Consider the following 278,639-nt stretch of genomic DNA (forward strand, 5'->3'; position numbering starts at 1 on the left):
GAAGACATGACCAGATATTTTCAGAAAAATCCCATCGACCTCGGGATTCAAAATGGTAATTTTGTAAAATATCACTAATGTCGGTTCAACTTTTTTGCACTAGGGTGGTATTGAACACAAACTTACACATTCTAGTTGAATTGAGATAAAATTTATAAGATTTACCACTTATCAGCATGATGTTAAAAGATGTAATCCAGCTCTAATGTAAACCAGCCATAATTGAGGAGTGCCAAGAAAAGTAACGCGTAAATTAGCTTGTTTGGAATAATGTTATCTTTTAAATTGTAAACGATGATTCTGATTCAACATTTAATAAATATATCTTTCATTAATTTAACTTTCTGCTTTCAACTTTCCGTTGTCTTAGATGATTGACCTTTTATCTTCCCGAACTTTGTTTCAACCTTTTCCATTTTTGATATTTGATTTTGCCATTGATCCGGATTCCAGTGGATCTGTTGGAATCAGTAAAACATCTTATAAAACGCTTATAAATAAGAACACCCAATGTGAGATTTAGAGTTAGTAGTTCGTGATGCACACTTAGAATTTTTAACATAAATCTGTAAAAATTTACCAAAATCTCAACAGCACCATAACGTACGGTGATTTTTTGATCTACCGAAAAATCTGTAATTCTCAAAAAAGATGTTTGTCTCAATAACCGAACCGTTCTGTAGGTTTTTACAAATTGGTGTGTGGACAGTGAGCATGCAAACGGGCCAACTGCGGTGATCGAATCTCGTCATCGATTTTCTCCTTAAATTGCTACAGCTAATTGACATGAAATTTGTCCAATACAGTGCTGTAACAGGTTGTATTGGCTATCACAAACAACAACAACCGCACCGAAAAATGTTAATCCAAGTTAGTTATTAACAAAAGAGAAAAACGAAGAAGAGAATCGATCATTGCAATTAGGCCCTTATGAACGCTCACTGTCGAATTAAGTTTTATTTTACCGCCACTTTCGGTATTATTTACGAATAATCTGTAAAGGTAAAATGCTGAACTTCGGTAATTTCTGATATTTTTTCGGGTAGCATATAAAAAATATTTTTTTCCGAAAAAAAAAATACTGCTTGCACACTTAGAATATTTCACAAATTTCGGTGAAATTTTACCGAAATCTCAACAGCAGAACGTTTCAAATCAACGAACAATCTGTGAAGTTGCAAAAAAGTTATCTGTCAAATTCTGATTTTTCACTGTTTTCCTGTATTTTTTCACAGATATACTGTGAAAAATTAAATAAATTTACCAAACGATTCGGTTTTTTTTTACAATAATTTTGTAAGCTTAGAAGTTATTTCTTTCATTTTTTTATTCAAATGTAATAAATACTGAAATTCATAATATTCTGACTGGTGTCCAAAAGAAAGAAGTATATGATAAACACACGTTTACACACTTAAATTTTTTCGCCGAGATTCCAACAGCCGAGTAGTTCTGCAATTTATTTTGCTGAGATTCAGTAAAACAACACGGAGAACAAATTCGTTAAGTTAAGATAACAATCTTAATAGTTAGTTTCACATGGAAAAATATTGTTGTTTGAAAGAAACCTATAGTTATTCCAACATTAATTTGACCGTCAACTCAATCATATCTACCTAGTAGATTCAACTGATTATCTTATACTCAATTCAACTATAACTTTGATCAATTATAACAACCGTCAAATGTAATTTATTTATATAATTTGGTTTCAAGTGATCATCATAAATCCACATACTTTTAACTTGTGATGCGTAGAGCAGGCGATAAGATAGCTGGTTCTCACGCAGATGAACACGGTTCAAATCTAAGTTGAATGTTCTTGTTCACTTTTTTTTATGATTTTGCAGTTGTGTTTTTGAGATCGATAAAGAAGCAAAACAAACTTCCTTAATATTCGATAATGAAGAGCAGTTCGTTTAATAAACATTGTAAAATTTTGCTTTTCTAACAATAGTTTTCTTGAATCAACTAAAGCATAGTTGTATTTTGAAGATTGACGTTTGTTCATCTACTGAAAAATATAGTTGAGCCAACCGAGGAGCCAACTATGGACTATAGTTGTTGCCCTCTATATATAGTCAAATCAACTATAGTTTCGGGTTATCTCTAAAACAATTGAACAATATAGTTATTTTGACCGGAAAAATAATTGCGTCTGCTATAATTTGTTCTCCGTGAACTGCCGAGACTCAGCTAACAAATATCATTTTGCTGAGATATCAGCTAACAAACAGATGTTTTGCAGATATATCAGCAAAAGTAAATACCGAGGTAATCGGCTGTTGGAGATTTTACCGAGCTAGATTAAGTGTGTACATCCGGAACACAGTCGTACAATTAGACCCACAATACTTTTTTTTCTACAAAGCAATCGAAACGTTTTTTATTGCAATGAAAAATTTGTCATAAAGAATCACTTGTAAAACCTTTATTTCGGAAAAAGTGTCTCTCGGGCGGAAGTGGTCTTTCTTCTAATGATTGTTTATGTGACAATGAAAACGCTTCACATAACCGGGAGCTTTGACGCGGGAGTAAACCAGATTATCGGCAACTAAAACAAAACATAGTGTTAATAATACAAATTTATCATACTTACTAAACATACTGACGAATTTTTAGTTATGCTCCTGTATAGTTTCCAACATTTGTTCCATATTATTACACTTTCAACAGATGATATTATAAATTTTGTACAAATACCACAAAAACTGAAACTGTTTAATATGGGACGCAAACAATTATTGTCAAATGACTGACAACTGTATTTACAGAAGTTCGGTGAAAAACACAGTATTCGGTAAAAAATAGCTACGTCACTGAACTATCCGTAATTATTTCACAGATTTTTGTAAACTTGTTTGATTTCACCGATCTTTCGGCGAGTTTGTGAAAAAAATAGTAGAAAACATTGATTTTACAGAAAAATCTGTAAAGTTTTCGTTTACAGATAAATTTCGGTAATTTTTTTCACAGAATGCTGTGATCTATTCTAAGTGTGTGCACCTTGCTTTGTTCCCTTTGTTGACACATTCATTTGGCTTTTGTCTCCACGAAATTAACATCAATTAAAATAAAAGCACACAACGCAAAAACTTCGTTCCCGTCGTGCATCCAACCCATGGCAGCTCCAGCGATGATGCAGTCAATAATCTGCTAAAATAAAAATAAAAAAATAAGTGTTTTGTAATGTTCACGGAAGATATGTACTGACGCTTCTTTCACCCTGAACTCGTAGCTAATATTTCTCCACGAGATTATACATTTTTTGCTGCCACTTCCATTTCACGCACTTGCAGACGATTTTTAGTTTTGACAAGATGGCAAGCAATTTACAGAAGTTCGGTTGGTAAATTTACACCAGCTACAGATTTTTCGGTGAAATTTAAACATATTGTTCTGTTTTTTTTTCTTTCTTTTTTTTTACATTCACAGTTAGCAGAGACGAACCAGCCAACGGCTGAAAGTCTTTTTAATAAAGAAATCAATCAAAATCAATTCACAGTTATTTCGGAAATATTATGAACAATCAATTAAAAATGTAACGGCGCCGGTGGTGTAGTGGTAAGCGTGATTACCTCTCACCCCAGCAGGCCTGGGTTCAATACCAGTCGGTGCCGCCGGGATGTTCTGAGGCATAACATCTCTGATCACGTCTTCCTTCGGATGGGAAGTAAAGCCGTTGGTCCCCGGTTCATGAGTTGATGGGTCGATAGGTAGGGTCCAGGTGTGGGAGCTGCCTTCCTGGCACGTCGGTAGCATTGGTGCTCAGCACGGAAAACAAGATCGACGGAAAAAACAAACCAAAGAAAAAAAAAAAAAAAAAAAAATTAAAAATGTTCTCTTATTTTTTGTATTTTTAATTTTACAGTTTGTTTTAGATGTTTTTGACGTAGAACTACGTCTTTGTCGACTATACTGGGGTGTAAATCAAAAAATATGTGTGGCGAAGGATTGTTAGGTTTTAAACGCTTGTAACTTTGTCATTTATAGTTGAAATTAAAATTAAAATACGCCAATCGATAGGATATTACATTACGAACCTGCTAAAATAAATATTCTTCCAGTTTTTCTGTAATTAAACTTTTGAAAATGTACAAATGATAATTTTATCACTGTTTTCATGAAATAAACCTTTTTCTCAAACCCAGTCATCATAAACGAATACCACTTGGTTGCACATCATTCTGCTTGAACATGAAAAGATATAAATCAGCGCTGCTTTCCTGCCTCTGCTCATTCCCGCTTCGGACGGCGTGGCACTAGGTCCTGCAGCAAGCAGGACTAAGTCAGCGGCTAAAGGTGGATCACGGCGTGTTCACCACAATGAGGAATGAGACTTGAAAAAACGTGCATGTAAAACCTCCTCCCTCTTAACAACCTCTCCCCTCCCCCATTAACAATACCCCGAAAAAGACATGGACTTTGACGATCATTTTTTTCCGGGAAATAAATTTTAAGCAAACCACAATTATGTATAAACAATTAATTTTTTACATGCAGAGCCAACATTTTCAAAAAACAATTGTTTAACAGGAGACATGCACTCGATGGATTACCAACAACTGACTGTAAAACATATCTGGTACCTCTATACATGCAATTATATTAACATCCAAAGTCCATCCTATTATACATATTCTGCACAAAAGAAACTTTCTGCTTCGCCCCATTCATAAAAAACGGCGGGAAATCCTATTAGGTTCGGTTGCACATTGTTCTGCTTGAACCTGAAAAGATATAAAACAGCGCGGCTGTCGTGCTTTTGCTCATTGTCGCCTCGGACGGCGTGCCACTTGGTCCTGCAGCAAGCAGGACCAAGTCAGTGGCTAAAGGTGGATTACGGCGTGACCACAATGAGGAATGCGATACAATGAGGAATGCGACACAATGAGGAATGAGAAAATGCAATGTTTGTAAACCACCTCCCCCCTCCCCCTTCACAACAACCTCTCCCCCTCTCCACTCAACAATAATCCGAAAAAGACATGGTCTTTGACGATCACTTTTTTCCGGGAAATAAATTTTTGATATAAAACGACCATCAGTAGAGATTATTTCCTCAATACCGACTGCGTAAAATTCAAAACGTTCAGTTTTTCTCACCGTTACAAGTGAATAAGCATCTACGCGTTTATTATTTTCTTTCTAGGGGCATCCCACTCTAAACTTTAGTTCTAAGAGACATTAACTATTTTCCATTCGCGCATAAGTATTCTTATGCCTTGTTCAGACTGGAGAGTTATAACATGTTATAGCGGTTATCAAATAATTGCAACACAGAAACCACCATCAAGATAGCGCTATAACATGTTATAACTCTGTAGTCTGAACGTACTATTAAACGCTGTCCAGACTGAGCAGTTATAACATGTTATAACGGTTGTCAAATAATTGCAACACAGAAACCACCATCAAGATAGCGCTATAACATGTTATAACTCTGTAGTCTGAACGTACTATTAAACGCTGTCCAGACTAGAGAGTTATAACATGTTATAACGGTTGTCAAATAATTGCAACACAGAAACCACCATCAAGATAGCGCTATAACATGTTATAACTCTGTAGTCTGAACAAGGCATTATAGTACGTTCGTCTGAGTTATAACATGTTATAGCGCTATCTTGATGGTGGTTTCTGTGTTGCAATTAGTTGACAACCGTTATAACATGTTATAACTCTCCAGTCTGAACAAGGCATTAAGCATTTTAAAGTATTTTAAATCTAGCCTTATAGTACGTTCAGACTACAGAGTTATAACATGTTATAGCGCTATCTTGATGGTGGTTTCTGTGTTGCAATTAGTTGATAACCGTTATAACATGTTATAACTCTCCAGTCTGGACAGCGTTTTAAACGTGCTACATTGGGCATGGATTTACCTGTATGTTCGAGCTGATTATTTTCAGGATTGCTGCCGAGTTATGCTGAAGGATGAGAAGATGAAGCAATTCAATACATGGTAGACGAATCCGAAACCTTTACACTTTGCCAAGAAATCCATCCATCGCCAGGTGTGAAGTAATCGAGCAAAAATATAAAGTGTCCATAATGCGGTACTTTGAAATGAACAGACGTTTAATTAAATTATCTTAAATAAAGGAAACCGAAAGTTGTCACAGACGATGCATTGATGAAGGAATTGAATTCGATCTAGCTGCTAGATTTGTTTCGAAACATTTCACTGTTGGGAATGACTTCGCCGGAATTGAATCTGGCAAATCTCGTACATACCCATGTGTATGTTTTACAGGTTTGTGTCCGTCTGTTGGTGGGTTCCTTATCTATAATCAATTATGATGAATTTTATTAAATAAAATAATTTAGAATTATCACCATTTGTTTTATATTGATCCTCATTCTAGCAGTTTTGTGACAAGTAGGTATTGGCTGAAATGACCGCCGAGTGCTCAGCAGTTAAAGCTTTTTCCTTGATTTGTTTTCCGTCGATCTTGTTTTCCGTGCTGAGCACCAATGCTACCGACTCCAGGGAGGCAGCTCCCACACCTGGACCCTACCTATCGACCCATCAACTCATGAACCGGGGATCAACAGCTTTACTTCCCTCCCGAAGGAAGGCGTGATCAGAGATGTTATGCCTCAGAACATCCAAGCGGCGCCGACTGGGATTGAACCCAGGCCTGCTGGGGTTAGAGGTAATCGGCGCCGCTCAGTTAAAACTTTAGTTATTTTATTGGTAAAGTGTACATGAGATGTAGCGCTTCGGATTCCACAAGTATGGTGCGGAAAACATACATAACTTATGATTCAGATTCAATTCTAAGCTAATCGTCATGATCCTAACGGACGAAAAATAAATCTATAACATAATGAAGTAATTTTCCAGTCGAAAACGGAAACGAATGAATTAAAACAGAATGAGCAATGGATCAAAGATTCAAATGATAGGGGAAATGGATGGAATGTCGGCCTAAATGACCCTCATTTGGGCCCATATATAAATTCAGCAATCCACTAAGTTTTCAATAGCGACCAAAATTATCCAATATTACCGTCCCAATGACGCGTTCATCTAGATAAAATTGAAAAAATGCAGATTTTTAGCTATGGGCCCAATCTTAGATCCATAGGCCAACATTAGAGCCAATTTCCCTACGATCAGTGATATCAGGCATAATCCAAAGAGCCACGGTGGCAATTTGTTTACAAAATAGGAGCTTTGGTCGAAAATGCTCTTTGTCACCTCACGCTATAGAGGTATATAAATAAGCGAAATTCTTGCAAAAATATCAAAGTACATATGGCTTATGGTATGGGTGGTAAGCGTGACAGATTTTTCCGCCCAATGGGTCTGGGTTGAATTCCAGCCGAGGTCGGTGGGATTTTTCTGAGGCATACAAATTTCTGATCACGTCTTCCTTCGGAAGGGAAGTAAAGCCGTTGGTCCCGGCCCATGCGTGTTTGAATGGGTGCTATTTCCTACGCAGGTGTGGAAGCTGCCTTCCTGTACATTCGGTTGCCGTCAATGGATGGCAATTGATGTCCGTCGGTGAGTGGCACTGGATTGCGGAACAGAGACCAACGTTAAATAAATAAATGAAGAAGAAGAAGAAGAAAAAGAAAAAGAAGGTATGGGTATCACTAATGAAAAGGAAACATTTTTTTTCAGATTCTCTTCCACACACAGTTGAATCTGTCGAGCAACGGTGGCAACAATCTAGTGCAAAATATTTTAAAAGTATTTTTTAGTATTTCCATATCTAAGATATCAATAAGAACTTGATATGTACAAAGTGAGACATACAAAGTTAAGGGTGGGATACCCGTAGTTTTCCTTTATTCTTTATATCTTATTCTTATACTGAATCTGATCGCTCCAGTTCACCTATTATGCCAAACGACCCTCTTTAATATTTTTTTGAAACAGTTTGTTGTCAGCTTTCGAAGCAGCCGCAGTTGTTTTTGTTTACTTATTATGATGCGCTTTGTTCATTGCCTGCAGCTCGGTCAGTGCCTTGTTGTCAGAAGTACAGAGAGAGGTTGCGCTAACCGTGAAATATTGTTGTTTTAGAAAACCAAAAACACAGCGAAAACCCCGAGCAACTAATATTCCATCATGTTAATGGAAAGGCAGTAGAGGTACATATATCGCTTGTGGGGCAACGTTCAATACGCACGAATGTACGATTTACCATCGGAGGTGGTGCTGGCGATATACGTAAAAGTGAAGTGCGTCATCTGGGAAAAATTCCCAGCGGAATTGTGCCACGACATGTACACAGGTGTACATGGACGTGAAAATGGATTCCCTCCTCGCTTAATTTCCTCAATCGGAAAAGAATATATTTTATGCTGGGAATATTCCTGCCCCAATCGGAAGGCTTGAAAACAACATGAAAAGGAAAAAGGCGAAGGACATAACCACGACGGAAAAAGCAACAGCAGGATGAAGAACAGAGCGATGGCAGTACGTACGCTGGTGTGGTTTCTACTGGAAGTGCATCGTTGGACAAAAATGGCAAAGAAGCTTCAGAAGGGGTTGAAGAGCTTGAAGAAGAGGTGGTGTAAATGGACATGACGTCACCGGAGGCCGAGTTGAACAGTGCAGAAGAAGTATGCGATGTCCAGAAACAACAGCCGCCTGTTTTCAAGCGTAAAATGGGGTAAGATGCACCCCAGGGGTAACATTACTTTTTTCGTTTAAAATACCTTATTTACCTTTTTTCGAGGATTTGCTAAGGCATATTGCTAGTTCAATGTCTGGACTAGAAATATTGCATAATAAATCTACGAAAATATATTGAAAATGTATTGATTTTTTTTGTCATTTTACCCCGGTAATATGCACCACTTCATCGAACCCTATAATAATTACGCGTATTCTACAAATTCGGAATAGTGGACTATACCGAGAAGGAGCAACTAAAGGACAAAGAGGAGGCTAGCGGTTGGCACTGGTGAAGGAAAATGATTGGAGAGAGAGTTGCAGGCACGGCAGAAAGCGCGGAAGCAAATCCAAGTCACCTCCCAGCAAAACTATGATGAACTCATAAATAAGGTTTCTCATGATTTTTTTTTTCAGTATTCGACTAGTGGCAAAGTTTTATGGAAATTGGAGCCGGGTGTGAAATTCGTTTTTTTTTTCAATATTCCACCTGGAAGGCCCGTTTATTACATAATTATATCATATTGACACCTGCGGCTTCATAGCTGGATTAAAAAATAAAAATACGTGATAGATTTTGACATAAGCAAGCTCATGAATGCCACCAATGTCAATCAATTCACTTTTGACTGATAGATTATCAGATTGCAAAATATATAAAACAATAATAGCTGAAGACTGATTTGGAGCTTTTCTTACGAATGTGGAAGATTTCAAATATGAACAATCTGCAGCGATATCAGTACAAACAATCAACCAGCTCGTGGGTTTTAATTCAACCGTCTTATCATTGAATCCTATGTTTTGTTTGTTTGTTTTCTACTTTTGATTAAACTGTAGCTTATTATTGGATGAAGAGATTCAGAAAAGTGACCATACGTAATTTAATGAAATTTGTACACAGATTTAATTTAAGACCTTCCTAGGTTTAAGCCGCTGTTTTGGTTTGTGGTGTGAACAATACAATTAAGCAGATAAATAAAATACGTTGCCGAAAAAGACGCGTACGAAAAAAGAAATCAATAATAACTGAAAATAAAATATCGCATCATATCTCCAAACATCTAGCAAAAATAGCGAGGTGTTTGAACGTATTTTTTGATTAAACTGTAGATTATTATGAACTTTGATTAAACTGTAGCTTATTATTGGATGAAGAGATTCGGAAAAGTGACCAGACGTAAGCTACTGAAATGCAAAGATTAAAGATAAGCCGTAGTTTTGGTTTTTGGTGTGAAAAGTAAAAATAAGCAGAGAAATGAAATACGTAGCCGAAAAAGGCACGTATGAAAAAAGAAATAACGAGAAATAACTGAAAATAAACCATCACATCATATCTCCAAGCATCTAGCAAAAATGGCGTGGTGTATGAAAGTCAACTGATTGTGTATATAAGTCGGGTGATGAACTGTTATCTAATATTTTTTGGTGGTTGGTTTGTCCAAAGAGCAATTCTGAGAATTTGCGTCAATGTATATTACAAATATATTTCAAGTGGGACATATCCATCTGTTTGGTACCGTTGATCCATTGTGATCATGTTTTGAACATTCTCTTTGGTTGGATTAGTTCTCGATTATTTCTAAACATTCTGTTATATTTATATTGTGATTGCATGTGTTTGCCCAACAGCTCCAAATTATTTATATTTTTAAAATGAGTTCAGCAACTGCGCAAAAAAGCCAAATCAAATTCACGCAATTCTAAGTCAAGGACGACGAAAGCAAAAAGTGTTTGTGTCCGGTGGTGACGGAAGGTGTGTTAACAAGCGGCACTGTTCAGTTTTATTTTTAGTAGAGCGAAAAAGCTTGACTTAATAACACGGGTGCAAAATGTTTCCACTGCCTCGTGCGTCAGTACGAAAACTGTTTTTGTTTTTTCACCGATGAAAAATGTACAGATGCTGTTGAACTTCCATCTAGAGGAGGTGTGTCAGCGAATCGAGCAATTTGGTTGGATGATTTCTGGTGTAAATACTAACTTTGAAGGGTGGGACCAGATAAGCAGATGATAGTGTAAAACTTGTTTTGGGGAAGCAGTTTTTGTTTGGGATCGTTATCGGATGTTTTAATGCACCAAATGGTTTTGCTGGCAATGTGGACAAATATTTGAAGTTGCGTTATCAAGTGTGTGGTTACCTGTTATCAATACTAGTTAATAGATATAAATAAATTTGGTAGTTTGTTTACTTTCATCGATTCAGTTTTCTTATCCACGTTTCCATCGAGAAGTTCCAGGACAATTGCAAAAAATGATATGCATTAAACTTTGCATAATTGTTTGTTATGGGAAATCATTTGAAGCTGAACAATGCAGACGGTAAGTAATTTTGACAGATTCTTTTCGTCGACTTTCTCTTTGCATCCTGACGGCCATGTTAAGAAATTTCTAGCACCCAAATCGATGGAAAAAGCTATTATCTAGCTTCTAATACGACAAACACGACAAGAAACGGTTTTGTACCCAAATTATCTACGAACGAGAAAGTCGATGGGAGCGGTTACATAATAATTTGCTAATCCATTTATTCTGGAATTTTTTGTTTTGAATGAAAATTTCCTTTTGCCCAAAAATGCCATTTTCCTTCAAATCGCTGATATATTTTTATTTGAAGTTAGTGGTTTGAAAAAATGGGTCCCACGATATCTCATCACTGCTTTGACCAAATCGGCTCATTTTGGGGGTGAAAACTCGTTAAACATGTCCTGTGTGCCAGACGAAGGCCGATTTTTGAAAAGTCGATTTAACATGTTGTGAGTATTGACAGCCACTCTTAGCTCAGTCGGTAAAGGCGCAGCTACAAAGCAAGACCATGCTGGAGGTGGTGGCTGGGTTTGATACCTGGTCCGGCCTAGAAATTTCACGGGAAATTTCTCGTCTTCCCTGGGCATAGAGTATGATACTAATGCAAAAATGGTACAGGCATCGAAAGCTCTCAATTAATAACTGTGGAAGTGCAACATTTAAATTGTCACTCGACACGTTTTAAATTGTTACTCCACGTTCGATGCACTGCAGCATACATAAAATAGCAATTTCAAATTATATGGGGCACTGATTTCCAAGATTTGTGTAATTGCAAATTCGAAGTGGAAGTGCATGTATAGTCTAGAACAGGATGGGTAGATAGTTCCGTTAGAGTACGGTATGACGAGAGGAGCAATACAATAATTGCGTAACGAAGACTTGTATTATAACACACCATGAACTGGAAATGCTTTCGGCAACGTGGGTTAGTGATGAAACGTCGCTAGAACTATTCCACAGCCGCAGGCAGTATTTGAGCAAAGTCAGGCTTTTCAAAGCTTTTTAGTGCTTTACTAATCATTGCAATCTTTTGTGGAGCTTAGAAAAACATAGAAAAGGATTTCCCGTCTTTTGACTTTTATACGTTTCATACGCGTACACTTGCGTAATTGTATTGTAAACTGTATTGTAAAGTGTCAGTAATTTCATTTGGTCCATCCATTTAATATTTAAAAATTCCCTTCAACAACATTATTACAACGAAGGCACTTAGTTAGCGTTCAACTCCGTGGCGTCGTTGCATCGTTTCCACCGTCTCTGGAGCTCGCAGCTTCTTAAAAGCAACAGGTATCCTTTCTTGGTGTACTTAGCATAGCATAGCATAGCATAGCATATGCGATTGTACAAATCGTGGGTGGCTGTTTAATGGTCAACTAATACGTTTTGCAGAAAATATCGTGTGTTGACGCAGAAAATATCACTTGGGATTTGTGATTTTCCCCACACAAACATAAAATCTACAAAACAAGCATCGTATTATACACCTGGCCACATCCTTACAATCGCAGGGGACGGGAGGGAAAGTTAATTCAACATCTACTTAAGAAGGTGCAGGGAACCCATACTACCTTCATAGGTGTCACAGGACGGAAAGAGTTGTGTTAGTGGGAGGGTGAATGATTTGGAAGCTCTATTTGTCAATATAGAGCATTTTATAAATCAGTGACACAAATGGAATCTAAATAGATAAAATGAAAAGATCTCACCCGATTGGCCTAGTGACTTTGCAGCGTCATGTTTTCGAAAATGCTTTATTTAATGTTCCTTGAACCACCGCAATCACTGATAACGCTCTTCTAGCTCGCATCCACAAAAGAACACACTCCACGCATAATCAAGGTCATGTGTTTTCGGACTTTCTTCTTTAACACTACACAAAGACGTTGCTCATCGTAGCAACATAAAAATAGATCAGCGCGCTCACTCGCTTGAACAAAAGCCTGGCTCATCGCACCAACCGAACAATAGATCAGGCGTGATTGAGGTCATATGCCGGATAACAAAAAACAATGTGAGAGCACACAAAACACCATTGCATCATTAATTCCAGAACAAAACGTTTGCAAAAACTAATTCAATCAGATTAAATTATTGCGCACGGGACTAATCTGCCGACACCAGAAAAATAACACGCCACGGAGGAACGGCACAACCTCTCTCAACCGAAGCACAAAGCAGACCTCTTTTTGGACGTTCAAAGTGTACTACCCCCTTAAGTTTAAGTTTCATGCCGGTTTGTCGGTGGTTCCGCTTCCGCTGGTATCCTTTCTTGGTGTACTTGTGCAGAAATATAACGAGAAATGAGTTATTCTGCTAGGTTTAAAAATCACTTGACAACGATTGCCACAAAGATTCCACACGATTGCGACGGAGTTTACTGACGTTCCCGAAGGAGGTGGTTCCATACAATTTTGGTGGAGATGCTGCTAATGAAGGTTCCAGACGATTCCGACGGAGGAGATTCCAGACGATTTCGACAGAGCTCACTTGACTTTCACCACGGAAGAGTTTCCAGACGATTACGATAAAGATTCCAGTCGATTTCAACGGAGTTTGCGGAGTTTCAGTGGAGATTTCAGATGCTTCAGATTGAATCAAACAACCAATTACAATGTCAAGGAATAATCTACATACTTCCAGTTTTGTAACAATCTTTTTGCGGACCTCCTGTACGCTGATCTGCATCCATTCAATGTTAATAACTCACTTGGATTAAAATTTCTCGGTGCATTTGTTGTTGCTTTTGATGGTCAATACAACCTGTTACAGCCGAGGTTACAGCACTGTATTGGACAAATTTCAGAAAACTGCTTCCCTTAACAGTAGCAATTTGAAGAGAAAATCGACGAAGAGACGATATCGATATTATCGTGGATGGAAAACAAACTAAATCAATCTGTTCTTTTTGACGTAGACCAACGTCTGTGATTTCTATATGGGAGTACACTTTGTGAAAACCGAAAATGGAACATGAAACAAAATTGTGAAAGATTTTGAACGTTAATAACTCAGCAACCCCTGGTCCAATTTCAAAATTTTTAACAACAATCGATCAGCAATATTTCTACGCATCGATAGCAATGCTTCCGATAGTTAATTTTTTTTAACAAGAAACTATTGAAAAAGAGGTAAATGTGCAGCATTGTCCAAAACCGTCGAATTAACTAATAAATTGACCAATTACGTACATGCTTATGCTGCTATCCCAACACAGTCATCAGATAATCATTCCTAGACGAAACATGTCGATGTACCATTACGACGAGGCTCGGTAGCTCAGTGGTTACCGTTTCTGCTTACTGAGCAGAAGGTCGGGGTTCAATCCCAGGCCCGTCCCCATCCTTGCAATTTTTCACTTTGCCTTATCCTATCCCCACTAGATTTAAATAAAAACAAATCCTGCTTAACCGATCGCATCACTTACCACATGAATCCTGATCTAAAAATAACCTACCTCACTAACACAACTATCTTCCTCGAGACAGCCGTGGAGATGTTGAGGAATTCTTGGTCTCTAACAACAACCGCACTGTGCAAGTTGATTAGTTCTGATTATTCACGGAGGAGCAACTAAGCAGGTCGGATAACGTTAACTCAAAGGCACATTCATTGATACCATTGTTAATGTGGATGATAGAAGAGAATAGCAGAAATAGTGTGAAATAGGTTAGTGAAGCCTTGGTGATCACAAAAGAGGAAATCGATAGAGAATTGGCTTTCATCCTTCTGCTTCTAAGCCCCTTACAGTCGTCGTTACAGCAATGAAAACTAGCATCGCACCGCTTTTGGTTCTAGGGCACTTGCTGGTTGCAATTTTAAGATCAGGATTCACTGTGATGCGATCAGTGAAATCAGCAGAAATTTCTTTCCCAACTCTATTGTAGAATCTTTTAATGGCTCTGGAAAGGGCCAGTTTTGTTAGATTTCGACGGAGAAATTAAGAGCGTTCACCACGAATACGACGAGCCAGGTGAATGTCGTTTGGCATAATTGTGACACGCTTGACGTGGATGGCGCACAGGTTGGTATCTTCGAACAGACTGACCAGAGGGCCTTGCTGGCAAGCGCTGATCGGTCTTGAAAGTCCTGAGCGATTTCAGGAGGATCTTTTCCTCCGGTGGACTTACGAGCGGTCTGCTTGGTACGAGCCATTGTGCATAGTTACGGTGCACATACGATGAATCGAACACGTTGAATAAAAGTTTCAACCGCTTTCTCTTCTACTTAATAACATACTTTTGTTATGTTCAACCAATCATAAACGATGAAAGAACAAAAATGCAACAACTTGCAAGAAGAATTTAGCCTTCGGGTAGGTATAAAATAGGTATTCATGGTCAAAATAAGAATCATTCTTTGTTAGACCGTCAAGCAGGTCAGTATGTATTAGGCTCGCTCTCTAGAGTTGTATGGAAAGTTTTTCGCATCCATTTCCTGTCAACCGTACCCGAAGGCAGCTTAAGGGGGTATTCCCGATCTTTTTTTTCAAAAAATCAAATTTTTTTTTTCACGTTTTTTTGTACTTTAGACTATATACTTTCATCCCCCCAAGCCGTTTTCCGATCAGCGAATTCGGTGTCCAGGCATAGCTGACTAATGGTAAGAACCCCCAAATGGTTTTCACTAAAGTCAAAACTTTAAACGCGTTTTTCTCGAAACCACATTTTATTTATCGGGCGAAGATTTTTCTCAGAAACTATAAGAGATATTGACTTGAATCTTTGCGCATTTTGTTCCTTATTAAATTCTTCTCCCACTTTCAGCCAAAAATATTAACATTTAACATTGTTTGAAGCACCTTAAAGCTGCAATAAAGCGGGCTAAAAATCGCCTGTTTTTTCATATGGCCGCCATTTTGTTAATTTGCAAGATTTTTTGCTGCCAACGGGAGAAGCTCCAGAGAATCTTATGCAGATTATAATTTCATCACGAAATCTGTTTCAGATGAAGCCGTTCCAGAGAAAAGTCTTCGCCCGTCCAGGCGTTTGCGGCGAACAGGGGTCTGTTTGCCGCCATTTTGTGACGTCAATAATGTCTTTTTTTATGTCGAAAAAAATTTATTTGTAAACTTTAATGTTCAATAAACAAGAATCCCAAAGAGTTTGGCGCATTACTATTCATTTTCCTTGAAAAAAAAATAATTGAAAAACAGGCCGAAAAAAGGCAAAAGATTGGGAATACCCCCTTAAATAGCATAAACATTGCCTGGACGTGGCAAGGAAGACAAAGGCTTCGGCGAAGGAGCCAAGCGTCATCGTAAGGTGTTGCATGATAACTTACAGGGTATTTCCAAGACTGTCGTCAGGCTCGTCGTGATAATGCGTATCTACGGTCTGATCTACGAGGAAGACCGAGGTGAGCTGGATGTGTCCTACTAAGCTGGTGAGCTGGTTAAGGAGTTCTACTCAACTTGACAAGAATTAAATTCCTGGAACCAGGAAAAATGGTAGCAACCAAGCTTCTAATCCTGAAGCAACTGGGCCGGAGTGAAGTATTTATGGTGATCATAGCATATGGTTGACACAAAACTGCAGGACTGCCTATTCTTTGCTGCATACAGCATAAATATTTACGTTTTTTGACAAAACTCAGGTAATCATGACAGATTCTGACGCAGTAGTTCTCTTTCCTTCATTCGCGTTGTTTTCAAATATCTAAACGTCATGAATACCTGAGATTTGTCAATGATGTAAATATTTACACGTAATGCATTGAAGAATTACATTGAGAAGATAGAAATTCAAATTAACTCTTAAGCCTGAAATTTTTTGTGATGCTGAAAAGGGCCGTTTGATTTGTCAGATCAGTTTTGATGAACGCAGCATTGGCTTTGCTGTTGGCTCACATTGCGGTACTGTGCAGATTGGCACCATTGCGTACAACCCCATAGGGCTGTCCCTTGTAATTTTTTTCTGGAACCTTCGAAATGGTAGGGGATCTCTGTCAGAATCGTTTGGAATATCTGTCGGAACCCTTGTGGGTGGCATCTGAAATCTTCACCGAAATCATTCAGAATCTCCTCCGTCACAAACATCAAACCGTCTGAAATCTTTATCGGTATAGACTGGACTCTCCTCCGTCAGAATCGTCTAGAACCGTCATTGGCAGCATCTGAAATCTCCGTCGGAATAAGCTAGAACCTCTGTCGGAATCAGCTGGAACACCAACAACTCTGTCAGATCACTACAAATGTTAGAAAAGTATTAGAAGCGGATAGAAAACTTAAAAAAAAACAAGCCATGAATATTTGAAAAAGACTTGACTCAGATAAGGTTTTTCAAATGTATTCCGCTGTTTTTTTTTAGCAAATCCGGTTTTGCCATCACCTTAGATAGATGAAACATCTGTTCAGAAATGACCGAATTGTGAGAGTTTTGGCATTTTTCAATATCAGACGTTGGGGGCTTGAGAGTTAAACAAGGAATTGAATGCATGTTCATCTCTGTTTCATAAAAAATATACACACTAATCCAGGCCTGTTCGGTAAAAGATTGAAAATCAGTGAACAGTTAAAAAGTTACAAAATCAATAAACTCAATTTAATATTCTTTTTATTCGATTTTATTGTTTTCTTCGTGTAACGGTTTAACCTTTTCAGCTGTTCAAAAACTCAGTAAAATTATATCGACTTCGGTGATATGAATTCAGTGTGTACATGTTAACGATCCTAAATTCTGTCGTTTTTGAAAATTGTTCTTATGATATAAAAAGGTGTCTAATGAAAATTATATTTAGCGCATGCACAACGTATTGCGCATAAAGCCAGATTGACGCATGAATCGCAATATGAACACATGCAGCTTTCGTTATATGTATGGCTATTGAGAATAACACATTTCTCGCGTCTTTTTTCAAAAGGTCCTAGGTAACAAATGTAAACAAATCGAGTTAAGCGATACAAACTATTGCTTTTCTATCGTTGTATGTGGTGCAAAAACACCCATCCAAATAACTTTCATTTATTTAAGATAATTATAGGTCAAAAATTGTCCAATGTACAGTTTAAAATGATGGGTACATGATTGTTACTTCGGTCACTCGAACTGCCTAACATGATTGGTGCTCATTTTCTAAAGGTGGGGCCAATCTAAAGTTAAGTACTCTACTCTGAAATCTGTGAAAGAGTATCTAGTATGATTTAGAACAAAACGTCCAATGTAACACGCATTGATTATGTCATTGAGAAAAATCGTCCAATGGAACATGTCCGATGTACAACTTGACTAGTCAAAACGTCTTATGAGTTTTTTTTCTATTTTGTACTTTGAAATTCAAAGCAAAATTGTGATTTTACCGTTTTTACTGAATTTTCAGCGTTATTATTCATTGACTACATTAAAAATAGTATTGCAAAATTAATTGTTTCTAAGCAGTTAAAATAATAATCTGCCGAACTTCAACTTCGATTTTTTCAAAATGGTGGATATGTTACATTGGTCCATTTGAAAAGTGACGCGAGAAAATTTGTCCATTTCAGTTGTAACAGTTTTAGTTGAAAAAACAGAGATAGGATCGTTTAACGAGGTATTGGTGCAAACCGTCAACATCACCGGCACAGCCATATCATCAATCTATTCCATCCTCCCAACCCGACGACCGTCGTCGAAAGGGAGAAGCGCGTCCGATAGGGGATATTTACAAACACTCTCACAGTGCATCTACTGCTATGCCGGCCGTTCGAATTCACCAAGCTCCCCCACATCTCAGTCGAGTACAGTGACTCCGAGGAGACACTTGCCGGTTGCATTTATTTGGCATATTGTCCGCAGATTTGTTCTTTTTCGCATTTTCTTTTATTTTCTGTATTAGTCTATCTTTCGGTTATATCCTTTAAATTAGTGCATTTTCATTTATTGCATAGAGGTAACCGAAGGCATTCATTGACATCGATTCTAAATAGGTAATTACATATAGCTGAAGGTGTTATACGTAGAAGGGAATATGTGCTAGTATTACAATATTCAGTGCTACGCACATTTTGCATGAAAGTGAATCTGTATGAAGATATATGGGATGCAATTGATGCGATCGTTGGTAAAAATAACCCTCAAGAGTTTGAAAATGTGCTGCATGTGTGATTGCAGGTATAAAGTAGATAGTGATGAAGAAAGCTGTAGGATGTTTATTTTTTGGTTCAACATATTTATTTGCAAACTGATTAGAATGAACGAGCGAATGTTTCGCTATTGATTTAGCTCAGTGATACTTTCAAATAACTGCAATGCCGCGGGTTGGAATTGAGCAATATTGTAGAAAATAAATAATTTGTTTGTGTAAATGTTATCTCATTTGTTGTAAATTGATACGAACAAGTGAACGTGAAAATTGATTCAAGAAACAACGATCACACTAGTTGCCCCTATTGACTTTTGAATGAATAGGAATTAATGACTCTTTCGATCTTTCCTTCTCCCTTTTCTATATTTTGCGCAGGATTTGCACATTGCACCTTCGGTCGTTCGTTCATTTGCCCGTTCGCTGATAACACAGCAGCCTCAAGATGACGCGTGGCGTGCTCCGCCTATGCAGCTATGGAGGCAATGCCATCTTGCAGATTTCCAAGCCGATACATCCGTTGCGGCTGTTTTCAGGTACATCCTTTCTACCAAATCCTTCCATAGTTTGAATAAGATTTAAACCAACGGTTTAAATTACAGGTAGCGTGAAGCTGCTTCAGAAAGATGGTAAACCCGCAACTGCTGTGGCAGGGGTATCATACAAAAATATTGTTATCGGTGTTCCGAAGGAGAGATGGGTCAACGAACGACGGTGAGTTTTTGGGTGTCATAATAATGAATTATGTAATATCTCTTTCAAAGAACGAATACTGCTGGGATAGTAAAAAAAAAAACAATTTTCCACGAATCTTATGAAGAATACTTTATTAACGGTTATTGTCAATTTTCATATTAAAGTTTTATTTATTCTGAGAGATTTTTCAGCAATTGCTGAAATATGGCATTGCCATTGAAATATTCCACGGTTCAACAATATGGACAAACATACAAACTTTCGTCGAAATGTTATTAACTTTTTCGTCAATGACAAAACTGCATTCACTCATCTTCTGTGGTAGTCATTGTGAAAAATTTCATTCCTGGGCGACTGCTTGTTTTTGCCTTGGCCCAGGTCAAATTACTGGTGACTTGATTTCCTTGTTCCTCTCCTGCGATGTCCTGGCGGGTAGTGTATGGCTGTCCCAATAGGGTGGGACATATTTTTCAAAATCTTGCGTAGACATGTTTTCACAGTATAATAGCTTTTTTCGTTAAAGGTGGCGCAAAGGGTCTAACTCCAAGAAATCGCCTTGGGAACTTTTCCAAATAAAATATGCATCTATAACAAAATATATAAAGTAAACGCTCCTTTATGGGGTGTTTACACTTAGAGCTACACACTTAGTTTTTTCTACCGAGCTCGGCTGTGCAAATCTCGGCAAAATTAGTTTCACTTAGATCTCAGCAAAAGTGACATTTGATTGCTGAGTCTCGGATAATGCTTAGCTGAATCTCAGCAAACAAATGAAATGTTTGCTGATATCTCAGTAAAACTTTTTTTTTTTAAGAGATTTGCACAGCAGAGTAGAAAAATCTAAGTGTGTAAAGGGCATCAGCGTCTACCAGCATGAAATTTCAGGAGCAACTGAAATTCGTGCTAGTTGGCGAGTACACTAGGGCGAGTAAATCCGTACAGATGTAAACACCCCATTAGTTGCGGTACATTAGAAGCGTAAGGTTTCTATATTTGCTTATGGAAGTCTCCAACTGTAGGAACCTAACGCTTCTAACGTACCGCGTAGGAGCGTGTTTCTTACATGATTTTGTTTTGAAAAGGACGAAAATTTTGTCCGTTTTGCGATATCTTTACTCGTTCTCGAGATATATAACAATGAAAGTGCATATCGACTTACGCTTACATATTGGTGTATCACAATCAACATCCTTGCGGTGCTAGATGCTGCGTAGGTATGAGAATGAGAGAGAATGAGGGACAAAGAAAGTGGAAGCCCCTAAATCCTCCAGCCCAGTCCTACCATCTGCCGCCTCCGATCATCATAGTCGTTCGGGCCTGTGGTTGGACGTGGAAAGGGGTCTTCAAACCTCGCTTCAAACCCACTCACTATAGCGCTCTAATAAAAATTCATTGATTATTTTTATGTGTTCCACACATGATTTTTTGCAATGTGATAAACAAATGATATGTATGTGTCGGACTTCAGCAAAGTTGGTCCTTAGTAACTGAACTGTCAATTAATTTCGGAATTAATCCACTAGGGCGGCACTGTTGCTAACTCATGTTATTCTGAGCAACTCTTCTACAATTACCGTAAAACGGGGTCAATTTGATCAGTGGGGTTTGTGTGGGCTCTGTTTTGATCACTGATATTTTTCATTATTTTTCTTCAACTGTAATATTTGTATTGTTCCGGGCAAGGTTGCAAATACTCATTTCAGCTAAAATAATGTTTTTCGGAATAATAAAACCAAAAGATGGTATGATGGCATGTTTTACTTGTAACTTACAAGAAGAGGTTACAAAGTATGCGTTTAAAACATAAAACCTGTAAATTTTGCTTTCTATGAGTCACGATTATTGGACACGTGAAAAGCATTTTATTTGGACATAAATAATGAGAACCTCAGTGATCAAATATATCTCGTTTATTGATTTGGCCCCGTTTTACGGTAGTTGCATTCCAAGTCCTTTAGTTTTTAGATTTTGATTTGTCGTTTGTCGGTTTTTACCCAAAACTCCCCTATTGTAGGCTTATATTGTACCTTTGTTCTGCATACTTGTGCATTTTAAAGTGGTGTATTATTTACTCCAGCATCTAAACATCTAAGATATAAAATTATGAAGACAAAACAGTTTTATTTTTCAATTTTCGAAAAATATATATAAAAAACGATTTATTTTTTTACTGCTGCTGTATCCTAGTGATCAATATTAAGAAGTTGAGGTAGATGCTGAGATGACTAACGTCATTGACGAGACTTGTTCAGAATAACCCCTTAAAGATTTAAAGAAATATTCCAGTATTTAAACTAACCAAATAATTACAGAGTTGCCATAACTCCAGCCGTAACTGCTACCTTGGTCAAGAAGGGGTTCAAAGTGAACGTTGAAGCAGGTGCCGGATTTGACGCCAAGTTTCGTGATTCTGATTATGTAACCGCAGGAGCCAATATCGTCGACAAATCTCAAGCATTCCAATCCGGTAGGTTTTGTGGTTAATATGGTTTGATGGGATGTTACAATGCTGTGTTTTTTTCATAGATATTGTACTTAAGGTTCGACAACCAATGGACAATGAAATCCCGACACTGAAGGATAACTCAACTGTAATTTCATTCCTGTATCCTACACAAAACAAGGATCTGATCGACAAACTAGCTCAAAAGAAAGTTAATGCATTTGGTAATTTGAGACGATAGCACGTAATCTTTATGAAATGATTCTAACACAATTTATTGCTCAGCTATGGACGCCATTCCTCGTATTTCGCGTGCGCAAGTATTCGATGCCCTATCTTCGATGGCCAACATTTCCGGCTATCGGGCAGTTATTGAAGCTGCCAATCACTTCCCACGCTTCTTCACGGGACAAATCACCGCCGCTGGCAAGGTACCTCCGGCGAAGATTCTCGTCATTGGTGGAGGCGTTGCAGGATTGGCCGCTATTGGACAAGCTCGTGGTATGGGTGCCATAGTGAGAGCTTTCGACACCCGTCCAGTCGTTAAGGAACAGGTCGAGAGTATGGGAGCGGAGTTCCTTACCATCAACTTGGAAGAGGATGGCTCCACGGCCGGTGGATACAGTAAGGAAATGAGTAAAGAATTTATCGAGGCTGAGATGGCACTATTTGCCAAACAGTGTAAGGAGGTTGATGTGATTATCACAACGGCGTTAATTCCGGGGAAGAAGGCACCTACGTAAGTTTGATATAAATTTATAATTTTATTTCTTAAATTTAATTTGCTCCCTGTACGATCATTTTAGTCTTATTACCGAAGAGATGGTCAAATCAATGAAACCGGGTAGCGTTATTGTTGATCTGGCAGCAGAAGCAGGAGGCAACGTTGCTACGACCGTTCCTGGAAAAGTGGAAGTGGTTCATGATGTGGTTCACGTAGGTTTGACCGATTTCCCGAGTCGCCTGCCAGCTCAGAGTTCCACTTTGTATGCCAACAACATCTCCAAGTTCCTGCTCTCGATGGGGGAAAACGATCACTTTAACATCAATCTAGAAGATGAGGTTGTTCGAGGAAGCATTGTGCTACAGAACGGCAATCTTATGTGGCCACCACCAGTAATCCCGGTTTCCGCAAAACCACCACCATCGGTACCAGCGACATCCACTGTAAAGGCAGAAGTCCTACCGCCGAATCCTTTCAATGAAACATTGAAGAACAGCATGCTTTACACTGCTGGTTTTGGTAGTTTGCTTGGGTTGGGAGCAATCTCTCCTAATCCAGCTTTCACTACTATGATGACAACTTTAGCCATGTCCGGAATAGTTGGTTATCACACGGTTTGGGGAGTTACTCCTGCTTTGCACTCACCCTTGATGTCGGTGACCAATGCCATTTCAGGCATTACCGCTGTCGGTGGACTGTTGATGATGGGTGGTGGTATGACTCCAACCAACACGGTTGAAACTCTGGCTGCTAGTGCGGCTCTGATTTCATTTATTAACATCTTCGGAGGATTCTTGGTGACACAGCGTATGTTGGACATGTTCAAGAGACCAACGGACCCACCAGAGCACATCTACCTGTACGGAATTCCTGGTGCTGTGTTCCTTGGAGGATATGGCTTAGCTACTCTTCAGGAAATGCCTGAAATTCACCAGATGGCGTACCTTGCTTCCAGCTTGTGCTGTATCGGAGCGCTGGTTGGTCTGTCTTCGCAGAAAACTTCCCGGCTGGGTAACTCACTTGGAATCGTAAGATCACTGTGAATAACATATTGCATAGGTAACCATAATAAAATAAATTTCAGATGGGTGTCACAGGAGGTATTGCTGCTACTCTAGGATACATGGCTCCCAGCACCGAAGTTCTGATGCAAATGGGAGGAGTTGCTGGAATTGGTGGCCTGCTTGGATCGATCATTGCCAAGAGAATTCAAATCTCCGACCTTCCTCAGTTGGTTGCTGCTTTCCACAGTTTGGTGGGTGCTGCGGCTGTGTTGACCTGTGTGGCTACTTACATGCATGACTTCCCCACTTTGGCAACCGACCCGGCGGCCAATGTACTGAAGACTGCACTGTTTCTGGGAACATACATTGGAGGAGTCACGTTCAGTGGATCGCTGGTTGCATATGGTAAATTGCAAGGTTTTCTGAGCTCTGCACCACTGTTGTTACCTGGTCGTCATATGATCAATGCTGGCCTGTTGGCTGGTAATCTGGGTGCAATGGCAATGTTTTACATGGAACCAACTATGACTGGAGGATTGGGACTCTTGGGAACAACGGCTGCGCTGTCCACGGCTATGGGTATTACACTGACGGCTGCTATTGGTGGTGCGGATATGCCCGTTGTAATCACTGTGTTGAACTCGTACTCTGGCTGGGCATTGTGCGCTGAAGGTTTCATGCTGAACAATAATCTCATGACTATTGTTGGTGCGTTGATTGGTTCTTCTGGTGCCATCCTGTCCTATATTATGTGCAAGGCAATGAACCGTTCACTGCCCAATGTCATTTTGGGAGGATACGGAACAACTTCAACTGCCGGAGGCAAACCCGCAGAAATCGTTGGAACCCATTCGGAAGTGAACGTTGATGGCGTTGTCGACATGATCAAGAACTCGAAGAACATTATTATTACTCCCGGATATGGATTGTGTGTAGCCAAAGCACAGTATCCAATTGCCGAAATGGTGAATATCCTAAAGTCGCATGGAAAGAAGGTTCGATTTGGTATCCATCCTGTTGCCGGTAGAATGCCTGGTCAACTGAACGTACTGTTGGCCGAAGCTGGTGTCCCGTATGATGATGTGCTTGAGATGGAAGAAATCAACGAAGACTTCTCGGATACCGACCTGGTCCTGGTTATTGGAGCTAACGACACAGTAAACAGCGCTGCGGAAGATGATCCAAACTCGATTATTGCTGGAATGCCCGTTCTGCGTGTGTGGAAGGCTGATCAGGTAATTACACTAATTAGCGCTTCTTTCAAGAACGATTTACAAATTAAACTTTTCACTTACAGGTTGTCGTGATGAAACGGTCCCTTGGTGTAGGATATGCTGCAGTTGACAATCCGATCTTCTACAAGCCGAATACTGCCATGCTGCTAGGAGATGCTAAGAAGACTTGCGATGCACTACTGGCCAAGATTAAGGAAGAATGAGTGTGAAAACGTGTTTTAATGTCTGATTTTAACATTGATGTTCAATCTATACTTATACATAAATACAATGTGTCTATTTGTATATGTTATCGGTGTCATTGAATGATGTTATGCAACTTGGTGAATTGTGTAAATAAATGCGGATCGAATGATGATGATGAATGATAATAGCCATTTCATCTTGATTTTGAGAGAAAAAAAAACCTGATTGATTATGTGTTTTTCATTATTTCGGTTTTGTTACTACAAGTGAAAGTCAACGACACATCGAAATCATTTATTTGTAAACAACCACCATACCCCAACATACACTGCTGGGGCTGTAAGTTCAACTTTATTCGGAACATAACCATCAAGAATTGAATTAATCGACTTGAACCTTTACCCACCCAGGGTAGACCAAAACCGCTTGAAACCTAATGCCTTGTATGAAAAAGCATTCCTAATAGCATTTGGTTGTAACACGAGCTGGCGCTTTTGATTCAAAGTTTATATGGGGTTTTTGGTCACACAATGTATGAGAAAATAACACCCTTTCACTCTTTCGATCATACAATAATGGGTTTATTATACTTGATTTAACTCAAAATTTCAGGGCTTGTAGCTTAAACAATAAGAAACAACTCTTTTGAAGACTGCACTGCCCATAATCGCAAGTCAGTCCCATCTGTAAAAAACTGGAAATGAGAAAACGGCGTTCAAAGATTTTTCAAGTTTTCTGATTTGACACCTATTTTGGAGGGATAAATTTAAAAATAAACGTACAATGTGATAGAATGCATCTATGTTTACCCAAAAAAATTGGAAAAATATCGTGAAATTTTTATTTTATGGCCAAAATCTGAGTGGGACTGACTTGCGATTACATTTAACGTCAATGAGGAAAATAACCGCAAGTCAGTCACAATTCCATGCCGATGCTGCATTAGTTTAAGCACAGTATTGAACAGTAGAAAGATACTATGGTCCCATAGAACGTTATTGAATGTTTTTGGATTTGTTCCGCTGGTTCCAGAGCAATGGCCGGAACATATTCCGGTGAGTATGGGTCTTCATCAGACCAGAGCCAAACGTGCCAAACTCTCCATGCGATAAATCAATTCACATGAGAATTCAAAAATAAGATCAATAAGGGTCATGATGATAAGATCAATAAGGGTCATCATGAGACCATGTTGGCCACACCCGGACATGTTCCGGGTATACCCGGGGAAGTGGTAAATCCTTTTAAATTAAAATCCATCAAGCGATACATCAAATCACATGATAATTCAAAGCCATATCCATTGGCGGTCAAATTGAGTATCGTAAGAACTATATTGGCAAAAGCTATATTGAGACAAATCTCATGATGCGATGTGTTGTCTAACATTTCTGATAAATTTTTTTCTAATGGGACTGACTTGCGGTTACTTTTCGCTGTGGGACAATTTGACTTGGTATTGTTTTTCAGTTTTCTTGAACAAACCACATTTTTTCAATAGCACATCTCAAAAAACATAGAATGATAAACTGAATAATGATGCTAGCTCAAAATTGATAAAAATGCAGATGGGACTGACTTGCGATTACCGGCAGTGCATCACGAATAATGTTAGTTTTATTGGAATAATTATTAGCCTGTTCATTAGCCTTTTCGTACTAGCCCCTCGAATAAGATTGTTGAAATAGCTAAGAAATAAAAAAATATCAATACATAGTTCCCCACTTGCAAAATTGAAATGCAACACAATCAAGTTTATAGGGAGTACTATAGGAAACATAGTTTTAAGTTATTAAAATCTACACACATAAACAATAAAATAGAGTATTCGAAACTGCAAACTAAGAGACAGTTTTTTAATTTAAGTGCCGTGGATCAACGAGAACCGGGGGAGCTGTCAGCGTGGGATAGGTTTTCAAACGTTGCAATTCCAGCATTGTTCCAAGTTCCAAAATTTGTGCGTGCTGAGTCTGCACTAGCCTTACCCATCGGGCGCGATCGATGATTGCCGTCATTCTGGCCTGTGTGGCTTTTTGTTCTGCTTCTTCCAGTTCGGAGTCCTTCTGCAGATGTTGCTCAGTAACATCCACATTCAGCTCCTGCATTTGTTTGTCAAGTAATTTATTCTCCTTACGTTTAGCGTTGATCTTCTCTTCTAATTCTTCGACCGACTTTTTGCTAAAAAAATTAAAATGCAAAACGGTTAATCGCCTGTCGTTATACCAAACAGTAGACACCTGATTGGTACACTTACACTTCTTGCAGCATTTTTTCTTGGGCGTAGATTGTGTTTTCGATTTCCCGCTCCAAAGCCAACTGGCCAAGATCCTCCACTACACCCATTTCTTTTCGCTTCAACCAATCCTGCACTTCCTTAGTTATCTTGCATTTTTCAATCATTTTCACTTGGTCTTTCAGATCGCGTATTTTCAATTTCAAAGCCTTGTGGTCCCATTCCTGGGCGATAATCTTTCTTCTAAACTGAGCTGCATTTACCATGGCTTTCAGTTTCTTCGAACCAGCTCGTTTAATTACGACGTTGATGTCATCCACATCGGTACGATGAATGAGTATGCAACTGTTGAAATCGATCATTTTTCCCGACATGGGAACTTCAATAAGACCTCGTTTCATCACGACTTGGACATTTCTGTTGGTGGACTCTTCAAACTAAATTGTTTGAATATAAGTAATAAAATATGCCTATCAATATCTTGCTGTTGCGTAGCTGTGCGTGAAAATAGGAAAAGTTGACTACAGTGCCATCCCGTTTTTGGAAACATTACTTCAAAAGCAAATTATTGCCTCAAATTGTGCTAATGCATTCAGAAATGGAATAAAACCTTAGATTGATTTTCTAGAAAGCGAAGAAGGCAAAACCATATGTTGCCATAAACAGGAAGGCACTGTAGTAGGAATTTTTCCTAACATGAGTTATTTTGGACTAGTGTCCAAAACTGCACATCATTAAGAACAATGAAAAGTGCAATCGATATTGGTAGTATAAGATCAGTACTAACCTTCTCATTGAGTAGATCATGTAGTTTCGTTTCCAGTACTGATAATCCATTGCGCTTTGAAGTGATTTCTTTTTGGAATGCATTCAACGCTGCTTCTGAATCTGCCAACTGAATTTCACAACTTTTGAGCTACAAATGTGAAAAAAACAATCATTGTAATGGGACAACACTTAGTGATTTAATAATCCCTAAAACATTTTTGATAGCGAACTAATGCTATACAGTAGTGTTTCGGTTTTAGCAAAACAAAAAAAAGTTTAGAAAACTTTAGCGTAAGCTCTCTGATATTGTATAAAACACCCTGCAAACTTTGAAGAAGGCTACAGAGGACAATATGGACTCGTTCAGGGGCCCCTATAGTGAATCCGGTTGATTGTCTATATACTTGGTAGGTACTCTAGTTTAATTTTTAAACTAAACCATTGGTTTTGAGTTATGAAGATTAGGCATACAATAAACATGCTTTCAAATATACGTTTACAGTGTTCAATACAACTCGTAGTGAATAACAGAGACGTTGATAGAGACGCACGAAAAAAATAATGTTAAAACAGCAGCACGGTTTTTGAGGGACCTTTTGGCAACCATGTTTCTTCGAGTGGCTTCAAATTATGGTCGCTATATTCATAGTCTGGCGGATAGAATTTCGATCTATCAAAAAGTGGAACCAATTCAATATATTTTAGACCAACAATTGTACTATCAACATTAATAAACAAACGTAAATTATTCTTTCCACGCCAATCGAACGCAAATTACCGGCATCATCGGATAAGGGAATCTTTCCACAACCCAAAGATGGTATTAGTTTGCGTAGGCAAGCCTTGAGTCACGAGAAAATGGTTTCCGACGTTTTGTTCACAATAGCTGATGTGCTCTTTTCTGTTGTTAGTCGTGATTTGCTCAATTGGTTCCCGAGATTCTATCCGCCAGACTATGAATATAGCGACTATACTTCAAATGACTTTCATACAGTGCAGCAATGCTGTTGAGAAAATTTGAACGTTCGACCGGAACTGAATAAAAATGAAGAGCGCGGCAACATTTTGCAACAATAAAGCGAAGACGAGAGATGACAGTATAACTGCTATAACCATAGAGCCAATTTAAAATCCTTAGTTTCCACCGGTTGGTATAACTTTTGAAATATTTTACTGTTTTGCTTGCGGCGGCGCAATCATTTTTATTACCATAAAACTAAATAAAACGTTCCGATTCGAAATTGTTTTTTATCACTAATAAACCAAGAACAACATGTGAAAAGGGCATACAAGCTTTTTTGTTAACAAACCTTCTTATGCCCTTTTCTCGCCACCCATATGACACTAACGCAATGTGGTGATGTTGTTGGTTTGCGTGGACGATCATCGGTTGGCGAGAGAATGGCCTACAAAGGTTTGTTTACAAAACGCTTGTATGCTCTTTTCACATATGGCTCTTGAAATGTTGTATTTAATTGAATCAACAATAAATAAATAAATAACAGATGTGAAATATTTCGTGAAAAAAAAAAATTAAATACGAACAATACTCGTTTGCCGGCGCCGGTGGTGTAGTGGTAATCGTGACTGCTTTCTCACCCCAATGGGTCGGGGTTCAACCTCCCTGCCTTCCTGCACATTCGATTGCCGTCAATGGATGGCAATCGATGTCCGTCGGTGATTGGCACTAGATTGCGGAACAGATACCGACGTTAAATACAGGAAAGAACAAAAAGAAGACGGTTCGTTCAGTTCTTCTTGCTTCAGTCTATGCGTGTCCAGTTCGTGTCGTAGTTCCAATATGTAAATAGCCTACATTATTCCAAGCAGAAATATATGCCGTTCTAGGATGCAAATTTTTATGATTAAAAAGAAATTATAAAAATGCAAATATAATTAATTAATTTATCTTTATTATTATAAGCCTGGGGCTGGTTCGCCTACAAATCAAATGCAAATATATGCATTCTTGCTCATAAAAGTGAAGCAGTAGTAAATGTTGTAAAATCAATGACTTACACATCGAAACTGGTGTATGAATGCTGCCAACTACTAGAAAAATTGTCCTGCCACAGCAAGGTATATCTTTATTGGATTCCTTGTCATTGTGATATTGCAAAGGGGGGACCAACGGGAAAAATTCATATGAAGACTTTTCATCTCTAATGCAAAGGGGGGACCAAAGGGAAAAGTTCTTATGATAGATTTTTACCTCCAGTTATGCAAAGGGGGGACCAAATAGGAAAATTCGTATGAAAAATGTTCACCTCCAATTTAGTGCCGTGACCAGGATGATGTGCCTATCAACGAAATGATTGAATTCTGTTGTGATTTTCGGTTCGGAGTAACGAAAAAAGGGTTCCGAAGTTTTGTTCGAAATAGCTGATGTGCTCTTTTCTGTTGTTGGTCGTGATTTGCTCTATTGGTTCCGCTATTTGACAGCTCAATTGGTTCCCGAGATTCTATCCGCCAGACTATGAATATAGCGACTATACGTGGATCCTGCTTCAATCACTCCCAGCTACGAAGATATGGCCTTCTAAGTAGCCAGCTGCAAAGCGTGTACCTTTCCTGACTCACCGTGGGCTGCAGCAGTCTTGGCCGGGAAAAACACTCTCATCACTGGCGAGTGCATTTTGTAACATTTTGCAGCTATTGTGTTCACTACACTGACATCAGCTTACAGCAAAGAAAGGCAACTCGACGAACGGACCTAATCATGAGTAAAAAATTGGTCCTACCATAGGCGATCACCGGACCTTGCCAAAGACCACACATTCTGTGCCACCGTTCTTGTTCTGAAACAAGGTAAAGTGCTACGAATACAGAACAGCAGAGCTCTTGGTGTTTCGTTCGTGAAGGTCGTCGACCTAGGGTTGGCGCAATGAATTTTCGAGGAACATGACAACCAATACGACATAACAGTCGACGGAAAAAATATCCACTAAGGATTACGCTGGAGAATGGAGCAGGGGGGGGGGGGGTGAGGCTTTTCGATTTGTCAGAGGACCAAAAAATCACCGATTTTCTCGGAAGGTATGTTAACTTCATATCAGTACGAGAGCAACAATGTGGAGACAATATTTCTCTGGTGTTTAAACCGGTGTCCGCATAGCGAACACCGAAAGTGAATCGTAACATACAAACATACATACTCTTTTCGGATCTTCAAGAGGTGGAGAGTGATCAGCTATCTCTCCCTGGCTTCAACGTTGTCTGCAATGGGGACCAGGAAAGGCGAGGAATGGCAATCGTTCTTAAAGACCGTCGCCTCATCGCTTTGAGGGTGCAAAACACGACTTTATGTAATATCTATGTGCCATCGCGCACAGCTGCTCGTGCGGAAAGAGAGAGATTTTTCAACGGGACATTCGGCAAAACACGCAACACCTTATTCTCGCGTGATTAACTGCGTGAGTGCAAACGCAAGTCCAACGCTCCAGGTGATCGTACGGTAACAGCAGCTTCAAGACCTGTGGCTTAAGTTATATCTCACCACCCCCGCACCCACATACGTCACGCATAATGCGGCATCCAGGCTCGATCGTATGTGTGTAAGCTTTGGGTTTTGCACATTTCTTTAACTGGGAACTGATATGCGAGTGCCGGCAGTATAGGACCTTTCGAAATGTGTATCTATATTTGAAGGGTAAAGCGGGACCCACAATACTGCATCACCGTCAGAGCTTTGACGAAGGGGTTCACCCGTCAAATGACAGGTATAACATATGTCGAGTTGCTTTTCCACCGACATCTCTACTTGGTGATCTCACATCGACGCTGCATCGTCCGTCAATTTTGATCAGATTCAAATTTGAGACTGACACTGACGTTGACACAGCTTTGTGGGTCCCTCTTTAAGCTATAGTTACCCGAAATTCACTTTCCATCTTGATGCGTCTCATTTTGCAAAGCGTTTGCCACAGATTGGTATCCATTCCGGCAGGGCAATTCGATGCTTGATCCAGACTATCACAAGCGGCAAGATAATCCACGCATTCTTGCGGCAAGAGCGTATTGCTCTGTTGTGATGCTTTCTTTGCCGTGATCCTTTTGGCCAAATCTTGGAATATCGATACGCTGACTACGGCTCTCAGTTGTGCCTTTGGGCGCCTCCTGAAATGACATATGGCTCATGTTTCAAATAAGTTAGGCTTGAACCAAAAAAATAGTACTTGAAAATTTTATAAGCTTGATCGATAATCGCCGATTGGGCAGTATCGGAAAAGTTGATCTTGAACTGTTTGTCCAGCAGACGGTCTTTGGTATTCAGTGATTCATAGGTATTCTTGTAATCGTTAACCTTATCTTGGATTTCACACATGGTTTCAGTCAGGGCATCAATGTGCTTATTGGTGGCATCAATTTCCTCTCGCAACATCTCCGCTATACGATCGTAAACGAGTCGCTGATGGTTGTAGAACGTGTTTCTTAGGATTCGCATTTCCTCCTCTCTAATAGCGGCTTCTATTCGAATTTTCTCCAACAGACATTCACCTACTCTGGTGTTGAATTTTTTTATTTGATCCTCCAAGTTTTCGATTATTTCCACTTTTTCCACCTCGAGGATCTTTTTGTAGCGCATACGTTCCTTGTACAGACATTCGAGTTGCTCTTCGTATTCCTTGACTTCACGGATATCCGTCTCATTGTAGTACTGGGGGTCTTTACCCGTTTCCTGAAAGCGTGTTTTTGAATCAAATTACGTTTTGATATTTTTAAAATAGAAATAATAATAAAAAAAAAAATCACGATTATTTTTATTTTTGTTATACTTGATTGGCAGCTTCTATCAGAAGCTTCTTTGCAGAAGCTTTTATAAAAATTTGCAAAAATGATTTGAGTGGAACAAAAGCCTCATAAGTGACAAAGCTTACCAAACAATGTGGAACTGGTGGAGTTTTCTTGATTTCATCTTCCCATCGGTGCTCCAGTACTCCATCCATCATCACCATTAGAGCACGGTCCTTGAAGTCATCTGCCATCAATTCCCGTTGTCGTCGTTCCTTCTCTGCTTTCTCTAGCGTGAGTAGATTTTCCATGCTAGGCGTCAGATACGGTACTACGGAAATTTCGTGATTCTCTATCCTAACAATGGTGTCCGGGATCTCGTCCGACTGGAATTTAGGATCGACTATTTCTTCTGGGTTAGGTTGTGGCATTTCCAAGAGTTTTAAAATAATTTTGAGTTCACTTTGTATGACCCGTAAGCGGCTGTTTCTCGTCAATACGACATCCATTTCGTTGTCCTTCAGTGCTTTCAATGCATCAAATTTTTGGTTGAATAAATCTCTGAGCTGCAACATTTGAATCTATTGAAAGTGAAAAAAATGTGGAAGTGAATTGTTACGGTATTTTTATGAAGTAAAATTTAACACGAACATTTCCATAAACTTTATCAAAGTACAATTGTTCGAAGGTGACCACCTCAAGCTGTTCAAAGCGTAGCGAGATTGGTTCCATGTATAGATGTGTCGTGGTACCGGTGAGTGTGGTATGTTTTTTCATAGCGGCACGTGATAATACATCAATCACGTTCCCATAATCAGGATCACGATTCAATATGGATTCCAGCTGATAGGTTGGGGTCGGTTTCCATGGAAGCAGTGCATCATGGCTTGCCATGAGTTCGGTTTCTCGATAGACAGTCATCTTCGCCAGAAAGCTTTCATTGCGCTCGTTTGGAAGAGAGGGGTAATTTTCCACTGCAAGCTTGGTGAAAATTGATCTATCGACAACATTGGTGACAACTCAGTAATTATGAAATAAGCAATTCACAAACTTTAATTATTTTACAGGAGTTAGTATTTTTTTCCTGGGTTTTTGAATTGCTTAAAAAGTTGGTAAAAATTCAAATGACCGTTGTTAACAGTAAGCAATAAATTGAATCGACTAAATTTATTTTCAATCATTAAATGGGGTTAACAGAACTAAGGATGTAGAAGTAAGGATTAAATTTTCTATTTTTTTTATTTTCCACAGATTTTTAAACTTTTACCAAACAGTTCCGCAATTCAAAAACTCAGAAATATCTTACTGACTGGATTAGTTAATATAATAAGCACGAACCATACCTCACTTTGACCGGTTTCCGTTCCATGATTTTCCAACATTTCTGGATAATCTTTTCGTTTACCTTTTTTTGTTTAATTATATAGCTTAACAATCTACGATGCTCTTCGTCCCGCTCTACTTTAGCCTGAAGGTGAAATTTACTATTACAGAGACAAAATTCAAACAATTCATTGTTATAATTACTTTTGCTTTCAATTGTTCAGTGGTTGCCGCATTCAGGTTAAATGCTTGAACTTGGATGCGTTGCTCTTCAGTAGCAGATTCATTGTTGTCCAACAATTGCCTAAGTTTCATTTTAATGGTTTTAAAATCTTTCAATATCTTGAGTCTCTCTGGTTTAAACTGAAGTTTTTCACTTTCAAGTCTACTGATCCTTTCCATGTCAATCCATCGGGTAAAGGTAAATCCTTTCGGACTGAAACCAGTTGTTGGGTTCTGAAACATCGCAATCACGTCGTCTGTTTCGAGGCTGAGCTTCAAATCGTTGTATCGTTCAACGTTGGCTGCACTGCGGTGCATTTTTGTACAAACCAAACATCCTGTGTGGCCAAGGGTGAATATGTATCTATTTCGTAGGATTAAATTAATTAGAGAAGAATAAAAAGCAAATGTAGATTAATTATATCATCTCTATTTTTAATTTAAAGTACCATGAATTTAGTTATCTCGGCGCTTGTAAAGAGTACACGGAAAACAAATTTCTCTTACATCTACTGTAAGGTTGTTTCATTCAACTCTCTTTACCAAACTCCTCCTTTTTTGAAAAAACCGATTTGTACCTTCCTTAAAAGTTGTCCTAGCTCGCTATTCTACTATCTATATGCAATTTTCACACTGCCGTACTCTAACGGAACTATCAACTCTATACTTTTATCTACTCCATCTATCGTATAGAAATTACCACTAGAGTCTGTTATTTGAAATTAGCATCTTCAACAATGTTGAACTCGTGGTTAAAAGAGACTTTTCGAAAGTTATTTTCTATGTTCGAAAATCCCTGTGTCGATCGACCGGTTTTCGAGAAGAACTTAGCCAAGGTTGTCAAAATTTAACATCTTGTCTGTCAGAAGTAACCACGCTCGGATATCAGGGTTAATCGATAACTTTCCATCTGTCAAATGTTAACCAAAAGTTAAAATAATCCACCAAATGGTTCAGAGCCTTAATATATTACAGCGTACAAGCTCAAACAAAGTGACAGACAACCAACTGGCGAAGAAATTAATTAAAATAATGTGGTTCGCTGTAATAGAAATTTCTTAGAAGCTTGTGCCATCAGCCACCAGATGGGCTAGTATTTTTTCCATGATTTGTTTTTCGTCGATCTTTTTTCCGTGCTACCGACGCCAGGGAGGCAGTTTCCACACCTGGACCCTACCTATCGACCCATCAAATCATGAACCGGGGACCAACGGCTTTACTTCCCTTTCAAAGGAAGACGTGATCAGAGAAGTTATGCCTAAGAACATCCCGGCGGCGGCGACTGAGATTGAACCCAGGCTTGCTGGGGTAAGAGGTAATCACGCTTACCACTACACCACCGGCGCCACTGCACATGATTGTCTTTTAAACTTAAAATCGCCAGTACTAATACTTACTGATGCAGAGGGTCACATCTAGCCAGTTTGATTCCAAGTCTTGTCCGATCGTGACCTAAAAAGTAAGCCAGCAATTTATCCGATCCAGCGTCGTAGATACTGACCAATCCGTCGATGCTCCACGTGATGAGATGAAACTGATCCACGTTGATTTGAAAATATGGTACTTGATGTTTCACCCTTAATGTTGAGCAAATTTGCACATTCAACTTTCCGTCGCCTTCGCTTTCCAACTGCAATACATCTATTTCATTGGTTAGAAGACAAACGGCATACAATTTTGCAGAGCCGTCAGTTTTTCGTTCTAGCTGAGTATACTCTTTTGGGGAAAAGCCTATTTCTTCTCGACGGTTGCCATCATGTAAGGAAATAGTAATTCTGATTATTTTACGAGTATGTCCCATCCCGCTTTCGGAAAGCATTCCTATTATCGAAATGGCATTTTCGTTGACATTGAATGTGGACTGAAATTGAAATTCTGAGCCTTTATAATGTTGTATGACATCCATCGTTGATCCGGGAACACCTTTAATGAAGAATACGTTCTGTTGCTTATCAAATGCAGCCAAGTATGAGCCATCTGTGGAAAATCTTATTGAGGTAATGGCAACATGACTTAAGTGGAAAGCAGTCAGCTCGGTGGGCTCTTCGGGGCAGATAAATGATACTAGTAAAACTATTCCATTACATGTTCCAACAGCTACGAAAGGATACATAGGGTTCTCAACCATGCAGCTCATCTCAGGTACAGTGTATTCGGAGATTCTTGCTCCGGTTTTCACATTGATTGCAATCAATCCATTTAATGCATTACATGCAATCAAGCTCTCTCCAAGAGGACTCAGCACAACAAGGTTTGTGAATTGACAATCAAACTCCTTTACTGGTATAAAGTCCACGTTTCGAAGATCGTTATCCACCATCGTTCGAACGAGGTTGCCGCCAACCGTTGTGCCATAAAGTCCTTCGCTAGCTGAGTAAAGCATCAGCAGAGAGTACGTTTCCGGTGGCTTCGTTAACCACAGTTGATTCCAGGTTCCTTTTTGACGCTTGTAGAAACAAACACTTCCATTGGGATTGCTCAGAAATAATCCACCCTTACAGTAGAAAATAAGAGGAGCCAGTATACCTGGTTCATCCATTGGTTTGATAATATGATTCAGTAGTCCTGTTGTAGCTGAAAACTGTATTAAATTTATTAAAGTACATACTTCAGTATAACTGTCCATGAACTGCGTATACGCTGTTGAGATTTCGGTAAAATTTCACAGAAATCTCAATCATCAATACGAATTTTAATTTTTAATTATACACAGTAGAAAATATATTGTATATTTCAACTACAAACTGGAGCTTTTTTAAATAAAAAATTACACGTCTGACTAGCTGACATTAAAAGAACTAAAACTGAAATTCACACGTTAAAATAAATGTATATCGTTCCTAGTTGAAAATTAAATCGATTGACATGCATGTAAAAACACACATTATTAAATACTTACATATAAAACTAATGTTTTTTACTGTATGTTTCAACTATGAGAGAAACAAACATAAATGTGCCAAATGCAAATTTACAAAGATTTGGCTGTGTAGGAAAATTGCATAATAAATGCCTAAACCAATACCGAGATCTGAAATGTCTACGTAGCTATATGTTTTGGGTTACGAACACCATGTTGTATTTTGGGGCAGCCTAACATCCAGTACATAAATTCTACATTTATAATATCTAAGTATCGTGAATTACAAGATTCTAATTGTTTTCGTTTTTTCTCAGCTAGGTGATTTGTACGATCTACTTCCATATTTTTAGCAGTAAAAAAATACACAAAGTAAACAATGAATACTTACACTGTATACACTTCCCCACTTATTGATTACCATTAGTGTTCCGTCAATAGAGAATGTAGTATCCAAAGGGGCAGCCTCTTTACCAAACGGAAGTTTCACGTTTTTTTCGATAAGCCGGGAAATCCGTACATTTCCATGAACTTCCCACAAAGTGACCAACGCTTGATTGTAGGCTACCTGACAGATCGTTACTGTAGAAGCCGGACTACACATTAGCGATTGTTTGTCAGTTTTGATATCAGTCTTTCGTTTGATAAGCATCTCTTTATTTCTCCAAACGTAGACTTCAATGCTGTAGTCAGGAATGCCACACAAAGCTAGCAGATATTCACCTTCCGAAAAGCACAGGGATACATAGTTGAAGGCTTTTCCATCTAGATCAGAGAGGGAAAATTATGTTGTTATTTTGTTGAACATTGAGAAGTCATCATACCTCCTTCCAGTAGAAACAAAACGGAATTATCCGGATAAGCGACGATGAAAATACGTGGGCATACACAACACTCGGCGAAGGCGAAAATGCTGAAACTTTTGTGTCCCGCCAGACAAGATACGCCTTCACCGCTGGTACGATCCGTAGCCCGGTAGAATGTTTCCTGTTTACTGATAACGTTCATCAGAAGAATATGGCTTCCCATGCCTACCGCTAGTGCTTCTTTTCCAACGAAACAAGCCGAGCGAACATCCCGTGCTTTGAGCCAGCTGAAATTTTTTGTTTCTTCCATTGTTTAACAATTATAAGTAGCATGAAACTAATTAGAAACTTACTTTGTTTTAACATTGGTCAAATATTTAAGAGACATTTTTGAGATGTTTGAACAGAGACGTAGGTTATTCGTTTGCGACTAAAAACTTAATTCTAACCGTTGCCATAACTATGTTTTCTTTGGTTGCTAGATGGGGAACATGTCTTAGTGCTCAATAATGAAAAAAACTTTCCTGGAAATAGAATGCATATCAGTATCAAATGATACACGATGCACTTTGAACGTGCCCCAGTCGTGTAGAAGCAACTTCCTTTACTGCTTGCTGCCCAAATTACAATTATCTACGTGCGGCCCGCGTGTCACGGTTGGCTAGTTCTTGATATAGCCACATAACTGTTTCCGCAGTGAATTTATTCTTCAATGCATGTAACCTGCGTGGATGGTTGATGGGTACCCGCATGCCCTACACCCTTCATCGAGAAAGACTATGGGGACGGCAAGTACAGGTTCATCAGTCTTAGACGCAAGACAAGTTCGTTCGCCTCACGGTCACGACATGCATGGAAAATTAGAGCCCGGTGCGAATGGAATGTCTGATTGACATTGAAAATATTGAATGGTTCAACAGACCTAATTAATTATTGATTGTTTTGAAGGGATAAGTACACGTATTTTCCATTAACAGTCGAAATGCTTTGAAAAGTTATGCAAAGGGGTTTGTTTCCTAAAAATACCTTACTACCAGGGTTATTGAGCAACATGATTATTACTACATATCTGCAACTATCCATCAACACCGTAGTTATGGTGAAAACTGACTTTTCAAAAAGGCGCATGTTCAAAAATTTCATTGTCTTGAAAAACGACCCTGTGCAAAGATTGGGTTCAATCAGACGTGATTTGAGGTGGCGCAAAATTGTAAAAGGTTAATTTTTTTTGAAAATCGAGAAATCATATATGATAAAAATGAAAGATTTTTTTAATGTATAATTACTTTAAAATGCATGAAACTTCTAGATTTTATCATGAGATATGTGGAACATTGATACATTGTCATCTAAAAATATTCATAAGTATTTTCAAACACCTTGCTATTATTTTAAACCATCACCATCATCTAAAACGTGATCTTTCACTCCGGTGCACTCATAATTGCGGATTTTCACATTTCTGGCGAGCCTGCCAGGAGACGAAACTGGAATCTTGGAGACCACCGATAGGTAATAAAGGGCAAATCACCCACTTGCAAGGAAAATTGGAAATTTGAACGTGACCGGGACGGCCGTTCTGAGAAAACGAGTGAGGACGGATTTTCACAGGTGTGACGCCGGTCAAGCCCAGCAAAAAGAAGAAATTGGAAAAGAAACGGATTGCTCTGGTCAGACACAGACGAGGATGCAAAAATGAAAACATTAGCTTCTCGGAAATTTGCATCCTCTATCCCCAGATTCCGGTCCAGTATTTGTTGGATTTGTTCGAGAACTGCAATGAGCACGGTGATTGGACAGCAAATCTGTTGCTAGAAGAGCAAAAGACATACGAATTCGAGACAGCGGATAATTTGGAAGCCGCTGCGGTTGGCGGCCTACTCGCGTTTGAATGTGATTGCAATGAAACAATGGTATCGCAAGTGCCTATCCCTCCAGTAGTGGTGGTGGTGAAGGGATTTACAAAATCGATCGGTCTACCGTCAGCTCGAAATCACCCCGGAACCGAGTCCGGAACACAATGAAAAGAAAAAACAAAGCGGAAAATTTGCAAAACGATCCCGAAGTGCTGGAAATGACGTTGGGAATTAATTTCATAAGCCAGCTACACGCCACTTTCAAGGATAAGCATGGTTCGGGTGCCATCTCCTTAGACGAACTAATCAATGAACGAACAAAGGTTTTCATGGCTACAGAAATGGCAGAACTGTTGTATTTGTCGTTCTTGGATTCCATGTACAGCTGCAGGGGGAAAACAAGATTTAATGAAAAAAGATGCTCGATTGGCAAGCAAATGGAAGCGAAGGAAAATTATCCCGTTTTGTTCAAAAAGACCATCGAGGATTCCCCCAACCTGAACGACATTATGGAAATGGAGTACGCCCTAACGGCGTACCGAAGCGAAATCAACGGCTGGGTTAAGCTAGCTTCACAAGATCTGGCCTCGCATATGGCTCGTCAAAAGCTAGCCGAAATGTATCCTATCATTGACGAGAAAGTCCTGGCAGAAATCCTACATGCCCACAAATTCAGCGACACTATAACCACAGACAAACAGACATAACACTCGCAAGTTGTTCATCGAACAAGCATTTAACGGTCAATTTAAAAGTATCGTAGTTGGTAGTACCGCCACCTGTGGCGCGCATACTCAATTCCTTTGCGTTTGACGTTTACGCACTACCGCCATCTGTTCAGCGTACTACCCACCACACTGTACTCAACAGATGGCGGTAATGTTTTTGCGACGATGTTTTACAGCGAGAAATATTCAATGTGTTATGTCTGTTTGTCTGTGCTATAACCAACAATCAATACGAAACTAACGATTTTAAATTGGCTCACTACTTGACTAGTCTATTGGTCCCAAGCAAACGATTGACGTACCCCATTCTAGTCGAAATTCTAATACTACGCAATGTTTGTTTTGATTCGCTATGAAAGTTTGACAGATAAAATGAGAGGTTATTGGTTTTTCCTATGTTTCGAGGGGTGAATCGATTAGTGAATCGATATTACATCCAAGAGGATCATGTCGAAAATCTCATCTAATTTTTATGGCCACACAAATAAACAAATGCAGTAAAAGCAACGTAATGTCAGCACAGGCACTGTATTAATGATAATGACCTTTTTGGCAAGCAATATTACACCATATTTTCGACCCGATTGAAGTGCATCCACTTTGATGTGATATTAAAATTATTTTTTTTTGCTGTGTACCAGAGCTGAGCCAAAAAGTTGAGCACGCTATTTTGGGACCTTCTAGTCTTAGAGTTACCTCTATGGCTGTATCACCAAGGTTGACAGCTAAGGGATCGTCCATTAATTATGTCACACTTATAGGGGGAGGGGGAGGGGGTTTGGAAACTGTGACGAGCCATACAAAAATAATTTAAGGTCCATACAAAAAATGTGACAAAGGAGGGGGGGGGGTCTTGAAAATGGGCCATATTTGCGTGACATAATTAATGGACCTTCCCTCAGAGCGAACTGAAAAAAAAATGTTTTTCTCTACAACTTAATTTTGATAGGAAGTGTCGTTTCCATGGCACATATTTTTTTAATTTCAAGGATGCCATTTTAAAAAATTACATGATCCGAAATGGCCGAATTTTAGTAAAAATGTTAATAATTGCCCATAACAAACAAATATGCAAAGTTTCATGCAACTCGGAGAAGGTAAAGTTCTTCCGATTCATCATTTGTCGTGGAATTGCTCAAAAGTCCTATCTTTTGGTGGTTGTAAACATTAGGGTGGCCCTTAAAAATAATTGATATTCAAGATCTAACTATTTTATTTTTGAAAATTAAGACATAGGTACCTATAGTTATGTTTGCAAAACTGTCCCAGATTAATAAGAAATTTTTTACGGCGGTTTTCTTTTACTGTTAAAACATTATAATTTTATGTAAAGGACATGAAATAAAAACAAAATTAGCATCAGCCTTATTGCGAGCTTCAATTTATGATTTTTTTTTCATGATTTGTTTCTCAACATAAACAAATTAATGCTCTATTTCTCCGAACCGGAAACCTACCACCTGTATCTATGAATCATCAAACCGAGGAATCCAATGCAACACGTGGACATTTAAATCTGCATACATTCGGTAGTATTAGTAAGATGTGGTGCACTCGTCGTAACTCCATTCCACCGGTTCTTGCGCGGACAAGCTATTGTTGTGCCTCCTATGTCTATTACTATGGTGACCACGGAACCATAACGTCATCGTCATGGCTGGCTGCTATGCGCTATGCTGCCTGTCGGATTGGGGCCCATTCTGTACCACACCCGCTTGTCGGTCGTCTCACGAACTCCGCTTACACATTTGTTTACGTTCGGCACATTTCAGTGTATTTTCCTTCCATGGTGGTTTGTAGAAATTCATGGCCTGCATGGCGTCGCAGTGCGTCGCGTCATACGGTGCCGATCCACTAGTAGAAAATTAAGAACCAAAACAGAGACAGGTTCATCATTCGGTCAAGTTCCAGTGAAATGAAAAAGTTAATTAATTTCATTCTAATTGGAACGGCGTCCGTATCAAGTTGTTCGCGATTAACGTGCTCTTCCCGGTCTCGGACAAGTGATACAGAGCGCTGTTTGATTCTGCTCACATTCGCGGTGATCTCTAGTGGAGAATTTTTTCCGAGACGAACACTTTTGTAACCAGTCACAAGACAAAACGAAGTCTTGTGGTTATGATTATGGTGGTTATCTTCAGTTTACTTTGGAGATGAAGCGTGATAAGATTGAATGGGTCAGTGTCATCATTACCGTTGCGTGAATCATGCTCGTGATTATTAAAATACCACAGATTGAGTTATTGAGTTTGTTACGTACTGTGCTCGTGTTGGATATAGGAGAAAAGTAAATGTCTGATTTTATATTGGGACTAAACATTTGTTATATACAAATATAATCCTAGAACAACGATTGTTTATGTGCGTGAAAAGAAAATTACATGTGATCTCTTGTGACGCATTGATAAAGTAAACTGTTGTTATATAGCTATAGAGTTAGCTCACGTGAAAACCAAATCATGAGTTGTGCGACTGTTTATTCAATTAATGCAATTATTCCCGGAACCTGATGGAAGTGATGAGCTGTAAACTATTTAAATTGGTGATGATCATGATAGACATGGAAGTTAGTTAGTTATCTTTATTAAGGAGACTTTCAGCCGAACGTTCGGTTCGTCTCCGGAGACATGAAAGTATGGATTTTTCAATTTTTATGAAAACCAACGAAGAGCATTAAGGAACAAAACATGTGTAACTGGAGACACTGTAAAGGGAAAACACGATCTTCAAACAATTTGTTTACGTCAATTTATATCTGTCAATATCTATTATGCTTGGACAAATATTACAATGTGATTAAAGCATAGAGGTAACTCTAAGACCAGAAGGTCCCGAAGAAACGAGCTCAACTTTTTGGCTCAGCTCTGGTACTATCTTCGGTCCCAAGCTAATCGATTCACCCCTCGAAACATAGGAAAATCCACTAACCCCTCATTTTATCTGTCAAACTTTCATAGCGAATCAAAACAAATAGTGTGTAGTACTAGAATTTCGACTAGAATGAGGTACGTTAATCGTTTGCTTGGGACCAATAGGCTAGTCAAGTAGTGAACCAATTTAAAATCGTTAGTTTCGTATTGATTGTTGATTAAAGTGTATGGGTTTGAGGAAAACGCGTCCTCCATTAATAGAAACACTGTTCCAGTAGTTGTGCTAGTTGCTAAATTTGGTTCCTTTAATAGTGATTTTTAATGGATTCCACTATTAGAGGAACGCTACCGTAACCATCAGTGCTATAGTCTTAAAATTTGAGCTAATTAGTCGTACTAAATTTGATATGCGCCTTTAGAAGGTAAGGCCGCTTCCCACAGCAATGCATTCAAGTCTCGTTTATTAATTCCCCGCCAAATTGATCAGGAAAAATAAAATACTGTTGATTACTGTAGGAAACTTCCATTCAGCAGGAGGCCAATAATATTTTCTTGCTTTTACTGCATTGTTTGACTATATTTTATTATAAGCTACTAGGGTCTTGGATTTCAAGCACGGAGTTTTCTATAGAAGATAATATTCTAAAGAATATTAATCAGCAATCCATCCGAAAGATACTCTATGATGTGAAGCATCATAGCGTTGTAAGTTATTGTTTTCATAGTTGGAATAGTGTTTAGGGGGGCTGGGTCGAAGCTGTTCTTCATCCAACCAAACATTTTCATTTAATCTTTTTAAGATTGTGCAGATTTCTAGATTCTCGAATTTTTCCTTGAGTAAGTCCTTGATGTTCTATAAACTTGAAGTGTTTTGATAAGCATATTTCCGACATATTTGACACATCATCAAAGCTTTATACAGCTTCATTAAAACTATTATGGAGTTAAGATCTTGAAGTTCTACAGGATCAATAAACTTCTGAACTATGTCCTAAGAATCTTTATTAATCCATTCATCACTTATCTTAGATCCTCTATGATCTTAATTTTCAATTAATTAGAGCTAATTTGCTGAAAGATCTTCCACTCAACAATTGGTGACCAACAAGCTCAGATAAATTAGCAGACCAACGTATAAATTTAAATCTGAAGTTCAGAACTTGAACATAAAATTAAAATTATTTGCTTTAGCAGAAAAAAAATATAACAAATTAACAAACACATATTTGCTAAGCCTCCATGTTCGGGGGAACTCCTTTGCCCCCTCCTTCAAATCCTGCCCTGGGATGGACTTCAACCTTTAAATGAATGCGAAACGTTTTTGCACATGAAGCAAGCAGAATAATTTTAATAATGTATTTATTTTGAAGTTTTTCATAATTTTACCCATGTTATCCTTAACAAAAGTTCAGATATTGATGCCTACATCATTAAAAAATTAAAGTTTGCATGGTTGTTGTTGAAAGAACGTAAAACATTTTAATCAGCATTTTGATTATATTTCCCAAATAACTCGGAAACGGCAGGCTATGGAACTTTGGTGGCTTGAGAAGAGTTGCTCATTGTTTTAAGATAAACATCTTTTTTGAATACATTAAGCTTTTACCATATGAGTTGTGAGCTATCTGTTTACGCCAATATTTCGCCAATGTTTCGTTTAAGAGATTTTGGGTTTGTCATCTAAATTGCATTTTTTACCCATTGTGCATTGATAAACATAATTTTTTTTTATAGATTTTTAATTCATTCAATTATTTTTAAATACACCGAAAATTCTTTTCATTCATTTAGTAGGTACCTACGTTTTACTTTATCCTGTACGTTTTATTTAGTTTTTTGCTTTGAGATTATATAATATTCGTGTTCGTCCAAAATCTGAATCAGTACACAATTTCGAATTGATTCGTAGCTGTTTATTAAATTACAAAAATTTTCATAAACTTTCAGTGAGTCAAAGATATTTTTTGAGAACCAATTCCTGTGAAATTGTGTGATTATATTCATCAATGTTTTGATCATTCCTTTTTGTGTAAGTGTGTGAATCAGAGTTGCCAGATTGTTTTCATGGTTATCGGTATCAAATGATTAAAAAATCAGTATTTATCGGTATTCACTATTTTAATAAATTTTATATTTTCTCAAACTTTTGGACTAAAATCAAATGTCCAAAAAAAGAAGTTCTAAGAAATGTCGGAAAAACATCCGATGGGGATCTTTCAAGACAAATATTGAGAAACTTCTGGAATATTTTTTAGAAATTTTCGGAAAAATCCAGAAGCCATAAAATTTTGGAAATCGGAAGCCAGGGAAATGGAGAAACTTCCAGAGGAAGACGAAAGAAACTTCTGGGAGAACTCGATAGATACATCCGGTAGAACTTTAATTGAACTTCCTGGAGAAGACGGGAGAAACTTCCCAAGATAGATTGGAAGAATCTTCTGGAAAAAGTCACCAGAGGGCTTACGGAACAGACGAAAGATACTTCAAGGAGAAGATGGAAAATATCTAGAAGAAATAGATTTCTGTGCGATGTTAGCACAATATTCCCTGAAGTTCCTCACATGCATATTCATAAAAAATCCCTGAAAACCCCATAATGTCCCTGAAGTTTTCGGAACATTCCTGAATTGCACTTCGCAATATCCCATAATTTCTCGGAACTCCTTGAAAGTTCTTGTAATTTTCCTAACGCTAATGTGGCTTTTTTAAGTTCTCTGGTTTCCTGATTATTATGAAATTACCGGAAAATCTCTTATCTTCTCTTAAAGCAACTGGATCTTCTTAACGCTTTCATTTTTTTTTAAATTTATGAACAGCAGCATTAAAGTTCTCTGATCCTCTCGTTTTTTTTTTTGATTTTTTTAAAGTTCTGAAAGTTCCAGATAAAAAACACAGAACCTCCCTTAAATGTTCTCACAATTTTCTAATGCTCATGTAGCTTCCCTTACGTTTTCAAAATTATCATGGACCTCTCGGAACTTTACTTGAGTTTTCGGAAATTCCCTGAGCTTCTCGGAACTCATTTAAAGGTTCAGAAATTTCCTTGAATTTATATGTCCTGATGTTCTCAAAGCTTCCCTAAAGTTATCTCAATTCTCCTGAAACAAATGGAACTATCCTGGAAACTCTTAAATTTCTTTAAGAAGTTCCTTGGACTTGTAAAGTTTCCAAAATACTTCAGTTTCCTTAAATTCATTGGAGTTCTCTGGGCTTTCCTGAGATTCCCAGGTTCTCAAATTTGAACAGAAGTTAATAAAACTGTCTTTAGTTTAGCTACCCAAAATTCCGAACTATTCTGAAGTTTCAGAACTTTTGAAAAGTTCCTAAAGTATTCCTGAAGCTAATGGAACCGCAATAAAACTCTGGAAGCATTCCTGAAGTTCTGGGGAAGTTGAAAAAACTGACGTGAGAAGACGGAAGAACTTTTCGAGCGAAGCTAGAAGAAGCTTCCAAGGGAAGTCGAAATAGCTTTCCGGAAGGAATCGGAAAATTACTTACAGGGTAAGGTGGATGGAAATTCCTAGGGAAAGTTGGAAGAAACTTCAATGGGAAGATTAAAGAAATTTCAGGAAGTTCAAAAATTAAAGTTTTTATGGACCTATTTTTCCACTGAATAAAAGTATTTACCTTTTTCCAGAAATTACCGAGATGAGCCATCAGCTGTTTCTTGACTCCTTGGTAACCAAAAACGGCGAGAAAATGGAAGCATTAGTCGAAAGATTATCAAACATAAGACATTTTTGAAGACGACATTTTTTTAGAGCAGGCTCAAAAATTTTAATTTCCAAAAAGATAAAATTACCTTATAATAGTTTCTTCTGACAATTCAGTGTGGCCTGGTAGTAATCATTTTGATTATTAATGAAAAATCGGTATAAATCGGTATTGGAACTGAAAAATCGGTATTCTGAGAAACCTTATCTGTTTACCAGTATCAAGTTTGAAAATCGGTATAAATACCGATAAATCGGTATATCTGGCAACGCTGGTGTGAATATCATGAAGACAAACAACTTTTCTAGTGAGGGACATCAGTATTACATATTTGCCAATATCTCAGGAGATTTATACTCAAACTAATGATAATAAGATTTAAGGTGGCTCTATTTTTTAACATGCACTGTATTACTGAAACACCGACCCTTCACCGAAAAATAGCGAAATAACAAGCATATCTGGCGAACTTATATAGCTACTTAAGGTCCCATGTCGTGTTTCCATTTCCCGTCTTTTTTTTTTTACTAACCGAGAATCAGAAAGCAGCTAATGGTGCTTCCCGGGAATGGCTGGAATCTTCTTTCGACTTTGCATGAAAGTTTATACCAAAATCTCCTAGAAGATTCTTGCAACTTGCCCTTGAAAAATCTTCCATATTTCCTCGAAAGTTTCTCCAGAAAGTAATTCCAATGTTGCACCCAAATTTCTTCAAACCTTTCCCGGAAATTACCTTTAATTTCCACCAGAAGTCCTATTGGCTTCTTGGAAGTGGAATTTATTTTCTACTTCTAATGGGAGCTGCTTCTGACTTGCCGACCAAAGTTTCCTAAAAGTGTCTTCCGACTTCTTCAAAAGCCCCTCTGGCTTCCTCTGGAAATATCTTCAATTTCCAAAAGTAGTTTATTTCAGTGTTTTGTTTTTTTTTTGAAATTGCTCTTTATTCGAAATTTTCCTCCAGAATGACTCCTCCAGAAGTTTCTATTAATGTATTTTTTTATTTCCCGGGAAACTCTTCTCAGACTGTCACGGTTAGGAAACACTAGTCCCATGAGACAGCTCTTATTCTATATTAGTTGATGCTCCTCTACTCAGCCGTTATTCTGCTGTTTCGTTGAGTGTGTGAATTTGAATGGCGCTTATTCAAATTTTTCATAACTACCATTTAATCACTACACAGCTTTGTCGTGAAGTGGAGTTAAATATTATGTACCTAAATGGAGGTGAATTGGACGAAGTTACTTATTCTACGAAATCATTGAAATGAAAAATCCGCTCCGGGATCTGGGATTCGATCTCGTAACGATCGCAATGGAAATCCACAACGCTACCAACTTTTTTAATGAGAACGATGAGTAAAGTGTGCTTCATTTAAAATTACGAATTTTTTTGTTTTTAATCAGTACCAGGCCAAATAGGATAAAAAAAATGACTCGATCTTCTCCGATTTGCATAATTGTGTGTTATGGGAAATCATTCACATTTTTGTTAATATTTGGCTATTTTGGATGTTTGGAAAATGTTAAAGACTGGAATATTTTTAAAATTGTATATTCAATTAATTTATGTTTTAAATAAAGCTTATTTTTGACTATTTAAAACTATAGACACTTGAAAATTGACAAACATCGTAGAACATCAACTTTTTGTATCGTTCGAATCTGCGCCGCGCAGATCGCACATAACTTTCACTACTATGTTACTCGATTTATAATGAATATACGTTGTATCAGCAGATCGTATACCTCGTCTAATTTTACATGCATTATGCTATGTTCAATTAGACGAGGTATAGATCTTGCAGATACAACGTAGATTCGTTATAAGCCTCATAGCCTAAAAGACAGTGATCTAACTATAATTGTTATATAGGTATGCAGGACTTGTATTTTGGAGACCATAGAATTGGACGAAATTAAAAATCTAAAACTAAAAAAAGAAACTTCGTCCTCATAAAAAGTTTACTAACATAATGGGAACATTTTGTAGCTTATTAGCTGAGTACAGCAAGTTGATGTTGCAACACACACTTTTGATGTTTATGACAATCAATATTAGTCATAGGTTGAGTAGAAGTCATGAAATGAGCAATATACTCTCTTTATCACTTTTGTTTTAATTGCACCCATAAGTTGTAAGTTGAGTAACTTTTTAAATGGTGTAAGCATTGATTAGCTACTGTTATCCGATATGACTAACAAGCTCACTTTTCCCAAAGAAATTCTCATATAATCTGCACAAGAACAGATTACAAATTCTATAGAATGATTGCGTTGTGTAGACCAAAATAGATTCATCATCATTCATTTTTGATTCATGAGCTCATCCATTTACAGTAAGGGGCCGATTTTGATATCACACGACTTTTAACGTTTTTGCTTTCCACAAATGAAAAAAAATGAAATCCTGACAAAATACACATGCAAAGTAATTATTTTGGAAACGTGTTACCATAATTGGACGCACATTGTAATAAACATTACTGGGTTACATTTTGTATAATCCAACTCTTTTTATCATTGGTTACTGGAAAATTTACTACAAGTTAACTGAATTGAATGCCAGCAGCTGAAACTACAAAAACCATTCAATTGAACTAATGAGGAAGTACATGTTGGTAAGCGAAGTGCACAACAGAGAGATCGCGAATATTTTTACGATTCTTTATCAGGTTTTCACAGAGCAACAGGTCATACGCCTTATCGATTGTATGTTACTTCACATTTGCGCATCTAGCGTTGAATAAAGGAAGCAACATATTGATGTCTATGGTGTGCGCCCTGCAATGTGATGGGGAAGCGCCCGTCTATCTGTCTATCGATTTGAGTCACTTTATACACATCTAACCATATGTATACCTAATAGATTTTCCCATTTCTTCCTGCTCTTGATAAACTTTCCACCGTCTCTCAATAAGGTAAGAGACACATCACGGGACAGCCTCGAACAGTGAAGACCGCTTTCCTTGTCGCTGGATTATTCTCTAGTCACGCACTGCAACGTACAGGTGAAAGAAGAATTAATTGGTTCTGGATTATTGATTTAACAAACAGTAAGCCCCAGTTAGAATACTCATAAAATAAGTAAGAAGATGATAGTGACACAGCTATGCTGTTGAATGAGACTGAGACAGTGATGTAAGTAAACGTGAATCTTCACTATGACATAATATACTCGTAACTGTGTTCCCGAGAGGAGGTGAATCCTCCTAAAGCAATAGTTAAGATGTCAATACTATAGAATAATCACAGAATGAAGAAATACGCACATGAAAGCAATGCCGATCAAAACGGTGGCAACGAGTCTAGCTCGGCGTTGTCTTCATCGACATCGAACTCGGCCGCTGTGGTGGTACGAGAGCAGAAGCGTAGCAAGTTTAAAATGCGACTCCCGGTGGTACAGTGGGTCACTGGAGGCAATCGTCGGAGTGAAAAGACTAAACGTGCCATCATTCCTACACCACCATGCTGTGGACTGAGCACTGCCAACGATAAGGAAATTCAAACGCAAAAGCAGTTTTCCGACAAATCTGTGCAATGTGACGAATTTGACGGTGGAATGATTAATTACAGGTGAGTGAGAAAAAATATTTCTTATGTTACATGTCCACTATAGGTTATGCGTGCCAGGTGGATTATTAAAACCACTATAGTTATCCTGATGAATGTAATGTGGGCGTCTTAGTGGAATATATATTTATTTTCGCTACCTTATTTGCTTATCTTTGGCAGATACTGATTCGTCTACAATATGTAGACTTCTTCAATGTCTTGTACTAACACTCCACTTTGTTTATGCACAATAGTTATAATATTGGACCCAGTAGGCAGTGTTTCTCAATATATGGATCAACCGGTGCACAGTGGGACTGAATAAGACGGTGAAATCTTTTTCTCCCCTGATTTACGTTTAAGAAAGAGGTTAGGTGTCTTCAAAGAAGTTGCTTAAAATGTTACTCAACATAATTGTCGCCAATGTTTGCATTAAGCCACAACTTTCTAATTTGGTATTTAACCATTTGGGTTAATGTAATGTTAATAGTATTACTTAACACAATGTTAAAGTAATATTAATAAATATATTAATAAGTTATAGAGCTTTGAATTTTAAGAAATTTTGCTCAAGGTACCGAATTTACATATCTAAACCTTAAAGAGATATAATTAGTTTTCTTTCAGGACTTCCTTAAAACTAGTTTTTAGTATTTTATTCATATTGCAGCAAGCCAATATGTCCTAGAAAGTTTGAGATCACATCAAAATGCGCAAATTTTTGAAAATTGATACCATTTTTGTTTACACCAAGTTTATGTACAGCAAATTCAAACTTAAAATAGTCCAATTTCTAAACTACATTTTTCAAATGGAGAAATTAGGTCACACCGGGTACATATTTTTAAATGTTCCTTTAAACACCGCCATTTTCTTAATATTCCACAATATTCTCAAATGATACTTCGTTCAAATTATCCCCGTTAAAAGGCAAGGCTTGTCGTTTCATTACCTATTGGCACTAGCGTGCACAGGAATCTTGTTAAGGAGGGCAATTTTTTTCTATGGTGCATTCAACCTGGGTATGGGGAGTAATCCAAAGTGCGTGGTGGATGGTGCTATCCATCCACCACTGTTTTCCTACTGTTCAATTAAGCTAATTTTATTTATTTTATGCTCTGGTGGTGGTTCATCTTCTTCAATGCAAACTGCTTTCAAACAGCCAATGGAAATTGGTAATTTAATCCCATCGACGATGTCGATAATGATCGATTCGTTCAATAGTTGCGATAGTATGCCTTTAACTGAAATGATACATTTGCTGCAATATTGTTGCCTTGGTGGTTGGATTCAGCTGAAGTCACGTCAGATGGTGGTAATAGCACCGACAAACCGACATGAATGACCAATAAGAATCGCATTCTCCTTTCGCATGTAAACAGTGCGCATAGCAGTGAACAAACAAAGTTCATGGTTTTAAAAAAATCCACGCTTCCATACTACCAACATGGGTATCACTGCGATTTTGTTTGCCCAGCAACTCGGTCGCTGTCTTCCAATTTCTGAACCCTGTAGGAATCGGATCGTACGAAAAGACCGGCAGCGAAATGTTTGTTTGTGTAGAATTGGTTCTGAAAATCCAGAATAACATTGAAAATAGTTTTTGAAGTTTCTACAATTTCTTGGAAGTTACATAAAGTTACAGTTCGAATAATATTTTGATAGAAAATGTTGTAATATTTTTTTACGTCATGCTCTTCTTTACAGGTTAAAAATATAAACCAAAGAAAATATATATTCTTCAGTTTCCTTTCTAAATTTTTTTGCAGTACATTTGTGTATATTTTGAAGGCATCGTTTCAGTTTATTTTTTACTATTTAAAGGTTTTGTAAGCCCTATATGCTGTTGTAGTTACACTTTAATATTACCGTTGCGAGTACGTTGAACTTGGTCATTTGTAGCAAAAATGGTAGTTCTATTTTTTTTTTCAAATTTGACCTAAATACCAAGGCTAAAGGTTAAAAAAATATGTAACGATTTGATCAAAAGCGCACAAAACTATTTTGACAAGCGAGTACAGTATTGTTAACGGAATGACGACTTGTGCGAAGGATTGAGCACGTCAACCCTGTCCCAAAGTACCGCCAGTCGGGGTGACAGAAAATTATGCCGAACATTCAGCATGTTTTAAAGATGAAATAAATGACAAACCTGAGTTTATTGCAACGCATATAGACAGCTGAAACTTTTTAGCCACGGTAACAAATGAATTGAATTTTCCAGAGAAGATTCTTAGACGAATTCTTAGTAAGACAATAATAGACCAAGGTTCAATGGCAAACTAATACCCACTTTTAAATTGGGGAATCCAAAAGCTATCTTTATACTTTGTACAGTTGCAAAAAAGTCCATCCTCAGAATACCTTGAGATTCTTTTCGAAATTAATAGAACTCTATGAGCTCTTTTGAAATTCTTCTCAGAAGTCCTCAGGAATTATTTTTAGAACTCTTCTTGACTTTTAATCATAACAATAATAGTTTCAGAAGAATTTCCTCAGTATTATCCAGAACTTATTCCCGGAATGAGCTATAAATTATCGGTACTCCTTTTTTTTTTTTTTTTTTTTTTTTATTAGAGAGATTTTTAGCCATAGGCTAGTTCATCTCTTAACTCCTTTGAATTTTCCTCAAAATCCCTTTGGAATTTCAATCAAAATTTAATTTTCTCGGTATTCTTTTCGGAATTATCTTGGAGCTATCTGCAGGATTCACAAGAAATTATTCGCAGAATTTTAATGGAATACTCACCAGAAATCCCTTGGAACTGTCATCAGAATTCAATATCCATGAGGTTTCAGAAATTTCTTCTGGAATGAACTTGAAATTATCATCGGAATTCGCTTGAAATTTTGCTCAAAATCTCTTTGGCATTTCACTCGAGATTTTCACGGTATTCTTTTCGAAATTTTCTTGGAATTATCTGCAGGATTCACTTGAAATTATTCGCAGAATTTTCATGGAATCATCCCCAGAAATCTTTTATTTTGGAACTGTCCTCAGAATTCAATACCCTTGATGTTCTTCTCGGAATTCAAGTTTAAGTTGTCCGTCCATTCACCAAAACGTCGTAGTTTTTCTACCAGAAATGTTCAATAAAGCTTGCCCCTCCATTCACCAGAACTGTCCAATTTTTACATCAGGAATGTTCAATTCAGCTTGCCCCTCCAGACAGCAGATTGTTGTAAATTACACCATACATTTTCAATACAAACTTGCCCCCAGGAGATTTTACACATTGATTACATTGACCAGAACGATGCAAATTTTTCACCGTTAATGTTTAATAAAAATTGCTTCTCCAATCTTCTGATTGGTGCAGATTTCCTTTTTCCATCTTGCACCAGACATTTTCAATATAGCTTACTTCTCCTATCATCAAAATGTTGCAGGTTTTTCACCAAATAACTCTGCCCCTATTTACAGATTTTTTTATCATAAATTTTTGTAAAGCAGCTTCCCTCCAATTATGATAATGGTGCAAATTTTACACCAGAAATTATTATCAAAGTTTCTCTATTCGGCAGAAGGATGCAAATTTAAGACCAAAAATTTTCCGAAAGCTTGCCCATCCGTTCACCAGAACGGTGCAAGTTTTCCACCAGAAATTTTCAATGCAGCTTAATTTTAAATAAAGCTTTCATTTACAAGTTTTCCACCAGAAATTTTCTGTTCATTTCATTTATCAGAGCGATACAAATTTTGCACCAGAAATTTTCAATAAAGCATGCTCCTCCGGAAGGGTGCACCAAAAATTGTCAGTGAAGTTTGTTTCACCATGCACCTTTATGGTGCAGTTTTCAGGCTTTGCCTCTTCATTCACCATGCATAATGGTGCAAATTTTCCACCATAAATTTTCAATGAAGCTTGCATTCATCAGAACAATGCAAATTATGTACCAGAAAAATGAATAGACCTTGCTTCTACATTCACCACAGTGTTGCGAACTATCCACCAGAAATTTTCAGTTAAATGTGCACCTCGAAATTTTTAGCGCGATTCAATTTTTCCTTCAGAGTTATTCATAAGTGTGTAAGTGTGGAAATAAAAATCTTGTTTTTAACCCACCCTGTGCACGCCAGTGACTATTGGGGTTTTCTTCACTAAAAGATGGTGGTGGTTTGGGTGTTTAACAATCGACTTATATGAAAGCCGTCAGCTGACATTAAGCTAAGATAGAATCCAATTAAAGGCGTAAATTCAGGCCATTTCTAGCTGCCCTTTTCTTCTATAGTCACTATATTCATAGTCTGGTGGAGACAATGATGGGAGCCAATTCTACTTGTCACTTGCGGGAACCAATCCAGCATTAATGTTTCCTTTTAGATCAATGTGGTCGAAGTATTGTGATCGTGACGGTAATTAAATTGAACAAACATTAAATCAATTCAGGTGGCAATTTATCAATGTGATTCTGAATGCTATTTTTACTTTTTTGATGGAGAACATCACCGGCTAATGCGATGATAAATAATTTATTTTTGAATAGATTTGTTTTACGGATGGAATGGTTATTTGTGCAGGTATGCGTTGAAAAGTGCAAGTTGATCAATATTCTTTTAATACATTTCCTCCTATTCCGTCTATCGTTAATAAGGATAACCTAACCTATCCCGTCAATAAATGTATACATTGATATTGATACCCAAAAAAAAAAAAAAAAAATGTTGCATGAAACGAAAACGTTCTGCAAAAGCTTCAGCATTTTCACGGGCAGATTATTATTGAAAAAATCAAAGTTGCCAGTTTGCAGGATTTTGAATGCCAGACTATAAAGATAGTGACTATATTCTCCCTCGCTGCCTCTCGATGTCACACGGTGGGGCCCTTCGACCAATGAGATGTAAACAGGTGAGGCCCAGATAAATTGTCGTCTTTCACAGTTGATGAGGACCTCAATTCATATCGGGAGAGTGGTAAGAGAGTATGGATTTGAATATTCCACACAAACGGACATGTTCGATGAGACGGACATGGTGCCCTTGGGATTGTGTGTGTGTGTGTTCAATCTAACCCCCCACTGGTCGGCAGTGGTATTATGGAAGAAATTAGCTTACAACAATCCTTGATGTATGTAATAATTTAAAGCAAGTTTAGTCAAGGAGTTAGAAAGCGATAGCTCTACTGCAGATTCAGTAACCCATTTCAGAATGCCTGATAATTCACGTCCATTCCGAGGTTACTTTCAGATACAATAAGCCCCGCATGTTAACACTACCGTTATCATATGAATAATTTTACTGCAAACACACTTCCAAATTTCGAAATGTGAAGTTTCGAAATCCGGCGCGTATTTATTAATATATGGAAATATGCATTTATGTTGATTTATAATCAGATGGATCTCATCAAATTCTGCCTCCTGCATCTCTTCACTAACGGTAATCGAAAAAATCTTCCGCGTTATTTTTACAACCGAACAAGACATTTTAAATTACATGCGAAGTTTTTCATTTGCACCGAATTTTTGCCTAACACATCACTCGCGTGCATCCTCCGGAAAGCAGAACGCCAGCACCAAGAAAAATAATACCCGGTAAAACACTTCTTGGGAGGAAGGCAAAGCACCAAATACGATAAGAAAAACCGACCAACGCGACACCACAGCAACATTGCTACTCGAAACAAATTCTTGTCCCAGAGTTTTCACGTTAATTACAATATCACTTAAAAGCTTTTTAAAACGTGATTGATCTTAATTTACACTTATCCACACGCGAAAACTAATATTTTTTTGACTTGATATAATTAAAAAATATGAGGAAAACAGATGAAATCAGCGCCAGCGAAAACGACGGATATGGTGCCCTTGAGATTGTGGCAAAAATCTGACATGAGGCAAATATCAATATTATAAAATTTCAAACGAGAATGGCGTGGACTAATCATGGTTTTTGTAAAGATTCTGATTTAGAGCACCGAGAGGGCGAAAATATTTGGATAGCGTAGAGCGCTACTTCGTCGTGATCGCCCATTACCGTTCTATCGAGCAGAAATCATCAATAATGTCAATGATTTCACCGTTCACAAATCAATAATATGTTTGTTCCAATGCGTTAGTTCATTAGCTACAAACGAAAAGCCTATTTGAGCGCATTTTATGATTATTTACACTCATTGTTCTCAAAAACAAAAGAAGCGCTTCTAGCGAATCATTTTTTTCTGCATTCATACGTAGGACGAAGAAAATCCAACGGCGTCTCAGTGCGTCAGGACGGAATTGAAACTCAGTCGTACAACGAATTTGGAATCAAGAAGTAGTGTTAGAAGCTTAACACGATTTCAACAATGTGTGATTCTTTATCAAACCCTTGGAAAGGTTAATGCAGACTGACTGTTCGAGAAATGTCTACGGTCCATACAAATTTCCAAAAAATGGTATGGACGATTGTCTACACGGGGTACCCAGGACATATCTGAACTTGGCCAATACGGTTTTGAGTCCTAATAATAACCTACGATTTATTTGGATTGTTTTGAAATTATAGAAAATGTGTAAATTTTCAATTCACCCACAACTTTAAAGAGTAGTGATTTTTTTTCGATCTTTTGAAAACCTGAATTAATCCTCTTGTGGTGAGATCAAATCCATTTTACCCTCGATATGACCTCCAATCATCTTATTTTCGGTTTCTAATGTGATTTGAGGTGTCGCATGATGGGTTTTGGTTGGCCACTTCCCCTGGGATATCCGGAACATGACTGGGTGTGGCCAATGTGGTCTTGAGCACCCAATATTACCAGGGTTGATCTAATTTTTGAATTTTCAAGTGATTTGATGTGTCGCATCATGGGTTTTGATTCAAGTCAGAAACTGTCCACGGTTATATTCATTCATTATGTCACGCTAAATTGAGGTAAAATTTACCCCCTCCCCCCTTTCGGCACGTTTTTCCTATACCTAATGCATTGCTTGTCACACAATCATAACCCCCCTCCCTCCTTAGAGCGTGACATAATATATGCATCACCACTAATACCCTTCTTTGTAATGAGTTCACTGTTAAGACTTAAAATAAATTGATATATGTAGTCCCGATTTCCTCTACAGCTAAGTGAATAAATTTTCCAAAAAGTTTCCAATATTAAGCTCCTATGATTCTGAATGCTACAATATATTACCCAACGATGAGTGCACCATGGTCTCTAATTCGTGAATTTCAGCTGTATTACTCATTTTATCAAACATTCGTTATGGCTCGTCCCTCAGTTAGAACTATATGACCGATAACGGTCGTGGCGGAAGTTCACACGTTAGGGTGCTGTTTTAATTGCCATATAGGTACAAAGAACACGCAAACCGATAGTTCTGAACAGAGCACGTACTTCCCGCAGTTTCAGTTGGATCGGTTCGAAAGTGAATGGTTCTTTTTTTCCGAGCTCTTGACTAACGAATGTGGTTCGCAAATGTGTGGACTTTTTGCGATTTTCAAGCAAATTCTACTGACCTGGTTCAGCGATGTGGAAGACCACGCCGTCTGGATCGGACACAAGCTATCCACAAATCAATTGTTCGAACAGTGTTTGGCTAGTGTAGTGCAGTTGGAACTGCAAAGAATGTCTCAGTCTCAGTGCACTGATGCAACGTCCGCCGTTGCAATGTTTGTATATTTTCAGCTCTTGTTCGATGCACTTGCTAATCGCGCTTCATGTTTTGATTAATCCATTCCAGATCTCAGTATATGGCTCATCAAGGAACAACAATCGATCCCATTAACGAGCGGCTAGACCTGATAAATGGAAACCATCATTTCCCCGTACATCATGGAGGGTGCGACTGCTGCTGCCTGTATTACGGACGAGATGTTCCAATGCTAGGTTCCCTCCCACTTCGTTCACCCCTGCATGACGCACGGCGCCGAAGTCTGGACCAGAGCAATGCGATCAGTGTTTTTCGTTCTTCTAATCGGTCAGTGGAAGTGGCTACCGGGAATCGAATTCCAAGTGAACAACGTTTATTCAGGAAAAATAATTTAATCTCCCAGCCAAGAGATAGTGAAATGTGGAAAAATAATGAAAATAGAATAGCGCATGGTGAAGGTGATTTGCGCACGGAAAATCGGTTTGGTTCGGCGCCGATGTTGAATTGTGTTACAGAATGGAAACCAGAAGACCGATCGTTTTCCAGAAAAAATGTGCATCGCAAAGTTGGTCGTGTGAGTCCGTTTGTAGCCCCTCGTGAAGAAGAAGAAGATTATGAAAAAGAATCCGAAGAAAAGGCGACAGACCAAGTGGAAAATAATCTATCGGCTGAGCTCGAACAGCAGGCCTATTTGGTGTTGGGTATAAACAACCAAGCACGAAGGCCATTTAAACGAAAAATATGTACCCCGTTCAACAAGCGGATAACGATGCCTTCGGAAACTGTCAAGGTAAGTGTTGTACAGTAAATCCACCTAGTACTGCATACGAAAATTATGTGGTTCCGTATGAAAAGAAATCCCAACTAACCGATGGCTGTAGGACGGATTTCTCTCTCTAATTTGGTAGTAATTAATTATTACCAAGAATTGCTGAGAAAGAGACATTCGTTCAATAGTCATCGGTCCATTGTGAGGAAAATATGTCTATTGGATTCCACGAAATATCTTAATCAACGTTTTTCAATCCACAGTGGGCAAAGTCGAGCCAAATAACGGAATTGTTTGAGGTCCTTAAAAGTTAGCTATTCTTAAGTAAAAATCCCAACAAATCGGTTTGTGATGGTTTCATCGACGGCAGATGACGGGAAGTGACTTATAGCCCTGATTTTCCTTAGATTTTTTTTTCGAAGCAGGGTTACTAACGGATCAATATTCTTTTATCACATCAACAAATGTTGGTGGCCAGGAATCATATACAGACTCCGAATTTGCTTCAGTTCCTCCGGGAAGTTTCTTAAAATTTGCATTGGGTTTCAATGCATAATTGCTTTATTCAATCCACATCGCATAACTTAATTAAAGTTCTTCAATTTGCCTATGCCTCTTCATCAAATCTAAGGGGGGGAAATCGAAGAACCTCTGAACAACTTGATTTTCGATGGACATAAAGCCGGAGGTGGTGAGTTTAATTCAACTCTAGGAAATCTTTCGGGTTGGAATTTTTCTCGTATTTCCTGGGCAATGCCCAATGGGCATAGAATATCATTGTGCTTGACATTAAATAGACAAGATCATGAGTTACAAGTCACTTTATCTTTACATCATCCAATACTGAAACTACACACTTGGAAATTATTACCGGCTTCGGTAATTTTTACCGAACTTTTGGCTGCTAAATTGCCCTATCAGTTTGACGAAGAACTCTGATTTCATTATCAACTGCTCCAACGAAGTGAGCGCACTTTTAGGGGAATACCGTATCTATAAACATGGTAAAGTGGCTTATGTAACATTGCAGAAATTACATAGAAAATATTTAGAGTATATCTTAGAATTTCGTAGCAATTAATAATTTTGTATAGCTTTTTTTATTTCGCCCTTTTAATCCGCATTTTTCATATTTTTTTAAATCATTACTTTTAAATCATTAAACTAAAAATTTATTTTTTTTGAATTTTTTTTGCTCGGAATCGAAAAGACATACATCACTGAGCTTTTAATATGTTGTGTAAAAAAGTCCAACTTTTTCTGAAATATTATAGCATTCAATAGTGCTTTTGAATGCGTGACCGAGAAAATCATTTTCAAAATGCTAAACCACAATTAAAGACCACATTCATATTTTCAATAAGAATTAGATTTAATAATCTTTGATTTCTCTATTCTAAAAAATCGGTCCAGTGGTTCAAACGTTATGATTAAAAAAAAAAAACAATAAAAAATAGAAAAAAATGCTGATTCTTCGGACCACTTTAACACGGAAATGGCCACCCTAATAATAAAAAATGGGTCTAATATTTTTCAATTAGGAAAAAACTACCAATTGTTACGAAATTATGAGATCCCACTCTAATTTATTATATGGAATTGCTGTTCGACGGAGTCAATGAAGAGACTTTTGGTTTGGTTTGCTTGCCAATGCAATTTAAGTTAATTAGGACGTACAAGATATGTTAAATAAATTTATGAATTCATGTAGAATTATTTATCAACAATTGGTAGTGGGTACAATGAATACTCAATGCTATGATATTTTGAATATTAGTACGTTGGAAATTTCACATTATCTCACGAAGATCACCAAGGGAAAACTTTAGTCATAGTGAATTTTTGTGAACTTTTCCTTCACTGCATATGAATATTGACCATACATTATTAATTTAACTTTATACCTTGCTCTTTTCAGCAATGGCCAGCCGAGTCGAATTTTGAAACTGATAATTACAACCACAGACATAGTTTTCCAGTTTATGCTGCGGATTCTCAAGGAACGGCCACCGATCAAGGGTATTTTCAACGCACTGATGTTTACCGGCAACCCATGCAGCATACTCACCACGTCTCCAGTACGATCGATAGTAGTTCGATTATGTTCCGCAGTACGGCAGATGATCTTCATAGATTAGGCAATATGGCATCCGAATCAAGGCAAAAGCGAGAGCGTAGAAAGCCCGACTCAATTTTTTTGAAACCAAACATTTTCGAGTCAAGTGGATTCCTCCCCGCAGCCGAAGCAGCGAGCATACCGGCCCCGAACGGTTCAAGTCTGTATAGCAGACTTAGTGGAAGCATCCAGAACCTGTTCATCGGCGGTAGAGGGCAGTCCGGTTCGACATCAACTGCTGTTCGGTCGAGTTTGAGTAAAAGTGAAAATAATATCAACGAACTTAGTAGGCGCCGTGCAGCACGCGATCGGTTTTTGCTTTTCGGTACGCGGGGTAAAGTGCGACAGCGACGGGCAAATAATTTTCTCACCAGTGGGGGAGGGAGCTTCTTCACCTATAATTACGACGAAGAGGACGAGAGCCGGTGGAAAAAATACTTCAGCTTCAAGATGAACCTACTGCGAAAGCAGAAAGCAAAACCTGATGAAGATGCTGGTTCGAAAAGGTGAGTGCTTGTTTTGATCATTTATATTTGTTTATGCCCGGTTGTGTTTATAAATTACATACATCACAATTTTGTACCAGCTTCAGTTTTGGCGCTACTAATATGGCCGATAAACTAAGAACAATTTAAGACCAATAACTGAAAAGGCCCCATCAGCTTTTGTAAACAAAACTTCTTTCATCCTTTTCTCGTGAGTCAGAGTTTTTTTTAAATAATAAATCCTAAGAAAACATTTCAGCACACTAGAAAAAAAATCTTATACATATTGTATTTATGTGTCCCACATATCTAGATAGAGCTGGAATTAGGGCGTAACAGCTTTTGTAAACAATGACTTCTTTCGAAGAATTCTAGAACGCCAAGGTTCACCCACACAAATCAAGATCACCATCGGATAGAGGAAGGCTTCTTCTATCTAATGGTTATGTTGGTTTGCGTGGGCGTACACTAAATTCCTAGAAATCGTTGAGAGAAGTCATTGTTTGCAACAGCTGTTACGCCCTAATTCCAGCTCTATCTAGATATTAATATCTGCATTCAGATCAACAGGTGAGATCTATGTGTCGGATACATACTTCCTCTGTGTGCACATAAATGCCTTGTGTGACCACATACAGTGGTTGCCTTTAAATTAGCACAATAGAGTTTTTGACGTTTAATCGGCGCACACTACTGCACCATTTAAATCGAACGAGTGCGAGCAAGAGGGAAACAGATTAATGGGAAAACAAACGTCCATTCATCCATGTCTAGATAGAGCTGGAATTAGGACGAAACAACTTTTGTATACAATGCCTTCTCTCGTGTGCTAGCTAGATAGAGAAAGACGATTAAACGCCAAAAAGATCTACAGACCAATTTTCATCAGGGGTGGGATGTGGCTGTCAAATACGAACAATCGTCGCCTACCTCGTATAACTGGTTCCAAACGTAAACAAGCCAAAAGAAACCTACATGGTTTGTTTACGTTTGGAACCAATTTCAGACAAGAATGAACAGTAGGCTGATTTGACAGCACGTCCTCCTCCAGATTTTCATACAAACTAGCCAACTTTGGCATGTTGCAACTATGTTTTGTTATGATCAATTGAGCTGAAATTCAGACACAGAACTACTGTAGTTTGAATGTATCACTATATAACTTGCCAAATAAAATGTACATGCAAATTTCAAAACATACTTGCACACATCTCACAGCAATTAGAATGTTGCAATAATTTTAATATGCGCTATGCGTGTGCTGCATAGCAGTCCCATTAGCAGTTTTAGAGGAAATGAGTTATACATTGGAATCGATTGTCAAGTACCACTTTACAATGTATTCGAAAAATTTCCTACTTTGTTCAGAAAATGTCACGAAAAATACCAAAACTATAAGAGCCAAGAAGAAAACAATTCACCAGCATTTTTCTCAGCTTGCTGTTTTAACGAATGGGACAACTATGCGGGGTCTTCCTCAGCTCAGTCGGTAAAGGCGCAGCTACAAAGCAAGACCATGCTGAAGGTGGCTGGGTTCGAATCCTGGTCCGGCCAAGGAATTTTTCGGGTTGGAAAATTTCTCGACTTCCCTGGGTATAGAGTATGATTGTACTTGCCACACAACTATACAATGGTACAGGCATCGAAAGCTCTCAATTAATAAGTTATACAATAAGGTGACGATGAGACTCATCGAGACGGGGGGACAAGCCAAAAAAAAAACTAATAAAGAAAGACAAAAGGAATACATTTTTTATACTAGACATTTGCAGAAACACATAAATCGACTGCATATAGCAGAGATCGTGGTTTCCCAACAAGTGTCTGATAGGGACATAGGGCTGTCTGCCTTGGTCCTCGAGGGTGTTCAAAAGTCGTTCTCTGGCGGCGTCATTATCCGTACATTTCCAAACTGCCTGATCGATATCATCTTAACCGTTTCCACATCGACAGATGTCCACGAGGTTTAGTCTATGGAGATGTGCATCAAGCGAATAGTGGTTGGACATAAGTCTACTCATAATACGAAAGAAGTTACGACTTAATTCCAAGCCTTTAAACCACACTCTCGAAGAAACATTAGGAATATGAATGTAACTACTGTCGAAGATTTCCAGTGTCCTAATCGGATTGTTAGCTCGAAAGGGTACTCTGATGTACTAAATGGTAAAATTCATCATGTGAAATATGCTTACAATACGCCTTCCTGTGCGCCTGCCTTTGCGAGAGAGGTAATCATATATGATCTTTCGACCAGCACACTCATCTGCTCCCTTACCTTTGAAAGGAAATAAGAATAAGATGAGTGTCTAACTGTTTTCATCTACCGAATCTGACACTATCCCAGAAGATGAAGTTATGGTCTGCGGGCATGTTGGAAATCATCCCCAATGCGAAGTTGATTGCTGCCAGCTCAGCAACATAAACGGAACAAGGTTTCTGAAGTTTGCTGATCGGTTGGGAGGTTGATCAAATAAACCTGAATCCAAAACCACAGACTTGTTGGTCTAACCCAGTACAACAACTTTTTCCAAGACAGCATAGCTTAATATATTGAAACAAATGAGATAATCCATCAGAGCTACTATTAGTGAAAATCTCATAAGCTGTTGGTATTCTTATTCGCAGATAAAGGGTGTCCCACATCAAATTGCATCACGGAAAAAAGGCTGTAAAAAATTACCCATTGGGTATTTTCTCTTGAAAATTTGGGTAGAAGTAGTTTAGAGTGTATTGTTTACACTGTATTTTTATCGCTGTAAGTTTTTGGGAAAAATGACGTCACCCGAAAAGCAACGTCGGGAATTGATTTTGCGCAAGCACCTGGAAAATCCTTAACTCTCTTATCGGGACATCGGAAAACAACTCGGAATCGTGCAGTCAACGGTGAGTGTTGTGATTAAACGTTACTACGAAACTCTGAGCATCGAACGGAAGGAGAAATGCGGTCATAATGGACGTTCTATTAGTGATCAGGATCAGCTGCTTGTTTCATGGTCAGATCATATTCAATCGAGGAAGTGCGATTGGTGAAGTGCGCATCACACAAATATCGGGGCTGCAAACCGTTAACTACTTTAAAAATGAACACCATAGTCAAATATACAATTCTTTGCTTCACCGACAACCATTGTAAGGCGTCTAGCATCAAAGTTGAGGAAGTGAATCTATTACATCTCAATATCAAACGCATTATTTTATCCTGCAAGCGCTGTAATCTTAATATTTGTGTTTTTTAGCCGGAAATTGAAGGGCAAAAGTCTAGATGAGGAGAGATGATTTATTTGTATAGCAGTATTTTACTGGCAATAGTTAAATCGTTTTTCAGTCGACATAGAATTCCATACTTCTTGGCAATTTTCTTGATGGCATTGTCTATGTGAGAGTTAAACTTATGTTTGTCATCAATAATCACGCCAAGATATTTAATCTCCCGAACGCGATCAATAGTCTCATCATCAATTACAACAAAGACGTTCTCAATTACTTGATTCTGAGAAATTATCATAAATTTAGTTTTACTTGTATTCAATTTCAATTGCTTATACTTCAACCATCTACTTAGAGAACGCAAATCTTCATTTAATTGTAAACGGCATCATCTAAATCCTAAGCTGCAATGAATAATACAGTATCATCTGCAAAAGGATGAATGTCGCAAAATTGTAAAACACGTCGCAAATCAATAATATACATAATAAATAACAGGGGCCCTAATACACATCCATGGGACACTCCAAGGTTATTCTCCACGTGACTGGAAACAGAATCATTTAAAACAGTCCGTTGAGTTCTGTCAGACAAATAGCTTTCAAACCATTTATATGCAGTACTCATAATTCCAAAGCGCTTGATTGATCTTAACAGGCCTAGAAATTGTTTCAAAAGCGCTTTTTCGATCAAAAACAAAAAATAAAAAACAAAAAACAGCATCAATTCTATCTTTACACTCCATACATATCAACAAACTATTACTATTTTAGAAATTTGTTGTGAAAGGCCAGCTGTTGAAGTATTTACCAACAGCTGGCCTTTCACAACAAGTTTTAAAATTTTCTCTAATGTGTGCAACATATTGATGGGACGAAACTCTTTGGCTTTAATCGTTCCAGCAACTTTTTGAATAGGAACCACTAAGGATTCCTTTTAAATTTGTGGCACATGTCCAGTTTGCAATGATTCATTAATAATGTCCAGGAAGATGTGGCAAATGACATGAAAGCAATCTCGAAAAAATCTATCATTAAAATTATCTACTCCAGCCGATTTTCCTAATGAAAAACAAATAACTCTAAGTTTATCTAATGTAATTGGGTGAAAACCTTCAAATCTACAACTATTATTAACTGGCTGATTTATTTCGTCAGGTTCATCGACCAATTCAATGGATTGATTAATCAATGAAATAATGTCGACAAAATAATCATTAAACTTAGATGCAATTACTTGTTCTGACTGTTCTAATGTGCTATTCAAAGTTATGGACCGCGGTTTGCCTTTACTAGGTTTTAATAAAGATTTAAAATTTTTCCATAAATCTTTGCTGTTGTTTTGATGCTGATCAATCTTCCTTTGAACATATTCACAACGAGTTTTCTTTATCGATTGTGAATACTTATTACGCGCGATTGTGTACCTATTCCAATGATTGTCATTATTTGATCTACAAAACTTTTTGTACCATTTTCAAAGAAACAAACTTTTGCTCAACTATGTAGTTGATTGGTACACGTTTTCAAAGCGGCATTGAGAACAGATGTAGATTCTAAGCTACCGGCCGCGAATGGAATATCCACGCTACTCTCAACAAGATTCGAAACAGCCTGTTTCGAATATTTCCTCCAGCACTTCAATTTTACTAATTTATCGTTGTTATTAATATTATCTAATGCATTAATCACTAAGGTCTCATGATCGGTTATTTTCAAATCAGTGTTGTTCAGTTACAATCAAAATTGGAATAAACTTGGTCAATTTGTAACCGGGTTCCAATCCTTTCCAGATAGACCCGAAGACATAAAAAAGAAACATGTTTTGTTTCGCTCCTTTTCTCCCTTCAAGCAATCATTCCAATGGAGTCCCATGGTCGATTGTTCAATACAGGCGAATGTTGTCGCCGACCGACAACAGGACGCGTTTCCAATGCTAGTTATGTAGCACGGCTCGATTATCGGTTCCTGATGACTGTAACCGTTTGCACAATCGATCATGGAAGTGAGAATGATTATGTAATTAGGGTAACTTAAAAAAAAACATTTATTGGGCCAACTGAATTATTAAACTATTTGAATTATTTAAACAGATAGGGGAATTTACGTATTCTCGTCAATCTAAGCAGTGTCCACACTTCTATTAGCATTTTCTCAGCGTCACGCACATATATGACGTGTCTGTTGGTTTACATTCATCTGCTGCTTGCTTATCTATCCATTTTAATCGACAGAATTCTTCAAAACTGTTTGAAAGCGTTTTTACAACGCTCCAAACTTCTCAGGTGAGTGTGACTATTGTCGGCAGCCTCGTTTTCTTCGGCAACCTTCCCATTAGAACTGCGTGTTAACCAGCTGTTCTATTATCGGCAACTTGAAATCAACCCCATTTTAGAGTACGTATGCTTCATTTGAAGAAAAATCTGCCATAACAGGACTGCTCAGACGTACACATACAATCAGATTGAAGCTGAAAGACTAAAGAATCGTTTGGATGCATTCAGGGAAGTGTGTTGATGGGAAAACATAGTGAAATTAACGTTTAAATTTTGGTTGCCGAAAACAGTCAATGGGTGCCGAAGCCGACATTTACCCTATGTTTTACTACTAAAAACCACAACAGAAATTGAAATAATTGCTGATAAAGATGGTGGTGGATGCCACAAGTAAATTTACTTTTAATTTCTGTTCCTTATAGCGAAGACAACATATCAAGAAGACTGGCAACTCTTCGATTTTCTCATACGACCGCTATGAAACAGGAACAATCGCGTCATCTGCTGCTCAAAGGTAAACGCTTCTAACGGATTTGATAGCAAAGATTACAACCTCAGAAGAAAGGTTTGTGTATTTGCTCATACTTCTATGTGCTGCTTCCACCTTCACCCAAGTGTAGCGCTACTGTATCTGTTGCTTGGATTCCGGAAAAGTTGCCAGTCTTCTTGATATGATGTCTTCGCTTATAGCTAGGAAAACAATTAAAAAATCACTCTCAAGAAACGAAACTAGGTAGGGTAGAATAACCGTCACTACGAAATTTACCGCTGAATAGATACGAGGTTGATCGCTACCAACGAGACCGTGCGTTTGCTGAATACCCGATTTGGAGGAAATGGACTAGATGCGTTGTATGGTGAGAGAGATTGGCTGGATGTGAGTGGGAGTGTCACGGATATAACAGGAGTGTCACACATGTGGGGAGGCCTCTTTTTTGGAATTATCAAAGATAAGAAAATACACTAGTGTGACGGGTACGCGGTTAAACTTCAGCGAGGTTTGTTAAAGTTTTTTTTATAAACCGAAATGTTACAATCGGGCGAAAAAGTAAGCAATTTGGTGATGTGGAAGATCGCAGAGTGGTGTCTTTTGGATCAAAAGCGCGGCTACTTGGACCGGCAGTGATTGTCTGGTACCGGTACTACCACCCCAGCGTTCACGAGACCGCTCACCAGTATCGGTGCGATCGGCTACGAAAATCTATTTGCGCAAATCGTAATATTATGTGAAATCATACACATAATGAATAGATGAATTTCACCACGTTTTTCCCTTAATACATCCATGAACTCGTCAATTCTGTGTTTCGCTTATCGTTAAGAACCTTTGAGGTCTATTTGTATAAGCTAAGTGCCGTGAGAGAGCTAGATGTGGTGTTTGACCGCAAATCAGAGCGGAGTAGGAAATTAAAGTTCTACTGTGCCTGGAAATGTACGTATGTATGTATATACAATCCAACTTCCACTGTCAGGCAGTGTTTTTATGGAAGAAAAATGTTTGCAATATAATCTATTATTATCTTATACTGATCCCATAGCAAACAATTTTAGCCCGGAAGTTGAAAGGTGATAGCTCTGTTGAGATTCAGTAACCCATTTCAGAATGCCTGGTCACTCACGTCCATTCCGAGGTTACTTTCACTTATAACAAGCCCCACATACACGTAGTACCGATATAAAATGTATATTGGTACTGCGTGTACACTTCCATCATCAAAGCAATTCCTGCTTTGTAAATGGCACGTTTTTAGTAGGATGCATTTCATATTTTTATATCTAGATGTAATCAGTTAGATCTCACCGCTTATGTATTGTGTCCTTGCTGCTGAAACTTTGTCATCTCGATTCTCGTTGAGCCCTGTTGAATTATCGGCATCTGTAGTGGAAGTCTCATCTAATTGCACTAGTTGCTCAATATTATCCAAAGCCGTTACCAAACTTCCTTCTCGCATTTTTTGCGAGTATGCGCTATTTTCACTCTTCTTCTTAAATTTCTTAAGGTACTTCACCCAGGTTTTTCAAGCACTCTAGAGGTACCCGTTTTGCCCGCGAATCGGTTCCGGAAGATTACCTCAGATAAATAATCACGTTTTCTCCTCGACAAACACAAACAGCGTGCTTTAAAAATTAATTTTTCGGAACGGGTTCCCCTCGACAAGAACACATTTCTAAAGATTTTTGTCTGAAAAACGAGTGACACTTAAAAATTATCAATCGCGTTTGAAAATTGCAGAAAATCATAAAACTTCATTCGAAAAAAATACAGCTGCAAAAACAAAACACGTCAACTTTTCACCGCGGCCTACCACGATCTAAATATGAAACACTTGTCTTTAATCCCATTATATTGTTTCTCCCTTGACCATATTTTGAGACCCAGCTTTATAAGAAAATTATTCCGGATAATACGCTTAACCTAACGCTGATTCGCAACCGGATTTCGGATTTCTCCGATGGAAATTCGTTAGAACAGCGCTTTCACCTCTAAAATTCTGTAAGTTAATTCCATCTCAATTGCATTCGCAATTGCTTTCACTGAAAAGCTTATTTTCTGAGTACATCAGGTTTACAATGAAGGCCTAAAATACTAGCTAAAGCCACGCTATGTTACCAAGACAATGCTTGTCTACGTATCTTTGAATTATTATTCAATCATAAAAGTGCTACTGCAAGCAATCAAAACTTAATCCATCCATGGAAGATCATTCTCATTTAGGTATTTCTCTGAGCTAATCAGGCTGTTAAGAACACAATAAGGAACAAGAACTTCAAGTATTCAGAAATAAAATCATGCTCTTCTTTTAACTCTACTCTACTGTGCCTGAAAATACCCGTATATTCATCTATCGTTTTTTTTTATTGAAAAATCAGCTGAACGCTTTAAATGATTCTTATTACAGTTATCACGCCAATTAATATTAAAATCATCAGCCAATATATTTAATTTTCTAGAATCAAAGAATGTCTCGAGCCAGTTCTCTAAACCTTCAACAATACGCTGGTCACCAGAACTGGGAGAATGATACAAAACACCATAATTACCCACCTCCATGCCACGTACAACTGTTATGCCCAAGAACCAGTTACCATCAATAACTTCGTTGGTATAAAGGTTGAGTTGAACTGATTCTTTGATATGAATAACAACACCGACAGTGTTTCTAGAATGTGATAAATAAGCAACAACAATATATCCCGGAATTGTATTCTGATCAAAAGCTTCAGTTTCTACAATTCCATTCATTTTGACTAAAAAAATGTTTTAGGAAATTATGGAATAATAAGATATTATGATGGTATTTTGCATGTGTAAGGAACAAGAAAAGATTTTAAAGTTTGTGTTAGACACATAAAACCTCTAAATTTAGCTTTGACAGAGCCACAATGAACGATTTTCTGATCGCCTCTTGGCGAAGAGTGAAGAACGAAGAGTGGGTGAGATAAATGACAAAATCGTTTATTGCGACTCTCGTGCAGCAAGATTGGCTGGTATTATGTATCAAACACAAACTCCACAATCTTTTCTTGTTCCTTACAGAAACAAAATATTATTATAATATCTTATTATTCCATAATTTCATAAAACATTTTTTTAGTCAAAATGAATGGAAGGCACCCTGTCTACAATATGAGTTTCAGATAATAAAACTTAAAGAGGACGTTTTTCCTCAACAGCCTGACTTAATGCTACGTAGTTTGTTGACAACCCCGAAATATTAAAATACAAAAAAATCGAATTGATTTACATTCCTGGAACTTGGCTGCTATTTATTGAAACGCAACCTGCTTTTCTTCGGATCAAAAAGCATTTGATAGAGCAAACATTCAGAGCTAAATGCGGCATAGTTAACGTCCAAGTGCATTTTACGTTCTTTATTTATTTTCAAAAACTTAATACATTTCAATATAGTTGACCTTTGAAACTTCTCAACACATTAATCGCGAAAACTATCGACCCTACATTTCCTTTTTTTCGCACAAATATTTATACGTACTGACATCGACCTCAATTATAACACTAAACATGTTATAAGTGACTTTTTAAGTAGTTCATGAAGACAACGGAGGAATACTGATCGCTCATTCCCATTATTTTCAATCTTGGCACTGAAGTGGGAACAACAGCAATATATTTTTCACCCAGATTGCTTTCAATACCATTTTTCACATCATTTAGAATAGCTCCTGTTGCACAGTCAACAATTAATAGAGCCATCTTTACCATTCCTAACATTACTGATTTTGTATGTTTTGGATCCAACTGTGTTTTCAGAAACTTACGAGTATCTTCGCAAGCTTGTTTGGACTCTTTAGGTTTAATTACCATGACCGGACGAGTCTTACGATTTTTCGGTTTGTTACTGTTACTAATATTTTTATTTGTAGTTGTACTAGCGAGACTAAATGTTTTTACATCAGCAAAACTCGCATTTTCTTCAAAAACATCATCAGTCGAATCGTTGTCACTATTTTGAAATTTACTATTTTTGCATCTGGGATTTCGGTCCGGTTCAGGATGAAGCGTCCTAGATGCACCATTCGTTCCAGCTAATTTCATTTCCACACTAATTTAAAAAATGAACTAAAGCTCGATTCAATGTAAATCTGGACGCACGGTTTAATACACCACCTGGTGTTTGGAACAAAAAACGTTTGACAGGCATTTGTTGATGTTTCATTGACGAAGAAATGGGTGAAAAGTTTTTCTCGAATGATCGACGCATCCCGAAATTACGGATCATGGAACTTGAGAAAAGAAAATTAATTGTGCACAAACATCTAGAGAACCCTTCGTGGTCTGCCTCAAAAATAGCAAAAGTGTTAAAATTCCCACAGTCAACGGTGAGTCTGGTAATCAAACGTTACAAGGATACTCTGAGTGTGCGCATCTATCATAAAAGTGGCACTAGGGACAAAGAGCTAAGGAGAAAGGTATTGAGGTACGTGAAAAGCAACCCAAGTGTCTCCATACGTGATTTGACAAAGAAATACGATTCCAACTTTTCCACCGTGCGTAACATCCTTTCAAGAGAAGGATATAAGTCTTTTTGTGCCAGTAAACATCCGAATCGCTCCCTGAAACAAAATTTAGTGGCCAAAAAGCGAGCACGATTACTATACGAACATGTTTTTTGTCGAAATTTGATGGCTGTATTTTAATGGATGACGAAACATAGTCCATTTTATAAACAAATCCCCGGACGAAAATTTTACCTGGCAACTGGTCGTGGGGATGTCCCTTCCAGTTATAAATTTGTTTTTGCTGATAAATTTGCTCGGAAACTAATGATATGGCAAGGAATCTGCAGTTGTGGCCTTAAAACCAAGGTTTTCATCACATCTCACACAATGACGTCGAAGGTCGAGTCGAAGGTTTAAATTAAAGAGTATCTGAAAAAGCGGATTTTACCCTTCATTCGGCAACACAAGACCAACGTTATGCTTTGGCCGGATCTAGCTAGTTGCCACTACTCTAAGGAGGTACTAGAATGGTATGCGGCAAACAATGTTAATTTCGTCGTCAAAGAGATTAATCCTCCGAATTACCAACAATCAATACGAAACTAACGATTTTAAATTGGCTCACTACTTGACTAGCGTATTGGTCCCAAGCAAACGATTAACGTACCCCATTCTAGTCGAAATTCTAGTACTACGCACTGTTTGTTTTGATTCGCTATGAAAGTTTGACAGATAAAATGAGGGATTATTGGTTTTTCCTACGTTTCGAGGGGTGAATCGACCGAAGAGAGTACCAGAGCTGAGCCAAAAAGTTGAGCACGTTATTTCGGGACCTTCTAGTCTTAGAGTTACCTCTATGGAATTACCCTGAGTTCAGACCGATCGAAAAATATTGGGCAATTGACAAGCAAAAAAAACGAGGATGCGGTAAAGAAGTGACAAATGCACAAAAAATGCGTTTAAAGGGGAATAAGTTCACCGGTACAGTGTCACCAGCGACTGTGCAGATCATGATGGCATCGATCACAAGTAAAGTGCGACAGTTCGTTCTAAACGGTAAAATGTAATAACTTGTTATATATCGTTTGAAAGCTGAATATATACCCTTTTGTTTGACGTTTTGATCAACCGTGTATGTTGTTTAATTCTTGAGTTATGATCACTTGAATGCGTTCAAATTTACTTTGAATCGGGCTTTAGTCATCGTATTCCATTTCAAATTTTGTTGCATTTTTTCCATGCTAATTATCAACGCGTTGTCTATCTGAGCAGCAACGTTGTTTCGTATGCCAGTGACAGAGTCAGCAACAGGAAACAATTCTAGATAAACATTTCAAAAGGTCCTATCTGCATTGATCGATTCTCTTCATCGACTTTCTCTTTCGTCAATAACCCAGCTGCAAAACCTTTCCTTGTTGTATTTGACGTTTTGGACGCATATCTTTTATGCATTCTTGTGGTTTGTCTTATGGAATGTATAAGGGTGATGTTTTGGCAGAAATGTATAAGTGAAGCACATGGATAAAATAGTTGATTTTCGTTTCGTGTACGAACTGCACATAAGTAAATGAAAATTACTTTGACCCGCTTTACCTACTTTTGGATTCCTGCACTATAGTGCCGAGATGAGTGAAAATAACTTAATTTTGGGTACTTTTTTCTAACCGTGTATGTAGTAGAATTAGCGCGAAATCTGTTTGCATAGCAGTGGTTATGAAAAGAGAAAGTCGATGAAGAGAATCGATCAAAGCAGATAGGACCATTTGAAATGTTCATCGAGAATTGCTTCATTGCGTTCCCAATCATTTTGGTATCCAAAACCGATACATTCTGCTCGTCACAACTCTGATCTTTTATCAGAAGATTCGATGTTCCCTGAACTTCTTAGAAGTCCTAGAAGTTTTACGAAGTTCCCAGAAGTTTAAGACAAATCTTTGGGCTTAGCCAATTTGTAGAGCCTGAAGACGTCTTATTATGCCATCGATTAAATATCGATATAATATAATTTCTTACAATTGTTTGTTCTAGTCCAGATCATAAGAAAAGTAGTCAACATAAAGGAGTTTAATAAAATCTTTATTTGTGGTCCAATTTTATTACTCGCTGTTGAATATTTTCAACAACAATAAATATAAATAAATACCATAAACGAACTGTACCCCGGATGGGTAAACTATCTCACAAATGATACCCCGAACACGTCGTTAAGCTCTCTTTTATGGTTATTTTTATTAGGATAGTAACATCGAACTTGAAAAGCTTGATAAAATACCGGTGAGACAAAAAAATCACTGAGATCGCAGCAAAAGTGACATTTGATTGCTGAGTCTCGGATAATCTGAACTTCAGCAAACAAATGAAATGTTTGCTGAGATCTCAGTATACCTTTTTTTTTGCCGAGATTTGCACAGCTGAGCTTTGTAGAAAAAAACTAAGTGTGTAGATAATTCTGGAGGGGGCCTGGCCCCTTGGCACTCCACTACCTACGCCAATGCCATCCAGTATTCGGTAAAGCCCTGCAATAAAAGTATGGACGACTGTCAAAATTTGTTGCAATCGAACCGTCAAAATGCACTGGTTTCCTCGAATGGAACAGCTTTTTTCAGTTTTGTGGTGACAGTCGTCCATACTTTAACTAGAGTAGAGGGCTTTAGTATTCGGTCCATTCTGGATCAACAATAGAAAAGGGCCCATCAGCATTTGTAAACAAACCGTTCCAAAGCCCTTTACTCACAAAGCGAAGGCCACCCACGCAAACCAATACCATCATCGGTTACGGGAACCTTCCACCTACACGATGATGGTGTTGGTTTGTATGGGCGGCCTTCGATTTGTGAGGAAAGGGCTTTGGAACGGTTAGTTTACAAATGCTGATGGGCCCTTTTCTATTGTTGATCCAGCATTGTGGTACGTATTTTTGATTGATCAAATCTGGATCAACAATAGAAAAGGGCCCATCAACATTTGTAAACAAACCGTTCCAAAGCCCTTTACTCACAAAGCGAAGGCCACCCACGCAAACCAATACCATCATGGGTTACGGGAACCTTCCAGCTACACGATGATGGTGTTGGTTTGTATGGGCAGCCTTCGATTTGTGAGGAAAGGGCTTTGGAACGGTTTGTTTACAAATTCTGATGGGCCCTTTTCTATTGTTGATCCAGCATTATTGTGGTACGTATTTTTGATTGATCAAATCTGGATCAACAATAGAAAAGGGCCCATCAACATTTGTAAACAAACCGTTCCAAAGCCCTTTACTCACAAAGCGAAGGCCACCCACGCAAACCAACACCATCATCGGAAAGGAGAAACTTCTACCTACACGATGATGGTTTTGGTTTGTGTGGGCAGCCTTTGATTTGAGAGGAACTGGCTTTGGAACGGTTTGTTTACAAATGTTGATGGGCCCTTTTCTATTGTTGATCCAGAAATCTCAATCTGCAGACCTATGCTTTCTTTCCTACTGATAAGAGTGAGTGTAAGCGTAATGCTATATTTATTTATTTATTGATTTATTCATTTCGTCAAGCCAGTGTAGACTGAGACTTAATGAAACATTTTCATGTAACGAAGGTAGATTTCATACATTGATGTATTGATGTGAGATCTTCCAATCAAAAGCACAGCTATACTAGATTCAGCAAATGAACAGCGAAAAACGCCTACCACTATGCATGATGCTAGTTCTTCGTTGCTGTTTTCTCGGAATCGGCTTATAGTCAGCTTCATTGTGAGTTCAAGTTGATGTTTTGCTGAGGCTGTATTTATGAAGAGACGTCATGTCAAAATTGGAAAAATCGATTATCTGTCTGTTGCCAATCAATTCAACTGTCGCGACTAATTGTGACAACTGTTTTTCGGATTCAGTAAGTAGTTCCTGAACTGAACTGATACTTTTTAGCTAGCTACTGGAAACTGAACTGCTTTATTGTAAATTCTTTGGTTCTTATATACTAAAACCGTGACGTAAGACTTTGTTTATAGCGTTAATGGTTCGTAAATATTATTGTTCTTGTATTTATTTGCGGGTTGCGATTTACTTGTAAACAAGTTAATAGTATTTTTATTATCTTTACTTAGTTTCTACCGATTAAGGAACATATTGGTGGTTCCTTTTTTAACCGATGACCTAATTCGGTCCTAAATATGGAATATCTTCCTAGCCTCCTAATCTTAAGACTATAAAACTATTTTTCATTCATTCACCCCTATTCTGTATTTCGTTTCGAACGAAATTCTCATACAAAAAAATATTTTTTTGTAAGAGAATTTCGTTCGAAACGAAATACAGAATAGGGGTGATTATTTCAATAATTAAGTTATTTTTCAACTCTAATCTTGAGCTATTAAAATATTTTTAGAATAATTGTACAGTACAGTTGTACCGTCGCGTACTGAGTTACCATAAGATTTGTTTACTTTTTTTTTTATTACGCATCATTATCTCCACCGGTGTCAATTGATTCCCATACCGTAAGCATGACCTTATCGCTTCCTTTACCCTACGCATAGCGATTATCGCATCGCTACTTGTAAGAGGGAATCCTCTATGTGTGGTTTTGATATAATTGAATTAGGGCTGAATCGGTCATCTTGAGTTCAAGCGAAGATTATACGCCTTACTTGGATTATGCTGCATAGGAAATGCTTTCGCAGTAAGCCTCCTTGGCTTAGCTTAGTGCCTAATTATTATATTGGTACGAGTTCCTTTTAATTATCCAATGCAGTTATTTATTACATTTGTTTCATTTTTGGGTCTTCTTTTTGGACTGTGCGGTCTTGCTTGTCGGGATACCTTTAGCATCTATGCCCTATTCCTGTTGGAGCGATGATTCGATTAGATGGAACATTATTTTTTACAATGTCGCGTTCGTAACACTGTCAAAGTAATAGGAATAGTTATTCCAACATAATGGCCTACTCTTCATAGCTAAACTAACAGTGTCGAAAAGTACTACCTTTCAGCAACCAGTGTACACAGTTTTTTGTATGCAACTCTTTGTAAAAATCTTCCTTTTGCAACTTAGTGCATAAATAGTTATTATTTACTCTTTTGATGCTGTTGTAATCAATTTGTCGTGACATTCATCTTAGTTATTAATTACTTAAATTGAAAAGGGGCGTGATAGTCTAAGTAAATTAGGATTACTCGTGATCAATCAGCCCCAGAGTTTAAACCCTTGTTAACAAGTATTTAAAAAATAAAAATAATCATAATGATGATGATAAATTATGATTGGTCGTAACAACCGTAGAAATAAAAGTTGCAAATCAATGGTGGTTAGACTCTAATTTATCACCACCCGAAATAACGAAATTGAATCATTTAACTTTCGATCAATTATTTTCAAAGAATTTATAAACGATATGTATTCTTATACAACCTTGCGATTCAATTGTTTTTTGTTTGTTTTTCTTTTGGTTTTTTTTTTCAGAAACCATAATAATTACTAACACGAAAGTGTTAAGTCTCACGTCCTCCAAAACCATTTATCGGAGGGCTATAAAAATTGATTAGTATTCTTTCAGGGCATTATGCTACGCACTTACCATTAAACTACCACCAGAGCTGTGCAGAGCCGAGCTTTACTCTCATTGTCTTGTTTCGTTGGTTGATGAGGTCACGTTTGAAAAAGCACGGAGTCCCCCCAAAATGCTTGACGCAGCAATGTTTTGCCTTCAAAGACCTATGTCGGGTAAACTTTGTACTCAAACACTGATGTACACAATGGTGAATAGGTAACCATAGGTAAATCAAGCTCGATCTCACATCCACAACTACAAGCACAAGTGAATAAGCTTGTTATAAACGCATGAGTCAACAGCGAGATCAACCCCTAGCAAGAATGTATAGCTCATGTGGGTTGTGATCAGACGATCATAGTGGTTACCGGCAGTGCACAACGTGATGACTAGTGGTCAAAAATTAATAGTTAGAAGTGATTTTATTGTTCTACCGCAAGGAAGCATGGTTTAACTAATCAATAAGTTTTCGTATGAGCGCAGACAAATTGTTATCTATGTAATCCTTCTATTTACATGTTTAAGGAACATTGGAGCAGCAGTTTTAAAACAATATATATCAGCAAAGTGAAAAACTCACCTCAACAGAAATGTAATCTTTAAATGTTTCAACAACACGGACAAACTTTTCTAAAGACTCCTGTGAAAAATGCGATAGGAATGTTGAGTACATAATTTTTACTCAGATGCATATAATATATTCGATTCACTGTGCGTCTCGACACGGCGTGCCGCCAGCTGCACAGTACATCGAATAAATGACTTTTTATTCACTTGAGTTTCATAGACTGGTTATTATTTTTCTACTTGTTTATCTAATGTCTTTATTAAAACATTAAGAAGTAGTGTCATCATTCAGATGAAGGTACAGGTTGTATGCTGGTTGGTTAACTCTACCATACTTTTCATAATAGTATAGGAATCTCGAACTCTATTTCGAGGATAAATTTTCGAAACGACGTCAAACAAAGATTCAAACATCAATTTATCGACACTCTTATTTCGAACACGCAAACTAACATTACAATTATGTTGGGGTGACTTTATCTGGTGTTGCTAGAATTGAATTGAATCTTAGTTCACAAAAACAAATACGTACTTTTGAAACTTCATCCTTAATTTATCCGTTTTCTGAAACCTCATTGAAACCTGAGTCCAGATTTACAAGTAGCCACGTTTTATCAACTGTTACTGAAGTTGTTTTTGATTCAGTTCCAACCTGGTTCCGGTATTTAGATGGGGTACTGTCTGTTTCTGTCTATTTATTCCTTGGTCATACATTAGGCAAAGACAATTTCAAAGAATATGCTCCAAATTAAAAATTCTACAAAAATGTGCGAAGTTAATAAAGATTCACAACCTTATTTTTTATTTTTTATTTTGATTTCACAGCATATGTAACGTGTTTTTTTTCTCATAGAAGATGTTGGTAACGGGATGTGTGAATGCGTCACAAAACCGAAACATAGCAACTGAAGCGACATCTGCAAACGGCTACGAAAAGTTGCCCTTATCCTTCAAGATAAGGGTGGGTTGGAGCCTCGGTTGGAGCAATGTTTCATTCAAATCAAGAGAGACATGGGGATTATTTTTTTTGGCCCGAAGTGTCTCAGAATTTTATAAAATTTTGCCCACAGGTAGAGTTCTTGATTATGGTAAACGCTTCTATAGTTGAAGTACGTTAGAAGCGTTAAGTTCCTATAGTTGCTTATTGAGTTTCCATAAGCAACTATAGGAACCTGACGCTTTTAACGTACCGCAACTATATCGATATGAATTTCATTGATTTACCTTATGAAAAATAAAGTTGACAAAAAAAAACAATAAAATGGAGCAGACTAGAACCGAACCATGAATGTTGAGTTACAGGATCTGTGTGTTGAACATTCGTCTTTCAACGCTTGGGAAAATGAAATGGTTAAAGACGCATATGAGCTATCTCATGTTAGACGAAAATCATTCATAAGTCACGCTTATGAAATTCAATTGGGAAATAATAGCCTTTTCAAAACAGAAAAAATACAAATCTGTTGAAAATTACCGAAGTTATACCAAAAATAGTGAAAAGTGTTTTTTTGGTTTGGTACACGAAGAGTTTATATCGAATATCTAGATGTAGCATCATCATATTTAATCCGAACATTTCTACTTTATGGTTGATAATAGATTGTCCTGGCTACTATCAAAAAATTAAACCAACCAACGGTTAAATGAGCAAACGGTAATTGTGATATTAGACAATAGAACATGACGATGAAATTTACTAAACATATAATTGCATTCACTTTGAGAAAGTCACAATTACAGTTTTTAATCACGATATAATTATTCTGGTAACACTATATTCGATGATTGAATTAAAAAAAAACATTAAGTTTAAAGTAATCAGTGGATAAATAAAAAGTAAATTCGGCAATACTGTTAAAAGCAAACTTTTCTTGGTTTTGTATTCCATATATTTTGCATCCCAACATTTGGAAAATAATAAATGAAAGCATGTATTAAGAAGAAGGGATAAAAAAGAAAATAATTTAATTTTTTTTCACTTTTGATGATCTAAAACGCAATATCTCAGGAACTACGGAAATTACTTTTTGTCGTTAAGTGCTTTTTAATTAAAAAAGGAAAAATGCGACCTTGCGACGTGCGCAATATGTGAAACACATGTAATCTTGATTTTTTTTTTTATTATAGTCACTTTAACGCTCTTGGGTCATTCGTGACTTGTCCGGGGGTGAGATTTGAACTCGTGACTTTGGCGTGAGTGGTATGGATGCTAACCACTACGCCGGGGTCGCCCCCGTGTAATCTTGATTCGAAATGTCAGTGAGGGAGCGAGCAGAAAGAAGTCGAAGGCGAGTGAGTAGGGGAATTTACGTATTCTCGGCAACCTAAGCAGCGACCTTCTTTCTATAGCCTTTTTCTCTATGGAACGCACACATATGCAGTATTGGTTTGTTTACAATCTTTTGCTGCCAGCTGCTCTAACAATTTCAATCGAAAGAATTGTCAAAAACTGTATTGAAACGCTTTTACAAAGCTCCAATATTCTCTAGTGAGAGCGAGTATTGTCGGCAACCAGTTTTTCTTCGGCAACCGTTCCATTTGAACTGCATGTAAATCTGCTGTTCTATTATCGGCAACTCGAAATCAGCTACAATTTGTAGTGCGTGTGTTTCATTTCAAGAAAACCCTGCTAGATTGCATTTTCTCAGTGGTAAAAATATAGTCAGCATAAAGAATCGTTTGCATGCATTCAGCGAAGTGTTTTCGTAAGAAAATCCAGTGAAAATAGTGTTTCAATTTGGGTTGCCGAAAATAGTCTGTCATGCCGAAGCCGTCATTTCCCCTATGAGAGAATGCATAGAGTAGGATAACCAAAAGATAAACAAACGGAGGAAAATAGCTATCAATAACTTTGTATTGCAAAAGCGCGTTGCATCAAAAAGTAGTAAAGATAATAAAATTATTCGTTCGATAGTTTAATCTGCAGTATAGTATTCGGTAGGGTAACCGTATCACTTACAGACTTTATCGTAAGTAAAATTATAATATAGTTTATGTGGAATTGTATTGTAAATTTATTGAAATGTTGTATGTAGAACTGCAAAACTCCTACAAACGTAACCTGGAAAGAGAGGATGGTTAATTAGCAAAACAATAAATGTAAGTAAAATCTAATAATGTGAAATTGTTTTTTTTAATGAAATATAATTAGTTTCAAGCTGTTGTAAATAACCAACTACGCTCCTGTGAGAATTAAGTGAGAACACAGATCTAAACCGGGAACAGATGGAAAACACGATGGTGCCAATAAATAGGGTATTAATATGTACTCATCCTCATTATCCTAAAAATATTTAGCAACCAACGCTGTATAGAAATAGTAAAGGGTGTCCACGATGAAATTGCCACACTATGAAATTGCTCTAACTTTTTAACCGTTGGGTAGAATTTAATGAAAATTTGGGTGGATTTAGTTCATAGTGCATTATTTACATCCTGCAAGTTTTAAAGTCCTGTGATCAAAACTCGCGGAAATGGAGTCGAAAGAACAGCTCGTGCGTGATAAAATCTTGTGCATTCATCACGAGAACAAGGATCTCTCGCATCGTTCCATCGCTAAAACGTTGGGAATCGCGAATTCCACGGTGTCGCGAGTGATTAAGCGGTTCGAGGAACGGTTGACCACCGATCGGAAGCCCAGAAGTGAAGGAAAAAGTATTCCGTACAACACCAAAAATCACAACCGCGTAGTTGGGGCCTTCGCCTCCGTTAGGGATGTGGCTAAGAAGCTGCACCTAAGCCGAAGTTTTGTCCAGAAGGCCAAAACTAAGGCTGGGCTTCGAACGTTCAAGGTACAAAAGGCCCCTAATCGCGACGAGAAGCAGAACAAGTCCGCCAAAACCCGTACCAGGAAGTTGTACCTCAACATGCTGACGAAAGTTGAATGCTGCATCATGGACGACGAAACATATGTGAAGGCTGACTTCAAACAGATCCCCGGCAACCTGTTTTTCACAGCCAAGGATAAGTTCAGCGTTCCGGAGCATGTCCGCACTCAGAAGATGTCCAAATTTGCGAAGAAATTCCTGGTTTGGCAAGCCATCTGCACGTGCGGGAAGCGGAGTGCACCTTTCGTGACCCAGGACACGATGAACGGACAGGTGTACATAAAAGAGTGCCTCCAGAAGCGGCTGCTTCCTCTCCTGAAGGCCCACAACGTCCCAACAATCTTCTGGCCGGATTTGGCCTCATGCCACTACTCCAAGGACGTGCTGAAGTGGTATGCGGACAATAAGGTCAATTTCGTGCCAAAAATGTTCAACCCTCCCAACACTCCGGAGCTCCGCCCCATCGAGAAGTACTGGGCGATTATGAAGCAGCACCTTCTTAAACGACCTAAGGTAGTGAAGACAGGAACTGAAGAAAGTATGGGTTTACATGCAAAAAACGGTTGATTCACAGGTTGGGCAGAATCTTATGGCCGGGGTTAAGGCCAAGGTGCGGGCATTTGCGTATGGACTGTAAATAAAATACGAGTAAAATGGTAAAATGAAGTTTAATAGTTATTTCTCAATCCCTGAAAATTTGATGGCAATCGGATGAAAACTCGAATTTTGCGAATCAATTTTGTGTGTGGCAATTTCATCGTGGACACCCTTTAGTTGCATATACAGTACTCAACGATGTCTGAAACTTTATTCATTCCGGAGATATTTACATCCCCTTGGGAGGAACTCCGATCTGCACAAAAATTAAGATTTATAAAATTTGGAGCATGAGCATGATTAACCGTCCACGGTTGCTGCTCTGTTATTGCCAGTTCAGCTGAAATTACACAGAGAACCAGCAGATGATGTTTGGGACTAATATTCATCTGCAGATGTGTAAAAACTGGTGATCTAATATTTAGCAATACAAGCGCCTGCCGTGTCCGAATGCAGATCAAATAGGGAACGGGAACGAATGTGTTGACGTGATACTCGCTGTGAAGGAAACCGAGAAGTCCTCTGTACTTCCACGAGAAACTACTGGGATGTTGGAAAAGGTTTGCAGCAGGGATCGTTTTGGTAAACTAATGCTGATTGTAGCGATTTATAATAGGTACTCAAACACACAGACCCACATACACACACGCACACACATAAACACACACATACATACACAAGCATATGCACACGCACACTCACACTCACACGCACATGCACACGCTCATGTACACGACACGCAGAACATCAAATGACAGATCCCTTGAAAAGAATTAAATTTTTCTTTGTTTGCTTCTTCCATCATGTTACATGGAGGATCCTTTCAAATCCGCATATTCCAGGCTTTCGACGATCCCTAGTGGCTGCTGTTCTTGCTGGGTGGCTTCTGTGGGAGAACTCTCTGACACTCTCCCTTCCCATATCTTTTCTAACTGACGCTGACCAAACGGACAACACTCCTCCCCTCCCACACGAAACACTTCACTTGCTCTTCCTAGAGTCGGTGTATAATGAGTCACGCCAAGAGTGAAGGCAAGTCTACCTATTGAACAGTCAAACCGGCTACCTATCGTGCAAAGTAAACAAATATTACGATGCTATGACAGGCCCGCGAAAGGTATTGCAATAAAATATAAAATATAATCGAAGAAATGCTCATATACACGCAGTGAGCATTAAATTGTCATGGGATACCTTTGGTACTGATCAGTAATTAGAATGTGTACTTATTTTTTGTTAAGATTATTTGACAAAATCACTTATATAATGATTTACTACAGCCGCTATTTTTTTTTTTTGCTAGAAGTCATTTGAAGTTGATGTATAACTCTTTTGTTGCCAAGTGAAAAGAAAGAGAATCTCAATTCAATTGTGATGGTGTGAATTCTACTCCAACAGTTTCATGGAGATTGACGCGCCCTTCTTAACAAACCATCCTGTAGGAAGCTTAATAAGTATTGCGAATTGCGTTATTCGATTTGTTGGATCATATCGTTGGAAGGAGATTCTTAAATTCCCGTGGATTTCGCGTAAGTGCCTCTGCTTACGGGTCCACCCCACCGTTTTTGGCCCTTCATACAGCGATATTGTGAATTCAGATCGGTAGCTCAAATTGATCTTGCTATTAAGTGGAGCTGCATACAAGACAAGATCTTCGAAGGGATGGTGGCTACTTTACATACATACATACAAGTGAAAAGAAAGAGAATCTTTCGAAAACCGTGATGCGAGTTCAACTGTTTTTCTCTTGGCGTGACTCATTATACACCGACTCTAGCTCTTCCAAACAAACTACCGGCTAAATTTATACACCAAAATCATTTCATTGCAAGTTAAGTCCACTACAAAACCACTATCATTAATGTTTTTTATCGCCTACTCCAAATCATTACTTATCCTCCAAATTTTGTTCAAATCGGAAGAGGTCAATTTCAACTACCTCGGAAATTTAGCACGGAATGATCCGTTTGAACCACCCTAATGTATGTTGACGTACTCTATAGAAATTAAACAACTTATTGGCTGGCAAATCAGTTAAAAACAGTTATTGCTCACAGTTACTCAGTTCGTCTACCTTTCAGAATTTGTGGAATCAACAACATTACATAGTGCGTACAATACGGAAATTCTCCAGAACACTGTGCTTAACTTGTGAATTATAAACCTTTTTCTCACATTACCAACTGATTCCAGAAAATAAGCTATTTTTTCATAACAAAAAGCATGAGTTAAACCGTTCCTATGGTTTCCTCACAGACAAAAAGACGTAACTCTTCATTGTGTATCTTCGTTCATGCATTTAACGGTTGATTTGAATATTATCAGTTCCGCGAACTACTCGCCGCAGCGCTGGCATCGGATCACTTTGACGTTTCTATATATTCTATATAACTTTTATGCAATATTGTTTACGAGTTAGCGAGCAAGCTTGTTTTCTGCGAGAAGCCAGAGAAATGTCGTTACTGAGGTTATATGTTTTGAGATACTATGTTTTCAAGAACAAGTTTTTCAAAGAGTTACGTCTGTTTGTCTGTGGTTTCCTCTTCATCATCATCATTACAATACTCCGATATTGTAATGATGATGATGATGATGAAGAGGATCATGTTAAAAAAATTAAAAGAAGGGTAATTTTATGGTTGAATATGTGCTTGACAATAACTGGTGTCTTACAACAACAACAGGGTTGTTTATCGTTGTCATGGCAGCCTTATATAAAACTTTGGTATCATCCTGCCTACTTGAACAAAAAAGAGCGCCATAATCTCGATGCAAATCTCAAACTATTTGCGCAACCTCTAAATCTTAATCAATCCTTTGGGGTCATAAATCAAACTGGTCAGATTAGTCAAACCTGCTTTCCTTTATTTAACATCGGTCTCTGTTCCGCAATCTAGTGCCAATCACCGACGGACATCGATTGTCATCCATTGACGGCAATCGAATGTGCAGGAAGGCAGCTTCCACACCTGCGTAGGATATCGCACCCATTCAACACACACATGGGCCGGGACCAACGGCTTTACTTCCCTTCCGAAGGAAGACGTGACCAGAGATTTTTATGCCTCAGAAAAATCCCACCGACCTCAGCTGGGATTGAACCCAGACCCATCGGGGTGTTAGAAAGCAGTCACGCTTACCACTACACCACCGGCGCTGGCATTAGTCAAACCTGTTGGCAATAGAAGAACACTTCACGACCCGCATCTGACACTAGTTCGTAATAGTGTTTCAATTAACTGTTATATTGTCGCAAATCGGTTTATTTTTGTATTTTTTGCTTTGGCTGAAAATTTGCAGAAACGTTCCGACGTTATGACCGACTATGCCATTTTGCATCTTCATATCGCCAATCTGAATCCAGCCTTATTTTTGAAAAGGGCATATAGAAAAATATCAAACCTATCTTTAGAAAATGTTTACTCGAAAACTGTTTATCCGATCGGTTTGGTGTCTTGGGCAATATTGCAGGACTGCTTGAACAAATAGTCACTCTTGAAAAATTTACCCAACTTTTTTTTTAATTTCAAATAAAGTCTTAAAAACATTTTTTTTAAAAAGGATTTTTCTGTATTTTTTTTTATTTGTTGATATGTTTTAGGGGACAAAAATGCCATATATTGCACTATAGGTCAAGATAGATAAATGATGGAGAAAAAAGCTCTGATAAAAAAAAAACTCAAGTTTTTTGGAAAAATATCCAAAACTTAGTCAAATTACTGTTTCGACTTTATGTATTGAAAGTACACAAAATGTACACTAGTTATATTTAATGCAATATATTTATGGCAATTTTGTATTAATTATTTGTGTTAATTTGTATCAACCATCTTTTACATAAGCTGCAAGCTCCTAGCGAAAACAAATTCGATTTATGAAGATTTTTCAACAAAATGCTGCCTAATGACAGCATTGTCATACTGATGGATGTTTTATTCACAATATAATCTAAAATATCATGAGTATTAATATAGCATTGTTTATTGCTATGAATTTGATGATCGAGCTTCCTGTAAATGAAAAAAATATTATTGATTTATATTGTTCTATTTCATTTCATCCGTTACAATTTTTAGGATTGTGAATGTAAAATAATGAATTTTAAATATGAACGTTTCATTCTGAATCATCTTCCGATTCCGTCTCGAAGTGAAGTAGATTCGATTCCATTGCAAAGTGAAGGACATTCACAACAACTGACTTCATTTCACGTTTGTCGGATGAAGTGGTGCGAAACATTGCGTACGTCTGATAACTACAATAATGTGCCCAAAAAACTATTTTTTTTAAACAAGAACAAATCGTTTGAAATTGGCAAACTAACGGTGTTTCGTGTACGTGCTGGTTTGCCATATTCCAGATTTCAAACACGATTAAATTTTACTTATCTCCAATATATTTTGAAGGCTAAAACCGATGTTTCACAGAATTCAGTGATATTTGACCGAAATCTCAACAGCTGAACGTTCAGTAAACATTGCGGTAATTTTGTCACATTTTTCGTGAAATTTTTCACAAAATATCTGTGAAAAATTACAGGAAAACTGTGAAAAATATCCACACTGTTTACTGAGCTGTTGAGATTTTGGTCAAATGTCACAGAAATCTGTGAAATATTTTTAGTGTGAATATTTTAATCGGATTTAAACTCCAACTATCTTACATATAATACCAATCAGATTTTTGATAAGTGTATGCATTTCTGTAAAATATAGAGTTGAATTGAAAATCTGAGAAAAAAAATAAGTTTTGACCAAGAGTTTGCCGTTCTGTCCCAGTGTGCACCGTATAGCACTTGTACCACTTTGGCTCGCAACGAGGCCATTATGCTATATACCTAGTGGATATCAAGAGTATATGTTAGCAAATTTCAAACTTTTGTGTTTAACTTAGTAGATCATTACATATTGATGCCTTTCGTAAAAAACAAACTCAAAAAGGCAAAAATGGCTTATGTGCTCAAAATCGGTCTTGGGATTCTAGCACATTTTTATGACGATCTATATTGCACCTATTCCAATCATATCGTGGCTATGTGCATTGATATAGCATGAATAGGAGAAATGGCTCTAATGTTGGCCTATGAGTCTAAGATTGGGCCCATCGCTAAAAATCTGCTAGGGGAAAAAGCTCTAATGTTGGCCTATGGATCTAAGATTAGGCCCATTTGAGTCATAAAATACTTACTACATTATTCACCGCTGTAAAAATTAATTCGCCTTTAGAGGCAGTATCTAGTCACGTCTAAAGATCTTGTACACCTTAATATACCTAGACGTCACTATGCCGGCAAAGAAACGAATGCAAATAATGACCGGTGAATTGCGGCTCAAAGAGAACATGAGGCGGTAGTAGTGGTGCAGCGAGTCTGTTTGGGATTATACAATTTTTGCGCTACAGTCAGAAAACGTTCGTACTTCTCAATTAAGTCTCAGTCAGTCGGCATCAGGCAGAAACTGTTGATCGTCATTGCGTCGTGGTCGTAGTCTGTGTACCGGATCAAACAAAACTTGATAGATTATTTCGGAATCTTATTTTACGTGTCGTTCGGGTTTCGGTTGGTTAAATTTCAATAAAGTCGTGAAAGGTGTTGACGAGGCGTGCAGTCTCAGGAAGTGTGACCTGAAAATTGAGAGCAACATAGGAAGCAGTTGCATTTGGTGATTGCAATTAACGGTGATTGTACGTTCTTTGTGCCGCGTCACTTGAATTACTCTGTAGTTTGATTGCTGACACCTGTGTGCGAGGGAATTCCATAGAATTCACATCACCTAAAATTGCCCATCCATGAAGCATGACTAATAGCAGCAAAGGCTACGCCACCGAGTTGCTAACTCCATTTCAAGGATGCTCTTTTAGTAAGATCATTCGATTTGAGTTGGCGAATGTAACTTTTATGGGAGATGACGTCAGGCTCAAAGAAGAGATGCTTTCACCAAACTGTTTGTCGTATACACAACTTTTTGTCTGTGGTACCCATCTGAAATGAATTGCCAAAACATAACGGATACAGACAGGCGTCGGTCAAGGCAACAACAGAATTCGAACGCCTGCGCGTTGTCCGTGTTTTGAGTATGGGACGGGAACGAGTTTGCCAGTCTCGATAAAAATGCAGAAAATCAGTTACAAAAGGCAGTGTGCTTCAGTATTGTGCCATTTTTCCTGTAGCGACTAATGTGATAATTTTTTTCCACTCGATCGTGCTAATTAACAGCTCAAACTGAAACATTGCCGTCACAAATCGAACGAAAACCTTTCGAGAGCGAGAAGAAATATCAATTTTACACACTCAGAACACGAGCTACATCGATGACTAGTTCGAATAATTGGGAAACAGGAAAATATGTACTGCACCTATATGGATGATTCAATAATTGTGAATTTGCTTTTTTAGATTCAATTAAACGGGGACTTGATAATTGTTACAATGTCAAATTTGATGTTAGACTTTGTGTACTCGGCTTAGTATTGCAATAAAATTAAACAGTGTTGTTGATGTGTAACAATTGATAACATTTTATAGGGAGTCCCAGAAAGCATAGATCTAGATAGAGCTGGAATTAGGGCGTAACAGCCTTTGTAAACAATGACTTCTTTCGTTGATTTCTCAGAATTCAAGGCACGCCTACACAAACCAACATAACCATCGGGTAGAGGAAGTCTTCCTCTACTCGATGGTGATGTCGATTTGCCAGGAAGAGCCATGGCTTACGAGAAATCATCGAGAGAAGTCATTGTTTACAAAAGCTGTTACGCCCTAATTCCAGCTCAATCTAGAGATATAGTTTGATATTGAAATACAAACACTTTATGGCATGCACAGAAGTTGTGACCGGCCATGTATTAGCCTAGGCAATGCGAAGACGGAGTCAAAATCGAGCCAATTTCATGTCGTCAAATCACCTTCAATCTTTCTATTTATGACGGAATGTAAATTGAACCATCCAGGATTTGGAAAAATAAATTAATAACCAGGGTCGGCGCATGCGATTGAAAAACGTGGCCAAAAAAGCACTTAAATACCATGCACACAACGAATTCCCACTTTATTTTCGACTTCACTCGACAATCTTTTATTTTCAGCTATCTTCCCACTTCCTCTCCATTTTATCCTTCCGCTTCTGGTCCAGAGTTGGGATTTGGCTGTCAAATACGAGAAACCGTCGCCTGCCTCGTATAACTGGTTCCAAACATAAACAAGCCATAAGGAACCTACATTTTTAATTTTTAAAAATTTAAAAATTATTATAATAAATACTTAATTCCTTCATGTAAGCGCTTGTTGAACCTCGTGTTGAACATTTATCACGATTATTTTGCCGCGCAACCAATCAAACATCTATGTGGACGAAGCAAAATTTCTCAATTTTTGCATCAGCTGTCTTAGATTGGCAGATAATCGAGCCAAAGAACCAACAGCTTTGGCTTCAAGCAAAATGTTGGTGGATGACGTCACCGGAGTGGATCAAACAGACGTTTGTCAGAAAACCAACAGACGCTATTTTTGTACGCGATGCAGGTTGAAGCTGAATCAAAACCAAATTTGGTATTCGTCACCTTTTCTTGATAGTCGGTGGATTTCAACAATGATGTTTTTTCTCAACTCACTTATTTGAATGGCTCAATCGCAGATGCTTTCCAGAGTCGTGATTTATTATTTCGATTATAAAATATAATATATTGTTCTTGATTGATTTGGTTGCTAACAGTGTTTTTTTTATTGAAATTCATTCTGGTGCATGAAGACAAACTTCTGTTCGGTTTATTGAGATGAGCACATTCAGTGGGTATTTATGTGTAGCTTAGGTCTTCTTGGGTTAAATACAAAAGCCAAGGCTTGGATTAACAATTTTCTGAGATAACACGAGATAACCAATAATGCAAAACAGGATAGTTGTCCCTAAATATTTAAGATTGTTTCTGTAGTTCGCAGAATATATTCGAAAGCTTAAAACTATTCATAACTTTGAAAACTCTTAAAGCTCTCACAACCATCTCCGAAGTTCTCTGAACCTCTACGGAGCCTTGATAACAGTTCTGAAATTCGCGGATCCTCTCGTAAGTACTTTTAAGTTCACTATCTACAGCCCGTTAAACCTCTCAGAAGTTGTACATAAGCTTCACAGTTTCATTTTTTCATTGGTCCTGATCATCTCAGAATTTCTCTGATAACTTCAAAGAGGTTCTTAGCAGTTTTGTGATCTCCTGGAAAGTCTTGCAAATTTTAGATAAATTTCCTGAATTTCAAAGAAGATCAGAGGAGTTAAGGGTAATTAAGAGTAGCTCGTGGAACTTCATTGCAATTTAGAAAATCTCAAATAGATTCAGAGCACATCTCAAAAATGTTTGGGTGAATTTCAGAGGAGTTTAGTGAGCCCCGGAGAAGCTTGAAAAATTTTTCTTCCTCTTTTTTTTATTAAAGAGACTTTCAGCCATCGGCGGTTTACTTGTATGGAGAAAAATTTAGGATCATCAGAAAGGCTCTTCTGAGACGTCCACAAGAACCTCAAGGAAGCTTATGGTAATTTTTGAAAAATTAAAATCATCCCTAGCGTAGTAAGGGGTTCTACGAAGAGATTTGTAGAACTTCTAAAACGGCTAAGATGTATAGACAATGCGTCCGGAAACCATTATCAAGACCCAAGAATATGACAGCCAATTTAGAAAACTTCAGTATATTTCCAGAGGACCTGAACCTTAACTTTGTTTTCAAAGCATACAAGAAGTTCAGGAAACCTAAAACAAATTAAGGGAATCTCATGGGAAAATGGGAAGGTACGTGAAAATTCTTTAAAATTTCAAGATAGGCTCAGGTGAGATTCTCAGAATTTCCAAAAACCCTTTGCAAATTTTCTTAAGATTCAAGTGGATTTTGTCTTAAATTTCTCGTAACAGCTCACGTAGGTTTCAGATTTTTGCCCTTCTCTCATTGAATGTAAACTGAAAATACTTTTACACAACACAACAAATTGCATGGACGTCCGAAAAATGTATGGCCTATCCAAAAAAAAAGCACTTTCATGTGTCCGGTACAGTATATTTGATATTTACTGCTCGATAGGACAAAAATGGGTGCTTACGTCGAAGTAAATTTTTATCCTAGCTATTAATGAATGATGTGAATTTTGGATTCATCACAGTATGAGGCTTGAATGAAAATACACATCCCACGGCATTTGGTTTTGTGGTAAATCACATCTGGTATAGTATTTTCTGGAGCTATATGGTTTATTTATAAAACCTCCATTATACCATAAAGTGGAAATAACATTCACGCAATTATAACCGCTAAACAATGCGGCATCCGATAGCTGCTCGCAGGTATTTGCTACCTATATTGTATGAGTGATCGCGAACGAGGCGGAAGAATGCTGAACGCTGAACGCCCAGTCATAGATTGATAGTAAATAAATGCGATGTTATTTGCAACCCAATGCAATAACTACGACTGCAAAGATGATAATGGTTGACCTTCAGTTACTTATGGATTGGCAGTAGGCAGTGGCAGTACGACGAAGTTACCGGGCGACTTGTAGATCTTTGTCGAAAAACACAAAAAAGTGAGTGGCCTAATTGGTTGTGCCCGTCGATGGTTTTCATTATCGTGGCTTGGCATAACAAATAAGAATCGTGGATACCGTTGAACGGGGCTTCTTTTGACACATTTTTTTGGCGTAAGCGAACTTTAAAATCAGGCGTAACATTTGATAACGGCACAAAAGCATTTGTAAACAAACTTTTTAAGCCTTTACACGCGAACCAAAGTACGCTCACGAAAACCAATACCACTTTCGAAAAGGTGAGAGTTGCCCCTATCCGATGATTTTGTTGGTTTGCGTGAGCGTACTTCGATTCGTGTGTAAAATGACTTAAAAAGTTTGTTTACAAAAACTTTTGTGCCGTTATCAAATGTTACGCCTGCTATATCTACAACTTGCTATTGGGACTACACGGTAAGAAAAAAAGTATCTAACGGTCAGTTTACTTTTACCTACTTTTGACTAGTTTGTCTCCTTTTCTACTTCTAATGTTGTCAAAAACGGAGGAGCAAAACCACCCAACAGGGGTAGTAAAGTGTGGGAACCCAACGTTTTGCGTACAACTAACTTAGTTTTGGGTAGAAAGCGAGTAAAACATTCCATACTACACACAAGTAAATGAAAACTACTTTAACACGCTTTACCTACTTTTGAATTCCTGCACTATAGTGCCAAGATGAGTAAAAAGAATTTACTTTTGGGCACTCTTTTCTTACCGTGGAATATCATTCTTTTGTGCCGTTATCAAATGTTACGCCTGATATATTCAATCGATTCTTTAATCTACTTCATTTGGTTCAACAAATTTGAATGCGTCCAAAGTAGCCCCCCGAATCGAAAGTAGCCCCCCACGACGGTACTACTACATGTTATTCAGCCTTGAACTGACAGTAGAACAAATATATTGAACGTATTGATGCAATAGAATGGTAGCTCAATCTTCAGTTGTTAGTGACTTCAGAACATTACATGTTACACAATGTGTACATAATCATAAGTGCAATATATAGTTATCCTATTGTATATAGTAGTGATGATAATATGTGTAATAATGCTTCATTTTGATAACAGTATTTGCAATTGCAATCTTATAGGTCACCCAATTTGATTTGTATCCTCATGGTAAAGATTAATGATGGCTTAGAGGTTGCGCAAATGGTTTGATGTTTGTATGCGAGGAGCTTAAATTTCTCAAGTATCGTTGAATTTGTCTCTAGTAGTCCACATGCCGCAAATATTGAATATGTGGCTGCTATGACATATGGTCAATTTAGTACCAATTTAAGAAAGATAAAAATGTGGTAAAATGACAACTTAGCGAAAATTGCATAATTAATATCTGCCTAAGGACGCGCACTAATCTTTCACTCCAGCGTAGGTAACGGCTGTAATTAAATTAATTCCATTAACTAAGGCTTTAATTGCATTATTTACACAGAGCAGAACATTAACTTATTTTTAAGTCCATTAATTACTGTCGAAATTTCGTTATTAAAGTATCACAATTACATTTTCAGTACTTTTTACTTTATTACAGGTAATTGATGTTAATTGCCTTGAGTACTATAAAAAAAACGCATTAATTACTTCAAGTACTTTTATTTGCATTTTAACACCGACGAACCGGTTCTTTGCACTTTTGGACTGAGTGCAACTCGATATATGCCTGACAACGTCACATACTACATCACAACAACGACAGACTTGTTTATCGTTGTCATGGTAACTACATATTAAATTTTAAGGAATTCTGACAACTTGAATCAAACAAAAAGTGATAGTAGTGAAATTAAAAAAAAAAAAAAATCCATAGAAATTTGCCATAATGCCCATACAATACTCATACCATTTGCGTTACCTCTAAACTTTCATCAATCTTTACCAATCTTTGCACAGATTCATATTTTGGGGTTATGAATCAAATAAGAGGGAGGCCTATTAGATTGCTAATACCTTTTTTTTGAAAAAGAATTACCCTAATATCCAAATATAAAACATTTTTAATAAGAAATTCACATCACCATGAACAACTTTGATGGGTGGGTAAATCACCAATTGTGAATAGAGCAAGTTGCAATTCAATCGGCAGAACGATGTGTTTCAGATTAGTCATAGTGAATCCCTTTGGCGATTGTGGCTTGTATTTTTAATGCAATCAGCAGTTGCTGCAGTCACGTGCTGTCCCAGTTTGATTAGGTTAGAATGAATCTGTGTCTAACAAGATAGAAACAGTTTGATCGCTTTGCTATTCATCTATCATAATCTCTTACTTATTTTGTGATTTACAATACTACAACTATCAATTATCAGGATGGATTGTGCAAATTGGTAATTTTAACAATGTTTGTATTTTGGTTTTTGGTCTGGAATTAGTTCAATGGAAGTAAGGAATAACTAAACAATGTAAGTTGCTCGCAGATTAATTTTCTTCAGTTAATTTGATTAAAACTATATAGATGCAAAATTATGACATACCTAGGATTTAATACATCCCGTTATATTAATAATTTACTCCACGGTTATATGCGTAAAGAACTATGTTTATGGTAGTGACAGTATTATTCATATCCGGAACTGAAAATTTATGATCTGTAAGTTGTAGTGCATTTTATTCTGGTTCTTTTTCCATTACTCAAGCCATTTCGCTGACCAGCATAAAGAGTAGGGAACCCCCGAAGTAATGTGCACATAGCTTTGCTTTACGCAGTGCTTTGCACGCACAGTGGTCGGAGATGGCTAAATCACGAACTTAATTGAATTGTGTATAAACTACTGTTTTGATAAAAAAAAGTGCTTTGACTATATGTTTTAGTATTACTTCTACGTGAAGTCAACGATTTACATAGTTGAAGATGCTAATTTCAAATACCAGACTGTAGGGGTAATTTTTATACGATAGATGGAGTAGATGAAAGCATATAGTTGATAGTTCCGTTAGAGTACGGCAGTGTGAAGATTGCATATAGATATTAGAATAGCGAGCTAGGACAACTTTTAAAGAAGGTACAAATCGGTTTGTTCATCTCTCTTTACCAAACTCCCCCTTTGGAGAGGGATGTTGAGGGGTGTCCCCTCCATCAGGCCCAACATAGGGTAAAATAAAGTTAAAAAATTAATATTACTTTATACTTTTTTCGTCGATTTTTCATTTTAATTCTACTTATTTTGTATCAATTCACTTCCACTAAATCACTTTCACTATCACCTTGAACTATAACCGATACGAATTTCGTTTACTCCTTGCAAACTTCTTCAGTGTCAGTCCATGGTCTATGACTAGACACTGAAAAAGTTTTTAAGGAATAAACGAAATACGTATCTGTTATAGTACAAATTGATGGTGAAAGTAAATTAGTGAAAGTGAAAGTGATACAAAAGTAGCAGAATTAAAAGGAAAAATCGACGAAAATGATACACCTTTATTCTACTAAAACACTGATCAATCATTTTAGATGCTATTACTTTGCAAGGAATGCACATAGCCACATATTTTCTTAAGCAAAGACATTTAGTTTTATTTTGTTCACATTTGTTTAGAACATTATTTGTTTGAATGTTTTTTTTTTACATAAATAGTTAATAATTAAAATTACATTTAAATAAATGACCCTAGAAAATCGTTCGTATATCCAAATCATCCAAAAGACATAAAAATTTGGTATCTTAGAAAAGTTTAATATTTTGAGTAGTAAAGTATCCTTCCATCTCTTTGGGGGAAAAAGTTAGGTTTTTAATTGTTTCATAGTAGGCCATGATCAATTTTCAGAAATGGCCTTATTGACACTTTTTTGATTAAGTCAATAGTTTATGCACAATTCAATAAAGTTCGTGATTTTGCCATCTCCTACCACTGTGCTGTACTTACTTGGGTTGCTACTAAGCTTAGTGCAGGTTCATTTTCGATTCCACTCAGTCTTGTCCGGGAGACAATGGACGAACGTTTATCGGATTGGGTGTTAGTAGATAACTTCAACGAGTGGGTGTTTCTGGATTTGCATTTGGAAGATTTAAGGGATTATTTGAAATTTCACCGAGCGTAAGTATACGATTTTTGTTTAACCCAGCACACGATGTCAGCATTTGTTACATAGAGTAATTTAAGTGATCATAAGTGATGAATTGAAACCGAACAAATTTGTAATGTTTTTCTACAATAAATTAATTTCCTACAAGAAGAATAAACGTGAATTTTTCAAAAGTGATAAGTGTTATTGTGTATAGATAAACAAGGAAAAACATACACAGCAACCATGGATGAAGAAGCGATGTGGAAAGGATTCTATGAGAAGATTCAGGAGCAGAAGAATCAACCTAATACGGAGCACCAAGCAATGTATGTTCAATAAATAAAAATAGGATAGTTCGTAACCACAGCAGTCAACCATGACGTGTGTCGATATATGTAAATATTTCTGCAATAACTTCACAATGAAGGATGAATAAATAAACTAACCTATACAAAGACAGAGAGAAGAGTTGGATACTTCCATTCCGCTAACTTAATCGCTTATCAGCGGAAACACCGCGGCGCGCATTTGCGCCAAATTCTACGTGGCGTTTGCCTGCTGCTGATTGTATTGTCGGTCAAGTTGAACACCGGAAAACACCATACGCGACATTCAATTTTACTCTCGTTCTGTTTGTTAAACATAACATCGGATTTATAGCGCATCATTCATGTTACGAAAATCGAGTGGATTTTTCAGGAAATACGATCTTATAGAGGGAAGATTTTTATATTTAGGTATCATCGCTCTAAATTTCACTTTGTATCTAGCAGAGGCGATGTTAATGAGAGTCCTGAAAAGTCAAACTGTCAAACGGCGTACCTAACGAGGAAAGCAATTAATTAAGATTGTCGATCGATGGGACTACAACTATTGTGCTTCGTTACCAAAAATAATTCAATAAATTTTAATGAAACACATTTGTTTCGCTTCATTTGGTACATTGATAAGTTATAGCACGCATTTTTGTTTGTTTTGAAGTTGTTTCAGGTCCCATTGGTGGTATTATTTACCAGAAGCTTCGTTACCGACATGAAATTTTTCACTTTTGAATCAAAATCACTTTGCAACATTTAATATTTTTGTTGTTTTTTAGTTTGTTACCTCCGATATTTTATTAACCTTATTAGGGTGAAAAACTACTATGAGAAGTAGCCATCAACATTTTCGGTATATATATAGCAACGAACTATGTGTCGTATGAAACGCACTACCTTATTGAGGGATGAAATCTATATTTCAAAGGGATGCAGCATACCCTTATCAAAACACTTTGTTCTTCTGCTAAAAAGTGCTGCACAGTTGCACAATACGTGTTCCGAGGTTGCAGTTTCCTCGTTACAAAAGCGACAAATATCATCATCGGCATTTTTAATTAGTATTAGTCTTAGATGATATTTGGATGGGCAGTGCCCTGTAATTAGGCCTATACAGGGTATTTGTGTGGGACCTCCCTAAGTTCAGTCGGTAAAGGCACAGCTACAAAGCAATACCAAGCTGGATGTGGCTGGGTTCGATTCCCGGTCTGGTCTTGGAATTTTTCGGGTTGGAAAATTTCTCGATTTCCCTGGGCATAGAGTATGATTGTACTTGCCATACAATTATACTAATGCAAATATGGTACAGGCATCGAAAGCTCTCAATTAATAACTGTGGAAGTGCATCTAGAACACTAAGCTGAGAGCACGCAATAAGCTAATATGCCATACGCAATAAGCTTGAAATGCGAGAAGAAGAAGAATAAGAAGAAGAAGAAGAAGAAGAAGAAGAAGGGTGTTTGTTTCCGGGTTTTATATATTTTCGGGATAGGCTTCCTAAGTTATGAAAAACTGCCCATATGGTCGGAAATGACTGCTAAGTGAGCTAATCAACATTCTATTCTTTTTTTTATAGGCCATTAAATTATTTTTTCAATCTTAAGATATTTTTCAGATTTCAACATACCAAATGAAAGATTGAAGTTTTCAAAGCTTTTTCAAGAGGAACTTGATTAAAGATAATTATGATACATACCAATTGACAAGTATGTTGAAAGTACCCAAAAAACTGTTCATATTATATCAATTTTAGTGTTTTTAAATTTAAAATTGTCATTACTGGTTATTTATTTGTTCTACAAAACATTCTCCATGCAATTCCCTAAATTTGTGCCTTTGGTAGTAACCTTGTAGGTTTTATGGTTCGTTCAGATTTATTGATTTAAAACACCCATGAAAACTTGTAACTTCCTTAAAATGCGCTATGGGCATCCTATTCGTTCGTACATTCGGCTGTTGTAGTTCAATAAGCGCACGGAAATTAACTAGAATATTATTCTTAACTTTCGATTACCGCACATCATCTGCGCCGAAACAAAATATCATTGCGGAGATATTTTGCGGTATTGAATATTTCTCAGCTTCAGTAGAACACAAAACGGGAGACACCAAATCGGCGAATCCGTTCGTGCAGAGGCGCGTCCACCTTCAAAGATGTGGGTGAAACTTTTTGAATATTTTTGAAATCATGAACTGGTTTCGGAGATGTATGGCCTGAACATATTCTGGTTTGTAAATGTCATGAAACTAAATGCGACCTGAAATTAATAAAACCTATCATGTGACACATCAACTGACATGATAATTCAAAACCAGTTCAATGGCACGGCTTCGCATCCGATGATGGTGGTGGATTGTAGATTTCCAGTCGGTGGTTTTACTTGGGGTTGGGTGGAACGATCATTGGGGGTGGAAAATTGTAAAATTGTGTAGTTTTTTTCGTTGCACTTCCGACAGGGTTAGAAGAAGCAGTCATGGCTGAGATATGACTCGATAATAAACAATTTCAGCATAGCTTCTTCTTGCGGACGGTGCTGGAGCTGCGTGACAGCTTTGTTTTCAACACTTGACCCATTTGAATAAATTTTACTTATATTTTTGACAATACAGCAGAAGGACTAGCCTATGTTGGCAGCTTGGACACTGGATTCCGTGTGTATTGTTTCAAGATAGTTATAGAAAAAATGCTGTGACGTGTGCGCGTAGATACATCCGCATAGTAATCCGATTGAATAAGTTCATCCGTTTCGAACGCAATATCTAAATTATGTAAGTTACAAAAACCACAAGAATTGCGAACGCCGTGCGAAACAACCGAAGCGAAAAAAAAGGCTTATTATCATTTAAAGAGTGCCACCAAAATAAATGTAATAGCCATGTTAGCATGTCGATTACTTTTGGTTGCCTCCCTAGATATTCTTCTTAATCACACTACTGAGTTTTGTATCAAATTAGTTATTTTACCGCACGTATCAATCATTTCAAAATTTCGCGACCGTACCAAACAAATTCTAAACTACGTAAGCTCAAAAAACTTTTGGAAAGCTCTACCGAATTGCGAATCACTTCTTCGTAAGCTCCGTAGACGTAGACGCGTTGAATCTGACAGCCGCGAAAAGTTAAGCATGCATCAATATAACGTAAAGAAAGATCGACTTTACAGTCACGTAGGGCTTATTTCCTAGTTAAACATTGTATGAGCACTGTTTACAAACAAGTACTTAAACAAAAAGAAATAAGTTAACTCAAATGCTTTTACCACATATATCAGAGATTTGGTGCATTGAGAGAATAATATAGTAAACGAATATAATAAACTCAGGGGAAAACAATACCTACAAAAGATTAAAAGTTATTAATTGTCACATACTTCTAATTTTACGTATTTCCTAAACTATTCCTCTCCTTGTTAATCTGCATAATGCTATTGGAATGCTTGCGTTTTCTTATTGAAGCTCAAGCCTGAATAGGAAGATTTATTCTAAGATCCTAATTCTTTTAGTATTAGCCTTTCTGAATTTTCTTATTAAAGTTCATTTGATAATTATGATATCTCATTAGCCTAATTTAATAAATAATTGAAATCTCTAATTCACCTAATAAATCATAACCCAACGTTTATTTAGTACCTGCACTTGTGCTTGTAATGTAAAATTAAACGTGTTTCAAGTACTTTTTACTTTGACCTATATTTATTTTATCTTAGTTCGACCCAGGTTACACCTTCAAGTGACTAAAATGCTTCACATTGAAGTTAGTTTCCACAAAAATACGTATGGGTATGTCACAAAAGAAGCACGCCACAGTAGAAATCGCGAACAATAGTTCAAACATTTATCCCAAAACAAAATGAAGCACATATAAGAATAGGTACAATACTATGTACAAAAAATGGTGTTTAACATTGTTTCCAGAGTAATACTTCAATGAAAACAACAATGAAAGCTAGTCACGCAAATAGATGGAGCACTGTTGGGCACTTTCTGAAATATTTCAATAGCATAATTCCCTTGCAAACCCAAATAAGTCTATCTGCGTAAAAATAAATAAAATAAGAGTGATTTGCGGCAAAACCCGCCAATATCGCACCCAACGTCAGTGCCTATACGTAAGCATACTACAACGCGGCTCTCAAACAAAGGAGTAACAAGTGTGATACTATCACTGCTAGACTAGATCTTTGGTTCTCTCATGCAGTGGTTTATCAGATAGGGGAAGCTTAGTAATCCTCATCGCCTGCCCATGGCACCATTATGTCGCGACATGTGCCAGCAACGCCGGTCATAAACCTACAGTCTCCAACACTCCACTATAAAGCATGAAATTAAACCCACCCACCAGCAACAAGGGCCCATGCATTAATTATGTCACGCTAAATCGAGCAAAAAATTACCCCCTCCCCCCTATCGTGACGTTTTTCCTATACCTAATGCATTGCTGGTCACAAAATCTTAGAAAAGAGCGTGACATAATATATGCATCAACCCCAAGGTGCAAAAACCAGCCAAGAGGAAGGAATAATGATACGTAGAATCTGTTATTTGACTCTCAAACCCCCAACGTCTGATATTGAAAAATTCTAAAACTCAAATAATTCCGTATGTTCTGAAGTTCTCAAGTTTTGATGAGCTGTGGAGGTTTGAGAGTTAATCATTGGACATTTGATTGTATGCACCAATATTGAAAAGTATTGCGGTAGAAAGCGAATTAAGTTGATAGATTCTTAGATCGACAAATGGACATAGAACCTAATTAAAAATGACTACAGAACTGTTCATGTTTTAAAGAAGCAGTCAGCCAAGAGTAATAGTTTCGAGTAGCTTTTATCTTTCAAAGAACTGCTCATATTGTAGAAATCAACTTTAAGAGAGATACATTAGAAAATTTGATATGAATTGTTCAAATTGCGTCTAAGTAGGTTCAAGTATAAAATATCTAAGGGACAAAGGTCTGTTTTTTTTTGTTTTTTTTTTTTATTATTTATTGTATGGTGTCCAAATGATAAAAAGTTATTTAAAAGCTAACAAAAATTGTCTTCTAAGAGAGTCGCGTGACATGTCAAAATCAAAAACTGAGGAGACTCGGTTGAACGTCCGTTGGAAGGCGATTAGCCCGGAATTCGCCGCATAGTTACACGAAATACACGGAAGCGAGCTTGAACATTAATGTTGCCGAGTCCATACGGTCGGTTAGAATATCAGCGATGACAAGTGCCTGAGCCACCTCACGTCGTGTTTGGAGGGTGTCCAGCTGAATCATGAGGCAATGGCAACGGTAGCCGAAAAAATAAAAGGGATCCCTCCAAGGCAATATTAGGAGAGCGTATCTGATAAAACGCTGCTATACCGACTCGATTCGTTCAACACCATTTTGGAAATGAGGGTTTATAACTGGAGAAACATATTCCAATGTCGTTCGTACCAGGGAGCAATATAGTGATTTCAGGCAGTATAGATTTTGAAACTCTTTTGCTACTTAGTGAAGCCAATGCTTCGTGAGGCTTTTGTGCCTACGTGCGGTTTGAACGTGAGCTTTTAATCAAGAATCACTCCTAAGTCTTTAGTTTTCCCTCTGCAATCGAGTGCCCGTCAAGGAATAGCCGAAGTTTAACAGGGTCGTCTTTCTCGAAAATGTGACTACAGTACATTTAATGGGATTTAAGAGCATGCTATTCATCTCACACCACTTTTGAATTGTCTCCAGGTCGTCTTGCAGCTCCATAGCATCTTGTAACGATTTCACGTGCACGTAGATTTTGAGATCAACAGCAAAGGATAAACGATGGGATCATTGAAATACAACAGGAAGATCAATGGCCCAATATGACTACCATGAGGAATACCCGGCAGAGCGGGGAACGGAACTGACAATTCGTCAACAATTTTGATTCTGATGCTTCTGCCATAGATCGGAACCAATGCAGTAGGGAACCACTGATGCCAAGCCTTTCCAACTTTGCCACAGCAATATCGTGGTTGATTATGTCGAATGCCGCCGATAAATCCATATACATGACGTCTGTTTGCGATTCAGCTGTAAACCCATTCATGATGAACGACGTGATTGACAGGAGATTCGTGGTCGTTGAACGCTTTGGCATATATCCATGCTGATCCTCGCTCCTATTGCCTCACGTGGAAATTGATTGGTCCTTGGACCACCAATTCGAACAATTTGGAAGCCGCACATAATGTTGAAATTCCACGATAATAGTCAGCATTTCGTCTATCACGCGTCTTTCATTAACGAAGGGGATTTACTGGTCGTCAACGATAATAGAAATATATGTATATGATGATATACAGCGTCTGAGGAACACGGATGGGATGTCATCCGACCCAGTTGTTTTCGATGATTTCATCTTATTCGCAGCGGTAAGAATGCTAGAGTCATCGACAGGAATTGCATGAATGCATCGATCGGAAATCGGCACGTTACTTGAGACGGTTTCAATTTGTTGAGGTAGTAGGACGTCGTTGCAAAAAGTATTGGCGAACTTTCCTAAAAGCATTCAACAGATGTCAGTGCACAGTGTTGAGTCTAACCAGGCAATTCAATCAACGGTGTTGGGTAACGCATTCGATCACTGAACCATTTCCCATTAGCCCAATTTCTAAAAAATAAATGTTTATTAGTACAGTTATCAAATGGAAAACTTGATAACTGTACTAATAAGACATTTTTTTTTATGAAAAGCTAGATGCAAAAAGTTTTCAAACAAATGGGTTAGATTTGAAGTTTGAGATTTAAGGATCAACTGTTTGATCCTGTAAAGCATAACTTCAAAATTTACAGCAATAACAATTACATCGATTTTGTGAATTGATTTTAAATAAGCTAAATTTTAAGGAAATACTTTTTAGGACTGAATATGTTTGTGGCTACTTTTTTTTTCTGAAATCATGTTCGGGAAACATAACTTCAGCATGTTAAGCAATTTAATAGCTTCGGTGTAATAAACTCTCATTTTCTACATGGATTCAATTGCGATATGTGAGTTCATTAAGATATAAATCAAATCATCGACACATCTTTCAACTGTAACAGGTTTATGAATACTATAGTAATTTTATCTGTTCCCACACTGTTATAATACAATAACTGTCTGCTAGCTCTGTAATTATTATGCCTGATGGATAATTTAGATTTAAATCATCTCGTAACGTAATGTGCAATTCAATTCATTTGTTATTATCTTGTTGCTGAACAGTAGTATTTATTGATGATGATAAGTGTTCACTCATCTCCTCACTAAAACCTTTAGGAAAGAAAAGGTTTGCCATGAACACTTGTCTTATAGCGGAAAATAGTCCATAATACACCTTGGGGTAAAATTGCCCCACGCACTTTTTCGTAGCTTTCCCATTAAGTACTAAACTAGCAATGTTGCACGTTATATTCCCGCATTGATAATGGGAAAGCTATGAAAAACCGCGCGGGGCCATCTTCTTCCCAGGGTGCGCTTTGAACTGTATTACCCTACTCAGTCTATATAGCAACAACAACATAGATCTTCCTAACGAGTCAGCCACCTAGTGATACATACTAAAATCAGACGTCAGTGTGTTTGATGTTGGTGCAGGTTGGGCACCGCATGCGCAGTAAGCCGGTTGTTTTGACGATTTCTCTCCCTCTCTTGTATGGTGCTTGGTAATCGATCTCGCGGCCACGGACGTGAAAACAGTCGTCTCGTTCTACCTCTAGCCGATGCTGAAAGATACACAAATTTATTTTTATGACCTTGCCGCACATGATTTTGACAGTTTGCAGTTTAGTAGAGAATATTCCGTCGCCAGTAGCAGTTTGATCAACTGGAGATTTTTGTTCGTGGTCAAAGTTTGGAACCTTGACAGTGAAATACTGTTTGCTTTTTGAGGCGACTATCTAATCGTTCGGTTAGTGTGAGTCTATATTGCTATAATAACAGTGCAAAATGTTATCACTTTTCTTATTTTAGATTGAGTAATCAAATTCAGTATGTCCACCGTATTACTAGCATTGAGTCGTGTCTCGAGGCTTCAACGCTCAGTAGGTTGCAACGCTACCTTATTACGGCGCTATATGCATCTTCAGCAAGATAAGGCTTTTGTCAATGGCCGATGGGTAGGAGCTCGCTGTGGTGGTACATTCGAGGTGACGAATCCGGCCAATGGAAAAGTGATCGGAACCGTACCAGACATGGACGTCAGCGATGCTAACGAAGCAATTGATGCTGCCTACAATGCATTCTACGACAAACAGTGGCACAACAGTACAGCGAAGGAACGAGCAGCGCTGCTAAAAGTAAGGCAATTGATAAATGGTGTGATTTATTAGCAGTGATGCAGTGAGTTGGGATAGTTCGATGTCATGGTTGCAAAGGAAAAGAGATACTAGAAGAGAATCTATATCAGACAGATTCTGGGTGCTTGTTGACGAGAAAAATTAATCCAAAGCATTTCTTTCCACTTTCGCTGTTTTGGAAACTTATGACTTCTATTAGTTTAAACGTTGCCTAAATCTCTTAGCCCATTTTACGGCTGATTTTTCAATTCATGCATGAACTTAGAAAGGAGGCAGTTACCTAATCACTGTGTAAAATTGATTTTTGCACTATTATTAGCGTAACAGTGATATGAAATTTAAAAAAAAATAGAAATGCCTAGGGTGATCGGTTGTGTGAAAAAAAAAATCCGAATGGAATCGATAGAGCACAACCGTACAGGAAGGCTAACGTGTACCTGACGGGCGATTAATGATTATTAGAATCTATACTTTCAAGGTTGATAAGTGCCATAAGATTCTTTATGATAGGATTATTATTAATCTCTAAAACACTAGAAAGATTTTGTTTCGGCAAGTTTCGTCTAGATGGATGGTAAACTTAAAATGACATTTCTATCAGTCTGATCAACAAATATATTTTTGAGAGCAGTTTCTATGTTTTCACTACCTTTGAGCTTTATATTAGTCATCAGGAAAATATATATCAACTTTTTGTATCTGAAACCAAATCATAAACAAAATTTATACAACCCAAAGCTTTGCATAAGTAGAATCAAATGTAATTATTGGATTGGTGTTGTTTTCCATTCCACACGGGAAAAAATCTGTTCCAAAAATCGTGAACCTCAAGTCACGAGTTTCGGAACAAGTCCATTTTTCGTTTACGAGTACACCATGAATAAAAATCATGGAATCGTGAAAATGGTTCCGCAAAATAAACGTAACGGCTACGTTACCATTCATTGGGCTCCGGTAAAGGCAACAAAAGTCATAGATAAATGAGCTCTGTTCTGAAAATCATAATCTGGTTCTTGTAAACGTGTTTGATACCGTGAACCAATTCTCGACAATGGTAACATGGTTCATGGACTGTAAAAGCCAACAAAAGTCATGGAAACGTGAAGTCTTTCTGAGAATCATGATATTTAGTAGAGGGAAACAATATGAACAGGTGGAAAAATTCTCAGACAGCGATAATGATCCGGTGAAGTTTCTGTCCACATTGAAGGCCTTCATGACGGAAAACAAATAACCCCACGTGATCGATGTGACATTCATCGATTCAGCTTCATGCGTCCGTCGACTTTGCAAGCTTCCTCTTCCAATATTGCCATAAAACTTCCGGCTTGCAATGCCATCTTGATTCTTAACAAAAAATAAAAGGATTATTTTTTTAAGGGCAGCATGTTGGGCCCCCGTCCACCGTCAGAGGACCATCGTGCACAGTTCTGTTTATAGTACCATGACGATGATCATTTGCGTGACCTCTAAACCTTCATCAATCTTTACCGTTTTTGCACAGGTTTTGAATAAAAGTGGAGGGTGGCCTTTATGAAATCATGGACATTTTTCAAAATTAGACACCCTAATAACATGGAGAACAGTCGCTCGGATAGTCTGCGCGCTCCAAAGAGTGGAATCCCCAGTTCCCTGTCAGCTATCTTTCCTATGGTTACTCGTACCTCAGCCTGCACCGCGGAGAGGTACAGACAATAGGCTAAGGACCACATTGGGATTTATTTGATACAAATGCTCGTGAAACATCACGGTGAACATTTCCTTCTATGCATGGACCGTGACTTATGGTTCACGGTCGCCGTTCACGAATATGGGAACGGATCTTTTTCCTAGTAACATTAAAAGCAGTATAGCAGCTTATTCAGACAACATGTGGCTTATTCAGCTTGAAAACGGTTTATCCAGTTTTTTTTTTTAGTCAAAATGGTTTTTAGAATCGGAAATAACGCTTCCACGTCACCTTCGAAACTTTGAATGTTGAGGTTTAAGGAACACGAATATTTATTGTGTTCATGTGGTTCAGATACGTTCCTAAATATGAAACCAATATTTGATCTGCATCTGGTTTCGAAAAATCTGAAAAGAAAAAGGAAACAAGAAAACCGTGCAAAGGTCGGGGGTGTTTACCAAAGTATCAAATTATGGGAAAATATATCGATTGTTTGAAGCACGCGACAACAATTAAACGAAAAATTAAAAAGGAAAACAAACCCAGCCATCAGTACAGATAACTATCAATCAATAGCACCGCAACCAACAACAACTCCGAACTCACTCGCCCGTCAGTGTAGTCACCAATTCAATCGAATTGGCATTGTCGCCATCGTCTCGTCGGCTTTCTAATCACCCTCAATCTAATTGCAGAAATGGTTCCAATTAATGGAGGAAAACCGTCAAGAGATAGCACAAATCATGACCGCCGAATCGGGTAAACCCATTCCAGAGTCATTGGGAGAAGTCACCTACGGAAATTCATTCGTCGAGTGGTTTGCAGAAGAAGCTCGCCGTATTAACGGAGAAATCATCCCGGCTCCGCAGTCTAATCGACAGATAATGCTCACCAAGCAACCAGTTGGTGTAGCCGGATTGATCACTCCGTGGAATTTCCCGCATGCTATGATTACCCGGAAAGCGGCAGCGGCCATCGCGGCCGGTTGTACGGTTGTCGTCAAGCCAGCCGAGGATACTCCATTGACGGCATTGGCACTGACCAAGTTGGCCGAGAAAGCCGGCTTTCCGAAAGGAGTAATAAATGTTGTGACAAGCAGCAGAAAGAATGCGGCCAGCATTGGAGAACTACTCTGCAAAAGTGAAAAGGTTTCAGCCATTTCCTTCACCGGTTCGACCGAGGTCGGAAGACTCCTGTACAAACAGTGTGCCCATGGAATCAAACGGATCGGTTTGGAGTTGGGAGGTAACGCTCCATTCATTGTGTTTGATTCTGCTGATTTAGACAAAGCCGTTGCTGGAGCTATGAATTCCAAGTTTAGGAATTGTGGTCAAACGTGCATTTCGGCAAATCGATTTTTAATTCAGGACGGAATTCATGATAAGTTCATTGCAAAGTTGACGGAAAAGTTGAAGGCCCTCAAAATTGGCGATGGAAGTCAGGAAGGAGTCCAGATTGGACCTTTGATTAATCATGCCCAGGTCGACAAAGTTTCAAACTTTGTTGAAGATGCTAAACAGAAGGGAGCCCAAGTTATATACGGTGGTCGTCAGCTGTCTGACAAAGGAACTTTGTTCTACGAACCAACGATTGTTACCCATTTGCGAGACGATATGAAACTTTATAATGAGGAAATTTTTGGACCTGTAATTTCCATTATTCGATTTAAAACGGAAGAGGAAGCATTAAGGATTGCTAACGGTACGCAACGTGGTTTAGCTGGTTATTTCTACAGTTCGGATTTGAATCAAGTGTTCCGAGTTTCGAGACTGCTGGAAACGGGAATGATCGGAGTTAACGAAGGACTTATTTCATGCGCTGAGGCAGCTTTCGGAGGAATAAAGGAGTCTGGCATCGGCAGAGAGGGTTCGAAGCATGGCATCGATGAATATGTTTACATCAAATACCTTTGCTACGGAAATCTTGAATGAACAAAGTTGATGGAATCCGTCGAAATGAAGGATCGCTGAAGGAATGTGCATTATCTTGACCGCTTATCTTCTCACGCTCAAATCATATTGCTGCTGTGATGCACACAATATGCAAATATTTCAAAATTAGAATACGTTGCCTGCGCTTGCAGAAGCGGCTCTAAGATCAATATTATTATTGTTTCTTCATTTCGTAACGATTCGATCGATATGGTCTATTATTAAACAAATGAGATTGCATATTGTGTGTGCATGATAATGCACGTAAACCAGGAATGCGATAAAATTAGTCTTCCAAGTCGTAATTTAAGCAATTATTACTCAATAGAAAGCATTTAATAACCATACCAAACGTGTAAAGACATTAGTCTGCAGGCGAGTATAAGTGTAATTAAAGGTTCACATTATGAAATTGTTGTGTGATTTGATACAGCGCATCCGAAATACTCCACAAAAAATGTGTTTTTTTAATCAACAAAATAATACTCAATCATCAGCATTTGATCAAGTAGAAACATAGATCTCGTGATAATAGGGAAATTTAAATATCTTCCGTTGAAATTTGACAAACATCCATATTCTCGATTACGTTCGAACCGTATTTTCCATACAAAAAAACCTTTTTGTTTTATTAATAATAATACCGTTTAAATGAAAACGATAACCTACATAGGGTGTTCCAGTAATAGCAGCGTTCTTAAAGTTGTGCTATGGGGTTCAAGAAAAACTGGCTGTGTTCCAAAAGCTGAATTTTCACATAATTGCAGACCATGATTAATGTCGTTTTCGTTTTTGCGTTGTAGAACCGGTGTAGTGCGAGTCATTTAGATCTAAACATCATTTGTTTGTAAACAAAGGTGCATCCGATATCTACACCCTAAATTATTTCGGTGTACGGCGGTGTAGCACCGGTGAAGCTGGAGGGTATCATACATCCGGAAGGAATGAGATTTTTTTCGAGGGTTACAGCGATTGCATTTCTCAGTGGAACCAAGGGGTAATACTCTCAGCACTCTGTAGCATCAAAAGTAGATTCGGCATAGCTTGAGCACATCCATCGGCACACCTTCAGCATAACCTAATAGGCATTGGATTGCTCATTAAATAAAATGGAAGCACTGCTGTCATTGAAGTTGTTCACAACGTTACGTACTGTTTGACTATATATTTCAGAAACATCTTATAATTGAATATACCCGAGAAACTCAAACCAGCAGTGCAGGTTGTTGCGGTTTCCAAAAATTGGATTGTTTCAACAAAAGTGATTGAATCAAATTTTAACACATGTGCACTTCGCAGGAGCAAAGATAGTACAATGGGGAATGGATTTTTATGAAGCCAGTGAGGGAATAATTTACAGAAAAGACTTTCGTGGAAATTTGTGGGTGTCTACCCATCAGCATCCATCATCAAAATGACAGCAAATCGAAATCAAATTTTTATATCAACATCAAACTGAAATATTTGAATCTTAGTTCCAAGAGTTTTCGAAAAAAAACACGGTTTTTTTACAGTTTCATGGATTATCCACTTTTACAGATGATCCGGATCTTCAGGAGGACGGTCGAATGGTTATTCAGGTTCATGTTGATGTTTGAACCCTAAATTCTTTCATATATCACAGTTCGAAGTGTTTTCCACAAAACTACGGAGCTCTAGAATCAGTATCATGGATGAACCACTTTTACGGATCTTCCGGAGGACGGTCCGATAGTCATTTGGGTCCATGTGGCTTGCTTGATTGTTGTCCTCTGCTGTCCGAAGAAGTCGTCTCCACTCTGCTCGATCCATGGCCACACTTCGCCAGCCTCGTAGTCTGCGAAGGGTCTGCAGGTAAGGTCGCCTTTTACTTTGTCGATCCACCTTGCCCGCTGCACGCCTTTTCTTCTTGTTTCTGTTTGGTCGCTTTCGAGAACCATTTACACTGGGTCGTCGTGCGGCATTCTTACGATATGTCCAGCCCACCGTAGTTGCTCAATTTTTGCAATGTGGACGATGGATGGTTTTCCCAGCAGCTGGTGCAATTCGTGGTTCATTCGCCTCCTCCACGTTCTGTCATCCATCTGCGCTCCACCGTAGATGGTACGCAACACCTTCCGTTCGAAAACACCAAGGGCGCGTTGATTCTCCGCGAGTATAATCCAGGTCTCGTGGCCGTAGAGGACCACCGGTCTAATCACCGTCTTGCAGACAGTCAACTTCGTGCGGCGGTGAATTTTATTCGATCGAAGCGTCCTCCGGAGTCCAAAGTAGGCACGATTTCCTGACATAATGCGTCTTTGAATTTCTCTGCTGGTATCATTTTCGGCGGTCACCAGTGAGCCCATATACACGAACTCATTGACAATCTCGATTTCGTCACCGTCAATCTGAACTCGGGGTGGGAGGCTAACATTGTCTTCCCTAGAACCACTTCCTTTCGTGTATTTTGTCTTTGATGCGTTGGTGGCTAGTCCAATCCGCCTAGCTTCAGCCTTCAGTCTGAGGTACGTTTCCGCCATCGTCTCAAAAGTTAGTGCCATGATGTCGATGTCATCGGCGAAGCCAAGAAGCTGGATGGACTTCCTGAAGATCGTGCCACTCGTGTCTATCCCAGCTCTTCTGATCACACCTTCTAACGCGATGTTGAATAGCAGACACGAAAGTCCATCACCTTGCCGTAACCCCCTTCGAGATTCAAAGGGACTCGAGAGTGTCCCCGATACTCTAACAACGCACATCACTCGATCCATCATCGCCTTGACCAATCGCGTCAGTTTATCCGGATATCTGTACTCGTGCATAAACTACCATAGCTGATCTCGATCGATTGTGCAAAAATCGTGGAGCGTTAGGATCAGTTCCAAACATTGACAACTTTTACGGATTTTTCGGATCTTCCGGAGAATCTTCACGATCCCAAATTCATTCCAATATCACAGTTCCTAATAATGGTTAAAAAAAAAAACGCCGAGCTCTAGGATCAGGATCGTGAATTTTCCACCGATGTTCCTGATCGTCCGGAGGACGGTCTCATGGTCATCAAGGTCCATGTTTATGTCAAGACCCCAAATTCATTCTATCATCTCAGTTCTCAGTGTTTTTCAGAAACAAATGTTAAAAAAACTCGGAGCTCTAGGATCAGTTTCGTGGATTGTTCACTTTTACGGATGTTCCGGATCTTCCGGAGGATGGTCCCATGGCCATGCAGGTCCATGTTTATGTCACGACCCCAAATACTGTTTTATATAACAGTTCCTAATGTTTAAAAAAAGCTATAGGATCAGGTTCATTTATTGACCGCTTTTACGGATATTCCAGATTTTTTGAGGACCCTTCCATTGTCTCCAGGATCCATACATAGGAACCATCACTGTATTCTGACTAATTCTGAAAATTTGTGCCCATTAATATAAATTACATATCTTGCGCCACTTGCAAAACCCTATAAACACACCTTTAAAAAAAAGTGTAACAACTCTTTTAGCTTTTTAACAAAATAGACGACTCTATTTTCAATCTTTTACGGATCCTAGGAATTCTTAAGGTACCACAATTTTTGATATTAATTAAGAAATGGCTAAGATATGCCATTGCCATCTTCCCGTTACACGTTTTTCGGAGGCTTCGTAGTCGGCGTAAAGTTTTTTACCCACCGTATTCGGAGTGTTAAGGAATGTTTTTATTTTTTTATTTTTATTTTGTAGTCAATTTTGAAGAAGGACATGACGTACATAGTTGATGAAGCAAACTTCAATCTAAAATATATTGTATCGATTGAGAAAAAATATGTTTATAACTAATTTTAGATACACTCTTTATACTTCTCATTACAGACCCTAAAGATACCTATCCATCCTATTATTGACTACTTTATTTATTTCATACGAACATGTTCAAGTTCCCTCTCTCCTATACCTAGCGCTATTGTCTTCATCGAACGCGATAGTGAAACCGGGATTACGTTATCCTATGCCGGTTGGTTACAGTAAACCATGTGCCTATGTATGGCCGAAAATGTTCAATTATATGGCTGAAGGAAGGTCCCGGAGGCCACACAATAAATCTGATAAATTTAAGCAATTAATTAAGTGACAGATACATAATATGATGACAAAAAATCAGAGATATGATATCTACCAACATAGCACTTACTGAACTTTTTATTCTATTCCTTATTGCAGTATTCAAGACTCGGATGGAAGCTTCTTCGAAAAGTTCGGATCTATCCTCCGGCAGAAGTCGATCAACCATGAGCAAAGTGTCACGTTGGCACCGTTGCTGGAAAAGGCGGAGGATGGCACCACAATCAGTATGCAGGAGTCGATCCCCGAGTACGAAGACAGTGGCAATGAAACGCTCCCGGACAGCGACTCAGAAGAGCTGCAGGAGAAACAGAACGAGTTTATCGGGGATGCCTTTGGATGGAATGTGAGTATGCTTGATTGCTGGTTGGATTAATTATCCAGTTCAACTATATGACAACAACTATTGCCTACAGTCGTGATGAGTTCAACAATAGGTAGTAGAGTATCACCTTTATACCCCTGTGTGTATTTACAATCTAACTCCCACTGACTGGCAGTGGCATTATGGACAGAATCCTCCTGCAAAAAGCTTAAATCCGCAAGTAAGAAGGTGACAGCTCTATCGCAACTCCAAAAGACCATTACGCAAGCATTCCGAAACTATTTTCTTAAACGATAGGCCCCGCTCCAATACATTTCAATGTGGGAATCATTAATAATGTACTGGAGCTTTCAATCATGCGGTATTACTATACGCGTCTGTAATGAGTTGGAAATGTTGTTTGGACCGATACATTATCGATGCTGATCATAATATATATATATCATATCGATATCACCTTTATACCTCTGTACGTAAACATGCATACCTGGGGCCTCATTTGAGAAGCTGAAACAAAGCGTTTTTCGTATGAACGCTTGTATGAAAAAGTCGTTTCGACTTGGTTACATAATGTGGAAGTCCTTCAACAATCGTATCAGATTTGAACAAACATTAATTCATTTGAACAAATAAATTGTAAAATGCAAACCGAGATGTTGGAATAATTCATATCCGCAATCGACTGAATTTACAATTTAGTTCTCTCAAAATGTAAAATCGGATGTCTTCGCACCCTATGCTTATTAGGTTAACGACCAATGACCACGTTGCCTGCATCTGTTAATGTTTTTTGTTATTCAGTGATCTGGCACGTTGCGAATAGGGATATTTCAATAATATATAATAAAGTAAACGGTAAGATGCGTATAATGACTAAAACACATGCTTCCTATATAATCAAACCACTATACCCTACTCCGGTATGTAGTGGGCCAGTTTGTTTTGAATACAACCATTTTACGGCTATTCAATCGACGGGTGTTTACATTTACTTTTATCGCTCATCGATTGGAAAGCAGAATAAATCTGTTGTTTTTACGTTTCTTATGGCTTATGGCTATTGCTGAATGATTCTGCTATTCGAATACACTCTAGTTACAATTTTATCTAACGATAAAAACGATATTTTATGCAGAATATGTAAAAAAGGAGGAACTTCGGATGTTATTCTAAGTAAGATACCATAGAGATAGAGATACCAGACATATTTTGCAGTTTAAGGTACTGTATTTTTTTGTCTGTGAATGTTCTCTCAATTTTAATTTTTTTCGCTTTCTGTCGCTTAATTGTCGCTTGTTTAACAATAATTACCGGAAAAATCTGAACGATAACGATAAAAATGATGAAAAATGAATGATTTCTTTAGGTTTTCGACAATTTTTTTGACCTGAAAATGCATCAACAACGATTTAATTCCACTTTTCCAAATTTTGACATTGGAATTTCTATTACTTACTACTAATGGAACAGCGCCATCTGTGTGAAAAATAGCCTTGACTAAATGGTTTATTGGCTTTAAATTCAGCCAACGATCATTTTACTGAGACCTAACAAGATCACCCTGACCTAGAGCCTCCAACGCACAGTGGTTCAGTGATGGGTCATTAAGCCGAATACCATTAAGCCGAATGGGCCACTAGTTGATCACTTTTCATCGAACAGCATCTGTATTACTATGGTCTAAGAAAGTCTGTGTCTATTAAGCAAATGACCCAACTTGACCCACTCCGTTTTGGATGAAACTTTTAACATGTCTTCGGTATGGGATACAAATGTTTTCGATAGGTTAAGGACCATTAGAACCATCAATACTAATTTTTCAAATAGGCATAGGCATGTATAAGTTTCAAAAAATCATATCTCGAAAACCATTGATATCATCGAAATTGTGTCTTAGAAGAAGTGTACCCGATAAAAAATATGTTTAGTTTATCAATAAGTTTAAAGCAAAATTTTAAAATCAAAGCACTAATCGTGCTCACGAACGATTAATTTTTGTTTTTATTTTTCATAAATCGCCTAATGTTTATTACTTATTGGATATGTTATGACTCATTGAAGAATTTTATCAGGCGATTATATACTTATATTTTGATGGGGCTCCCAGACCTTGGCATGATCAATGGTAATACATCCGGAGGTACCCGGAACATATCCGAGTGGGACCAATGTGGGTTTGGAACTTATGATATTATGATATGATATTCTTTAGATTGATTGATTATTGGACTGGTATTGTTGTACTGGAATATTTACTGGCTTTCTCAGCCTTTTGGGAATTGAAACGGTTTATTTTTTTATTGCCCGACGTTTCGGTCCTTATTTATTTGGCTTTTGTCTGAAATATCGGGCAATGCAAAAATAAACCGTTTCAATTCCCGCAAGGCTGAGAAAGCCAATAAAAATTCCAGCTTAATATTTAGTTTTCATGTTATTTAATATAATTTAGGGCATGTCAGAAACTGGATACTTTCCAGGGTCGTAATGGCTGAATTGGCCCAAGTCAGAGGGAGTTCCATTTGAAATAACTTCTAGTAAACTTGTTTAGGAATTCTTATGTGATTTGAGGTGTCGCATGATGGGGTTTCGTCTAAGTCAGAAACTTGCCACTTGGGTACTTGGAACATGCTCGGAAGTGACCAATATGGGCGTGGACATTCAATATGACTATTGATATTGTTTTCGAATTCTCATATGTTTTATTATGTCGCATATGTGATTGGCACGTTTCATATCACTTATAAACTCGAGACCCGTTTTAACCGGAACATTTTCCGATCCGATCTTCGGAACCAGTTGACCGATTCCAGAACTATTCAATAGCGTTTAGCGGGACAATGGTACCCTACCTGGTCTATAGACATTCTACTATCTCAACGAACTGAGCCGATTGGTATATGCAGAGACGTAGTGAGGATTTAAAGCGCCCTTGGCAGACTTGGGAAATGACGATTCAAAATGAAAATAAAATGAAAACAAAATTTGATATTATGATATAAAGGGTGTCCACGATGAAATTGCCACACTATGAAATTGCTCTAACTTTTTAACCGTTGGGTAGAATTTAATGAAAATTTGGGTGGATTTAGTTCATTATGCATTATTTACATTCTGCAAGTTTTAAAGTCCTGTGATCAAAACTCGCGGAAATGGAGTCGAAAGAACAGCTCGTGCGTGATAAAATCTTGCGCATTCATCACGAGAACAAGGATCTCTCGCATCGTTCCATCGCTAAAACGTTGGGAATCGCAAATTCCACGGTGTCGCGAGTGATTAAGCGGTTCGAGGAACGGTTGACCACCGATCGGAAGCCCAGAAGTGAAGGAAAAAGTATTCCGTACAACACCAAAAATCACAACCGCGTAGTTGGGGCCTTCAACCGAAATCCGAACGCCTCCGTTAGGGATGTGGCTAAGAAGCTGCACCTAAGCCGAAGTTTTGTCCAGAAGGCCAAAACTAAGGCTGGGCTTCGAACGTTCAAGGTACAAAATGCCCCTAATCGCGACGAGAAGCAGAACAAGTCCGCCAAAACCCGTGCCAGGAAGTTGTACCTCAACATGCTGACGAAAGTTGAATGCTGCATCATGGACGACGAAACATATGTGAAGGCCGACTTCAAACAGATCCCCGGCAACCTGTTTTTCACGGCCAAGGATAAGTTCAGCGTTCCGGAGCATGTCCGCACTCAGAAGATGTCCAAATTTGCGAAGAAATTCCTGGTTTGGCAAGCCATCTGCACGTGCGGGAAGCGTAGTGCACATTTCGTGACCCAGGACACGATGAACGGACAGGTGTACATAAAAGAGTGCCTCCAGAAGCGGCTGCTTCCTCTCCTGAAGGCCCACAACGTCCCAACAATCTTCTGGCCGGATTTGGCCTCATGCCACTACTCCAAGGACGTGCTGAAGTGGTATGCGGACAATAAGGTCAATTTCGTGCCGAAAATGTTCAACCCTCCCAACACTCCGGAGCTCCGCCCCATCGAGAAGTACTGGGCGATTATGAAGCAGCACCTTCTTAAACGACCTAAGGTAGTGAAGACAGTCGAGGAACTGAAGAAAGTATGGGTTTACATGCAAAAAACGGTTGATTCACAGGTTGTGCAAAATCTTATGGCCGGGGTTAAGGCCAAGGTGCGGGCATTTGCGTATGGACTGTAAATAAAATACGAGTAAAATGGTAAAATGAAGTTTAATAGTTATATCTCAATCCCTGAAAATTTGATGGCAATCGGATGAAAACTCGAATTTTGCGAATCAATTTTGTGTGTAGCAATTTCATCGTGGACACCCTTTAGTCGTTCAACCGTGTGGTCAAGTTAACAGTAAAGAGTAATCATACCAAAATTTAGATCTAAATGGTATATGAAGATTATCTAGCTCTACTGATAACAAATCAGTGTAGGTATTATGATATTGCCCAAGTAACATTCTGGGTTTTATGAGGGTTCTGTAGATAATGGTTTGTACTTGTAGAATCCTTTAAAACCTCGATAAAATTAGCAATACTAGATACTTGGGTTGGTATTTTCGTTAATATTAATATTCCGGGTTGCTTTGGTTTTTAGACTCCTGATAAAATATTTAATAATTGAACACATACAAACATAGATTGTTGGACAGAAGTCGAGTATTTTTTACTGGGTTTTGGAATTGCTGAAAAAGTCTGTAAAATTTCAAATGACCAATCAAGCAAGCAATCAATGGAATCGTCAAATTTTATTTCTATCATTAAATGGGGTGACAGGACTAAGTACGTACAAGCTCGGGATAAATTTTCTAATTTTTGAATTTTCCATGGATTTTAAAACTTTTAGAAGTACCAGAGAGAGTACCAGAGCTGAGCCAAAAAGTTGAGCACGTTTCTTCGGGACCTTCTAGTCTTAGAGTTACCTCTATGGTAAAACCGTACTGAATGGATTAGTATGTATGTTAATGCGGCAAAGTACAAAGGGAATAACAGGTAAACAATCCTATAGCGGCGCCGGTGGTGTAGTGGTGAGCGTGATTTCCTCTCACCCCAGCAGGCCTGGGCTCAATCCCATTCAGCACCGCCGGGATGTTCTGAGGCCAGGTTCATGAGTTGATGGGTCGATAGGTAGGGTGTTTTCCGTGCTGAGCACCAATGTTACCGACGCCAGGGAGGCAGCTCCCACACCTGGACCCTACCTATCGAGCCATCAACTCATGGACCGGGGGGCAACGGCTTTACTTCCCTTACGCCGACTGGGATTGAACCCAGGCCCTTTATGGTGAGAGTCAATCACGCTTACCACTACACCATCGGCACCGCTAGGTTATCTATAGTCGACCATAACTCACTAGACAGGGTTAGAAGATGTAATTTAAGGCTAGCCTTTGAATTAGGCCTATCAAGAAATATAAAAAAAAAATCCGCAATTAATTACAATTTTTATTGAACTGCTCAATAAAATTGGGATCTGCAAAAGAACCACTTATTTATGAGACAGATTCAGTGCATTACCTGCTCTTTTCTATTTCAAAATATGTGAAGTTTCTATTCAAAAAAGCAAATTGTGTTCACATATATCGATTTTGAAAAGAGCAATCACATCAATTACTTTTTTTTTTCGATAGGACAAGTTTACATGCATTTATCAACCAAAAATACCCCGTAACGTGGGTAGATCACCTTTTCGTGGTATGTTACAGGATGTAAGATCTACCACCGATTCCTAGTCTTGACTACTTCAAACTAGGGGAATAGGATTTTTCAATAATCAAAGGAACACATCTTAGTCCTTGTTACTTTTTATGCCTTGTTAATAGTGATAAGTCCTCGGGTTGCCTGGACCGAGGATGATATTGGAACAAGGAAAAAATGAGTAAGTTAGTCTTCATCTATGTGATTCCTCTTCGTTCCCTAGTTTGAGGTGGTTAAGACTAGGGTTCTGATGCATGGTCATTATCGGTGTCGTTCCTTAATCTTGTTGCTAAGGAATCCAGTTTTGACTGACAAAGAGGCGCGCCTTTGGAGGTTGTTTCAACACATAGCGAGACCTTTCAATTAGAGTCGGATCCTTGCGATAAATACAATCATCATTTCTCAATGGTGATGGAGTAATACGACATGCACTAAACTAAGGACAATAGATCAAATTACTAGTTTCAGTGGTTTTAGGTCCCAAACAGAGTGGAAAAAAAATCAACTAAACTTAATATTAAGTTTATAATAAGTTATTATAAACTAGGGGATCAAAATACGACCGGGATATTGTGTACTACTTAGGGACATCGTATAATACTTGTTTGAACCTGTTGATATTCAAGAACGAATCTTCAAGATGGTCTGGATAACTTTTATTACTACTTTTGTCCTGTTTATGTCTCCAGTGTTGAGATATATATATATATATATTTTTAACTTACTGCCACAGCATATAGACTCAATATTTTTAAGAAAACTCTGCAAATTTATGCTGGTTTATTATTTCTTTAGGTTTTGGAGATCCAGACCGTCAAAGTGTTCATGAATAGCCCAATGTATATTTTTTCTCAGTAATTGTAGTGTTTTTGAAAATATTGCTGAAGAACCTATATGATTATCTACAAATAGTAATTTTTGACAGCCTATTTTATGTAGAGGGATCGAATCGGTTAAGCATCAAATACATTCATTTATAAATCGTAAATAGTTTTGAAATAAGAAAATAAAAAAATTATTAGAGCAGTTCCAAGCAAAATAGGTATATTACCAGATTTGAATCTTTTCTATTTAAATTTGTCTGTTTTTTAATAGTCACTTTAACGCTCTTGGTTCATTCGTGACTTGTCCGGGGTTACAAAGTTTCATTTATTTCTCAAGAAACATTTTGAATTGCACAATTTTGATTAGTAAAGTCTTAAAGATGACGAGATACCAGCGATTTTTTTTAATTTACGCCAAATACTTAATATGGGCCAAAAAGATACAAGTTTTCAAATAATAATTTGAAAGGGCATTGCACTTTGACAAACGGGAAAAAAAGATACCGTGTTCTCATTTGAGCAGTGACCCAAAGTTCTACAAAACAGTAGCCAAAAATAACAAACGTGCATGACCTACCAGAATGTATGATCCTCTACCTCCTAGAGCTCCAGATAATTTCACAACCTGCTTGGCTACGGATTTACGTACATGCTACAATCTGGATGAAGATGAGTATTCTATTTCTCAATTTCTACACATACAAGTTGAGTTCTACGCTAGAGTACCAATCAACAAGAACTGCGCTAGTACGGACAGCGCAAAACAATTTAATTTCCGATTCCTAACGACACGAGCCACTGGCTGGCGTATCGATGGTGGAGCATGTTGTCTAGAGTCGTGTGAACGATTCGGAATCGGCCACATCCGTCCATCCGAATGTACGGACGAAAATTATTTATAGTCTTCGGTAATGTTTTTCGCAAATTTTCTCACCGTCGACAGATAGAAAAAATCGTTGGAAGAGAGTTTTCCCTCGACATTCATCCCGATCGGTTACGACGAGACGTCGCAGGTCATCCAATTAAGTACGACAGAAAACGCGTCATTTGTTGCGTATGTAAACAAAGACTTAATGGTTATAAGAACAAAAGACAAACCGCGGGGTGATTCGTAGACAAAGATCTATATCGCAAGGTCCAAGCTAGAATGCGTCATTATAACGTGTTTTTCACCACATTATTGTACTAAAGCATGTGCTGATAAGATTGAGATATTTCCTCGCTGAGGCAAGCATGGCCTCCTACGAGAAGAGTGGGAAAGAGTAGCAAAAGAAAAACGCAGAGAATTTTCCTTCTCAACGACTGGTCATTCTGAACTTGAAAAGTGTGTAAAGTTGTGAGGAGAGGAAAACGTAAAGAAAATAAAAATAATAAAATAACTGCTCATTGAGCGCGGTCACTTCGTGGGAAAATAGAGCCAACGAGAAACCCAAAAGAAAAAAAATGTAGTGAATTAAAAATAAAAATATACGTTTTTCAGTCCAAGTACGACGGGTGGACCTTTTTGATCGGTTAGTGTTGGACTGCCCTGGATTTCAGTGTTATTTTTATATAGTCATAGTCCAAAACAATTGAACAAACTTCAAATTACGTGGGAGTAGTTATTCTGTCCGGCACGATCGTTAATTCAGGCAGTTAAAAGGAAAATTTAGATGGTTCTAGTTTGACGTGCAACTTGAAAGCAATTTTGGTCGGTAGTGTCCTGAAAGGCTGGAGCAGATGCACACAATAGCTTTGATTTGTAAATCTGCGTCGGAAGTTGAACCAATCAAAAGTGGTGTCCTGTGTCAGCAGTGCAAATTTAAAGTCGAAAATTAGGTGTAGATCAGCTATAAATAGAAGCCTACGAGAAAATGAAAACACCCTGCCCAAAAGCACCGATAAGCGATATGGTACGGAAATATGAGACATGCATTCGGATTTGATCTCAGTTGTTGAGTGATGTTTCTTAAAAGCGTTTGTTAATCAAGTTCTTCTAATAATACACAAGGATCGTTCATTTAGCATGACATATGATGTTGGGTCGCATGGTCCATGGAAGAAGAACTAATTAATTGTAATGAAATGCAGACAGCAAATTCGTTTATTATTCAGATCCAATCGGAATCGGTTATCATGATTGTTATCACTTTCTCAGATTGAGGTTCGCACTAACAAAAAGTTCGGATTCACCCGATAATAAACTAATTCGCTATCTGGGTACTGCGATTACTACGATTTTATTTTGCAAGCCAATGGAAAACTGCTTGAAAATTTTCTTAAGTTTAAAATGGTTTTGCTCGTTCTCAGTTGATTCCCGCCAAAAGCTTTGAGCCAGGAGGGCTCGAGGCCTCATGACTCTATCAAAGTTTATTTACATACATGTTTCGCCAAAGTATGTTTTACTGCAATTGAAAAGTCAGCTGAGTCATAAAAACTATGCTGGTTTTTGTACTTTCATCACTGAGCCTGCTGGTTTTTGTCTTTGAGCTTAAAATTAAGAATGTGTTATGAAAAAGTATGGATAATTTTTTATGAAATTACAATGCATGACGACGGATAAGAACAGTAACTGCATTTGTTGCTTCTGAATGTTTGGCTCCCGTTTCAGAGTTCACACTGGCTCCCAAGTGACAAGCATATTGAGTGAGTCCGCAGTACTCAGTTCGCTATTAATAATAGTTCTAGAGCGACACATGAAAAGGGTCCATGAGCCAAATGTAAACAATGATTTTAAATGTCCATTTCTCGAAATCCTGTTTCTATACAATTTTCATTACCACTTCGCATTTTCACGGGTCCACATCTGACGATCTACTTAATGTACTTAGCTCAACATAAATCTACATGTTTGTGGCAGAAAAGCAAGCAACGCGTTTAATTTTCCGATTTGTATGACCTGGATGACGATATTAGTGCAGGTGCGATGTGGAGGGATTCCATGAACCTTGTCCTTATGACTAGTTTGAGTGGCTGTGTTGTAATTCGGTAAAAGCGCATCTACAAAGCAAAAACATACCAAAGGTTGTCAGTTTGACTCTCGGTCCAGTCGAAACAAATATCAGCTTTCTCGATTTTTGTGGGCATAAGTACCATTATTGTTGACCAGTAAGCAATGCAGAAATAGCATAGAAGCTTAAAAAGCTTTCAAATACAGTATGGGATGGTGTAGCCATGGAGAAGAAGAAGAAGAAGAAGAAGATGGAGAATAAGAAGAAGAGAACGCAGATTGAATATCATTCACCTCTTATCTGTCGGTGATTTCAATAATTTATATGTTCTATGATGTGAGATATGTATTGCAAACCTTTGAACATAAACATTTTCGTGCTTCTCATAGTGATACGTTCATATGCTGTGACATAATGCAGCTAATTTTATTGATTAACTTGTAAGTTTTGAATGTGCAAAATAGTAATTTACCGTTTCAAACGTGTTGGTTTGATATCGTGTGCCTTGTATAATCAATAACAGACAAGCATGATAGATTGTCACAATCAGTGCTGTAAATTCTCAAAATCAATAGAACATATTTGGTGAAAATGAGAAAAGCAGCTCTCCGCTGTCAAAGGTATCAAAAAGCAACGTTTGAGAAACACCTGATATCATCAAATAAATAAATAAATAAAATTTTATTGAGTCATCGACTTTCCGGTAAAAAATTTAAGCCAACCTGACTTCTTGTTTTTTTTTTATTTATTTAAAATTCCGACAAAATTGCTCATGTCCGCATTAAGGGAAGAGAAGTATGATTATTTTTTAGTGATATGTGGGTCTATGTATGATTTTTTTATGCAATACGATTTGGCTCATTGAGCACAGCGACTTTTGGTGCCGTGAATAATCATATACTTGACTTTTTTATTCCCTTCTTTATCCAAGTATTCAAGGAAATGCATTGAAACCCCACACCCATCAAATGAGATAGATAAAGGATAGCGCATTTGATTAGTATTGTTGCTTTAATGGCCCTTCTCTCGATTGTTGTGTTCAATGTTCACACTGCCGTACTCTAGTGGAACTATCAATCTATCCTCTTCAAAACTTTCTCTAGTTCTTTAATAAACTTTCGCACTAAAGCTTCATGTTGATATTAGTATAGCATTTCCTCCCAACTTTGAAAATTGTAAACAGATGAAGTAATAAAAAACATTTTGATTGAATGTTATCCTCTTATTCTTATGATGTTTTTGATTATATATACCTAGTTTATTATTTATTGAACTAAATTGTTTGAGATTCATGCATGTTTTCCTACATTCATCGAGTATTACCGAAGTAATTCCAAATGAAAAAAACTGATGTTCCGTCACAAGGCAAAAAATTGTGCAAATGCAATAAATTTCGTTAAACATATTACTAACGAATTGTTCCTAGAACTCAAACCAAAATATTCTTAAAAAACATTAATTATTGCAAAAACTATTTAGAGTATGCTTTAAAAAAACCATCAAGTTACACCGTTTTAGGGTACTAAATATTCTTGACTTTGAACTTTCATGCGGTATGATAATTTTTGGCTCTATCTGGTCAATTGCTGAGGCTATGGTGCCGAAGACATGACCGGACAGTTTTCGAAAAATATCAAAAAATCAAATTTCACGCTTGAACAACTGCGGTTGATATTGCAAGCTGTGACATCGCAGCACAGTATATCAAGCTAACAAACCTCACCAGCTGGAAATCTCGCCAAACTGTGATGAGATTGAAAATAATGATTTTTGCTTTGTGTATGGTGTGTGCATACAATCCATTTCCCATTGACAGGCAGTGCTTTTATGGAAGAAACCTGCCTGTACCTATTTGTTAATAAAACATTTTTAACCCATAGATGCAAACATTTTTAGCCCTGGAGATGAAAAGTAATACCTCTACTGTAAATCCAGTGACCCATTTCAAGAATGCCTGTTCATAGACGTACATTCTGAGGTCATCTTCATATGCAATAAGCCCCGCATGAACACATTCACATAATAAATGGATATCTGAAGTGTAGTCACACTTCCAGAATCAAAAAATTCTAATTTGATACTGGCACGTATTTAGTTATTAAGATATAGTTGCAATGGATATGGATAAAAAGAAATAATTATATGGATAATCTTAGCTGATTTAATAAATATTACTTGAAACACTTTTTAATACCACTTCTGAGCAATTGTATTTTTTTTTTCAAGAGCGAAAACGACGCAGCAAAACAAACACACGTCATTTTCGCAGTGCAGCCTACTTTGATCATTTTCTGAATTTAATGATTTCGACAGTGAGCATTCATAAGGGCGTATACGCGATGATCGATTCTCTTCATCGATTTTCTCTTTCGTTAATAACTCGCTAGATTTAACGTTTGTCGGTACGTTTGCTGTTGCTTTTGATGGCCAATGCAACCTGTTACAGCTCTACATTGAATAAATTCTACAAAATTGTTTCGCTTAGCTGTAGCAATGCAAAGAGAAAATCGATGAAGAGAATCGATCATCGCGTATACGCCCTTATGAATGCTCACTGTCGATTTTTACTTTGCACCCGAACGCAACGGAAACTTCCATAACGACTAGTAGCAATAGCTTCGTGACTGCATCGATGAAGAGAAAAAATAAATAGCATTATTACAGCATCTCTTTCTTAGAAAACGAGGTGCAACTGACGTCAATCTATCCAGCGGGACAAACTTAACGAATTTCAAAGTTGATACGTGTTTTGGAATTTACCAATAGCGTACCATAGCGTACCTTCAAGGATTTTGAACGTACCTCAAAGCTTCCCGGAAAACCCGTGTCCCGCTGGATACACGCAGAGAAATGATTTTTAAAATCAAATAGATATATTTTTGGCTCAGGGCCTCATATATTTTTGGTATTGATTCAAATATATTATTCGGTTAATTCAAAGAAAAATATGTTCGAATCAACGAATCGGTTCTAGAGTCAATAATCTGTTTGTTGATTCTAAAAACTATTTTGTTGATTCAAAAATATGTTTTGTTGAAATAGTGATACAATATGTTTGAATCAATAACAAAATACATTAGGCCCTGAAACAAAAATCATTTTTTCTGCGTGTAGACATACGATTTCAGCAATGACCAAGTCGATCGACCAAATTTCTACGGAAATGTGACGTACCAAATGCGTACTTTACAAATCTGTAATTCATTTTTAACGTACCTCTTATTTTCACTTAAATGCTTATACTAAACATTTTAAATCGGTTTACATATGAATTCTGGGCATGGAATTGGATTTAATTTTTAAAATAATATTATTTTTTATTTAAATCACTGGTAAATTTTATCAGAAAGTGAATTCCAGTTAGGTAAGTTGGTCATGACTGATCAGAAAGTGTTCCAGGGATATTCAGGAATAATTTCTGAATGATATCTGATCATTTGATCAGGTTTTTTCTAATGTATCATAAAAAAAATGAATTTTTAAAATAATTTTTTTTTTAAATCACTGGTAAATTCTATCAGAAAGTGAATTCCAGTTAGGTACGTTGGTCATGTCCGATCAGAAAGTTTTCAAGGCTTTTCTCATGATGGAGTTTTCCAAGCAGCACCGTGCGTCTCCATAATTATTCATGAAATTAACGGTTTTGTTCAAAATTACTATATTTTTAAAGGATGCAATTAAAAAAAAAACTAAAAAAAAATGGTCCTCGCATTGGCTAGAATGCACTTAAGTATAATGTTTTTAATATGAAATCGGGCTTAAATTTTCCGATTAATCCAATTCCGTGTCCTGAATTCATATATAAACCGATTTAAAATGTTTAGTATAAGCATTTAAGTGAAAATAAGAGGTACGTTAAAAATGAATTACAGATTCGTAAAGTACGCATTTGGTACGTCACATTTCCATAGAAATTTGGTCGATCGACTTGGTCATTGCTGAAATCGTATGTCTATCCAGCGGGACACGGGTTTTCCGGGAAGCTTTGAGGTACGTTCAAAATCCTTGAAGGTACGCTATGGCACGCTATTGGTACATTCTAAAACACGTATCAACTTTGAAATTCGTTAAGTTTGTCCCACTGGATAGATTGACGTGTGCAACTGAATCAATTTTGCGTCTCAGCTTCAACTTTATACGTTGTGAATAGTCTCGCAATATCAAAGGAGCTTTTAAAATCAATATCATAAATGATATTTTGCTCATATATCACGCGTGATATTGAGAGTGTATGAGAGCGACAAAATATCAATTTGCCAATGATTATGCCATCACTGTGACCGGGTATGGCTATTGTGGTCGCTTACAGAAAAAAAATCTGAATTTAAATGGTGATGTGAATATCTATTCATGCAAACATTCATGTATGTAAACTTCATGTTGATAAATGTTGATGATGTAATGCATGTTAATAAAACCAGTTCCATTTCAAAGGTAATATAGTCCTTCATAATCATATGTATCAAATGGATAATAGGACTTAAAATTCTTAAGGTTCAGTAGTACCATTTTCAGTAAAAACAATTAAAATATGTGAATATGGTTTTTTTTTGGTAGGGTAATTTACGTATTCTCGGCAACCTAAGCAGCGACCGTCTTTCTATAGCCTTTTTCTCTAAGGAACGCACACATATGCAGTATTGGTTTATTTACAATCTTTTGCTGAAAGCTGCTCTAACAATTTCAGTCGAAAGAATTATCAAAAACTGTTTTGAAACGCTTTTACAATGCTCCAATCTTCTCTAGTGAGAGCGACTATTGTGGGCAACCCCTTTCTATTTAAGCTGCGTGTTAAACAGCTGTGTTTTCATCGGCAACTCGAAATCAGCAGCATTTTGTAGTGCGTGTGTTTAATTTCAAGAAAACCCTGCTAGATTGCTTTTTTCTCAGTGGTAAACATATTATCAAATTGAAACTGAAAGCTTAATGAATAGTTTTAATGCATTCAGCGAAGTGTTTTCTTAAGAAAATCCAGTGAAATTGCCGTTTCAATTTGGGTTGCCGAAAATAGTCTGTCATGCCGAAGCCGTCATTTCCCCTATGTGAATATGGGATTTTGCACTTCATAAAACAAACAGTTCTTATAATAAGCAGGCGCATTTATTCCAGAATAACGATGCGAAAAAAAATCCACATGTATTGAAACTTTTTTCCATCTCTTTTCCACAACATAGTACATATTTGTAACGGTGTTTTTGCTTAAGCATAGAAAATACGATCAATTGAATGCAAGTTTGATAATTATTTCAGACACCTCATACTTGTGGCGTCAGCAGCACACCATGCAAATTATTTACTTCAAGTTTTCACTCGTTTTGTGATCTTCTGAATAAACATGACTTGTTTTTAGAAGATTTTTTTTTATTAAGGCATATTGATACTCGAGTCTTATTGACAAAATGTAAACTGAAAGCTATGCAGGTACTTCGTTCATCCAATTTTAATCGGCATGCTTTCAAGTGCGTGTCTTGAATACTCAATGCGTGCCGTACACAATAGCTATACCTTTAAAGCGAAAATACAGAGACCGATCAGTAATTGTAAGATGTTCTCTAATTAAACAGAACCCATCCGCCATGCAGTGTGATTTAGATTAGGTAAAGAAAGCTTGACAAACGACGAAAACCCTTGGACATAGTTTACCACTTATTGGAACAAACAATTGCAAAAAAGACATCATGAGTACCTTTTCGCTGCCACGACTCCTCGGTGGTGGGGGCATGAGCGCCAACCATAAGATCAACTTTAAATTTGGAACACTCCGTCTGTCAAAATCCTTTCGTGAACGAGAAAAGCGCTCCAAGTCCGTAGCCCGGACGGAAGGATTATACGACACAAGAAAGGAACCGAACGATCTGTACAACATGCTGCCCATTCCGACGGTCAACCGTCATCGCAATCAGTTTCGTGGTGCACGGATGGAAGAAATGGACCGTCAGGCTAGTCTGCTCATTCACTCGATGACTGTAGGCAATAGTTTAATTACATATGATCGGTTTCGCAATTATTTAATATAATTAATATCCATTTATTTTTTTCCATTGTGCAACAGATCGAAGAGCTGTACGAAGAAGTGCTATTCGAAATTTTCAATATTGTAGGCTGTGAGGAAGAAGAGTTGACCGAAGAAAGTTTGGTCCATTACGTTCAGGATGCATTTAAAATATCCAACGAGAAGCACGAGGAAATCATGAAGGCAGCACGCAATAAGGAGCCTCCGAAAATCTGTCTCAACGTGGAGATCATTGAAGCCAAAGAGCTGGAACCAAAAGACTCCAATGGTCTATCCGATCCATTTGTAACAATGTATATCGCTTCGAATCCAACGCATCGTTACAATACATCGGGCAAGTGGAAAACCTTGGAGCCGGTGTGGGAAGAACACTTTTCCTTGTAGGTTAACGTGTTATGAGGAATATTGATGGTAACATTGAATGATATGATTTGCTTTTACAGGCCAATCGATGAGAATGCAAACGATGCTAATTTGATTGTGGAAGTGTGGGATTTCGATCCAGCTGAAACGGTGAGGGAGAAGATGAACAAGCTTTTCGACGTAAAAGGTGTTAGAGGATTGAGGAAACTTATGAAGGAAATTGCAGTTACAGCGTCTACAGGAAAGCATGACAATGAACTGATCGGACGTGCAAGTATACCACTAAAGGTAAGTGAAATGGAAATCAGAGAAATCTTTTCAATTTCTTTCCAATGTAAATACGTTCTTGCAATCACTCGCTTGAATTTGTCTACATATTTTTTTAAAAATCTATTGGAATATTCCTCAGAATGCATTTGCGTTTTAAAATATCTATGGAATTCTTCTTAGAATGACCGAAGAATTCTGCTCAGAACTTTCCTCGAGTTATTCTCCAAATTCTCCCCTAGCAGCACACTTGTTCCGTGTCGTATCCATTATTCCATGCCGTGTCCAGTATGCCGTAATTAGGATCTTACACGCAAACCAAGAATCTATTACAATGAATGTTAGTTCCGTTCCCTATCATTCTCTGTTCATGAACATCACAACGAATGTTAGAAATTGACCATGCAGGCGATGTAATAGTTTTTTGTCTTTTTTATTTCGTGTTCTATCTACGCTTTCGACTATACCAGTAAGCTTGTAGAACGACGCACACACTTGCTTCGAATCTCTCCAGCAGAAAAAGCATACGAAGTCGAGTATGCGAGAAAATGAGCGCTTCATGTTTGCTTTTAGGCAATCCATATTCAGAAGCATGGAGAGAGCAGTGGAGAAAGCACAGGTCTGATAATCGCAACGTTCGTGGTTCGAGTCCAATCGGCAATCTGATTCCTATTTTTTTTCGACATAACTAATTTACCTCACTAATACACTCTACATTTTTCGGCCTCCAATTTTCTTGCATTGGACCGCAGCTAGGTATATCGCATCCTCGGTTCATGCGGTCTCCACTAACATCCTCTGATGATGAATCCCACATAATTGTAAGCGAATCTTACATGCCCCGGTTGGGTGTACTGGCGTCGATCCCAATGTGCCGGTTGGCACTCCTGCGGGTTGACAAAACATTTCCTCTATCGCCGTGCCATGGTTACCACGCCAGTGTTCACGTCGTACCCCCCACTTTGCTATTGTCGGAAGGACAACATTGCCCAGACTACACCGCGGGGAGGTGTGAGGTAGGAACTTGTGAGGACCAAGGTAAAACGCTTCTTGCAGGTTGTCAACTCACAACTGCGTTGGGTAGAAGTTGACTTCTCTCTGTTTTCTGTTCACCAAGGTTGAAAAAATCGGTATTAGTTGATGTGTCCATCTACCGTTCTTCACCGTGTTCCACTCCTTGTGCGACTTAGCGAACGACTCCGCTCTCGCAACTTTCCGTACTCTTCCGGCTTCTCTCCGCCTGTAGCATTCGCTGTCCTTAACCAGGGTGATGGCAATAGGGATCATTCCGGCGATAACGCATACTGCTTCCGACGAGATGGTTCTGTACGCACTCACGACTCGCATGACCATGAGCCGGAACGTACTGCTCAGTTTCATTTAGTTCAGCTTCGTTTCCAGCGCTGCAACCCAGGTTGGACCTCCATACCTCAGTATCGACGACAACACACTGGCCAGAAGACGCCACTTGCTTCTGCTGGGACCAGCGTTGTTCGGCATGATGCTAGCTATCATGGTGGTGGCCTTGGAAACCTTCTCACAGGCATATTCGACGTGGCTGTTGAAGTTTTTTCCGGTCATCGATCATCACTCCCAGGTATTTTAACACACGCTTCGAAGCTATGGCGTGCTCCCCGACGGTGATTTCTGCCCGCTGTACCGCTTTGCAGTTAGTGACCAATAACAGTTCCGTTTTGTGGTGGGCTATCGCAGCTTCGCTCCTTGCATCCAGTTACCAATCATGTCGATCACCTCGGTCGCCAACACTTCCACCTCTTCTAGCGTTTCGCCCGTCAAGACGACGACGTCCGCAAAGCCAACGATCTCAACTCCTTTGGGCAGCTTCAGCGTTAGCACGCCGTTGTACATCCCGTTCCAGAGCATTGGACCAAGGATGGATCCTTGTGGAACCCCCGCTGTGATCCTAATCGATCTCTGCCCCATGTCTGTCTCGTAGACCAGAACTCGGTTCCTTAAATAACTTCTCAGGATCCTGCACAGATAGTCAAGAACTCTCATTCTATGCAGCGCTTCGGCGATGGACTCCCAGCTGGCGCTAGTGCACGCATTCTTGACGTCGATCGTTATCACGGCGCAATATCGATCTCCTCTCCGCTTCTGTTTGGACGTCTTCTCAGCTCTCTCGATCACTGCCCGAATTGCATCAACCGTCGATCTCCCTTTCCGGAATCGGAACTGCCTCTCCGACAATCCATGTATTTCGTCAGCCTGTTTAGGATGATCCTCTCCAAGATGTGTGTGTCTGTGTGTGTGTGTGTGTGTGTGTGTATGTATGTGTGTGTGTAACGAAATAAAGTAATTAATGTTTCTCAACAACCACTGAATAACGCAACAACCACCAAATGAAAGGTACTATGGTTAGAACGCTTTGAATATTCTATTAATCAATCAACCAGTTCGGCAGATGTGGCCCAAAAATGTTCCGGTGAGAACTGGTCACTAGAGATTACCTAAATCGCGTCAAACTCATCATTCAACAGCTCCAATCACATCTGAATTCGAAAACTAGTTTAATGGTTGTCATACAAGAAGAAGTGGACAGATTTAGACGCACACACTTGCTTCGAATCTCTCCAGCAGAAAAAGCATACGAAGTCGAGTATGCGAGAAAATGAGCGCTTCATGTTTGCTTTTAGGCAATCCATATTCAGAAGCATGGAGAGAGCAGTGGAGAAAGCACAGGTCTGATAATCGCAACGTTCGTGGTTCGAGTCCAATCGGCAATCTGATTCCTATTTTTTTTCGACATAACTAATTTACCTCACTAATACACTCTACATTTTTCGGCCTCCAATTTTCTTGCATTGGACCGCAGCTAGGTATATCGCATCCTCGGTTCATGCGGTCTCCACTAACATCCTCTGATGATGAATCCCACATAATTGTAAGCGAATCTTACATGCCCCGGTTGGGTGTACTGGCGTCGATCCCAATGTGCCGGTTGGCACTCCTGCGGGTTGACAAAACATTTCCTCTATCGCCGTGCCATGGTTACCACGCCAGTGTTCACGTCGTACCCCCCACTTTGCTATTGTCGGAAGGACAACATTGCCCAGACTACACCGCGGGGAGGTGTGAGGTAGGAACTTGTGAGGACCAAGGTAAAACGCTTCTTGCAGGTTGTCAACTCACAACTGCGTTGGGTAGAAGTTGACTTCTCTCTGTTTTCTGTTCACCAAGGTTGAAAAAATCGGTATTAGTTGATGTGTCCATCTACCGTTCTTCACCGTGTTCCACTCCTTGTGCGACTTAGCGAACGACTCCGCTCTCGCAACTTTCCGTACTCTTCCGGCTTCTCTCCGCCTGTAGCATTCGCTGTCCTTAACCAGGGTGATGGCAATAGGGATCATTCCGGCGATAACGCATACTGCTTCCGACGAGATGGTTCTGTACGCACTCACGACTCGCATGACCATGAGCCGGAACGTACTGCTCAGTTTCATTTAGTTCAGCTTCGTTTCCAGCGCTGCAACCCAGGTTGGACCTCCATACCTCAGTATCGACGACAACACACTGGCCAGAAGACGCCACTTGCTTCTGCTGGGACCAGCGTTGTTCGGCATGATGCTAGCTATCATGGTGGTGGCCTTGGAAACCTTCTCACAGGCATATTCGACGTGGCTGTTGAAGTTTTTTCCGGTCATCGATCATCACTCCCAGGTATTTTAACACACGCTTCGAAGCTATGGCGTGCTCCCCGACGGTGATTTCTGCCCGCTGTACCGCTTTGCAGTTAGTGACCAATAACAGTTCCGTTTTGTGGTGGGCTATCGCAGCTTCGCTCCTTGCATCCAGTTACCAATCATGTCGATCACCTCGGTCGCCAACACTTCCACCTCTTCTAGCGTTTCGCCCGTCAAGACGACGACGTCCGCAAAGCCAACGATCTCAACTCCTTTGGGCAGCTTCAGCGTTAGCACGCCGTTGTACATCCCGTTCCAGAGCATTGGACCAAGGATGGATCCTTGTGGAACCCCCGCTGTGATCCTAATCGATCTCTGCCCCATGTCTGTCTCGTAGACCAGAACTCGGTTCCTTAAATAACTTCTCAGGATCCTGCACAGATAGTCAAGAACTCTCATTCTATGCAGCGCTTCGGCGATGGACTCCCAGCTGGCGCTAGTGCACGCATTCTTGACGTCGATCGTTATCACGGCGCAATATCGATCTCCTCTCCGCTTCTGTTTGGACGTCTTCTCAGCTCTCTCGATCACTGCCCGAATTGCATCAACCGTCGATCTCCCTTTCCGGAATCGGAACTGCCTCTCCGACAATCCATGTATTTCGTCAGCCTGTTTAGGATGATCCTCTCCAAGATGTGTGTGTCTGTGTGTGTGTGTGTGTGTGTGTGTATGTATGTGTGTGTGTAACGAAATAAAGTAATTAATGTTTCTCAACAACCACTGAATAACGCAACAACCACCAAATGAAAGGTACTATGGTTAGAACGCTTTGAATATTCTATTAATCAATCAACCAGTTCGGCAGATGTGGCCCAAAAATGTTCCGGTGAGAACTGGTCACTAGAGATTACCTAAATCGCGTCAAACTCATCATTCAACAGCTCCAATCACATCTGAATTCGAAAACTAGTTTAATGGTTGTCATACAAGAAGAAGTGGACAGATTTAGACTTGAAACAAAACTCATCATTCTACACATTAAATCACATAAGATATAAAAACAAAAGTACCCAGACCCGGACCATGGCACGACTATAAGCTGCTCCAACCCTATACACAGCATGTTTGATGGCATTCATAGTGAGTGCTCTGAACCATATTGCCAACATCCGGATATGTTCGGGTCCCAGACTCTGACCTATGATCCGACGCATTGAATCGCATGAAAATGACAGTGCCGCAAAATATAAAATTTTCGCTTCCCAGTGCTCAAACGTTACACAACCAAGTCCTGATTAGCTTCTGAACTGAATTGAACTCATTTTGTAAGAAACTGACTGCGCTCAAATCATTTGATGCTTATATGGACATTACTATGGGATAAACAAACTTTTTGTTCATAACCTTCCAGCTGAAAATGAAGAATGGCTACCGTTTTTTTATTACATCAATATGGAAAAGACTAAAAGGCAATGAATAATAAGTTGGGTTATACCATAGTAATCTTCAAAAGGGTTGGGGCCGGTGTAGTGCTTAGCATCATAGGCTGAAGCGAGGGCTGAAGGTCACAAATTCAAATCTCATTCCCGGAGAAGTGATGACCTATCATGTGTTAAAGGGGTATATAAGGTTGGTCAGTTCTATACAAATGAGTTCAAAGTTTGGGGAACCTAATTTGAACCATGTATCTCATCATATATGTATGAAGTCAGATTTTTATCTGGGATTTGTTATTATTTCAAATTCCTTTTCATTTACATTAAATCCCTCAGGTAACGAGACCAGATTCATACTTATTTATGCATATGGATGAAGACCATTTAAAATTGAACAAGGATTAACACTAACTTAGTTATCTTTTTTTTTCAGTCAATTCCCGCATCTGGTTTGGTAATGTGGTACAATCTCGACAAGAAAAACAAACTGAAACGCCAAGGAATGGTTAGAATAAGACTGAACTTTAGCTCGCAGAAAAACAATCAGGTAGCAGCTCAAGAGCATAGGCACCTCCTCAGAATACTGCTCCTTCATGAATTGGAAACCTCGAAAGTAGCACACTACTGGTGGTCCGGGAAGTTTACCGTCCAGGGTGAGGCAGTACTCACCCAACACTCCGCCCAAAGTAGCCTTTCTACGACAGCAAGTGCCTTCATACAGTGGTCAGTGTATACTGCGATCCACCTTGACCACCCGCTGGCATTTGGTCTCTTTGATTCTATTTTGGATAAACTTGTTCGCGCTATTCAGTTGAATGTGGTATCCGAGGAACATCTGAAGCAATTCTGGGATGCTACGAAAAAACTACTTCCGTCTTGCTTTTCTGTCATCCGGAAGCTACGGAAGAGAACCGCTGGTGATAAATTGGTCATCAAAATGCTAACAGATGTACTGAATATTATAGCCAAAGTTTCCATGCTGGAACCTCCGCAAGGAACGGATCTATTCCCCGTGCAACAATATAGTTGGATTCGAAGGTCTAACACTACGGAGCCTAGCTGGGATATTCGGGAGGCGGTAGCAAGTGCTGTCGTTACCGGTGCAGAAAGTTGGTTCGTTAACATCAAGGAAGGTCATTTCGTGCAGACTGGACTGGATGAGGATCGGCTACAGAATATGATCAAAATAATTCAACTGGTGCGGTCGGATATCCAGCGATCAATTGAACATTACGACAAGATTTTCCAAGAGTGAGTTTTTATCAACACAATGATCTCTCAGTGTAAGGTTTATTAACTGGTTATTTTACTCTAGGATTATCCATTTTCAATACACCAAAGAACTCTACATAACTTACGAACTGAAGTTAGCCGAGCTGATCAAACCTTGCGTGGAGCAAATTTGTCGTAGTCTGAAACGTATCGACATCCCAGAATCAAACAGTGATCTTTTGAAGTATGAAGATATCAACATGGGAACAACTTTGTTTGAGTTGTATATAGTGCTGAAGCGCTTTTCCAAACTCGGTCCAGCGCTGAGTCCTGGAGAATCCAACTTTGCCATCGACGAGTACCATAATTGGTTCACGGTAGGAGTGACCCACTGGTTGGACATTTCAGTGTACAAAGCCCTGATGCGAATTCATAAAGCAATCGAATTGGACACGTTGAAATCGGTAGACGAGACGGTCAAGTATTCTTCATCTGCCGTGGATACGTTAGCGATTTTCTACCAGATCAAAGTATTCTGGCAGCAACTAGATTGGCCCGATATAGAGGGAGCATACATCTTTGTTGCGAAAATTGTCGATGTAAGTCTGCTATATACCTAGTCAAATTTCTCACTCTCATATTACCTATTACATGTTTTGGCAGGATATTTGTCGCTGTTGTGTATTCTACGCCGATCGAATGTCTGCTCGTGTAGAAAACCTAGGTGTGGTGGAAAACATATACGAAAGGAAGTTCGAGGTTACCACGGAATGGTGTCTTGCTATCAACAACATCGACTACATTCGGCAGAGCTTGAAGCTGTTTGCATCTGAGCTTGGCGTAGACGATATCATCAATCGGTTGTCGGAGGTTCAAAGCCCATCGGAAGCGGATCGATGCGCTAACACTTTACGTGCCGTACTGGAGAATGCAGTTGACACCGAAAAGAACAAGATTCTGGATTTGGTTGAGAAGTTGGCCAAGAAAATGGCACCGGCCATGCGACGATTCTTAGTGGAAGGCGCAGAATTGCTTCAACAAGATTCCAATTCAATGGATCGATTAATGATGTACATGGAAGATTCCCTTGCGACTCTCAACAGTGAACTGCATGAAGTCAACTTCGAACGAGTGTTGGATGCCATTTGGAGCGAATTGACTACTATCCTGTATGACCTCATTCAGAGTAACCTTGATGTAGGACCATATAGACTTATTTTCAACCATTACTCTATAGCGATCGATTTTTTTTTCAATATTTTTAGAAACGTCGCCCGCCATCATTTTTTGCCAACTTGCGTGATACGTTGCACATTATGGTGGAAAACTTCAAAAGTGCTCAAAATCGTGAATCCGAGAACGCTTCGGATAGGGAAACTTTGGAGCACATTGAACGGCTATTGCAGTTACATGGGTACGAAACAACCGACCTTATTCATCAGTATTACCTTGATAGGCTGAAGGAACAGGAAACCGAAGAAGACGACATCTATGGAATGCTAACGCTGCAATGTTTCTTCAAAGGCAACGTCCTTGAAATGGAAATTATGAACGCACGCAACTTAAGGCCAATGGACACGAACGGTACATGTGACTCTTTTGTACGAATACATTACATACCAGAGGAACGGTTCGTCGGTGTTGCCAAACTGCGCACTGCCACTCAATCGAAAACGTTGTTCCCCCTGTATGACGAAAAATTTGTCGTGTAAGTATCTTTATAATCGTTTTCATGTTATATTGAGGCACCTAAATAAGCAATTCTTGCAGAACATTCAACCCGGAGCAACGGGCCGTGAAGGATGCAATTATCCTATTCAGCGTGAAAGATAAGGATCTGTTTGGAATGTCCAATCAATACCTGGCCGAGTGTTATTTAAGTTTCAATGATATTGCAGACATCTCTTGCGAGAGTGGCAAAATCGAACAAAAGCATTTGAAGTTGACTCGACCGCGTCGATTGGGTAATTATTAGTATTGGGCTTCAATGCCGTTTTCAAACTGACTAAATATAATTCACTACTTTTCCTCCTCAGACACTGACTGCGTACGAGCGCTGGAGTATCGCCAAGGCGACAAGCAAGCGAAAGATTTCCTCAAAAAACTTAAACAGAAGATGGGATAACTTGATTAGCTATCGGAGCTTTTCCTGGACACGATTCGTCCTTAATGCGGCTTGAAATTACCTTCATATGTGTATCATTTTTATATCGCCTCGATTTGTATGCCACCTTATTGAAATCTAGAGACTTTAATTATTGTGATATTGACAATTTTTGGTGCTGTAGTGCGTTATCACCTTCCTGATAATCAATTTATGAAGTAGTTCAGCTAGGGACAAGAAGATCACCCGGTGCATGAGTGTATTATTGTACGATTATAGCGCACTACTTCCAACACTACGTTTAACGTAGGGAAAATGGCTCTAATGTTGGCCTATGGATCTAATATTGGGCCCATCGTTAAAAATTTGCTATTTATAAATTTTATGTGCATGTTGTTTGGTCATATACCCTACACCGTGTTGCCAAATCTGATGTATCCACATCCCTCAGGGCCCGAGGAAAACAACCTGCAATACCCGTTAGAGATGTCTGGGCGAGCCGAGACCTCGACTATTCGAGTTTAATGTATGTGTGTTTAAAACGGATAGATCTGAGGATTTAGTAGTTAGTGTCATCTTGTGTTTTCCCAAGTTGTTAGCTCCCCATCGGTGTACCCCCATGTCTGTCTTTTACATTAGTATGTCGCTTAGTTCGAGATCAAGAGCACATTACTCTCCAAACCTTGTGTTCTCAATCCCTACCCTGTCATCCATTTGTTACAATCTGTTACCCCTAACCTCGAAATAGCCGCGAGTAATCAGCCCTAACGTTAGTTTGAAGTAATTTACTGAAAGTCTCGCTAATAAAGATAACCTAACCTTATGTAATTTTGTTATCTAAACAATGAATATCGGCTCCGCAAAGCTACGGCAAATGAGCCGGTACAGATTATGTTAGTGCTCCTTTGCCTCATTGGTGAAACATGGATCACCCTCTGCAAGAAAATACCAACAAAAACGAAACATTCAAGCCGTCAACCAGGCGACGGCTTCCGCTTTTGAAAAATCGTTCATTTTGTATTCGTGCAATAAACATACAGTCAAGATTCCTATAGTACAGCAGTTCCATTTCAAATTACGATTTTTTTAAAATTTTTGGATCGACCCTCTACGATTATGTTGAAACTTTGCACAGTTGTTTGTTATTGTCCAACATGCCATTTTACATATTTGGTTCCCTAGTTTTGTACACGACTAACAGTTGAAAAGGGCTTATGCAAAAATGATACGCATCAATAGAAAAACATATATCTCGTGACCGATTTGTTTGATCGGGATGCTGTCTTCGGTGAAGTTGCGGACAAGTATTGTACCTTTCAAGAAAAAATATACACTGTAAAAAATTATTTTGATATTTACAAAAAAAAATCTAAATTATAAAAAAAAAATACTCCAATTGAATTTTTTTTTGTATATTTATATTGCAGTTTAGATAAAGTGCTACTAATTGACAATGTGCGTTTGCTGGCCAACTCATAAACAAAAAAGTTATGAATTATTGAAAAGTACTATTTTCCAAAATACTACTTAGGTACAGCTATCGAATATCTTTGAAATGGTGAGGAGGAGCGCCTAGTTGGCAAAATTGCTGGATGTGGCCAAATCGACCGTGACCAACGTTTTAAAAGTGTTCGGGGAGCGTCTGTCGACCGCCAGGAAGCCTGGAAGCCGCTTCCGGCAATCATAACCCAGACGTGGCAGCGACGATGAAATATAAGCGGAATCCTAACCTCTCCATCCAGGACGTCGCTGGCAAGCTCAATGTCTCCCATACTACTGTGCAGCGGGCCAAGAAACGAGCCGGGTTGTCGACGTTTAAGAAGGTCACGGTGGCGAACAGAGATTACAAACAAAACACGTCGGCAAAGCAGCGGTCCCGAAAGCTGTATACGAATCTGCTCACAAAGTTCGACTGTGTCGTCATGGACGACGAAACTTATGTGAAGGCGGATTTCAAGCAGCTTTCGAGACACGAGTTTTATACCGCATTAGGAAAACGGAAGGTGGCTGAAATTTTCAAAACCATCAAACTATCGAAGTTCCCGAAAAAATATCTCGTCTGACAGGCCATATGCACGTGTGGTCTAAAAAACGGCATTTTCATTACTACGGGAACCATCAATCAAGAGATCTACGTCCAGGAGTGCATGGAAAAGCGGCTGCTACCATTCCTAAAGCAACATAATAGACCTGTGCTGTTCTGGCCGGACTTGACGAGCTGCCACTATGGGAAAAGTGCAATCGAGTGGTACGATGCGAACAACGTGGTTGTGGTACCCAAAGACCACAACCCTCCCAACAGCCCAGAACACCGCCCTATCGAACGGTATTGGGCCTTGGTCAAACGGTATCTAAAAAAAAAAAAACTAATAAATCCATGGGAAACGAGCAGCAGTTTAAATCTAACTGGCGTTCGGCGGCGAATAAGGTCGATGAGACCACTGTGCAAAATTTAATGGAAGGAGTTAAGCGGAAGGCACGGCAGTTTGGATTTGGCAAACCAAAAGAATAAACGATCATTTTTTTCCTTTAAATATGTGAATTGAACTACCAAAAGAAAAATAAGAAGGTTTTTGTGTTATGAATTTTGACTGAAGGAAACGATTTTTTTTGTCGGTCAATTTTTGCGCGTTCCAGTCTTTACATTGGTGAAAAGTTGCGATCAATTTCGTTAGAAGTAGTTAATGTTTTATTTTCATATCGAGCCAATTACTTATACAAATTCAGACCATTGAATTGGAACTTAGGCTGTTATAAATTTTGTTGGAAATTTCGCCTTTTTCATTTGAATCTCAGGAATCTAATTCAAAATTGTGTTTCAAATGCGGCTCCGTTATAAATGATGACCGATTTAGTTAAAGATTGAGATTAGTTTAGTTCATAAATTCATTTCATTTTGCAGCGTTTGGTCAGGCAATGGGAGCGCAAGTCAATCCAAAGCCGAGGATAAAGGAAGGGTAATGGCTGAATAGTCTATGCGGACCACTTGTACGCCATGGGAAAAGGAAAGGATTGAAGAGGTCGGTTATTAGGGGGTTTTGAGGAAACGACACATAGTACTAGATTTGTGCTGCAAAATGTAAAGAAACCGATCCATCTCTTACTGATTCATCCTTTCACATTAATACCAAATTGATATTTTAAAGCAACCATCAAAATAAACAGACAATATATGAAAAGGCTAGTTGCCAGTTGCTTTAAAGGCTAGTTGCCTCCCTAAGCGAACCCCGCCTCCCCCCAACCTAACTCTTTTGTTAATCTACCCAATGTCTAGGCTGTCTAAATTTTCTTATTTAAGTTCGTTTGATGATTATGATATCTCATTAGCCTAATTTAATAAATAATTGAAATCTCTAATCCACCCAATCAACCACAATCCATGCTTTATTAAGCACAAGTGTGTGCATGTAATCTAAAATCCAACGTGTTCAAGTTCGTCCCAGGTGACACCCTCAAGTGACCAAAATGCTTCACTTTGAAGTTAGTTTCCTAGCCGTTTTTTTTTTTAATTATATAGGGTATATACTCCAACTACGCTCACACGTTTCAACTATGTCGTCCCACAAGATTACGTAAGGATATGACACAATAGTAGCACGCCACAGTGGAAATCCCAAGCCATAGATCAAACACTTATCCCAAACCAAAATGAAGCATATATAAGATTAGTTACAATACCATGTACAAAAATGGTGTTAACATTGTTCCCTGAGTAATACTTCAATGAAAACAACAATGAAAGCTTGTCACGCAAATAGAAGGAGCACTTTCTGAAACATTTCAATAGTATTACTCCCGTGCAAACCCATCTGTGTAAAAATAAATAAAATAAGAGTGATCCGCGGAAAAACCCGCCAGTATCGCACCCAACGTCAGTGCCTATACGTAAGGGTACCTCGACGCGGCTCCCAAAAAAGGAGTAACAGGTGTGATAATATCACTTCAGACTTGAACTATGCTTCTCTCTTGCAATGGTTCATCAGAGAGGGGAAGCTTAGCAATCCTCATCGCATGCTCATGACGCCATTCTGCCACGGCATGAGCCAACGATGCCGGACCCAAACCAACCGTCTCCAACGTTCCACTATGAAGCATAAGATTAGGTCCGCCCACCAACGTCCAGCTTAAAAACTAGCCAAGAGGAGGGGATTAGTTTAGTTAAAAAATTATAATAATATTTTTTTTTATATTGTCTCTAACTTCTAAAATTATCACTTTTATTGGTAGCCCAGTTAAAGAACGCGTTAGAAATTAGCGAACGAGTACTGTATTGTTTGAATGTCTTCTTGTTAGGACATTCCTCAATTAATTTAGGAATTATTAATTAGTCTTGGAGCAAGAACAAACTCTTAAATTTGGATCACAACATTACAACAAATTCATTTTTATTTTATCTTGATTGAATCGGAGTCGGAGTCGGATTTTTTTTTTTCAAATCAGAGGAGTCGGAGTCGGAGTACGTCGTTTTAGATCCGACTCCACAGGTACAAATATTGCAGTGGGATCCCAAAATATCCTGCATAATATCACAATGAATGTTTAAAGGAATTATCAAAATTACTTCAAATTTAAAATCAGAGCTCCTCATTTCCAGTGGAAACGTAAACCTTCAGAACGATGACCTATGATAATTCTCATGAGGAAATGTTGCATTCTAAACAAGATTCTAAATGTATATTTATAGTAGGATGGTGCAAAAATCGTCAATTGCTTGCGTATGGAAATTAAAATCAAGGAGAAAGCAATTGAATATAGTTTATTACAATGGTTTCAACGAAGATCGAGTAATTTCAAACTCCAAAACGATTAATTTAATTAATTAAGGTTATTCCTTGTAGAGTTCCCAAATGGCCGCCCAAAGGCAATATATTCACTTCCACTTTGAATTTTTCAATTACATAAATCTCGGAGATCAGTGCCCCATTTCACCTGAAATTTCTACTTCATGTATGCTGCAGTGCGTGCAGCAAACGTAGAGTAACAGTTTCATTGTGGTATGTACCGTGGGAGCTGATATTTGTAAACTTAACGTTTCGAAGTGGTTATGAGAAAAAGGATCTCACAGCTAACCAAACTTCAAGGCATTTTTTAAATCGATTCCAAAATTATAGAATGATAAAACGCCTGATTCATGGTGCAAGTTGCAAAGTTTTTGGTGCAAACGAATAATGGCTTGAATGCCTCAACGTACTGCTCAACGAATTCCCAGTTAGACGAAAGATCTGTTGGAAATGTAGATACATTATCTACATTTCTAACATATCATATATGAGCTATCGATCTTTCTCCCTTAATTCAATGTTTCTCACCTAGATCTGGAAATTGCTGTCCCAACTGAGTGAAATAGGATTTTTGCTCAAAAAAGGTATTGCACATTTTAAAAATCCCTCCCCATCGCGTTAAAGTCAAAGTTAGTCTTGTATTTCACTCCTTTACAACGCTTAGCAATATCAGTCACTTGCTTAACATTGGGGTGGCTTTTATCCACGACATCGAGGATGGCCAGTTGTAGACTATGAACAGCACACCTTACCAGGTTTAAGGTGTCTCGTGCTTGGTCGTGGAAATCGTTCGCAATTTTGTCAGCCATCTCCTCAGCTATTTTGTAAGAATCTTCTTCCTCTTCTTCAATCAACAACGATGCCTCAAACTCGTCCTTAAGTTGTCTTACGCAGGCAAGCATGTTGGCTCCATTGTCGACGGTGATCGCAAAAATTTGATCGATTTTGTTACCATATCTTGCAAGCAGTTCCAAAATTTTTGCTTTCAGAAATCCAGCAGTTTGGCGGTCCTTTACCTTAATCATGCCTACAAATAAATACACAATGATGATCTGTAACGCATGTAAATTCAGATAATCTTACCTAGTGTCATGGTTACAATTCTTCCACCCATAGGAAATTGCACACCAATTCGCAGAACATGATGGTTGAGTCGGGAGGCTGAGTCAATCATCAGGCACAAAAGCCTGGTTTTCATTTCGTTGGCTAAGGCTGCACGGATTTTCAAAGCTGCTTGCTCGATGTGTCCAGTTGCATTAGTCCGATTCAGTTTGACTCCAACAGCGGCTGCTAACGGATCTAGCAACTGTCTCAGGCCTTCCCACTGGAAGCATGACAGCGGGAGATGATGATAAGACACGAGCTTTATACCTGCATCAATCAGCACTTGTTTGTCAACAGCAACGCCCTTTTTGGGAATGCATCGCCGCTTTTTCACCAGCGTTCAGGAAACAAACCGTGCTCTTTAGCCAGGTTTGTGTGACGGTTCCGAAAATGCCGGATGAAGTTCCGACATCATACTTCGATTGAATGTATGTGCAATCGTGGTTTTCTTCAATCCGGCAGTATGCTCGTTCTCTTTCCTTACGCAGACATTGGGCAGCAATTTCGGAAGCACTTTTAGTGTTTTCACCTTTTCGTTTTCCTCCTTCCATTTTGGATTCCGATTAGCACTAGTACGAGAATATCAATTGAGCCTTGGTAACTACTTCAATTGAATGACTGTCCCATTCATTTGAAGAGAAAAGAGCTTCTTCTTCTTCTTCTTCTTCTTCTTCTTCTTCTTCTTCTTCTTTCTTTTTTGAACCGTCTTCTTGACAGCTCAAGTGATTTGGGCTAGTGGAGAAAAGAGCTTAATTAACAACATGACTGGTTTTTTTTTTATTAATTACTTTATTTGTACAGGCTCAATCGAATAAACTTTACAGAGCCGAGTTATCATTTTTGTTATACATTATTGATTTCTTATATTTAAAGTTAAAGGAGCTGGACCGGATACTCGCGGTTGTCTCGAGGTTAGTGGGGATTTACAATTTTTTTTTGATGGGAAAAGGGAGAGGGAGGTTTGAAATGTGGTTTACGATACAAATATTTAATTAATCCTAAAACATGAACTAATTTCTATTCATCTTGAAAACGAACATAAAAAATAACCCACACGTACAAAATACAAACTAAACACAAGGTTAATAAAACTTACAATCTAATGTTAATATTCTTCTTTTCATAAACTCCAGATCGCGTCTAGCCAAAATATCCCGAACTGGAACATTAGGTTGTCTACCTCGAGCCCGAAGGGAATCGCACAGTTCAGATCTGACTCCGCGATGCTCAGCACAAGACCAAATAATGTGATCTGCGTCCTGGTAACCTTGTCCACATTCACAGAGATTGCTGTCATTCAGCCCAACACGGAACAAGTGAGCGTTTAACGAATAGTGATTGGACATGAGGCGAGACATCATACGAATGAAGTCTCGACCCACATCCAACCCCTTGAACCAAGAACTCTTCGACACCTTAGGGATGATCGAATATAGCCATCGTCCCAAACTCCCTTCACTCCACTTATTCTGCCAGCTGACGAGTGACTATTGACGATAAATGAAGAAAAATTCATCGTAGGCGATTTGTCGATCGTAAATATCGCCTTCCATAGCGCCCACCTTAGCAAGTGAGTCAGCCATCTCATTGCCCGGAATAGAGCAATGAGATGGGACCCATGCAAAGGTGATGACAAAAGATCTTAAAGATAAAGCACTCAAAAGCTCTCGTATTTTCATGAGAAAATACGAGGAGTGCTTTACCGGCCTCATGGAGCGAATGGCCTCGACAGAACTGAGACTATCCGTAAAAATAAAATAATGATCTGGTGCAAGTGAGGCGATCGTTTCTAGCGTATAATGTATTGCCGCCAGCTCAGCAACATATACGGAACAAGGAGCTTGAAGCATTCGAGAGGCGCTATGAAATTCGTTAAAAATACCAAAACCAGCGGACGACTCTATTAGTGATCCATCTGTGAAGAACGATCTTGCGGAATCAACTTGGCCAAACTTTGCAGCGTAAATTGACCGAACAATCATGGAACGATGATGTTCTGGGATCCCACGAATCTCCCGCGTCATAGATAAATCAAAACTAACTGATGGCCGAATTCGGAGAAGCATACACGATGAGGATTATGCTGTGAAGGGCTGACATCCTGTGTTATGTACACGTAGTACAATGACATAAAACGAGTTTGAGGGTTCAGCTCAAGAAGCTTTTCAAAGTTTTCGATTACCAGTGGGTTCATAACTTCGCAACGGGTGAGGAGCCTGAGGGACAATTCCGAGAACCGATCCGATAGGGGCAACATGCCCGCCAACACTTCTAGACTCATCGTATGAGTCGAGTGCATGCATCCTAACGCGATACGAAGACAACGATACTGGATACGTTCCAGTTTGATGATGTGAGTTTTAGCCGCCGACTGGAAACAAAAACTACCGTATTCTAAAACCGATAAAATCGTTGTCCGGTACAACGTTAGAAGATCTTGCGGATGGGCTCCCCACCACGTTCCGGTAATTGTTCGGAGAAAATTGATCCTTTGTTGGCATTTTCGTCTCAGATACTCAATGTGGGATCTCCAGGTGCATTTTGAATCGAACCAGACCCCAAGATATTTGAAGGACATAGAATGAGTGATCGGTTTACCCAAAAGTTGAAGCTTTGGTTGTGCTGGGCTATGCTTCCTAGAAAAAACGACAAACTCAGTTTTCTCCGTGGAGAATTCGATACCTAGCTGAATAGCCCAAGTAGACAAATTGTCTAAGGTATCCTGTAAGGGTCCTTGCAGGTCGACCCCTTTGGGCCCTGTCATAGACACTACGCCGTCATCTGCAAGTTGTCTCAACGTGCAGTTGTCACTTAGACAATTGTCAATTTCTCTGACGTAGAAATTATACAAAAGGGGGCTTAAACATGAGCCCTGGGGGAGACCCATGTAACTAAATCGAGAAGCTGTAGAGTTTCCATGAGAAAAGCTCATATGTTTCTCTGACAGCAAATTGTACAAAAAGTTATTTATTAATGGAGAAAGGCCACAAGCGTGGAGTTTGTCTGAAAGGACTTCAATAGATACTGAATCAAAAGCCCCCTTGATATCCAAGAATACAGAAGCCATTTGCTCTTTTTTAGCAAAAGCCAACTGAATTTCTGTGGAAAGCAACGCGAGACAGTCGTTCGTTCCCTTGCCCCTACGGAATCCAAATTGAGTATCTGAGAGTAGGTGGTTCGTCTCAACCCATTTGTCCAAGCGAAAAAGGATCATTTTCTCCAACAATTTTCGAATGCACGATAACATCGCGATGGGACGATACGAGTTATGATCTGAAGCGGGTTTTCCAGGCTTTTTAATGGCTATAACTCTCACTTGCCTCCAATCATCCGGAACAATATTGTGCTCCAGGAACTGACAAAACAAGTTCAACATGCGCCTCTTAGCGACGTCTGGGAGGTTCTTCAACAAGTTGAACTTGATTCTATCAGCCCCCGGAGCCGAATTGCCACACGAAAGGAGCGCGAGTGAGAGTTCCAGCATTGAAAAAGGCTGGCTGATCTCGTCTACAGAATTCGTCGTTTCGCGAGGAATCATCTGTGCCGGCACGGAATCAGGACATACTTTTCGCGCGAACTTGAGAATCCAACGATCTGAGTACTCCTCGCTCTCGTTGTTCGAAGACCGGTTACGCATCCTTCGCGCCGCGTTCTAAAGCGTATTCATCGACGTTTCGCGCGATAATCCGTCCACGAATTGCCGCCAGTATCCGCGTTTCTTGGCTTTGATGAGGCTCTTGAGTTCGCGTTCAAGAGCCGAGTACGCTTCGAAATACACGGATGTTCCACGTTTTCGGAAAAGCTTAAACGCGTCGGACTTTTTACGATAAACCTCAGTGCATTGGTGGTCCCACCAAGGGGAAGGAGGTTTCCTACGCAAAGACGTTCCGGGAACCGGCCGAGTTTGAGCTCGAAGCGCGCTGTCCAAGATCAGATTCGAGAGGAAGTTATATTCCTCCAACGGTGGAAGCCCTTCTACCGACGACACGGCTTCCTCTATCGCACAACATGACTGGTGGATCGAATGAATTCAAACAAATGGTATAAAGACCATGAAAAGATGTACGTATGATTGAAACACTGCCAAACGTCAAATTTGTTCATCCACCTCCGATGTTTGTGATGAATAGAAGGGTTGTCAGACTTGACTGATGGTTTGGGTTTGATCTGATTCAAATGAATGAATTGAAAATTTGCTGCACTGTACACCACAACATTGAGACACGACAACAATAAAACGCACCAGAACATAAGTATGTTATGATTTCATGATCAGAAATTATTTGTGTAATCTCCAGATGAAAACAAGCACAATACGTTACCCGTAAAATGTATCTGAGGAAAAGTTATCGTTGTTTTTCTACAAATAGTCATTTTAGCCCAGCAGTGCATTATGGGATGTTCTCCCCTCCATGTCTGATTCGCTTTGCCGCTGTTGGTCACTTAATTTTAAATACTAACTCACACTGTCTACAATGCTTGCTTAACAGGATGAGAAAAGAGAGAAACCCCTGAGAGAACCTAAACAAAATGCATTTTAAACTGGTTCCACAAGAGTGGGCGCAAACACTCGCCAATAATGTCATACAGTATGACGGCTTCCATTCGCCTTTGTAAGGGGAGATGGACGCTCATTAGGGTGGGCCAACTATACAATCCCTTGTTAGATTGTTTTGATATCTCCAACAAATGTGTCAAATTTGAACGAATTTGATAGCGATTTGGATCTCGCATGGACTTGAAAATAATAAATAGGGAAATGGCTCTAATGTTGGCCTATGGATCTAAGATTGGGGCCATCGCTAAAAATCTGTTATTTATCAATTTTATCTAGATGAACGCGTCATTGGGAAGGTACTAATTGATATTTTTGGTCGCTATTGCTGAATTTATGTATGGGCCCAAAATTAGGGGCATTTAGGCCAACATTACATCCATTTCCCCTATATTTGTTAATGTTTTATTTTAGATTTGTTTAGATATCTTTTGTTCCTTTTTATTTAAAAACTCAAATCTACTTGAATCGAGTAACAGGCGAAGGTAAACAAACCACCGTTTGTCTTCAGCGTGCAGCATCTTATTGAGATTCGATAAACCAGTCTGCCAGTGGTTAGAAGTTGTACAACCACGCACCACTTTTCTCGGCTGTACTCCAACCAATTCAGCGGATTTTTTGTTGTTATGATTTGTATCAACCATATATCAGTCACCTATTAGGAGGATTCCTGTACCCACATACATATAAAAGCAACAAGGCGAATCTCTCCCGCTCTCGATCGGAGCATGATACGCGTGGATGCTACTTAGTTACATCGCCAGTAAGCCACTTTGGACAGTCGTTACGGAAAGCTGAGCGAGCTGAGTCGCGTTTAGTTGCCCTCAAATAAATTTATTGTCAAGAGATTACTTCATATTGAATATTAGAAAACAAGCAAGTGTCATTCAAACCAAGTGGGTTGTGGGTGGATCAAATTTTGAGCATCAAGAGAGAAAAAAAAACTGTTACAGGAAAGGTCAATTTTCTGGTCGGTGACTTTTCCCGAAAAGAAAAATTCTCGTCCCAGAAGAAAAGAAAGCGCAAAGTTCAAAACAAAGTGAGAGTGTGCTGCACCGTTGAAGCTATTTGGGATTTCGATGCAAAAATAGCCATCAAGAATCGAGAAAGAGTGTGATTGACACATGTTTTCTGATTTTTGTGATTACGTGACCATTACCAACAGGCGCACATAGTGAAACTAGGAGAACGGAGAAGAAGCTGCAGTAAAAGGATTGCATAGATACCATTTGCTCAACGGTAAACACGTTGACATTTACCAGAGTTTCCCAGCGAGTGACGGATGATGATGCGCCTCAGTATGTCAAATACTAAAAACTTCCTAGAAAACACATTAGATGCCCTGCAGACCAGGTGGAGCTCTTCAAAGTCGGAAGGCAGAAATAGCAGGTAAAAGCCACAAACGCCACCTTGGGAAGGGAAACAACAAAAATTAAAAATAACCCATCATGTTGGGGATTCCCCGCGCTCGACAAGTGAATGCGATTCGGTTGGTTCGTTCAGACCACTCTCTCACACTCTGTGATGTGGAAAACCGGTTGAACCAGCGTCACTTTAATGAAACAAGCTACGGTATGAACGTACTATTAGAGTCAACCGGTCTCGTGTGCCGAAAGTAAAGCTACTTTACGATTTTAGCACTATGATAAATACGTATTCTTTTAGAAGACGACTGCTAACAAACTAGAGCCAACAGATCAAACATGCATAATATAAACAAAATGTGAGACATAAACACTCGCCTTCAGTGCAAATCAGTACTCTAAATAAAGCTCGAAGCGGCAAAATAACTGGACTACACTGATTACCCGAGCAAAGTCTGAGATCAAATTGAAATCTAAATTTGATGTTGTGATTTGATTTCAGTTTACATATTGACAAATTTGATACCAAATTTTGATTTCATTTTGCTGTACATTTGCTCTTTAAAAATATGTTGTTACGGGTTTGTTTTCATTGCCTTAGCAATACCTCAAATTGAATACTTGTTTTGTTATCAACAGGAAAAATTGATATCAAATTGTCATTATCAGCGAAATCACAACATCAAATTTAGATCTCAATTTGATCTCAGACTTTGCTCGGGTACTCACTCACACGCTTATAAGCAAAGTCTGAGATCAAATTGAAATCTAAATTTGATGTTGTGATTTCGCTGATAATGATTGCTCAGGTTGCTGTCGTTTTGGTCGTTTTAACGGTTAAAATATCAAAATTGAGAGCAAAAAAATATTCCTGTGACATCACATTGAAAACTATTTCTGTTATCAGTGAGAGCAAACTAAAAACTCAATTTGATATCAATTTTTCCTGTTGATAACAAAACAAGTAATCAATTTGATGTTATGCTAAGGCAATGAAAACAAACCCGCAACAACATATTTTTGAAGAGCAAATGTACAGCAACATGAAAACAAAATGTATCAATTGCATAAACTGAAATCAAATTAGGATTTCAGTTTGATGTTGATATCAAAACTTGATTTTAATTTGCTGTAATTTTGATGCTGGACTTTGCTTGGGTAGTGCTCCATACGTATTAGAGATGGGCCGCTGGATCGTGTTCATAAATTGCGAAAACTGCCTTGCTTTCCTTTTGTGGCAAGCAGAGCAATAAATCTTCGCAGTCTTACCGAATGTCTCATAGATTTGGAGGTTCCGATTGGATGCGAGCTAATCGAATAAATTACATTTAGTAATTAATTCTTTATCATCCGAGAAGAATAGTAAAACACATTTTTCGCTCTAACTTTCCTTTGCTTCAAAACATACGAAGGCGTAGAAAAAACTGGGCTTGAATTAGTCAATTTCATAAAAGTAAATTGCTCCTTAAGAGGGCTCGGACCTATCAGATCCACCTTGCCATATCGCTCTTACATCGCATTTAATTTTCATTTGTCAAAAGACAACCGACTGAACTTTTTTTTTATGAGGAGCTACAAATTTTAATACTTTTTAGTTACAGTTCTTTTTTCGTCCAAAATATTTTCCAGAGAGGAAACATTCACACACACCCAAGAAACCAGTTCTACAATAGGTCTAGCAAGACTCAAACTTAGATTATCATACCTTCAAACTGCTGAGAAAGTATTAAGCGTTTACATCATTTGTCAACACAAATTTATCACTTTCGTCAACACAAATTTATCTATTTATTTATTTATTTATTTCGTCAACCAACGTAGACTAGTACAACTAATACAGTTTTGTTTTCTTAAATATATATTTATATAAAAAAGTAGTGTCAGCTTTCTTGTCTTTTCTTTTATGAGTTGTTATTTCTTATGGAATAAAAATATTGCTTTAGTTTATGCCGAGACATTGTAAAGTCAATGGTTTCGCAGTGTTTATTGTAAGAGGCCATCATGCGGTTTAATGGCCCATATTTTGCATAATTTGTGCGATGATGTTTTATGGCAAATAAATTTCGATTTCGGAGTTGCCGAGTGGGTGCATGGAAATTTAATTTTGATAAAAGTTCTGTTGAGTCAATTCGCTGCGAAACGATATCATTTACAAATGAAACCATTGCATATTCACGACGCTCTTTTAATGTTTGTATGTTTATAAGCTGAGTGGTGCGAAGACGGACCTCAAAATCGAACCACTTTCGAGCTGTCAAATCGAACCACTTTTTTATCATTGTGGTTCGTTGAAATAGATAGAAGTATTGTTATCGTCCAAAATAAAAAAATTAATATTTTTCAGTAATGTTTTTGATCTTTTTAAAAACGTGATTCGAAACGACTCAAACAATTAAAAATAACAGTATTATTGCGTATTTTGGACCAAAGTAGACTCCTGCGCTGAAAAAAACCCCTCCGATTTTTTTTCGCTCAGGAACGACTGTGACTTCGGAGAACGTTCTAAGGAGATTTGTGATGATAGTACAAAAGTTCCAGGAAATTTCAACAGATTTTTCCCGCGACAGAAGAGGTTTCAGTGGATATTTTAGTTGCTGCCAGCGAGGTTCTACGGGGGTTCTATAGAGTTTTCATGTTCGAGTTTCACACGATTTGGAGGGAATTCAAATCGTTGCCATTGGAGGTCCCAGGGAATTTCAACAGCACTTCCATAGATATCGTCGGCCACATTCTGATTTGCAACAATTTATACGGTCACTGGGTTTGATTTGAAAATTGAGATCCACCTCACAGAAACTGAGCCACTCTTTTCGTACTGCTGAATCCTTGGGAAACCTGAATAGGCTTCGCTTTTCGTCGTGTCCATCTTTATAATTGCAAAAGTGAGCAAAACACTTCATTCTGAATTTTATTCCACTCCGTAAAAACTCCAGCTATGAACAATGTTAACAAACAATCACAAAGTCACGAATCGGCTCTGCACAAAAAGCCGTTTGACACTTCTCTCTACCAACCGACGGTGATGAAACGTTTATTTCAACACTACCAAAATGAAGAAAATTTCACTTCGCACCACTCAGTTTATAAGCATGCAGCGTGCTTCAAATGATGGAAGAGGAAATGAAGTCCAACCTAATTTACGAAGAGCGTATAATAGAAATTGTTTTTGTACTGATTCTAATCTTTCTTCGTGCGTGATTGAAAATGGAGACCATACAATACTGCAATATTCCAGTATTGACCTCACATAGGCAATATATAGTGTTTTAATTGTGTAAGGGTCCTGAAAGTTATAGCAAAAGCGCTTGATAAAGCCTAGCATGTTATTTGCCCTGTGAATAATTGTATTGTAATGGTCTATGAAAGTTAGCTTAGAGTCTAAGATAATTCCTAAATCCCTAACTCTTTCACATTTGTCTACAGTTTGATTTCCTAATGCAATTGAAATATTTGAAGTTGTTCTTTTTCTACTAAATGATATTAAGTTATATTTTTTTACATTCAATTCTAGTAGACTTTTTTTGCACCATATGTAGAATATGTGTATTTCATTCCGGAATATATTGATGTCTTCTTCATTTCTTATTTCCAAAAAGAGCTTCATGTCGTCGGCATAAATAAGCAATTTAAGTTTTTTGAGAATGTAAGATATGTCGTTTACGTATAGAATAAAAAGGAGAGGTCCCAAATGAGAGCCTTGGGAGACGCCTGAAGTGACTTGAATTGGGCTCGATTTCTTTCCGTTGAATTTAATTATTTGTTGGCGGTTAGTTAAATATGATTCAAGCCATTTCAGGGCCCTGACTTAATTCCAATTTTTTGCAGTTTAAAGAGTAACATTGGTATGTCAATGCGGTCAAATGCCTTGCTAAAGTCTGTATAGAGAGCTTCTACGTGGTTTCCATTATCCATTGCATTCAATGAATAGTCTATAAATTCAAGTAAGTTGGTCGAGGTCGAACGACCCTTGAAAAAGCCGTGTTGCATGTCAGTAATTCTATTTTTGATTTGGAGAAATAATTTTTCGTTGATAATTGACTCGAAAAGCTTAGGAATGCAAGAGATAATGGCTATACCACGATAATTACGTACGTCAGATTTTCGACCAGATTTAAAGATAGGTACTAGAAATGAGCTTTTCCAAATTTTAGGGAAGGTTCCGGATTCCAGGGACATATTAAAAAGCCAAAACAATGGAGCAGTGAGTTCCATTGCTAGACATTTAATAAATATTGGAGGAATTCCGTCAGGTCCAGGACCTTTTGAGGCATCTAAATTTTTGAAAGCCTGCAAAATGTCCTGCACTTGAAGTTGATTGAGGCCAATGTCCCTTGAAAATTCTGGATAAAATGCAAAATAATCGCGGTCACGATCTTCTTCAGAAAATGTCGTATAAATTTCTTGAAAAAATTTTGCGAATAGATTACAGTTTTTTCCGAACTATCACCGACATTTTCGTCTAGATGCATTATTGAAGGAAAGGACTTTATTTCACGTTCAGTTTTTGCATTATATTCTTCAAATGCAGTAAATTCAGTTGATCGCATAGATCCAAATAAATTAATAAATTATTACTACTATTGTGTTTTTTATAAATTTTATGTGCTTTTTGCTTCCGATTTTTCAAGTTTTTTATTTGTCTGTTAAACCAGACTGGATTTTGTGTGTTTCTGTTACGTCTTTTTTTCTTCAGAGGTATTTCTTCCGAAATTATTTCTGTTAAAATTTTGTAGAACACGTCTATACCAATTTCGACATTTCCTACATTCCTTAAAATTAATTGCCAATTGACACTGTTTAATTTAAATTTTATTTTTTATCACAACGCATGATGCATGAAAACCAGTAAAAAATCCACTATAAGCGAAATCGAAATATCGATGTTTTTTTTTTGAGTCAAACTTTGTGCCATGATGGCATAGAAAAAATGTTTTACCAGGCCTATGGAATTATAGAATCATTAGTTATGATGATATACTGTACTTGCAAGATACAAGAAGAGATTATAAAGTATATGTTAGACACATGGGACATGTTAATTTTGCTTTTAGATGGTCACAAACAGCCATTTTACGATCGCTGAATATTCATTCCTTCATGAAGAGTGAAGAGTGAATGACACCTGGACCCTACCTATCGATCCATCACTCATGATTCAAGGATCAACAAATTTGCTTCCCGTGATTAGAGATTTTATGCCTCAGACAATCCCGACGGACCAACTGAGATTGAAGCCAGGTCCTTTGGAGTGATAAACAGTCACGTTTACCACTACACCACCGGTGCCGCTATGAGTCGTGCTGTCCCTTGTTGATCCGCTCATTTACCCCGATAGCTGTAACAGCTCTGGTCTTAAATAAGAATGTTAAAAGACAGAATAAATGTTTTTTTTTTTAACAAGGTTGCTTGAAATTAACTCAGCTCTACAAGTTTTCCAAACAACATATGTCTTTATTTTCAAAAATAAAAGTTAGTTTAAGAAAATCAAGTAATTTGAAGGGCACCCAGAGACTTTTCAAGCACAAAGAACTTCACCAAACGACTAAATATTACACCAAAGGCTCGACTCAAAATTGAGTGGTTCTTGCACTCAAAATCGCAAAAACGTAGGCTGAGTAAAATGTTCCTATATTTTCCTCAAAAAAGTCTTTTAGTCTAGGAATACGAACATACTAATACACTGAGTAAAACCTCTCTCGATTTTCGTCATATCTAAAAAGAATTTCCTGGAAAATTTTACTCATAGCCTGGTCAGTGAAGGCACGGTATTACCAAGCCGGAGGCAGCGGATTCGATTCTCGGTCCGGTCGCGGGAATCTTTCGGTTTGGAAATTTTGTCGACTTCCCTGGGCATAGAGTATCATTGTGCTAGCCACACAATATGCAAATTCATGCATTGGTATTGGCATCGAAAGCTCTCAATAAATAACTGTGGAAGTGTGCATTTAGAACACTAAGTTGAGAGCACGCAATAAGCTAATATGCGATGTGAAGAAGAATATGATGATAAGATATGCGATAAAGAAGAATAAGAAGATAAGTGATCTACGATTTTGCGAATTTGAGTGAACTGAACTCAACTATGAATCTGCTTCAACGGCCATGTAGGACTACTATTCCTGCTAAATTCCCATTCTGGACTACTGCACACTCACTAAATAGGGGAAACAGCCCAATTGTTGCGTTACGTTAGCAGCGTTAGAGGCCTATTGTTGGGTATGGAGGTTTTCATACACAACAATAGGCTTCTAACGCTGCTAACAATAGGGCTGTTTCCCCTACTTGAGTGAGGGAGTTGAGTTGAGAAAACAAAAGGAGTCGTTTTCTGTAAAAAATTAACAAACATTTTGATCATGAAGAAGTATCCAAAACAGGCTGCGTGGCCCCAATTTATGATTATTTTTTATCATCCGTATTTTTTTCTATAGACCATTTATGTTCATACATGTTTGCCTCAGACGACATTTCAAGAAGAAACGACGATTTCCTGCTATATTTTATAGAAAAATATCATTATGCCAGTTGAAATGACCGAATTCCAGCAATGATGATGGATGAAAATCGGAGTTGTCTTCGAAATGCTCGGCATTCCAAAATATCTGTGGGTTTTTTTAGATGAAAAAAAGCAGATGTGAATCGCTCCGCAGCTAGACTAAAAAGGAATCTTTGAAAGACAAGGCAAAATGAATCATGGCAAAAAAATACAACTATTAAAAATAAATCCATGACCTGCTTGAATGGCTGCATACTAGGGTGGGTGAGCCAGTAGCGGAGGAACTAATGTCGTTTTCGTTTTTGCGGTGTAGCTACACCGGTGCTACACTGCCGTACACCGAAATATTTTAGGGTGTTGATATAGGATGCACCTTTGTTTATAAACAAATAATGTTGAGCTGTCAAAGACTCGCGCTTATTCCTGCTTACACTACACCAGTGCTACACCGCAAAAACGAAAACGACATAAGACAATTTATTTATTAAAAAATACGTCAGTCTATAGCCTTTAACCTCGTTTTTGCTAGAAAAATATTACATTTTAATTAAATCGTATACATTCTTCAAAAACTCGTCCCCCACTGAACACTGTTCCAGTAATTGTGGTAGTTGTTAACTTTGGTAAATATAACGCATTTGTTTCTTATGGGTCCACTATTGTAGGAACACTACCACAACTATAGGTGCAAAGGAGTCAAAATCTTACGGAAAATTATTTGGTTTCAGTTATTTTTGAGCTAATGTTATGTTTTAAACATGCAAATCTACAATATTAAAGGAGAGATACCGATAAAAATAACTTTATTCAGTTTACCTTCATTATTCCGGCACAACGCCCATACCGTAACTATAGGTACTACACTATTACTGGAACACCTACCCTAAATGTCAGTTGATTACTCTTCGAATATTTTCAACATTGCTTATATTTTTCGAAATTTCACAAATCCAAACTGCGTAGTTGATTGCTGGTCGAAACAAGTAATGGACTGATAAAATGAGCAACAATTGTAAAATAAATAATGCGAGTAGTGAAAAATTCTCACCAGTATGTCGCGAAGTAGGATACATTCAAGATTCTGACCATAGCATATTAGACTGATGCAAAAATTTAGATTCTCACTCCTAGGGTACCAATGGTTTTCATCCTCATCACCAAATCCCAAAATTTAATTATTCCATTTGAACATTTGCACAAACCATTGTAAATGTATATCTCGATTACTTTTTCGAAGGGACGTAAACAATGCATTTGATCGTCAATTTGGCGTAACTGGTAGCTCGCACACGCATACAGTCAGAAATCCTTATTACCGGTATCCCTTATAAGGATACCCACAGCTTATGGGATTTTCACTAATGGGGGCTGTGGTGGATTATCTCATTTATTTCAATATACAAAGCTATACTATCTTGGACAAAGCTGTTGTACTGGGATAGACCAACACGCTTGTGTCATTGGATTAAGGTTTAATTGGGAACTACACCGCTAGAGGCGCTTCATTTTTATATTACTTATGACGGGCGTTATAATATATGGAACATTGGACCCAAGTTAGAATGTTTCGTGATCCTGGCCATACTGAAAGTTGCTGTCTTCAGCAAAGTTGTTCAGGTGACCAAGTCCTTTTGTATGGTGGACATATTAGTTCAGAACTCTCTCACTACGCAGCGCTAGTGTGCATGTGTGTAAACTGTATCTCGAGAGCCTGGTCAAATAGATAGTTACTGTCTTGAGCAAAGTAGCGCAGCTGACCAAGTCCTTTCAGATGATAGTCATATTAGTTCAGAACACACTCACTAAGCGGCACTACCGTGCAAGTGAACTTCCTGGACAAGCTGTATCTCGAAAACCTGGCCATATAGAAGTTTACTGTCTTGAACAAAGTTGTTCAGGTGACTAAATCCTTTCGAATGATGGTCATATTATATCAGAACTCTCTCACTACGCGGCGCTAGTGTTCACATGAACTTCCTTAATATGTTATGTCTCGAAAGTTTGTCCATATAAGATGTTACTGTGCAATGTGAGAACAGGAACCGGAAAAGGGATGACGTGTAGAGGCCGGGAATCGTTGTCAGACGACATTTTGGAATTGGTTCAAGAAAAACTTTCAAATACCCTACAATTTCAATGTTTTTGGAAAGGGGACGAAAAACTGTTAAATACTCTACTATTTCCGGAAAGGGAACGACGTGTAGAGGCCGAAAATCGATGCCAGACGTCATTTTCAAATCCAAGATGGCGACCATCGGTTCTAATCTAATCTAATCTAATCTAATCTAATCTAATCTAGTCTAATCTAATCTAATCTAATCTAATACAAACGCAGCCAGTACGAGAAAGCATCCTGGAAAATGATTAGGTTAGATGAGGTCTAATCATTTTTCTTGTCTAATTGATGTTTACAGCATATCTGAGATATGATATAAACATCAATACGGCCGGCCTACTACGTTGTATTTGCCGCAAAGATGATTCTTGGAAATGAATGGGAACATTTCTTGAATCTACAGGGGTGGAAGGATGCGTGACATACCGTACCAAACGCTCCGAGTTACTATGTGTAGTTGTGTTTAATGTACAATATTGAAGAATCATAAAATAATGCAATGGAAGGATCTTACCGAATTTTTTCCTATATTGGTTATGATTTTTTTGTGCATAAAAATTTCATTGGATGCATCCAGTCCTTGTTTATAATGGGGTTTGGGATGCAGTTCTTCGTCATTGCTCGTGGTTATGTTTAGTGATGTGATGGAGATCATTTCTTTCACTAGAAACTACTACTACTACTATAGAGGCCTGATATCATTGCCAGGCGTTTGGAATCCAAGATGACGACCATCGGGTCAAGAAAACTGTCAAATACTCTACAATATGGGTAATTTCAACAAGGAAACGACGTGTAGAGGTCGGAAATCTATGTCAGACGCCATTTTGGAATCCAAGATGGTTACCATCTGTTCAAGAAAAACTGTCAAATGCCCTACAACATGGGTATTTTCGGATAGGGGATGACGTGTAGATACCAAAAATCGTTGTCAGACGCCATTTTGGAATCCACCGATTGGCGGCCATCGGGTCAAGAAAAACTGTAAAATACCCTACAAATATGGCTATTTTCGGAAAAGGAACGATGTATAGAGGTCGGAAATCGATGCCAGACGTCATTTTGAAATCCAAGCCATCGAGTCCAGAAAAACTGTCAAATACCCTACAATTCGGGTATTTCTGGAAAGGGAACGACGTGTAGAGGCCGGATATCGATGCCAGACGCCATTTTCAAATCCAAATCCAAAAATTCAATGACTCAGCCAAATCGACGATAAAATGCATTGTTTACAAAAGCTGATACGTGCCTTTGAAAAAGTAATCGAGATATGTTTAGTTTTATAAGGAACCAGCAATTTTGTTCCTTCTATTCTTTGAAGATATTCAATTCATTCAATTTGCTCTGGATTCTGCTAAACACAATACGTTTGCTTATCTCTCGCACATCATAACAGTGTAATGTTCAGTTTGTTTGTTTTTTATATTTTATCTTGCTATGATATAACGATAGCAAAATGAGACAGACTTATATCATATATAAATGTAAATATTTCAGTGATCTGCCAGCATCATTAAAGCCGTAGTGGTCAAAATTAAATCTAGTAACATGTGACAAATGGAATCAAGTTGAATCTTTTGTTGCTTTCAACTATGCAACACCGACAGTTTAACCCTTAAATGCATAGTGTATCCATATGGCAACATACCTATGTATGTCTTTAAACATGGTGAAACAACATATTAATAGTAAGCGCAATATATATCATGAAATTAAATATGAAATTCTGAGCCTAATTGAGTTTGCTGAACCAGGAATATTATTTCTTCATAAATTTCAACCAATATCCCCATATAAATTTGAAATCAAAAGCTCCAGCTCGTGTTAAATCCGAATGAGCTGAAATTTTCAGAGAGTTGTTTTCTCACCTAATGGCTCAAATCTAGGGGTTGACCCGTTGAAATAATGATAAAAAATTTCCCTCATATAAATGTGGGTCAGTCTACTGAGCATGGAAGTATAGTGCTCCTCGTATTTTGTAGGTACGGCCATTTCAATTTACAAACTTTCAAACATCTAGATTTCAATGATGCGCAAAATGAGATCTAATTTCCGTCATATATATTAAGTACAATTTGTATAAAAATAGTGTACTTCCAAATTCCAAATACGAGTGTCAATTTCATACGAGCAAAGTTTAAACGTCATTGGATTTTTTTTACGTCCGAAGCCTGACAATATGGATTTGCCTGGAGTGCTTATTTTTAATCTTTTTTTTTTTAGAAAATTAGTATAAGTATTCCAACTATTTATGCTACTCCTAGACTTTAAACAAAAAGGTGTTCGATTCTGGAAACATCACCCTCCAGTTTGATTCATAACCCTAAAATATGGGCCATTGCAAAAAATAGTAAAGATTTATGAAGATTTAGGCACAGACAAACAGACGTAACTCTTTGAAAAACTTGTTCATGAAAACATAGTATCTCAAAACATATAACCTCAGTAGCGACATCTATCTGGCTTCTCGCGGAAAACAAGCTTGCTCGCTAACTCGTAAACAATATTGCATAAAAGTTCTATAGAATATATAGAAACGACAAAGTGATCCGATGCCAGCGCTGCGGCGAGTAGTTCGCGGAACTGATAATATTCAAATCAACCGTTAAATGCATGAACGAAGATACACAATGAAGAGTTACGTCTGTTTGTCTGTGATTTAGGTGTCACGAAAAAGGTATGAACTTAGATTGGAAATAACGGCCAATTAGTTACTACGGAGCAGGTCCACACGAAATAGGTAAATGACCAGAGCCGTACTCAGGATTTTTCTATAGGTGGGAAACTCTCAGTTTTGTGCCCCTCCTCCAGGCTCCTCCACTTTAACGATGCCCTAGCCACATTCCATAAGAGTAGAATAGAAATCACAACAAATTCTCACTATTATACCTGTTTACTCTGACATAAATAAAGCGGGAGTTATTCTGTTCAGGGATTCAAGGTGCATATACATGTCGTCCCCGTTACTTTTAAAATTTCCGATCTATAAAACAAGGTGATCCCAGAATTTAAGTGACCTTCGTAGATGTCAAGAGAAATTTGTAAAAGATAAGAGAACTTCATTTTATTCCTCAGAACTTCATAGAAACTCAGAGAACTTCTTGAAAGTAAAAGGAACGTTGTCGAATTTCAAGGAACTTCGTAGATCTTCTAGATTAAAATCTTCGTAAACATTCATTGAACTGTGCAGATGGACAGGAAACTTTCTTGAAGAGTAACAAATTTTATAGAAATTCAGCTAACTTTGTTAAAGCTCTGCAAACTTTGTAGCAGTTTAGTGAACGTCAGAGAATTTTGTATAGTTTTGTGTAAGTTCAGCGAATTTTATAGAACTATTTAAAAATAAGCGAACTTTAGAAAAAATTAGCGAATTTCGCAGAAATTCGGGAAATTTCGTTAACGTTTAGAGTTTTTCTTTAACTACGTTTGATTTTTTAAATTTCAGGGACTATTTAGATATTCAGAGGACTTCAAAGAAATTCAGGAAATTTTATGCAAATTCAGGAAAATTTTAAGACCTCCAGAGAATTTTGAAAAATCTAGAGTGCTTCGTAAAAATTCGGGAAGACTATGTAGAACCGGGATCCTTATACATGTTTGAAAAACTTCATTGAAGTTATAGGAAGTATCATTTATTATAAAAAAAAACTTCATACAAGTTCTTCTTAACTTCAGGGCTGTTCTTAATACTTCTTAACTTTTGAATACTTAAAAAAGATTAAGAAATCTCTTTGAAATTCAAGAAACGTTGTTTAACCTCGGGAAACTTTGCAGAAAATCAACGAAACTCAAAAAAGTTCAGGGAACTTTGCAGGACTGTAGCAAACTTCATACGAATTCTGAGAACTTTGTTGAAGTCAAGCAAATTAAGTAGCAATTCGAGGAGCTTCGTAAAGCTTCATATACGTACTGGGATTTTCTTAACAAGTAACTTCGTAGGAGTTCAGCCAATTTTGGATGAAACTTTCAAGTCAAACCCTGAAATTCTAAGAAGTATGCTGAATTTCTACAATACTCCTTAAGCTTCTACGAATTTCAAACTTGTAGATGATCATTGAAATTCGTAGAAGTTCAGGAAATTTCGCAGAAGCTCAAGGAGTATTGTAGAAATTCAGCATACTTCTTAGAACTTCAGGGTTTGATTTTAAAGTTTAAGTGCCCAAATTCGTGGAAAAGGTTCAAAGTCTTTCTTGGTGTTTGGATGTTCTGAGATCATGGTTGAATTCAAAACTTATTTACTACTAACTCAAGGTATCTTCCAAATAAGCTTAAAAATTGCATTTTCTTTTATCAAATGTTAAATTCAGTCCTCTCTATCCTCACCTTTGTAGACCACTCAAAAAAATTCCATCGAGGTGAACAAATTAGTTTTTTCAGTGCTACAATAACTATTAAAAAGTCGTTATGTCAGCTATTTATACAAAATAATCCGTTAGAGATAAAATCTTTAAGATACATAGTCTGTCAATTCGTAAAAAAAATCACTATATTACTGTTAAAAAACCGCTTTAACGTGTAATGTATCTTAAATACTGATGGAAATGGTGCACGTTTAATTTATCTAGGCATCAACTGAAAACATTTATTCCTATGTCCATTTGACCATCAAAGAATCGATTAACTTTATTCGCTTTCTACAGCGGTGGATACATGCAATATTGATACATGCAATCAAAATTTTAAAAAATAGATTGCATCAAGTGGCGAATGGACATAGGACCTATTCTAAAATCAATCGAGCTTTATTTGGTTACGAGCAGGGTTGCTTCCACTCACTTGCTATAAAAAAATGATTTTCTGATTTTTGAAATCATTAGATGTTATAATGATATTTTGTACTTGTTAGATACAAGAAGATGTTGAAAGGCAAGTATCTGACGCATAAAACTTGTCAATTTCACTTCCAGAGTGTTACAATCAGCAATTTTATGATTTGTGAGCGTTCACTCAGAGTGAGCGCTCGCGAGTCGTAAAACCGCTGATTGTGACTATCTGAAAGCGAATTTGACAGGTTTTATGTGTCAAACACTTGCCTTTCAACCTCTTCTTGTATCTAACATGTACAAAATATCATTATAACATCTAATGATTTCAAAATTCAGAAAATCATTTTTTTATAGCAAGCGAGTGGAAGCAAGCCTGGTTACGAGGATTTCAGCGGGGCATTTTCAAAGTAAATAAACAATGATCATAAAATCCATGGAAACAGCGAACAAAAAGTGTCAAATTCACTGTCAACTAGACCAAAATCGGCGAGATTAAAATTTGATGCAAGAATCTGTCAAAATACATGGAACAGATAGGAATGGGTGAAACAGCTTAACAATCAACTAGCAAAAGCACAATGCGATTAATTTATTTTCTTTAAACATGCTCGCTCATCAAAACACTAATTGGTATTCGCATTAAAGAAAATCCCGTTCATTTGGATTCTAGCCACAATGTGAAAACAAATCGAATTGATTCTGATTGTTATGATACAACAGTTTCATCCTGCGTAGCCGTCATCGACTGTCCCAACACGTGCTTTTGGTTAGTACATATTTGTTGCGATCAACGCAGGTGATCAAAAACAAATGAAAAAATCTCAAAATTCAATTCTTAATTGCCCTCGTGAAAATCATGCCGCATTGAAGGAGAGTTAACAATATTAATTAATATATTAACTACATATTCGATAAATCGGAAATTTAATAAAATGAATAGTCAAGAATGAAAATCCCAAACGTTCAATACAGTCAACATACCGTTTCTTCACCGGAAGGTAATGACAGCACTGAGTCATCACTCAAACAGATTTGACGAGGTTTTCCAAATATGTGTCGATAAATGACGACATAAGCAAAATTGCCACGACTATGCATTGTTTACCTAAAAATTAGCTTCTTCTTATACTTTATGATAGTGTGAAAACCAGTCATCGTTCCACGGTCTCAACGGAAATGAATCTATTTGCGATACTGTTACATCGACACGCAATTCATACACAATGTAATGTTCATGCTTTTCCTTTATTTTTTAAATCTTAACTTAATGAACTCATGCTGTGGGATTTTTTTCCCCCATTGGGGCGCTACAATCACCCCGACCTATAGGAACTGACTCATGACGCACTGCCATTTGTGTTCATTATTTCTCCAACACATTTGATTGATTATGCATTCAACAACTGGATCGAATCAACTGAGTGCAATCGCTCTGAAAGATGGCCAATAAATTTATTTTAGAATTTATGGGATTTTTCTCGAAATGATTAACTAACATTCATAGCAATTTTGATCATAAATCGAAGTAATAAATTCTCGTTCCTCTTTTAGGACCTTGGAAAAGGAAACATTTTTTGAAAAGTTCGGTACGGTTTTCAAACAACGGTCCACACATTTCCTTCTACAATCGAAGAATGATGTTACACTGCAGGATGAGTCTGATGCAACTCAGGAGTTGATCGTCAATAACGCCAAACCACAAATCAATCCATCAGCAGTTATTATAAGTAACGGTGTACAAAATTTTTCGCCAGTGGATTTCTCGATCGATGTGCAGTACGATGAAGACGCAGTAAGTATAGATCCGTTGCCCGCTGGTAAAAGATTTTCTTTGTTTAGGCATGCCTGGGTGCAACAAGTAAATTACATTAAATGCATCATCCTGATTAGAACCTATCCAAAGTAGATCGTTCAAGAGTTGTGTAACAATATTTATAGCCGCGAACGGCTCAACAAATGGTTCATTACGTGGCGTTCGCATGATGAGTTAAAAATAAATTCTCGCTTTAATGGATTTCCTATCGATAGGCAGTAGGCCATGCCATTTCTCTGCTTCCACTTGGTCTACTAAATGGTGACTGCGATGAGTGAAAGTGTTTTTCAACGGATGGGTTTTCCTCAGCCGTCGCATCACCTCTCGAACAAAGCATGTCAAGCTAAAGAAAAGCAGAAACTGCCACTTTGGAAAGCAAATTAACACTTCAGCGCCGTCCTGTATGATTTATGGCTGTTCTATCGAGCTCGGGAAAATGAGATAAACATTTGAGAAATTGAAATTCAAATTGTTTACATACCACTTGTTCGTGAAGTTAATTACAGGCAAAGTAGCTTATCATCTGGATAGAGTTGGCCAATTGGTATGCGATTATTAGTTGGTGATTTTTTGTTTACAAAGTTGCCACTTAAATTTCGTTAGCGGTAGACCTGATTTCAGTCAAGCGTATTCGCAAAGCATCTAACGAACAAGCCTATATAAAATGATTTTTCTGTTCGGGGTACTGATTGAAGTTGTTATACATGCAAAAGTAAGGTTTGAGTTAGAAATTGACGGACACAGAATTGTCAAACATTTTTGAGTTTTCTTGTATGTGATTGATAGTGTGCCATTCATGTATGTTACAATTTAGTATTCTTATGCTTCTTACAGTCCGGTTCGAGGTCCAAAGGGCCGAGTGTCGTATAAATTGACTCAGCTCGACGAGATCGGAAAATGTCTGTGAGTGTTTTTGGCAAGGAGGATACCTTCAAAAAGGCCATAATGCCACTGCTTGACGACCGGGTGCACGGTCGCGGTGACATGGTGTGTGGGATTCTTACCGTACTAAAACCTTGCCTTGCCCTTTTCCTCCGGAACCACTTGTCGTATTACTTCTGAGGGGCTGTGCTTTACGCACCTCACTTTACCTCAGCTAACTGGCGCTTCCATTTCGCTGATCGTCTTTCCAATTTGTGAGCCATTTAGTTCCCAGCGTAATGTTTTACTCGGCTAACTCCCGGTGGATTCACCCTACTCCGACGGAGAGTTCTTCGGCTTTCACTTCGCACTTGTGTGAGCACATTACTACTTTCTAGCTGGTCCTCTCGCCATTTTCGCTGCAGCGCTGACATGCGTTACTGCTCTGGTGACGGCGTTAAAGGTGCCCTCCTCTCGACACATTTCTTCGACGACATTCGCCGTGCTAAGGGCGAGCATCTCCTCTCACACAGCATCAAATCTAGGAGATTCGAAGACCACGTGCTTTGGTGATTCTTCAACATTCCCACACTCCGGACAGAAGGGTGACGTTGTGTGTCCGAACCGATGCAGGTACTTCCTGAAGCAGCCATGACCAAACAGGAACTGCGTCAAGTGGAAGTTGACTTATCCATGCTTCCTGTTCACCCAGGGTGAAAGAATCGGTATTAGCCTGTGTGTCCATCTACCGTTCTCTGTTGCATCCCACTCCTGCTGCCACTTAGCCATCGACCCCGTTCTCACAATTTTTCGTACTCCCCTGATTTCTCTCGTCATATAGCACTCGCCAAGGGGATGCCGATTGGGATCATACCGGCGATAACGCATACTGCCTCCATCGAAATGGTTCTGTAGGCACTCACGACTCGCTTGGCCATGAGCCGGAACGTACTGCTCAATTTCCTTTGGTTCTGCTTCGTTTTCATCACTTCAATCCAGGTTGGACCTCCGTACCTTAGTATCGATGAGGACACACTAGCCAGAAGATGCCTCTTGCTGCTGCTTAGACCAGAATTTTTCAGCATGATTCTGGCTATTGCGTTGATGACCTTTGCCGCCTTCTCGCAAGCATATTCGATGTGGCTGTTGAAGCTTAGCCGGTCGTCGATCATCACTCCAAGATATTTCAGCACGCGCTTCGAAACAATGGTGTGCTCTCCAACGGTGATTTCTGCCCGCTGCACTGCTTTGCAGTTACTGACCAACATCACTTCTGTTTTGTGGTGGGCTATCTGCAGCTTCGCTCCTTGTATCCAGTTACCAATCGTATCTATTGCCTCGGCCGCCAGCATTTCCACTTCTTCCAGGGTCTCACCGGTTACCGTCAAGACGACATCGTTTGCAAAGCCAACGATCTCAACTCCTTCGGGCAGCTTGTGCGTCAGCATGCCATTGTACATTCCGTTCCACAGCGTGGGACCTAGAATGGAGCCTTATGGAACTCCCGCCGTGATTCTAAGCGATTTCTGCCCCGCGTCTGTCACGTAGACCAGGACCCGATTCTGGAAGTAACTACTTAAAATCCTGCAGAGGTAGTCTGGAACCCTCATTCTATGGAGCGCGTTGGCGATGGCCTCCCAGCCGGCGCTATTGAATGCATTCTTCACATCAATCGTAATCACGGCGCAGTATCGATTTCCTCTCCACTTCTGTTTGGAAGCTTTCTCTGCTCTGTCAATCACTGTCCGAATTGCATCCACCGTCGATCTTCCTTTCCGGAATCCAAACTGTCTCTCCGACAATCCGTGTTCACTCTCCGTGCATTTCGTCAGCCTGTTCAGGTTGATCCTCTCCAAGAGCTTTCCGACAGTATCCAACAAGTATATTGGCCTATACGATGCAGGATCCCCCCACGGGTTTTCCGGGCTTCGGCAACAGCACAAGCTTTTGTACCTTCCACCTATCAGGGAACTGACCCTCGTCCAGACATTTCTGCAGCACAATCTTGAACATGTCCGAGAACGTCTGGATTGCCGCTTTCAACGCCACGTTGGGAATTTCATCAGGGCCGGGAACATTATTCGCCTTCAACCCTTTCGCTGCTGCTATAAGTTCCTCGTTGGAGACTTGTTCAACGTTGTCTTCATCTTCCTCGCCATATGGTGTAGGTGGCTCATGCTGTGGGAAAAGTCCCTCCACGATGACTTTCAGCTTGTTGGGGCACATTTAAACCGGCATCGTTGGACCTCTGATCTTCGCCATCGCGACTCGGTATGCGTTGCCCCAGAGGTCGGTATCTCGGCACAGCTCCTTGAAACTGTTTGACTTGCTCAGCTTTGTCTCTCTTTTTAGTGCAGCTTTGGCCGCTCGGAACAGCACCCTGCGCTCCTCTCTGCCTGCTTCAGTTCTTGCTCTCTGAACGCGCCTTCTGGCTAGAAGACAACTAGCACGGAGGGTGCTAATTTCCTCGTACCACCAGTAAGCTGGACGCCACCTATTCGTTGGCTCCAGTTTTCTCGGCATAGTTGTGTCACATGCCCTTGCTAATGATTCGGTCAACTCATTCGCTCTTAGGCCTGGGACGCTGCTGTCTACCCTTAGAGCTTCGTTGAAGAGATTGTTGAATGCCTTCGTCTTCCACTTCCGCTCGCTTACTTTCGTCTTCCGCATTTCCACCGCGTTCGCCGATACTGTACAGGATCGGTTGATGGTCACTATGGGTGTACTCTACGCACACTCTCCAGTTCATACTTGCCACTAGTGACGTACTGCAGAAAGTAACGTCGATAATGGATTCCCTACCATCTTTGCGGAAGGTGCTGATGATTCCTAAATTGACCAGACTGACGTTCAACTTTGCCAGAGCTTTCAGCAGGCTATACCCTCTTGCGTTGGTACATCTGCTCCCCCAATGCACATGACGACTGGTCTCCGTCCAATGAGCTCTCCGGTGAGCCCATCTAGCATCTAGTGGTTGTCCATCTCGGGGGTGCGTAGCAGCTACTTACCATAAAACTACCGGGTATTTTCAGAGTTGAATTTAACAGATTTGCTGAGTTTCTGACAGGGTTGTGAAATTACTTGTTGTCTATCAAAAATAATCGCAACTGGATTGCAGAATTATTCAATAGCTTTCAATAACATTTTCGAGCCCGGTGTTAAATTAAGTTCGGCAATTGATATACAGTCAAAGCATAGAGTTTCCATGAAGAGGGCTATTCTAACTGGGTCGTATTCTCGCATATACTCTGCTAGCGCCTTAAATCTATTACATGATCGGTTTTGGTTCAAGTCAGGATCTTTCCTCCAATCTAATGTGACAAAAGGGGGCGACCCCGGCGTAGAGGTTAGCATCCATACCTCTCACGCTAAAGTCACGAGTTCAAATCTCACCCCCGCACAAGTCACGAATGACCCAAGAGCGTTAAAGCGACTATAATAAAAAAAAAATATTGTGACAAAGCATTATTTAAAGGAGTTAAACCCAGCTTTCCATTGATTGATTTAATTTTGTTTCATTTACGACAGCTTGGAGACCTCTACGAGAAGGTACTTTTCGAGATTATCAACGGTAATATACAGGAAGTCACGGAAAAGATTCTCTTTTCCTACGCCCAAGACGTGTTCAAAATGAACGAAAAAACTCATGAAGAAATTCTGAAACGGGCTCAATTCAAACCAATGTCTGAAGCATACCTTCGAGTAGAACTGGTCGAGGCCAAGCTGAATGAACGATCCAGCGTCGAGGGAGCACTTAATCCGTTTGTGGTTATGTACCTGCAGACGGATCTATTAAATAAGGAGCGAAGTACGATCCGCAAGGAAACGCATAATCCAGTGTGGAAAGAATGCTTTACTATGTGAGTAGCGATGATGTATATAACTATGTATGTCAATATAAATAATGTTTTATATATAAATCAATTTAGACCAACGGTGGAGAAAAGTCAAGAAAATTTGATTGTGGAGGTTTTCCATTACAATTACAACATTAACAAGGTTCAGAAAACTATTCGAATATGTAAAAAGTATGCATATAGCTGCCTTAGACCAAAGGCTTCGTATCAGAAATTGATTGGACGGGCAAGCATTGCCATCGAGGTAATAAATAGCATGAAATTTCAATTAACTTGACGCTTATATGATATTGCATTTCCAGACAATTACTTCATCCGGTTTAGTAACATGGTGCACGTTAAGTAAGAGCAAGCGAACCGATCCACAAGGAACGGTGAAGCTAAGATTCCATTTCAGTTCCGGCAAAGACAAAGACAAATCCAGACGAGATCATGAAATGCTCACCAAAATGTTTCTCGAATATGAGCTCAACAGTTCCAGCGTAGCACGATACTGGTGGTCGGGGAAGTTTACTTCTCCTGGAGAAGCGATTCTCAAGCAACATGCCATCTGTGCCGATCTGAGTGACAGCGAAAAGGTGCTTATCTATTGGAATGCTTACACCACGGTTCACATAACCTACCCGATCGCATTTAGTCTGTTTGAGAGCCTGTTGAACAAAATTTGCGCGTCTGTCAGCAATAACCTGATTGAAAAAGATGATCTGAAGAGATTCTGGTTAGGTGTTAAGAAAATACTGCCCTCGTGCTTCGCTGTGATAATTAAATTAAGGAAACGCATTGCCGGCGATAATGATATTGTCAAGACTGTGACTTCGGTGCTCAACATTCTGGCAAAGTTGGAGGGCATCCGAAGTAATTGTGATATAGATTTATTTTCTCCGGATGAATATGAGTAAGTATCGAATCAAGATCAACAGTTATAAACTTTATGTTCTGATATTTAAGAAACACTGTACATTTCTGAGTTTTTGTGATTTTTGAAGTTATATTAAGTCAAAAGTCACTGAATATGCTTCTAAGCTGTTTGAATTTTCTTCAATTCTGACATAATCAAAACGTACATAAAATTTATACAGCTTTTATACAATCGAAAAACAATATTAAAATAGCCGTATACAACTTTAAATACCCCCCCAACAGGTACTTAAAACACAAAATTGAACAAAATCCCAAGCTTCCAATCCCAGAAGTTACGCTTTTGGCTGTTCGGACTGGAGCTCGAAATTGGTTCGACCAAATCATGAAAGATACAATGAAAGCGAATCTCTCGAATGAAGAAAAATTACAGCATTCCATCAAGATGATTCAGTTGCTGCTTAGTGACATCAAGCGTTCTTCCACGTATTACAACATCAAATTCAAAAGGTGACTTATTGTTTATTTTGGATTAGGACAACTGCGTAACATTTAACATACCTTCTTATCTTATTGCAGCATTATGAAGATTGATTATACTCGTGAAATTTGCAAACAACACGAAGCTAGTCTTGTCACTCATATTAAACACATCGTGGAAACTATTTGCAAGGGTTTTAAGAAGCTTACTATCCGGATGGATCAACACAACAGATTCGGAGAAATGAATGCATTAGATATGAGCACAACGCTTTTCCATCTCTACATTGTGATAAGACTTTTCCTCGAGGAAACGGACAAAGAACTCAAAAGTGCTCACAATTCGGACATTGTGAATTTCCACGAGTGGTTCAGTAATGGTATTATCCATTGGTGTGATGTCTTCGCTCTCAAGGCTCTGTCAAGCTTGAGTCACGCAATCGACAATGACAAGCTAGAACCGGAAACGGGGATTGAACCGAAACAATCTTCATCCGCAGCCAAATTTTTGGCTATCGTGCGAGAAATGGAAAATTTTTGGGAGGAACTAGCATGGCCGGACCCGAATACACTGAATCGTTTCTTGAAAAGAAGTATAGGGGTAAGTAGTCTGAATTAAGACACAAAATTTCGATCAATTTCTTAGCATTTCTCACCTAGATGTACCAAAGGGCTATGATATCACTTTTTCAATACAAACACCTAAAAATGTTCCGGTTCTGCTCTCCGGAAACTTGACTGAAGCATGTTGAAAAGTAATTTTTGACACCGTAAACCACCATAATTCTACGCATTAGGAACATAACGAAAGATTTGTGTCAATAAAATGCTTACCTGTCAAATTCATTACGAGTTCAATTGTTTATTGTTTCGAAATGAGTGTTGCATAAATTTAACCAATGTTGTTGTTTTTTCCTTGATTTGTTTTCCGTCGATCTTGTTTTCCGGGCTGAGCTCCAATGCTACCCACGCCACCCAAGTAACATTTTAAGTTTTATGAAATACTACAAAGCTACTATAAAACAACATTCATAAAACCCTGGTCAAGACTGCTTTGCCATTGATGCATCCAGCAAAACCTCATCGATGCTAGAATCTGTCTATTTGGCCCACTCTGGAGAAGGTTCTTAAGGGTATATTTTCGAAGCTCTTCAAGATTGATCTACTGCAAAATGGTTGTACAATAAACGCATTGAGATCCATTTCAAAACCGTATTTAAGCTACAATAAAAGATATTTGGCAACAATTAAAACCATTATCCGAGCCATTTACCCTAGCTGCTTGCTAAGTTTACTAGAAAAACAACAATCAAGATAAAAAACGATTCATAAATACCATCCGATCTTATCAAAATAATTAAAATAAAAACTGCCGAATTTCCCAAATTATAAAATAGTTCTCATGAAGTGGCCTAGTTTTATGTACCGTATAAAGTTTTATGTGAAATGTACGTGAAAACCTCGAAAAACTTGAGTCCGTCCACGGAAAACATCGATTTAACTAATTATTTAACATTAAGAAATAAAAATATATTTTTGCGATTCAGCGCTGGGGGGGGGGGGGGGGACGTACTGTCAAATCAACCTACTGATCATACTTGTATGAAACTGGTTCCAAACGTAAACAAACGGTGTAGGTTTCTTTTGGCTTGTTTACGTTTGGAACCAGTTATGCGAGGTAGGCGACGATTGTTCGTATTTGACAGCCAGCTCCCCCCTTGATTCAGCGCTCTTCCAGGCGATTCTTTCCCGATGTCTTGGAAGCAGTTACTCAGAATGTGTTCACAACATTTCGCATTTCGCACATCTGTAACCTCGATCATTCCCGAAAAGATCCCCTTCTTCCGGATGGTTCTGGAAGTGCACCATCAAACGATGCAGGAATGTACATATGAATGATTTTTTTCCAAGTGATGACTCTTTCACCGAATAAAATTGCAGCTATGGATCGGAAACCAACGGTGTTGTGAACACTTCCGCTAACTGACAGTTTCAGTGGTTTTCTGTTGGTACTGACGCAAGTTATTCCGATCTTCATCTATTCGCAAGGTCTGGAGTAGGCTGTTTTCAGACTGTTTTGACACCAGATGCTCAGTCGTTGATGGTACCCGTTCCGCCGGACGTGCTGGTTCTTCTAAAGAACTAATTTTTTACTGAAATCGACTTTCCTTCGGTCGTTAGCATCGCTTGAATTTTTCCTCCAACTTCGTTTATGCTTCGAGATATCCTTGTCATAAATTTGGTTTTTATTCACTATGAGGATCCATCCTTAAAGTTCAATTTGTAAACAGAGGAGATTTTATGATACAAAAGTGTAAAAGCCTTGAAGGCAACAATATACGCATTTTACTCTCATTTAAAACCAAATGGTTTTATGATTGCTTTAATAATGATAGAACAGGTTTATAGAGTATTTTATCAAGACATTAATAAAAAAAATACTAATGAAGTTTATGATTGATTTTTAGAACAGTTTTATGGTGGGATTGAAAACTACTTTAAATTTAATTTTAAAACAAGACAGTTTTTGACTTCTCGCCAGAATGTAAAAGGTTTTTAAAACCTTTAAACTGTATTTAAACTAAATAAATTATTCATTACCATTATAAAACCATCATAAATCAGAGTGGATGCCAAATGATTGCAGAATTGTTACTTGAGCAGGGAGGCAGCTCCCACATCTGGACCCTACCTATCGACTCATCAACTCATGAACCGGGGACCAACGGCTTTACTTCCCCTGTCCGGGGACCAACGAAGGAAGGCGTGATCGGAGATGTTATGCCTCAGAACATCCCGGCGGCGCCGACTGGGATTGAACACAGGCCTGCTGGAGTGAGAGGTAATCACGCTTACCACTACACTACCTGCGCCGCTGTTTTGTTTTTTGTAGAGAAAAAAATTTGCAAATGCGCGTAGCAAACAAAAAAGTGTTTTCGTTTCAAAAGCGTGATTATTTTTGAAATATGCTGCGCTCCTTTATGGAAAGGTGTGTTTAAAGGATTTGAACAATAATTTGAATTGAAACATGCATATAAAGTGAATTACAATAGAAAATCTCATGCGCGGAAAAGGGATTTTTTTTAGCTAGCCGAATTCCGTGGGCTGCATTTCAGAATGCCGTCATTTAAATAATAAAGATTGAGGTTGTATGAGGTTGTACTCAAGACACGACCGTAAATTTGACGTAGGATTACAAGATCTGTATCAATATTCGGCGACTGTGTTAGGGAAACCACACGCCTTTGATGAAAAATCTACGCATGCACAAAACGCACGGAATTTTTGGTTTATTTAATAGATAATAAAAAAGACAAAAAATAATTGGAAGAACTTCTTGCTAAAATTTTCCATTCGCGTTCAACAATGTAAATTCAAGATTTTTTTCTTTTTTCTAGCGTCTTGGAGAAAACCTTACCTTAATTCGAAATGTTTCTGGTTAATTGACAAGGTCATGCGGTATTTGGTTATTGTACCACTTCAAAACCGTTCGGTGAGACCAGATGGAATTTAATTTTGAAATCTGTGTTAGGGAAAACGCTTTTCGCAGGCAATCGGTAATAATTTAACTTATCATAGCAACAGTTGCACATTTTTGTAATTTTCAATAGTGACATTTTGAAAAATGGTAAAGTCTTAAACTTTACAGATTCGTAGAAAAATTTCCTATCGATTGGCATATTAAGAATTAAAATCCATCATCACAACCACTTTCATGCCGCGACCGACTTTGGTTTTTGAAATTGCATTCAAAATACATGGTATGTTAGATTGAGAAATGTCCAGAAATTACTCTAAAAAATTTATGGTGGTCCAGAAAAGGACCGTTTAGTCGTGATGGTTGACTAATGCTAAGCTATTAGGGTGTTCAACACAGATGAGGCTGGTGAGCTGTATGTTGTTAGGAACGCATAGCTGTATGTATTGTATGTTGGCATAGATGATCCACAGCGACTAATCAAGAGCTACTGATTCCGATCAGAGCGGTGCGGCTTCTTCCTCCATCTTCGATGAATGGACGCTCATGTGGGCTGCAGCTCGCTGTGTACTGGAGAACAATATTCAACGCCACGCGTCGAAATCACTTTTTCTTAATCTAGAATCATGAAAAATTTTATAATGCACAAATCTCGAATATATGTCGTAGTTTAAGACTCGAAACAAATATCGAAATCAATCTAGGACATTTACTTAAAACATCAGGAAAGCTTCAAAAGCCTGGCCTGTAGTGTATTTGGTATTGTGTGGTATCTACTAGTTGCCTGGTGCAGTTCCACTAAAACTCTTAGTGCTAGCTAGCGTTGCTAGATTGCTGCTCATCTCTCCATTTACGCTGCAGCACCGACATAATCTGCGTGACTGATATGTTGTCGAAATTCCAAGTGCTCTCCTCTCGACACATTTAATCGACGACATTATCCACGTTAAGGACTGGCATCTCCCTTCGCACTGTCTCGAACCTTGGACATTCGAAGACCACGTGCTCCGGCGTTTCATCGACATTGCCACACTCCGGACAGAGCGGCCTCTCACAACTTTCCGTACTCTTCCGGCTTCTCACCGCCTGTGGCACTCGCTGTCCTCAACCAGGGCGATGCCGATAAGGATCATTCCGGCGATAACGCATACTGCTTCGGACGACATGGTTCTGTACGTCCTCATGACTCGCATGGCCATGAGCCGGAACGTACTGATCAGTTTCCTTTGGTTCTGCTTGGTTTTCAGCACTGCAAACCAGGCTGGACCTCCATGCCTCAGTATCGACGACGACGACGCCCTCAAACCATGAAAACCATTAAAAACAAATACATTCGATGTTTTTCAATACAATATAATTTTTCCTACCTTTCATTTGATATTTTGATCTTTCAGTTGTTAAAAAGTCATTAATTTAAAATTATGCACTGTCATTAATTACAATAAAATGTTAATTCAAGCGTAGAAGAGAGATTTAAACTAACCTCTATCAAACATCCCCAGGACATCTGCAGCTGCTGCATCTACTACGCTGATCGCATATCGACCAAATTGCATCACCCAGAGAACAACCGGAAACATGCAGATCTTCCAGCTACGCTTGACCTGATGAGGAAATGTGCATTGGTCAACTCTAACTTGTCGATACTGATCGATGTACTGACTTCCTTGCCCGATGTGCTCGGGTACCAACAAGTGGACCTCAATGCCAACGAAGCCTCGGAGCAGATGCTTCCCATCAAGGGTCTGAGCAGTTGGAAGACTAAAACGTTAAATCTCCTGACGGATCACTGCATGTCGGCCATCAAAATTAGTATGCGTGATTCGCTGGTTAAGTTTGATCCGATAAGACGAGACGTGGAAAATTTCACTGCACAATCCGCGGCTGTGATCAGAGAAGACCTGCATGGTGATGATATGAAGCTAGTGGAGAACTCCTTATGGAGCCAACTAACGGCGGAGTTTGAGAAAACGATGAATACGTTGATTGGGGTAAGTCATATCTAATTAGGTACAGTTATTATATTTTTTAATTTCTTTGCATTTATCAGACAAAAACACCGATACAAACGTTTTCAAACCTGAAGGACTTTTATGAAACGATACCGGAATCGCAGCAGCTTCAGAATGACATAGAACTGCGGGAAAAATTGTTTTCCCTCGAGAAACAAATGAGGTTGTACAGTAGCAGTACTCGTGATTTAATACACCATTACTATCTTGCTTGCATGGATGCCCAGGCACTTCTTGACGAACCGGACCGGGGAATACTCACCGTGAGATGTTGCATTCGCAACGATAATCTGGAAATTCAAATAATTTCCGCTGAAAGTATAAAACTCCCGCCGGACTATAAAGGCAATTGTGATTCTTATGTTAAAATTAACCTTGTGCCCGGCTATAAGTACTCCAATCTCCAGATGCCCAAAACGCGATCCAAGTCCAAAAATCACTCGCCTACGTACAATGAGAAGTTCACACTGTAAGTAGCACTCTGGTTGTTTAGCACTATCTATTCAATATATTCAACATTTGTTTAGAAGTCTAGGGATGTTTTAGCAATGAATCTCATTAAATTTAATTTAGACGGATGAATCTTTAAAAAAAAAAACATGGGAAATTCCTTAAAATATTCACCCAGTTTTTCAATCGAATGCCTGTGAGCACTCATTACTCATAAGAAGGATACTTTCATTTTGCGATTATGGTAGGCTTTATACCTAACAGTCAGTAAAGTGATCGATCAGAAAAATCTGAAGATGAAGTGAGTTCTTTAATTTTGATAAATTTGCACGTTATCTGAAAGAGATTCATTTTCTAAGCACAATATGTTTTGTTCGATACGGCTTTTTAATTGACAGCGTAGCCCATACTATAGAACCGCCACGGATCGCTAAGTCTGTTTGGTAGGGGTGAATGTTCAAGAATGTTTTATTACATATTACTTACAATACTTCTTCAAGTCAACATCCCAGCCTTGCTTCTTCAAGTCGACATCACAGCCCATTACGAAAATGAAACTGATCAGCTAAATCGAATTCGTTCAGGTGATTCCCTGAAGCGTCCTTTTTCGTGTTACACTTCGCAATTTCACATGTAAAAATAATAAGATTTCTGTGAATGCACATAGCTGAAACTACTACTTGTTGTTCGCTGCGTAGAAGCAAGCTATGTTTGAAATTTGCAGATGTATAAACCTCGTAGGTCTTGAGTTGTGTGCTCTTGAAATTGCAAGGCATGATCGAAAAATGGTCTCTGCAAGGAAACACCTTAAGGTGCTTGCCCCATAGTGATAGGCTGCCAAAGCGAGTACGAAAATGAACTATAGTGGTGATAGCAGGTATATATCCTTGCCTCACACCAGCGACGACCCTAATAAGGTCGTACAAGGCTCCGTTACGCAGAACTCTACACGCAAATGCGTTGAAGACATCAGACCTTAGATTTAAGAAGATTCTTCAAATTTTAAACTCCCAAGCAGTGATACAAAATTTCAACAATACACGATGAATTCAGAATTCTACTTTGGTCACTCATTTGAGCTAACGATCATCGTCAAGGCAAACCATACCAATTGTCAGTGACAATGCTGTCAGTGACGAACATGTGTAGATTTTTTTATTAACTAAATGTGTAACGAAATTAATTGACTTTAGCAAAACAATTACATGGAGCCGTTAAAATGCAACCTGGTCTATAAAAGGTGTGGAATTGTAGGCCTGAATGTATTGGTGCACTTCGTTTTTCATTCGGCTTTCATTCCGCTTCGCACGATTCGTTTCCTTCGGTCACTCAATCACCCTTGTAGTGACGTAATAACGTTTGTTTCGATCGGCGCTTGCATAGGAAATTTAATATGGATTTTATAATTTATTTAGACTACCAAAATTTATGAATGGTCTGCTACTAAATGTTAAGATAATTTATTAATTTATCACACTGTATACCATGAAAAAGCAGTCTGTTTGTGAGTTTTTGCCTGTTTTCAAGTAAGGAGTTATCTAAAAAAACCAAATCGCCAGCTGATATTTCCCGGCGACTTAACAAAAGAATACGAGCAAGCAAAATCATCATACAAAAATTGCTAGGATTTGTTTTCCTTCTTATTTCGCAAAATTGCTTTCCAGTTTTATAACGTCGTCACCATGATCTCCCACAAAGTTTACATTTTTCCCTCTACCAACACATACGTCAGGGCTAGATCTCCACACGTTGTATAGGCCAGGTTGGTTAAAATGAACAAGCATCTACGTCCTGAACTGCTTGGATAACAATAATGTAACACAGAATGCACGAAATTACACTTTGTCATAACAGGTGAATTTTTGTCATTGACGAAAAAATGAATAAGATTTTGACGAAGGTTTTTTTCAGGTTCAGTCTGTCAGTGACTATGTCAAAAACAATATCGCGCAAAAGTCTGTCAATGACAATGACAAATCTCAACACTGCTCCCAAGTATTTACCATACAATCGAACTGAATAGTTTGAATCCTCAGTAAGATTCTCATCTTTATAATAATTCCCATCAATTTGTTTTCTTTTCCTGATTTTAACTAACCACTCCATGGAGGTTAAAATCCAAAAAAAAACTATTCTATTCTACAAAAGGAGATTTGCTGAGAACCCATGGGTACAGTTCCAGTTCCAGGTTAAGGTGAAAAAGATATTCAAAATTGTTAGATTAGACCAGGGATGAGATCTCTGCTGAATTGCCCAATACATTCCTAATGAATCGACATTTACAAAATTGTTAGATTAGACCAGGGATGAGATCTCTGCTGAATTGCCCAATTCATTCCTAATGAATCGACTTTCCACCGATTATTTCAGAAAACTTTCGCAAGAACAACGAGAAATCCCAGACGCTCTCATCGCATTCAACCTTAAAGTATCTGAAATGCTCGGTCTCACCCAAAGGCACGTTGGTGAATGCTTCGTGCGATTGGACAGTATTCCGGTCATAAGCTCGGAACGTGAAATCCAAAGCATCGAGGTGCAACAGTTGTTCATAACTCTACCGGAAAATATAGGTATGTAAATAAATATGTCTATGTTTGTTTTTCTTCAACGACATTTGTTGCATTTCTTGCCCTTGTTTAGGTTCTGACTGCATCCCGGTTCTCGAATACCGACAAAGTGACAAAGAAGCAGTTCAATTTTTCAAAAAGCTCAAACAGAAACTTGGCAGGGCTGCCTACACTGGCAGTGTGTTAAGCATTTACTAACACTGCCAAATGTTTGTCGGATATTTTAATGCATTTACTTTCACAATTACAACGATAATGATAACTACTATTCATAGTTACATTTAAGATCCGGTTACTCAAATTCGCAAAAACGGCAAAGTGAAACTTTACTCAAATATTTGAGCGAAATTTCTTCATCATATATACTTGTAATTTACTCATAATTGAGTCAGAATTTACCCAGTCTATGAGTTTTCACGAATCTGATTAAATTGAGCTCAAATATGAGTTAGAGTCAACGGCCGTGTAGAAATGCATAGTGATATTTTTTTTTCTAATAACGTTGATCTTTTATTTTCATGCAAATCCGAAATTCCTTGCTTCCAGTCCAAACAGTAAGTTATGTCATCGAATTAAAAACGAATCCTTTTATATGCTTCTATTAACACACATTTCATGTACGTGTTTATTGCAACGATGGCATTAAAATGATTACAACCACAATAAATAAATAAATTAAATGAGTACTAGCGCAGCCGAGCTCCGGCACTTAATTTTACACACCTAGCTTATAAATTATCGTACACTGTGGATCGAGAAAGTAGTACACTGTCGGCCGTCGGTTTTAAATTCAAACCACGCATTTTTTTTTCGCTTCTTATCGTAATTCATAATCGATTCGAGTATACGGTGGACGATCGATCGAAGTAGACTGCGAGTGTGCAATTATTTTTTCGCCACATCCAGGATCCGTTTCGATCTAGTCATCACGTTCACGACTTTCGTTACTGCTGCTGCTACTGTTGTTGACGCCATCTGTGGAGTGGTCGATTCCATTGTCGGCAACTTGAACACCGTCATAGTCTTCATCGTTGGAATGCAGTCGGAATACCTTTTTGTGTTGAGATTGCGGAACGTACATATTAAGGATCCTGCGTAGTAAACGAAAAATATGTTATTACAATGAATTAGGTACTTACGTTTTTTTATTAGACAATTTAATGTATCATTTCTCCATGGCAGAAAAAAGAACTCATAAGGTGGGTCAAGTTTGTAAAACTTAGTATATGAGTCGATCCTGGGCAATTTAAAAAAAAAATCATTGGGCCCATTTTTGAGTTAGGCCCATTTAAAGTCCTATATGCTAAAATCTCAAGGAAAACAATTAAATCTCTTAACAAATGCTTCTTTTACGTGTAACAGGACATGCAACATCGGTTGTTAAGTGTTTTAAATACGAAAAAAAAATATTTAATGGTTACAATGTTTTAATAATCCATACACACTTAATTTTTTTCGCCGAGATTCCAACAGCCGAGTAGTTCTGCAATTTATTTTGCTGAGATTCAGTAAAACAATTGCCGAGACTCAGCTAACAAATAACATTTTGCTGAGATATCAGGTATATCGAGGTAATCGGCTGTTGGAGATTCTACCGAGCTAGATTAAGTGTGTAGGGCTGAAGTAAACAAATTTGGTGCGGTTCTAGAGAGCTTACTTTATCAATGCTAATCCCAATAGGCGGTACACTTTTCTTATAATGCACAGTAGGCATTGACTTCCACTTCATCATATACCATAATAGTTTCTCCTGTGGGTTGCAACACGTTTTACTTTCTGTATAAATTTAAATAAGATCATGGATAATCAACAGCAAAAACGTAAGACCAATTTCTGGTGCAGTACAGAAAGTGATTTTGGATATTTAAGTGATATCCATGTTCGTGGAGAGAGTAACCCTCAATATTTGCAATGTGTCGAATTTCCTGCACCCTTGCTGCGGAAAGTAGCAGTAAGGTAGTAGTCGTGCATACATACAAATATGATTATTCTATTGCCACGGATACACTTGGATGACAAGCTATGAGCATGAGCATTAAAGACTGGAACGCGCAAAAATTGGTCGACAAAAAAATCCTTTCTTTCAGTCAAAATTCATATCACAAAAATCTTCTTATTTTCTTTTGGTAGTTAAATGCATATATTTAAAGGAAAAAATGTTCGTTTATTCTTTTGGTTTGCCAAATCCGAACTGCCGTATCTTCCGCTTAAACCCTTCCATTAAATTTTGCACAGTGGTCTCATCGACCTTATTTGCCGCCGAACGCCACCCACATTAGATCCGCTTGCGTTGCGTTGACTTTAATTTGACAGTTAGACAATAGATTTAGCTGTAATTTAACCGCAACGCGTCCGATCCGGATCTAATGTGCGTGGGCCATGGATTTATTAGTTTTTTTGAGATTCCGTTTGACCAAGGCCCAATACCGTTCGATAGGACGGAGTTCTGGGCTGTTGGGAGGGTTGTGGTTTTTGGGTACCACAACCACGTTATTCGCATCGATTGCCATTTCCCCAAAGTGGCAGCTCGCAAAGTCCGGCCAGAACAGCACAGGTCTATTATGTTGCTTTAGGAATGGTAGAAGCCGCTTTTCCAGGCACTCCTGGACGAAGATCTCTTGATTGATGGTTCCCGTAGTAATGAAAATGCCGCTTTTTAGACCACACGTGCAGACGAGATATTTTTTCGGGAACTTCGATAGTTTGATGGTTTTATAAATTTAAGCCACCTTCCCTGTCCCGCAAGCTGCTTGAAATCAGCGCGAGCAAAATTTGGACACGCTGCTTATCTTGTTTGCACGTCATTTTAAAAACTGCGCGGCTCAGATAAGATTTGGAAAAAAATCTTCCTGGAAAAATTCCTCAAAAAGCAAAGGTAGGTCGTTCGAAAACGAGCAATTTGAACAGTAAAGTAATGTGCATGTGTGACTCTTGTCGAACGTAAATCGGACGAGAAAAGAAGCACGTCTGTACTGCTTCAGAACGTTATGATAGAAACGAGTTCTCCTCCAAAAGCATCAGATGCAGCTATGTCAAAGTTTCTAGCAGAAAGAGCAATAACCTCAGTTAAATAGTAACTTATGCGTTTTGTATCTTAAATTTGATTCAAACAGGATCTGAAAATATTCATGTATCCAATCGTCACGGAAAACCGTCAGTTTTTCGAAAAGTAAACTCTACTATGCTTTTAAAATAACGGAATCACATGCGGACGGAAGATATTTTCAAAGTGGAGACGGAGAGCAATTTAAGTTTGCGGAAAACTTTGGGTAATATGTTTTGTGAATTTTTCGAATCTCTTGATTTTTTTCATTGTTCTCTGCCGTAACGAAAATTCCAAATCATTCCGCTAATTGTTTTAACGATAGCGGCGTAAAACACCTTCATATATTGACGTTGGCTCCTAATCTGCCCGAAAAATATGAACATATTTTTCTAACGTTCTTTTGAAATTAAATCAACTCGAATTAACTATTGCCGAAGATTTGAAAATAATCAATGTGATTATTGGAATAATGGCACATTATTTAACTCACCCGTGCCCTTATTATAAAATAGTAAAGGCAAATCTTGCGTTGCATGGAGTGCCATGAATATACAAGAAAATTACAAGAACGATTCAGAACCACGTAAGACATTAACAGCGAATGTAGGGATTTACAGGTCGTGCTTTTCACAGTCTCCTCGAAGCTGTTTAATTATGTTGATGTAAGTTTTCCAATTATTGTCCATTATAGACAGACTTTTACAGCAAAATCTAAATAAACATGTGCATTTTCTGGCCTTGGTTGAAACATACAGCAATAAAATATTATCTTTACATGGCAGTCAAAAATTCAATTGAAATTGATTTAATTTTCAACGATCAACGATATTAATTTACATGAACGTGTAAATTTTCAGCATTAATTCATTGAATTTTTAAATGTGCAATTTTATACTTAAAAACCTGCTCCAGTTGGTAGTTGAAAATTACAAAATATTTTTATCTGTGTAATACTACGATTTTGTTGTTATCTATAGGTCCTGAAGCATTTCCAAAATATATATCAAATGTGCTTCTCATTCGATCTTGATTTGAAAAAGAGATCGAAAGCTTTATTGAATCCTGGGAAGGTTTACAGCTACCCAAAACGTCAAAATATCATATCATGAGCCGGCAAGAACATTTTCACTAAAAAAATTCTGATCTTTTGGAAAAAAAAAATATTTTAGGAACTGGAAAATCGCGAAATACATTCGAAAAGTTCCATATATTATCAACATTAAAAAAAATATGCCTATCTCTACATCTTGAAAACGGTACCACTTAGAAATATGTTGTGCAATTGCTTTTTTATTCTAAATTTGATGTTCATTCATTATATTTTTTTTATTCTAAATTTGATGTTCTTGAAAAATGACCATGTTTTGGAGATTTTTGCCAAAAACTACAGTTTTTCAAAAAATCTTAATTTTTTGTCCATTATGACCTATATACCCGAGCAGGAGAAAATATCTTATGACTACCTAATTCTGACCTGATAACAAAATGTCCATGACGTAACCCGAGTAGGAAAACATAACATATTAATATCAAATTCAGGTATGAAAATAGCATAACTGGCTACCTAAATATGGTATTAGTGAGTCTGACATGAGAGGTAAAATACCAAAAATAAAACCTCAAAAATATTCTACGAATATCGAACTAATATTTAATTTAGTTATTACAATAAAAAAAAAACGGATAACAGACGCTTTTTTAGATGCCAGAATACCATAGTTTGGTATTTTGAAGGTCTTCTAATACCAATTCAATAACTCTTTTAGGTGTTATTGTCTAAAAACTGAACGGATAAATTTTGTTATTTTGGTATTCATTTGATATTTTACAAAATATTTCGATAACTGAATAATATCAAAACAAGGTTTTATACCACAAGCATACCAAAATCTGGGTTCATACCACATTAAGATATACATTTTTTTTTTATCGATTAGCTATCGGTTCCTGCTCGGGAAGAGGTAAAATACCAAAGAATAATACCAAAAATTACATGCGAAACACTTTGTAAGTATCAAAAATTGGTATTTGGATACCAAAGAATACCTGTGTGGTATTGTTTTGGTATTTCATTATAAATGGCATTAGTACCGTCTCAATGACGCGTTCATCTAGATACAATTGATAAATAGCAGATTTTTAGCGATGGGCCCAATCTTAGATCCACAATAGATGGCGTTGTTTATCCCCTAGAACATATCAAAATATAAAAAATATACAAAATATCCATAGACCCTTTTCAAAAATAAGGCTTTATTCAAAATTGTGATAGAAAATTGCATTTTTGAAAAAAAGGGAAAGTTTCTGAAAATTTCAATAAAAAATACAAGAATAAATAGATTAGCGAATTAGTATGAAACCACTATTTCTTTTCTCAAATCCGATCAAGCCCTGTCCACAACCGTGTATATTGCAACAAAGCAAGTTAGCAATAGGGGTACCTGGGGTAACAAGCACGCTTCCTTCGTTTTAAACCAAAAATACATTTTTACAACAAAATAGTTACCCTACGAGTTATGTACGATTGCTTTGGATACCGTATCAATTTGGCATATCTATGTTATCAGACAATACAAATAAAAACAGAAACCAGTGTGCATTGGATAAATATAGTGCAATTATGTCCTCCGCATTGTAAAGATTTTTTTAGCGATTCAAACAATATTAAGCGTCGGTAAAAGATATTACCCATTTGATTGAGAACAGAGTTACATCTCCCTGATAAAATACTGGTAAGTTTTAATACTTATTTCTATTTTATGATCAAAAACAGTTTCTTTATAAATACATTTGGGGCAAAATGATCCTTTAGTGAACAAGCTTTGTATACGTTCCATTATTTCTTCAGAAATGGTCCGCAACGTTCCGAAGTCTGTTAAGCGGTCATGGACCTTTGGACAATTATGATCCAAACTGGAGGCTGTCTAAAATGAAGACGTTCTCCTGCCTCAATTGGTCATCATCATTTATAAGACGACAAGGAGAGTCATATTGCTCCATTGTTGGGGTGCATTTTGCCTCATCATTATGGAGCATCTTACCCCATTGTTGTAATGCATTTGACCTCAGCATGGGTGCATTTTGCCCCAATAAGTGACTTTTCTAGATTATTATATCAATTTCTAATATCTCTTTGTTTTCAAAGTTTTCATGCATGTTGCGAATATAAACAACTAAATAATGCTTAAGAGAATTTAGACAATACATTATATTCACTGTTGTTTTTTTTTTTTTTTTAGTGGTAAAACACCTTGATTTCATTAACTGGTGCATTTTACCCCAGGAACCCCTGTATCATTGTCCTTCTACACCTCCGACCAAGCTATATTACAGAGAGAGAGAGAGAGTTTATCTTGGAAGTAGTAGCAAGCATTTTGTCTTTATCGTTGGTTGGTTTATGTGTTTGGATTCGCTGATTGATTGACAATATTGCTGAATAAAGGGCAATATAGTCGACTTGTAAGCTCTTATACCAAAATGCGTCCATGTTTTAATAGCATGCTTAGAAAATGACGCGTGGGATTGTGTGGAACAACCATGGGTTGCCGTTGAACTGAGTGATCGCACACTGTACTTATGTGCGGTGTACATTGCTCCTGACCGTGTTCGTGACAACGAACTTATCGAAATCCATTGTCGGTCCGTTTTCGCCGTAATGGAAACTGCAACTCCAGTTGATGAGATAATTGTTCTGGGTGACTTCAATCTAGCTGGTGTTTCGTGGAAACCATCTCACAGTGGCTTTCTCTATCCAGACCCTGTACGCTCTGTATTTCATACAGGATCAGTTAGCCTAATCGAAGCTTAGACCTCTGTTTCGTTAGCGCTCAGGACACTGTTCCAGTTATCTCCACGGCACGTTCTCCACTAGTAAAGCAAGTTCCTCATCATCCTCCTTTGGTTGTCACTGTCCAAGATAGTCATGTTCGGGATTTTGAAGACATTTCCACAAACGTGTCATACGATTTTCGGAAAGCTGATAATAGTAGTATCATCGACGTACTGTCTAGCATAGACTGGGGAAGCGTCCTGGACCCTGATAACGTTGAAACAACTGCGCAAACTTTTTCACATGTGTTGGCGTATGCCATTGACAGACACGTTCCAAAGAGAGTTCACCGAAATGGCTCACACCTTCCTTGGCAGACGAGCCAATTGCGAAAGTTGAAATCGACCAAGCGAGCGGCACTAAGGAAATTCACCAAGTATCGTACGCTATCGCTGAAACATCATTGCGTTAGGCTCAATGATGAGTTCAAGCGAGTTAGCCATCGATGCTATTCGCGATATCAACGTGGGATTCAGAGTAAACTCAAGTCACACCCGAAGTCCTTCTGGAATTACGTTAACGAGCAGCGCAAAGAGTCTGGCCTACCATCGTCAATGATGTTCAACGGAGAAGTTGCTTCCACCTCTCAGGAGGTCTGTCGCTTGATTTCAGAAAAGTTTTCCAGCGTATTCTCTGATGAGATATTAACCGACGACCACGTTACCCTAGCAGCTAGTAATGTACCACTCTCCGGTCAGGCGTTGGGAGCAATTGACATCGACGTCGAGATGATTTCCACTGCCGCACAACAACTTAAGTCGTCCTTCAACCCAGGACCCGATGGTGTCCCATCAGTATTTATGAAGAAGCATATCGCCAGCTTGCTGACACCATTGCAGCATCTATTCCGCATGTCCATCTCGAGTGGTATGTTTTCATCTTGTTGGAAATTTGCACATATGTTTCCTGTTCACAATTAGGGAAACAAACGGGACGTGGATGATTACCGTGGGATCACATCGTTGAGCTCAGTTTCGAAGTTATTCGAGTTAGTCATCATGTAGCTCCTGCTCTCTCATTGTAAGCAGTATCTAAGTAGTGATCAGCACGGCTTCGTTTCCGATCGTTCTACTACCACTAATCTGTTTTGTCTGACATCGTATGTCACGGAAAGCATGGCAGAACGGGCTCAAACAGACGTAATTTACACCGACTTGTCGGCTGCATTCAATAAACTGAACCATGCAATTGCGAATGCTAAGTTAGATAGACTCGGAGTAAATGGAAACCTCCTGCGATGGTTTCGCTCTTATCTCAGTGATCGACAGCTGATGGTAACCGTTGGTGAATGTCAGTCTGCTACTTACCCAGCCACGTCAGGGATACCTCAAGGAAGTCACCTAGGCCCGTTGATTTTCCTGTTGTACTTTAACGACGTGAATCTGGTCCTCGAAGGCCCTCGTCTATCGTATGCAGATGATCTTAAAATCTATATCCGGATCCGTTCTATCGATGACTGTCACTTCCCCCAATGCCAGTTCGAAGCGTTTGCTAACTGGTGCAACTTTAACCGAATGCAGGTCAACCCCGCGAAGTGTTCAGTTATCACCTTCTCTCGCAAGAAGGAACCGATCATGTTCAATTATGTACTTCAGGAAACAACTATCAGCCGTGTCAACCACGTGAAAGACCTGGGAGTTATTCTGGATTCCCAGTTAACGTATAAGCAACACATCTCGTTCACTGTCGAAAAGGCGTCAAGATCTTTGGGATTCATTTTCAGGATTGCAAAGAATTTTTCCGATATATTTTGTCTCAAATCGCTATACTGTTCCCTGGTGCGGTCCACCCTGGAATATTGCTCTGCAGTATGGAACCCAAGCTGAAAGAGTTAAGTCCGTTCAGCGTCGATTTCTTCGATTTTCTCTTAGGAAGCTGCCTTGAAGAAACCCTTTTCGTCTACCCAGTTATGAAAGTCGATGTCAACTGATTGATCTGGAGCTTCTACGTACTCGGAGAGACACTTCGCGGGCCCTGTTCATCGCGGATAGTTTACAGGGTAGAATTGATTGTTCTACAATCCTGGAGAAGATCAACGTGAACGTCCAACCACGAACGCTGTGAAATTACGCTATGTTAAGATTGCCTCAGCATCGCACTAACTATAGCATGAACGGCCTTCAACGTGTGTTCAATCGAGTTTCTTCAGTGTTAGATTTTAACCTGACACGAGAGATTCTACACCGGCTCTTTTCCCGTATTTTCTATGACGCAGTAAACCGTTGAATGACCATGTATTTTATTGTATTGTAAGCTGGACTATGTATTTTAATGTTATTTACTTAAACATTATTGGGGCAACACTCAGCCTGTTGATGTAAACTAATAAATAAATAAATAGCATGCTTCGTAATTGCTCTATAAACGATGCATGGCTTCATCACTCGTTAACACTGGTTTAGCATAACAACAAGACCAAATCTGCAGCTTAGTGGTTACCGTTTCCACTTATGGAGTAGAAGGTTGCGATTTCAATCCCAGGCGCAACACTTTTTTTTTTTTTATTTGTGTCACTACGCCTAATCGCAATCACCAATCATCGTCTTACGAACTACAATAAATCCATCGATGTGTAGTTGAAAAACCTGAATTTATCCACCTATGGTGTGATCAGACCCTTCTTACTTATTCAAGTTTATTTATTTTATTGTCATTATCAGTGTCCAAGCCCCCCACCTCCGTGTCATCCAGTGACGCTACGCCACTGCCTGTGGGTACCCGGAGTATATCCGGGTGTAGTCTATTTGGTGAGGCTACCAATCACCTTATCATCGTATTTTAATGTGATTTAATGGGTTTTGATTCAATTCATATTCAAGCAACTTCCCCGGGGTACCCGGAACATGTCCAAGTGTGTCCAATGTGGTCTGGAACACTTAACACGACTTGCATTGATCTTATTTTTGAATTCTGTAGTAATTTGATGTGTCGCATGATGGTTTTGATACGTTTTCCGTTAAATCCAGCGTGAAGGCCCATATTCACCGGATCTTATTCCGGCCATATCTCCGGAACCAGTTCACCGATCCAAAACCGTTCAATAGCGTTCAATGGGACCCCAAGACCTATCATTTGGCGCCGAGTTTGTCCAAATCGGTTGAGCGGTTGCTGAGAAACGTGAGCGCATTCATTTCGTTACATACACACACACACATACACACATACACACATACACACGTACACACACACACACAGACATGTTCCGATCTCGTCGAGCTGAGTCGAATGGTATATGATGGTTTTGATACGTTTTCCGTTAAATCCAGCGTGAAGGCCCATATTCACCGGATCTTATTCCGGCCATATCTCCGGAACCGGTTCACCAATTCCAAAACCGTTCAATAGCGTTCAATGGGACCCCAAGACCTATCATTTGGCGCCGAGTTTGTCCAAATCGGTTGAGCGGTTGCTGAGAAACGTGAGCGCATTCATTTCGTTACATACACACACACATACACACATACACACTTAGAAATTTTTACAGAAATCTGTAAAATTTTACTGAAATCTCAACAGCTGAACGTTCGGTAAACAGTTTCGCAGATTTCCTGTAATTTTTCACAAATATCTGTGAATTTTTCACAGATATCTGTAAATAATTACAGGAAAAATGTAAAAAAAATTACCGAACGTTCAGCTGTTGAGATTTCGGTAAAATTTTACAGAAATCTGTAAAATAATCTTAGTGTGTACACACGTACACACACACAGATATGTTCCGATCTCGTCAAGCTGAGTCGAATGGTATATGGCCTCGGATCGATAGTCGGTTTTTCAAGTGATATCTATACACTATACCCTTCTTTGTAAGAAGGGTAAAAATAACCTGACTATCTTTTCCTTGGCAATTGTAACAAATGTAATGAACATAATCTTAAAAACAAACTTGCTTTTCGGATTAATTTGTCCGTAGTTGAATAATCGGTTAATCAATGAAAAATAGTACCTAATTAAACGTTACCTTCTCATGATAATCAAACGATAATCAAAATATGATCGCATAAGCTCTGTTACAATGTCGTGAAGTCGAATAAAAGCATCTCTATATACCTTATACCACACCCGTAGTTCGATGTTGTTGTGATTTAATATATTCTCCATATGTGTCTGAGCAAACCCTGCACAGTAGTCATTATTGAAAATAGTACAAGTATTATTCAGAATGCAGTTGAATAAAATCATCAAGAAGTTGTTTCTTCGTTAGGCATTTTGAAATGTATATCTAGAGTTGGTCTCAGCTCCTTGCATCAAGCACTATCTCAGGAATTTATTACCTGTTTTGAAAACCAAAACCAATAAAAAACTTGGCAGAGGAATTACACCGCTAGTAGCGTATTCGATTAGGGGTAGTTCAGAATGATCTGCCACTGGTCATACGAATGTTACAGGGCTCGATTCAGATGGGTATGAAGGTGACACAACATAACAAAATAAAAATCGGGCAAGGACAGTTGGAGATATTTGTATGTTCATTTATATTTTTATTTTTACATAAAAGAAATAAAAAGATTTGTTTGATTATTTTTCCACAAAGACATTATATTTTCTCAACAACTTTGTCTCTGACGTCATTTTGATCTGAAATGCCGTTTCCATGCAACAATTTCTTGAAAAATTACAATGACGTCATTTTGAAAATAATACAAAATCCAATGGCTGAATTTTAGAAAAAAATGTGAATCATTACCATTAACGAACAATTAAGCAAAGTTTCATACAAATCGGAAAAAGGCGATTCAAAAATTCATTTTTTGTTCGTTGTTTAGCCTGGAATTATGGGATTAGCTTATCCAACAATCAATACGAAACTAACGATTTTAAATTGGCTCACCACTTTAGTAGCCTATTGGTCCCAAGCAAACGATTAACGTACCCTATTCTAGTTGAAATTCTATTACTACACTATGTTTGTTTTGATTCGCTATGAAAGTTTGACAGATAACATCAGGGGTGTGTGGATTCATGCAGAACATGCAGGGGTGAGTGAAATAGCTTGGAACTGCTTGGGACCGTTGTTCTGGTACTGAGTGAGCCAAAAATAATAATGATTTTCTTCGGGACCCAGTGGTCTTAGAGTTACCTCTATGGCTTATCCATCTTCAATATGCAAGTTCACTAATTCAAGCTATTTATAGTCAGCACTGGTGCCTGCCACGTCCACACGGTCTTTTGGGAAGTGGAAGGATGATTAGTATGATAACCGTTGATATAGAGACCATGTTTAGGAAAGATGCAGACGTAGCATTTGAGGGGAGGTTTGGTTTCAGAAGTTGCGACCGGCCATGTAAATGCGCCTTTTCCCCTATAACCAACAATCAATACGAAACTAACGATATTAAATTGGCTCACTACTTGACTAGCCTATTGGTCCCAAGCAAACGATTAACGTATCCCATTCTAGTCGAAATTCTAGTACTACGCACCTCTTAAAATCACGGTTTCACTTTTAGTGTTTCAATTAGTAGTTCGGTGAAATAAATAAAAAGTCTATAGGTCCAACATACGGACTTTTCAGCTATGAAAGTTAGACAGATAAAATGAGGGGTTATTGGTTTTTCCTATGTTTCGAGGGGTGAATCGATTAGCTTGGGACCGAAGAGTAGAGCACGTTATTTCGGGACCTTCTAGTCTTAGAGTTACCTCTATGCTATAGCCCTGTATGTTTTCGCGGTGCACTTGACCTAAATAACTTTTTCCACAGAAGCCGAATCAATTTGAAATATAAAAATACCATAAATACCATGTGTGGAATAATTGAACCATTCGAGTTAATGTTCGTTTTTGGTTTCCGTTTATTAGGATAGTTATCCCAAACTATTAGCAAATTTTATTTTCACCCGAGTTGGAACTAGTTGCAATCCAGCGCGAAACTGTACTTTTTGTCAGTGTGAACCTCAACCTGAAGTAGAAATACTCAGAGGGAGAGATAGGCGGAGAAAACAAAATACAATTCGGCAGCAGGGATTTGTTCCTAAATTATCTTGCAACCCTTGCTAGAAGCTAGCATTTCAAATGACTTGTATTTTTGAATCGATTTACATGCAAAATAATAATTGATTGTATCGCAATATTTTGCACGTTGCTTGGTGAAATTCATTAACCGACGAAGATCAATTAATCAATAGAGTTAGAATATTGTTTTTTATTAAGTTGAATTTGAGAAGCACACGAAACATAAAGGTGATTGAACAGAAACGATTGCAATTCTCTCACATTTATTCTAGTAAGAATAAGAAATCCTCAGAAAAATTCGAATGGGAATGTTCGTTTGGCTCAAATTTTGACAGTTCATTTGGCTCAAAACATTCTCTCCGCTCATCTCTCCTTCTAGTATTTCTAACCTGAAGTAAGTTTAAAAACAAACGATCAACCAAACGTTTGTCAGAAAACTGGCAGACCCAATCTTGATACCCAATCCAGGTTAGGTTAGGTTAGGTATATGTCTCAGGCTAGAACATTTCATTTTTGCATTTCCTTTGGTAGGTATTTTTTTCTGGATAAACAAGTATCGTAACCGGTGGTTAATTCATCAGTGAATTGATCGAAATCTAATCAGTGCGTTAAAAATGAATCAATGATTAATGATAAATGATTAATCAAGCATTTACCATTAATTTCAAGACATTTATCATCAATCTTTAACCGTCATCACAACGAGGTACTTGATTAAGATCAATAAATAACAAATAGTATCTAAGAAATTTATTCATTAATCATTTAACGCTCTGCTAAAAATAAGCGTGTATTTTTGTTTTCAAGATTTATTATTGCAACTTGCAACCTATTTTAATTATTAAAAATGTGATCTAATTTCACGAATGCTGATAAAAATAATTTTCATTAGCGTCTCAACTCAACAAGTAAAAGTAGGTAGAAATACATAAACCAACCATCGTAGGTGCGTTCAAAATAGTCCAAAAGTGTTGAATTTCGCTATCAGAGAGTCACAATCAGCGATTATATGATGGGTGAGTACTCACTCTGAGACTCTTCAATGCTGTTTGTTATGCAAATAAAGACTAAAACGCTAAACTTACATGCTCAGCGGATATTCCTCGTCGATCACATCGAACATTCGCTTCGCTCGGCAGCCGAGGAAGTTCTCTTCCGGACAATACAGCTCGTTATCGACAGTGAAAGCTTCCATTGCTTTCAGGGCAAACATTGTCACCTGATTAAGCCGGGATTTGTAGTCATCTGCAATATGAATAGTGAAATTCCGATTATCTTTAGGCCGGCAAAGGGAACTGACCTAACGGACGCATGCAAATTTTAAATTTATGGTCGTCTGGTAGGTACTTATGAATTCTACTCACACTGCAAGTCGTAGCTGCGGCGGTGTTCATCCTCATTGTCTCCTCCGCTGTGGTCACTGTCGCTTTCACTTGGCTTCAGCGTTGGAATGAAAAACAATAAGCACAACAAGGCAAGGAATTTGACAATTTTTTTGAATATCACAATCTTGAGCAGAATTTTGGCGAGCGTAAACCAGTTGAATTTCATTTTCAGCTTATTAAGAAGCCAGCTCTCGGGACTCATGTAGGGTTTTCCATGGTTCATCAGTGCTGGCGGCCCATAAACTGGTTGAGGTGGACCATAGACTGGCTTTGGGGGCCCGTACACTGATTTTTGAGGAGCTCCATAACTATTTGACGGAGCTCCGTAGGTGTTTGATGGAGCTAAGCTATATTCGTAGGACGATGATGGCACGTTGCTATAATCTTCACGTGGTATCCGCACCAATCCTGAAAGTAAAATTTTAATAAATAATCTTATGGTTTAACACTGATATTTACATAGCATTTGGGTCATTTCAGCTCAAGTGTATACACAATTTTCGAAACTTGTAGTCAATGTTACCTATTTCAAAAGTACTTGGTTCCATTTTGGCTACACCTTGGGTAATTGATTTTTTTAGAAATTATATCTTTGAATAGAGATTTCCAATCAAGTTATTTGTGTTACTGAAGATTTTCATCGTAGCAGCGATTTTAAACGATAATAACATGGCCAGTTGTGGATGGATTTACAATGTGGATGAACCATTGGAATAAGATTTGATGTAAGATTTGTTTGATATTAAAATTTTAATTGGTTATCAATATTATTCTATTTAAAATCTATCAAACGAATCCCTCACACAGATTTCAGTTACAAAACACTAACACTAACATAAATGCAGTCATTGATCAAATGTAAAATGTGCATAATATATCGAATGGAGCATTTATTGCATAAATTTTTGGAGAATTATCAGGACCCAATTTGAATTCTATTCAGTTTGGTGGAGCAAAAACGACATTATTTATTTACCCTAACGTGATAATCCCTCGAACGTTGTTTAAGGTTTGTTCCCGTACCGTAAAACAATAATACAGGAATCCCCGATTTGTGTGGAGGGTGGTGCCGTCTACCCACCGCCATTTCAACAGTCTTTCAACCAATTGAGCTGGCTTTTTGTGAGTGCCATGACCAGCTAATGTGTAAAAAACCACAATTTTACTACATTCCATATAGTTGCAGAGTAAAATCAAGACCTACTTTGATCAAATTTACGAAGCAATAAATTTTACGAATATTTCTGATCTTTCGGTGAACTATCTGATGGCCACTTAGAAGCATTTACTGGAAAATATATAAAAATCACCATTTAACTGCACTCTATATAGTATCAGAGCAAATCAAGGCCTACTTTGATCAAATTTACATCTTCTGGTACACATTCGGAGCCAATGACCAGCTAATAGGTCGTATGAATAAAAGCATTTACTTTACTTTTCCCGTAACAAAAGCACGGGAAAGTAAAGTCAACTCTTTTTATTCATAAGGCCCAATATATTAAAAAAAAACACCATTTTACTATATTAATTTGAGCAATCAATTTGATTTGCTCACGGATGATGAGAATGATCCATCATCCAAGAAAAAATCTAGTAAACTTCCCCGGCTTAATGCCAAGAAGGAAAAGATTCCCCCTATTGTGATAACCACTTCCGATTTCCATGTTCTTCGCATGGAACTTTTAAACTTCGTGAAACTTAAGTTTTCACTACAAATTGGACGTCAGGGTGAATGCCGTGTATTGGCTGAATCTTTGGACGGATTTAAATGTCTTCTCAAGTATCTTAGTGAGAAGCAGCACAAATTTTTTACTTACGACACCAAAACTGAACGTGTGTTCAAGGTTGTCATGAAAGGACTGCCCAGAATGGATTTTTTTTTACAGAAATCGTTAATTGACATGATATGCTTAAATCTAACTCCATGCTTGATGCTATTCAAACTGGACTAAAATGTGCGAATAAATAATGTCATGACTTTGAAATTCAGTACTGGATTTTAAATCATTGAATATTTTAAATTGGAACGCTCGATCTCTTAAAGATAATGAAGACGAGCTATTTAACTTTTTGAGAGTTCTTAACGTGCACATTGCCGTTATAACTGAAACGTTCCTTAAACCTGACCATAAGGTTAAGAAGGACTCAAATTATTTAATTTATAGAAATGATCGTCTTGATGGACCCTGTGGTGGCGTTGCCATCATTGTTCATAGACGAATCAAACATAAAATTCTTTCTTCATTTGAAACCAAAGTTTTTGAAACTTTGGGAGTTTCTGTTGAAACAAAATTTGGACAACTAACATTTATAGCTGCCTATTTGCCATTCCAATGCGTAGGCCAGCAAAAGAATTTTCTCAAGGGTGACCTTCAGAAGCTTACCCGTCATAGGTCTTAATTTTTCATTATTGGTGATTTTAATGCAAAACACCGATCATGGAATAATGCTCAAAGCAATTCAAATGGTAATATTCTGTTTTATGATTGTTCTGCAGATAACTACACTATTCAATATCCAAACAGCCCAACATGCTTTTCTTCAGCAAGAAATCCCTCCACTATTGATTTGGTCTTAACTGATTCATGTCAACTTTGTAGCCAATTGGTTACCTGATCACCTTCCAGTAACTTTTGAAATATCCCAAGAAATAATTTGTAATCCCAGCAGCTCTACTTTCAATTACCATAGAGCTGATTAGGAGCAATATCGAACATTTATGGAATATAACTTCGATCCAAACATTCCTTTGCAAACCAAAGATGAAATTAATTATGCTCTTGAATCTCTGACTACTTTTATAGTTGAAGTTAGAGCTGCCTCAGTACCAAAATGCGAGGTTAAATTCGATTCAATTATAATAGACGACGATCTTCAGCTCTTGATCCGTCTTAAAAATGTCCGTAGGAGACAATATCAAAGAACACGCGATCCTGCCATGAAAGTTATCTGGCGGGATTTGCAAAAACAAATTAAAAAAACGAGGCCTGAGGAACAAAACGTTTGAAAATAATGTTTCTATATTAGACCCGAGTTCCGAACCCTTTTGGAAACTCACAAAAATTTTGAAAAACCTCAAAAGCCTATTCCAGCGCTTAAAGAAGGTGGTAAAATTTTGATCACAAATTCGGAAATAGCTCAAAAACTTGCTAAGCAATTCGAGAGTTCCCATAATTTCAATTTGGGTCTTACTAGTCCTATTGAGAATCAGGTTGCTCGGGATTATCTGAATATTTTCTCTCGGAAAAATATTTTTGATGATTCCTGATTTGCACGAAGAAAGGTCTATAACTAAAAAGGTGATGATGAAATTTTCTATATCCTCATAAAAAAAACTCCCAGAAAGTACCTTGTCTTTCTTGGTAAAATTATTTAACAGAGGTTTCCATTTGACATACTTTCCTGATAAATGGAAAAATGCAAAAGTTGTTCCAATTTTGAAGCCGGATAAAAATCCAGCTGAAGCTTCTAGCTACCGTCCAGTAAGTTTGCTTTCTTCAATAAGTAAACTTTTTGAAAAGAAAATTTTAAATAGTTTGATGCTTCACATCAAAACGAAATCAATTTTTGCAGATGAGCAGTTTGGATGGGCATGCAACTACTCATCAACTCTCAAGAATTACCAATTTAATTCGTTCAAACAAATCTGAAGGCTACTCAACTGGAGTTGTTCTTCTAGACATAGAAAAATCATTCGACAGTGTTTGGTATGAAGTTTTGATTGCTAAATTTAAAAAGTTTAATTTTCCACTTTATATTATGAAATTAGTTCAAAATTATTTAACTGACAGAACTCTGCAGGTAAACTACCAAAATTCCAAATCCAATCGACTACCTGTTAGTGCAGGAGTTCCTCAGGGTAGCATTCTTGGGCCTATATTGTATAACATTTTCACTTCGGACCTCCCTGATTTGCCTCAGGGTTGCCACAAATCTTTGTTCGCTGATGACACAGGCATTTCCGCTAAAGGAAGAAGTCTTCGTGTTATTTGCAGCAGACTGCAGAAAAGTTTAGATATTTTCTCTTCCTATTTACAAAAATGGAAGATTTCTCCCAACGCTTCCAAAACTCAACTTATAATATTTCCACATAAGTCTAGAGCTTCGTTTTTGAAACCTAGAAGTAGTCAAACTATGAACGGAGTTCCAATTTCCTGGTCAAACCAAGTAAAATATCTTGGATTAGTACTTGACCAAAAATTAACTTTTAAAGATCACATTGAGGGCATCCAAGCTAAATGTAACAAATATATTAAATGTTTGTATCCTCTTATAAACAGGAAATCCAAACTTTGCCTGACGAATAAACTTCTAATATTTAAACGAGTTTTTAGACCGGCCATGCTTTACGCTGTGCCAATATGGTCTAGTTGTTGCACTACCAGGAAAAAAGCACTTCAAAGGATTCAGAACAAAGTTCTGAAGATGATTTTGAAGTTGCCTCCCTGGTACAGTACTACCGAGGTACATATAATTTCGAGTGTTGAGACTGTAAAACAAATGTCCAACAAAATAGTTATTAATTTCTAGCAAACATCGTTGCAATCCTCAATTCCAACGATTAATTCCCTTTATACTTGGATAAGATTTAGTTTTAGTTTTTATTTTTAAGATTTCAATTTTTATACTGGCATGCAGGTTTAAACAACTTATTTAAAATACTGAATTGCCAAGGCAGGAACAATGTAAAAACACTTAGATATATATCATAACAATTAAGGCTGGTAGGTTACTGTAGTAACTGAAGCACCTAGGTGAAAATGAAATGTAATTTATTTTGAATTTGGAACAAATAAAGAGTTAAAAAAACTATATTTAATATAGTTGCACAAATCAAGGCATAATTTGATCAAATTTACACAACAATCAATTTTACGGATGTTCAGGATCTTCCGAAAAACTATCCGGTGGCCATTCGGATCCAGTGACCAGATAATAAATCAGCAAACACCATTTTCCCGCATCGCATATAAATGCAGAGAATAATCAAGGCCTTCTTTGACCAAATTTACGTAGCATTAAATTTTACGAATGTTTCGGACCTTCCGGCAGGCCACCTCCTGACCATTTGGAGCCAATGTCCAGCTAATATATCAAAAATCACCATTTAACTACATTTCACATAGTTACAGACATAAAGCAAGCCATACTTTGATCAAATTTACACAAAAACATTTTTTACGGATATTCGGGATCTTCCGGCGGACTATCTGGTGACCACTCGGATCCAATGACCAGATAATATATCAGCAAACACCATTATGTCACATCGCATATAAATGGCTGCTTTGCTCGAATTTACGGAGCACTCAATTTTACGGATGATCCGGATCATCCGGCGGGCCATCTAGTGACCATTTAGATTCAATGAACAGATAATATATCAAAATTCACCATTGTTACGATGCAATAAATTTTACGGATGTTTCATATCTTCCGGCGGACCATCTCGTGACCATTTGGAGCCAATGTCCAGCTAACATATCAAAAATCACAATTTAACTACATTTCATATAGTTGCAGACATAAATCATACTTCGATCAAAAATACATAATAATCAAGATTAAAGTTGATCCAGGTCACTGGATAGCCTTCCGGTGGACACTCAGTATTTAGGACTAGGTTTTGGGTTGCTATTGTTAAAATATTAATCAGCAATACGCATAGATGCCTGTTGCTGTAGATTTCCAGTATCACCTTATTCTAGACGACTGGTACCTTTTCTCCACCCGATGGCCACTCGGAAACCCGCAATTAAACCGGAACCACTCAAATTTTTAGTAAACCATAATTTCGAGAAAAAAATCTACTTACTGTAAAAGTTTCAGTTAATTTCATGGCGAAAAAAAAAAGTTATACCCATGCAAACAATACTATTCGTATGCCTGTTCGTAAAAATTCGTAACATTGGCGTGATAGGTATGGCTGTTAACCAATACCCAGGGGTCACCCCACATGGAGTATAAGGTTAGCTTTTTCTATGGCCTTAAGGTTATTTAGTTCGCTTGACTTAAAGTGCACTTTGCGCAAATCGCCAGGAGGGAATTTCATTTTCATTTTAATTACATGGACTTACTCAATTCCAGGTAAATTTGCCAATTCATTTTTGATCTGATCCAGGGATTCATCACTGGTCAATTTGAAATGGAAACTTGAATTCACTAACGAAGTTTAAAACGTTCCGTGCGAAGAGCATGTAAATCGGAAGTGGTTACCACAATAGGGTGGACCTTTTCCTTCTTGGCATTATGCCGGGAATGTTGATTGGAATTTTGCCTGAATGATAGATCATTCTCATCATCTGTGTGTATATCAAATTGATTGCTTAAATGAATTTCATCAGAAGGGGCCTTTTTGCGTTAAGGTGCCATGACGGCAGAAAAAAATTTCTCCAAATCGACTTTCAAGCAGATTACTATAAAAAGGATCGAAAATGAGTTTTTCAAATCGATATCCAAGCAGGACTTACTCGGATAGGTTCTTAACAAGGATCAAAGAGAAATAATAAAGTAGAAATTTATAGTGTCTCTCTAAATCGACTTTGAAGCAGTTTACTATAAGAATTTGAAGGATCTGAGAGGAATTTTCCAACTCGATATCAAAGCAGGATTACCCGTAGGTGAATGTTCCAAACAAGTATCAAAGAGGAATAAGAATCAAACAAGGTAGAAAATTTGGTAGCACTGCTGTTTAAATTTGTTGTAGCTGTAGGTAGCAGTAACACTCAGCCAAAAGCAAATCCGCACGGCAAGAGAGCACGTTATCCAAACGGGCTGTCAAATCGTATAAAAATGCTCTTTTGGATTCAAAATATGGTACATATCCGTTCATCTATTACAAGAGTGTCTATGCTCAAAAATTTACTAGGAAAAATTGCAAATACTGTTATCCGCAACTCTATTTTTTAAAATAGTTCTTCGGTATCGGTATCTTCGGTATAAATTCACAACAAAAAATAATTAAGAATTGAACTAACATTCCGATGACGAGCATTTTAAAAATATGCTGGCCAATGGGGTAAAATGAATACAGCGCGACAATTAATTAAAAACTAGTTTCCTTGACGTTCAATTGTGCAACTAAGAAAACTTCACATAAGTACAGATAGTAAACTTTTCCGTACATCATTGTGACGAAGGGCTACGACGAGGAGAATAAAAAGCTCACTTTTTTTCGTATAAACTTCAAAGTGCTACTTAAGCGGCGCCGGTGGTGTAGTGGTAACCGTGATTATCTCTCACCCCAGCAGGCCTGGGTTCAATCCCAGTCGGCACCGCCGGTTTTTTTCTGAGGCATAACATCTCTGATCAGGCCTTCCTTCTGAACGTAAGTAAAGCCGTTGGTCCTCGGTTCATGAGTTGATGGGTCGATATGTAGGGTCCAGGTATGGGAGCTGCCTCCCTGGCGCCGGGTAGCATTTGTGCTCAGCACGGAAAATAAGATCGACGGAAAACAAATCAAGGAAAAAAAAGTGCCAGTTCAGTATGACACTGCGATGGAGACGCATGATGTTACAATTCCCTTCCGCTGTTTCCCTCACGACTCGTGATATGAATCCTTTTTTTCTCCGTTTAGACTTAATTAACCGTATGCACTTAAGAATTTGACATCATTGACACTAACCGTTTCCTTTATTTTGTTGATTGATCTGCTGGGAGTTCTGCAACGCCACAAGGTATGAATCCTTGCCATTTTTCGCTTCTTCACCAGTGGCAAGACAAGCAAAGGCGCAGATCACCGCCAACGACAACGTTCTTTGGATTTTGCACATTATCACGCTATTAATTTTCACTATTGATCATCGACAGAAAAGAGATGCACTAATCCAAGGAATTTCCGGATCGACCGAAACGATTGGAAACATTCGAGCTACTGAGCAGCCATCAATCTCATGTTGCTAATTTGAAAGCTTCTTTCTTTTCTCTCTCTACCAAGCAGCCAGACAAATTAAAAAAAAATATCACAAAAACCACGCATTCCAGCACTAAATATTTCAATTCAATTTTCATTTCGTATTGTTTTGTCTGAGGTTCACTACTGGGTTGCTGTACCACCCCCACCAAGCATTAAAGCAAAGTTGCATTACACGTGGTGGGATTCGCAAACGGGGGAGCATGCTGGTGATTTACTGAGCAGGACTATCTGAGTAGCATTAACAGTGATGGCCGAGAAGAGAGAAACGGTGCCGATCTGAAACAAAATTGTCATTCAACACTTATGTGCCGAACATTTTCAGACCTTAAATATTCTACATATTTTTTGTCAGCCGGCTATTTTAAAAAATGCTAACATTTCGTCTACTGATGTCGATTAATCAACTTTCAAACGGGGGCTGTTTATAAACTACGTCGACCATTTTTGAGATGTTTTACTCCTGTCCCTCCGGGGTACATAATCATCCATACAATATTATATAAATTTGGATGGGTCGTATAAACATCCCCCAGCAATCGACTCTAGTTTTTCATATGGGTCGATGTCACCGATATACACCAAACTTTGCCGAAACGCTCATTTCTATATATCATCTTATAGCATCCTTGAAATTTGAGTTGTCATGTTGTAACTTCAGTAGGAAGCCAGATTATTGGAAGCTATCCAAATGTACAAAATATGCCATTTTTTCAAACCGTGCGAGATTGATTTTCGAAATTTCGAGCTGAAATTGTTTGCACTTGTCGATAACCACAGCGGGTGGAGATAAATATGTCTGAGGATCTTCACTGGTTTAACCCAAAGGGCCAAAGGTATATAGATGCTTGTGTTGGCGATGGTGTTTTTCATTGATTGTTGTCCCTTGCCTTGTATATTGTTTATTTCAGGTGATCTGCGTTGGAAACGTTCGTGGATGGATTTCTGTTGCAATTGATGTTGTTTGCTGGATCTGGTTGATTGAGCTGATTCGATTTGTTGACATCAGAAGCAGCAATTGGCAGAATGGCGATTTTCGAAACCGGTCGAGTGTACAGTCCTGTTGGTGTTTTTAATGTGACGACGCAAGTAATGCCGTCCTTCTCTGGATGCAAATCGACGATCCGAGCAGTAGGCCTCCTTCAGCAGCACAAGCTGGCCCGTTTGGATGTCTACTGGAGGATTTATCCATTTGGAGCGACTTTGAAGAGTGCAGAGATACTCGACATGACATCGCTGCCAAAAAAATTGAGCAGTTTCTGGAGCTGTTGGAAGTGTCTCGGGCGATTGAATGGAATGCTGGTGACATCAGTATCTGGAACGGCCTTTAGAGACAATCAAGTGAGGAGATGCCCTGGACTGAGGGACTCGAAGTCGGTGGGATCATCGCTGAGAGGTACTAGCGGTCTCGAGTTAAGGCAACACTCGATCTGTGCTAGCAGTGTTTGCATGTCTTCCATACCCAATTTCATTGTTCCCGCGGCTCGAACAAAGTGTTTTGGGCGGACTGAATAGCTGCTTCCCACAAACCTCCGAAGTGCGAGGCTTTGAGAGGATTAAAACGCGCATCCCGTTGTTGGTGCATTCTTCGGCGATTGATCGGTGATGCTCATTACTTCGGACAAGTTGCTGTAGTTCGTTGTTAGCACCTACAAAAATTTTCCCATTGTCGGCACACAGCCCACGACGTGCGACGAAGCATCTAAGGGCCTGGATGAATTTGGTGGTGCTTAGGACTCCCACAAGCTCTAGAAGGACAGCTTTTGTAGAGAAACATACAAATACTGCGACGTATACCTTGCCTGGTGCTGCTCGACGATGGAGTAGTTTAAGCGAAATTGGGCCCCAATAATCGATTCCGGATATGGTGAATGGCCGAGTAGCGGTCATTGGTTACACAGGAGAACATTGAGCAGCAGTTGCGGTGCGGAGTGTAAGTTGATTTCGTGGAGATGGCGAAAGAGCAAAGTCGATAGGGAATGAGAGGACGGTAGTAAAATATGGTGCTTGTAAGGTTGTTGCGTGTTTCAACCTGCCTCCGATGCGGATCAGCTGATCGGTGGATAGAAAGGAGTAGGTAAACCCAACGGATGCGAGATTTTGCTGATACAGGCTGGGACTGCTAAAGATTTTTCCATTCGGCGGCGAAAGTTTGTTCAGGGATGCCATTCTCCCCAGTGTAAGCAGGGTGATGAGTTGAAAAGACACCTCGCACTACGACAAAAGCAAACTCACCCGAGAGATTTTTATTTTGTTTTCACTATCTACCGCCGCCAGCCCAGTGGCAGGCGCGTAGGCAACATGTTATACCGTGACAGCGGGCCCAGCACATAGGGAACACCGTAGAAAGTTCGTTTGCTTCACCGGGGAGAATCACCCCGGTGCGGTGTTAGTTTGTTGCATACAAAGATTTTTTAAAGGTTACTTTTTCTATTAACGTACAGTATGTAGTCAATTATTTGAAAATTTGGTAAAATTATAATGTACAAATTTTGGAAATGCGAATACGGGAAGTGCATCAGCGCATCATTATTGAAGTTTGCTTCAGTTTAGTCGACAGACAGACATGGGACAGAGATTGATTAGGATCACAGCAGGAGTTCCACAAAGCTCCATCCTTGGTCCAACGCTCTGGAACGGGATGTACAACGGCGTGCTAACGCTGAAGCTGCCCAAAGGAGTTGAGATCGTTGGATTTGCGGACGACGTCGTCTTGACGGTAACAGGCGAAACGCTGGAAGAGGTGGAATGTTGGCGACCGAGGCGATCAATTGGTAACTGGATGCAAGAAGCGAAGCTGCAGATAGCACCGTCAGAGGCACGCCATAACCTCAAAGCGTGTTTAAATACCTGAGAGTGATGGTCGATGATCGGCAGAACTTCAACAGCCACGTCGAATATGCCTGTGAGAAGGCTGTATACATTGATGTTGATGTTTTCACTCACTCACGTAAATCTTTGGAGAAACAATAACACCTTTGCGCTGCCACCTTTCTCACGGAAGTGAGTGTATGAACAGACAAACAGTGAACAGTCAACTCTCTCACTCTCTCGTGCTGTGGCTAACAATCTCTCCAGTGGTGCCAGGATAAATCTCCGAGTAGACTAGTAGAGATTCACCCCAGAGAATGATATCTCTCACACCCGGGTGATTCTTCCGAGAGAATTTTCAACCCTGAGTTTGTTGTTGCACCAGGCGAATTAGTTGTACTTCTGCTTGCTGCATTTCTTCGGCGGTGATGGTAGTAGTAGTTGGTCTCGATTTTCGTTGGCAGTGCAGAAGAAATCGACGGCAGTAAACAGTTTCTCGTAGCAACTTGTTGTATAGGAGAATTTAGTGACAAACAGTTCGACAAATGATGGATTGCCGGCGGCTGGAACAGCTGTTGCGCATAACTTTCGTGTGTCTGGGATGCTGTTATGGTCTGCTGTGTTGATTGGTTGCTGGATTGACGAACATTCTTTGTCGAGTGCCAACCATTGTGGACTCTTCCACCAAAGTGCGTCGTGTAGGCGATCTTCTGCTGGTAATCGTCGAGAGATGTGGTCGGCTGGATTCTGCTGCCCCGCTATGTGATTCCAACTACAATTTTATGTCGCAAGTTGAATCTTCGAGACGTGGTTTGCAACGAAGGTAGTCCATGTCGATGGTGTAGAATTGAGCCAACAGGTAACGATAGTTGAATCCTTCCCGAAGTACGTATCTGTTGCGGGTTTCAACGATCGGTTTCAAGCTCCGCAGAGCTCGAGACGAGGAATACTCTGTTGCTTTAACGGAGCAACTTTCGATTTTGCGGTCAATAGTGCAGTTTTGGTTTCGCCGGTGAAGTTGGAGGATCGGATATAGCAACAGGCTTCATATGCATTCTCCAACATATCAAAGAAAAAGCAGCTGAATAGAAGAAGGTTTTGTGCAGATAATAAAACGTTCGATGCGGAGTGCGTCCGGTAGCGGTAGTTGAGCCACCAGTTGGAAACTAACGACTTTAAATTGGCTCACTACTTGACTAACCTATTGGTCCCAAGCAAGTCGTTTTGATTCGCTATCAAAGTTTGACAGATAAAATGAGGGGTTCGTGAATTTTCCTATGTTTTGAGAGGTGCATCGATTAGCTTGGGACCAGAGATAGTACCTGAGCTGAGCCAAAAAGTTGAGCACGTTTTTTCGGGACCTTCTGGTCTTAGAGTTACCTATATAGTTGAGCCATGTAGTCGAGCCATCGTTCCTTAATAGGCGTTGGGAGTTCTTGATCCCAACCCCAAATCAGTCCATTGTTGGTCTTTAGAGTCTACAAAGCTTGCATAAACAGCTTCGCTGTTGTGATGACAGGTCCCATCAGGTCAAGTGGGTCAAAATGCCAGCTATTTGCGAAAGAGCAATGAGTTTGGTGAGTGAGGTGTCATCGGTCGTTGATGTATCGATCTTGTATCAGAGATGGTCGGTCGTTGGTGCCCAGTGCAATCCTAGACTTTTAATGCACTGGTCACGGTCTAGATCCACGGACGTCTCTAGGGCACGGTTGTCTTGCGGAACATCTTCTTCGTTCGAGAAGTGATTCCAGCTTTTTCTACTGTGTCCGCTCCGGAAAACAAATCGTCCACGTAGAAATTATTCCGAAGAATACTGGCAGCTTCTGGAAAATCGTCCTGCTCGTCGTCCGCCAGTTGCTGGAGCACGAGTGTGGCAAGAAACACAGAAGACAAAAGCAACATGGACAAAACCGACACTCCAGAACCACCTTGGACTAGTGGCAGCTGGCCAAATCGGACCAAAAAATGACTTTGCCCCTATGCTTGCAGATGAATGACAATACACGCTTTTCCAGGCATTTTTCGATGTAAACTTGGGATATCATCGTCGAAGATGTGACGAATGGTTCCGTTTTCAGACCACAACTGCAAATCGCTTGCCAATTCATGGCCTTCTTCGCGAGCTTGTCGGCAAACGAACTTGAATCTTCCCGGCACATCCCCATGTCCAGTCGCAATGTAAAACTTTTGACCGGGAAGCTGTTTAAAATGGAGTTTGACGTATGTTTCGTCATCGATCAAAGTGCAGCCCCTGTGTTTCGCCAAAACACGGTCATACAAGAGCCTTGCACGCTTTTTGGCCACGGAATTCTGCTTCATGTGTCGGTTCGGATGTTTACTGGCTTTGTACGACTTGTATCCTTCCCTGGCAAGGATGTTCCGCATTGTTTGAAAGTAGTGTTGTACCTTCTGGCCACATCTCGGATCGAAAGACCGGGGTTGGCTTTAACGCACCTCAACACCAAAATGCATGAGTATTTTTTTCTTTTAATTCAAATTGCGTCGTCACTCTCCCAGACAGATATGAAAACGTATATTTATTTTTTTTCTATAATTTTGTCTTGCTTCGATATAACGTGAAAAATTCAATTACGTCATATCGATATATGACTGTACTCGACAACCCACTTTCAATCCGAGGCCTGGAGGGCCGAGTATCATATTTATGACCACCACTGTTGTACGGCGAAGACTCCCCGCTCGGATTGACGGTTAAGAATCGAAAAAGGGGGGAGAAATTTTTTGAAATTGAGCCATATATCACCTGCTACCGAAGTGCGGAAACATGGAGTGTAACAGCGTGTCGTGCGTGTTTGAAATAAAAATTCAGTAAAACAGGCACAATTCGTTGCTTTGTACTTATGTCGGTGCTTTTCTGCAGGCGACAAGTGCCAACAGAGAAACGGCAGCCAATTGATGACGGATGGTATGACTGAACAATATGGTGATGGATTTGAACGATATATAGACAATTTCACCGCATTCTGTAGTTACGCTTATTTGGGGACACATTTCACTCTCGAATCGAGTTTTATAGATACTTGAGGATTAATGATTGGGAACAGTTTGTTTCAATACTTAATTTACATCATAGTTAATTGCTGTTGCAAGTTTATTGCCGTTGCGTTTAAATCATCGATTAATGCAGATTTATGCTATGTTCAGCCCAGCGAGGTATAACATGTTATTAGGCTGTGTTTTTCTGTAATTACAAATATTATCACATTTTATAACTCTGCAGTCTGAACTTATCATAAAATAATCATATCAAATTGGGTTCTTTAATTTTGAAAAATGTATCGTTTTTTATACATCATCTGAAAGAGCTTCGTTTTCGGAGCACAGCTATATTTTTTTCGAACCCACACACTTTCATCTCGATTTTTAAATCAAGATTTAAAGCAAAATAATAACTTCACTGTTTGACACTAAACTAACAAACTGACAGCTCGCTCCCATACAAAGTGACACCGAGGGGCGCTGATAAGGTGATTTTTGCAAATGTAATCGTACTTATTTAAAATAGTTCCAGTGTACCAAAATTGATGAAATTTTGGGTTTGGGTTCCATTTTTAATGCAGATTACGAATATGCATTTACCTCAATACCCTTAAAGAACCCAATTACGTTCGACCGTTACCTTCAATTATGAAAAGGTGAAAATATCATATGAAAAATTGTCACCTCCAATTATGCAAAGGGGGAAGAAAGAAGGAACAGTCGGAACTGCACAAACGTCAATAAACGCACAGTTCTGCTGCACGGTCGATCCCATAATCGATGAATGGGGGTCCCAAGCAATACGACTAACGTACCCCATTCTAGTATAAATTCCAGTACTACACTATGTTTGTTTTGATTCGCTATGAAATTTTAACAGATAAAATGAGGGGTTAGTGGATTTTCCTATGTTTCGAGGGGTGAATCGATTAGCTTGGGACCGAAGATAGTACCAGAGCTGAGCCAAAAAGTTGAGCTCGTCTCTCTATCATATGAAAAATTGTCACCTCCAATTATGCAAAGGGGGGACCAAGATGAAAAATTGCTCGATTTTCACCAAACTACGTATACGTATAGAACAGCCTTATCGAAGACCACAGATCGATTCGACTTATATGCAAAAAGTTATATATTTTACTTTCGGCCTAGTGCTCCGCGCCTACCTACAAGCTTATATATACGCCAGTAGAAATGCGCGGAGCACTAGAACTGAAGTAAAAAATAATATTTTTTTGCAGTGTTGGGAAAATAAAAAAAAAAACATCAAATCTCACCAATACCCTAGCCAATGCCCAATATCACGCTTGACTTTCGTAGGCAAAAATCAACAAGTAAGCAACTGCGGATGAAATTACAAGCTGAGACATCGTAGCTACGAATATCAACCTAATTAAACTCGCCAGCTAACCAAACCGTGAGTTTGAGTTTCATGATTTTTGCTTTAAAACCGAACGCGACCCGAAACTACTTTCAATGCTGGCAGCAGTAACTTCGCGTCTGCCATCGGTGAGAGTAAAGAGAGATAGCAAACTATTGAAGAATCAAAGTGACGATTAACTCACAGATGGCGAGTGGGTGAAAATAGTAATGACGTTTTGATATCTGTCAAATTGCATGACATTTTTTTTAGTACATCATCATTTTTGTAAATGCGGATCTTAAAACTAGGTGTCGCATGGGCAGTTTTAGCTTTGCTTTGATTCGCCAAGATTTTGCAAACACTGTTTTTTTTTGTAGTGAAGTCGAATCGATTTGCGGTCTTTAACAAAAATGTTCTCTATAGTTTTTTTTTTCAATCTAAGTATCAACTTTGGTAAAAATAGAACAATCACATTAATTTTCCCACACATTCACACACATTATCCTATACAAAATTTAAAATTCTCACCTGCATCCAGATTGTAACCAAATCAGTTCAAATTTGGAACAGTTTTTGGAGACCTCAATACAGCTCGAAAGAGCAGTGGGGAGCAGGGGATCATTAAGTTCTGTACATTACGGTTTACCTGCCAGCCTATAGCTGGCCCGAACGGCCTCGAGCAAGGGTAATTCCCCCAAAGTCGTTCAGATTAGGGTGAAACAACAAAACAACATGAAGGAATCAATTTTATACCCCGGACAGACTATGGCTTATATCATGCAATAAGCACTCATACATAGGATTTCCAGTGAACACTAGATGTATGAGTGCTCATTGCAAGACAGTCTATATTACATGATATAAGCCATAGTCTGTACGGGGTATTAGGCGTCTATTAGCTACTTATCTTTGTCCTCCTCCTCGCTGCTGCCGTTCGGTGGGGCTCTTCGATTATATTATGGTGGCGGTGCTGAACGGTTTTCTTCTTCTTCTGCTTAACAGCTGTCCTTGACACTTAGCAGGGGGATGAGCGGGGCTCGACTGTCAGAACCCCCCGGCGACGTCGGTGACGGATTACCTACTCGCCGTAGGCAACCCCGGCAAACACCGCAGTGTTTCTGCCCAGGCGAACTTACCTCTGGTTTTACCTGCTTCGTCCTTCCTTGACGATTAGCTGCTTCGGCGAGACAGGCTCCATTGGCTGAGCCACCACAGCGAGGACGGTGGGTGTCAGATGTTCGCCGGGGAAGCGAAAGTTTCCTTTACACTTAGTTTTTTTTCCAATGGCGGCGATGCACACCCTTGAGAACTGCGATATCAGCAGAGTTGTATTTTCCGCAGCCATGGGGCTGGCTTTCACTCGCGGCACACAATAATTGTTTCGGGACCAAAACGAGGTTTGTCTTCGAATCCAAAACACGCGTAAAAACGGGCCAACTATAAGCTGACAGGTAAGCCGTTACTTACAGTTCATCCACACATAATTTATTCTTCGATATCAAATCAACATACGACACAACCGTTAAAGCCAATATGGATGTCCGGATAAACGATGTTTTGGTCAAGGCGACGATGGATCGAAAGACGCTCTCGGGTCCTTTCGAATCTCGAAAAGGGTTACGGCAAGGTGATCGGCTTTCGTGACTGCTGTTTAATATCCCCTTGAAATGTGTGATTCGAAGAACGGCGATAGGCACGAGCAGCGGTACGGTTTTCAGGAAGTCCGTCCAGCTTCTTGGCTTCGTCCTTGACATTGAGGCACACAACTTTGAAAAGATGGTGGAAACGTACATCAGACTAAAAGCTGAAACCAATCGGATTGGACTCATCATTAATGCATCGTTAGCCTCCTATCACGAGTTCAGATTGACGGTGATGAAATCGAGGTGGTAGACGTGTTCACTGGTGACCACCGATGAAGTTTACCACACCACAAAGTTGACTTTGTACAAAACACTGATTAGACCGGTAGTCCTCTACGGCCACGAGACACGGACTATGATTGTGGTGTTGCGTACCATCTACGGTGGAGTACAGAGGAAGCGAATCCCGCATTAACAATTACCATAGGAAGCGCCTAACCACCAATTCGGGTTATCATCGCAACTTTATGTGGTATGGTCGTACCATAGAGGTAACTCTAAGACCAGAAGGTCCCGACGAAACGTGCTCAACTTTTTGGCTCAGCTCTGGTACTCACATTCGGTCCCAAGCTAATCGATCCACCCCTCGAAACATACACTGATAGGCAAAATAAAGTGCCCACCCCATCATTTTTTGAATTTCTCTCATTTATTTGGTTCAAATTAAAGTAAATACACTGTAGTATTTTTTATATCTTATTCTTTATATTCTTTTTAAGTTTCACTTATAGAATACCAGATAAAAAGAAGAGACTGACTCGAAGAAAAAAAAATCAAAATGGGTGTAAAAAAGAACAGTGACAAAAAAAAGTGCCCACTGCATTTTAACTCCAGAAAACATAAAATAAAGTAAAAGAATACCAGCCTAATAGTTAATGTGTCCTCCTTTGGCCTTCAGGACCAGCTGCAGGCGCTTCGGCATGCTCTCCACTAGATTCTTCAGGTGCTGTGGATCTAGTTCTTCCCAGGCGCGCTCCAGGGCTTCAAAATAGTTATTTTTATTGGTAACACCAGTTTTGTCAACCCTGGCATCGAGAATCGCCCACAAATTCTCGATGGGGTTGAGGTCCGGGCTTTGTGGAGGCCATTCCAGTGGTTTAATTCGACATGACCGGAAGAAAGACTTAGTCTTCTTGGCAGTATGCTTCGGATCGTTGTCCTGCTGGAATACGAATTTCTCCTCAAGGCCCGTCTGGATCAGCGAAACTTCCAGATTTTCCCGCAGGATGTCGATGTAGGAATCTGCCGTCATTATCCCGTCGATTTTCACCAGGCTTCCCACTCCACCCCACGAAAAGCACCCCCAGACCATCACATTTCCTCCTCCATGCTTCACCGTGCCTTGTATGTGGCGCTCCTGAAGCTCCTCACCCGATCTACACCACACACGAACCCGTCGCTTCCGGTTGAACAGTTCGAATTTTGATTCGTCCGTCCAGAGAACCGTTTTCCAGAACTCTAGGGGCTTATCAGCATGCTCCTTAGCAAACTTAAGCCGTTTGACTTTGTTTGCCTTGCTGATAAATGGGCGCTTCCGAGCAACTTTGCTGTTCAACCCCTGTGCTACGAGACGGCGACGAACAGTTCGACTGGAAACTGTTAGCTGAAGAGCCTCCTGGATCTCGCGGACAGTTACCTTCGGGTTCTTCTTCACTTCACGCATGATCTTGGTGTCCGTTCTCGCATCCGTTTTGCGCATCCTGCCTCTGCCAGGGCGATCCACCACTGATCCGAACGATTTCATTTTCTGCAGAATTTTCCCGACCGCTGTTTTGCTGATATTGTACTTCCTAGCGACAGACCGGTGCGATTCACCGTTTTGCACATCACGAACAACCAATTTTCGGATACACACGGGAATTGCTTTCGAAATCACTACGTCCTCCATTTTTTTCAACTGATTCAAATGCGATCACGTGTACAAATGCACCAGTTCCACCCGTTTGCTTCAATACATGTCAAACTTTCAAAACAAAAACAATCGAGGGGTTTTCCGATGGAAACTTATCGAAAACATACCGATTTTTGAAGTGGGCACTTTTTTTTGTCACTGTTTTCTTTTTCAATCCAAATTGATTTTCTTTTACTTCAAGTAAAACTTTATATTTTCAGTATTCCATAGGTGTAACTTTAAAAGAATAATAAAGGTAAGACATCGAAACAGACTACGGTGTGTTTATTTGAATTTGAACCAAATAAATGAGAGAAATTTCAAAAATGATGGGGTGGGCACTTTATTTTGCCTATCAGTGTAGGAGAATCCACGAATCCCTCATTGTATCCATCAAACTTTCATGGCGAATCAAAACAAACATAGTGTAGTACTAGAATTTCGACTAGAATGGGGTACGCTTATAGATGTACTTGGGACCAATAGGCTAGTCAAGTAGTGAGCCAATTTAAAATCGTTAGTTTCCACAGGTTGGTCGTATCATCTATGATATCGTTAGTGTATGGTACATATTTATTAGGGATGAACCAACAATCAATACGAAACTAACGATTTTAAATTGGCTCACCACTTTAGTAGCCTATTGGTCCCAAGCAAACGATTAACGTACCCTATTCTAGTTGAAATTCTATTACTACACTATGTTTGTTTTGATTCGCTATGAAAGTTTGACAGATAACATCAGGGGTGTGTGGATTCATGCAGAACATGCAGGGGTGAGTGAAATAGCTTGGGACTGCTTGGGACCGTTGTTCTGGTACTGAGTGAGCCAAAAATAATAATGATTTTCTTCGGGACCCAGTGGTCTTAGAGTTACCTCTATGGATGAACCGCGAATTGTACCAGCTGCTGAGAGAACCACCCATCGTCTATACAGCAAAAATCGGGTGGCGGGGTGCTGGGCTCAGCATTCGAGATTTAGTTTTGAGGCCAACAGCTACGAATGATATACCGCAGGCAACGGTTAATGAACATTTGTAGCTTTTAGTGTTGTTACGTAGAACAAAACCGAGCACTTCATTCCAAATTTCTTTAATTTAGCACTTAAGCAACAATAATGTAAATATACATAGAACTGCTTCTTCTTAGAAGTTCCGAGAAATGCAGGAAAGCTACTACTACTATCTTGTGAGTTCAGGTATTTCTACATCCAAAAAAATGTGGGAACATTAGGGAAGTTCTATGACCTATAAGGATGTCCAGAGAAGTTCATGGAAGTTTAGAGATTCTTAGCGAAGTCCGTGAATTTCAGGATAGTCCGGGTAGTCCGGAGAATACCAGACAGTCACATTGACTTCACGAAAATCTTGAGGATCGCCTCCGGGATGTCCACACAAAATCAGGGAAGATGCGAGACGTTTACGGCAATGCAGGGACTTTAGGGAATCCTGTAGAACGATCAGAGCAGTTAACGTCAGTCACATTAGCTTTAACAAAAATGCGGGAATTTTAAAGGGATTCAGAGATAATCCCAAAACGTCAATGAAGGTGTGAGAATTTAAGAAAATTGTGGGAACTTCAAAGCGGTCTCATGAACATCAGAAAGAAATGCGAGAAACTTTGTTATTTATTATTTATTAGTCGTCAATCAGTGTAGACCGTTTTAAGTTTATGGAAACCTCAAGAAAGTAAAGAAAAGTTTTTGACCTAGGATTACGTCTTTCGGCAACATATTGGGAGTGCAATTTCAAAAAACCAAAATCGACCGCATTACAAAAAGAGGTCAGGTTTTGACCACATATAACTCTGTCAATAGCAGATGGATTTTAATTCTAAACAAGCCAAACGATGCTGATCAAAATTATCACCGATTGCCTGCAAACTGCGCATTCCTAGCACAGATTTAAAAATCGAATTTGATTCTGTCTCACTGAACGGTGCTCATTCAATCACCGTGAATGTGTAAAGAAGGAGGGACTTCGGATGTTAATCTAAATGCATATATAGAGGTACCAGACATGTTTTGCACTGCACTGTCCTCTGTGAACAATTATCGGAAAACCGATTATGTGTAGTTTCCGATAGATGCCACCGCCAACAACAACAGGGACATTTGATGGAACATGAATGCAGAAGCTTGACAAAATGATTAATCCGTTTTCCGTTTCGTTTACTCAATCACCCTTGTAGTGACGTCAAAAAGTTTGTTTCGATCGGCGCTTACATAGGAAATTTAATATGAATTATAGAATTTTTTGTAAGGGAAATGGCTCTAATGTTGGTCTTTGGATCTAAGATTGGGCCCATCGCTAAAAATCTGATAAAGGGTGATACGGTCAAAATTTGGTCAATATCAACTTGACGTATTTCTTTCAATTTTGCATTTAAAAAACCTGAACACCCCTCATTTTGAAGGTGTGTGTGTGTAGAATGTTGCTCCTATTTTGATTTTGGAATTCACTCTTCAGTTGTCAAAATGCCGTCCAAGCAAGAAGAGCAGCGTATCAAAATTTTGCTCGCGCATCGCGAAAATCCGAGCTACTCGCACGCAAAGTTGGCAAAATCGCTAAAAGTTGCCAAGTCAACCGTTACAAATGTAATTAAAGTATTTGGGGAACGTTTGTCGACAGCCAGGAAGTCTGGATCGGGGGGAAATCGAAACCCGGAAGCCGCTGAGACGACAAAGAGAGTTGCCGGTAGTTTCAAACGAAACCCTAACCTCTCTCTCCGAGATGCCGCAAATAAGCTGGGTGTATCGTCTACAACCGTGCATCGAGCCAAAAAACGAGCCGGACTATCGACTTACAAGAAGGTAGTGACTCCAAATCACGATGATAAACAAAATACGACGGCCAAAGCGCGATCCCGGAGGCTGTACACGACGATGCTGACGAAGTTTGACTGCGTGGTAATGGACGACGAAACCTACGTCAAAGCCGACTACAAGCAGCTTCCGGGACAGGAGTTTTATACGGCAAAAGGAAGGGGAAAGGTAGCAGATGTTTTCAAGCACATGAAACTGTCAAAGTTCGCAAAGAAATATCTGGTTTGGCAAGCCATCTGTACCTGTGGCTTGAAAAGCAGCATTTTCATAGCTTCCGGGACTGTCAACCAAGAAATTTACGTGAAAGAGTGTTTGAATAAACGTCTGCTGCCTTTCCTGAAGAAACACGGTTGTTCTGTACTGTTTTGGCCGGATTTGGCATCTTGCCATTACGGTAAAAAGGCCATGGAGTGGTACGCCGCCAACAACGTGCAGGTGGTTCCCAAGGACAAGAACCCTCCCAACACGCCAGAGCTCCGCCCAATTGAGAAATACTGGGCTATTGTCAAGCGGAACCTAAAGAAGACCAAAAAAACTGCTAAGGGCGAGCAGCAGTTCAAGGAAAACTGGCTTTCTGCGGCGAAGAAGGTGGACAAGGTGGCTGTACAAAATCTGATGGCAGGGGTCAAGCGTAAGGCCCGGCAATTCGGATTTGGAAAAGCGGAAGCCTAACTGAATATTTTTCCTGAATTTTATTCTAATTGAACTTGAAAAAGAAATTTAATTTGATTTTTTAAATAAACGATTTCACCGATTTACACGCGTTTTCCCTTGACCAAATTTTGACCGTATCACCCTTTATTTATCAATTTTATCCCGATGAACGCGTCATTGGGACGGTATTAATGAATATTTGGTTGCTATTGAAAATTTAGTAGATTACTGAATTTATGTATGAGCCCAGTTAGGGGCATTAAAGCCGACATTACATCCATTTCCCCTATGTTACCAAAATTTATGAATTATCTGCCAGTAAATGTTGATATAATTAATTGATTATTGAATTAGCACTCTGTATACCATGAAAAAGCAGCCTGTTTGTGAGTTTTTGCTTGTTTTCAAGTAAGTAGTTATTATTATTATTAAGTTAGGAGCTAGTATTATTATTATTATTCATCAATTTTCAATAGGTCACTATTGAAAATTACACAAATGTCCAACTGTTGCAATGGTTATCAAAATTATCACCGAGGGGGCGACCCCGGCGTAGTGGTTAGCATCCATACCTCTCACGGCAAAGTCACGAGTTCAAATCTCACCCCCGGATAAGTCACGAATGACCCAAGAGCGTTAAAGTGACTATAATAATAAAAAAATATCACCGATTGCCTGCAAAAAGTGGTTTCTCTAACATAGTCACCAAATATTGATACCGAGCACTTAATCCTACGTCAAATCTACGGTCGAGTCTTGGATACAACCTCTTACTTTTTTTTCTCTATTATCGTGATTTTTAGCCGTAGGCAAGTACCACGATGTAAGTAAAATTTCAGAGATCCTTCCGTGAACTTCAAGGCAATTTCAAGAACTTCAGTGGCCACCTTAGTGTCGTGTTGCAAAATCCGAGATCCCACTGTATGACGCGATTTGTCAGCGACGATGGATCGAGTGATGTGCGTTGTTCGAGTATGGGGGCACTTTAGAGTCCCTTCGAATATCTAAGGCCGCTGGCAGAATGAAAGCTGGCGACCGAGCTGACCAGCTAAAGGTATAACAATTATTACAGTTTTCACTCTGCCAGCGGCCTAAGAGGGTTACGGCATCAAATTACGGTTTTACGTTAAGTTAAGTTGCGTTGGAAGGTATGATAAGAAGAGTGGAGATAGACACGAGTGGTACGATCTTCTAGCAGTCCATCCAGCTTTTGGCTTTCGATATCATCGTATGGGGCACGGAACTTTGAGGCGATGACAGAAACTTTAATTCAAGCGAAATGCACTCGTCAGTGAGAAGAAATTTCGGAATTCAAAGCAGAAAGGTACACCAGCAGCTTGAGTGATTTGCAAAAATATACAAATTTTATTTCAAAACTCCTTAGTTTCACTTCCAACAAAATATGATTTTAAATCTTCTTCTTCTTCTTCTATTCTCATCTGGTTCTCTGGATTCGTGTTTCGTTCGTTAATTTTCTTTCGTTCCCAAAACAGGGAACAAATCATCTGGGGAAACAAGAATGTTACATAGTTAATATTGGCTCAAAATTTGTCAAATTTAACCTTTAACCAAAACGCGATTGGTAAAAGCTTCGTTTTTTTTTTCCTTCTATGGAATCGACACGTAACGTTGCCGGGAAAGACTGGCGCAGATTTTCGCAACTTTCCTCCAGTGACACTGCTGGCTCGCATAATCTTAACACAATAATAAAAAAAATATATATGGCAACAATGCAAAAAATGTATGTGTTCTCTATTTTCACTTTGTTTGTTTTGTTTTGTAGGTTCTAGTTATAATTCACTGCGATTTTCTTCTTCTTCTTCTTTTACCTTCCGTTTTGTGTACTTGTATGATCAAATTTTGGGCTTTCTTATCAATGTAAGTAATATATAGGTTTAGATTTTTTTTTCATCAGTTTTCAAATATTTTTTGTATTTTTTACCATTTTGTGATTACTTTTTTTTCTTTTTCTGTGTTTTGTTTTTTTTGCGATTTTTTGTTTGATTTTTTTTTCTATAAAAATATAACTTGGAAATTATTAGTCAACTTACCTTTTCTTTCACATTTGCTTCCTTATTGTGTATTTTTTTTTTCTTCTTTTTTGCAGTTTCTTTAAAAAAGTTTTTATTTTTATTTTTCACCTTATTGTACATTAAATTTTGGAGAGTACCGTTTCATTTTTCTTTTACGCTCTGAAGATTGTTTGTAACGGTTCGTTGTGTTTTCAGCCAACGGTTGTTTGTTTTCTTTTTGGAGGGGATTTTCGAGTGTGCTTGAGTGTTTTTTTTTTCATCATCAAATGAAAAGAGACGCCGGTGGAGCAACATATTAACGGCAATTATGTTCTGCCACACGACACGCAGCTCTTCCGCAGGCGGGGGAGGGATTGTATGACAATCTCTAACTGTTTTTAATTTGAAGAAGAGGGGATTGCGTTTGATATTGTTTTTTTTTTAAGGTGAATTCTTCGGTTTCATTTGTAATCTTTTTTTGTTTTGTTTTGGTGATCGTGTGGATCTGGGAAGGATGAAAAGGAATTTTGAATCCAGTCTTATCTGTTTCCTTTGTTTTTTTTTCTTCTTTTTTCTACTAAATTTTGTTTAAGCAAGATGCTAGTTTCTTGTTTGTTTCGTTTAAGAACAAAATTTCTAAGGATTCCATACGGTTTTGTCAAAGTCCAATATACTACTAAATATTGCTTAATTTCTTTCATGATCCGTATCTTTGAGTTAAAAATAAGAAATTGTTTTAGAATTAAAACATTATAATTGATTTGGGATAAGTTAAGTTAGCTAGAGCACGTTTGCACTGTGCAGTAAAAGTAAACATGTAAATATGAAAAAGCAATTGATTGCCCAAGTGTTCAATTTGATAGCACATTTGAATGCATCCATTGTTACTCTTGAGCAGTTACTACATTAAAGTTGACCAAAGTAGTGTTAGATCAGTGGTTCCCAACCTGTTCCGTGTCGCTATTTTTATATTCATAGTATAATCACCATCAATTTATTTTTGGTAATTCTATATTCGGCACTAAACCGTGGGCGACCCATTCGCCATTTCCATTAATTTTCTTTTGTTTCCTGTCAATTAATCAACATTCTTGCACCACTTCTGCACCCTCTACACTTAATTTCGTCATACACCCATAAAGCGTGTTGTTTTCACTGTGTTAAATAGTGCGGAACACTATAATGGAAGAATAGTGAAATAATGCCATCAAAATTACATGACTCTTTTCGCAAATTTCTTTAGGACAAACAATACTCATTACGGGAAGGTTCCCTGTAGCTGGCTTTCATGAATTCATAATTTACGAAAAATGTACCAAAGAAATTATTCCTAACTGCGACTAAGGTCATTTTCAAATGTCGATGACGGTTTCATGAAAAAAAAAATTTCCACTTCGTTTACCAACAACCCATGCAATGATATGTCTCAGAAATGCACATGACATTCTTGTGATTATTTCATTCTATGGACTTCTACGTTTCGTTGAATACATAATTTTCACGTGATTTTGCTGGAAACTTTTAAATCTTGCGCGCTTAAATTAAATTTGACATAGAAACCACATAACAACTTTATTTAGTGTAGGGTCGGAGATGGAAATGGCAAAAAAATAACGTATTCAACCAACATGACAAATCATCAAAAGTAGATGGACCAAACATGACACAAAAGAAGATTTTTGAAAATTTATAGGATTTGCAGAGAAATTGAGATTTGAATGGAAAATATTGATGAAATTTTTACTATAAAGCTACATCAAAATGTCAAAAGTTAAATAGTTATAGCTATCCATTTTTATTCTGATTGTAGTTTGGCTCATTAAATCGTCGTTTAGCGGCACTCATATCCATTTTCGTTTGTCAAACTTAATGGATGTGGGTGTTGTTTTCCTCTTTACTTTTAGTTCAGGATGTTTCTCTTATAAATTAACGATGAAACTGGCTGAACATGTCTTACGAATTTCATTTTAAAGCACCCTCTCAAAACTTTGTGAATGTTCAAACTTCGTCTAGTCAATCAACTTAACATTCTTTTTATCCCTTGGAAAAAAAAACTGGACTACAATTTGAAAAGGGCTCTACGTTTTATAAAAAATAATAAGTCCTACACAACAATTGTGATTAAAGAGAAAGCTGTAGAAAATTGTCTGAACTTTCATATAATATATTATATAGAATGTTATAAACATAGATATCTCATTCATACACTGAAAAAAAAACACAAAAAACAGACTTTTCTTGAAACCCTTATTTTTAAAAATTATAAAACTATTTTTTTTGTTTCTAGAAAGACGTTTCAACTCTCCATACATCGTCCAAGTCGTCCATATATTTCATGATTGGAACTCTCGAATTTTACTAACAACTTTTTCATACCTGCATTGCGAAAAATCACAAGTGCACTTAAGTTAACTTGCGTAGCTTGATGATGTCTTCACATGAGTAATGTTAATTTTAATGTTAGGCACTTGATAATATTCATCTGCTTTTGAATGAAATTCAAATGTATAGATTTCTTTCAGTGCAGACAAGATTTTTTTTATTGATAGAAAATCTTTTTTTCCTATAAATGGCAATTTATGGACGACTTATAGATAAATAAGTCGTCTTTCGTATAAAAAAGCTTCATAATTTTCAAAAATAGGGTTTTTGAAAAAAAAATGGTTTTTAAAATGATATTTTTGCTGTGTAGAAATATTTTTTTTCCCGTCAATTTTCTACAATGTACTCTTTGACCAAATTTCCAAAGTCTATATCCACAAGTTGAATTGGGGTCTGAGAGGGTACTACCAACTCCTTACGTAACGTTCTGAATCACTAAGCCTTATCTACAATGATCGATTTTCTCTTATGTTAACATGTTGCTAAAGGCCCACGCACATCAGATCCGGATCGGACGCGTTGCGGCAAAGTGACAGCTAAATCTATTGTCTAACTGTCAAATTTACGTCAACGCAACGCAAACGGATCTAATGTGGGTGGCCCTTAACTGTACAGCAATTAAAAAAAATAAACGATCATCGCGGTTAGGCCCTTATGATTCTGAACTCCATTGGAGCTCAACAAGAAAAAAAAAGCAAATAATTGCGACGATGACGACAATTTCGTCACTTTTGCCCATTCGATCCCAATAAATCTCTTTTCTCCAGTCGGTGCGCAAAATTTGACCACTATCATGTATTTTTTCATTGCCATTTCGTTCCGAATTAAGACGCTCTATGATTTGATTGCGAACCACAGATTGAGAGCCCCTGGCCTAGACTGACGCTCGATTTAGTACATGTAATGTTTGATTAATAATAATGTGTTAACTCAAGAATTGGAAGATTCTAAAAACAGGCCACAGTTAATGATAACCAATTTTAACTTAATACACCCAGGGAAAATAGCAACGTCGTCTGCTTCTACTTTATGTTTCTTTCAATAACTTTCAAGGGCTCAACAAAGTTACTCTGGTGGCCAATTGATATTCAACTGTTGGCTTTGATTTTGTTTTAATATATATGAGGTTTAATCAATAAATTAGTAAATAGTTTATCCTCTTGGCTCTGATTTTTCTGCTTTATTTCTGCTTCTTTGCAATGATAAATTGTATTCATTATATCTGTGTTGTTTTCCTACAAATACGTATTCCATGTTTTACAAATGCTGGCGGTGGCTTTTCGTTTCCAAAACCCGTAACGTAAGAAATTTATCTCAACATAACAACGGCATATATGGTTGAATGGCTTGTCAACTCTTTCTTACCGGAACTGCTTCCACATTGCATGCCACCTATAAATACGTGAATGAAATTTTCTCTTCCTCTCTATGCCCGCGCATCGGATCCATGGAAAGCAAAGGCAATTTCACCTTCTTTTGTTATAAATGTTATAATTGTATCGTGAAATATGTTCCGATAATTACGGAACCTAACCAACAATAGAGTGTGTTCTACACAAGAGTGAGTTGCATGAGATGGTCGTATGCTACCTTCGCGTTTTATTTTTCTTTGAATTAAAGCTTTCATTTCGACAGTTAGTTTACGATGTTTTGCTATTTAAGCGACACTCCCACTAGATGACTAGACTAGATGTAGACGTCAATGGTTTAACGATGACAGCTTATTTAATTTCTCAGATAAATTGATGCAATTTAATGGCGCAAATTCTTTAAAGCATGATTACGAACTAAGCAGAAACAATAGATTATCTCCATTAAAAACGAGGGACACCCAAAAGGCATCATCATATGGTACCGATGGTAGTGATTTACTTCCCATTGAAGCAAACCAATGTTGTCCCAGATTGAGAGACACATACGAGTAAATCGCAATGGGAGAACGATAATTTTCCACAAAACATTTGCAGAGACCTAGTTCACCCAAACTTTCATGCAACTCAAATGTAACAACATAATCAATGGAAATACAATGTAATTCAGCCACTACTATATTCATGGTGTCTCCTAATCAAATCAATAATAGGATTATGGGAACTAATCTTGGTCCATGGTCGTATTTTGGACCGATAGCTGATGTCCAAAACCAGTGCTCAAATTCAATTTGTCGTCAATGAGAAAAGCAACGATACACCATAAGGGATCTCATGAATGGATGATTTTCGATCTGCTTCATCGTCACTTGGGTTCTTTAATTTTGAAAAATGTAGGGCCTCGTGTTCTGAGCACCATTTCGAATCCATAGACTTTCATCTCGATTTTGCAATCAAGATTTAAAGTAAAATAATTACTTCATTGTTTGACACTATAAACTACCAACAACGGCTATACTCAGTTGGATACAAACTGCCGAACGTCAAAATCGTTCGTTTCCATGGAGAATCATGGCTACCAACTGCTGGGAAATTAAATTTAAACTATGCCTTCTTTCCAGTTGAACTGTAGCCCAGAAAGCGGTACTTCAACGTCAACAAAGTTCTATTGAAGATAGTGGGCCTTACCCATTTGCAGTGTTGGAAAAGATCGCGATGTTTCACGAAGTTCGCGGACTTTTCCATCACTGGACCAGTTGGCATAGTTGTCACGTTTTAAAACGCAATTTTCTTCTTTTATGAACTGCTCTTTCATATTCCGTTGAAACACCTATACTACAGCCCATGAAAAAGGATGCTAAATAAAAATTTATCGGAAGAAGTAGCGTTTTTCGAAACTACGCATTATACCAATCGGGGTGGAGCCAGTTCAACCAGCGAGACAACTTTGAGAAAGAAATGTTCAAAACTTTTTTCGATTATCAAGGTTTGTTTTCGTTTTGTAAGTCTTCAAAATGTTCGATCTCTCCAGGTTAAAAATATATACCTAGGTATTTCAGATCACGATATTTTGCAATTCTTTAATCTTTGAAACTTGTCTTCGAAGTCCCAAGACCCAGGTCTACATTTTTTCGGTCCAGGATTCTGGAAAATCTTAAGAATGATTGTTATTGTCCAAGTCCCGAATTCTAAAGCGAAGTTCGGTTAAAATTAAACGATTAATGCACCACGTTCTAATGTTATGGTTTTTGTTTTCCATTCATGCTTCAAGTTTCGCGTAGCTTCCCTACACTGAGGCAAACAAATCTTAAGAATTTCATAAGAGATGACTTATGAACCGATACAATTTTGATTTAACCTATTATATTTTCCAAGCGTTGATAGACGTGGGAACAAATCACGGAGTCAATAATATGAACGCTCAGGATTCGATTCCGGTCTGCTACATTTTATATAACTTTTTTTTTAAGTTTAATAAGCTAACTTGTTAATTGAGTTTCATACGCCAAACTTATATTTTCAAAAGAAATCCTTATGTCGAAATGTCATAAATGGTTCTGTGAATTCTAACGTTCCTTTGCCTCAGTGTAGGTAACAAAGTTTAGCATTTATTTTTGTCCGACTTTGTTTCAAGCAAGCAATTCGGTAGCAACATACAGTTTCCATTCCAACAACTTTAGCAACTCACTCTTGGGAACCTCTTTTTTTCTCTTCTGGCGACCACTTCTAGGAAGTTAGTTAGTGCTACAGACTTCCCTCCAGGATGGACTGGACATGCTTGCAATTACAAGTTTGTTAGTTTGTAGTTTTATTGATCATGGAAAGTACATTCCGTTTCTCAAGGAAACAGTGAACAATCTTCAAATACAAATAAGGCTTCGGTTTTGCGTATTCCCTATAAAAGCTTTCGCGTTTTTGTCTCGTTTCACTGACCATATGTATTGTATGTAGGTATTTGTGTTTGAAAGTAGCACTTTGTCATTCATTGAACCTTTGTGAACATTCTTCTCCTAGGTAGCTGATTCCTTCGCTGCTTTTCCTTATTTAAAACAATATACCATTCACATCCATAGCTAACCTGAATTATAACGTTAAGTTGGGTGAAAGAATTGTATTCTTTGCTTACTGTCTTCTAAGCTCTCTCTCCCGAGTTCTTCATGTTTGTGTAATGTAGCTTTTAAATTAAACTGTATAGTATAGAAAACAGTTCCTAACAATTCAACTTACTGCAGCCTTCCTTCGTAACGGCTCGAAAACCGAAATTTCAAATGTTTCCTACAATTTGCCATCTTTTTTTTCGTTCGATACATACATACATAACATAGCGCGAAAAAAATGCTTATTTCAAACAATTGGTTCTGATTAGTGAATTGTTTCCTTTTTCTGAAAAGGTTTCTACCTTTCCTAATAAAAAAAAATACAATATACATATGGATAAAAGATGGGAAGATTACAATTTTCTTGAAATAGTTCCAATTGCAAGGGAAGAGAAAGAAGTTGTTACGTCGACAACTGTGCCGGAAATTTTTAGCGAAAAAATAGGACAGACAAAAATAAAATAAAAAAATAGCCGGAAGTAGTTGACAGCCACTGGTTTCGTGGAATTGAATGAAAGAAAAGAGAGTAAATAATTAAGGAAGAAAATTGGAGGAATCCTTTTTCTAGCAAACGGTTCAACCACTTTTTGTCGTGATTATCATATTTGGCGTTTGGCGTTGTAGTTGCTGATGAGGGTGATGGTATTTGTGTTGTTGCTGTTGATTCTGTTTTTGTTTTTGTTGTTGCTGCTGTTCAATGGAATCCACCGCCGCTTCTAATGGACTGCAAATGCTGCGCGATTTTAGCGAGAGACGTCGCTGCATTAGCAAGGATTCATTTGGTGGCGATAGACCAACCATTATGCCATTGCTGTTGCCATTGTAGCCATAGTCGTCATACAGGTCACTAATGCGCAGCTGGTTGATCATCGATTGGTAGCCATTCAGTGTCTCTCGCTTCAGTGCGGTAACAATTGTGTTTGAGTTTGTATGATAATGCTTATACTTATTAGTAGTATTATTTGTTATTGGATCACAGTTCAAAGTATTTCTATTTTGTGTTGGCATGCGCCCTCCTCCCACTCCTGCTACTATTACTAACTCTCCTCCACCGCCGTTGGTGTAATCGTCATGAAGCTTTCCAGCTGGAACCAGCTCGTTTTGACGATACTGGTGCTGACGATAGTTGCCACCGGCGTTACTAACCCGATTGTTGGTTCCTCCTCCGCGATTGTACTGATGGTGATTAGGATTGTTGTTGGTAGATGTGCCATGGATGTTACCCGACGCATCCGAAATGGCCGATTGTAACCTGAAAAAGCAGAAGCCAAAGAATAATGTTACTTACTGGGTGCAATTCGGTTTAGACAGTTCCTCTACTTATGAGTTTTGTCATTTCGTAAAACATCATTGGGAGACATGGGAAGTGTGTTTAATGACGCAGAGCTCGCACTCGCTCGAAGTTGCTCGGACTACCTCGAGCGACTACGAGCTTGTTCGACCTGTGTCTCAATGAACACCAGTTTGATCCAATTTGCGATTTTCTTTATTTTTGCGGCAAAATGCCTATAATAAACTCCAATTGAAAGTAGTGCTGTGATGATGGTCAACATTAGCGCGATACGATAACCGATTTTTTAAATCCGATATCAACAATAATCGAAGTTCGATATTGGTCCTACTACCGTCGGTGGTTCTAGCTCCAGTTGAAGGATCTAATGAAGAAGAATTTGATTGTGATGAATCGACGAGAATGATTGGAAGGAGTTATCACGAGGGAATGGTTCAACGCCATAATAAGCGATGAATAACCAAGTGGTTGCCTCACTCCGTACGGAAAAAAATGATATTTATTTGAGTAGTGGAACACACTAATCCAGGCCTCCTGCAAATCAGTGAAAACTCCAATAATTAGTAAATGTATTCTGAACTTGTACAGGCTTTGTTCAGTTTACTTAATTTATTTATAAAATACAAAATTTGTCAAAAACTGACTTGTTCTGCTGTGCAAAACCCCGGTAAAACTCTACCGACTTCGGTGATCTGAATTAAATGTGCCATTTTGTCGGTACTTGGAGGACAAGTAAGAAGAGTACGTTTCTACGTTTGTACCAGGCGGCTCGGAAAGTTTGGCTTAGTATTGCATCCTCGGTTCCTTCCTTCCTGGATATCGGATATCGAAATGATATCGATGTTTTCAGAGATCGATATGGATATTATCGATAAATACGACCTCGTCCCAGCACTAATTGGAAGTAGATTCGTTTGTTCTTGTTCTTCTCTAAAATCCTCGTGGTCATACGTCATAAATCTCGACCGAGTTTGACGTATAGTCTTCGTGTTATGTTCCGCTATTTGACAGCTCAATTGGTTCAAGAAATTCTCTCCGCCAGACTGTAAATAAAGCGACTGTAGTTCGACCTGCTAGAACTTACTCGCACTAAATAGCTCGTGTTTTAGCTAAATGAACACCATCAGCATAAACATCTCGAAGTTCGTTGGATCGGCTGAATGAACGGCAAAAAAGAGGTCGCATGTTGTTGCGATCTGTTTCGCCCTCTCATTAAACACAGCTTGATTGATACTTTTTGTTTCTTTGTATGTGTGTCACACTTACCGAGCGTTGTTGCTAGTATAGCCATTGCTGTGACGATAGGACGATCCATCGGCAACCAGCTCGTCTTCATCATCGTTGTATTGGTTGTTACGACGGCTTCGCCAGAATTGTTGCTGCGGATGCTGTGAGCGGATCTCGATACTGCCCGTTTTTTCGTTATTGCTCTTCGGTTGGCGGTAGTAGGAAGATTTTCCGCTTCCGCTTCCACTTTTGCCACCACCACTGCCACTTCCGCCGCTACGGTACTGATTGTTATTATGGTGATGATGGTTATGGTGATTATGATTGTTGTAGTAGTTATTGTACGAGCTGAAGTTGCGATACTGTTGCTGATGGTAGCGTGCCCTTGCGGAATTGTTGTAACTCGGTCCGAGTATCGAAGACGGATGTTTGAACTTCTGAGCGTCAGTATCGGCACCACGGTATCGCCAGTTTTGCTCTGGTGGAATCGTCACCGAGCTGGAAGTAATGGACGGAGGAGTATTCTTCTCTTTGATGACATCCAGCGATTTTTGCTGTTGTTGTTTTTGTTGTACTGAAGGGGTGGAATTGTTCTCCTTGTTGTCAGAACCACTGTTCGGGTTTACAACTACAGTAGGGGAAGGAGAAGATAACGAAGAAAGCCCATTGACACCTTGACTAGTGGCGGTGGCAATTGGAGACGGTGTCATCGAATTCGGCGAAGCGTCCGGTGTCAACGTAGACGCCGATGATGACTTCCTGATGCTGACATAGTCAGCATCTCCATCACAGCGATGATGATCGTCAGTCGATGATGATGAGGATGAGGATGATGATGACACTGACGATGGTGATGTGGATGGGGAAGGTGATAGAGAGCCACCTTCATCCGCATCCACATGGTACCGGTCACCGGCCTGCACCTTGATAATGCTCGATCTGGCAGACAAAGGTGGGCACGGTTGTGGTTCAGTTCGAACCACTACGTCCAACGTATTCCTCTCTAGAGGCTGATCCGTGACTTCTACCTCCACGGATCCAACCGCAGGAGACAGCGTGGAGGACGTTGGTTCTGGGTTTGCATTTTTCTTAGGAGCTACGACCTCTTGTTGCTGCTGCACCGAAGGCTGATAAATGTTGGGTCGCTCCTTAGTCATGTAGTCGTAGCGCATCGAAAAATGCTGCAGAATGACACGCTTTACGGCCATCGCAGATTCAGCAAAGTGCGACAGCTCTCGTGCCGATTGATTGCTAGAAAAAAAAAAAAACAAGCATATCTTAGGTATTTGAAACAGAGTCTAGAAATCAAACACACTTACCGCCGGATTATACCCGGTGTCTTCAATACTCGTCGGCGCTGCTTTTCCTTGATTGCATCGGAATTGACGCCATCGATGCAATCACCTTCATCGGTAATTTTAATCCATGGATGGTTGAGCACCGCAGCGGCGCTGAGACGCTTGGGCGCCTCCTTGACCAAAAGTCCACGGATTAAGTCTTTAGCCTCTTCACTAACATCTATCCAATCGTTTTCTGGGAAGCTATATCGACCCTCCTGGATCGATTCAAACAGTAGCTCTTGACAGGTACGACAGTTCTCGCCCCGATTCCAGCCGCAGTCCTGCTCGCAGTTGCCGGAGAAGGGCGGATATCCGCACAGCAGAATGTACGCAATCACGCCCAGCGACCACAAATCACAACGCTTATCATAGTAGTTCGATTCGCCTACGAACAAATCCACCACCTCTGGGGCCATAAACTCAGCGCTTCCGACCTGTAAAGAAAAATATAACAATATATATAGTGAACCTTCAGATTATCAATACAGTTGTGTTTCAATATATTATTCAAAAACAAGTAAAAAAATAGATTTCTTCGTCATTTCGTCGTACAGTACAATGAACTGAAAGTAGGTAATGTTTATGTATGAGCACCGTGCAAGGAAAGCAATAATAAGCAAAACTGTGCACGATGATTTCGGTCTAAGCACTTTTCTCAGTAGAAGCGAATTAAGGGATAAGTCTGCCATCGAAGGGCTACTCCTGCAATTGGCAAATATTAATAAACATGACGTGTATGTCTTACTTGGTTCGAGCCCGTTGCAGTCAACGCACTATTTAATAATATGCAAGTGCGCCACGGCTGCTGTTACCTGCTGTATTTAGGTAGTGTATATGGGGGCAATATGGTCCCTCTAAGAAAAACACATAATAAAACATAAAAAACCTTCCTAAATAATGGCTACACACAAAAAAAATAAAAATTTTATCTTTAAAAATTTTAACATTTTAAATTAAAGTTTCTCGAATTCGGTAGTTTATAATACGAATATTTTCAAAATGAATTGTTTTTCTTTGGGTTGAAAGTTTTTCTTTCACTATCGACATGTAATCACCTCATGGTCCAAACATCCAATAGGACTATAGTACGAGACACTAGAATCAAACCGCAGAAAATCAATTGTGCAGTTCCAAAATTCAACGACGGGGGAACCGATGCCGGTACTGGAGGCAATGAGAAAGAGTAAAGTTTTCGCAGAAGGTAAGATATTTCGAGTATGATTTTTAAAAACATCCAGATCGCCAGCATATTGGGACGTTAGAGCACACTGCAGAGATGCATTCGGTGGCTATCAATAACGTTTGCAATGTATCGCTGGAGGGATTGCAGATTATGTTCTTTTCTATAGGATACTGGTAAGATTTAGTCGCACCAGGTTTCGCTGCTTATCGTCGGCCAGCAGTGAAAACAAGATGCACTTTCGTTCGACTAAGTCCGCTGCATGTTGGAGGAAAGGCGTCTGGGAGGAAACCTTCACCAAAGACAACATCCCTGATATTAACATCCTGATGTGAATGAAAAATAAAAATATGAATATTAAGAAAATACTTAAATAAATATGAATATTGGTTATTTTCCTTTCACATAAAAGAAATTAAATTGAAAATAATTCGTATTTGAGATGAAAACTGCGATGAAATTGCGGTGAAACAGCCTTCTTTTGAAGCAAAACTTTTCCAACGTCAACGTAAAAGTATTTGTTTTTTAGTTTGACAGTTCTACAATTCGATTTGAAAGTTTAATTGTAAATTGTAATTGGTTTCAGAAATTTGTCGAATCATAGCGATATATAGTGTTCTTATGACCCCGAAAAATAATAACTTTCTGCTAGTTTTGCCAACCGACCATAAATTACCCACTATGTATTATCCCCGATGTTTTGCAGTACGCAGCATGAGAACATACTACAAAAGCGGCTTACACACATTTTTACCAATTTAATGGAAAAAAAATGTGGTTTAGAGACAATGTCCAAGATGGGAACAACATTCACTACTGATGACAAATTTCCCTCAAATTTTACTCTTTGTGTTATATGACTGAACCCACCTTAATAGGATTACTAAGACTTTCTCGGACATCTATTGTCTCAAGTCACTGTACTATTCCCTGGTGCGATCCATGCTGGAATACTGTTATGTGGTCTGGATTCTAAACTACAACAATGGTGCTGAGAGAGTTGAGTCCGTTCAACGACGTTTTCTTCCATTCGCTCTGAGGAAGCAACATTGGAGAGACCCGTTCCACTTGCCTAACTATGAAAGTCACTGCCAGTTGATCGATCTGGAGCCTCTCCGAGCTAGAAGAGATACTTCAAGGACTATGCTCGTCGCGAACGCAACTTGGAGCAAGTGAACATCAACGTCAAACCCCGAGCGCTCCGTAACAACGTTATGCTGATATTGCCACTTCGTCGGACAAAATGAACGGTGCTATACTGCCCATAAAAGCATATCTGTCAGCAAGCCGAGAAAAATCCTAGTAAATATTTATTTATTTCTTCATAGAGCCTTAAAAATGGGATAACCTGGTTTTGTTGTAGTATTTTTTTTTCGATATTTTCTGAACATTATTGTTTGTAAAATGTCAGTAGTTTTCAACCGATTCTAATTGATATCTCATTGCTGACAAAAATCCATTTGGCACTGTTATGCTTTTATGGGCAGTATAGGTGGGCTGCAGCGAGTGTTCAATACAGTCTATTCAACATTATCTTCATTTGTTTCTGACAACATAATTTCCCCATTGCATTGATGGAAAATGTAGCAATTTATAGTTTTGTGGTAAGGTGGTAATAAGATAAAATGCCTGAAAAAAATGTTGATTTATTTGATATTTAAGCTACGGTGCTAGCACTTTAAATTAGACAGTGCCTAATGTTAGACAGTTTTATGTTTAATAAATATTGTCAGATTTAACTGTATTGTTGTGCTTATCTGTATATTCTGCTTAGCCTGATCTAGCAGATAATCATGTTCGTACTCGCTGATTCAAAGACTAAATCGTGTAAGCATCGAACTGTCCATAATAAGGCACTGTTCAACATATGGTGCTTGCGCCACACACACATGCTATAATAATTATTTCAGTTTTTCGACCATTCTTTATATCTTATTTGATATACAGTAGGTTTTCTGTTTTATATTAGCGAATCTGTTAAGCTCGGGCGATTTTCACGCTTCGTAGAACTTCCGTTCTAGAAACAGTTTTTAATAGTAGTACAAGAAGGAGTAAACATTCACTACCTTTGCTTTATATTCCTCAAAATCAGTACCCAAACAATTTCGTTAAGTACTGGTGTGTGAAGTTTATGGGTTTAGGACGGTTTGAAGATTAATTTTATCGAGGATACTCAGTTAAGTTGATGACAGTTGAATACCAATATATCTATATATATATATATATATTATATATTAAAGTTATAGTTTTCATTACAGAAGAGGGCATCGTATCATGCGATAGTCTACATCCAGTAAAAATTGGTGATCAACTGTCAAACAAATTTTGCAAATTGGCTAGCACAAATTAAGTGAATCAATTCGATTGCTTCTGGGAAAATTCCATTGCTAACTACCCTTGCCAACAATGACCAATTCTAGCCGTCCAAACACACTCCAACCCATGTAGGAGTTGATACACGACGGGAGGTGAGAAAACCCACTGACACAATATAGTATACAGTATACAGAAGCGGCTTCATAATGACAAATAGCACCGATATTGCAACGTACATTTGACTGGCTGTGTGCTCTCACCATCGTTTGTTCCACATCCAAACTAAGCCTGTCATATCTGTGTATGCTTCCGCGTTGAGTAACGTCGCCGGTTCAATGAATATTATTTCACCTAAAAATAGGCGACTCGCGATCCGACGAATATTCTCGGACAGCAGTGTTTTCCGATCGTAAGGCAGCACCACAGCTCACTACCAATCGTGCTGCGCTGGTTGACGCATTGTGAATTGTAAGTATAAATAAATTATATATAAATATATAAATAGTTAATCTAATAAAGATATTTGTAGAAAGTGCCCCCGAATACATCTACGGGTACGTCTGTACCCACATAGCTCCAAATTGCGATGTTAATTTTTGAACCAAAACGATCACGCAAACCGCATCAAAGTCTACACGTTCTCGCACCCCCACCTCCCCCCCCCCCCTCCCGCTTTGGTTCCGTCAGCACATTACTGCTAGTAGACACAGGAAGAAAACAACCCACCACAATGGACAACAAATAGCCAGAGGCTAGGGAGGTACTAGGGACAAGTTACTTTCTATGCCAGTTTGATAAATCAAGCTCTTATTCTAAGCTTGTTAAACCCCAACAGAGCTTTTGTTATCCTGGAGCTAGCTTAGTCTCTTCCTGAATACGCCAGTGGCGACGAGTGAATGGCACCATCATCAGAGAGGGAAAAAAAATTAAATAAAGTAAATTTGTCAACAATAACATCATCGTGATCGTCATCACATCGTGCGTTGGGAGTGAATAATTTTTCGACACTTTCATTTACGGAAAACAATAAACAACACAAAAAGGGGGAAAAGTCAAAGTTAATTTTGTGTTTTCACAAACACATTGGCACACTTTACTACGATGTTCTGTTGCTGTGCTCATCACGCACGTGCTTTTTGCCGGTCAATATAGGGCTCACGATAGCAGAACGAGCAGAACTAAGTTAATAATGGTTCGACCAAATTCAGCACGCTTTGGTGAACATCAACAACAACGAAATACCTAGTGATGTGGATGAAGTTTAAACGTGCAGCACATATGTGCGAGATTTATTTTTATACATAGGTACCTAAGATCCAGCTCGCACCGGTTCAGTAAACCCATTCAGTGATAATCTTGACAATAATGAGTCACGAGGGGCTTAATTGAAGTTATTGAATAATAAATTGAAGAAAGAAATTTCAAAATGATGATTGTGGTCGATCCTGGATCATAGTTCTTCTTGATTTGAAACGTTATAGAGCTGCGAGAAAATTGATCTAATTTACTAAATTATAACTTTTGAAAAAGGGCCAACGAATTAATTACGATACAAAATCTTCTAAAATTGATGTAGTGGTAGTACTTTATTTGTGTGCATCTATAGTTTCGGCCCACACACTTGAAAAAAGCGTTACATTATTTCTATGTGCAATTAAAGGTGACTTTCACCTGTACACCATGAATGTGTTCCGCATAGCAGTTAGGCCCATATGATTCTGAAAGCTAGATATGTTTTAAATAAGTCTATTTTTTCACACATTTTTTGTATATTTTGCAATGTTCCATATAATCATGACCACAACTAATGGAACCGCTAGCTAGCATAATGATTTATAGTACTTATATAGTATTCAAGAAAAAAATGTCGAAATAAGTATGACGCGTTGTTTTCAATGTAAATAAGAAATGCAGAAAAACAACATAACATTATTTTCATTTTCTGCACTCGTGTGCGAAGATCTTGTGACTCAAGTGCCTTTTTCCTACGTCTACAATGATGTTGTGATTTTATCTAGAAAAGAAATAGAAAATATCGACCAAAATAACAGGGAAAAAAAATTAGATAGACGTCAGCAAAGCAAACGTGAACAAGCAAAGCAGTGTGGCAGGCAATGAGGGTGGCAACTTCTTCTAAATTTCAAAATTATAGCATTTTTACCGAAATCCCGCCTTAGCTCATACGGGAAAGTTCTTATACTTATACTGCCGCTATACACAAAACTGTCCCATATTCTTTAGAGTCCTTATGGTCTGTGGTAATTTTATGCTTATAAGGGAATGAAAATGTTTAAATTAAATACCTCAAAATGTTGTACACTGCTTTAAGAAAAACACGTCAAACTTACGTGACAACATTTCGATAGTTTTCGTATATCTAAAATATCATGTAAAAAATATATGAAACACTTGTGATCCTTCGCGAGCGTTTTGCATGCTCTTAATATGGTGTTCATTGAGTGCGTTCTCTGGCAAACAATGCATGAATCTGTACATTGAATGCCAAGTAAAACGATACTCTATACTAAGCAAAGTCGAGTAAATGTTACACCCGAAAGATATTCTAAACCAGACGAATCGAACCATAGGTGTCGAAGAAAAAGTACCGACTCCGACTCCCTAATTTACCGACCTAATTTGATCTAAGCCAACACAAATGTTATCAAATTTGTATGGAATTTCTTATTTTTTTTTCTAAGCTATAGTATTTTACTCGCATCTGTGATTAACAACTGAATTTCGAATTTATAAGTGCCCAATTTCATTGCAAAAGTTTGTAAGCGATTTTTTTTAGAAGTGACTCGGATAATTTCAAATCAGAGGAGTCGGAGTCAATCTATTTTCATCCGATTCCGCAACGATTCCCCCGTGTAAAAAAGACCTGAGTGTATTTCGTTTACTACTTGCAAACTTCTTCAGTGTCTAGTCATAGTCTCGATAGTCTAGTAAACGAAATATGTATCTGATGCAGATTTTTTTAAAAGTGAAAGTAATACAATAATATGAGAATTAAAAGGAAAAAGTAATAAGGTAAAGGTTTATTTTTGCAAATATTCAAAGTTGCTGAAGTAGGAGAAGCATTCACGCTGTCAAAGATTCAAGAAACAAGAAAAAAATTCATATTAGACATTCCATTTCCATTACGCAGTAAGCTTCATCTCGGATTAACTTTAAACACTGGCACTGATTGGATGATCTACCATTTGTTTGTTTAGGATCATATTGATGAACACACACATCGACATCATAGCAGCCCAATCGTTATCGGGATTTAATCCGAGGATCTGACGATTTTAAACAACTGTTTTGGGCTTCGTGGCCGTGCGAATCGTAATAAGTCGTTTAGACGTACTATATTGTGTGTGCTACGAAATGAGGGTTTGAATCCCACTCCCACTAACCTATCAGAAAACTGAGTTGATAACATTCTGTCACATAAGCTACCAGCAGTAATGTGACCAACAAATTTGAAAATTCGACAGCGCTTTCGTGTATCGTAGCTACAGATTTAACTATATTGAGTTCACTCGAAATGAAGACTACGTATTTTAAATTGAAATCACGTCAATGGTTTTTTTTTTCAAGGAAATTCTGCAGTGAAGCAGCGATCAACAAAGTCAGTAAAGATGTGCCAGGTAAGGCAAAGACAGCAACAGATTTACATTATAATGCAAATTTACTGCCTCTTCTTACTATCGTTATATATGTTAATTCAAATCCTATTCTATCGATTACATAAAAAAAGCCATGCCTCGTGAATTTGATTAAAAGTTACTACTTAACAAATGAGCAGTTTGTTTGATCAACTGTGCATTCCAAGCATGTCTTGGTCTTCGACAATTGTTGGATATTTTTCTAAAGCTAGCTCACGACGAAACTCAAAAGGAATGTCGATCTGAATACAGTATTTCCGGGGCTGTTACTGAAATTGAGTTAAAAATAGTATTTCATTTGTCCATCAACAGTCACTGCTCAAAAATATATTATGAGCAAATTGGTAAACTGCGAAATTCATATGAATAGCCCAATTTTTGGACGACTTGATTTGGCAACATTTGATATTTTTTGTTAAGTGATCTATTCAACGAGCCGAAAAATAAAGTTTTAACAACAGAAGACTACATCTCACCATCCTGTCTTACAAACACCTGCAAATACCACGTTCACCAGGGTGGCAAGTGAATTTCTGATTTTAAATTACTGTTTCCCGGTTTTCCTGGTTTCTTCTATAAACATTCCTGGTTTATGAACAAAGCTTTAATTCTATCAGTTTTGCGGATTTCCTATAATTATTCTACGTGAGAGTGGTGGCCATTAAAATAGGACAATAGGTCGCAACTTTGGCATGTTGCAACTATGTTTTGCTATGATAAATTGAGCTGAAATTTTGACACAGAACTACAAATATGCTGAGTTTTGCGTGTACGTAATATAAAATTATTAGAAGCGCTTGCCGGAAATTAACGGGCTGGTTGAAAATGGCCAATTAAATAGCACATTTATAAATCGATACAACAACTCCTTATACCTCCACATACCAAATTTGGTTCCATTAGCTTGATTAGTTCTCGAGTTATGCAGAAATTTTTGTTTCATTTGTATGGGAGCCCCCACTTACAGAGGGGGGACGGGTATCTAACCATCATAAGAACCTTTCCCGGCTCCAAAAACCCCTGCATACCAATTTTCACGCCGATCGGTTCAGTAGTCTCCGAGTCTATAAGGGTTAGACAGACAGACAGAAATTCATTTTATATAGGTATGTATAGATACACTGCCGGTAATCGCAAGTCAGTCCCATCTGCATTTTTATCAATTATGAGTTAGCATCATTTATCATTCTGTTTTTTGAGATGTGCTATTGAAAAAAGGTGGTTTGTTCAAGAAAAATGAAAAACAATACCAAGTCAAATTGTCCCACAGCGAAATGTAACCGCAAGTCAGTCCCATTAGAAAACAACATGTTAGAAATGATAGACAGCACATCACATCATGAGATTTGTCTCAAGATAGATTTTGTCCACTTCCCCTAGGGTATCTGATGTAGCCAATATAGTTCTTACGATACTCAGTTTGGCCGCCAATGGATATGGCTTTGAATTCTCATGTGATTTGATGTATCGCTTGAAGGATTTTGATTTAAATAGGATTTACCACTTCCCCGGGGATACCCGGAACATGTTCGGGTGTGGCCTACATGGTGCTGGTCACTCATTATGACTCTTATTGATCTTATTTTTGAATTCTCATGTGAATTGATTTATCTTATGGTGGGTTTGGCACGTTTATGAAAAGCTCTGGTCTGATGAAGAACCATACTCACCGGAATATGTTCCGGCCATTGCTCTGGAACCAGCGGAACAAATCCAGAAACATTCAATAACGTTCTATCGAACCATGGTATCTTTCTACTGTTCAATACTGTGCTAAACTAATGCAGCATCATCATGGAATTGTAACTGACTTGCGGATATTTTTCTCATTGACGTTAAATGTAATCGCAAGTCAGGCCCACTCAGATTTTGGCCATAATATAAAAATTTCACGATGTTTTTCCAATATGTTTGGGTAACCATGGATGCATTTTATCACATTGCACGGTTATTTTTAAATTTATCCCTCCAAAATAAGTGTCAAATCAGAAAACTTGTAAAATCTTTGAACGCCGTTTTTCATTTCCAGTTTTTTACAGATGGGACTGACTTGCGATTATGGGCAGGACAGGTATATTATTTTGCACGCATCACACATAAATAGTAACGTCATCATTTCAACCCGACATGCATCTGTAAATTATTATTTTCCTGGTTTTGCTTAGAAATTCCCGGTTTTTTCCTGGTTCACTTGCCACCCTGAGTTCACACTTGAGTTGAGAATGAAGCACGGTGATGATGGAAAGATAACATAAGGGGCTGTCCATATAACACGTGGACAGTTTAGAGGCGAGTGTTCAAGGTTCATACAAATTGTTTATGGATAATTGTTCACGCAGCGAGAGGTGAGTCTAAAACTATTCAAAAACAGTATACGTGGTTAATGGACAACCCCTAAGCCCTATTCAGTTTGGCTAAAGAGTTTAAAAGCGTGTTCCTAGGGTGGAACGCCGATATTAAGTTCAGCGAAGATATATCTAGCATCTATTGAGGCGTCTTCATGTTGATTTGCATTGTTAATTTAGTATCTATTTCCGTTTTTAAATTTGCTTACATAATGAATATAACCAAGGCTTAGAACTTTAGTAAGCATCATGAGAAACTTTGCTTGAAATCATCTCAAAAACAAGTTTTGTTGAACTATTTCAAAAGTGACAATTTCGATCAATTAGAATCGCAAAAATAAATATTGAAGATTCACTTGAAGCGCTTTTGCTATATACATGCAAATCATGCTTCGCAACATGCCCGTCTCCTATCGCTATTTACACGCAAGAGATGCCATTCTGCTTTCGCCTTTTGTCGACAACGATGGCAAAGTCCGAAAAACACCCTCTGAAACGCATATATCGCCTGTGTTCACCGCTACCGCCGTCGTCGTCGTGCATGAAGGTGAAAGTTTTGCGATGTTGTACATTCATTCTAGCCAAGCCAGTCGATTAAGCAGACAGACACCAGAGCTCGTGCAGAAGCACGTTTTTCTACATGTTCCTATAAAGTCAGCGCGAGTGCCTCTCGAATGGGCTCCATTTTCGTTTTAATTTTATTACATACTTGCATATCAATATACAACACATGTCGGACCCTGTGTGCTCAAAAAACCGGTAGCCGCTTGGAACCGGCTCTAATGGTATAATTGCAAATCCCCTTTACGAACTGCACCGGGCGTAATAACCTATGGAATCAGTACTTTTTACTTCAATGCTACAGTTTTCGAGAGTATGTTTAGAGAGATGTTTTTTCGTATTATCAGGGTGTAAATATGATTGTATTAGAAAGGTGTTTTCGAGTAGTGCAAGCTACTGATACGTCGAAGACCAAATTCAGCTTCAGCTGAACAAATACCCCATATGATAGAATACTTAAAAAGCAATATGTATTGATACACTTCTTTTTCCTGGCTTTGACGAGTTTACACTAGATCTGTGCGCCGCCGCCGATGATTTTAAGTCGGCGCGCCGACGTGATATTTTTTGACACGTCTTAATTTTTTATACGCCGACGATGTAAATGCTTTTCAGTAACAGTATTTCTCGCAAACTATACCAAATTGGAAAATAAAACAAGCATTTTAAACATTAAGACGCATACACAATATCTTTCATTTTGGCATTTTTGATGTCCCTACACTGAAAAAAGTTTTCACATAGTTTCTATTAGGAACGAACATAATATTTTTTTCAATAACAAAATTAATGATGTTTATTTGAATATCACATAACAGTCATCATGTAGCTTTCATTGCACACATAAGGTTCATGTAATTTAGTGGAACAATGTCGAATTATGGGATCACATGAAAGTTATCCACAGGGATATTTTCCACTGGTTATGTGATTTATTTTATGAGTGTAAGACCATAATGGTTATGATCAAACACGTTCCCGGATACCCCAGTATTCATGGTCTCGCGACCAAAGACACTATTGTATGTTATATTTTTTCTTGAAAATTTTGGCTTTTTTCAACAACATATCCCAAATCAGCGATACATACTTATGCGTGTCTGAGCTACAATTTGAATTTCATGAAATTTTGCAGAATACACTAATTTTCTACATCATAAGTCATAAGTTCCTCCGGATGAACAGTCTGAAATTTATCAAATTCCCTGCAAGGATAGTCCTTATTCGGTCGATATCGGATAAACGCGCCGCAAAATAAAAGTCCACCTAAAGGAGCATAAGCATGCTGTAAACGAATTCCAATGAATCAGCTGTTGCGGTACACACATTACATTACACTATACATTGACTGGAACGCTACAAAACCCAGCAAACCCGTTAGAAAAACTTCACATCTTAACGCCTGGGAATCATTATTTATCACCAATACTGCTGAACCATTGATGAATGATATTTGGGTTATTTTCGGAATTAGTGAGTGTGCAAGTCTGTGGTTGGGAAAATCGACGTTGCTGATTTCAGGAAGTATTGTTATAATACTATAATACTATATAATACTATTTTGCTTTAACATCGCTTTACAAAGCAAATGAAGTGATTTACAATATTGCTGTCTTTAGAAAAGTTGTGTATTTTGATGATATTGAAATTTTTGTACAACATGTCGAATCGATTAGTGAAGATTTTTAATGCCCTAAGTTCAAAAACTGATTTTAAGATAGTCCTGACAAAAATCCATTTATATCTCGCTAGACTTATGACGTAGAAACCTGGTGTCTTCAGCAAAGTTTCATGCAATTCATAGTTCTACAAATTTGCGGAAGACATAAACATATTATCTTGTGATTACAAAAAGTTGGGTTTTATAAAAAAAAGTGTGTGGATATTTCAGAAGATACAGAAAAACATTTCAAGAAACTTCTTCGAAGGCACCAAAACGCTAAAATGTCTAAAAAAGCGTGAAAAGGGTTTAACCGTCTTTTTTCAAAATGGTCTCACTGTGCAATGGCAGACAATTGTGCGTGCTTTGGTTTCACAAAGTCGTGGTCAACTGCAATGCGTCGCCCTAGAGTAAACAATTCCGAAGGCTTGGCAAAATGTGACAGTTTGGGTAAATTTTGCTTTGCCGATATCACTGAAATTGAATGTTTCACCCAGATGTTTGCCGAAGGCTCGGCTGTTGAATTCTCGGCTCTTTTTTTGCCAGACTCGGCGAAAAAAATCGAAGTGTGATGATGGATGGTCCACAATTTAATGTAATTTTCAAAAATATTAAGCATATGTATTACTTTGAGTTCTTCATGCTGGGCCGAAGGTTGGATTGGTGATATATTGAACTTAGTCCAATAACCTGTTAGCAACACTAAGGGGCTGTTCATAGACTACGTAGATTGTTTTTGAGAGGTTTTAGACCCCTCTCCCCCCTGCATAGACAATAATCTATAAAAAAAAATTGATTTTTTATCGACCTTAGAAGAACGCAACCCCCCCTCTTTTTTTTTCATAAAACAGCTGCGACCAGCAATTTAATCTGTTGTAGTACCTTCTGTGTCCTTAGTTTAGTACATGTCGTGTTACTCCACTGATACAGTTGTTTACCTCACAGATACAGTTGTCATTTGTGGTTGCACCGCAAGGAACCGTCTATTTATACACTTCGTCCCTTTGTCAGTTAAAATTGGATTCATTAAAAACAAAATCAAGAAATGACATCGAAATTGACCATTAGGGTGGGTCAAGTTTATTTCGTGGATCACAACCCTATGTTCCCCACTACTCTTTCGATGCGTATTGAGGACCGCTTTTGCAAAATATGAGCGAATTTGAATAAGATCTGGATTTGCGGGAGAATTTTTAATTTTGTATGGGAAAATGTATGGAAAATGACATGGAACTATTAATTTTCTTTCCAAAAATTGCAATGCAGAACAACTTTGTCAAAGACCGCCAATCGTTTTAACTTCTGAGAAAACGGAAATTAATTACTTAATTACGTGTGTGTAACCAGTTGTCAAATTTGTTATGTATTAGTAAAGATGACTCGATATGTGCTAACGTTTCCGATGATTATTTAGAAAAAAAAAAAAATCAATGTACATCGCAAAATATTAATGTTTGTTGTCAAACCCACGGTATGAGGTGCTGCGCGGAATTAGGGTAGGTCACGGTACCATACAGCATACAGCTGCAATGAACAAGGAAGAGCGAAAACGTGTGCAGAAACAAACTACGCAGCGAGCGAACGCCAGACGTTAGGAATGCCTATCGATCTGCCAATAAACAGTCCAGATAGGTAATTAGAAAGCTTGTAGCAGTAGTAATACATAGGTGTGGCCGTGGTCTAAAGTGTTAAATCTGGGACTTTGTTGATGTGGCCCGGATGAAAGGTGATATGGACGACCGAGGAAGTATTATAAGTAGATCAGTTTTGCGTTTCCTAGGGCAAAATAAAACCCGAATCCCATAAGTCCGTGAGTGCAACATTACACTCTTGAAGCATGCGATTAGATAAGCGCGAAAGAGAGTTCGAAAGACGTTCACTATCGTGTGGTTGTATATGCATGGTATTGTACTCATTTGTGGTAAACAAACCAGCACTTGTAAGTGCGCAAATTAGCGGTAGTGGAAGTCGTTTTTCATACATTTTTCTACCTCTGTTCGGGACCTAACACCACTGCGACTAGTAATCTGATCTATTGTAGTAGGGGTAAGGGATGTAATGTCGACCTAAATGCTCCTAATTTGGGCCCATACATAAATTCAGCAATCGACTAAATTTTCAATAGCGACCAATATCCATTAGTACCGTCTCAATGACGCGTTCATCTAGATAAAATTGATAAATAGCAGATTTTTAGCGATGGACCCAATCTTAGATCCATAAGCCAACATTAGAGTCATTACCCCTATATCCCGTGTCCTTAGTTAAGTGCATGTCGTATTACTCCATCATTATTGAGAAATGATGAAGTATTCGATTTTTTTGACAGTTGTCATTCTTGCATTTATCGCAAGGTTTCGACTCTAATTGAAAGGTCTCGCTATGTATACCCTTCGGAGTGTTGAAACACCCTCCAAAGCGCACCTTTGTCAGTCAAAATTGGATTCCTTAGCAACAAAATTAAGGAATGACACCGATAATGACCATGCATCAGAACCCTAGTCTTAGCCACTTCAACCTAGGGAAAGGCGAATAGAAGACTAAGAATCACATAGATGAAGACTAACTAACTCATTTGTTCCTTTTTCTTGTTTTAAGATCATCCTCGGTGGACAAAGCCGAGTCTTGCCACTAAAAAGTAACAAGGACTAAGATGTGTTCCTTTGATTACTGAAAAATCCTGTTCCCCTAGTTTCAAGTAGTCAGGACTAGGAATCAGTGGTAGATCTTACATCCCGTAACGTACCACGAAAAGGTGATCTACCCACGTTACGGGGCTTACCATACCATACATAATAGGTGTCCAAACTTTGAGCTGCTAGATCTGAATCGACCTAGCAGTAATTCTCGACGTTTTATGTCCAAATAAATAGGCTAAAAATATGCCTGTTCGCAGGGATGGAAAATCATTTACATTCATTTCGAGCATTCATTTACATTCATTTGCCTCTAACTTTTTTCATCAACAGAATACCGTAAAATGATGTAGGAAGCTTTTGTAGCTTTTGATATTAACAACAACTTATGTTATTAATTAAAATCTAAATCTCGTATGCATGATGAAATAGAGCTGGCAGAACATGTTATTGTTTTTCAGTGAATGCAATTTACATTCACTGAAAAACAATGGTGGGTTCTTATCGCTCTGATTCATCATGAATAAGAGATACAGATTTGAGTTGTATGCAAAAAATGTAGCTTATATCAAAGCCTACAAAAGCTTCAGACACTATTTTACGGAATTCTATTGATGAAAAAGTTAGAGGCAAATGAATGTAAATGAATGCACGAAATGAATGTAAATGATTTTCCATCCCTGCCTGTTCGTTACAATGGAAGCATAATTCTCCTGATGTTTTGATAATGAAAAAGACGCATTATGTTTTAAACACAGTTTTATTTGTTTTTGTTAATAATAATCGATCATTAGTACACTTACTGCACTATTATCTTGAAAATTGTCTGTCAAATAAATTCGTTTTTCGTACAGGCTTGAATAGTTAAATATTTTCAGTTCAATTGGTTGTTACCAAGATTGGGCCCATCGCTAAAAATCTGCTATTTATCAATTTTATCTAGATGAACGCGTCATTGGGACGGTACTAATGGATATTTTTCGTCGCTATTGAAAAGAGCTGTTCAATATATATATGGTGTCTGCACGGATTGCATGAGTCGTACAAATACAATAATTCTGGTTTGATTCGGGATTAGGGCATGCTTTTGTTAACAAACAGATCAATCGCCGATTTCTCGCGGATAAAACCCAATCTCGAAAACAAACTATTCATAAATAGTAGAGGAACCATTCCTCTAGCTGATTATGTTGTTAGTTTGTTTACAAAAGCATGTGCACGAATCAGTCCGGAATTAAAATAGAAAACATGCCCTTGGAGTTTGGTAAATACTCCATTTTTAGAGACGTTACATTAATGCTGATAACATTGAATCAGCGCACTTTCAGGACATCAGTGTCAACGTGTTTGCCAATTCTAGATTTTGAATTGTTTTTATTCAACTTGATTGATTTTAAAGAAAATTAATGGATGTGTTTTATTTTGAAAAGTATCACGTCGTAGATAATTGAAAGTAATGTTCCCAACCTAGATATATTTAAACTTTAAATTTTCACAACTTCCTAGGGTGCGTTTACCTCACGATATAAGAATACGATACGTTACGCAGTTTTAGCAAAATTCTGGCTTCTTTACACATGTTAACATTCTTCCATAAAACATCGATTAGAAAGAGCTGTTTTGAAAGATTTCAATCGCCAAAATTGACACTCAAAGGACATCCATTTAAGAGCAAGCTGCTAGGGACTTGATAATTTAAGCTTTTACTGTAGTCTGAAACAACCCAGGAGATCCATCCCCAACCGAAGCAGGACGAATTCATCATTTTTGCATTTGAAGCACCGCGCGTCGCTGAAGAACAAACGTAATCAGAGGCGACTGTCCCTTATCTCTGACGACTACTAGAAAGAAAGATTCGTACAAGTCAGTGTGATGTTTTAAAATAAATCGCTGACCTCGTTTCGCTTCTTTCAAAAACAAAAACACTGTATCGCACCGCTTCTACCACCCCACATGGTCCGACGATCAGCCTGCTAGCAGTAGCAGTAAGGATGAGCACCGTAAAAAAGGGTGACTTGCAAATGCAATACTACATGCTTTTACTAGGAAAAGCATTTTAGTGAGCTTTGATTGAACAAATTGCTGTAGACGACCTAACTAACTGAATCTGTCTTTAACTGAAAGTCTCGTAAATAAAGATAAGCGACTGTCCATAAAAAAAACCTAGTGCATAATCGTTTTTGAACCGGTCATAGACACTCGGAAACCCTTGTTTTAAAACAGCCCACACTTACCAACCAAACAACCGTCTTTAGTTATCGTTATATTTTTATTTAAGTAACACAACTAGAGCATAGAGCCGGCGCCGGTGGTGTAGTGATAAGCGTGACTGCTTTCTAACACCCCGATGGGTCTGGGTTCAATCCCAGCCGAGGTCGGTGGGATTTTTCTGAGGCATAAAAATCTCTGGTCACGTCTTCCTTCGGAAGGGAAGTAAAGCCGTTGGTCCCGGCCCATGTGTGTTGAATGGGTGAGATATCCTACGCAGGTGTGGAAGCTGCCTTCCTGCACATTCGATTGCCGTCAATGGATGGCAATCGATGTCCGTCGGTGATTGGCACTAGATTGCGGAAAAGAGACCGACGTTAAATAAAGGAAAGAAGAACTAGAGCATAGTATTCTAGAATTTACATGAGAAACTGTTTACATCCTCTAAAAACCAAAAGCCAAATCAAACAGTGCTTGGAAATTTGGACTTCCCTGACTCGTTTTTTTTTTTTTGGAAATACACTGGAGTCGCTTTTTACGCGGGTGATACGTCCCGCGTAAAAAAAACCGCGTAAATTTCGGAATCCGCGTAAATTCCGAAATCCACGTAAAAAAAACCGCGTAAAAAAAGACCGTGTAAGAAAAAACCGCGTAAAAAGCGATATACCGCGTCAATTCTGAAATCCGCGTAAAAAAAAACCAACATCCGCGTAAAAAAAACTGCGTAAATTCCGGAATCCGCGTAAAAAAAAAACCACGTAAATTCCGAAATCCGCGTAAAAAAAACCGTGTAAAAAAAAACCGCGTAAAAAGCGACTCCAGTGTAAATGTGTTATTTCTTCATTGTTTCTGACATCAAACTCTTCCTGTAACAGTGTGAAACATGTATGTTTAAGTTCAAATTCTACACGAAACGCAAAACTTAAATGTCTTTACTACGAATACCATTATGGGCTGTCGACAAAACAAGAGGACATTTTTTTAGATTTTAAAATACACTTAAGTCTTTTTTTACAAGGTTTTTTTTACGCGGTTTTTTTACACGGTTTATAGCGATTTACACGGTACGTTTTTAATGATTTCTCGAAAACGATACAATCTATCGACTTGATTCCAATCACATTATCCGTTTCAAGCTAGAGGTAATCGAATGACATACTTAGAAAAAAATCACAATTTTTGATGTAAATACAGAAATTTTTTAAATATGTCTATATGGACCATAGCATGCTATAATTACAAATGGCAATAAAATCCGTTTTTTTTTTTTAAACATTTAAGCATGTGAAAAATCAAAATCTCGTAGGTTTTTTTTTACACGGTACGTATCCCCCGTGTAAAAAAAGACCTGAGTGTACACCCCCCCCCCTCATCTGCGTGGACAATACACCATACAAATATTAAAAAAAAATCTATAGAGCGTGCTCACTTGCAAACCCTCCTCACCCCTCTTCAAGGTCCACGTGATATATGGAGCACGTTTAAACGAAATTACTTTATGAGGAAAGAATAGAACATTACACTTAAACCATGAAAAAATCAATTCTAGCCCTCAAAATCATAAATGTTTGCAATGTTTGATTGTGTTAATATAAACAATCGATTCTCTTAATGCAGTAATAAAAATAGAATATCGATTAGGCGAAGCAATCATCACAGTTAGTCCCTTATAATTCTAATATGTTGATAGAAACAAACAAATTGTAATTGATTGAACTGTTGCAAACCACCCCTATTTGACGGTAGTACTAAAAAGTAAGTACTTACTGTTCGAGCACAAAAAACAACATCAGTATGAAGCGAGAATAGGCGTGATTTGTTTATCAGTTCGGTTGACGCTCACTCCCTTCCCTTCATTGGTGGCATCGTTTCACCACCGATCGACCCACAGTCCAGATCAGCGACCGCGTTAGAAAGCACGCTGCCGTATGAAATATGAAACTTAACAATAATAATTATTTGATAAAACAGAACTGGCAAAACACATCGTCGTGCAATCGGTCTGTGCGAGATACCGACGCATCCCACCTCGCTCGCAGCCTTCGTCCGTCGAAATTGCGCAGTTAGTTTTTTTTTTTCAATCGTCGACGACAACGGACGGCATCTGTGTCTCTGTGGTGTTATTATTTTGCAAATGGAAACAGATATAAAGCAACGAGAAAGAAAAAAAAATGTAGGTAGGTATATCATTCGTTCGTTCCTTCGTTCTGTGCCCTTATGTGGGTGGACGTGGCAAACAGGTAACAAAACATTTGTAATAAGAGGACCGCCAGGGAAGTCCAACCAGTAGGTATTGATTCAATGTTCGATATATTTCAGATGCAAAAAGATTCAAATAATGATCCCACATCAAAGAGAGAAGTCTCGCGTAACATTTGAAAAGCGCCAATTACCAAAATGTAAACAAACTGTTTTTTTGATACCATTTCATAGCATCGCTAAGTTTTGTTGATGGTTTCGATAATTTTAGGCTTTTGGGACATCTTTTGATCTAGCACTTTTTTCAAAAAATACAATTTTGCATCTCAAAACAACCTAAACCCTTCTGGGAAGTAAAAGGTTATATAAGCACTGCCTATTTAATAGTACCAAGATTGACAAACATGAGACGGATCGAAAAGTGGTGGATCACCAGTGCTACCGGCATTAGTCAAGATGAAGGCCTGGAGAATCTCGAAATAATAACGTTTCAAAAAGTTTATAACCAACCTAGCGAAAAACGTTCCACCAGCAACAGGGAGAAGAATAAAAAGTGAAACTATTGTGTTCTTATTCTTATAGCACATACCATTTACTCCTTTTGCTGGAATGATTATAGAAGCTGTTCAACCAGTTTTATTTGCGTTGCTTACAAGTGAGAGGAGAGAGACGTAAAAGGAGGCCGTGGCATCACTGCCCCCTAACTCAACCCCTCCGTGCTGTAAACATTATTTTCCTAGAACTTGGAGGCTGGTTTTCGTCTTGCCCATTAGTCAGAACAGCGTGCAAGTTTGCGTGATGTGAGCGAATCTTTTGCGCTCCTCACGAGCCTTGCGTTTTATAACAATAGTATTTATTGAAAGAATTGAAATTATTATAATGCGCACAGCCGATTCTATATATAATAATTGAGTAATTAAAATACTAACTTGTAGCAATGAATGCAGATGGTGGACGCATTTTGCCCCTTCCCCGCATTCCCTATTAATATATAATGTACCGGAGTCCGTGCTTGGTCCGGTAAACAGGTTATTTCTCCTCCCCACACTCAACATATGGTAATGTTTATGTAAATCGCTAGTCGATAATAATTGTTTACTTTTTATTTCTCACGCCTGGTGCTTCAAAGCGTTCCAAAGGTGTTTTGATGCTTGAATTTTGCTATTTCATTTAAGCTTTTTCGAGAGCTCGAATTGATAAAGTCAATGTTACATTTTTTAATAATTGCGTAAAAGGCAGGGTAAACGCACTTGGTGTCATGGTGTGAAATTCAGCAGATTGAGAACGGATAAACTCGAATGCGTCTGTGTCAATATTGTGGTAAGAAGATAACCCAAACAGATTGTACTGAATTATGATGAGATTGCCAGCTTCCATTTATATGCATACACAATAAACACAAAATATTGATTCTCATATATCGGTGCTGTTCTCTTTCACCACATTTGAAAGGGATCAAATAGTACATAAATGGTTCCAAATATGACATTTTAACAAGCTAGGTAAAGTTTTTTTTATTCAGAGTGCTTTCCCGTTTTGGCAACACATGATTTTTGTCTTCTTCTCTATCTTATATATCTCTGCAAGAAGCATAAATTGGTGAAGGAAATACATATCTGAATTCCATCCCCTCACTCAGATTAAACATTTAAGATAAAACAAATGCCACTTACCGGTGTCAACAGTTGCGGTGTGGCCGTTGGCGACGAGACGTTGGTGGTGAACTTGATTCCAGAACCGAGATCAAAATCACAGATCTTGATGGGGCAGAGCTTGTCCGGATACACGCACAAGATGTTCTCCGGCTTCAGATCTCGGTGGGCGATGCCTTTCTTGTGTAGAAAGTCCAGCCCGGATGCGATCTCCTTGATGATCTGCGCAGCGTCGTACTCGGAGAAGCAAACATTCTCCTGGATGCGAGTCAACAACGGTCCGCCATTTATCTTCTCAAACACTAGGTAAAATTTTTCCTCGTCTTCGAAAAATTCCAATAGCTGCAAGATATTTGGATGGCCCTGGCAATGGTGGAAGGTTTCAACTTCGCGAAATACGCGAGCCCGAGCGTGGCCAGGAATCTTGTCGATGATCTTCACCGCATACTCCAGCTCCGTGTAGATGTTGATGCACGTTTGCACCGAAGCATATGCGCCCTCGCCAAGCACCTCGCCAGTCAGTTTGTACAATTCTGCAATCGTGAAAAGTAAAGCGAAACAATAGATAGGAAGTTAGTTACTAGTTCCTATAGGATAATCCTAGGACCACACCGTCCTGACGTTTCTCACCTTGAAAACATGACGATTGCATCGATGAACTGGCTCGTTTCTTCCTGCGTCGTTTGCGCTTCATCTCCTCCTTGTGGCGATTGAAGTCGGCCTGGCGCTCCGCTTCGGTCATCAGACGTGCCTCGTTCGATTCATTTCCCGATATCTCCTCGCTGCTGTAGCGGGCCACCGCGGTGTTTCGCGAATCTATAATTACACAGAGAGGAACAGCGAGAAAAAGACAATCAGCCGGTGGAGGTAAGATAGATGCACATTCCACAATCGGTTTTTTTTTGGGGTCGAAATGTAGTTTTTCGCCTCACTTACGACGGTACATAACTGGGGTACTCTAACAACGCTGTAGCATATAATACTATAGGCGGTATACACACGGTGGTTACGAATAGCTTACGACCGATGAGTTAGTTTCACATAGTTCACAGTTCAAAAACCAATCTACAAAACTGGAACCAACATAAATCAAAGCTTCATTATGTGTTAAATAATTTGGATCGATTTTCTCAGGAATTTTTGATATGTACGCAGGGGCGTCCCGTAACGTCACTTTTTACCTGTGCACCAACTTTCAAAACCAGATTTAATGCCATATTCCAACTCGAATCGGTTGGAAAATACACTTAATCTTCTAGTTTACTCGATATCTATCCATTGCAAGTAATATTTTGGTGCACAGGTACATTGAGGTTGAGGAAACGCCACTGTATGTACGTATGGTCGGAATCTTGATTTTGATAGATTGCAGTTCGGTGCATTGCCTTAATAAAATCTCAAATCAAAGCATGAAGCTGAAAGCGATCCTATTTGAAATGTGCTATAATAAATTATAGGGTAAGGTGGGGCAAGATGGATCAGCTAGTAAATTTATTAATTTATTTGTTTGTCAATATGAACAGGTTAAATGCAGCCCCAAATATGATTTGGTTTTTCAAACCAATGAGCTTGTTGGTGTTGATAAACAAAAATATAAATAAATCAAGAAAATGATCTCGTCCCACCTTACTCCCACTGTTTCAATTACACTCCAGTATTTTTTACCCGTTTTTTTTACACGGTTGATGGCGCTAAGCCGCAATTCACACGGTACGTTTTTAATGATTTCTCGATAACGATACAACCAATCAGCTTGATTTGAATCACATTATCCGTTTCAAGTCATAGGTAATCGAAAATCATACTTTAAAAAAAAAATGCGCGTAAATACAGATTTTTTTTTTAAATATGTGGGAATCCAATTTTGACTGTCAAAGGAGTGCGCTTTTGGGGGCTCTCACTCTTTGAAGGGTATAAGTAGCGGGACCAGTCTTGTAAGCGGTCATCTTAGTCGACACATTTTCTGTGATAATCGACTGCCTTTGCTTCCGACACTTGCAAAGCAAGCTATCAAATTACAGTACCAAACTAAAATGTCATATGACAGGTTCTGTCATACGACACTGTCGCAGAAGACCGTCACTAATGTATATTTAGTTTTTCTCATAATAAGAGCTGCTGATGTTGTACTTGTGTGAATTCTGAAAATAGCAAGCAACGATGTCCTAGTAATAACATTTCTGATCAGAAATGCTTTAATTTACACCAAATTGAGGAATTAACACACATGTCATATGATAGTTATTTGATAATTTCCTTTTAAATTAATGCGATAAACAAACCTTATCCAATAAGCATTTTCATCTTTGGGATGCTTGCTTAGGGGGGCTCCTTTACCTCAGTCGGTAAAATCACAGCTATAAAGCCAGACCATACTGAAGGCGGCTGGGTGTGATTCCCGGGTTGGAACATTTCTCAACCTCCCTGGGCATAAAGTATGATTATACAGCTGTGTTCGATAAAATAGCAGCGCATGCCAATTTTAATACAAAATGGTCAATTTTGACATGATGTAATTTTGTTAATCAATTTTCAAATAAAAAACTGCTATTATTTTGAACAATGGTGCCTCACTTTCCGGCAGGTGCTTCCAAAAATTAAATATTTTGTAATCGTAAAATTGAACATATTTGTAGTTTTTTGGTGAACGTTTCAACTCAATTGATCATAAGTTAACAAAGTTACATCGTGTCAAAATTGACCATTTTGTATGAAAATCGGCATGCGCTGGTATTTTATCGAACAAAACTGTACATGCCACACAATTATACTAATGAAAAAATGAAACAGCCATAGAAAGCTCTCGTCAATTAACACCTGTGGAAGAGCTCAAAGAACAATAAGTTGAGAGCCGGCGTAAATTCCAAGAGGGGACGTTAAAGCCAAAGGAACGGCAATGCTTGCTTAATCGCCGATAAGCTTAGCTTAGCTAACCAGACTTTTAAGCATACTATGGTAGCCGGAGGAGCCACAGTGGAAGTAATTGAGGTGCTCGATGAAAAAGTGATGGCAATGGACGAGATGACCCCGAAGGCCGGAGAGAAAATGAAAGGAGAACAAGCGAGTGGAATCCAGGAGCAAAATCGACCGTTTTTGGACTACCGGACAGACGTGACGTACTTAGCTACAAAGGAGCTGTGGAAACAGCAACAATGCAGTGAACAAAGAAGAAAACTGTGGGCGCAGAAGAAAGTAAGCAGAAAGAAGTCGCCTACCGCGAAAAAATGAACGCAAACAGAAAACCTCAAATTTGTTTCGTCAAAAAAATCTCTGTATTAATCGACTCCTAGTTTTATAAACATTTGAACCTAAACAAATAAAGAATTGAAAAAAGAAGAAGAGACACATCAATCTACTAGGAGGTTAAATTAATACAACCACAGCAAACAACGTCTACACAAAGATGTAAATGGATTTTTACCGACCCTCTGGACCCCACTTCAATTCAGGGACGTGCCAACCTGGTGGGAGTTGAATTTTTATTGGTCAACTAGACCCAAAATTATCAAAATGCCTTTATTTGAATAATTTCTGCTCATCTTCAGTTAGATCAAAAGTGCTTGAGAAAAATGCCCGCACTTTCGCGGATTACCCGGAGTTGCGATAGTGAAGGTATGATCACAGACAGGCCGACATAACATGCTTAAGATGTTCATCGAAATTGTTTTTAACGGTAAATTTAAATATACACTACAGACATCTGTTGAGTGTATACGACATATAGCGGTAGGATTTACAATGATAAATGTTTAATGTGTTGTGTCTGTTTGTCTGTGATAACATTGAGGTAACGTTGGGATAAAATCAAAACATTGAGAAATATATCGCTTCACTTTCAGGAATACTTCACTTCGCAACCGATGAACCATTCTGACGGCTATATGAGTACCCAAGTAACCATTTAGTCGCAATATAGCTTGTATTTACTTAGGGGCTGTTTATAAACTACGGCCATTTTCTCACAAACCGAAACCTACATTCGCAAACCTAAACCACAATCGGGTAGAGGAGAAATTTTCCCTACCTGTTCATTATGTTGGTTTACTTTGGCATACTTCGGTTCGCGAGAAAATGGCCTTACAAGGTTTGTTTACAAAATGGAGTTGAGGCCTTTTCAATTGTTGGTCTTGAACTGTCTTCGTAGTGTATGAACAAGGTATGGAGGATACTATTGTAGAATGTTCCGAGGTTTCACGTTCTATGCTACAGAAACGGCAGATATAGCTCTGAACCCGACCAAGAACATCTGCTCTGCAGTTGCGGTGCATTACACAGGCGTAGATCTAAATTTCTTCGTATTGTTATCTTACAACCTAGTGGAATTTGGTCTGCTAATCCTGGAAAGGTAGTTGGTTTCATAAACCATATCATACCTGACTGGGAAAGGACGTGTCCAGGCAATTAGCTGTCCACTCATTAAATGGTGGTCAGCTTGCATGATACACACTTAGAAATTTTTACAGATATCTGTAAAATTTTACCGAAATCTCAACAGCTGAACGTTCGGTAAACAGTTTCGCAGATTTCCTGTAATTTTTCACAAATATCTGTGAATTTTTCGCAGATATCTGTAAATAATTACAGGAAAACTGTAAAATTGTTTACCGAAAGTTCAGCTGTTGAGATTTCGGTAAAATTTTACAGAAATCTGTAAAATAATCTTAGTGTGTACGAACAGTAAACAAGGGTACCACAAAAGTTCAAACAATAGACTTAGTGGTTCATATCCCAAAAAAAAAAAAAATTGTAGGATTCCGTTAATTTGACGCGTCTTTGCACGCGGCTCTTGGTTGTTGAAACGAACGACCGCGTCTAGGGAAATGCCGCAATGTTATTTCTTATAAGGATCGAGTAGACTTGACGCTGAAAACGCATCGCGTAGTTGCCTAAGACAAAGGCCGTTTGTCATTTAGGGCAAACAGCTTAATGTCGTAACTAATGCTAAGGAGTACACTCAATTCTGTTTTACGCGATTTTCATTTTTTTTTTTCGAGGATAAGTACAGAAATTTTAATATCAGCATATATTTTTTGTGTGATTTTATGAAATAATTTGCATTGAATTCGGATGCAATTTGAGATAACACGATCAAAAACACAGACAAAACATCGCGTAAAAAATGAAATGAATATACTAACGTAATATGGAAACAAACGGATATGCATGGAAATTTACCTGCATCTTTGCACTCATTTTCAATTGCCTGTTATAGGATAAATGCTCCTATAGTTGCGGTACGTTAGAAGTATTGAGTCTCCATGCACAACTGTAGGAACCTAACTTTTCTAACGTACCGCAACTATAGGAGCGTTTCCCCTAGTATAATAAAAAAAACTAGAGCGATGAAAATCCACTCTTTTTTAGCGGTGTCATTGCGGTGGTGTAATGTCAATTTTTTCCAGCATAGGTAAGAGTTTAAATTGCTACACATCCCCAAGATGTTACTGTTGATATACCATTATTTTAGTACTGTTTACTTGATACTTTATCATTTCAATTCGTTTAATCTACCCACAATCAACAAAAAAGAAAAATATTTACTTCAAAAAAATCATTCAACGGTCAGAATGATAACAAAATTCCAACACACCTTTTATTTGAAGTAATAATGGATAAGAGCAGTCAACGCAGCGAACCGAACGCTGTCGTCGAATAGGACTTACTTGATATTCCACTCGAAAGAGCATACGCAAGGAAAGAATACGCAAAAAAAGAGGTTCCGCTCTCCCTGTTTGGAGCGAACAGAAAACAAGAAAAAGAAATGCTGCCTTATTGCGTGTTAAACTCGGATAATAATATTTTTGTTTTTGTTGGTTCTCTTTCACCAAAAATCGAAGGAAAAATACAGCCCATAACAATGTATTGGTAAGCAACGCACCCTTGAAAGAAGTAATTTTAACGATAACACTACTACTACTCTTGAATACCAGCGAAATAATACGCACACCGATGCAGTCGCATCGAATCGGTTAACTAGCTGGCATCTTATTTTGATATTATTTTGGTAATTACGACGTAACGACGACTCCTGCGGAATCGTACATGTACAGAGCAAAAGAAACCCCAACTGATCAAATTAAAAAGGCCCAGCAAAAATACACCACGGAAAAAACGGAAAACATGGCTACCTCCTTTACGACTGCATCACCTCATGGCGGTGGATGAATCACCTCTTCGACGATCGACCGTCACTAGAGAGCCGGTTCCAACTGTGTTTTTATGCCTATTTTCGACCGGACAGAAAATTCGGAAATTACTCAACAGCGCACTAGAAGCGTGCTCTCGCTATTCAGCTGTTGAGGGGCATGGTGCAGAAAACAGTTACTATTTTTCTATTAGCCTTCAACCCACCATTTGATGAAAAATATTGGTTCAGTAACCAGTTCAGCGTAAACGGCTGGCCACCGCAATCGACCAACCAATTCCAAGAGTGCATCGACACGGTTTTTGCGTAATATGCCAGAATGCCATGGGAAAGGTGAAGAGTTATGTGCCACCAAGAAAGTAGCTAGCGATGATATGTGTTTCAAGCGGTTGGTTTTATTTTGGAACATGCCTGGTGGTGTCTGGCACCATCATCGGTTCAGGTGTCCCAAATGTTTGGGTGTACGCAAATAGAAAGCTAAGATGCGGGAGAAACGATTCGATTTGATCGGTTTACTTGGGAAAAGTGTGTTGCATGGCAGTTTGAATAGATAATTTCGATGGCAATTCATTTTGCTCCAAATTGTATCAACTGTTGTGTACACACCCATTTTTTTAATGCCGTAAACCAACAAAATTTTGCTGGATTTTGCCGAGCTGGAAATCCAGTAATCTTTCCAACAAAAATATTATTGCAAAACATCTTGCAGCTCATTCATTTGACAGCTCATTGCTGCAAAACCAGCAATATTTCACTGGTTTGTTCAGTGAACTGCATAATAAATATTTTACTGAATCACCAGCAATTTCATTTGTTTTTTATAGATTGTGTCAAATTAAGAGTTCAATATAAATATAATCTAAATGTATAGTTCGTTTATTTGGTAAATCTTATTTTTATCACAATTGCTTGATGGAACAATAATCCATGTGTTTTTTCACATTGCAATAGGTAACACATTTCAGCAAAGATTCAGAAGCACTTCTCGCAAGGATTTTAGCTGAAATCAAAATAATATCCCTTGTTAAATTCACGTAGTGATAATGTTAATGCACTTACTTACTGGTTCGTAGTGAATTTCACAAGCATGAGCACTATAATTCTGTTAAAAAAGTACTTCTTGATTCTAAAAAAAATGCCACGGGAATATGAAACATAAAAATGATACACGATATCACAGCTTGCAAAATCAACCGCAGATGTTTGCTAGTTGATTTTTGTCTACGAAAATCAAGCGTGATCTTGGGCGTTGGTGAGATTTGATATTTTGATATTTTCCCAGCACTGCTGGTTGGTCAGTAAAAACTACTTTTGTTGGAACTCGATTCAGATTTTTTGTGTGTAGGCTAACAAAGAAAAAAGGTTCACATTAGAACACAAATAACAGCATTACAATCAATCGATAGTTGGACATAATTATCATCATAATCCTTAGCTTTAATATGTTAACTTACATAATGTGATTATCCCGATTTGCAACATTCTTCCTGAAAGATGCAACATCTTAATTCGAATCAAAATTCGACAGCAATTTTCAATTTTGGGTTCTAGACAACGTTCAATACGTACGTGTACGATCTTCCAGACCCGGATAGCGATCTAGCGTGGATGCTGGGGAAATACGATGATGTGAAGCATGTCACTCGGGATAAATTCACTGCAGACCTAGGCCGCGACATGTACACAGATCTACTGGGTGTATTTATGAACGTAAAAAGGTAATTTCCAAGTTACTGCATTTCCTCAATCGGAAGGGGAAAATATTCTATAAGGAGAACAAAAACTTGTGTTTGCTTAGTAAAATGAAGGGGCATCAGACGTATTACTGCCCCAAGTAGAAGGATCGAAAGCAGTCAGTAAAACAACAACAGAATGAAGAAGAGAGCAATACCAGTACGTACGCTGGTGGAGTGACTGGAGCTGCATCGTCAAACAACAGACACAGAGGAAGCGGTTGAGGTGCTAAAAGAAGAATAGATGGTGGAAATGGCAGGGTGGCCGGGGAATTCTCATTTTGAAATTCCCGGTTTTCCCGGTTCCAATCTTAAAAATTTCCTTTTTTCTTAAACAATGTTTACTAGTTCTCGGCTTTGTGCAGTCCTTTTGGACATTTGAGCCTTAATCAATAAACTTACTGAAGAAAACTGAAAAAAAAAATTGGTGATGAACACTACCCGGAATGAAAAAAAAATCCAACAAATAATCTGGGTGATCCCTGAGCGCGTCGTTAAGTAATTGTGAATGTACTTTGTTATTAGGGTATGAAGAAATTTATTTTTTTTATTTTTCAGAATTTTTGTATTGCTTCGATATCAGCAAATGATGTAGAAAAATCGAATACCTTGTGGATATCATGTTTGATTCGCCCCTAATGTATCTTTGATATCACAACGAAATTAAAAATTAAGTTGCGTTATATCGTGGTATGACTGTATGTTATTTTATAAAACATTAAATGCAGGCCAAACAGCGATAAAAATACGAATTTCAGACTTTACCCTATCCTATTTCCATGAAACTTTTCATAATTGTTCGCTATGGGCAATCATTCAAATTTGTGCTGAAATACGATCATTTTTCGGAATGGCGTTTTTTTCATATTTTCAATAAGCACGACAACGTCTAGTCTAATCGATGTAACGTTTGAGACAATGAAAAAAAAACCGGTAAGAAAAATACAGTTTTGGCAACAAAAAATAAACATTTTTAAACTTATGTTTAGTGTATACTACCGTTATACGCATAGCTGTCCCATGTTCTATGCAGTCCTTATGGACCGTGGAACAGTTATGCGTACAATGACAGTATAGCTTATCAGAACCACAAACATTTTTAAAATTGTCAAAATGGTTAAACATCAAATTTTAATCATTTAATTTTGTAGAACCTCTTAACGGAATATTTTTATGAAAAGCTTTTTGAGTGTGCTGATTTCATTCCTATTAATTACGTTATAATTGCTTATCTTTTGACAGATACGCGTATTTCGTCTACTACACGGATAGATGGCAAATTTCTATTGATGATTATTCATAAAAAGTATAAGTCAACTAATAACCAGACGCCTTGCAAAAAGATAATGAAGATGTTTTGGAAAAAAAATATGTATAAGTGAAACACATGGATAAAATAATTAATTTTCGTTTCGTGTACTTGCAGACTTCAGCAAGTAGCAGACGAAATACGCGTATCTGTCAAAAGATAAGCAATTAATAAGGATAAGGAAATAACTGAACACACTCCAAGGGTTATTCAATTTTAGTAAAGACTTCTTTGAACTTAACCCTAAAATGCATGTTTTTTTTGTTTAGCGGCGATTTTTTTTTTCTTGTTATGTATATTGCGCTTACTATTAAAATGTTGTGTCCCCATGTTTAAAGACAGGTAAAGCAATGTTGCCAAATGGAAACACTATGCATTTAAGGGTTAAGTAATCGTTGTATCCAAAAATAACAAAATCTTTCTGAAAAAAAGGGCAAAATTTTTAAATGCTTCTAACCATTTGGAAAATTTAAGGCAAGTTAGCATTTTTGATAAGCTTTAAATGTTGATGGATTGCGTGGATGTCATGTCCGGAGCAAATTGTGATTAGGGCGAAACTAGCAAAATGTAAACAAATGGAGAAAAATCGAGCAAGTTTTCACGTATTGATTTAATTTTTAATTGATTGCTAAGCAATAGTTTTTCTATTGGAATTACATTTATGATCGTAAAATTGATCCATTTTTATTTGTGTTGAGTGTAAAATCTCATTTTTATTCATTTTCTCTTAAAAACTCATCGTTTTTTATAATTTGGCCCATAAATGCGGAACGTTAAGAATACGCCCTCATTAAATCGCCCCGAACATGTATGACAGCAACAATTCGCCCAATACTATGCGCCTTGTTTTGATTTCCTTTAAAGTGTCGCCCTTCACTTTTCGCCGTGTTTACGTTTCAGCTAAAGATGAGCCTTTTACTATTTTCGCTTTTGTTGGTAAACAACGTTCATTGAAATGTTTCAAAATTGCGCCCTGTACTATCGTAAACAAAGGAAAGAGCGTAATCTATTTTAAAGCTTGTTTTGAGATAAATTTTGTTTCGCCTTTCGCTTTGCATGGATTTTTCGATAGTGGAACATTTAAAAAAAATGTTTGTGGTTATTTGTTAGTAGATTTTTGCCTGCTTCATCTGATTGCAGTAAAATCTCCGTTTGTTTACATTTAGCTAGTTTCACCCTAATCACAATTTACTCCGGATGTGGGTGCCGAGCAAAGGGTATTTTTTTCCCTCTGTTCGGGAACTAACACTACTGCGACCAGTAAATTGATCTATTGTTATATATCCCGTGTCCTTAGTTTAGTGCATGTCGTATTACTCCATCACTATTGAGAAATGATGAAGCATTCGATTTTTTTTACAGTTGCCACTCTTGCATTTATCGCAAGGATCCGAGTCTAATTGAAAGGTCCCGCTATTTATACCCTTCGGAGTGTTGAAACACCCTCCAAAGGCGCGCCCCTTTGTCAGTCAAAATTGGATTCCTTAGCAACAAAATTAAGGTATGACACCGATAATGACCATGCATCTGAACCCTAGTCTTAACCACTTCAAACTAGGGAACAACGAAGAGAAGATTAGGAATCACATAGATGAAGACAACTAACTCATTTTTTTGCCTTGTTTCAAGATCATCCTCGGTAGACAAAGCCGAGTCTTGTCACTATCAACAAGGCATAAAAAGTAACAAGGACTAAGATGTGTTCCTTGTATTACTGAAAAATCCTGTTCCCCTAGTTTGAAGTAGTCGGGACTAGGAATCGGTGGTAGATCTTACATCCCGTAACGTACCACGAAAAGGTGATCTACCCACGTTACGGGGTGAGCAAAGGGCATAGGAAGGATAGTTTATAAAAAGCTTGCATGGCCTTTTCATTTGTTCTTGATTTAACAACTGAGGAAGTGCTTAAAGAGCAGTTGTTTGTTGGAAAGCATAAAGATCCAGTTGCAATGTAATAGTCAAAAAGACAAAACATTACTTGGCGAAACTATCCATGATTTTATTTAAGTTACAGGAGTTGCGGATTTTGCACGTGACAAGCCAACTCGACACTGACTAGCAGCACTCTAATCAAATTAATTTAACTTGCGTAACCAGACAAATTCTTCACACCAGATATGTTTTATTCTAATTTGGGAGGGTGCAGACTGAAATTAATCTGATTTTGAATGAAATTTAAAAATTTCTTGTAGTACAGACAAGAGAATTTTTTTTTAAATATATTTTCATATGAAAGTGTTCTTGGATGGCTACTTCCAATATGATACTCTGTTTACCGCTGAATGTAGTTATCCCGCAGACATTGAAAAGGATATTTTAAACATATTTGTTTATTATTAATACTAAAAATAATAATGATCACTGAACATGATTTGTGTATAGTCAACATAGCTAGTAAGGTGTCAGTGAAGTTTGAACTGTTCTAGAAATGTGTTCATTCTCTGCTGTTCGGGTGAAGTACTACAAAAATAAACAGGTTTGAAAAATTGTAAGAAATATTGTAATTCCACCTAGGTTTTATATGGCAGCACATGGGCCCCTCGTAAGAATGCGAAATGGGAAATACTTTTTAATGCACGGTATTTTTCACTACTTAGCATGGACGCGAGAATTTGAAGTGCAATTTTGCTCCTTTGTTTGTTGATCCAATAGGATTGCTTACAAATAAACAAAACTGTAAGCAAATATATCAGATTTGGCGATAAATATAGGTATATGTATGGCAATGACTTCGCTTCTTTGTTCCAATCAATCTCCTATCAGCACCTGGACAAAACACGTTCGCTGATCGAAGATACTGCATATCAGGAAATTTCAATCTAGGTCGATGTCTATTCATTTTAATTTTAAATAGCTGTCACCATAGAGGGTGTCATCCAATCAACGGGGTTCAAAATAAGCTTTTTCAATTCATTCTCTGTTCCAGAAAAGTAAGGCAACGAAAAAAAACCTACTACGCTGTAGACAAAAGGTGAAATCAATTTAGCTTTTTTAGATATAAAATTTAAATTTTTATTCCCATCGAGCAAGCTCGCTAGGGATGATAATATGGAACACATCGATGTCGACGATGACAACGTTATACGGTGTCTCTTAAGACAAACAATCAAACCGGTTTTTGGAGAATGGGGATCGAACGCAGCAGCAGAAGAAGCAGAGTGCGCAGGAACTAACACTGTGTATAAGGGCAATGCAACACACAACTACTGAGGCCAGATGTGCGAAACCAACACCAATAACCAGTGAAATACGTTTTCCGTACAGCCGAGCGGTTATTATGTTGTTGACGAAAACGACTACGAAAACCTACCTAGGAGCCCAATCGTACGATCCGTGTTTCATAAACAATAATTTTGTCTGGATAGAGCGAAAAGTGCTGCCAAGTGATTGTAACGACTTTCATATTATTGTTGAGCAGAGAATGTGTTCGATTCATAACAGATATTCTGGGAATGTACTTGATGAATATTTAAAAGTTATTTTTTAATTACAACCAGAGACGATATGGTATTGCAACAATCAGGTACCATACCAACTCTATAATAATTGAACTTATTTAGATAAACGATAGTTTGTTATATTACATGTCTTGTCGTGTCTTTGAAATTAATTCTTAGTTCAGGATATCCATTCAAACCCAAATGTTCAATTCCCGATTTATTTCCCAGTGAAAAACAACCCAACTTTAATGGGATAACCAACTTTAATGGGATAATACATCTGTCATTTAAGCGATTCAATCCCACAGGGTCAAATATGACCCCTGCCCAGCACGAAAAGCTGTCAAAGATCACAGTTCAGAGATAATCACATAATTTCTTCAGCAGAGTGAGAACGACCCAAAGTTCACTCATAATCGCTAAAAGTGCAGGAACTCAGCGATGAGTAATATGCGCATCACGGTTACCTGTGGAAAACCTCAAAAATCTGCCGGAAAATTAAATGACGAAAATTTAACTCAGTCGAGGAGTACCTACGAATAGACTGAGTTAATCCAATCTTTACTTTTCTCATATTAGAGAAGTTTTTCCTGCACAACCATAGAAAAACACGAGGCAAAGTTACTCGTCGATGAGTTCCTGCACTATACGTGATTTAGGAGTTAACTAAATTCAAGTTTGGGTCGTTCTCATTCGCCGTGTACAATATGTACATCTACTTTGAAGAAAAAAATATTTGATAGAATTTTCATTATCATGTTGATGACCTAGACAGGGTGTTGACTCAATGAAAAAAACAAAATTTCCTGATAGGGGAAATGGCTCTAATGTTGGCCTATGGATCTAAGATTGGGCCAATCGCTAAAAATCTGCTATTTATCAATTTTATCTAGATGAACGCGTCATTGGGACGGTATTAATGGATATTTTTGGTCGCTATTGACAATTTAGTCGATTGCTGAATGTCTGTACACGCAGAAAAATGGATTTTTGTTTCAGGGCCTAATGTATTTTGTTATTGAATCAAACATATTGTATCACTATTTCAACAAAACATATTTTTGAATCAACAAACTGGTTTTTAGAATCAACAAACAGAGTATTGACTCTACAACCGGTTTGTTGATTCAAAAATATTTTTCTTTGAATTAACCGAATAATATATTTGAATCAATACCAAAAATATATTAGACCCTGAGGCAAAAATATATCCATTTGAATTTAAAAAGCATTTCTCTGCGTGTATGGGCCCAAATTTGGGGCCGACATTACAAGCATTTTCCCTATTCCCTGATTTTCCAGCAACTTTAAAAAATAGTTTAAAGTGTAATAAATACTTAAATTTATATTACGAAATTTTGAATTGCAAATATCATGTAAAATTGAAAATAGTAATGGCAATAGACGAATCCAATAGAAACTAAAATTCTTAGACCGGACCGGGAATTGAACCCACCCACTTCCAGCATGGTGCCCACGTACCGTTCAACAATGATCCTTAGATGCAACGTTCCAAAAATTATTTTGAAATATTCAATAACTACCGAGAAATTGATGAAAATATGCGGACCGAAAAAAAATCTCTTTGTAATAAGAATTTGCAACAAACGTTTGTTTCAACTTTCAATTAATGTTTGAAACTGTTGCTGGTATTTTGTTTTGATAAACTAAGGAATATTATCCTTAAACACTAAACATAATCATATAAGAACACATTCTGCTATGGGTGCTCGTCTTCTCACACAGGGGTGCTCATCCTGCCGTACGGTGAACGATGTAAAATAGTTACTGTTTAATTTATTTCTACCAACGATTCACCTTACGGCAGTGTGTCCCTTTTTTCGATCTTATTTCACAATTTTAGTCAATCTGAAACTACAAGAGTAATCAAGGCTTGCCACGTCATCTGAACTACCATTGTAATAACATGCAACAACAAGTACCAGACCTGCAGATTAAGGATGACTACATCCTATTTTAAAAACATACGTGACAGTATCTTAACCATAAGATAAGGTTGGATTAGTCATTAAAAAGATCATTTCAGGCTTTCTAGTAGACAAAACGCGTAGAACAATCCACCTAGGCAACACTGCCTTTGCGTAACGATGTATCCGTAAGTTCGATGAAATGAATACGTGTTTCCGTGCTTCTGCGGGCAGGAGCGAAAGCAAAACGAAAATAATGAATGCACATTTTTCGCTCCTACGTGCTACGGAGTCGGTTCCTCATGGATTCTCAACCTAGCGAGCTCCAGTAGCAACAGGAACACTTTCATATGGTGTTAAAAAATATTATTGCCACCTTTGTAGTCACATCTTCCTGGGGGACATGGAAATCTTATTTACACAATTCTTACCTATATTTGCATCAGATGTTTCCTCCACGATACGTTCCACCATTGTCGTTGTCGTGTTTGTTGCTTTTTCTTCTTGCTGCACTCGAAAACTTCTTTTCTTCTTCTCACCTCGTTGTGCTGCTGTTTCGCACTTTGCTTCCTCCGGAACAGCAGGAAAAGGCCTCTCTGGATCGACGCACTTATCTTTCGATTTTACTCCGAAAAAACCGGACTAGCAAGTGAATTTGACACACATTCACCTACCATTAGGGAAAAAATCACCGTAACGCGATTTTTTCACTTTTTCATTCGAAGAAAACCAAAGTCAGCTCTTTCACTTCTTTTTCTTTCACCCTAGAGAAAAAGAGCGAGTACGTGATCTCCGGGATTCAAGATGACTGCATCCGATTCATTCAAGAGTAGTGTAGAAATCTCCGTCCGTACTCCGATCCGATCCGAATTCAGACTAAAACAACAACACAACCGCGACTTGCAACGACTGACGTCACGCACACTCTGACACGCAAACTCCTACCGAGATGGTATTGATGGACAGTAGAGAAGAGATCGCGCATACACCAACACAGCCGCACACGAAGGCTGCTTCTTCTTTTTCTTCACAATCCGCGCTACTAGATGAGATCGAGTGAGGAAAAAAGGGACCTTTTCTTCTTATTCTTCTTCCTACCCTTTTTGCGACTTTTTCTTCCTCAGCCAAGAAAATTTCGCCTACCAATTTGCTCTCTTCATCGAAGAATTTAATTTTTTCCACGACACCCGCGATTCTTCCGATCGATCAACCGCAAAATTAACCACACTCGAGATCGGCAAAACTTACGCAGGTCGTCGTCGTCGTCAGCGCTGAAGAGACGCACGATTTTTCTGGTTGTAAAAATGGTGAAAAAGTGGTGCTGCTGGTGTTTAAAACAAACGCTAAATAGCGGACAAAGGCCGATGTTTTGCTTCACTCTCTTCTCCTGACTAGCTACCCATTACGCTCCTTCGATGTTCAAAATCCGACTGAAGCTAAGCAGCGAAAATGGCGTGTTGGAAGCTCGCATATTTTTCGTAACGCATTCGGCACTGATTACACTTTTGCATCGAGCACAACGGTTCATAAAACGATCTCGTGCGTTATATCAGGTCTGACTACTTTTCGGTCATTTGAATTAACAGTTGATAACTTAACGAATACATCCGTACATCCTCAATTATTCGAGTTCGATCGCTTATAGGTTTTAAATAGATCCCATCAATCGAGCAGTTTAAATGAAGTTTCTTACCAGTTGAACTTTACCACAGCTCAATATAAAGTGATTTGCATCTACTAGAATTTAAAGGTACGATGCTTTTATTTATGCTACACTAATAAAATTCCACCCATTTTAATTGACGAATTTCCATGTCAAATTCCATGTGATTTTCATATGAATACACATAAACAGAATGAGCACTCATGAAATGTATGAGTCAAATGAATACTATGTGTGGTTATAGCATAGAGGTAACTCTAAGACCACTGGGTCCCGAAGAAAATCATTATTATTTTTGGCTCACTCAGTACCAAAACAACGGTCCCAAGCAGTCCCAAGCTATTTCACTCACCCCTGCATGTTCTGCATGAATCCACACACCCCTGATGTTATCTGTCAAACTTTCATAGCGAATCAAAACAAACATAGTGTAGTAATAGAATTTCAACTAGAATAGGGTACGTTAATCGTTTGCTTGGGACCAATAGGCTACTAAAGTGGTGAGCCAATTTAAAATCGTTAGTTTCGTATTGATTGTTGGTAATAGCAACAATCAATACGAAACTAACGATTTTAAATTGGCTCAGATGCCGCCTCAAACCATCCACATATCCTTCCACAAGCCGCTTGCAAAAAAAGCACTTCAATGCATCCACCATCTCCTCGTCCTGTTGGCATCAACCTACCAAAACAAAAAGCTTGTTGCATGAGATTATACTTACCGAACAATTCTTCGAAATCATAGCAGCTCTCCAACTTCAGTGCTTCAATGATGGACTGCAGTTCCGGATCCATTATAGCAGAAAATAATTAAACAAAAACTCACAAATAACCAAACCAACTTTCCGTCGCGTGTTGTACTTCGTTGATGCGTAACTTCTATTTGACAGATAAAAATGGTTACTGGGTTTTCAGCAAATTTTGACATTTGCTGATTTTCAGTAAATAATCAAACCAATTGCTGGATTCCAGCAAAAAATTATATTGCTGGTTTACAACCAGCAAATCGTTTTGCTGGAACGAAAGATGAAATTTTGGTGTGTAGGTAGATTATTTATGTTTGGTATTTTGTATGTATTTTGTACCCTTAATAATCCTTCAATATTAAACAATGTTGAAAACGAAAGTTAAGCATGACACGAATCTTTTTTGTGATATAGTTCACGTGGACATCAGGGGAACTGGGTAGCCGTCATAACTATGTCCACTAGGGTGCGTCAACTTTACAACTTTGTTCCAACTTGTCTATCAATGTGTATTGAGGACAACTGTGCAAAACTTGAGTGAATTTGGTTATAACCTCGATTTGCGGGAGAATTTTAAATGTTGTATGGGAAAATGCATGGGAAACGGAACGATCCTATCAATTAGATTGAGAATACTGTAACTGTTATGTTAAAATGCAATGTTATGCACCATGTGATCCAGCATTCAAGTACATTTGTATAACACTTGCTGTGAAACTCACTGGGCAGACGATACGGCCATGCTTAACGGCCGACTGCTGAATAAGGCCGCGGAAAAATGGTGACACGGAGTCACTGGTGATGAGCTGAAGGGTTCTGCGATGCTTAAAGAACGGCCATCGTTCACTTTATCTCAGGTGAGCGTGTAGACCAGAAGTGTCTGTGGTGTAAATCACCAATTCAGCTGATTCATGTAAAATCTAAGCCTTCCTAGAAATTGGTCGAAGAACGGTACTGATGGATGTTACCTCCTCGCTAGGACCTTTTTCAACCAATCAAATTGCTTTCTGGTTGACGAGTCAAGGACCGCCATTGCACGCTACGGTCTTACCTTGACCTAAACGTAAAGGACATCGTTCTCGGGCTGAAGGCCGTAAACGCTAAGAAGAATTCCCCTTCCCGGTTCGACAGAGAGCGGCCTTGCCGTCGTCGACCGGCTTCGTCAGAAGGAAGCAGCTGTACATCGGAACCATCTCCACAAGCCGCTATACCAGCCCCGGTAAAACCTACCCGCTTTCGCACTACAGCTGACGTTCGGTCAGCCTTGCTTCATCCGCCATTGTCGGAATTGTACCGGAATTTCACCGAGCGGTGGTACCGCCATCTTGCCGCCTTTAATCATCCATCATCAACAGAATCATTCCGGAGCCGTAGCGAGCGCTCGCTCGACTGCAGTCGTCGTAGTCGTATCCTCGTCAAGGGTATGTGCCGGAAAATCGATAACAACAGTACACAATCCACACTATTGTTAATTGAAAAAATACAGTGTTTAAGTTTTACACACAAAAAATAATCGTTAATGAAATTAAAAAAAACCATTGGTAGAATTAAAAGTTTGCATTGGTTCTTTTTGGTAGAAAGCGTTTAGCTTTCAAAACAAAAGTCATCCAACTGTTAATTCAAAAGTTACCCACTCCCTGCTTTCAAAAGTTGACATTTTTAAAGTGAATTGTAGTACTGTCAAATGGAAAGCGAGGCAGTGCTCAAATTAAAAGCGGATTATTTTCATTTCAATACAAACTTTTGAAAGGAAAGCATGGTATAGTTGACATAAAATGTGCCATTCTCAAATAGAAAACAGTGTTTTTAATTAAAAAATAAACTTTTTTATCGTTTTTTTTTCCAGGATTTTTAAAAATAACTTCTAATAAATATTAATTAATTTTTTAATTTATTTGATAAAATTTCTAAAAATATATTTATTACTTCCTAAATTATTCATGTTGTCTATCGGATTTCCGAAGCCGTCGCTGCTGTGGCCTCGGGGTCCTCCGACGATTTTCTCACTCCTTGCTGATGGGATGCTTCATCCTGCATCCTTACCACACGAATCTAAGCACGAATGTAGCCGATAGGGTAATGGAATCATGTTTATCAAACACGTGGGTGTGTGCACTGGAAAAGTAAGGTTCATACTGCAAAAAAGAAAAAGTCACTATTCACATTCACATTCTTCTTGACATCTTGATCTTACACTTTGAGACGTCACCGGAATGTTCTGAGGCATAACATCTCTGATCACGGGAAGTAAAGCCGTTGGTCCCCGGTTCATGAGTTGATGGGTTGATAGGTAGGGTCCAGGTGTGGGTTATTGCCTCCCTGGCGTCGGTAGCATTGGTGCTAAGCCTGGAAAACAAGATCGACGGAAAACAAATCAAGGAAAAAAAAAGTTCAATCCGTAGCAGCCATTAATGTTATTTGGTGAAAAAATGAATCTGATTAGTACGGCTGGGATCTTGCAGTACAGCCGGAAGATACTGAGCCACCGAGAAGATGGATCATTTGATCTAGGATTCCTCCTGCTGTTGGTTCACGTGGCAGCGCATTTCGTAATCCCTATCACTGGCGTAGACTGACTCCATCCACTGGAAGTGATGCTCAGACCTCGTTATTGCCATATCGACAAACATCCTCCCTCCACTCCTGCAATGCTAAGTGCTGCCAAAAATGCCTCACGAAATCTTGTGGAAAGCAATTGCTGACTCTGCTGTATTGGCTGTTTTTGGAGCTGCTGCTGCTAAACAGGAAAAAATAAATTAAATTAAAACACTGCAATTTACCGAATCTTCTGAAAAATAAAAATTGAATCGGTGGTGTCAGGTCCCCTTTGCTGGCCGTTCAAAGATGGGTGTTGACTTCCGGATGCCACTACCTCGGCCACTGCACAGTGTCGTATCGGTGTATCTGCTTCTCGATCTGCTTGTATGAGTCACGCTCAGCTTGAGAATGGATTCTCATTCTTCCTCAAAACACAAAATACACTTGAGAAAAACATCTTTTGAACGGGAATTAATTTTCTAAACTGAATCGAATTCAACATAGGTAAGTTAACAGTGATCTTTGATAAGAGCCCGTAAACGTAAACAATGACCTTTTTCACAAATTTCATGAGAATGAAAACTCTCCCAAGTTAATCACCAGCATTATCGTGTAAAGGAAGAGGCCCTCTATTCCAGGCTCTAACCGATAAATTGGGTGGCTTTCGTAGATAGATTTTAATTTATGCGCAAGAAGCCATTTACAAAATTTACGTTAGCAACCTAGGCCTTTATGAAAAACCACTATCGAAATGCATAATTTGAAACTTCACATTCAGTGTTTGTTTTCGCGCCTTTTGGATTCACTTGTCAATGAATATGGAAAAGCATTTTTGACAGTTGTACCAACAATCAATACGAAACTAACGATTTTAAATTGGCTCACCACTTTAGTAGCCTATTGGTCCCAAGCAAACGATTAACGTACCCTATTCTAGTTGAAATTCTATTACTACACTATGTTTGTTTTGATTCGCTATGAAAGTTTGACAGATAACATCAGGGGTGTGTGGATTCATGCAGAACATGCAGGGGTGAGTTTAATAGCTTGGGACTGCTTGGGACCGTTGTTCTGGTACTGAGTGAGCCAAAAATAATAATGATTTTCTTCGGGACCCAGTGGTCTTAGAGTTACCTCTATGGTTGTACAACTTTTCTTTTGAAAATTTCACTTTTAAAATTACAACTCGGATGTGAAAAAAAACACTTTCAAACCAACCAAATTTATTTCTATTTGAATTTTCTCGTAGTTAAAACTACTAAATATTGGAAACTTTTAATATGAAAACGCATAATTTTTATTGATGCAATATTTGTTGTTTGTGTGTAGTTCATCTGAAAGCTTGAGAGCCTTTTCGTCCGCGTAGCCCCTCCAATTTGCCCAGTAGAGCGCCGACTCTGAGACTCAGTTCAAGGAGTCTCGTGCCGCTGAGTTGTTGTCGGGCAGAACATTGTTTTCAATACTACACAGAAACAAAATCCATTGGCAAAAATACTATATTGATGGTTTAAATTAAATACTTCCACCAATAAATTTGTGCAGAAACGAAATTCATTTAATTTGACTAATTTTTCTATCGAAACTACTATACCGTTTGAGTCAGCATAGTAGTCTTGACAGAATGGTAGTAAATTTGATTATATTTATAGTCAACTATACTGAAATCATGGTAGATTTAACGGTATTAAGCGTAGTTATACTGAAAATAAGTGTTTTCTGCAAAATAGTATTCCTAACTATTATCTTTGTTTCAGTGTATACAAAACAACATCAATTTGATCTTTGTGCAAACAGTTACTAATCTTTCATTTTAGATCAAGTGTTCCACACCCCTGTAGATATCCGCAGAGCAATAGATCTAAATTAATATAATACAGTTGATGTAACAGTTACTGCAATACATTCCTATTATTCTGTGTTCCAATTATGGCACATAGGAATTCCATAGGCCATAATTGAAACACACCATAATAGGAACGTATAACCACAAACGAAGTGACAGACGACTTTCTCCGAAGAAATTAATTAAAATAATGTGGTTCTCTGTAATAGAATTTTAGTCCACCTTGCGCCCTTCACCGCCAGGTTCGCTAGTATTTTTGCTTTGAATTAATTCAAGTTGGTTTTGTGTGCAATGATCTGGCAACCCTCGTTCTCGCTCGCATAGACGTGGTGCTGTTTTCTCACTCATCGAAGGAAATTTTGATTAGAGTGAGAAAGTAAGGAACAATCCGTGCGGGAACCGTGTGCGTTACTGTAGGTGCGGCAGAAAGAATGTTGACAACTCTTTCGTTCTCACGGTGTTCTTACGTATGATCCAACGTTACGTCACACTAGATTATGCATAAGAACGTCGTGATAATGAAAGTGCTAACTTGTTTCCTTCTGCCTCACCACAGCACTTGCGATTCTCCGTCGGTTTCAGGTGCATAGACCTTTTTGACGTTTCATCATCTTTCTCTATCTAGCACACATGGATGAACGGACGGTTTGTTTTCCCACTAATCTGTGTGGGTAGTGAAATCCGGAACATTTTCTCACTTTTGAGCATCAACGTCAACTCGGTTTCGAATCGCATTCCCACTTGAGGTGGCACCGTTGGCAGTAATCCACTGCGCCGTGGGAAAGACCTGACTAGTACTGGAAAATTCACCGTCTAATAGCGAATTTGTTTTTGATTCAGTTCCAACCTGGATCGGGTATCGAGATTGGGTCTGCTTGTTGCCTTTCAAACGTCAGTGTTAACGTTTGTTTTTGTAACCTGGCTCGGGTTGAGGTTCGCACTGGCAATAAGCTCGGGTTCGCACGGGTTGGAACTGGTTCCAACCTGGATAATAAACAAATTCGCTATAAGGAAGGTCACCATTAAAATTAAATCAACCTAATTTTCTTCGCTGTAACGTACTCCGGATCAGACTCGCTGGTGGACCGTTTTCGTGGGACGGTTTTCGACCCGAAAAGCTACAATTTGAACAGATTTTCAAAAGATTTCTGGCAGGCGTCTTGGGACGCACGATCTCCTGTCCCACCGAGGCATCCGTTAGCGTGTCCGTGTCGGAACGGATGAACTCTTTGATCGACTGCAATTCTACCATCGATTTTCGGCACTGCTTTTTTGGTTAAATTCACACGATAGTTGAAATCGAACACGGTCGACGATCCGGCGGAGGATGCTTCGTCTTCATTGTCCGAAGAAGTCAACGATTTGATACGACCGGTTTGGCTCGAAGCAATTTTTCGACGGAAGTTCCTCGAAGTTTTCGACGGAAGTTCCTCGAAGTTTTCGACGGAAGTTCCTCGTGGCAGTGGAATATAAATGCCACGCTGCTGCATCTGCTGACTAAAGTCGTCCTTGTTGTTGCACAAAGGGCACTTGAAAAAGTACCCCGCCGATTGGGCAAACTGTGCCATGCAGCTCCGATGGAACCAGACATTCTGACAGCACGAATCGATTCCAGCTTCCTGTACGGTCCCATCTCATCGTAGCAAATCCCACAGGCTTCGGTCCCAGATTATTTCACCTTACCCACCAGCGCTACGTGCTTATCGCACCACGACTGGAACGTATCCACGTAATGCGACAGGCACTCATTCTGCACCCCACAAAGCGTCTGAAATGAACGGAAGCACTTCTTCGTGCAACACAAAACGTTCGCATACCGTTCCTTGGGGCCCATGCATTAATTTTGTCACGCTAAATCGAAGAGAAATTTACACCCCCCCCCCCCTATCGTGACGTTTTTCCTATACCTAATGCATTGCTTGTCACAAAATCTTAGACCCCCCCCCCCCCCCTAGAGCGTGACATAATATATGCATCAACCCTTGCAGATGTAACACTTTTGTCCTCGCATACGAGCTTCCTCATTTCTGATGTCCGATGTCCTCCTCCATGAATCCGAAGATTCCCTCCTCGTCTTCAGTATAATGACTAGTTTTGCCACGTATAGTAGACCAGTCCAGAATAGTGCATCGTACCGCAATCATGCTCAAACGCTTGACATACAGCATCTCTAGCCGTAATAAATAAAAAAAAAATCAGTTTCATCCGATCCTCCTTCATTCTCACCTCCAGCACGTCGATCGCCTCTTTGATTCGATGGATCTCGGCATGATTTTGGAGTAAATTTTCCTCCTTTAGATCGCCCTCGTCGAGAGCTTCCGGTTCCGCTACGGAGTAACGAATGCATACCGAGGATGGACGCAAAAAAAATTATAATAAAATAACGAAATTACAATGAATTTTACGGTTGAATTTTGGGCACATTAAAAATTTATTATTAAATTATTGGAAAGGAGGAATAATAAATTTCGTTTTTAACGATACAATTATCAATGAAAATTAATTTGATGAGATCAAATTTGTTCGACAAAAATCATTTTTTTTATTTTTAAGATGCTTAGCTTAACAAGCCCCCTTTTTTATTGTACATTTCTCATATACCATGATTTTCGTTGTGATTTTATGGTAGGGGTAAGAGGGGCATAGTGAACAAGTGGGGCATAGTGAGCATCCCATGCCTCAGCTTGGTCTTCCGGCCGTTCGGAACAAATTGGTTGGTGGTAGCCTTATACATTTTATGAATAATCAGCAATGGAAATTTGCCAAAATGTATAAGGGGATTTTTATCAGTGCTGGCATCGGTAGCATTGGTGCTCAGTACGGAAAACCAGATCGACGAAAAACAAATCAAAGGAAAAAAAAAGAAATGAGATTAACAGAACTTTATCTGTACAAGTTCAGAAAAAGTTTCATATTTTTGAATTTCCTGCAGAGTTTTAAACTTTTTTCGAACAGTCCGCAATTCAAAAACCCAGTAAAACATTACTGACTGGATTAATGTGTATATGTTATGTGCAGCTTATCTGCTGTAATATTCAACTACTTTTTTTTTACTGTTTCCCTAATAAAAAACTACCATACATGAACGAAAACCCAAATAATAAAACTATTCAACAAATGGTTTGGATGATACCCCGAACACGTCGTTAAGCAAAATAACCATAACAATTTTATTAGGGTTGGTTTTCAATTTCAGATTGAATTCCAATTTCCCATTTGCATCGACGTAAAAACTTGCCACAGCTTGTTAACCGAGCTTGTGCTGCATAGGTGGAAGAGATTACTCCGTTGAAAACTTCATCTGCATGATAGCTGGAAAGTTTGATAACTGGTACTTGTCGATGACGATGATCTCGTCTAATCAACCAATTCGACAGGGACATCCACTACCCGCACCCGTACCGGAAAATGTTTTGAATGATGAATAAGTAGAGGCTGAGCAGTCGAGGCAGCAAGAGCCAAAAGCGTGACATCAAATCCTATGTCCCGATCGATTCGTACAGAAGTTTCAATGCGCCGCCTGTTCGGAAAGGATTCCCCGTGACATGAGCGAGCGTCACTACGCGAAGCATGCCGGCCATACCTATCGGGTTGATATCGATCCAGTGATCGATCTGTACGACGAAACTACTGCCACGGCGATTGTAATCCGCTCCATGAAAGTGCAGCAGCAAGTGACGATCTACTGCGACAAATGCAACGTGCCTAAGAAATCGGCTTTCAGATTAGTATTCCACCGGTTGGTTTGGCAAACACGACCAGTACTCGCACTGTCTGGTTCTGCAGAATAATAAGAAGAAGCTGGAGCAGACAAAACTGATATCCGGCAGCTTGGGTGGATCCTTCCAGTTCCGCTACGGAGGAGTGAATGTATACCAGCATACCGAGTATGGCCGGGTTCTGTTTGGCGTCCAACAACGATGTCTGTCTTCTCGGTCGCGAATGACTGTGACTTAGGCTTCTAGCACGGACTGAAGAAATCTGTAGCAACAATTGCAACAAGCGCGAGTCATTGACAGCTCAACATCGTTTACTTGTAAGCAAATGTTATCCCGATGTGTTCATCCCTAATCATTTTGGCCTATGGTCTTTCATTATACAAAAGAAGCGATATAATGACATGCTGTTTGACAACAGGATCTCCCTTTCAATTTTCGTTAGAGAAAAAGAGATAACAGGCGGTACCCCCTAGTTTAATCTAGTACATATGAGTAGATAGTGTTGCCGTGAGGTACACTCGAAAATTGAAAATGTAAGTGCGTCAAATCAAATTTCGAGCCGCTCCGTCTGTCACTTCGTTTGTGGTATAACTGGTACACCTACACTTACACCTACTCTAATTAACTTTTTTCTCAGAATTCTAATCAACTTTGTCGAAATCTTCGACAAAGTTGTTCTCAAGTAGTAATCCTAAATTATTTCCGAGATTTGGTGAATTTTGAGCAATATTTGAATGTTTGGCATACAAAATTTAAAATTCTCCCGCATATCCAGATCATAACCAAATTCATTCAAATTTGGCACCGTTGCAACAAATTGAGGACCTCAATACACATCGTAAGATCAAACTAGATCCACCCTAATATCAACGCTTGTCCTCGTAGGAGGAGAGGGGAGTCAAAAATATTTTTTTAGATTTTGCGTCAATATGTTCATCAATATTTTCATCGTCAATATTTGCATCAATATCATTGTCAATACTTTTGCCCGTGTCGTGTCTGCTTATTGATGGACCTCTCTTCAAATCCAGACCAACATTTGAGCCATTTCCCCTGCTGGTGGAAGGAAGGGCATTCGATTTCTTCAAAATAAGAATGTATTTAACTTGGAAAAAAAAATGTATTCCACAGATGAAATTAAAATTATGTCAACAATTTCATAAAGATTTACACAGGATGATGCACACACATAACACAATTGGGTAGAGTACATCTTGGGGCCAAATTTGGAGCAATGTGCCCCATTGGTAACGGAATCGACATTGGAAGCAACCATTTTGGGTAAGCAATAAGTGAAGCATAACTTGGTGGGCTGGGTGGTGTTATTGGAATCTAAAAAATAGACATAAAACAAATTAAATTAATGGTAATCGAAGTGAATATTACAATGCACTGTTATAAACCTGATGGTGAGCAATGAATGATGAGGCTGAGGACACTGGAGGTTTAAATGCGCTGGTTGGTGGACTTTTACTGCACTGTTCGATGGCTTTGAGTAAATCCGAATCACAACGTTTGAGAATCAACTCAAGCACGGATCGCTTTCGATGTGGAAATAGTTGAGATAACATGTCCAGAGCATTTTGTGACACTGCCACATTATTGGTAGCATCTGAAGAGGAAATAATCGGTTAGTTACGAAAAAAGTAACATGGCTGCACAGTAGAGTGATGCAAAATTTGAAATTTTCGCTCCACAATACTTAAACGATTCCAAATCGGATCCTGACTCACCTCTCATATTTTGAACCCATTTGGTGAGAAACTGAGATGGCACAAACCATTTGAAGTTTGTATGGGAATTACTATGGTATTTAAAACCAAGATTTTTGTTCATGTCTATCTAATAATTCACCATATCGGTCTGCTTCAAAAGCAAACAACTGTACTTGTAGGAAATTTTCCCAGCTACAACTTTGCTGAAGACCATGCAAGGATCGAAAGCTATCAATGGTTCAATACGCTGATGTCTTATGATCATGCTCAATCAACTGCTCAGCAGGCAACAATGGTGTTTCTGGAGCATTGAATAGGCCACAAAAAATCAGGGCTACTATGTCGCACTGCAAAATACAGTTTTGTCTACAGAGCAGCTGCTTGATCATGTCATAAGTTTACCAATCTCTGAAATAATTAATAACTTTTTCCTGTCTCGTTTTACATAGAAACGATCTTCGGCAAAGTTGTACACGAAACGAAAATCAATTGTTTAATTCATGTGTTTCACTTATACATTTTTGCCAAAGCATCAGCCTTATACATTCCATAAGACAAACCACATAGGTCCTATTAGAATGCATAAAAGGAATGTGTGACCGCTTATACATTTCATTTGACACATGATCTTTATTAACTTTTTGCAAGGCGTCTGCTTATTAGTTGACTTATACATTTTATGAATAATCAGCAATGGAAATTTGCCAAAAGGAGATTTCTATCCGTGTAGCTGAGAAATAAATAATGTCTATCGAACTGTTTCGCAGCTCAATATGGAAAAAGACTAGAAGGCAATGAACAAAAAGTTGAGATTTCCCATAGTAATTTACATGTAAACTTCAAATGGTTTGTGCCATGTCAGTTTCTTATCAAATGAGTTGTAACTTTGGGAGGCTAATCAGGACCCGATTTGAAATCATTTAAGCACTGTGGAGCGAAAAAGTCAAATTTTGCATCAGTCTACTGCACAGGGTTCCGATGGTTTTGAGCATGGCTTGAAAAAACTCACTTGCAGGTTTACTGCTTTCCGATAAATCGGTTTCCTTTTCACTGCCTGCAGGAGAGGTTGACGATGAAATGTCCATGGACGACGGTGATCCGAGTTGCGGGGAAGCACATGGTTCTGTAACCGTCATACCGTAGATTTTTCCTGGTGGAAGTGTCTCAAGTTGTGTTCCCATTTCTGTTGACGCTAGTCGCAAAGCTATGGCATCTTCGACGGCTTGTTGTCTTTTGAGCGCAACCTATAAGTTGGAACGAAATTAAGAATGTAGATCTGTGGGAATCTGTTATATTAATATACTGAGAGTAAGAAAAGTTACTCTGATGAGGTTATATGAAGGACTTTAATGAGGTAAAATGTTTGATCAATTTCAGAAAACTAATGTTGCGTTATGTTACAACGGTTTGCACTTCTCAACCTACACTACTCAACAATTCTAGACCAACAAATAGAAATGGCCGTAACTCCATTTTGTAAACAAACCTTGTAAAGCCATTTTCTTGCGAACCGTAGTCCGCAAAGGTAAACCAACATAATGTACAGGTAGGGGAAATTCTCCTCTACCCGATTGTGGTTTAAGTTTACGAATCAAGGTTTCGGTTCGCGAGAAAATGGCCTTACAAGGTTTGTTTAAAATATGGAGTTAAGGCCATTTCAATGGTTGGTCTTGAATTAGACTTTTTAATCTAATTTCCGTGCAATAAAGCACAACCTGCATTTACTCTCTTTTAAGAATGGATATGAACAAAAAATGGAATGATTCTAATATAGATAACTTACAAATGTTCCTTTGCAAACATACTGTTGGATTTGATAAAGAGTCACAAATTGTTGAGATATTATAAAAAATCGAACACTGCTTCTTGATTATAGATTCGTTCGTTGATTTTTGCACGTTGAAATCATTGATATCATTGATATTTTCAGCTCGATTGAACGGAAATAAGCCATAACGACTAATTAGCGCTCTACTCTACTCACCTAACCATTTAAGTCACTCAAATCAGCATTTTTTGAGCAATAGTTAATTATAGTTAATTTAACGCACTGCAATAATATTTAGATGTTGCTATTGATTTTTTTCAATTACAATACAAAAACTGTCATAAATCTGTTATAACGTCACGTAGAATGTGTCTATAAGAATAAAAAATAAAACAGAACACGTCAAAGCTGACTTTAGAAACATCAAAATGAGCAATAATCAATCATTTAATTTGAAAGAAAAAGAGTTTAACAATGGCCTAATCTTTGCCACAATGGATAGAAAACACCAAAATGGATTTTCAATACGCCGAAATACCCTAAAACTGAAATGATAAAACTATAGAGGTAATTCTAAGACTAGTAGGTCCCAAGGAAACGTGCTCAACTTTTTGGCTTGGGTCGCAAGCTATAATCGATTCACCCCTCGAAACATATGAAAATCCACTAACCCCTCATTTTATCTGTCAAATTTTCTATCGAATCAAAACAAACATAGTGCAGTACTAGAATTTCGACTAGAATGGAGTCCGTTAATCGATTTGCTTGCGACCAATAGGCTAGTCAAGGTTCAATCCACTAGTAGTGTTGCTATATGGTACACTGAAAAATTGCAAAAGCAGGTTAGTCACTAAAGTTTTCGATCCACTCCGTCTGTCACTTCGTTTGTGGTACTAGAGCTGAGCCAAAAAGTTGAGCACGTTTCTTCGGGACCTTCTGGTCTTAGAGTTACCTCTATGGAACTACTAGTTCTTTCGAATTCATGAGTTAGTTCCCATAAACGTGATCGAGTAAATCGAATTTTCATGAGCGTAATCTCATAGAGGTAACTCTAAGACAAGAAGGTCCCGAAGAAACGAACTCAACTTTTTGGTTCAGCTCTTGTACTATCTTCGGTCCCAAGCTAATCGATGCACTCCTCGAAACATATGAAACTCAACGAACCCCTCATTTTATCTGTCAAACTTTCATAGCGAATCAAAACAAACTTAGTGTAGTACTGGAATTTATACTAGAATGGGGTACGTTAATCGATTTGCTTGGGACCAATAGGCTAGTCAAGTAGTGATTTTATTTGAAATCGTTAGTTTCGAATTGATTGTTGGTAATCTCAAATCCGCCTGGTCAGTGCGAACAAGATCGTAAGAAATTTAAATGTTCAAATTGTGGTGAAAACCACAAGTGTAATTTTTTCCTCTGCTGTTAACAATGATCAGCGTGGAACAAATTCTAGATTCGTACCCGTAGGTACAAACAGCTAACAATTTTCAAATTCATCATCTATACCTGCCAGTGCTGATAAAAATCATTTCTTCTACACTCAAATAAGCTGAAAATTAAGGCAAATTTGAAAGATAAACCAACTTCCTGCATGAATTTGAATTTTGACATGATAACATGTTCTTGACGATGGAAGATTACTGCCTTTTGCAGAATTGATGATAATATCGAGGTTTTAGGCTCTGCGACCGATAATATTCAAAATAATCATTTATGGCTAAATGAATTTGGAAGTATGGTGATGAAGCAACTTTCCAGGACAAGCAAAAATCTGGACGTAAACCGAACCCTGTTGACCGAAATCTTGATCGGAAAATCGTGCAAGCTTTCACTCGCAAGAAAAGCGCTTCGGTTCGAGACGTGGCAAAAAAAGTGGGATCCTCGAAGAGTAACGTCCAGCGGGTCAAGGCAAGAATGGGTCTAAAGCCGTATGAGAAGCAGAAGAAGCCAAAGCGGAGTAAAAAACAAGCTGCATCCGTCAAACCGAGGGCTCGAAAGTTATACGACCAATTGCTGTGCGGAAAATCGGTGTGCGTAATTATGGACGATGAATCATACGTTAAATTTGATTACAAAACTCTTCCAACACCGTTCGTGATGGCCGAAGTGTTGACGACGCGGATAAGTCGATTTTTACCGAAAAATTCGGT

At 38.5% G+C, this 278,639-nt stretch overlaps 8 protein-coding genes across 13 annotated transcripts in view; 4 read left to right on the forward strand and 4 right to left on the reverse strand.

Annotated features, from left to right (window-relative positions):
- Positions 1 to 18,676: 18,676 nt before the first annotated feature.
- On the forward strand, positions 18,677 to 25,454 carry LOC135703576 (NAD(P) transhydrogenase, mitochondrial-like). The gene is made up of 9 exons (XM_065224824.1): positions 18,677 to 18,836; positions 19,370 to 19,527; positions 19,594 to 19,705; positions 22,000 to 22,154; positions 22,214 to 22,354; positions 22,416 to 22,869; positions 22,937 to 23,882; positions 23,939 to 25,093; positions 25,156 to 25,454. The coding sequence occupies exons 2-9, from the start codon at positions 19,437 to 19,439 to the stop codon at positions 25,294 to 25,296; spliced, it is 3,195 nt and encodes a 1,064-aa protein (XP_065080896.1). The 5' UTR covers positions 18,677 to 18,836; positions 19,370 to 19,436; the 3' UTR covers positions 25,297 to 25,454.
- Positions 25,455 to 27,131: 1,677 nt separating this feature from the next.
- On the reverse strand, positions 27,132 to 38,625 carry LOC135703617 (cilia- and flagella-associated protein 43). The gene is made up of 13 exons (XM_065224896.1): positions 38,576 to 38,625; positions 38,241 to 38,509; positions 37,808 to 38,181; positions 35,954 to 37,137; positions 34,539 to 34,920; positions 34,355 to 34,479; positions 33,663 to 34,008; positions 33,158 to 33,592; positions 32,456 to 32,958; positions 32,153 to 32,396; positions 28,300 to 28,428; positions 27,534 to 27,949; positions 27,132 to 27,457 (listed from the first exon to the last, which is right to left on the reverse strand). Exons 1-13 carry the CDS (start codon positions 38,608 to 38,610, stop codon positions 27,136 to 27,138), a joined length of 4,764 nt encoding a protein of 1,587 aa, XP_065080968.1. The 5' UTR covers positions 38,611 to 38,625; the 3' UTR covers positions 27,132 to 27,135.
- An 11,688-nt stretch (positions 38,626 to 50,313) lies between these two features.
- Positions 50,314 to 137,672, forward strand: stac (C2 and C2B_Munc13-like domain-containing protein staccato). 5 transcript variants are annotated; one of them, XM_065224844.1, is made up of 12 exons: positions 50,314 to 50,962; positions 58,613 to 59,312; positions 61,210 to 61,913; positions 112,766 to 113,012; positions 128,462 to 128,802; positions 128,866 to 129,073; positions 134,566 to 135,383; positions 135,448 to 135,943; positions 136,008 to 136,541; positions 136,610 to 137,052; positions 137,115 to 137,308; positions 137,381 to 137,672. In XM_065224844.1, the coding sequence occupies exons 1-12, from the start codon at positions 50,643 to 50,645 to the stop codon at positions 137,467 to 137,469; spliced, it is 5,094 nt and encodes a 1,697-aa protein (XP_065080916.1). In that variant the 5' UTR covers positions 50,314 to 50,642; the 3' UTR covers positions 137,470 to 137,672. The 5 variants fall into 5 exon arrangements, with proteins under 5 accessions (XP_065080916.1, XP_065080917.1, XP_065080918.1 ...); XM_065224845.1 differs by lacking the exon at positions 50,314 to 50,962 and adding an exon at positions 58,317 to 58,541 and having other exon boundaries at positions 137,381 to 137,671; XM_065224846.1 differs by lacking the exons at positions 50,314 to 50,962; positions 58,613 to 59,312; positions 61,210 to 61,913 and adding exons at positions 88,275 to 88,538; positions 96,572 to 96,728 and having other exon boundaries at positions 137,381 to 137,609.
- Positions 104,446 to 109,006, forward strand: Ssadh (succinic semialdehyde dehydrogenase). Of its 2 annotated transcripts, none has more exons than XM_065224861.1 (3): positions 104,446 to 104,620; positions 104,677 to 105,002; positions 107,367 to 109,006. In XM_065224861.1, the coding sequence occupies exons 2-3, from the start codon at positions 104,697 to 104,699 to the stop codon at positions 108,600 to 108,602; spliced, it is 1,542 nt and encodes a 513-aa protein (XP_065080933.1). In that variant the 5' UTR covers positions 104,446 to 104,620; positions 104,677 to 104,696; the 3' UTR covers positions 108,603 to 109,006. The 2 variants fall into 2 exon arrangements, with proteins under 2 accessions (XP_065080933.1, XP_065080934.1); XM_065224862.1 differs by having other exon boundaries at positions 104,446 to 104,614.
- Positions 137,673 to 148,668: 10,996 nt separating the features above from the next.
- Positions 148,669 to 179,441, forward strand: LOC135703577 (protein unc-13 homolog 4B-like). The gene is made up of 11 exons (XM_065224825.1): positions 148,669 to 149,277; positions 164,179 to 164,419; positions 168,830 to 169,161; positions 169,231 to 169,402; positions 169,461 to 170,053; positions 170,302 to 170,526; positions 170,596 to 171,097; positions 175,477 to 175,965; positions 176,025 to 176,455; positions 178,807 to 179,006; positions 179,077 to 179,441. Exons 1-11 carry the CDS (start codon positions 149,171 to 149,173, stop codon positions 179,199 to 179,201), a joined length of 3,417 nt encoding a protein of 1,138 aa, XP_065080897.1. The 5' UTR covers positions 148,669 to 149,170; the 3' UTR covers positions 179,202 to 179,441.
- A 205-nt stretch (positions 179,442 to 179,646) lies between these two features.
- Positions 179,647 to 200,998, reverse strand: LOC135703608 (uncharacterized). The gene is made up of 4 exons (XM_065224879.1): positions 200,843 to 200,998; positions 193,195 to 193,623; positions 192,916 to 193,075; positions 179,647 to 180,094 (listed from the first exon to the last, which is right to left on the reverse strand). The coding sequence occupies exons 1-4, from the start codon at positions 200,988 to 200,990 to the stop codon at positions 179,923 to 179,925; spliced, it is 909 nt and encodes a 302-aa protein (XP_065080951.1). The 5' UTR covers positions 200,991 to 200,998; the 3' UTR covers positions 179,647 to 179,922.
- Positions 200,999 to 216,650: 15,652 nt separating this feature from the next.
- On the reverse strand, positions 216,651 to 263,923 carry Lk6 (Lk6 kinase). Its single transcript, XM_065224851.1, has 6 exons — positions 262,929 to 263,923; positions 248,573 to 248,758; positions 247,964 to 248,475; positions 227,512 to 227,966; positions 226,232 to 227,443; positions 216,651 to 224,926 (listed from the first exon to the last, which is right to left on the reverse strand). Exons 1-6 carry the CDS (start codon positions 262,969 to 262,971, stop codon positions 224,251 to 224,253), a joined length of 3,084 nt encoding a protein of 1,027 aa, XP_065080923.1. The 5' UTR covers positions 262,972 to 263,923; the 3' UTR covers positions 216,651 to 224,250.
- A 10,250-nt stretch (positions 263,924 to 274,173) lies between these two features.
- Positions 274,174 to 278,639, reverse strand: part of dmrt93B (doublesex-Mab related 93B) — a 14,701-nt gene continuing 10,235 nt past the window's right edge. The window contains exons 2-4 of the mRNA XM_065224801.1: positions 275,731 to 275,965; positions 274,410 to 274,618; positions 274,174 to 274,338 (exon numbers count right to left, since the gene is read on the reverse strand). Of these exons, the coding sequence (XP_065080873.1) occupies positions 274,174 to 274,338; positions 274,410 to 274,618; positions 275,731 to 275,965 (609 nt within the window). The remainder of the gene's footprint in view (positions 274,339 to 274,409; positions 274,619 to 275,730; positions 275,966 to 278,639) is intronic.

The sequence above is a fragment of the Ochlerotatus camptorhynchus genome, unplaced genomic scaffold (assembly GCF_037179485.1).
Source record: "Ochlerotatus camptorhynchus isolate MF236.1 unplaced genomic scaffold, CSIRO-AGI_Acam_v1.1 ptg000216l, whole genome shotgun sequence".
NCBI lineage: Eukaryota > Metazoa > Arthropoda > Insecta > Diptera > Culicidae > Ochlerotatus > Ochlerotatus camptorhynchus.

Excerpts from the sequence above, each read along its gene's own strand:
- LOC135703576 (XM_065224824.1), top strand. The coding sequence starts at position 19,437 with ATGACGCGTGGCGTGCTCCGCCTATGCAGCTATGGAGGCAATGCCATC. Across the intron at positions 22,355-22,415 it reads AAAGAAAGTTAATGCATTTG|CTATGGACGCCATTCCTCGT; the intron begins GTAATTTGAGAC and ends TTTATTGCTCAG. Across the intron at positions 23,883-23,938 it reads TGGGTAACTCACTTGGAATC|ATGGGTGTCACAGGAGGTAT; the intron begins GTAAGATCACTG and ends AATAAATTTCAG.
- LOC135703617 (XM_065224896.1), bottom strand. The coding sequence starts at position 38,610 with ATGTCTCTTAAATATTTGACCAATGTTAAAACAAA. Across the intron at positions 34,921-35,953 it reads AGATGTGACCCTCTGCATCA|ATACATATTCACCCTTGGCC; the intron begins GTAAGTATTAGT and ends CCTACGAAATAG. Across the intron at positions 34,480-34,538 it reads CTGAACAATTGAAAGCAAAA|GCTAAAGTAGAGCGGGACGA; the intron begins GTAATTATAACA and ends TTTCACCTTCAG.
- stac (XM_065224844.1), top strand. The coding sequence starts at position 50,643 with ATGAAGAAATACGCACATGAAAGCAATGCCGATCAAAACGGTGGCAAC. Across the intron at positions 113,013-128,461 it reads GGGATGCCTTTGGATGGAAT|ATCGAAGAGCTGTACGAAGA; the intron begins GTGAGTATGCTT and ends ATTGTGCAACAG. Across the intron at positions 137,053-137,114 it reads TATGACGAAAAATTTGTCGT|AACATTCAACCCGGAGCAAC; the intron begins GTAAGTATCTTT and ends CAATTCTTGCAG.
- Ssadh (XM_065224861.1), top strand. The coding sequence starts at position 104,697 with ATGTCCACCGTATTACTAGCATTGAGTCGTGTCTCGAGGCTTCAACGC. Across the intron at positions 105,003-107,366 it reads AACGAGCAGCGCTGCTAAAA|AAATGGTTCCAATTAATGGA; the intron begins GTAAGGCAATTG and ends ATCTAATTGCAG.
- LOC135703577 (XM_065224825.1), top strand. The coding sequence starts at position 149,171 with ATGATGATGCGCCTCAGTATGTCAAATACTAAAAACTTCCTAGAAAAC. Across the intron at positions 170,054-170,301 it reads TTTTCTCCGGATGAATATGA|GTACTTAAAACACAAAATTG; the intron begins GTAAGTATCGAA and ends CCCCCCCAACAG. Across the intron at positions 175,966-176,024 it reads CGATGAATACGTTGATTGGG|ACAAAAACACCGATACAAAC; the intron begins GTAAGTCATATC and ends TGCATTTATCAG.
- LOC135703608 (XM_065224879.1), bottom strand. The coding sequence starts at position 200,990 with ATGTGCAAAATCCAAAGAACGTTGTCGTTGGCGGTGATCTGCGCCTTT. Across the intron at positions 193,624-200,842 it reads TCAACAAAATAAAGGAAACG|GATTGGTGCGGATACCACGT; the intron begins GTTAGTGTCAAT and ends TTTTACTTTCAG. Across the intron at positions 180,095-192,915 it reads GAGGAATATCCGCTGAGCAT|GATCCTTAATATGTACGTTC; the intron begins GTAAGTTTAGCG and ends TTTACTACGCAG.
- Lk6 (XM_065224851.1), bottom strand. The coding sequence starts at position 262,971 with ATGGTGGAACGTATCGTGGAGGAAACATCTGATGCAAATATAG. Across the intron at positions 227,967-247,963 it reads CACCGCAACTGTTGACACCG|GTCGGAAGCGCTGAGTTTAT; the intron begins GTAAGTGGCATT and ends TTTTCTTTACAG. Across the intron at positions 227,444-227,511 it reads ACACCGGGTATAATCCGGCG|CAATCAATCGGCACGAGAGC; the intron begins GTAAGTGTGTTT and ends TTTTTTTTCTAG.